Source organism: Zootoca vivipara, chromosome 10 (assembly GCF_965207765.1).
Source record: "Zootoca vivipara chromosome 10, rZooViv2.hap1.1, whole genome shotgun sequence".
Lineage (NCBI taxonomy): Eukaryota > Metazoa > Chordata > Lepidosauria > Squamata > Lacertidae > Zootoca > Zootoca vivipara.
Genome location: NC_142593.1, coordinates 37413684 through 37674643, shown reverse-complemented (window position 1 = coordinate 37674643; position 260960 = coordinate 37413684). Strand labels below are relative to the sequence as shown.

Here is a 260960-nt window from a genome sequence, read left to right as displayed (position 1 = left end):
AGAGCCGGAGCCACCATACCTAGGTGGTGGCGGCAAATACGGCCACTTTCCCTTAATCCGTAGCTTTTGCGTGTGAGGTCTGAAATTGATCTGTAACGCTACACTCTCACGTCCTTGCCGAAAGAAAGAAGGAATGAGCTTTTCAACCTCTCTCCCTCTCTCTCTCACTCTGTGTGTGTGTGTTTTTTCTGCAAATAAAATGCACCGCTCGGCACGTGGCGCACAGAGGCGAAGGAGCCTTTGGCCACGCCACGCTTGTCCAAGCCTAGTCCCTGTTGGGAAATGGCCTTAGCCACCGTGTGCCGGGGTCTTCAGAAATGTGGAAAGACTCCTATCGATGCCCCCAATATATGGAATGCATAAAGAGGAGAAGAAAAACAGAACTATTGATGACCTGACTCCCAGAGTCAGAAAGATTTTTTTCTCCTTTCGGTTTATGTACTATTATTAGTGTTCACCTGGGCTCCGTAGCCCCGCGCACGTTCCCACTTTGTGGCCCCTCCCCTCCCGTGCCTTGGCCCCCCCTTGCCCCCCCCCTAGTTTTGATCCTGGGTAGCCCCTGCACGCACAACCTAAATATGTGGAAGAATAGGTAACTGAAAAGATTGTGGCACAGATTGTTGTTTGGCATTCTGAAGTTAGTCCTGTCAATCTCCTCTGTTCTCAGTATGGCTGGATCTGGATCCAGCCCATAATTTAACATAGTATTTATTATTTCGAAAGTGCCTAAAACAAAACAAAACAGGGTGCTATGAAACAGAGTTAACCACAACAAAATGATGCCCCCCTGATTACAGTGTGAGACAGCAGATGTAACCTTTGGTCTGTCTAAGAGATTTCTACTAGAGGAAAGCAATGTATAATGAGAAATAGATGCAACAAAATGCAAGCACTAAGAAGTTTTTTTAAAAAACATTTTTAAATGAACACAATAAGCCAATGCAAAGAGAAAAGAAGAGGACAAACACTGTTATATTTACAGACAAGAAAGGTGAGAAATATTTAGAGCAAAAAATAGATATTTATCATTTTAGATAGCTTCTTAATTAAATAAGCCAGCTTCATAATCTATGGTTTGAAGCTAGGTTGTTTAGAAAATGACCAGAGTTTATTTTAGACTATGATCTATGCTTCTTACCAAAATTCATGGAAAGCGAAATTAAATACTGTACCGCAAACATTTTTCTCCAAGCTGCACAGAAGAAGTGCTGAGCTCAGGCTTGTTCTAGCTCATGCGCTTTGCAGTGGATCATGGTTTACACGCAAGTCAGCCCATACTCTCAAGTTCACAGCATCTTAGTCTGCCAATACTATACACTGTTTTTAATAGCCCAATCACAAATATCACTGGGAAGCTACAAGGATTCTTCTGAGAAAACACTATCACAGATTAGCAGCAACCACTGAGCAAATTTCTCAAAATAACAGGGTTTTGTCCTTGCAGGGCCAAGCACAGGAAGCGTGCAACTCTGGTGCTGGGCCTCCCAAGGTAGAAAAGAGACTCATAATATCAGTTTTGGGTTGAAATAGATATAAGTAGGCTTAAGTGAAGGCATTGGAAATGCATCAGGTATCAAGCAGCTCACCAGCTGGTTGATCAGGGGTTTGGTTGACCTTGAATAGCAAGTCTATCTATTATGTACATTCAGGGCCACCACTTGGAAGGGTGCTATGGCCCATCTTCCCCCATGTGGACTCCCAGAGACACACCCCTTCCCAGATCTCCTTTAGCCAATAGGCTAAAGATGCAACCCAATGCCTTATCCACCTGAAGTTGTGATAATTGCTATGAGGTAGGCAAAAGCCTGCCAACCAGCCAGTTTGTCTACTGGAAAATATCATCCCTGGCCCCAAATACAGCAACTGAGTATTCTATGGAAAGGTCCGCGCACTGCCTTACCCACCATCCTTTGGGCAGGACCATTCAGAAACAGGCTGGGAGGGTGAGGGATCCAACAATATATGAACAGCCAACTTCTGCTACGACTTGCCTTTTAAATTATTTGGGCGGACTTGAATGGAGCCAGGTCTGTTGCCATAGCCACACTCCTTCATCACTCTGATTGGTCTATTCAAATGGGCTTTTACACCTTACAAGGTAACCACTTGAGTTGTGTCATGATGCAATAGCCCTGGGACTGAGCCACGCCAGGCCGCATAGCATGCTTCACTGCAGTCCCAGGTAACCAGCCATCCTTTAAATCTATATCTGGCAGCTTCCTTCTGTCTGTGCCCCATTTCTGACATACTTTGTACAGTCAATCTGTAAAGATTTCCATTTTAATTCATTAACTCTTTTATCCAATCTTTTTGGCTCCCTCTTTTGTATTTAGCTTGGGCCAGAAAAATCTAATCTGTATTATCTCAAAGGCAAAATACAGACCAGCTGAAAGCCCAGGGAACACCTGATACTGCAGCTGTGCTAAAGCTAGGCAGTTGTTGCTTCTTCTATGCAATCCATTATAGAACTATGGATATCTTTTATCACTGCATGTTCAATATAGCAATACTGTGGGGCTGTTTAAGAATGAAAATATAAACTTCAAGGTTTTATTCATAGATCTGACATGCAGTTTCCCTCACCAAAGGATTTAGGTTGTTTGGTGCTTATTTGTCATAAGTCTATGACTCAGTTGTTCCTGGCTCACCATGATGAAGAATGAAGTACATTTTCAGCCAAAATGTGTTTTGTACTTTGGAGCTTTAAGAACAACAAAGGGGGGTAGTTCTGAAGAAATAATAAAGTTATTGTTTTTCTTGACCTGACTGGTTTTTTTTAATGTCATTCTCTAAAACCAAAAGATTTGAAAATGTAAATCATTTGTAAGAATGTAATTATGGTGCTTTAAAAATAAATATCATTAATAAACATTATATCCAAATCTATTCAAAACTATGAAATATAAGTAATCTGGTATATCTTGTGTACTTACATTAATAATCTAGTACATCAGCACCAACTTAACATAATATTTAGGACTAGTCCATCCTCATATTTCCTATTGGTTACTACTGCACATCAGAAGTTTAAGCTTATATATCCATATGGATGTCTATCCATATGGGAGAATATCACTCCATCTTCTCTCTGTCAATTTCTTTCTTTGTTACCTGCACTGATGGGCAAGCATGAAGTTTCTAGGGTTGGAGGTACTCATATGCCAAGGACTACATTCTCAGATGGGGTTGCAGGTTCAGGACATGGTGTCTATGGAGGACCCAACTGATGTTGAAATCTGGGTTTATATTCCAGATGAACCTCTGGTATTGCTGGTTCATCTGAGTTATCTGTCCAGCACCTCTTCATCTAAGTCAAAATTAGAGTCTGATACACTGCTCAGTGTGGTAGTCATAAAAGGAAACAGGTGCATCAGTTACTGAAAAAGTTCAGAAGCCTATGCTCATTAAGGCCCAAACTGGATGTACAGGGTAACTGCATTTGTGTCTTTCATTAGCCTTTCAAACCCTGGAACAGAAGTCCATTGTCACATCCTATTAATATTCAATTGAGCAATGTTATCCCAGCAAAGGCCCAAGAAAGGCTGAGAGATTTATATCCTTGCAGTCAGCTCCCCTCTCTCTTTCTCTCTTCCTGACATCTGCTGGGTCTCAATGCACACCTGAACCTTCTCTAGTTTTTCCCTCCTCTAAAGTAGACCCCTGGTAGGGAAACCCACTGATGGCCCTCGAAGCACTCCTCTGTCATCTGAATTTCTGAGCCTTATCAACTCCTGGGGGGTGAGAATGTAGAAGGAGAGCCTGGGATTAAGACGGGTCCAGGTGCTGATGATGATCAGGGGGTCCAGGCGAAGTGTCTTTGGGACTTGGTCAGACTGTTCAGCTATGGCATTGGGCTCTTCAAGCACCCTGGTGGCACTGGAGGTCTTGGTAAAGTCCCATTCTTCTTCCTCAGATGAAGTCCCCCAAGAGTCATGGCCAGGCTGGACTCCAAAAGTGCGTGTTAAACATGTGTTTGGCCCATTCAAATATGAAGTAAGGCTGGTGAGAATAAGTGTGTGGGGAAAAGGAATTAAAACCTCCTGCACTCTATATGATCTGTCACCTTGTTGTGCTCCATATCTGCGCTCTGTAACTACAAGGACGAGGGTGATCTGAAAGTGAAGATATTGACATCAGACCCTTGTCATGGTCAAATCACTTCCTGTTGAGATTTAGGCTTTCAGCGCCTGCATAGCTGAGAGTAAGCCATTCTTAACAATACTGTATATAGGATTGCACTCTTAAAATCTCATCTAGCCCTAAAAGTTGGACCTGGAATTGTCCTTCCAACCTTGAAAATATTGAAGTTGTTGAAGATTATGGTTGCAGTTGATACCAAATTGAACTGTCATTCTTGGCAGCTGTTGATCAGTTAGAGAAAGTTCTTCTCAGAAAGCCGTAGCCAGAGCATATTTCAAAGGAAACTTCTGTCTGTGTAGGCGATGGCATTAAGCAAATGGGACATATTATGAATGTCTCCTCCTTACCAGCCCTAGCTTTCAGAACAGGACTGGATCCAGGCACCACTAAATCAATACTGACTGTTTTGCTGGTTCAGGAACCTATAGGAACGGATCTGTAATCATGACTAATGTAACAAATTCATTAGTTAATGGAAATGAAGGACTCTGGAATTCAAATTTACTTTATTGAATAAGTGGGAATGCAAGGTCCAATTTGGGGAAAGCCCAAAGGTTTGGGAATACAGATGGGAATTAATGTAGAAAGTGGGGTTTTTTTCTCTTTAATTCATTGCCTCCTTATAAGTAAAACTTGTTGAAATGTTTGGGCTCCATCCTGTTCTGGTAAACCAGGCATAGGGAGCCATTGGCCCTCCATATGTTGCTGAACTAAACCCCCATCATTCCTGACCATTCACCATACTTCCTGAGCATGATGGGCAACATTAGGAGGTCAAAGGTTGTCCTCAGCTTTGCTAAACAAACAGATGAACCTGATGTGTTGGCTTCCTTATTCTAAGTAATCCTTCTGTGACCTGTTTTATTTCTATGAGCCATTATATTATTATGGGATACATAGTTCCACCTATCATGTTTATTATGGGGCTTACAGTAGTATCTGATATATATTTGGCACCCATTTTAAATATTAGCTTATCTTTGGAACAATTAAATTGGAATATTATTTGCAATTCAGTTTTATGTCTCTGCTTTAATTCCCTATGTACTTGAAAGCAATAGACACCACTCTTCACTTATTGTAAAAGTATTGGTCTGTGTTCCCTCCATGATAACCTAAAACATCTTGAAAAGCTTTAGTTTGAAAATTGATCTAGCATATCTGATCTGCAATACGATCCCAACGTCACCATAATAGCAGTGTAACTGCACAAATATGCAAGTTTCAAAGGATGGGGAATTCAGAGCACAGGCAAAGGGATAACCTCATCTAATTCGGAGCTAGCAATGGGTGGAAAGGAGGACAGATAAGAACCTTATGGATATGCAGAGGCAGGGAAAGATTGCTTATATGTCAGAGCAAGATGGTGTGCTGTAAAAAAAATCCCAGAAGAGGACCCACGAGGATGGGTGCCTGAATGCATCCCCAATCAGATGTTATGGGATATGTAGAAGTTTATTGATATACATTAATGGAAAGGTAGTATGCACAACCTTCAAAGAAATGTGATTTATATAATGAAAAAAGTCTAATGCAGTGGTATTTCTATGGAAAGATGGGCTATTCTTGTTGGTCCTTGTTTGGTGGGGAGGGGGTGGCAAGAGTGTTCTGGAGTGGCCCAGTAGTGTAGTGCCAATCCACTGCAGCACAGTTTTCCATACTTCTGATATATAAAGCATACTTCCCCCGTTGGAAAGTACTGCACCTGTGAATCTAAACATAATGACACCATGACTGTTCCATGACTGCGGTACCAGAGTAATAAAAAAAAAAACTTTCTCAAAAGTTTGTTTTATCTCACCTCTGAAAGGAAGATGCATTCAGAAAAGGGAATCTGAAACCACCAGATGGCAGATATGAGAGTGAGGGGTTCTTCAGGTAACTGGATCCAAAGTAGTTTGGGCTTTAACAGGGCATACTAGCAGTTATTTGAGAAGAAAGTAGGATGGATTTATTTTTCAGTGATTAGAGTGTTGGACTAGGACCTGGGAAACCAGGGTTCAAAGCTCAACTCAGCCACAAAGCTTACCAAGAGACCTTGGTCCAGTCACCGTCTCTGAACCTAACCTACTGAGAGGGAAAGAATGATGTGAGATCCTTGGTGAAAAGGTAGGGGAAAGAAGGAGGAGGCTTCTAATTTTCTATTGGAGGGTTGCATTCTAGGCCCAATTCAAAGTACTTGCATTAGTGTTTAAAACCCTAAACAACAAAGACCCCAAATATCTGAAATAAACTGTCTTGGGTGCTAAGATCAGCAGAGGGGCTGATCTTGATGACTCCACTCCCAAGGACCCACTTTATGTTTTGTGATTGCATTTTGTTGTTGTTTGTTGTTGTTGTTGACATCCATCTGTTTTGAGAGATAAGGGGTGAAGTGAAACTGCTGCATTAGCAGCACCAAAGTAACCTCCCCGGGGTGCAAACCTGAGTGGTGTGTATGGATGCCCTAGGCTGCCCAGATGACAGTGGGCCAAAGGAAAGCAGAGCAATACATTGGCATGTATTATTGACTCCAGGAGTTGCCAGTAGGAGGCCTCCAGTGCTTCTTTTTTTGTCAGTTTTAAAAACTGTTTTTAATGTTTTATTTTAAATTGTTGTAACCCATATTGGGATCTGAGTGTGAAAGAAGGGTAATAAATTGAAATAATAAGAATAATTCCAACATATGTAAACACTGTAAGGGGGTCAGGGCTTCCCCCATTTTACCACATCATACTTCTTGTCACACATGACTTCTGCTACAGTGCATTTCCATAGGACAGGAAGGCTATCACGCTGGAAACAAAGTGTGACCAAAGTACAAACTGGTGTGTACAAACATAAAAAATATGCTTGCTGTCTCATAAAAACTTATTCATGTGGGAACATGGATTGGAATTAATGGAACTTAAGAGTCAACAGAGCTATATTTGGCACTAATTAATTCTAGAAAAGAAAGGGGTTTAGTTTTCTGACATAATAGTCTATTACATTACAGTGTTCATTAAATGAGGAAATGAAAATAATAGAGCTTTAAATACCTTTTATTATCTCACCCTGCCTACAATAATAATGCTATGGGAATCTCAGCTTTGTATATAATGTAGCTACCTTTAAATACTGTTTGTTTGACTCACAACCTAAGGGAGGGATGTTTATCCCTCCTATCTTCAGTCTACAAAACTGTTTGACCCAGGCAAGCTGAGCCAATATGACAAGTTTTTTTAAAAAAATACTGGGGTTTTTATATTCCTCTGCCCCACACAGAAAAGCTCCCAAAGTTTACATCTAATGCCAACACTGTGTTCAGCATAGCTCATAATGCAAACAGTTTTTATGTTTCACACTCACCTCACACTGAGGCCTTGTTCACACCTGTTTACTGAGTGTTTACAGCTGTTTTCATTCCCATTTCATTTGTGTACTCCACGTGACACTCCCCTCAAACAACACCAGCCTTGATGTTTTCCCCCTGAAAATTCTGCTTTACCTGATATGGGGATAATCTAGTAAATTGGGGGAAATTGGGTTCCAAATCTTCCAGTGTTTAGTTGGAATCTCCTGTGTTGTAATTTTAGCCCATTGGGTCAGGTCCTCCCATCTGCGGCAGCATAAAACAAGCTTGTTCCCCCGTCTTCCATGTGACAACCCTTCAGATATTTGAACATGGCTATCTTATCACCTCTCACAGCAGGGCTAGCTGACCTATGACCTATGACGCAAGGTGAGGCAACTGCTTCAGGCAGCAGGATCCACGGGGGCAAAGGATCTGGCCTCCAAGGAATGCCTTGCCCACTGCTGCTGCCACTATTGCATTATCAGCAATGGCTGTGGAGAACTCCTTGGAGGCCAGATCCGCTGCCTCAGCATCAGTCCCTAAAATGCTGCCTCTACTGTGGCCTCTTGTTGAATAGGATGTGCTGCTGGTCTCTCCCCCCACCCCATAGGAGGAAATGGTGGTGTCTGCACCTGGCCACCATGATTCAGAGTGGGCCCGTTTCCACCCCCCGTGACAGCCTTTAATTCTCCCTTCAACCGTCAGGTAAGGTTGATCTGATTCCCCTCCCTTGTTCCTGATGTAGATCTTCACTCATCCTCTTGATCCTACTGTAGATCTTCATGCATCCCTTCTTCCCTGGCTGAGTGGGACACCATTTTGTCTTGGACCAGCCAAAATGTCTAGGAGTCTCCTCTCAGTCTCCTCTAGGCTAAACATACCCAACATACCCAAGTCCTTAGTTTCCAGACTCTTGATCATCTTGGTCGCTCTCCTCTGCACATTTTCCAGCTTGTTAATATCCTTCTTAAATTATGGTGGCCAGAACTGGACACAGTATTCCAGGTGGGAATAGTATTCCAAGGCAGAATAGGGCAATGCTATCACTTCCCTTGATCTGAACACTATACTTCTGTTGAAGCAGCCTAGAATAGCATTAGGGTTTTTTTGCTGCTGCATCACACTGTTGATTCATGTTAAGCTTGTGGTCTACTAAGACTCTTAGATCCTTTTCACATGTACTATTGGGAAGCCAGGTGCCCCCCCCCCAAATCTTATATTTGCGCAGCTGGTTATTCCTGCCTAAGTGTATAACCTTACTACTGCTTTGTTATGTTACATGTTCTTGCTTTTAAATGCATTTTATTTATGATTATATAAGCTGCAGATAGGGATGCGGGTGGCGCTGTGGGTTAAACCACAGAGCCTAGGGCTTGCCGATCAGAAGGTCGGTGGTTCGAATGAGCTCCCATTGCTTGGTCCCTGCTCCTGCCAACCTAGCAGTTCGAAAGCACGTCAAAGTGCAGGTAGATAAATAGGTACTGCTCCGGCGGGAAGGTAAACGGCGTTTCAGTGCGCTGCTCTGGTTGACCAGAAGCGGCTTAGTCATGCTGGCCACATGACCTAGAAGCTGTACGCCGGCTCCCTCAGCCAATAAAGCAAGATGAGCGCCGCAACCCCAGAGTTGGTCACGACTGGACCTAATGGTCAGGGGTCCCTCTACTTTTACCTTTAAGCTGCAGATGTGGCCTATAAATAAGGAAATAGAAATGATGATGATGATGACAATGATGATGTAGGCATCCATAGAGGTTCTTAGCAATTCTACCAAGTTGCATTTTATTCAGCAACAGCCAGTCAGTTTATTATCACAACCCGATTGGTTTGTTTTGAGGGTCCCTCCACTTTTCCTCTCTAAATGATTTGTTATACTTCTGCAAACCTCAGGGTTTCCCCAAGCCTGCTAATAATTCCCTCTTATGCATGGGTGTTGTCATCTTCTGGCTACAAAAATAGAACCCACATCAGGAGCAAAGGAAATTATTTGAAAACAAGTGCAGAACCCTGATAGGAACTCTCTACATACTTCTGACTGATTTTACATATGTTGAGCTGTCCCATTGTGAGTACAACTTGGGATAATACAGTGGTACAGTATACCCGTTTTTAGACTATCCAAGCAGTTTGAATATAGCCTGCTCAGAGCTGTTTTTATAATCAGGCTTACAGGGCTATCTGACTCCAGTCATGCAGAATTTTGAAGGAAAGCTTTTTGCTGACCTTTCTACTTCTTTTTGTGTAAAGATTTTCAAATGAATTTGAAGCACATAAAAATGGTTTTTCATTTCAGTGGCTTTAACTAGCATAAAGTAATATTTTCATGAGCTGTGCATTGGTTTAATTCAGAAACAGGTTGTCTGGTCTTTTCTCCAAATAGAGATTGACCAGTTTAGTCAATTAAAACATTAAAAACTATAGTAAGTATGTTGAAATGGGTGACATTTGGAACCTATTTAACCATGTTTAAATAAGGAGGTAATTTCACTGGGCAAACATAACAGGACCCCCTTTCCCCCAATTATACATTTTTAACACTGGCACTAGCAGTAAATATCTTTGCCCAGGTTATAGCCTGTGATTAAGGATCAATTAATGTTTTCAGACCAAATTAAAATGGAACACTAGGCAAAATAAATGCAAGCTGACAGCAAACGATACTAAAAAGAATTTGAGGAGAACATTGCTAAAATATTTAAGGCCATAAAATTTATAATTTTTAAATACGCTAATAACAGGAGACTGTTTAGAGAGGCGGTTGGACCCTTGAATGGCATGGGAGTTGAAAATGCACTAAAGGAGGATAATGAGATTGCAAAGAATCTGAAGAGAATATGTAAAATAAAATGAAAACCAGAATCAAAACATTCTAACACAAATAATATCAGTGCAGTGTCACTACACCACTAAGGTACCATTGCCCCAACGATCTGACTTGCCATGAGATTGTTTGGGTAATCTGAATACGAATCTGATTTCTCACAATCGTTGCTAGGAAGTGGAGAAAATGCATGGAAAGTATTCGAAGCTATCGCAAGTGTTCCTTCATGTTCTTTGAAATGTGGCAGCTCCTTCCTTCTATATCAGGCACAGCAATTATCACTTCTTTTTCCTCTGTTTGTGTTTCAAAGGCTTGAAATTAAATAATGAGATATTAGTCACTGGCTTATTAAAAGCTGTCTTGTGCTCTTATGCTTAAAGTCTTTCACTGTTTTAACAACACTTTCAGGGATACTTCAGCTGCGGTCTACAAACCAGTTCAGACAAAGAATGCATATAAACCAGTAAGAACCACTGATGGTGAACCCGTGGTGACAAGTTATTTTTAGTTTAGTCAGAGAAACATGGGAAGCTGCTTTATACCGAGTCACGTTATTGGTCCATCTTGGGTTCAAGCCCCATGTTGGGCAAAAGATTCCTGCATTGCAGAGGGTTGAGCTAGATGACCCTTGGCGTCCCTTCCAACTCTGCAATTCTATTATTCTACGCTCAGTATTGTCTACATTGGCTGGCAACAGCTCTCCAGCCCTACTTGGACATGCTGCAGATTGAGCCTGGGATTTTCCAGTGATCTTGTGCCATTTTTCATTTGCTACAGAAATGTTATATTTCATCATAGCACACAGTACATGATTCTGTCCTTAGTTTTTTCATCAGTTTCTTTTGCTCCAGAGCAGTGATCCAGATTATCCTTTGAAGATACTCAAATACTAACTATGTTTTGCCCCATGGAGCAGCTTTGATGAAGATCCATTTCAGTTGGGAAAATAAACCTGGGGAAAGCATTAAAACACTTTCCCCCAGTGCCCTCCCCCAGACTGCTTTCTTTAAAAAAATACTATTTTAAAAAAAAATCAGCAGGAGATTATGTTTGTGGATCTCTCACACTATATGTAGTTTGACCCCTTAGGTTTAAGAGAAGTCTAGCAAATCTATTCAGCAGTTGTTGTTGTTGTTGTTGTTAGAGAAAAAGAAAGGTACAGTATTGTATTGGTGCAAAGAGTTGGTTTTAAAAAAAACCAAACATGAAGTTCTTGGTCCTTAAACTGCTCTTCCCTTATTTTCTTTATATATTATGTCATTTCCCAAATCCTTTCTGGATTGCAGGTTACAAATTAGTTTGACATCATTGCAGGCAGCATACTTGGGCCAATTCTCTAGCTTTCTATCAAATTAAATAAGTTTTTGAGAGATAAATCACAAGAGTATACATTCTTGCATTAAGACTTTGATAGTTTAAGTCAATGAGAATGGTTTAAAGCCAGCTTGTCCTCACAATCCAAAATGCTTTTAAAGTGGATGAACTGGAGGAATGATGAGCAGCCCACACAACAGCAAGAGTAGCTTTTGCAGACAAGCACCACCCAGAAACAACTAAGTGAACAGCCAACACCTAACTGTGTTTGCTTTTTGCTCACTTCTGGCTATCTGAAGATGGCATATTGAATTATGTGGGTGACGCTACCAGGGCAGTTTACACACAAGACATTACTTTCTTTGTGAATCTTCCATTACATATGTATTCATTACCATTTGGAAATTTGGACTCTGTGTAGCAAGAATTTGTAGTAATTTTTCCAGCTGTCAAGTTCACAAGTATTGCTGAGGCTGCACCCACTACAGCTTAGTTCGCATTGTCATCCAGGATACATTACATTACATTACATTACATTACATTACATTACATTACATTACATTACATTACATTACATTACATTACATTACATTACATTGATGAGCTGGCTCTTTGTAGTGCTGGGTTTAAAGGGTGGCTTAACTTTCATAGCTGCCAAGTTTTCCCTTTTCTCACGAGGAAGCCTATTCAGCATAAGGGAATTTCCCTTAAAAACAGGGAGAACTTGGCAGCTATGTTACCTTTCTGTTCATTTATGAATCACTTCCCATGAAACACCACAAAGCTATCAACAATAAAAAGATCAGCAATAAGAAGATATATAAATACAATTTCTAGCCCAATGCAGATAAAGACTTCTCAGCATCACTTGGAGAAACAGAAGTGTGAGCTGAGCTTTTTATGGTTTTAATAAACTCAAATTAGATCAGCTCAAATCCCTTCCTTCTCCATACTATTGACTCAGTGGTGGAAGTTTTTTTTGTAACTTATTTCTTTTTTAAAGGAGACTATGCCTTCACTGAAAAAGAACTAAGTGTAAGAGAGAGGAAACACTGGCAATAGTCCCAGATGTATCAATGCTGCCTGCATGAGGATGTGATGCCAAATAACAAGAACTCTAGATTTGAAATGTGCATTTCTAATTCAGTGACACAGAACAATTAATAGTCCATACTTCATTAGTCATAGCAATTGCATTAATTCTGGTAACAACAAAGGTAGCAGAATTCCACTAATTTCCTAGCCACAATGTCAGCTATCCACCTTCCAGCGGCTCTGAACCTTAACCAGCCCTCTAAGAGGGAAACAAAGCTGGACTGGAAGTGGAAGGGTTCTCATTGTAGGTGTGCAAATGTTGCAGTGTGTGTTCCATTTCCCACATAAGCCTCTGGGCAGCAAAAGCAGCAGGTGGCTAAAGAGCTGAAGAGAACAGTAAGCTTGGCAAGGCAGCAGTGGGTGAGACGGCTGGACTGGGGGAAGGAGTACTTGGATGAGCCACCTTGTCAGGAGTATGGGCAGGAGTCAGGCTCTGGGGCCTGTAGTGCTTTGCAGGACTGGGGCATGCCTCAACTTGTGCTGGAGAAGCAAGGCGTGGCCACACAGGTGAAGTCCTCAGCTTGTGCTGGAGAGGCAAGGAGTAATCACCCAGGTGAGGCCACTTGAGATCTCACTGCACCTGGTGGCAGGAGCTGGGAGGGATAAAAGCCCAGCATTTCCCTTCAGCTCTTTGCCACAGCAACGCTATCCCTGCCTGGTTGCATCTGGCCTCCTGTTCCTTGGACCCTTGCCTTGTTGCTGCCGTGCTTCTTGGACCCCTGCCTCGCCTTCGCCTTGCTCCTGCCCGGTGGACCTTTGCCTTGCTTCTTCTTCCTGGATCCTTCGCCTTGCTCCTTGCTCCTTGGACCTTTGCTTCGCCTTCGCCTTGCTCTTGCCCCGTGGACCTTCACCTTGCTTCTTGTTCCTGGACCCTCGCTTTGCCTTCGCCTTGCTTCGTGCCCCGGGGACCTTCGCCTCTGCCTTCGACCCTGTTTCTTCACCACCATCTTGCCTCTGGTCCTGACGCCCGCCGACCGGACCGTGACACACCTACTATAAGCACCTAGGGAAGGTCCATCAGGCTGAGGGGACTCTGTAATCCCACTAGGACCCACCTATAACTAAGCAACCCAAGGAGCATCAGAGCTAATGAAGAGTTGAGTCCCCCCACCAACATCAGTGGAAGCTACTCCATCAGGGCAAATGGGGCACTGCCTCCGCCTGCCCTCAGCCAGCCCCCACCTGCCTGCCTTCTTTCTTACAACCAACCCAAGGGGGTGGCCCTATCTATCAGATTCCTCCTGCTTGGTCTCCGTGATGCCTTTTAGAACTTAGCATGGAGGAAGATGGGGGACAAAAAGCAGAATTAGTTGACTCTGCTTGTCATTGGCTTCAGCTCCACCCTCTATTGGTCTCCTTGCCTTTCATCTTATCAAGCTCACTGGGCACCCGTACCACCCCGCATCCTGACAGAGAGTAGGATTAGGAGGTTGGAAAGGAGGGATTTCCTTCCCGAGATGTCAGATGACCAGCTTTAAACCCTGCCTTTCGACTTAAAAGGAGAAACAACCTGACATAAACTTCTTTTCTCTTAGCTAGGTGAAAAAGCAGTGGTAACCCAACATATTTCCAGTAGAGAAAATAATTAACACAGCATATATGGAGGAATACACAATGGTTTATTTTAGGACAACACTCCTTTGGGCAAAGTTACTTACTTATTTGTAACATGTCATTATCTATTTACCTATTAATGAAGATGGTGTGGATTTTGTAATTAAACTCATTTGGTGACCAGAGAAGCATTGCTTGATTCCACGTACAATCTTGATGGAGTCAAAGTGATTAATAACTACTGCGGAAAGAGTCTGCACAGTTTCTGTATCAAATAACCTGGAGCAATTCTGAAACATCATGTAGCCATCCTTTCCCTGAATCATCACAGAAATTAAGCTTGTTCCCAAGTATACATACTCTTTCAGATACAGGCATCTAAATACATATTTTAAATGTGCATTTGATTATACAGTATTCACAATGGGCATAATAAAGAATGATTATATGAAGACTTACTGGCAAACTAAGAATGATGAAGACTCAAATATATCCAATGCAAACATTCAGTTTGGCATTACTCATAGAGCAATGCTCTTCGAGTGCAGCTTCCAAATCTAAATATTCATATGTGATATTTACCAGGTTTGTTTAGTATATTTGTTAAATTTAACTCCAACATTTCCTTTAGCTTCAATTAGAATATGGTATATATATGACACCATAAGGCAAATGTGGAGAGACTCTCATGAAAAGGGTACTTTGCAGCATCTGTGGTACACCTGACCCCTGGGTAGAAGCATTTTAATGTCTTTGAAAGGGCTGTGTGCATAGCCTCATCTGTTAAATCAAAGTGGGAAACTGAGTATACTGCACCCAGTTGGGCACATGCTTCCCCAAACAGATGGGGATATAAATGGGGAAGTCTACTTCCTTGAATAAAGTGCATGAGCTGGCTTTGATCAAGAATCTTTATTAGGTTATAGTTTTCGATTTTCTGTTGTTTTCATCTTAAATTATGTTACACAATTATTGCTTTGAATTGAGTATTCAATATTAAAAATAAAATTCTACATAAACAAAAAACCAGTTAGTGAAACATGGACATATTAATTGAAAACAAATGGTGTCCAAGTTGCACAGATTCTGTTTTCTGCTCCTTTCTGCAGTTGCGTCCATTCTCACAAGAATGTAGGAAGGCATCCCTGCCACCCAAGAGACAGTGTCACCCTGGCAAATAAGGCAGTGCTTCCTGCTTGGCACTACATGTGCGCAGCCTGGGAGTCATTTTGGACTCACAGCTGTCCATGGAGGCGCAGGTCAATTCTGTATCCAGGGCAGCGGTTTATCAGCTCCATCTGGTACGCAGGCTGAAACCCTACCTGCCCACGGACTGTCTCGCCAGAGTGGTGCATGCTCTAGTTATCTCTCGCTTGGACTACTGCAATGGGGCTACCTTTGAAGGTGACTCGGAAACTACAACTAATCCAGAATGCGGCAGCTAGACTGGTGACTGGGAGCAGCCGCCGAGACCACATAACACCGGTCTTGAAAGACCTGCATTGGCTCCCAGTACATTTCCGAGCACAATTCAAAGTGTTGGTGCTGACCTTTAAAGCCCTAAACGGCCTCAGTCCAGTATACCTGAAGGAGCGTCTCCACCCCCATCGCTCTGCCCGGACACTGAGGTCCAGTGCCGAGGGCCTTCTGGCGGTTCCCTTGTTGCGAGAAGCCAAGTTACAGGGAACCAGACAGAGGGCCTTCTCGGTAGTGGCACCCGCCCTGTGGAACGCCCTCCCACCAGATGTCAAAAAGAAAACCAACTACCAGACTTTTAGAGGACATCTGAAGGCAGCCCTGTTTAGGGAAGCTTTTAATCTTTAAGAAATTAGTGCATTTTAATATTTCTGTTGGAAGCCGCCCAGAGTGGCTGGGGAAACCCAACCAGATGGGTGGGGTATAAATATATTATTATTATTATTATTATTATTATTATTATTATTATTATTATTATTATTACATGTGACTTGCCTTCCCTCTCTCACCACCCCTGCACAGTGTCACCTCCATCCCTCCACACCACAGAAGAGCAGATGTGGAGATACATCCAGAAGTGTCTTGTCAGATGAGGTAGAGGTGCTGGTCAGTTGCTGTTGCTTACTTGGAGAAACGGGGCAAGGGGCAGGGATGTCGATGCAGTGCAAACACAATTGTGAAGTGAATCCAGTGTCCTGCAAGTGTGTTTGCATTGTGCCAACCTCTCTGCTGCAACAGCAATCTACCTGCCAAAGCTTCCTATGGCAGTTATGGGTGGTGTTTCATTTCGATGGTATAATGCAAAGGTTCCCTAACTGTGGTCCATGAACCATTAGTGCTCCACGAGGTTCATCAGGTGGTCCACACGTCTGAAAAAAAATACAGTTAAAAATAATACAGCATCTGGCACAGTGCATTAAAGTTGCATTAAGTGGTCTGCCATGACCCTCAGAAATTTTTAACTGGTCTGTAGGATTAAAAAATTGGGAAACACAGGCATGATGTATTCTTATTAATGTTTTCAAATGTCTTGTAATTTGCTTGGAGACTTTCGGGTAACAGGCAACTAACAAGTCTAATAAACAGAGTAGAGTATTTATTTATTTTGCTTAATAAACAGTTGAGTCTAATAAACATTAACAATTATTATTGATAACAATAATAGCTAGATTAGCAGGTGGGTACTTTCTTACGTTTTTTATAAATGATGAAGACTATGATGGGATACAAAACATAAGTGAAAATAGAAATGGTTGAAGAATGTGGAACATTTAAAAATGTACCAAGTTGTACACATACTATATTAGCTACAACTTGCATTTCACTATAAAGTCCAGGATAGGAAGCTACCTTATCCCAGGTCAGATTATTACTTAAACCATTCATGAAAGATTGTCACTGATGTCACCTTAACAATTTTCAGGTAAGACGTTTTTGCAATTCCTATAATAAATGTCTTCCATTGCCTCGCTTGTCCACCAGTTGTTATTTCCTTCCAACGTGGTATGGTCATAAGAAATAGTTTTGTCAAATGAAATAAGCATCACTATAGTTCAAAATAGCATATTAAAAGAAGTGCTTACATTAGCTAAGTATTCCTTAATAGCAAGTTGATAGGTCTGATTTTGCTTTAAATGCCATCCTTGAATTTTTAGAGTCTTTCAAAATGCGGTGCCCTGGTTCTGCATTTGGATCAAATCCAAATTATATTCCTGCTACTTGAGGAAACCTAAATGTTAATAAAAACAGTTTATATTTTATATTATGATGAATAAACTCACTCATTAATATTCTTCACATTTCAGCCCTCTTTCAAAATCAGTACAATCTATTCCTCCGTGTGCTAACATTTAACACACACTGATTAATAATGCCATTCAGATAACAGTTCTTGCTCCACCTCTGTGAGCTCTTTCTCCAGCCTTCCTCTAATTCCAGCTACCCCTAGTGCACTATCCAAGCATCCTGCCTTGGCCAATTAAATTTAGCAAGACACTCTAGTTTCCAAATATGAAATACAGCACAGAGCACAGATGTCTGGAATGTACACAGGCAGGAGCCGATTAAAGCAAGTGTGAGACTGAAAGAACTTTGCACACAGCTGCATTGGGTTTCAGAACAAATCTGCATTGGCTTCATACAGAGCTGGCATGGGAGCTGTGCTCCAATTGCTAGCTGAGAGGCACACCAAAGCCTTGTCTCACTCCCTTTTGCATTAAAGTGCAACTGGCTATTTCTCTTCCGTAAAAAAGTGATTTGCCACATAGGTGCAAAACATAATGTTTAGTGCAGCCTCTGGCATTCTCATCTCCACAAGGAGGTTTCTAACTCTCATTATTGTAGGCAAAGCATATGCTCTACCACTGAGCTATGTCCCTCCTCCCCAAGCTGTTGATTCAAGAGTTGGTTCATATGCAATCACATATACGGATGGGCAAATCTGTCAAGTTTCTCATTTTTTCCATTCTTAAGTTCAATTCTCCATTTTTCTGTATCAGTTTGCAAAACGTTTTTAAAGTTCTCATGAAATTTCATAAACATTTTAGTATTTAGTATTAATTTCTCCTAATGTATACATTTTATATGCCTAATATACAAATTTGTGCAAAGCAATTTTCCTTAATATAAAACATTTCAGTATATTTTTCTCATGAATATATGCATTCTTATGCACAGTGTGTGCACTTTGCACAGTGTATGTACCTCAGCTCCCGAATGCCTTGGGAGTCGGACTTCCCAGCTCCCAAACAATCAAAAAACGGAAGTGAGTGTTCCTTTTTTCAAACTTTTTTTGGAAGCCCAACATCCGGCGTGGCTTCCGCTGTTATTTCCGGTGCACCTGCACAATCGGAACCCAAGCCACGCCTTGGTTTCCAAACATTTCAGAAGTCAAACATACTTCTGGAACAGATTCCGTTCAACTTCTGAGGTACAACTGTACTTGATTGGGGAACTACATCACAAAATTATCAGAAGCTCATATTTCAAAAGATAGCTGTATTTCAATTGTTTCAGAAAGTAAACTTGGTAGGTTCACCTTTAAATGCAAATAGGATCCAGTTTCTCCCCCATTCCTATATTAGATGCCAAGATTCTGTGAAAGTGAAACTAAATACTGGCAAAGTCCTTCTCCTGGCAACACAGGAGGAGGGGAGGGGAAGCATGCAAGTCCAGGCCTTCAGCTCATTCCAGCTAATGTGCACAGCACTAAACCATAGTTTAGTGTGACATAAATTCAGACAGTAAGAATAGTATAATTTGCATACAATATGGAAATTGATAGATAAATGCTGACTGTTACAACATTCAAAATCCATTTTCAGAGGAGTTCAGGAGTCGGAGGAAGAGGCACTTAATATATATATATACTTCATACCTTCCATCAAGAGCCGGGTATCTACAGTATAAACTCAATTTTCAAGAGCTTCCAGCAGTTGTTTGCCTGTCACTCTGATGACGAGAAGGGCATCAATAAAGGAAAGAATATTCAAAAGGTCATGCATTGTAAAGTCTCCTGCTGGGTGTATTCAATTTGAGTGAAGGTTCCTATAAAAAAAACAATGAAATCAATCAAAATTACAACACTGTTTTGTGAAACTGAACAGATAAACAATTAATGTTGTTTTATTTAAACAGTAGTGATGCTGGTACAGTATTTCAGTGGGAAAATGTTTAAGTCAGGGCACAGGAGGCTACATGGGGGTGGGATTGGTGAAAATAAAGTATCATGCCTTGAATAAACAGTAATGCTTTTCAACAGTGTAAAGCCACCACTGGATACCTTTGCCTTTCTAACTTTATTACTATATTTTGAAAATTTGAGATAGCAGGCTACAGTATTTGCCATAGTCTTGGAGTCTGGCCTCCAGCTTGCTTGCTTTTTAAGCAAGAGATGTATTTGGGAAAGGTTACTGTGTTAATAATTCAATTAGGTTTAGTTACTAATGATGCTTTTTTGTGGAGTTTATTGTAGTATTGCATTGGAATTTTATCTGACTTATGTTTATTTTCCCATTAATTATGCTGCTTTAAATGTGTCTTTTATATGAGATCTTCCTCTGCAGTGTTTTGTTTTGATATTTTGTAATTTTTATTACATGCTTTAACTTAGATTGTATGCATGCTTTGAGGGTTTATTTAAAAATATATAAAGCAGTATAGAAATGATATGAATCAATTGATGAAAAAATTAAAAGGCCACCTGAATTAAGCAATGCTACATCTGCATGAGTAGCTTCCAGCATTGCATTAGCTACCAGGTTTCCCAAAATGCTCTCCATTCTGCAACAGTTTTGACACAACCATCTAAATCAACATCAATTGGGCAGAGAACTTCCTTTAAAAGATTCTACAAGAAGAGAAAGGTTGAAGCAGTTCATTAGAAGCAAAATTTGCAGCAAATTCCAAAGCACCGTATGTAATATTAGTCTGGGAATATACAGTATAGGAGAATTCAGGCAGTCTTCTCCCTCCATGTGCAAGGGTGAGGAAAAGGGCACATTCCTTGACTTGGCCCCCTTCCTTGTGCCACTGTTGCCATTCCACAGCCAGTCATATCTGCACTGTACATTTAAAGTGCATGGCTTTCCCTCAAAAGTTCTGAGAATAGCAGCTTACCCATCAGAGAACTGCAACTCTCTGCGCCCTTAACAATCTAAAGATCTGAGGATTCTTTGGGGAGCAGTCATGCACTTTAAATGTATGGTGTGGATGTGATACGTGTATTGGAGAATAGGCTTCTCCGGGTAGGCCACCTGCTCTGTTCATGTAGACTCCCTCTGTCTCTTGGAACGATGGGAGCTCAGGGTTCCAAATCTAGTGGGAGCCTACATATGTAAAAGAGGCTTCCCACTTATCCCTTCAACTTATGGAGTACTGCAGGAGTGGCCACAGTGATATGAGGGAGGGGGTGCCCTCTTCCCCTTCAACCACACAAGGGAGATAGGGCTAACAGGAACAATCCAGGATGAATTTAGATAGGGTCACTGTATATGGTAAGGCTTGCATCTAATTATCTTAACTAATTAATGAGATGATGGTATGTTGATTAAATATGCATACGATAAACATTAGTTATGATGAGAAAGATTTTTGTTGTTTGTTTGTAAATGATATCTGCATGCATTGGACCATGGACAATATTCAAAGATTATGCCCATTACCCAGTTTTTATGCAGTTCTGATATGCTGTAGACTTCCTTGCTGAAGTAAGGAGCAAACCCACACTGATAATCTTGCTTAAACCAAGATTGACAATATCATCCATCCTTATTCTTATCCATGTGGTATCTTAATGAGGCCTAGGGATGACATAGCTTTCAAAAAAATGTACAGTACTTACCAAACACTGCAAAGTGTACTCCAAATCCATTTAAAATTGGAACCATGTTTTCCTTTTGTTATCGCACTTAAGGCTGACGGATTTAAACAGTCCCCACTAAATATTAGAAGTGGATTCAGTAAACTGAACTTTTTGATAGCTGTAGCAAAAATGTAAACATTTTCTTAGTTTTCAACTGGTGCTATTAAAATACAGTATATGAAGAAAATGTTTTCATAAGGTAAATCAGGTTATCAGCCGGTTTATTCCTTTGCCTTTCGGGGGAATGTGTTTGAATGGTTGCCTTACACTTCCCCAGCATCCTGTTTTCACAGTTGCCAATTTTCAATGTTATACTTTCAGTATTATATTGTTTTTATAAAAATTGATAGAAATAGATATGGACAAAAATTGATTATTTTTCAGTACAGTGGGGAGCTGTTCAAGAGTGGGAACTTCCTATATATCATCGGAGATTATAAACAGAATGAATGTCATCATAAATTATTCCTAAGTATGCAAAGCTGATCCAATATTTATGAAAAGAACCATCTTGATTCATCATTGTGCCTTGATTCCCAGAACTGTATAAAGTCCATTTATAAAAGTCCAGGATGTTGATGACACTCAGATCTATTTCTCCATAATATATGAACGAGGAGAGGCTGTGCAGGCCCTGGACCAGCGCCTGGATGCAATGGTGGGCTGGATGATGGGAAATAAATTGAACTTGTATCCCAACAAGACAGAGGTTCTGTGGGTTAGTGGTTCCTGCGTCTGAGAAACTGGCCAATAGCCTGCCCTGAAGGAAGAGATATACTGTCTAGTATATCCACTGGAGGCCCAGATGGTCTTGGTGGCTAGGAGTGCCTTTTTACCAGGTTGGTCTGGTATGATAGTGCCAGCCATTCCTTGATCAGGATAGCTTGAGTACATTAGTCCTGGTATTGGTAACTTGAAAACTGGATTGCTGCAGTGCACACTTCCTGCTGATTAATATTACACAGGCACCCTTGCAACATTGTTTTAGTATTTCAGCATGTCTATGCAGACACATAATTTAGTTATATATACTTGTTTACAATTTTCTCTATGTATTGTTGTATTTTGTACACTGCTCCATTTTTTATTATTAAGCAATTTATAATTTTATATATACACATTCACGAAGATATTTTACAGTGTCTGACATGACACTCACTTCTATTCTTTTTTTTTTCAATCACACCTACAAAAAAATTGTTTAAGTTTTAGTTTGGAGACAGTTCTCAGATGAATAAGATTAAACAAATTAATCCAGACTTGTTATAGTAGTGATGGTACTTATGGTTCTCTGGAATCCTAAGGAAGTGAATTTGCAAATGATTGAAAGAAGTTCCCTCCAATGGTTGAGAAGCTGCACAGCTGGTCATGGCCTCAGATTCAGCTTTGCTTCTGACTACCCAGTTGGCAGCAAGGTTGCTTTTACAAGCTGTTTATTTATTTTCTTACATATATATTTTATCTTCCTTCCTTCATGAAACCCAAGGCAGCATTCCCGGTCTCCACCCAGATGCAAGGTGGTAGCAATCCATGTTCCTTCAGACCACATGCTGGGCATAGCTGTCAACCCTCCCTTTTTTGTGGGAAACTCCCTTATTCCAAGCCACAGCTGTCAACTTTCCCTCTTTTTTTGCTGGAAATTCCCTTATTCCAGCGCCGTTTCCCGCTGCTATCCTGGATTGTTTAATAATAATAATAATAATAATAATAATAATAATAATAATAATAATTTATTTATACCCCACCCTTCTGGCTGGGTTTCCCTAGCCACTCTGGGCGGTTTCCAACAGAAAAATAAAATAAAATAATCACTTAAACATTAAAACCCTCCCTAAACAGGGCTGCCTTCAGATGTCTTCTAAAAATCTGGTAGCTGTTTTCTCTTTGACATCTGATGGGAGGGCATTCCACAAGGCGGGCGCCACTACTGAGAAGGCCCTCTGCCTGGTTCCCTGTAACTTGGCTTCTCGCAACGAGGGAATCGCCAGAAGGCCCTCAGTGTCCGGGCAGAATGATGGAGGTGGAGACGCTCCTTCAGGTATACTGGACCAAGGCCATTTAGGGCTTTAAAGGTCAGCACCAACACTTTGAATTGTGCTCGGAAACGTACTGGGAGCCAATGTAGATCTTTCAAGACCGGTGTTATGTGATATACCGTAGACTGTCCCCGGGACAGGTGAGGCTGCTAATCCCTTATTTTCAAATCTGAAGGTTGACAGCTATGACGCTGGGGCCATTATAACTGATTAAATAAATATCATTTTTTCTTATGACAGGAGCACTCATATTTTATTTACTATTCTCAATAGTTAACTAGTACAATGCACTTTACATGGATATATGACTAAAGTGCCATTCACATAAGTTATTTATTGTCACAATCAAGGCTCAGCGTTCTAGATCATGGCTGTTGCGTCTTACAAAGTGGACTACTCTACATTATAACTAACTCACTGAATGATTTTCAGCTGCCTGCTATTTTATGCTGATTACTTATGGTAATTTTATGGAAGGAAGTGTCTACTTGGGGGGGTGTTTAGTGTGACCACTTTTAGTTATTATTGTTGGTACATTTTAAAATTTACTTGCTTACTATGAAAAGCTACAGTACTTGAGAACTTTGGGTATGAGACTGCATAAATAAAGTAGTGGTGGTGATAAGAGATATATTTCTTTCCTATGTACTTTGTAGTGTACTTTGCAGTGTATTTGAATAACATTTCAATTTAGTATACTGTACTTTTTCTTTGCTACTTGAGTCTATAGCCCACAACTCATGTGGGTGATAGCTGGGCAACACAGATGGAGAAGTACTTTAGCTAGAGTAGATGTATCACTTAATTGAGTCCAATAATATTTGCTAGCAAGCTGTTACATTCTTGTGTAATTTATTCATCACAGCAGGAGGAAATTTACTCGAATTCTGCCCACTGCCCTCTTAACTTTAAGACACATTTGTAGGCGTCAATCCAGCAGTTATACAAACTTAAAGCTCACTGAGCACAATGAATTTACATGTGCATCATTGTGCACTAGATTATACCGGTATTACTAGAATCCTTCTAAATTTTATAAACTTATAGAACTATAGGTATTTATGAACAGTTTCTTTCCCTTGAAACAAATTATTTTCTTCTGGATTTTAAATGCTGTTACACTGCTTGTGCTTGTTTTTAGCAGGTAACTGAATGATCAATTTTGATTATTTAAAATGTATCCATTCATGTTTAAATATAATGTTTGAATTTATTTATTTTCTTTATTTAACAGAATGTATATACCACTTAATTGTTTTTTTTAAAAAAAAACTGCTAAGTTTACAAAAATACAAAATCAACAAAAGCTAAAAAGAAATAAAACACATGCATCTTCTGCATGTCTGGATAGGTTTGCCTTAAAAAGATATTACAAGCAGGTGCTGAAGAGTACAGCAGAGGCAGCTACCTAATCAATAGGCAGGAAGTTCTAAAGTGTAGGTGCTGCTACACTAAAGGATTGATTTCATACATGTGCAGAACAGTGCCAGTTCCACAGATCGAACACAGGGTAACGCAAACCCATAAGTAAACACCTTGAACTTGGCCTGGTAGCAACTGGGCATCCACTCTGAGTGTCATTCTGCACTAACTGTAGCTTTCTGATCAAGTACAAGGGAAGCCTCAACAGTGGCGTAGCAAGGTCAGCTGGTACCCGGTGTGGAAAATTTCTTGTCATTCCCCCCCCCCCAATTTATTTATTTATTTTTATTTGCCTGCAAAAAATGGGGACCAAGAGTTGTTGAGCTTTTTGCAGAGATTGCGTCCCTTGCGACGAGGAGTCTACCTGCCGCCCTACAGCTGAGGGGAAGCCGCCGGGCGGACCGTTTCGACAGCGGGAAGCCTGCGTGTGCCAAAGCCTCAGCATCTTTTACAGCAGCGTTTCTCAACCGCTGTTCCGCGGCACACTACTGTGCCGCGAGATGCTGGCTGGTGTGCCGCGGCGTGCGGCGACGAGAAGGGCGATTTGCAGAACTACCGTACGGAGCGGAGAACCTTCTCAGCATGGCTGCGTTTGAGCGCGCCCTTCACAAGATGGCGGCGATTCCTGTCATAACCCGCCTGCCTGCCCCGCCCGCACCACCACCACTCTCCGCTCTCTCTTTTATCTCTATGGTTCCTCCTCGAGCGTCCCTTTGACTTAGTTGTCTATGGTCTTCCGCACCCAATCGAAAGCCGCCGAGCGCTCCCCCTCCCCTACTCACCATCTCTGCAGCCGCAACCTCAGCCCAGACCCCCCAGAGAGGAAAAAGCAGCAGAACTCCCAGTATCCCAACATGCACCGCAACCTCGGGACGGCCCAGCCAGGTTCGACGGGAGGAGCGGAGCCACGTGGAAATGAAACGATGCATTTTGTAATGCATAAAAATCGCACAGGGGCTCCATAGGTGCAAAGAGAAGAGCCTCTTTTGTCCAGCCAGCATCCAAACTGTCACTCTGTCAGGGAGTGAGCGGCCTCTTCGGCGAGGAGCACGTGCTGGCAAAGAAATCAGCAGCTTGTGAAGCCTTATTACAGGAGATTGCAACCAACACAGCAATTGGCAAGTGTTTCTAAGACTTACAGTCATAATTATAGTCAATATAGGGCGGCACAGAGTTAATTTTTTTAACTTTTTTAATGGTGGTGTGCCGCGTGATTTTTTTCACGAAACAAGTGTGCCGTGGCCCAAAAAAGGTTGAGAAACACTGTTTTACAGATGTTGAGTGCTGCACAGCATTTTGTCACACACCCCCTCGGAGGTGACACCCAGGGCAGACCGCACCCACCTTACTCCACCCCTGAGCCTCAAATACAGTGTATTGCAGTAATCTGATATTGAAGTCAGTAGTGCCTAAACTACTGTGGCCAAGCTCTCCCAGTTCAGGAATAGCTGTCACACCAGTTGCAGAGGGTAAAAGGTGCTTCTAGCTGCAGAGGTTACCTGGGCCAACAATGCAAGAGTTGGATCCAGAAGAGCCCCCAGACTATGTACCTGTATGTTTCAGTGGAGCACAACCCCATCCATGACAGGCAGTTGACTATTTTCTTGGACATGGAAGCCACACACACACTGCAGATTTTTTGAACTCCACATGAGCTGTCCAAAGGAATTTGTTGATTGGGAGGTCAACAAATATTCCACAGAAATAAGTAATAATTTTAGATTTAATTGTTTTCTCTCATAAGGCTGATCTCTAATACTTTTTGAATTGTCAATGTACATATTTAAATATCATAGAAGTTTTAGCTCAGTTGCTTACAGCATGGTGCTGATCCCTTCGAACTCTACAATTATATGATTACACCCCATATAATAATAAAATAAAATAATTCTAGGATTATAAAACACAAAATTATGTTTTGAAAAGGTTTACTTCTTGCCAAGCATATACAGAGGCAAGTAACAAGGCAAATACCCTTGGTAAATGGAAACAGATAACAAAACATTATAAATTATAAATTGTGCTGAGCAGATCTCAATGAACCGGATGCTCCTGCAAGTGAGAAGAGGTGGGGTGATTTTTGCTGATTTCTCCTTCTCCATGCAGTCCCTTGTGCCCCTGCTCTCAATTTGCTCTAAGGCGTTGGGCAATCCTCCAAAACAGCATGGGAAGTAGTGCTGGGGGAATTAAGGGAACAGGAGGAATCAATGAAAATTGCCTCCCCACCTTCCATTCCCAGAACTGCAGGTGTGGTTCCAAACCTATGGCACCGCAAATGCACACATATTATAAAGTCAATTTTAATACACATAGTTCCCATTTTACCCAATGGCTGTCATCTGTGATTACTTGCATTGTTCTATTAGTTTTTGGTCTGACTTTTGTTGGTTCAGGCTCATTTGCATATGAGCAATACATGCTGTCCTAAAACAGCAGCAGTACATAAAAAGTCTGACATGAATATGCACATAACACAGGGCTAAAAGAATAGGGAGAATGCTCGGTGGAACAGGGAATTTCCAAATAACTTATTCCTAGACAACATCTACTGGTGCTGTGAGTTATAGTAGCTCAATGCTCTTTGGAAGACAGGGTAAGTGGGCCTCTTGGGGCCTATCATTCTCGCTCTCTCTGCATAGTTGGAGGGTATTCATATAGCTCAAATCAAGCATGCTGTTCCTTGCTCTCAAAGTTTATGTTTGTCTCTTCCCTTGCCATAAAGTGGGGACAGGGGAGAAAAACCCCGTTCACAGTAAGAGGCTTGGAATGGAAGCAATGCTGCATTTTCCACAGACAATATGACAAGCAAATAGAATCCAAACTTCAGTTCAGGGGTAGTCAGTGTGGGTCATCCCAGGCCTGACTGTGCCTCACCCTCATCCCTCACCCCCTTCCCCAAATCCTGGATACATTGGGGTTGGTGTGAATACTTGGAGGCGAACAAAAGACATTCTACTCATGCTCAAATCATCTGTTCTTCCTTCCCATATCACCATCATGCTGAGTCCTGACAATTAAATAATGTGCTGAGGCTAAGCTATAGTGAACCCCAGCTAAAATTAAGCTCTGGCACGAACCAATACTTATTTTCACCCACATCTCCATGGTTGGTTGGTTATGCAATGACTGACAGGATCCCACTTATTCCATTTTGAGACAGCATTTGAAATATATATATATAATCAGAAGGCACTTTATGACTAAGGGTGCAAGCCTATACCTGTCTACTATTTGAATGGGGCGTCCCCCCAGGTAAGTATGTATAGCAAGTGGCTAACGTTTTTTGGCTTGAGAGCCACATTCACCCTTGGCCAGTGCTCTGGGGTGGTTACTCATATGCAAGCACACAGAGGGGCACACAACCCCTTCTCATTTCATCTGTGGGGATCAACTGAGGAGAGTCGCTATTCACTGTTGTTTTTAAGCAGTTTTCCCAACTCTACAGTAAAAATAATTAACTAAATAAATAAAAGCAGAACAAACACAAAGTGTGGTTTACACCTTGCTTATACCCTGTATCAGTGACTGTTTCTCTCATACTTCTTATACAGTGACTACACATTTATGAATCCATCTTAGTACAGTAACTAACTGGTGCAGAAACAGGAGTGCTTTGTGTTTACAAGGATGTGGCAATGCATTACCTGCCCAAAGATGAAGGTGAAGAAGCCATTCGAGCCAAAAAAAAGAGGGTATTTTACTGTGGTTTGGACATTTTAAGTATTCTTCCCTTATATAATTTGTGTACATGCTCACTCTGACATTGCCTGTCATTTAACTGCTTAATGAACACATACTCCTAAAATGTCTCATTTCAAACTCTGTATTATCAGTTTTATGCGCAAATATTTTACTCCTCTGTATTTTGTGTCTAACAGCACAGAAAATAACACCCTCCCTACCCATCAAACTATCAGTCTGATTACTGAGGAGGAAGCAATTTCTGTCTCTATGTTTTATACTAGGTGGAATCGTTTAAACCTCTCCACTCACACCAACCCCATGTTTACATTACATTTTCTTTTTTGCTGCCGCCACCAGCAAATTTGAGAGGGGTTTGCGGGGAGGCAGAAAGACTTGCTTGTCACCTCAGACCCCTGAGCTAGGGATTAGTCACCTGCGACACATAGGATTGCCTCCTGAGTCTGCTGTTTTTATTGCTCGTGTGGTGGTGTTTTTCATTTGCAGCGTCATTTTTACATCATATGTTCTTGTTGTTAATTTGTTGTTTTTTAAAAAGTAAGCCGCTTTTAAAACTTCATCTGAGAAAAGCATGGCATGTAACACAATAAACAAGAAAGTTTCCTGGATGAAAGCAATGCCAAAGATACCGCAGAAGGAATGCCTTCTCAGAATCTGAGGGAAGGGAGGAACAGAGAGAAAGCTCTATGCCCTAATCTGTCTCGTAAAAAATATTTCCCCCCTTTCCTCAACCCCCATTTCCCAAGTTGAAAGGACCTATCTATTTATACTTAGAAGCACCTCCTACAGGTTCCTCTTTCCTAGACTCCACCTCATAAACATCACTGAAGTGAAGAATAACTAGGTCAATCTGGCTCTCATCTGGTGACTCTGGACTAAGACTGGTGTTATCAGTTTTACTAGCCCTGTCTCCGGTGTCTGAAGGAAAAGAAGAGCAGCCTTGCTCCTCAGAAGGCAGATTTTTCCATTACTGTATTCTTTGTGAGCTAGACCAAAATGGCTCCTGTTATCAGGAGTGAGACAAGAAAGACATTTGGAGTCACATGATCTGAGGGAGATGAGCAGGTGGTGGCAGAAGAAATTAACTCTGGGGGGATTTGATGCTTCCTGAGAAAGGAAACGTGTGTTTATTTTCTGAGGGAACGTGCAAAAGTTAATTCTCAACACGCCTTCCTATCCTATCATATAGATGGTCATAAATCCTGTTTTTCTCTCAGATAAATTCTTCATAAAGAACTTCCCACCGGAAAAGGGCCTTGCTTCTATTCCTCCAGGCAAATCATGTTTTTGATAGTTCCCCAATGATAAGCCACACACAGGGCCCTAAATGTAACAGCTCAGTGCAACATTATTACTTCAGAAACCATGGCAACAAGAAACCACAGACCATCACAACTTCATCATGGCTGCAACCACAAGGAAAGAGCAGGCCACGCCTCTATCCCACAACATGATTTTTTATCTCTTGATGGTGGTGTGTCTCATTTTGAAAATCCAAGTATTCCACTCACTGAGATTTCAGACACAGCTTTTCCTCACAGGACATGCCACCACTGAGGATGGCAGCTCTATATTCACAAGAAAGGCAACAGTTCTGCAGTTTGCGGAAATAAATAGCTCCCTGCCCATTTGGATCCAGAAAACATTTTAAAAATTTTTAAAAATGTACTTAAAGAACTGCTTTCACAGAACTGCTGCTGTTTGTTGCATGTGTTCATAAATTTAAATATATTCAAATTAAATATGTCCATAGCCAAGCATCAGAATATCAATTTGCTGAGAAGTGGGGGTGGGGGTCACAGTTTTGCAAAAAAAGAATGGACCATGGATACATATTTTTGGACTAAAGAAGCAATTCCAGCATCTGAAATAGGACAACAAAGAGGAGTCTTTCCTGTCACCTAAAGTCTAGAAGTCTGAGTTTTCAGAGTTTAGGATTAAAATGACAGCTCTGTTAACAAAAACTGAAGCATCGTCTTACAGTGGAGTGGACCTCTCCAAGCTAAGCTTTTGGCGCAAAGGAATGTGGATACAACCTCTGAAATAGATGGGATTGCTAATGAAACCAGGATTCTAGGGCTATACAGTAAACAGAAATTAAAGTAACATCTCTGGGTAAGAAAAACCAAAGGCCTCAGTTTAAAATGGAAGACATAGAAAACTGCTATCACAATTTGACTACATAGTGATTGGCACTTCAATAACTGATTTCTGTCCTTCCTAGTGTGGAATTGTGCCTCATATTTGAACCAGGTATCTACAGCATGTACAGTAAAATAAAGTGTTCCACCATTTCAGATTCTGGAAAAGTCTAAGTACATCCATGATCTGTGTTGATTGCATTGTTATATAAATATGAATTGCAGCTTAAACTACTCTGAACACATGAAAGTTAGTGAGGGGTTTGTTCATGCTTGCATCAAAGTAATTTGTTTTTCCACATGAATTCGTGCAGCAATTAGCTTAGCCTTTGGGGGAGAAAATATGAAAGAAAACTGGCAAGAGGTAAAAATAAAGACTTTCAAAAATAATTTTCACAGCTTCAAGTCAACCATAGAAAGGTAATAGGGCACAATAAAATATATAGGCAGAATACTGTGTTCTCTGGAAATATTTGAAAGGAATCAAAGTTCAGTTATACAGGAACAATATCAATAATTACAATACTTGGTTCAAGGAACAGCTGCAGGGCTTTTCCAGCTTGTCCTATGTGTTTGTTGCCCACTTGAAGCATTGAACATTCCCACATGGTTTCTGCTATTAAATCACTGGGCAAGTGTGCAAATCTTGTCAAGAGCTTATGATGCCTTTGTGTCTGTTGAAGTGCAAATGGTCCCCTCAGTGAGTAGATGTGATCTTTTTGTAGAAACAGGCTTCTCTCTGTATGTCTGCTGCATGCCTCTGGGGTCACACGGGATTTAACTTTCTTGGAGTTTTTCCCAATTGTGGTAGCGGTGCACTTGTGGGCCAGGGAGTTCAGAAATTGCAGGGTTTGCTTCCGGACTGATAATCAAGCGGTGGTCAGCGTGATGTCCAGACAATCATCCCGCTCCGGGAGAGTCTCGGCCCTCCTGCGGGCATTCGTCCTGCGCAGCCTTGAACTGAACTTACAATTCACTGCCAAATTCGTTCCGGGGGTTAATAATGATATCGCCGATGCGTTGTCTCGTTTCCAGATGGACCGCTTCCGCTTGCTGGCACCGGAGGCGCAGCAGTGTCCAGAGCCGTTCCCGGAATCCCTATGGAACCTTGGGAGCGAGAAATCTTGAAGGGAGTATTCGCATCGGTTGCCCCCTCGACTCTGAGCTCGTACAAACGCGTTTGGGCAGAATTTTCTAAATTCAGAAATAAGGGTCCCTCCACATCACCTTTGGGCCCCCCCACCGAGAGGGAGGTTATGCGATATGTGGTTCACCTGAGGGAACTGGGCCGTGCGGCCAAGACTCTTAACATACATACGGCAGCGATCTCCTTTTTCTGTAAATCCCTGTACTCCATCGACCCCTGCGATAACTTCCACTTGCGCAGAGCCATGGAAGGTTGGCGTAGGCTACAGCCACCAGCCGGCGACCCTAGGAGGCCCATTACATTTGACCTTCTGTGCAAGATCCACACTCAATTGACGTCCCTTTGCTGGTCTCCTTACGAGGCGAGCTTGTTCTCCGCGGCCTTCTCGCTAGCGTACTTCGGGGCCCTCAGAGTCGGAGAGGTTGTATGCGAGGACCATCCAGACGGGTCCTCCCGTGGGATCAGAATGCAGGACGTAGCGTTGTCTAGCTCGGTGGCAGTAGTGCACATCCGCCGCTCTAAAACTGATCAGCGGGGATTAGGGGCCACCATTCGCCTCCCTGCAGCAGGTGGCCAAGGCCCTTGTCCAGTAAGGGACCTCAGGCACTTCCTATATCAGAGGCCGGCTGGCACAGATCCTCTCTTGGTCCACCAGGACAGCTCTAAGCTCACGCGCTCCCAGTTCACACGGGTTTTACGCAAGGCCCTCACGCTGTGCGGCGTCGACCCAAGCCAGTTCTCCGCCCACTCATTTCGTATTGGTGCAGCAACCTCCGCAATGCACTTGGGCCTTTCAGCGGAAAGGATTCAAGAAATAGGAAGGTGGAAGTCGAATGCTTATAGAAGTTACCTGCGCCCTACCTTGTAGCCGCAAACCATTACCGTTCCTCAGTCTGACATCAACTGATCCCCTGTTTGTCACTGTTTCCTTGCAGGTGGGCGCCGCATCAATGTGTGGATTGCGGGTCACAGCATTGTGCACTGGGCCAAACGAAGGGCTATGGAAACCGGTCTTGGGAGTGATCTCGGCCTCCCTAAGAACGTTAAAATATCGTGGATTGCCAGGCGCGGTATGCGCTGGAAAGAGCTCCTGCCCGCTGTCTTGGAAAGGGCTGCTTCAGTTGGGCCCCCTCATGCGCTGGTCATACAGCTGGGGGAGAATGATTTGGCGTATCGAAATGCAGTGGAACTGAAATGGAATATCTTTGAGGACTTTGATAAGCTACTTGCTTCTTTTCCGGGGATGACGCTGATGTGGTCTGCCTTGTTGCAGAGGCGCGTGTGGCGTGAAGGACTCTGCCCGAAGGCATTGAATAGAACCAGAAGGCTATTGAATTCATTTGTATTGCGCAAGGTTCTGGGTTTGAAGGGGCAGATAATTTCCCACCCTGAGATAGTACGCACTGAAGCAGCCCTTTATCGTAACGACGGAATACACCTTTCACCCCGGGGGAACGACATTTGGTTGGCCGACATAATTAGGGAGTTAGAGCATTGGTTGAGGGTGTGAGGGTATTGGCGGCGAGCCTTTGGGGCTCGATTGGCGGTTAGGCATTGGAAAGCTGCATAGATAAAGAATGGAGGGGCAGATTGCGTCATCCTCTGCCCAAATTTGGAGATTTAATCCCGTTAAAGGGGTTCCGGGGGCGGTAGCTTTGTCCGGGGCCTACGGAGGTCAGGGCCTTAGAGCACCCCCCAACGGTGGCCACAGGAGGTGTCTCAGTAGATACATATCACTGGGCTCCTTTCTGGTGGTTAATTTCTCCCAGACTGTAACACACGGGTTACAGTCGGATATAGTCGGTTAGGGTCCAATGCCTAAGCCAATACCGCTCAACATCCTTAACCAATAAAGTTGTGGCCTTTACACCCACTTAAACTTAATTCACTGTGTCCTGTGCTTTATTTCCGGGGGAGGGAGGGACATCGCCACACAAAACCACTTCCGCATTTCTCGGAGGTGGTGTTGTGGGCGTGGCCCGGCCCGACCCTCGCGAGAGGGCTGTAGCTCAGGCCTCTCGCGAGATCTGAGTTCCCGCCTCCGTCATACCCCGGCCGACCAATAGGGCCGGCCGGGAGGCGGGCCTTCGTCGGCGTTTAAATCAAGACGGAGGCGGGAATTCTGCCTCTCTTCGCCCCAGCATCGCAAGCGTTCGGATCACCCACCCTCCCGCCCTCTAGGCTTGGCAGTTTGATAGGCAGGCCGGCGCTGCTATGGAATTAGTCGGTCGCCTCGGTTGGCCGTGGGGCCGGGTAGGATTTTTTCCACTTGGATTAGCCAATCTGGTTTTTTCGCCTACCTCATAGCATGTCGTCACAACTTGGTTTTTGGCGGTTAGGCATTGGAAAGCTGCATAGATAAAGAATGGAGGGGCAGATTGCGTCATCCTCTGCCCAAATTTGGAGATTTAATCCCGTTAAAGGGGTTCCGGGGGCGGTAGCTTTGTCCGGGGCCTACGGAGGTCAGGGCCTTAGAGCACCCCCCAACGGTGGCCACAGGAGGTGTCTCAGTAGATACATATCACTGGGCTCCTTTCTGGTGGTTAATTTCTCCCAGACTGTAACACACGGGTTACAGTCGGATATAGTCGGTTAGGGTCCAATGCCTAAGCCAATACCGCTCAACATCCTTAACCAATAAAGTTGTGGCCTTTACACCCACTTAAACTTAATTCACTGTGTCCTGTGCTTTATTTCCGGGGGAGGGAGGGACATCGCCACACAACAGGCTTCTCTCTGTATGTCTGCTGCACCAAGTTTGCAAAAAGGTGTGACACAGAAGGGCAAAGAACGCAGAGAGCAATCACATGAAACCTTACTCCATTTGTATCTGCATGTGTCTGTGCACAAGCTATTGCTTATGCTCACAGATACTAGTGCCACGAGCAACTATTTTGCTGCTCTCACGTTACTGTGTCAAGCAGGCATTGTTATTTGTTATATTGCCACATAGGCTGTGTGTGCACTGTACCCTTAAAACACATTCAAACCACATCCCCCTCCCCTTTGTTAAAAGGGTTGCTGGGTTGCTGGGAGTTGTAACTTTGTGAGGGGTAAACTGCAGGACCCAGAATTCTTTGAGGGAAATAATGTGCTTCAAATTGCTTTAGGTATGTACAGCGCCCGTCTCTGCATTTAGAACTGCTTTAATTTTCCCTTTGTGATTTGCTAGCAACTGATAAAGCGTTGCTATATATACAGCATCATCATAAACAGATCGTTCCTATTTAGTAAATCTAACCCTATTTAGACGAGAAGAAAAACCTTCCTCTGCCACTCTGAATTGCAAATGGAGCATCAGACCTTACATTGTCTTTTCACTTCATCCATACAATCTGTTTTATCTCAGTCGTATTCAACCACCCAGTAATATTTCTTCTACAGCTCAGTATCTGACAGTGTGGATTGGATGTCAGTTTAGTGAACTGGACAGACACATGTGTTTGAGGCCAGAACACCCACCAGCCAAACTGGTTTATCGCCTATGACTATTACTGGAAGGATCTCTGAAATAGTATAAATGCAAGTTACAAAAAGAAAGAAAGAAAAGAAAATGTAAAGAGAAAACACCATCTTCACTTTGATTGCAATTGCCAAATCCTGTAAATGGCTGGACAACCGATGAACATCTTGTGGAACCATTTCTCTCCCTTCAGGTCCCGTCCCTCATTATAACCACATTTTCTCTCTCTTAATCCTCTTTCACAACGGTAACCGAGCTTTTACGGTCAACCAAAATTACCATGAAGCCAGAGTAACTTTACTATGAGGAAAGGCTACAGGATCTGGGGCTCTTTAATTAAAAGAAAGATGATTAAAGAGGAACATTTCAGAGATTTATAAAATGATGCTGCCCAGGATGGAGAAAGTCTTTCTCGGGCTTCCGATTCGTCGCGCTGGTGAAGTTGGACGCAGGGACTTCGTGCTCCGAAGTCCCTGGCTTCGTGGAGGGGGGGGAAGTCCGCAGAGCGAGCGGACTCCCCGAAAAAACACCGGGTAGAGAGTCCCGGTGACATAGTGCCCAGCTGTTTGCTCCGGACGCGAATCCTCTGCTGCCCGAGAGCTCAGTAGAGCAATCGAGAGCCAGCGGAGTGGAGTCGCGGGAGCCATTTTTGGGTTTCATCTTACCTCCTTGAAGTGAAGCTCCGAGTCCTCAGCCTGCAAGCGGCGGATTCTTCCAAGGAAATAAAAGACTTCTTCAAAGTAAGTCAAATCTCCATTCGGATCTTAAAAATTTTAAATTTGAAGATAGGAAGAGATTCTAAAGTAACGGAAGCCGATCTCTTCCAAATGGACAATCGGGAGGCGCAGTAAATATTCCCAAGCCGAAAAGGGAAAACTTCTTTCAAGATTGCGGACCCGAGAGAAAGAAAGATTTTTCCAAACCTCCCCGGCCCCCCGGTGTCGTTGCCCCTTGAGGCTCAGCAGCAACAAGGGGGAGGACGCTTTGACAGCTGTCAAAAGCTGTCAAATTGTTAAAGGACTAAGAAAGACGATTTTATTCCTGTGAATTGGAGAAGCAAAGTGAAGAGAAGATTGATGGAAGTGAAAATCCTGGAGAGACTGAAATGTTGAATGGTGTTAGTGAAGGGAGGGAAAGGCAGAGAGAGGGAGGAGCAGAGGTCTGGAAGTGGATGTGGGAAAGAATTGGTGTGGGGTAAAATTTTTAGTTTAAGGTACTTTTTTTTGGTTTATGAACAACGGTGTCGGAATCTTGGCCTGTTAAAGGATATGCTGATCCAATTGGGAGGAGGGACATTGGGGGGGGGGGAGGAGAGATTTTTATAGTTTAAGGTTAAGAGCTTTCTGGAGGGAGTAAAAAGAATGGCTGAGGAAATATGCTTAGAGTTTGTTTTTGAATAATTTTGGTGATCAGGAGGTGTTTGGGTGGAAAACTGCCTGTCTCCCCCTTCTTACTCTTGGTACCCAGTGGCAGGGGGTGCCTTGAGGGGAGAGGGAGGGGTGGAGGGAAACCCAGACACAAAAATGGAACCTTTTGACTGCTGGACTCCTCGGGCTACCCCAGTGGCAGGGGGGTGGGGCTCAGAGGAGGACAGCATGAAGAAGGAGGAGGATTGTGTTAATATTATAAGAATAAGATTCTGAATTGGATTAGAAAACCCGCCATAACTATGTAAAGAGGTTGGGAAATCCAGGAGGAGGAGAGTCGTGGAAGCCATTAATATTTTTCCTTTTTCCTTTTTTTTTCTTTTCTTCTTTCCTTTTTTTCCCCCTTTTTATATTTTTGCTTCCCCCCCCCCTTTTTTCCCTTGTTTTTCTTTTTTCCAGTACAGTGAAGAAATAGCTGGGGGATAAGCCAATCCCCAGAGATCCTCCGCCTTTGTCCTCTCAGTGGCAGGGGGGGGATGAGGGGGGAGGAAGGAGGGGGGAGGTCAAACCCAGCTTAAAATGGACCCCTTTGTTCCCCAATACCCATGGGGCTCACTGGTGGCAGAGGTGGGCTTGTGGGTGGAGGGAAAATGAAGGGACAGAGTTTATGTTGTATACTTTGTATGTGTTTTCTTTTTCTAAAAATTAATAAAAATTATTTTAAAAAAAAGAAAGTCTTTCTCACACAACATCATCCAATGCAACTTGGTTGGTAGGAAATCCAAGGCAGGTGATAGAAAGCACCTTCTTCACAAAATGTGGCCAATTCACAACATGGCTTTAAATGTGCATTAGATTCAGGGAGGATAAGGCTACTATTCATAATGGCCACATGCAATCTGTAGCCTGAGAGACAGTGTGTTGCCGATTACCAGCTGCTGGGGAACAGCTATGGCCTTCTTGCTTGGCTTGTGTGGGCTTTGCCATGGTGGGAAATGGGACCAGCAGGACTAGCAAGCTGTCTTGACTAATGCATACACATTAATAAGGTTTAATAAGGTGGGGCAAAAAGAAAAAAGTATATATATATATATATATATATATATATATATATATATATGAATGAAATCCAGCAAGACTCCACTTATATAAGCAATTGCATTTATTGTTACTTAATTAATTGTTCTTTGTTTACACATTTATCAAAATGTTTATGCCACTAAACATCAAGCTATCCAATTGGTGTGCAAAAATGGAGAAAAATCTGTAACATGAAAAAGAGCATATCAAAAAGAGAGAGCAAATTTGGCAAAAGCTTAAAATTGCAGGAGCTGGCACATTTCAAGAGGAAGGGATTTATGGATAATTGGTTACATAATATATTAGGCCCGTTTCCATGTAGAGGCCCACCAAGCCCCAAAATTATTGTGAACTCTCTTTTTATTGACAAATAGATTGAAATGTTAACATAAAGCAAATGCGTGCACATTCATTCTTCAGTACTTTTTCTCCTCCCGCCCTGTTGCTTTCCTAATATCCATTTAAACTGTAAGGTCCTTGGGGCAGGGACCTGTCTTTTTTTGCCAATGTACAGTGGCAGTGCTCTATAAACACAAAAGCATTTAAAAGTTCTATCTCCATCTTTTGTTGAAGGTACAAACTGTACACAATAGTTTTCAATATATCTATACAAATATCACATCCAATACAATATTATTTCTGGCAGCTCATCTGTCAAAACGCCACTTGAAACATTGCCAGAAACTTCTCTTAGAGGCTTTCTGCCGAGTTCATGTTCACAGTCTTATGGATAACTCTTAAATACCTGTGATGTTTTGGACAACTCCACCTGGACAGCTGATCAAATATTGTAGTTTACTCTCAGCAGCTTTCAGGAGTCCTTTTATTTTCAGACTGCACCCTTGTTTTATGTCCTGTGGGCTGCTCATCATTTTATTGACTGTGGGTCTTTCTAGCAAATCTGATGGCAGATATGAATACATAAATTTTCACAAGGAATTTTCTTTTATGCAACTCATTTTAGCTATAAATATCTGTGTTTTGTAGCGCTGCGAAGCTAGGAAGGGCATGGGTGTCATCAATGCTATGAAAACCAATCTGACAGTTTTTTCTTCCATTTATAAATTAATGCTACACTCTAAACAACAGCAACATTTTTAAAATGTGAATCACAAAAGTTCAAATTTATTTAGGAGGAACCACCAATGTCCAATCCTTTACACACCCTTTTACACACTACCGCCACAAAAAAACAGAGCTCCAAAAGGAAGCAACAGAGGTGATGGTGAATGTAATGGAGTGTGTAGGCAATATGAACAGCTGGGGATCACTCACAACAGTGGTTTCAGAGTCTCTGGCACCATACTATCACTTCATGCCCCAAAGCCCCAGGGGTCTTGCCGCACCTGTAGCACAGAAGCAGAGTTGTAATGAGTACTGTGGAGGCTGTCACTGTAATCAGGCTGGTTAGCCATATTTCTCATTGCTATTTTACTTGGAAGCATGTTCCAGTTAATTAAAAAAGAACTGGAAAAATTTGCTAGGGATCAGCAAATAGGTTAGTTTCAGAACTGTCCATACTTGATTCAGCCACTATATAACTTGTTTTTTTAATAAAGAAAAACCTTGACAGCTTCTACCTACAAATCTTTTCTGCTCCATAATGAATTGCATAACCTAATAAAACAACAAGGTCTTGCAGAATCACTGGATGAGCATTGCCCAGAAAGAGAGCCTAAAAATATTTTAAATGACCATTGGCTATACTGTCTAGGACTGATTGAGTTAAGAGTCCCAATATCTGGAGGGCCAAAGGTTACATGTCTCTCTAAGTCCTAGAGCAGGGATAGCCAATGCAGTGCCCTAGAAATATTGTTGCACTGTAGCTGCTACCATCCCTGACCATTGGCCATGTTGGCTGGGACTAACGGGAGATAAGAGTCTATTAACTTAGGTGACCTTAAAAAAGCCTTACCCTTCAACCCCTATCATGCAGTTCCCTTGGCATCTAGTTACCATGGTGGTACACAAGCAGCAACCCAGTAATTGTTTCTCAGGCTGAGAAATTGGGACCTGTGATACCTGCTGCTGACATAACTTTGCTGTTGGCTTGGAAGCCAACGTAACAGCAGCAACTCTAATGGGTAGTAATTAAAGGCTAAGTTCTACACACAGTACTTTATATCCCTAAAGAAAGTATTTGCATGTTATGTTTTAGGCTTGATAATTTCTCAAGTGTAGGCCTTTGTTCACACTCATTAACAAAGGTCTGATGCAATCACCTCAAGTGGAAAGCTAGTACCCTTCCAATCTACAACGGATTTTGAAAACCCTTAGTGGCTTTACATTTAATTACTTCATTTTAGTATAGCTTCAGTTTACCCCATTCCAAAATCTCATGGTGCCCTACCTTTTTTTTCTTGTTGAATTACATTATAAAAGAAAAATTGAGGAGTCATTGTTCAAAAGAATCTCCTGCAGAAACCAGTGATGTTCACAAACCTCTGGCTCTATTACTGTCTCTAAGAGCATCAATCCATATAATATGGAAAGCTCATGATCTGCTAAAGATTCCAAGGCCAAAATATATGTGGTTACCAGAGAGGTTACATGGCCATGTATGAATTGATCATAATAATTAGTGACCATGATGACCTGCTTCTGCATTGATACATATCTGTGGTGTTTGAAAGACTGCTGTCCCCGTGTGAATTTTGTTGTTTCTATTGCCAATATTATTATTATAAGGAATACTCATAATACAAAGCAAAATCTTGCAGTTCTGATGTGCTTTCTCTTCGATGTGATATTTCTGAAATTCCAGATGGCTTCATTTTCTCCATCTGTGGGCAGACATTCAGAGGATTTGTTTTGGAAGGAGAACCTCACCAATCCAACCCCATGTGATCTGGACATTTGTAACAGACTCTAAGTCTATATGAGTAGTGTGCCACTGCTGATGTAAATAGACCATGAATGAAATAGCAGAGAAAGCCAGCATGAAAATCTTTAATAAAGAACCACTTAGCTGGAAAGGGCCTCAGAGGTAGTCTAGCCTAACCATCTGATCAATGAAGTATTTGCAGTGCAGAATGAAAGTGCAGCTTCTCTGACAAATGGCCATCTAGCTGCTGCTTATACCTCCAGCAAAGGGGAGTCCTGCACCTAAGCAAACTGTTCCACTGTTGAGCAGTTCTTACTATTAGTTTCTCCTAACACTGAGTAGAAATTCACTTCCTTGTAATTTCCACCCACTGGTTTTCATGCTGTCCTCTGCAGTAACAGAGAACAAGTCTGTTCCATCTTTGGCATGAAAGCTCTTCATCAATTTGAAGATAACTACTATACCATGCTGGTTGCATGACTTCAGGAGCTTCAGGAGACCTGGATGACCAGAGTTGCCCCGCTCAGTCATGAAACCCATCTTGGATCAGTCACTATCTCTCTGCCTAACCTACTTCACAGGATTGTGGAAGGGATAAAATGGAGAAGATGAAAAGTGTGTGTGCCACCTTGAGCTCCTTGGCGGGGGGGAAGGTAGGATATGAATGTAATAATACAGTAAATAAATCTGGCAGCAGCTGCACAATTGCTTTCAGGTATGGGAATACCAAGAAGGGCAATATATGAAGAGGATGTATTTGGGTGAGGCTAGCACAAGACAGCTCTCAAAAGCTCCACCTGTTGTCATTTATTTGCTGTGTAAACCCTGGGTCTGGGGGAAAATATTATGCTACCCTTAACTGTCTTGCTTCCTTCTCTGCCCGCCCACACCCTCAAAAATGAAATTTGACAATGGCTATCTTGTCTCTTCCTTAATGTTCTCCAGCTCTTTCAATCGTTCCTCCTATGATTTTTTTTCTGGGCCTCTTCCTATCCTTGTCTCCTTGTTCTACAATGTCATTCTTAAAACGTAGTGCCTAGAACGGGACACAATGCTCCAAAATACATGTATCACTGTCCTACTTGCTTCAAGGGTTTTCAAGCTGGGCTCCCATGCCTTTAACAGACAGGAAGAAATTCAGTAGGTGAAGCTTTCCCTATCACATCACTTCTATGCTGGCAACAAAAGTTTAACTGCTCAGTTTTTATGCATGCTATGAAACTGTTACGGGGTAAGAAATCAAGTAAGGGGAGAAAAACAGACAACTTCTGGGATTTTCAAAATGCTAGCCTGGGTGGTTCTATATACTGTACTAGGATTGTCTGCAGTGCAAAAACAAATGTGCCCATCAAGTGCAGGTAGCAGAATGTTCTCTGCGCACAGCATTTGATTCTGGAAATTGTTTTCTAATAATATGAGTCCAAGCCAGTCAAAGCCGCTTCCCTCAGTGAACTGGCCAAGGATCATGTTTTTATCCATCTGTGTAACCACATAACACAAGTATACTTGAACACCACTAGTGTTATTTATTCCAATGAACACAATGATTGCTGTAATCCGTAATATGCATGACAACAAGAAAGCACTGCAAGAATAAAGGAAGCTCCCTTGTACAGCGTTGGACCATTGGTCCATCTGGCTCAGCAACTACTTATACTGATTGGCAGTGGCTTCCCAGGAGTCTTTCCTAGCCCTACCTCAACCTAGATTAAACTTGGAAACTTATGCATGCAAAACATCTCCTCTAACACTAACTTGCAGCCTTTCTTCCAAGGAAACATAAGCTATAGCACTGGCATAGTTAAATCCTTATCATCAATCAGCTCACCTTTCTGCATTAATTACAGCTCCTTTGCCTTCCAAAATATGGTCCCTTCTATGCCGTGGTTAGCACAGCATGCCAATTTGGTTTCATTGCTTCATTTTGAGTGGTGTGGAAGGATTCTGCCATATACAGATCAGAATACCATCTTCATTCATTCATAGTAGAGATGAAGGATTAAGGTATACTACGGTGTATATTCGAGCCTATTCTGCCTGACAGGTATGCATTGGGCAGAGCTGTAAGCTATGCAGGGTGGGGGGTAGCTGGGTTTTTTTTAGCCCACATAGGGCCTCTAGAGGGGTGTCAGCCTGTGTGTGTGTGTGTGTGTGTGTGTGCGCGCGCAAATATGTATGTGGGGGTGCCAAACTGCATCTTTGATCTGGTTGAAAGAAAGCCTAGTTTTTCCCCTGGCATCAGGAAAGGGCAGGAATTCAGATTATAGAGATTTTCCAGTCATAGTAGGGTTATTCCTGTTGGTGCTCCCAAGGCCTAGCTTCTTGCTGGGAACCAATCAATGCAATACACGTAGATGCCTTTCTTACAAAACCTTTTCAATTTAGAAAAGAAGGCAATTCAGATGCGCTACACATTAACACATTTCAGGCATGAGGTTCAGCTGCCATTTCCTTATGGGTGAGAGCACCTCTGTTCCGCTGCTGGCCCTAAAGAACTGACTGCTCCCCATGTCTTGCTTCAATGAAAGTATGTGGGACTTCCTTTGAAAGCAGTTTGGAAAATGCAGCTACTGCAAAATGCAGCTGCCAGAGTTTTGATGGGCCTAATGGTACAAAACTTTATGACACCAATGCTTAAACAGGCACCACTGGCTGCTTATTTGCTACTAAGACAAATTCAACTTGGCTGTGAGCTCTGGAAGACCTGCAACCTGCCTCTGCTTTGCAGACCTTTTCCCACCTGGCCTGGGAGGCTGCAGTCCTGATTGGCTGTCTCTTAGTGTAGACCCAGGACACTGAGCTTTTGTAGCTGCTGCCTGCCATGAAACACCACTAGCAGGACTGGAGGCAACGACAGCAGATATTTTAAGATATTGTAACCTGCTTTGAGATGTCTTCTTAAAAACATAAAGCAGTATAGAAATGAAATTAATAATAATAATAATAATAATAATAATACACAGCTTAATGCCTAATTCATGAAGGAACACCTCTTCCTATGATCTGAGATCTGTTGGGGAGGCCCTTCTGCTAGTTCCAACGCTTAGTATGTGACTCATCAGAAAGCCTTCTCAACAATAGCACCCGGGTTATGGAGTACACTTCCCCCAAAGAATCAGCTATTGCCAATTTTTCAGTGCCAGCTGAAGACTAGCAATTTTCCTCAGGCCTCTCAAACACTAAGGAACTGGCCTGCATAGTGATATACTGACAGATGGTTGAAGTTTTATTTAACTATACTGAATGGTTTATTTTGTTTTAATATTTAACTGTTTTATGTTTTATAGCTGTTATATCCTGCCCATCTTCAAAAGTACCCAGGCTGTCTCAAACACAAATTGATTAAAATAGCAACCCTAGTCCATGTTGTATGGCTATTAGTCAAAGAAACCTAAGTAGCGACTTTCTGGATCAAACCAGGTCCACCATTTTCCTTATAGCAATAGCCAGCCAGATGCAAAGAGGTGCTCACAAGCAGGGTATGACACCAAAACGCTTCATTTGTTGGCTGTACCTTCCTGTGCTCATGGAAGCTGGGATAGCTACCGTAATTGTTGTAATTATTCCCCATGAAGTTCTCTACTTTTTAAAAAAAGATCATCTAAACTAGTGATAGTGAAACCAAATTTGTGATTGTGAATTAAGTACGTTGAATTAAGTGTTGAACACAACACAACCTTCCTGAACCTGCAGCCAGCCAGTTTCATTGGGTGACTCTGAATTAGTGTAATGTTTTTAGGCATGTTAGATGTGTCACAGGTGGTCCTTAAGGGCAAGCCTCCATTTTTCAAAAGATTTTTGAAAATGTTTTTTAAAAGTCAGCATTTCCCAGGTGATAACTGGTGCATTACAGATGTAATGATTTTGTGTTGATAGAACAAAAATTCTATCATAGGGCTTGCCAATCAGAAGGTTGGCGGTTCGAATCCCCGCAACGGGGTGAGCTCCCATTGCTCGGTCCCAGCTCCTGCCCATCTAGCAGTTCAAAAGAACGTCAAAGTGAAAGTAGATAAAAAGGTACCACTTCGGCGGGAAGCTAAACGGCGTTTCCGTGCGCTGCTTTGGTTTGCCAGAAACGGCTTAGTCATGCTGGCCACATGACCCGGAAGCTGTCTGTGGACAAACGCCAGCTCCCTAGGCCTATAGAGCAAGATGAGCGCCGCAACCCCAGAGTCGTCCGTGACTGGACCTAATGGTCAGGGGTACTTTTACCTTTACCGAAAAGGTATGCATACACAGTGAAACGAAAAGTGGTATAATTTAAATTTTTCACCTGCTGTGACACCCATGTGTGTAAGGCCACCCCAACCAGTAACTCGCCCTGCCCAAAAGTGCTTGCCATACTTTGTATTATGGCTGGTTTCGGATCCAGCATGAATGGGTCTGGTTCCTGCATCCATTCCTTGGAGTGAGTGGGGCTGACTCCTTTGCATGATTAATCTTGACCAATCTGCGGTCAACATGTCTTTCTGCAAAGCACCTGTCCTTTTGCCCGTGGCACCCCATGATCCAGATGGCACACAGGTTGACCTAAATCTAAGTCTTTGCCATAGCAGGCAGAATGGAGGAGGCGAGGGGGGGGGGAGAGAATGTGAAATAATGGGTCACAGCGCCTTGCGTACTCCCAGAAGTGGCTTTTTGTGATGTCCTGCCATGCAGCGCAGTCCCAAAACTGATACCAAATTTGCAAGGGCCCATTTTCAAACCTTTTCCCAGGCCGCTCCTGTTTTGATTCCCAGGGTTACGAAGGACCGTTTGGGGATGGCGCTGGGGAGAGGAGGGGGGAGTTCCGCCTGCGTCTCAGTAGCGCCAAACCAGGCACAAAATAATCTAGGGAGCCAGCCCAATCCTCTCCCTGCAAACCCTCCCGCAGGGTTTCGCCCTGGGGATCGTTGGCCAAGGGAGCCTTCTTCCGGAGACGGGTTTAAGGCAAGCGATTAGAGCCGAGCAATTCGAGCCAAGGGAAAACGAAGCGGCCCACCTCTCGGCGTGCGCCTGCGCGCGCCCAACTCCGGCTCCTATACACACGCACCCGCTCCGTCTCTGCTCTGGCGCGGCTGTCGCGGCGCGGAGGGAGGGAGTCGGCGAGCCAGAAGCTCGGCGCGGAGTACACAAAGAAGCGACTCGCGGGCAGCGGCGCAGGGCTTAGGGACAAGACGGGAGAGAGGTTGCTGCGCTTCGCTCCCTCCTGAATGGAAGCGCCGCTTGCGCAAAGAAGCGCCCTCGGATTTATTACTCTGCCTGGAAATCGCGGCGGGGAAGAGGAGGAGGAGGTGGCGGCGGCGGCGCAGAAAACCAGGAAGGAGGCAGGCAGGCTCCGCGATTGCTCCAGGGATTGAAATGCTGCTGCCGAAGGGAAGAAGTTGCTTAGCATCCCCCGCGCTGACCTCGCTGCTGTAGCCGGAGGAGAGCGATGCTGCAACGAGGCGCGGCGACCGCGTACTCGGCTGCTCCCCTGCAAGCGGAAGGCGCCCAGGACCCGCAGCAGCCCTCGCGCCTGTGAAGCGGCGGCAGCGGAGGGGGAACCAGAAGAGCCCGAGCGGTTCTGGGTCCCTCGTCGGGCTCATCGTCGACGACGCGCCGCCGCCGCCAGCGGCGCTTGTGGGCCGGCGTGCTGGAAAGCCTGTGCTCGCCCCGGCTGGGATCCGCGTAGCAGCAGCAGCTTAGTGGATGTGTATGAATGAGTTCTGCACCGAATGGGCGCAAAAAGCGCCCCAGGTCCGCGGGCTCTATCTTCCAGATCAGCAAAACGCCGCTGCACAGCAGGGACGGTGAGCGCAGAGGCAGCGCCTCGGAGGGCGCCCCCAAGACCCAGAGACTAGCCCTGGATGACTGCAAGATGGTGGGTAAAACGCAACGGCTCTCTCCCCCACCCCCGTTTCTTTTTGAATGCATTTGGCTTGTTTGTGGTAGGGACCACTCCTCCCCCCCCCCGCCACTTTTTTTTTTCCTTTTTCGCCTTGTCTATTCTGATCACGTGCAGTTGCACTATTTGTAAAAACTGCAGTACGTATTGAAGTTGACACCCTTTCCTCTCCCCCCCCCCCCGGTGAAGTCGTCGCTTAAAGACAGGCGACGTACAGACGATATGGAGAAAGAGGGGATGCATACTGGGATCTTGCTGGTGCTCGGGCAAACGTTTCTGTTGATGCCTGGCGGGAAGGGAAGGAGGAGGGAGAATGGGGTTAGGAGCCGGAGTTGGATCGTCGGAAGAAACAATTTCCTGTGATGTGGAGGTAATATTGTGGACTCCGTGCATTCAGTGCACCCGAGGCTGCAAAAATCCGGACTAAGCACCTGTAACTCAAGCGCAGGCAAAATCCCACCCCAGGAGCTAGCTGCGTGTTGTAGGAGCTACACAGGAAGCGTGTATTCGTGTGTGCACCGGCGAAAAAAATATGCTTCCTTGTATCCCGCCGCAACTGTGCTAACTGATCTGACACAAATATTTAGAGGTCTGCTGAATTCTGTTTGCAAGCCTCCCAAGACCAGCCCGAAGTGAATCTGGCCATAAGTATGCTGTCGCCAAAATCTCAACGCTAATGAACTCAGTCTGCTCTGAAAACTCCCCGCAACTGGATAAACAGCTGCTGACTACTGCAATCTCATAAACTAGTTTCCTTTTGAGCACATCAGAATTGCCCCCCTCGACTGGGTAGGGCAAAGCTGCTGCTGTTTTTTTAAAAAGGAAAGTGTTTTGTGTATGCACAGCCTAAACCTCAGTGCATACTAAACCTCAGTGCACTAGACCTTATGTTACTGATGAGGGGGAATGCCCTAGGTTTTTAACTACCCCCTTTTATATAGCTGTCTTGTACCATGCCACTTGGGGGGGGGTCTTCTTTCTCCTGTTTTTACTGCTTGTAAGGAGAATAATTTCGACAATGCAAGTGTGTCAAAGCAGACACTGACATCAACTAGATGCCTTTCATAAGTGGTTGTGAGGCTGTAATCCTATATACATGTTTCCTGGCAATAAGTTCTGTTGAAAACAGCAGGACTTGCTTTTGAGTAACTGTGTAGGCTTACACTGTAAGCCTTTAGTTTCTCTTAAACCTTGAACTTGTAACAAGTCACGGAAGTTGAAATAGAGTTAGAGAAGGCTTGCTTTTTGGCAGATGAGCAATGGGAATTCGGGAGCTCTTAACTTGACAGGTGGCCCAAATAGCCTGGACACATTAATAGACCTCTTTTGTGTCAGATGTGGACTGTGTTGGGTACCAGATATCTTATGTAGCTGAGTAGGAAGCACATCTATCTTCTGTTTAGAGTACTTAATGAAAATTCCTGGTAGCTCTGTTGAAAATGTCCAGTTCAGATATTCACTGGGCCTGTAGTTATTATTATTATTATGAGCACCTCTGTTCAGCGCAAAGGTCTAAGAGGCCTAATTTAAGCTAATGTAGATAGATACATGAGATATATGTAATTAGTACAATTTGCATACACTTTTCAAGATCTAGCCTGGTGTCAGTTGGTGGGACAGTTGAATTTACATTGAAGCATTCTTACACTAATCCTTTGCATGTTTACTAAGAGTAAGTGCCATTAAATTCAGTAGGGCTTACTCCCAGATTGTTTTGCGATCGTATTCCTTTTTTTTTTTACACTCCATCATGAAAAACTTGAATTGATCATTGACTTTTCAGTTGATGGATTGAGCTCTGAAAAGAAATTAATTTGAACCTACTTTTAGCAGCATCCTTGTTTCAGTCTAGCAGATTGCTTAATCCTTGCACTTTGCAAACTTATTTATGCAACAATGAGGGCTGGTAACTTAAACTTTATTAAAAATAAAAGCTGGAATTCACAGGACTTTACCAAGGCCCTGAGTGCTTCACAGAAGAGCTTTAGAGGATAGCATTGCCGAATCCTAGCTTGGGCAATCTGTCAAATACATATTTTTGACAGTCCAGTGGATTTTTAGGCTGGAAAAAAAGACATGGAAGATTAACTTTCACTCCACAACGCTTCTGCACAATAATACCTTGGAGCCTGAACATACTGGGTGGATTATCCCTCTTTATAGTAATTCCTTGTAAAAAAATGTAAAAAGCCAACATTACTACTAGATAATATGAGCTGTCTTTTAGTTATGTGCTAATAGCAGCAATGATTTGTGCAATAGGAGAAAAACTGTCTTGATAATGCAATTTGAGATTATGACCCAACATTTGGCTTTGAGATCTAGGTTTGTGATGAAATTAGGATCCATGTTACCATCATGCATTTGGTAGGGATGCAGTTTCCCCCTGTTTCATGGTAAGTTTGAGAATTAAGGTTAAAAGCTGGGCAAACCTGGGAGGATCAATATTGTTATTTCTCTCCCAAGGAGACATTTTGGAAAAAGCTGTTCATGCTTTCCCTTGTTTCACATCATAAACAAATGCATTTTATGACCACAAAATAAAATGAAGGAGCTTAATCCAAAGTAAATTAGCACTTGAACAAAATAATAGTCTTGATAGTGCTCAGCTTGTAATGATTTTCCAGAAGCATAAATATGAATTCGCTAGTTTAATGCTGGTTTGAAGTATTTCAGGTGGGGGAGGGATCTGTTTTTCCATCTTGTTTGTTTTGCATAGTCCAAAGAGCTTGCAGGAATACTAAAGGGCCTTTTCTAATAGATCTTATTAGTCAGCAAGTTCAGATTCTTGAATCTAGTGAAAACTGTGCTGGAGCCAGGAGGAAAATAATTTAACAATAAGTTAGCAATCTCCAGTACAGAAATGAATGGCACATTCCACTCCCTAGTTGGGCAGTAAATTGCAAATCAGTGGGGGGAAAGGAGGCAACTATTTCTGGCAACATTATCTTCTTTCATGATAAAATAATCCCTCGGTTCTGAGAGAAGAGAAGCTGTTATTTATGCTTGCTACAAGATTTAAAATAACACTTTCAAATATTTTGAGCTTGCAGGATATTTTTTCCCACTGGAAATGTATACTCTTGAGTGTACAAGAGGGCAGATCCCACAATATCCTTAGCTGTTTATGACATCATTGAGGCTCAGCCTGGTCCTGTTTAGTATCCAAGACTGCAGGCTCCTGCTGGGGAAACCACACACACACACACACAATTTCTTATCTCTGAAGCACCTTGCATTAGTAAATAGGCGTATAATTTTTATTTTTATTTTTCAGCTTGTCCAGGATTTCAACACCCAGGTGGCTCTGTACCGTGAGCTGGTCATTTCCATTGGGGACGTCTCGGTCAGTTGTCCATCTCTGCGTGCCGAAATGCAAAAAAACCGAACCAAAGGATGTGAGATCGCCTACCAGGCCCACCAAAAGCTATCAGCAATTTCTGGGTAGGAGGCTTCTTCCATTTCTTCCCGTTCCAGTGTCTATACATGTAGAAGCTTCTGGATGGCTGATAATCCTGTGCAAGTCTCAGAAGAGATGATAGAGGGATGTGGTGCATTTAGGTGGCACAGAATACTTCTTAATTCCTCTTTTGACTCACCCTGAACACACTCAGCTTATCTACTGCTTGGCCTTAGTTTCCCCCTGGGATCAGATGAATGTGTGGTAGTCTCTACAGTGGTAAAGGACTACAGCAATGTTTAAGAGTGTTACAATGATTTTTTTATGCCTTGATGATGACTGGTCTCCCCATACTTCCAATATGGCTCCAAACGAGAGAGTGGCAAAGAATGTGGCCGGGGTTTAACCTACTTTTAACATACTCCTTCTCCCATAGAAACTCTAGATGTTGTGTTTTTTGAGGAGATACTGAAAAATCTTCAACGGAATTCTAAGTACAACAAAGTGTGGTTCTCAGGACTGGGTGGGGGATAGCCTGGGGTGGGGCTATCCTGGTTTAAAATGCATGTCTGTCTGTCTATCTATATCTATCTATCTATCTATCTATCTATCTATCTATCTATCTGATCTTTTATCATCTCTATCATGTAACTACCGTAGTAGGTGGAAGTGCTAATTCACTGAGACTATTAAACTGTGAATTGATGAATGAGAGACATGCTACAAAGAGTGGTGCTAGATCAGTAGTAGCTAACCTATAGCAAGAACCTGCAACTCCCTTCAGTCCTGACCACTGGGCCTGCTGATTGAGGCTGATGCAGGTTGGGAGTCCAGCAACAGCTGGGTGGCCGCATTTTAGCCATTCCAGATCAGATTTTGTAAAAAAAAGAAGCCATAGAAGAAAGTTACTAGACCACAACTATGCATGTCTCATAAGCCTTTGCTAACCAGACAGTGGCATCTCAGCTAATATAATTTGCTGCCGGGTAGCTGGACCTTTGTGTGTCTTTACAAAGAACGAAAGAAAGAAAGAAAAGTAATTGCAGCTGAGACAGCAACTCATACCAAAGAAATTCAATAAGCAATACCGTGTTGAAAACGCCATTTCCCTCTTGCAGGTACAGTTTGCATCTGTAAAATCTTTGCTTTTGTTTACATGCCCACCTTTTATATCTGAGGTGCAAGCAGAATTTGGAACACATTTCATTTACCTTGCCTGTTCGTTTTTATGTATCAAAACATACAGGTACTAATTGCACCTGCAAAAAGGAGGCTAAAAAATCTATCATTTTGAAAGCTTATACCAGGTAAGTAGTGAAAACTCAGTTTGTACACTAGATACATAGAGTTTGATGCCCATTAGGGTCTTTCTGAAAAACATGTTGAAATCACTCCCAATTTGCACAGGTACTAATAACTAAATTGTTCTACGTGCTTTAGCTTGGCATGAAGGAGGCTGAACATACCCCATCTTGTCACATTCCAGAAGTAGAGAGGAATCAGTGCAACTGCTGTGATATATTTTGGAATGAGGGCACAAAGTTTCTAATTTGCAGTGCCAAATGCCCACAAAATGGCTAGAAGCGAAATATTTGCAGGTCCAATTATGCCACTGTTTTATTATTGTGACAGTTACAGGAAATGCATAGTAGTTGCCATTCAGATATCATGTACACTAGTTCTTAACATCAACTATGAGGAAAGAAGATTAGGTGAAATGCAAACCACTGTGAACTTATCGTAATTGAAAGATCTACCACAACCATTCAGAGAAGCATGATTTGTATTAATTTTATTGTGTTTGTATATTTTCTCCAATAAGACCATGGGCAAATGTCTTTCCTCTTCTGCACTAATTTGGTGTTTGTATTAGCTCTTTAATGTATGAGGGACCATTGGATAGATGAGGGGAAGAACCCCCCTTTAGAACTGTTAGCCACACTGGTTAACATTACTGTAGGAACTGCAAATTAGACTTTAAGAAGAATCTGTAGCTAATTAGGCATAAGCAATGGGCAATTGCAGTGGTTTATATAATAACTCATATAGGAAAATAGCTTCCAGATGTCTTTAATACAGACTTGCCCAACCTGGCGCCCTCCAGACTGCAACTCCGATCATCACTGGCCATTGGCCAGGCTGACTGGGATTGATGGGAGTTGCCGTCAAAAACATATGGAAGGTTGAGGAAGCCTGATTTGATATCTAGATATATTAGCTATTTGGAAAATTAACTGCAATTTTTCTCTTATTGAATTAATCTTTTCATGTCTCTGCTGTTTCTCTCAACTATAAAAAGAAATTCAGAAAATGCAATTCAGAAAACCAGTATTTTCCCAGACGGTGGGGACATTCAGAAAAAGGAATTAATTTCTAATGTGGGAAATTTCAGAACTTGCAACCGTCTACAAAACATGTTATCTGTCCTAGAAGCCTTGCCCTGCAGTCTCAGGTGCCTGGGAGCAAGCACTCTGAATATACTGAGAAGCACTCTTTCCCACTATTACCTTGCATACTCATTAGCTGCATTCATGCTCTCATTACAAACACATGCCCTGAAGGAGTGACCCAAAGCAAACTGATCAGCCTATGCAATGTAGTTGCATCGTGCAATACTCTGGATAGTGCTACACATGGACCAACCATGGCAGCTTTAGCTCCTGCTCGGTTCTTGCCCTGTCCCCCCCCCCATCTCCCGATTCTCAACCTCTGCCTGTCGCTAGGTTGCCCGAGTAATTTTCAGCACCCCTGTTATGCTATATTTCTTCATAGCCATAATGTTTGGGTGACGTTTTCATAGTTTTAGCACCAAGGAGGCAGAAGCATACACTGTTATCATCAAACAAACATTATTATCATCACACACAGGCAACAATTCCATTTGCTTCAGTGAGCATTCACTGGAGGCATTTGCAGTCAATTCAGTAAGCAGCAATAAAAAGATGCAAAAACAACAACAACCTTCCTTCAAAAACGTAGATTAAAAATATATATATAGCCAGGCATTTTGTGGCAAAGGAAAAGCAAAGCCACAGAAATCATGAGTAAACACTGACAATAGCCCATAGTACCGGGTATGTATAATATAGGAACATCGGAAACTGCCTTATACTGCCTTCAGACTATTTATCCATCTAGACTGCCAGTGGCCCTCCGGGGTCTCCAGCAGAGCTCTTTCCCAGAATGTTCTACCCATAATCTTAACTGGAGACACCAGGGATAGAATTTACGACCTTCTGCAAGTGGCGTGTGTCCTTTGCCGCTTTGCTTGGGTTCCTTTCATATATGTGTGCTTAAGCTCCTTTGGTTTTAACAGGACTTGCAGTTCCAGTCCTAAGCATGTTTACTCAGAAGGGAGTGAGTTCAGTAGGACTTACTCCGTAGTAATTAGATTTAGGGTTGCAACCTTACGCATGCAAACCTCTGTGGTGGATTGTGGCCCATTGAACACCCCATGCAGTTAAGTCTCAGAATGTCCATCATTTGTTTCAGGCAAGAAAATGTCTTTTGAGTCATCACTCAAAATGTTTAAGAGCTGCATGGGTACTCGTGATTGTGCTCAGAACTTTGACAAGGCATTTTTGAATGTTCTAATTTATGGGTAAATTATAAAGTGTGCCACATTGTCCAGGCTCCACACTGTGACCAAAAGGAGAGTGCTTTGGCTTGCCCACGGTGGGTCTGGGATATGTGTTTTGGCAGCTCACCTGAGTGCATCCCATTGTGTCACATGGGCATCATGCTCCCGGTAGTGAGAGGGGCTTGAAACTACCTAATCCATGACCCACACATTGCACTTTGGATTAACACCAGTGTATTGTTACATGCCACACCAACGTCTGAGCAGTGCGAGATTCCAGGTGCGCTTTACCAGGGTCCGTGTTTCCTTTTGGAAAATAAGGCACAGTGGAGACTGTGGTGTCTTTATGATATATGGTTCATATTCACATATATACAATCTGAGCCTATGATGGAGGGGTTCACAGCATTGACACTCCAAGTGGTTCTGGCTTCTCCCATAGACATAGCAGCCATGGACTTAAGCAGACCCCAACCATCACTCTTAAACGTTGCTCTCTGACACTCTCCAACCCTCTTTCTATCTTATCTCTGTTGCATTGCTCCTAACACCCTACTCTAAGCTTTTGGGTTTTATCTGTTGAGAGGGGGCGGGCCCATTCATTTGCATCTCACACCTATGGTAGTCCTTTGATCCTGTGTACTCTTAATGGCCCATTCACACAGGCTATTACCTCAAAAAGAAATTAGCCTGACCTAATTAGCTGTTCAAACTTGTTGATTCCCTAGAATTAAAGAGGTGTCTGACATACAACTTAATACGCAGAAGTCGATTCTAATCGATTCTAACACATGGGGTTCTGACACACAAGTCTTAATTAAATTATTACACTAGCTTGATCTGGAATTTAGAGTGTTTTGCACTTTCGTTATGAGTGTTTACTCACAAAAGTATATTCAATGGGAAGTCCTGTTTCTGAAATGCTTAGGCTCACCTTGAAGAAAGGAGAAAAAACAATAATTATTGGAATAAGTGGGGTCTTCCTGTGTAGTTTGACCACAGTGCTGGTTTTTATTATTTATTTCTGTAGTAGTAATTGACATTTCTGTATAGTTCTCATCAGTTTGCTGTATGGGTCGCCCAATGCCTTGGGCAAAGCAATTGCAGTCCTGGCTGAGCAACAATGAAGCATGACAGCGAGGTCTAGCAACTAGCACATATGCAGCCCTGCTTCTCATTCCAGCTGGGGTGGAAGACGAGCAGGAGGCAAAACCCTGCTACACCAGCCTGGAGCTGGCCTAGTGTTCAGGCCCCATGCTGTCATATGGCAGCAGCAAAGCCAGTTCAATACCCAGTGGATCCCACTCCAGCTTAGTTCCTCTCTTCTTCCCTTGCAAACACAGGTGCACTCCACAGACTCGCAATCTTGCAGCAGTGTCTGTTAAGACACCAGAAGCTGGAGACAACCAAGGTCAGCTTCATACATTATGTACAAGCAGGGAGGTTAAGTGTCTTGGATTTCTACTGCGCACATTCATTTTGCTGTGGATGAGATGTGCCTGTCCATCATTGGGAGTTACACAGAAGGAGCAAAAAGGAAGAGTCATTGTGTTGCGCTTCCTCTGTCACTTGCTTTTATTTAATGTGCCACACTGCACTAGCTGATCCTGAAGTGACTGAATTAACGTGACTGTCCTGGAAGATATTCTCATCATAAAACAGCGACACCATTTGCACTCTGTCTTTCAGATAGGAACATAGGAAGCTGTCTTGCACTGAGTCAAACCATCAGTCCATCTTGCTTGGTGTTTTCTACAGTGGCTGCCTATCCAAGGTTTCAGCAGAGGGCATTCTTACCCTACCTGGAGATAAATCCCAGAGATTGAATCTAGGACCTTTTGCATGTAAGGCATGCTTGCTCTGCCACCAAGCATGCATAGTTCCTTTGAACTCAGGAATTTTCCCTAGAAAAAGATTTAGAAATTGGATGCCTTGTTTCCTTTCCTGGTTTTGGGGCAGTTATAGTGGTTTTTCGTCTTGTAGGGTTTGCATTCCTTTTGTAATGGATGAAGTATTGAAATAAATGAGAACAATATATTTCATTCATGAAGAAACAAATGCCAGAGGTGCAGTATAGAACAGCGTAGTAGTGGATCAGGCCAATGGCCCACCTAGTCCAACATCCTGTTATCACAGTGACCAACGAGATGCCTGTGGGAAACGTGCAAGCAGGATTCGAACACAGGAGTACTCTTCTGTGGTTTCCAAAAACTGGCATTCAGAAGCATTGCTGCCTCCAACAGGATGCAGAGCATAGCCATCATTACTGGGAGCCCTCGATAGTCCTCTCCGCCGTGAAGGTGTGTCTTTTTGCCACACTGAACCCCCCAGTCACAATGACAAGGAGAGGGATTTGTGGAAGCGTATAAAAGATGGAGATGAAGCCTTTTTTTTGCCTGTGAATTCTTTGTTCTTAAACCCCGATCATTTTCAGATTGCTCTGATCGTCTGGTGCATGTCTAGTGAAAATCAGTTGCCATACAGTCATCTCTTACCATTCCCTTATGCATTGTCAGTGAATTCCACATTGTTTTCCCACCTTGTCTGTTCCCTTGTTCTTGGGTAGCTATTGGTAGTTTAGATACATATATCAGTGAGATTAGACAATGTGCTTGACATAGTATTTATTCATCAAAGCATTTAGTCTGTGTGAATGTGTCCCTTCACATTCTATAAAATGGGAGCCATTTATACTATATGTATGAAATTAGGTGGATGGTGATTACATGGGAAACATGTAAGTAAGGCCAATGAAGAACAGGCACATTATATGCATTGTAAGCACTGGAAAACAAATGGGAGTAATGTAAACTAATGTGCTTTTGATGAATTAATAACTGACCAAAAGGGGTTTTAATAATAAAAGTAAATGGATGTATCCATTACTTAAAATGTTTTCAGCTAGCCAAAGAAGCTTGATGTACAGATGTGACCAAGTGATAATTTTTTCCTCAGTGCTGTAAAAAGTTTCCCCTGCTGATTTTTTGCGTATCGCAGTGTTTTTAAGGCACAGGGGAGCTTAGGCCACCATCCAAGTAGGTAAGAGAGGTATATACTTCCTATGTACCTGAGAAACTGTTAAAAGAGGCACATTTGGGCAAATGTTCAACTCTGGATATGCATTAATGCTCAAATGAAGGAATAAACTTTGGGTACATTTGACCCTGCACTGCCCTGGCACTATTGCCTTCTCACACATACTTTCTGAACACATTTCATCCCATTTTGAATCTTTCCAGGAGTGCAAAGGAAATTCTCAAAACATAAATTCCGAGTTTTGTCACATATATTTTTGTATCCTTGCAATTATTATTATTATTATTATTATTATTATTATTATTATTATTATTATTATATTTTACTGCATCTTATTCCCAGAGGACATTGTGTGCAGGAAATACAGTCAGGTTTCTTTATAATTATGCTTCCGCTATATTCAAGGATTTTATGCTCTCCATCTATTTAATGTATAGGTAATCTAGTTTAATAAACTGTGTTCAGAATCCTTTTCGCTGCTTCTCTCACTCCACCCCTGTCTGCAAGAATACAGCAGCTTCAGAAGCAATAAATAAATACTACAGATTGGATATAATATGAATAGGTGAAATGCACCCAGTTTTCATTTGAGATTAGCTTGTACAAGAGAACATATACAGTGGTACCTCGACTTACGAAGACAGTCCGTTCCGCGGCCATCTTCGTAAGTCGAAGTCTTCGGTTCTCGAAGTGCCCATTCTGCGCATGAGTCGACCGCCCGCGCGCCGCTTCTGCGCAGGTGCAGAATGTGCGCACGGCGAAAAGACTTTCGGGGTTGTCGACTTCGGAAGTCAAAACCTTTGGAAGTCGAGTCGTTCGGTTGTTGAGGCTACCACTGTATTAAAATGTAGAAAAGTACACTTATAGCTTAAAGGCTGTATCCAGCATAGTGCTAAGTTAAAGTCAGTCAGCAGTATACTTGCTGCATTGGTGAAATGTTCTGTGCCAACACAATGCTGTGCAAGAGAATGCATTGTTGTGGATTACTTGGTTGTACAATCGGTTGCACAATCTGTTGCACAGTGAGTTTCTGCTAATGCACCTGGAGTGTTGGATTCCTTTGTTGCACAACATTATCACTCCCCTGTCTACTAGTGCAAGAGTATTGGATACAGCCCTATATATTTAAAGAAAATAGCATTAAACTGGAGATTTTTACAAGTCAAAGTAACAGATTTTCCCCCAACATAATAATATATCACACTTAATATTCATTAAGTGTAATAACCACTTAGATGGTTATTAGATCAGCTAAGCTATTTTAGAATTCCTTTTTACATTCTTTTGCCATCTTTAAAAAGTACTCTTTTGTACTATTGGATAATAATAAACACTATATATATATATATATATATATATATATATATATATATATATATATATATATATATAGACCTCATTGGAGTCTTTAGGAAAAACAACTGCAGAACTGTTCCAGTACAGATTCTCCAGAGCCCTGGTCTGAGCATATTGCAGAGTTTTAACTTGAAAATCTAAGTATGCTATCTTGGGATTAAGGACTGTTGAAACCAGTGGATTTTATTATGTTTAGGATTTTGTTGCAAGGTTCTGATTGTTTTTGCTGTTTATACTAAACAGAAATATGATAATGTGCATGATGGCCAAATTCTCATATCTGTAAAAGCTTCATCTGTTCCACTGAACTGGTGGATTATGTATGTTTACGATAATATTATCTCCCTGCAGTCTTTCAAATGGGATTGGCCTTAAATTGAATACATATGCTTAAAACTAAGCTGTACTGGAAAACTTTGCTTGTCCTACTTAAATGGTGGAATTATTGCATGTCACGTAGTTGAAGTATGCAGGATTACCGCTAAGGAATTTTGACAACCTTTCTTTAAATATTGTGTTGATGGCGTTTCTGGTATAGAAAATGTCACTCCCATGTGCTACTGGGGGAACTATTGGGGAAATTCATAATTCTTTGACCCCTGGCTCCAATAGTTTCTGAATCCAAGTTTTACCAAAGTAGCAGAATTACAGTGATAGTGAAGGATGCTGGATCCATCTCTGGAATCATGGCACAGAATACAAGTATAAACTGTTGTCCTCATATGACCTGGCTCACACAATCAAGCTGAACATGCCCCTAACAGTTCTAGCTAAATGCATCTCTCCTGCTAAGGTGCCTTTTCAAGCTGTGCCTGGAACACATGTGTCCATTACTTCAGTGGAAAAAGTGTCACAATAATGTGCACCAGAAATCAGAAGAGACCACTGTGAACAAAAGCAAGAGAGTTGGATTTTTAAAGAAACTGGTTTCTGACACAATGGCCTGGCCTATTACATAGCAATCTATTTGTCGTATATCAAGTCCCACCCATGTCCACAAATTGCTATTGACCTCCAATGGACCTGTTCTGTCAAGAGTAGATTGGAAATCTCTCCATTTCCCACCTTTTACTTCTACCTTCTTGGGTTCTTGGAAGTTGCCAGTGGCCCATAAGCCCACGTGGCCATACCTGAATGGAAGGGTCCTCTCTCTTGTCAACCCAACTCTTGATGGCGCAGACTTTTAAAAAATGGGACTTTATTTCCTATGGAAAAAATTAATTGCTGAAAATCATGTGTGAGTCTTCTTCATGAGTAACTTTGAGACTCTTTTTTTCTGGTTGTTTACTCTTTAAGGAAGAATCTTTCAAGGATCCTTTGGTACAGAAATCCAAGCTGACAAACAGTAGTTTTATTAAGATGATGGGCAGAGATACAAGAGATAAGGTGAAAGTTAATAAAATGGCTTTTTTAATTTAGAAGGTTGGATTTTGCTGTATACTTTAGACAACAGAAGGATTTTTGTTGTGTGCCTGACCGCATTTCTAGCCTAAATACTTAGATCAAGTGGAGGTAGGGAGGAAAACAGATGGAACTTACTCAATGGTGACTGCAGAGATAGCTCCTTGTTGCCCCCCTTACAGGCTGAATCTCTTGGAGATCCTCACTCAAGAGTTGGGTGAAAGGAAAGGTGATTGCAAATGTAAATTGGGGTTTTACAGGCCAGCTGTGGCCTTAAAGCAGCTGGGGAGTTGCTACAACCAACACCTTGCTTTCTACAAGTTGAATAGGACATGAAGGAAGATGGACAAGTAGCAGAATCCAAGAGTGCTATTGACATGTTGGGTGACCTTGGCAGAATGTTAAGTGACCTCACTGGCCAGCTGGCTACAGAGACAGTTGGCATATAATCCTAGCAGACCCCAGGATGTATTGCAGGCACAAGGACAAACAGATCTCCCTGAATCTCTTTCCTACATTTGCAGCTTGCTCAAAGAAGATAAGTTTACCTTGGGATTGTCTTACAAGGCTCTGAAATACTCAGGTAATGTTTCCACTGGGACTGGTTTTGCTGCCAAAAATAAATATATCTCCATTTTTTTTTATTCTACATAAATGCTAAAGGGCTTCAGGGTACACAAGATGATTGCAATAAACAAAGGCAAATGTCAGCATACTTGGCTATGGGTAGGAACCTCCATATCTGTAAAATGAATGCTTTCGTTAGCGCCCCCCCCCAAATGAATGCTTCAGTGATGCTTTCGTTGGGATTCCTGCATTACCGGGGGTAGGACCAGATGACCCTTGGGGTCTCTTCCAACTGTACAATTCTAGGATTCTATGAAAATGCAGTAAATGGTGCTTTAAGGCAAGGAAGAGCAGTGGACTGCACATTAAATCTGATCTGACCAGCCTGTTGAGAAATGACGTGTACTACTTGGCTTCTGGAACAAACAATATACAGTAATGGCATGATGAAACTATGCTGGTTTTTTTTATAGTTCTTACTATAATGTTCTGCTGCTTCCTTGTGTTCTTGCTTTGTATTATTATTTTTATTTACTTCAAGTACAGTCTTACCTTGGATCCCAAGCGCCCTGGAACTCGGATGTTTTGGCTCCCAAACGCTACAAACCCGGAAGTGAATGTTCCGGTTTGCGAACGTTCTTTTGGAACCGGAACGTTCAACTGGGCTTCCGCGGCTTCTGATTGGCTGCAGGAGCTTCCTGCAGCCAATCAGAAACCGTGATTTGGTTTTTGGACGCTTTGGAAGTCAAACGGACTTCCGGAACGGATTCCGTTCGACTTCCAAAGTATGATTGTATTTATATTCTGCTTTTCAACAGAAAATATCACAAACTAGTTTATTTTAAGAAAATTCAGTGTATAAGTCAACAAAACCCCTCAGAATCCATAGGATTCCTCACCTAACTCAGCCATATCTCTACCTGTGCTCACACACAACACTCTGACTCTCAACAGTTCTTGATCCCAGAAAGCCTAGCTGAGTTTTGGAGCAGAAGCGCAGACACAGAAGACCAAAGCTTTGACCTCTGGCATATTTAGTTTAAAAAGGAGCTGATAGCGGTTGATTTGGCATGAGAGCATAAGAGCCCAGTAGGATAGGCCAGAGCCCAGCCTAGCCCAGCCTCCTGCTCCTCAGAGGGACCAGCCAGATGCTTATGGGAAGCTTGCAAGCAGGGACCGTACCAGTAGTACTTGGCTAGATGAATAATGCCAGACCTAAGGCAGCCTCTTATGCCCCTGTAAAAGGTCTGAACATGAAGAGACACTGACTTGCTCTGTCAGTTATATAAAAGCAGTAAGTGCTGCAAAGCAACAGAAAGTACTTAAGTGCGAGAAATGTAAGTGAGGAGGCAGGATTCTGATGGGCCTACTTGCTTGCCATCTTAATGGCCCTCAGGGAGTAAACTGTCTTGACATATAACTCATACTTGAAAGAGAAATAATAGTTAGCTGGTTCTAATAATTTAACAAAGGAGAGCTCACCTTTCTCTTTGCTACATGTAGGATGCTGCTTATGTCTGTGTATATTGCTTTGTTTACCTTGTGACTCTAAGACTGTAAAAATTAGGATTCTTTTAAGGTTTCTCGCATGCCTTCTTAATTGCTGTGTATCAATCAGTTCTTTCGTTGTAGGTTTTGGAGTATATAATTTTTGCCATGCTTTGTATACAAATACCAGTTTCAGTTTGCTGTAAATTGGCAATCTAGCATATTGCAAGTGCATCTTTGCTGAAAATATGAGCATGGGCTTTTTTATGCACGACAGCAAGTGACTTTTTTTGCCACCTGACAATATCAGTCACCATTCAGACGTATTTTTGTCAATCAGTCCAAAATTGGACCTAAACCTTGACTTGTAGGATCCCTATCAGATGTTGAGAGCTGAAATATGAAAAGAGTTTTGCTTGGCCAGTCTTAAGTTGCAGGAGGAAAAGAAAACAACCCAAAAATAGCCATCTGTGGTTTCAGACACTTTTAAGAGTCTCTCCAAGTCTCAAATCTGGGGAAGCAATTAATGAAGTAGAAAACAAGGTCACTTACCTATAACTTGTTCTCAAAATATATATGCTCCGTGGATTCACTTTCAACTCTCAATCCACTGCATCTCTTGAGGGACTTGCTCGAAAGTTGCAGTGCAAAGGTAGAAAGCGCTGGTGCTTCCTTTTTTAAAAATAGATCTTTTTTTCCTGAACAAGTTGGAGCCTGTTCCTTTGCTCTTCCTGCTTCTCACAGGCATTCTGGTTGTTGTAGAGGCATGTGTAGAACAAGGCAGTAACATATATTTTTAGGGCCCGTCTTATTTATGTAAGTTGTTCTAAACTGCTTTTAGTATTCTGTTGTAATGTTATGTTGTATGGTAACCCACCCTGGGACCTTAGAGTGAAACTTAACAGGGACTGAAGTGACTGAGTTTAAAAACAAGACCACTTATCCTACAAATTTCTTCCTAGGCAAACGATACTCTCTAGGCTTGTTTTAGCAAAATAAGACTTGGTTAATGACTGGAATGGAGATTAAAACGTGTGTGTGTGTGTGTGTGTGAGAGAGAGAGAGAGAGAGAGAGAGAGAGAGAGAGAGAGAGAGAGAGAGAGAGAGAGAGAGAGAGAGAGAGAGATTGCAGCAGATGAATGGGGCTTAATCTACATGAGCAGTGTTTATTTGGAAATGCTGTTGAATTGCTTTGGACTAGAGAGTGGAGGTTGGGCTACAGTGACCATGTTAAAAGCAAACACAAATGTTCCTTAAAGAAGGAGAGGGAGAAAACCATGTCATTGCATTATTCTTTGCACACTCTGCATTTCCTTTTCCTCTGACCTAACTTCTTAGAATCATAGAATCATAGAGTTGGAAGAGATCACAAGGGCCATCCAGTCCAACCCCCTGCCGAGCAGGAAACACCATCAAAGCATTCTTGACATATGCCCGTCAAGCCTCTGCTTAAAGACCTCCAAAGAAGGAGACTCCACCACACTCCTTGGTAGCAAATTCCACTGCCGAACAGCTCTTACTGTCAGGAAGTTCTTCCTAATGTTTAGGTGGAATCTTCTTTCTTGAAGTTTGAATCCATTGCTCCGTGTCCGCTTCTCTGGAGCAGCAGAAAACAATCTTTCTCCCTTCTCCATATGACATCCTTTCATATATTTGAACATGGCTATCATATCACCCCTTAACCTTCTCTTCTCCAGGCTAAACATACCCTAAGCCGTTCCTCATAAGGCATGGTTTCCAGGCCTTTGACCATTTTGGTTGCCCTCTTCTTACCATTTCACCCTCAACCGCAGCTATATACTTAGGTGTTATACTTGTAACTCAGGATAATACCTTCATGCACCTGATGAAATAGACTGTAGTTTATGACATAATCCATTTGCTAGTATTTTTAAGGTGCTGCAGGATTCTTTGTAGTTATTCCTGCAACATGGCTGCCCTTCCAAAAATAGTTAGAATATCCCCATCTTTCTTCAGGTGGACTGCACAGGGACACCTCATGATGATTCCAATCTCTGATATTACTGACAGTGCTAGCATTATACAGACACCATCTAGCTTGAGTGGTTCAGCTATGGCTGCACCTCCACATTTAAAACAGTATTATGCCACTTTAAACCTGCAGAATCCTGCAAACTGTAGTTTGTTTAGCGTGTTGTGAGTAGTTAGGGGACTCCTGTACCCGTCACAGAGCTACAGTTCCCAGAGTCAACCATTTCCCTACAGAACTCTGAGAATTGTAGCTCCAGGAGGAGAATAGAGGTCCCCAAACAATTCTCAGCACCCTTAACAAACTACAGTTCCCAGGATTCTTTAGAGGGGAACCATGATTATTTAAAGTGCTGTGTTACAGCTTTAAATGTACAGTGCAGATGTGGCCTCAGTTTAGGATTCAGCCAGGGAGTGAGAATAAGAATTTCCACAAGTTTCAAACTTGGGGGTGGTAAGGGATGATTGGACGTGTGGTGGGTGGGTGGCACTTTGTCAATAATTGTTTGTTAGGGGCTTTGTTGCATTTTAATTTTATTCCCTGGTGTGCTGTCCAAAGATGAAGCATTACTTTGGTTAAATGAAGTGCAGGCCAGTTGGCAGTCCTTACCTTGATTTCTGGGTGTTCAGACTACCAGTTTATTCACCCAGGAGTCAGGCAGGGAGCAGACCTCTCGGGGTCAGTGGCAGAGGGCAGCCTAGCAAGCAGTTTGGCTGGGGAGAATCTCAACCCCCAGGCGAAAAGAGTTGGCTGTTCTGATTTCCTCCATTTATATTTATGTCCCACGCTATTCCTAGTGCTTCGTGTCAGGCAGCAATTTTCTCCACAGCTATTTCTCTTTGCAAAAACCACATGAAGTGAATTGCTACTGTTCCTATTTTAGAGATGTAGGAAGTTAGGCTGAAAACTAGCAACTTAGCAATGCCTGAGGCAAGAGTTGGGGGCCACATTTCTGTCAAGTCCGATGCCTCCATCCGCATCCTTGCTGAGAAAACTAGCCCTGTGCTTGTATTGACTATTGCCCAATAGCAAGTTGTTCTAAACGGCAAACTCAAGAGGGTGGTGTCAACAGAAATGGAGCAATTAAAAAACCAGACAAATTTGATTTCATTTACTGTATTTCTATGCTGCTTTTCATTCAAATGAATCTCAAATCAGGTTACAAACAGTTAATAACAATAACATGATAAAACATTATAGAACACCGCAAATAAAGCATAAATCATATAAAATAACTAACAACCAGTTAAACAATTACAGTGTATAAAACACTATTAACAAAGGCCCCACTTATTGAATTCTGAGGTGGAGATGCACCTGTAGGGGGCAGAGTTTGTGTTTACTCACAAAGCATGAACCAGCAACTGACATACCGGTAGTTCTCCACCATAGAAGAATTATGTGCAATATGGATGGAGCCTCTTGTGTATTGTTGACCTTTCCTTGCAACGGGAGCCAGCAACCTCTAGAGTCGAGACCAGCTCTGCTGGCCTGGCCAACTACTAGAGGATTCAATGCAGGTTGTAGGCAAGACTGTGTGTATTAACCTTTGCTCGGTTTACTTTTCTTTTCTTTTCTTTTCTTTTCTTTACATTGCAATGCAGTCGAAGCAAAATTCCAGGTATGGTTGATACTTGGCCAATAAATTCTATTTTATTCTTTCTATTCTATTCTATTCAATATTTGCACCACCTGCGTGCTAGCCTGTGGCTTGCTTCATAGGCCATAGCTCTCCAGAATACCAAGGAGCCATTTGGGCTCTGCAACACTGGAGAGGACCCCATTAAATTTGGCACAGGCTTATTTCCAACAGTAGAGTTCATGTAAAGAAACCTGTTCCGCCCATGTGTGGCCCAGTGTTTCATTTACAAGTTTTTCAGGTGCCTTAATTATTATTTTTTTAAACCCTGTTACAGCCATAACTTAATCCTAATATGAATATGTGTATTAATCTGTACAGAGAGAGAGAAAAGAGAAGAAATCAAATTTGCATAACATATCTACATATCTTAAACAAATTCTTAATAAATTAGCCATAAATCACTTCTAAACATTCAGTATGGAGTTCATTATTTTCTACAATGGCTGTTTTCATTATTTTGAAAGTTTGAAAACATCGATGAACAGGTCTCTCTCCATCTCTTCCTTGCACTCTGTCTGTTACAAGTAATTGTCTATTAAAAATGTAATAATACTTACATCCCACCCAGAGGTATTGTGAGAATTACTTAATACTGTAAAACACATTTCAAGCTGTGGAGGGAAGACACAATTAACTGCTAAGTGGCACACTTTTATTATCCTGATTGTTCCTAGATAGGACCAGCAAAGTTGTCCTTTTTATGATAATATTATCCCTAAAGAGGCAAGTGGGATGTATCAATTCAATGTCATGTTAAACAGGGTGTAGGTGTAAAAGAATGAGCTTTCAGTCTCATCCCAACTTCAGAGCGGTTCAGTGTTTCACAGAAAGTCTTTTTGTAGCATTGATCTTCCATCTTGTGTCGTGAAGTATATACCGGTAATTGACAAAACTACGGTCTAGAATCCTATAAATATAAGTAGATACAGTAAAGCCAGTTTTCTTTCTTTGTTTGTATTCTCAGGTTATCTGAATGTTTCTGGGGGATTTGTCATTGTGTGAATAATAGAATTGTAGAGTTGGAAGGGATCCCAAGGGTTTTTTAGGCCAACCACCACCAACACAAGAATATCAACTACTGTAGATCATACATGACAGATGACCACCCAACCTCTACTTGAAAACCTCCAAGGAAGGAGAGTCCATCACTTTCAGAGGGAGTCTGTTCCATTGTTGAACAGCTCTTAATGTCAGAAAATTAAATCCTGGTTTAGTTGGAATCTCCTTTCTTGTAACTTGAATCCATTGGTGCAGGTCCTAGCCTGCATTTTACACAGTGAAACGCTAATCCTATCTACACAGTTGGGCTTTCTCCTGCATAAGTGGGGTTCAGAATCAGATTGCAGGCTTTCTGTACAATGCCAAGAGTCCTATCCATGGCAGCACACACTTTTCCTTCTGGCCTTGTCCATCCCCACCCCTCTGAGATGTGGCCCCTGAAATGTTGCAGAAGATGGAATGTAGCCCTTAGCATTGTGACACAACAAGCCAGCAAGCCTACTAGCTACATTCAGTGGCCAGAAAACAACTATTGGCAGGCAGCAATAAAAGGAGGTTTATTGAGCCCCTAGCAAGGTACTGTAGACCAGGAGAGGGCAGAAGATTATGTTGGACTACAACTCCCTTCAACCAAAGCCACCATAGCCAGTGATCAGGGATGATGGGAGTTATAGTCCAACAGCAACAGAAGAGCATTGCATTGCTTTCCCCTGCAATAAGGAATCAGAACTGAAAAGAAACATTGGATGTTGTTGGGTTGTTGTTTTTTTGTGCAAATGGTTCTTTTCCAGCTAAGAGGTAGAATGACTGGAGGCAGCTGCATTTTACAGAATACAAATCTACTTTTAAACTTAGGACACAGTACATTTTTGGCATTTCTATTTTGTGCCACCCTCAGGCAAGGACAAGATGATATAATTCCCAAAAGCCAGCTCTGTTTACAACTGTGGGCTGGAAGGCCTGTCAGCCTATCAGAGTAGTCATTAGCACATTGTGAGTTTGGGCCGTGTGTGTTTTTTAATAGACTTTTAACTTCAGTTTGCACTGACTTTTATCATTCCAGAGCAGTGTAATGGAAAATGAACTCCGACAGAAATAATGTTTGTTTACTAGCAAAACACTGAGGTCCTTAATGTTCATACGAACATACATTTCCAAAGCTTTCAAGCTTCTCAGCTCAATCTTGGCTCCTTTTCTAGCTGTAGTATTTTTCAGAGGTGGAAATTAGCAGGCTTTGTTTCTTTGAATCCTCAGGGATTTTTTAAAAAACAACACCCTGCAATTTTAGAGAAGCAAGAAGCCTGTTCACTCACTCTGATCTTGTTCATCCTTTAAGGTACATTCTCTTAGGCTTTTGCTCAAGGGTGGGGAATCCTTTTCAAGTCAAGGTCCACATTTCATTATGAACAGCCTTCTAGGGTGGGTGGCGACCAGAAGGAAAGTGAGTGGAACATGGGCATGGGCAAGGGGGGCAGCTGTGCCCCTAAACCAAGTCAATAAATAAGAATACTTAGCAAACTGGCCAATCACATCCCAGGTACCAGCTCCGTTCTGCCCCCTGCCAACATGGTGGGCTACATTCCAGCCATGCAAAAACCAGAGGTTTCTACCCATCACTCTGTCCAGGCAAGCAAGAGTCATTGTTGATCACATTTCAGTGGCATATTCTAGTCAAGGAAATACACTACACTCTGCATACAAACAAAAGCAAAAGTTCTTACTGCACTTCTCTCACCCACTTCACATACAAGCTGCACTCAAAAGGCAAGGAAAAGCAAGAGGTTTTAGCTCCATCAGTCTTCCTGTATTTTGACACTGCCACCCACATGCACAAACTGCATCCCAAGAAATGAGATTTTCCTTGCATTTTCCAATCTCTTACTTCACATTTCAATCTGTTGCCCATCCAGGATTTCTACTCCCACAAAAGGGGGGGGTATGAGGAGGAGGAGAGACATTATTTGCATTCTTCCTCAACAAATGCAAGGTTCCCTCATTAAGTGATGGAAATCAATTCTCTCCATGGTGAGCCTATCTTGCTCCCAGTCTTCACTGGTATATTTCTTTTAAGTTTAGATGCGACCCTTTGGTTCAAAATTGTATTGATAGAAAGGAGGTGGGCAGAATGCTTGAAGAATGGCCAACATAAAGTTTAAGTCAATGTTATGGCACATGAACAGATGACACTGAAAACAGCAGCCCCTCCATCGCATTCTCTCCATCTGATAATGTATAGTGATGCAAGATGCATGTGACCTATTTGTACTGTGGAGTTTAAGTGTGCCACGTTTGCTAGCATTCTTGATCCAGATCTACTACGAATGTATGTGAGAGGACTTGAGTGCATGTGATTTACATGTGACTCTGCAATATATGAAATTTGTCTTTTACATGCATCCTTTTTAAGGACCAAAGTAAAAAGGGAAAGAAATCCATTATGCTGTACAGGGTGAGTCCTTTAAAAGAGGCCCCGTGGATACAGAGTACACATGTTCCACGGGGCCTCTTTTTAAAAGATTCACCCTGCATATACACAATTATATCTGTCAGTATCTATGTCCCCTCCTAAAAGAACAGAACAAGTTAGAACAATGTAGGGTGGGCCAAATCCTCACACAGTTCACAAGCCATGTGTGGCACCGAACGGGGAGCTCATTATACCTTCTGTTTCTGCTACCAAGGGCTGGAAAAAATTAGGGTCGTCCGGAAGCAGACAGGTTCGTGTGCTGCCAGTTGGCCTGGTGTTTCCCGCATTGTGCATGTTTGACATACGGCAATAGAAATATTATTTCACTCTTTTTTGTTTTTGTTTCTGTCAAGCTCCAGAGATTGACGCATTCACAAATCCTGCTCAACAAGGTTTTAAAAAGACGTCCAAATTGAAACCCTTGGATTCTGGCTGCAGTCCACAAACCACTTATTCCATCGTAGGTCCATTGAAATTATTGGGAGTGTTTGAGAATAAGTAGGTTTTGGCTGTTAGCCCAGGTCTTTAAAGGCATTTTCCTTTTACAGTAACAGCCCATATTTCATCTTCAGTCAGTAAGCAATGGTGGATTTTCTTTATTATTATTATTATTATTATTATTATTATTATTATTAATGTGTCATTTTATTATGGGATGCGATGCAGCCCCCTAAAGAAGAATATTGAAACACATGTTGCAGATATTGGAAGTAGAAATTCAACCATTTGTTCAGTCACTTTGTGCATACTTTATATACCATCTTTCTTTTCTGTGGAACTCAATGCAGCATATAAAAAGTTTCCAGGATATCCCCATCCACCCAGGCGTGTACATTTATTTATTTTCTCCATAACCAATGATCAGTTTTCTTTGAAATTTTACACAAAGCTCAATAAGAGGATGAGGATTTCAGGAAAAAATACACCAGCACTCAAAAGATTTTATAAATGCCTAAGAAGTGCATTATAAAAGTCCTGATGAAGAGAAGATTATCTCATCCCATTGCATTGTTTCTGATGATTTAAAGCATGATGTGAATATGATATACAAAACCTTCCTATGGATTGTAGGAAAGTTGTACCCAGTAGCCACTTTTTCCCCACTATGTCCAAAAAACATAAACTTTTCGTTACAAGGAATAAAAAAACATAAATTTCATTCTTTGTCGAGAAAGAACATGTCTTTGCAATAATTTTCAATATCAAAAACTTTTGGTTGCATCATGACCACATGCTGAAAATTGAGGTTTTCTAAACCTAGGTTTTCCACCCAAAAAAGTACATTTATTTTTTAAAAATAGGCATTTATAAAATCTTTTGAGTGCTGGTATATTTCCCCCCCTGAAATCCACATCCTCTTATTGAACTCTGTGTAAAATTTCAAAGAGATCTGATCATTGGTTATGGAGGAAAAAAATAAAATGTACACGTGCCAAGGGTCTCAAGAGTTACAGACAATGCAGATTTCACGAAACTTTGAAGTGCTATAAAATTAAAACCATTTGAGATGGGGGGAATTAAGGGGGTTTCTTTCATCCATAAGGGATGGGTGTACCCCAAGTTTCATCAAAATCCGAGACAGTGGATGACATGACTGTGTTGACATGACATGGAATGACCCTTCATGCAAAAATTAAAATGGGTTTTGTAGAATGTCAACTCTTCATTGGTGATTTTTAAATTTATTTTTATTTTTATTAACAGTATTTATATAGTCCAGTAACAAAGTTTTCTGGCAAGCTTATAATAATAATAAAAACATTAAAATGCTGTTATAAGCCTTAAGAACAAGAAAATTTCTAACACAGCATACAACTTAGCAATAGAGAATGCCAACCTAGCAGTTCAAAAGCACGTCAAAGTGCAAGTAGATAAATAGGTACCGCTACAGTGGGAAGGTAAACAGTGTTTCCGTGTGCTGCTCTGGTTCGCCAGAAGCAGCTTTTTCTTGCAGGCCACATGACCTGGAAACTATACGCCGGCTCCCTCGGCCAATAACGCAAGATGAGCGCCGCAACCCCAGAGTTGGTCACGACTGGACCTAATGGTCAGGGGTCCCTTTACCTTTAATGATGATGATGATGATGATGGTAGAAGATTCATCTGACTGGGTTGTCCCAGCTCTGGGTACTTTCCAACAAATCAAAACATCAAACACAGTAAATATGTAACATTAAAAGCTTCCCTATACAGGGCTGCCTTCAGATGTCTTCTAAATGTCTACTAAAAGTCAAAGAAAAATTGTATCTTCAAAAAATGTCTGTCTGGCCCCCAAAAAATGTCTGTCTGGCCCCAAACAGAGCACAAAGAAGGCACTGGGACAGCATCCCACACAATCAGAAAGGTCCTCACCCCAGTATTCACAGTCTGCACCCCACTTCTTCAAGGCACTTGGAGGATTAAGGGCCTTTGAGGATACTCTCAAGGTCTAAGTAGTTATACATGAAAAAAGGATTTTTTTCAAGTTAACATTGACTCGTCAGTTTTTATTTTTGCACTGGGGGAGTCTTGAAGCATTAGAGAGACTAAATGGTGCTGCTTGGCCATGATGGACCAGCTTTGCAGTAGCGCTACAGTACCTATATACCGCAGGATTTGCCCTTAAATTCTCTGTAGCCTTTTTTTTTGCGCTCTCTCTCTCTCTCTCCCCCCCTCTCCCCCTCTCCCCCTCTCTCTCTGCTATTCTTATCTTGAACAACTTTTCTGGTTGAGCAATATTTTCCAGCAAGCAAGCATGCAAGCAAGACTTCAGACTTTGCCATTTCGTGTTAAGCGATGTGTTCAAGGTGGTTGAAAAAAGCACCTTACGTTAGCAGAAGAAAAAGAGTTCAGATTTTTCTGTAGGCGACAGAAAATTTCGTACTCTCAGGTTCATGCAAGCACAGGCAACCACTATCCTAGTACAGGCCACTTCTGGTGGTGAGCTTAGATTTTGTTCTACTGTTAAAAGGACTCTTGCTTGAAGTTACCATCAAAGGAGAACGAACTAAGGCAGCTTTTAATTGGACTTAGGTGATTAGATCAAAATTAAAAGATGTTATATGGCCATATTGTTTGAAGCCTGGCAGGCTGGAGTCACCCAAAGTGTGCAGTCTTTGTCCCTTGTTTCCCTGTCACCTTTTTATGTGTTGGATTCTGAGAACTCTGAAAAGAGGGAAGCTTGTGGGTGGTTCCTCTCCTGTTATCCCCTTGTCACTTTTAAAAGACTCCTTGGAAGTTTGGGGGAACCTACCTAAGCAACAGGGGTTATGAGGGCGCTAGGAAACGTGGAAGGGGCCAAAATTGGTCAGAGAGGATGCTTGTAATTGCTGCCCAGTTCTGAATTGAGCTTTGAGTACTGTTTACCTCGTACTACCTATCTGTCCCACCTGATATCCTGACAACTGGAATACCATTTAAAATTGACAAGCATCACGGCAGCGAGGATGCTCTTAGCCCAGAGATGGAAGGAAAGAAGTACCGACCAAAGAGGAATGGTAGACCAAGCTAATGGAATATGCAGAAATGGCAAGACTGACAGGAAAGATCAGAAACCAGGGAGACCAAGTATTCCTGAAAGATTTGAATAACATCTTAATATCTTAAAAGAACACTGTAGACAGTTAAAATCATGGGTAGGGATACAATGACACTTGTAATGTGAAATGAATTTTGGTAGCTATGATTTTTTAATAGGTGGATAACGGTCAAGGATGCAGGAAAAAAAAGGAAAAGATCATTTTTGGGGAAATGGAACCCATGGAGGGAGGGGAGGAGGTCCGAAGGTTCAAAAGAACCTTTTTATTTTTATGTTTTGGAAGCATTATAGTTATTGTGTGTAAATTTATGTAAAACCAATAATTTGGGGGGGGGAGTAAAATTGACAAGCATCATCAATCAGTTTATTAGGAATAATCATAACATACACAGCTGCCTGCTGAGCGCACAATTGAATATTCATTTTTCAAGTTTATTTGCAAAAAGTACACCCCACTTTTCAACTTAGCCAGTTTCCAGAGTTACATTTAAAATGTCAAAATACAGCAATAAATAAAAACTGAACAACAATCCAAAGATTAAAACAACACAAACAAAAACAGCAGATCTACTGAACAGCAGATAAAACTCAAACAAATGAAAAACAGAAAATAAAACCAGCAGACATGAACCAAATGTCATGCCCCACTTTGTGCCAGAATCAAATTTCTGTCTTCCCTTTAGTAGGAGCCAGGGACTGATGTAATAAATGGGTTCTAATATGTGCATCATTTGTGAAACACCCTTCATACGGAAAACTAGAGGGTCATAGAATATTAGAGCTGGAAAGGTCATTAGAAGTCATTTAGGCCAACTCCTGGCTTAATGAATGAATTTTGTAACTACAGTATAGCATCTCTTGGTAGCTGCAGCTGAATCAACTCTGTCTGCAACAGCTTGTGCCATTAGGAAGCTTCCCCTAACATTTATATTTTCTGTGGTTGTTCCACACTTGTGGAATTCTCTCGCCTTCGAGGCAAAAACATTCCACTTCTCCCAGGCCTTTGGCTAATTAAACAATCTATAGCCTTTTAAACTTGCAGGGGGTATTGTTTTTGTTTGTTATTGTGTTATGTATTTTGTGTTTTTATGTTGTAAACAGCCCTGTGATCCTCAGATGAAGGGTGGTAGATGATGATGATGTCTTCTTCGGTGATCACTCTTGACCGAGTAAGATTGTCTTCCATAAACACGATTTTAACAATGGGTCTGTAAGTGACTGTGGAGGCCAATTCTGGATCCACATGTCCTTCCACAGTGGGGACATTGGTTTCCAGGCGGGAGTTGATCACAGTATGGATTTGCCAAGCGTGCCTTCCGCTTAGCACGTTTCTCCCTTGCGTCCTGAGATGGAGTTTCTTCAAAGCCCATGACGCCTTTGGTAAAGGCTGTTCTCCAACTGGAGCGCCCGCAGGCCAGTGTTTCCCAGTTGTCAGTGTTTATACTACATTTTTTAAAGATTTGCCTTGAGACAGTCTTTAAACCTCTTTTGTTGACCACCAGCATTACACTTTCCATTTTTAAGTTCGGAATAGAGTAGTTGCTTTGGAAGACGATCATCAGGCATCCGCACAACATGACCAGTCCAACAAAGTTGATGTGGATGATGATGATGATACCTGAAATTTGCTTTCTTGAAATTTCCACCCATTGCTTCTAGTTCTGTCCTCTGGAACAACAGAGAACAAATCTGCACCATCTTTTGCTATTTGAGCACAGTTATCAGGTGTCCCCTTAAATAGTCTCTGGACCAAGAGCATACCCAGCAATGTAGGCAGATGCAAGATTAGGAGGCAATTCTTGCTTTTGTTTAAGAACATTAGTCTCTGGCCATATCTAGCCATGTACAACTAATCATGTGCAACAATGAACGGGAAATAAATGTCTCCATTGGTATCCATTCAGCTCTCTGGAGTCAGCTATCTATACCAATGTGAATTTGGAAGTGTCTTCAGAAGTAAATTGGCATCTGCACTGCCCAGTTCTACAGAAGTCCATTTCTATATGTTGCTCTCCCATGCTAGATAGGGATGAATATATATTGCCATTTTTCTTCCCCTGATCAGATAATAATGAAGGGAGTTTTTCTTATTACGTATTAATGCTACAAAATGAGAGCTCTTTTTTAAGGGAAACTTGCATGAAAAGCATAACTTACTTATTGTAAGTTCCTTCTAGAAATAAACTTTACAAAGGCAGGCTACAACTTGCCCCAAGTTTGCCCCTAGGCAGTAAAACTGTGCTGTTGATAGTTATATAGCTTCACCTAGTTCCAAAATGCTTGCTCCCTTATATAGCCATTACTTGAGACTTTGGCATTTATACGCAATGGTATTACAGAAAGCTTACTTTCATGACAGTTAATAGCTAAAGGCCAAGTTCCAAAGACGCATGAAGGAAGAACTGTGTGGAGCTTTTCTTTTCTTTTTTTCCTGTTGGTTTTTTTGTTGCAGCAGTTCTCACTACCAGAGACACAAGCCTTTTAAAAATCTGAATAGTAGCTTTTCATCTTCGGAGGTTGGAAATGCCTCATTAAAAAGAAAACGCAATGATTCCTTTGCATGCAGTTTTCACACAAATTCTTTTAGATCCTGGCTAAAGTGATTTCAAAAAGCAAAATTGCACATCTATCACAGATAATTTAAAATAAAATACAGGCTGAACAAGCTACTGGTAATATGCTGTGTATTTTAGCTTGAGGCCCATATGCAGGGCTTTGGGTTTTTTCCTCTTTTGTACAACTCCCAGTACAGAGATATCACAAATAGTATTATTGACCTCAGATGGAATCTTCTTGAGCATTCTTTGTGGGACATACTTAGTTCTTGCCGAACATCAATGTGTTGGGGGCGGGCGGGGGGGGGGGAGAGATGGTTAATGGTGAAAATGTGATCTCATGGGAAGAGTTACTGCTATTATTTTATTTACTGATGATTGCTTCAGAACAAGGCTTCCTTGTCCATATAGGATGTTTTATCGCACTCTTTAGCAGTGTTATCATGCATCATTGTAGGAAATATGACCAAAAGATGGAAGTTTTTCAAAGGGTGTTTTTTAGTGTGCAGCTAAACACAAAATGTAGAGTTGGGAGGAAATTATGAAGTTGGAAAGCTGATAATGTGCAGTTGGGAAAATGAGAAAGAAGACACATTAAGTATATATGTATATTAAACGATTAAATGACAGTCAATGTCAGGGACAGCATGTTCACAAATTATATAAGAGTAGAATGTGTTCCTGCTTAGGCTGAGCAGACCATACCAAAACACCTTTTTCTTTTTGGTCAGAACCTCCTTCACCTTACATCCTTCTAAATACCCTTAAAATGCTTTGGTATCTATTCGTTACTGAACTAAGGTAGATTCATAAATGAAGCATTGCTGTGCAGTAGATAAGAACTGGTGACTTCTGTGGAGAAAGCTTCAGTGATACAAGGTTTAAGGAAGGAGCAAAGCATGCTGGGCAGTTGAGGTTGGTGGGACAGTGTCCCATTTGCTCTTTGGATCAGCCCCCACTGCCCTGAAGACATCTGTGTAGACAGCATGGTATGTACCAGAATATGGGAAGTGGAAGAAGAACCTCTGAAAGCTAAAACATCCTGCCTAAAAACATATGCTGCTATCTAATCTCTTAAAATTAGAGCTGTTTGGGTTCATCCAGATTCTGGAGCAGTGATTTTGGACATCCAGTGTGGCCAAACTGTCTCCTAAAACAACTGACTGGGTTATCTTACCCCAACGAGAAAAATACCATCATAAAGCTGTTCACAGCAATCCACCACTTCCTTTCAGGATCTGGGGCTGCTTGCTTTTCAGAGACATTAGAAAAGGTAACTAGAGCATTGGAGCTTTGAATGGATTTGGGATCCAGCCCTGGTCTTTGCTCATATTTGGGTGATGGTACTTTCCATGAAGGGTTATTGGGGTTGAGGGTTGGGGAATAACTGCACCAGGGCCTTCCCCCAAACTATCACCCACTAGTCCTCCTAATATTGACTTTAAATTAGAATATTAGGGGGGGAATTATCTGGATTTCCCCTAGCATAAGCCTGTTCAACTTCAGATTTATAGTGACCAGATTACGACTAGCCATCTGAAACGGAAAGTTTAACATATAGAAGCAAGTGTGAAAATCTTATACAGTGGAACCTCGGTTTACAAACGCAATCCGTTCCACGGAGGCGTTCGTAAACGGAGGCATTCGCTCCCCCCGAAGGCACGGTTTTGCGTGTGCGCGAAGCACTGATAGAGCACTTCTGCGCACACACGCGCTGCGCATCCGGCGCCGTAGAACCCGGATGTAAAGACTTCCGGGTCCGCAGCGTTCGTAAACGGAGGCGTTCATAAACAGAGGTAGTTGTAAACCGAGGTTCCATTGTACTTTAAAGACTGGCATTCATGGCATATGCTTCCCGGTGCCTAAAAAATGGAAGACTTTTTTTGTGAATTAGTGAACACTGGTAAGATTATTGGGGTTTTCTAGCATTTTAAGCAACTTCAGAAAAGGAATGTGATTTAACAAGCGAATATCCCAGCCACATGCGACAAATAATTTAAATTAACACTTCCATTTATGGTCTCATATTTATTGAATGTAACTATATCTGCTCTCCGGCTTGCTATTGTCAATTGCCATACTGTGCTGTCATATCCTACTTAATCATGTTTCATCACTAAGGGATCGTTGTATGCATAAGTAAGCATTAGCATGGAGAGCCTAACTTCTGGGAATAGATATCAACTTTTATTATGAGTTCATTACCTGACTCAGAGAAGGCAATGCACTGCAGGTCAAAAATGCAAGTGAAAAGAAAAGAAACGTGAAGAAAGAGACTATACACAAGTGTCAATATGCTAATGCTAGAAGCCCCCGAGACAAGATTTGTGAATCAATTCTAAGGACATACAGAGAACAATTGGGTACGCGTTGACCTCCCTAAACTTAGTTATTATGTAAAATTCAATCCTTTCAGCTGACGAAGGTTAAGACACTGAAACAGGGCCCTGTCCTGGCTTCTGACTTTGGATTATTGTGGATGCTACCTTATTTTAGAAGACTCCTCCATCAAACAAGGTATCAATATATTCTGACTTCAGATTATTGTGGTCTCTATCTGACTATAAAGTACTTCTACACCAAACGCCGTATTGATATTTTGCGTCAAAAGACTCTTTAATGGAACTAGAACCTGAATTATTCAATTAGATACCATTGAACTGAGAAATTTTCAGTTTGCGAATATTATTTAAACATTAAGTTTATTACAAAAATTGTAGGGTTGCATGTAATTTTGTTTGCTATGTTCACAATTGGTTTGTTAATAGGGATTATTCTCATTATTGAATGGTATGTTGGCCTGAGATCTTGGTCTGATTCTTATTGGTCTTAGAGGATGGCATTGATCTGGTAGGCGTAACTGAAACCTGGTGCAACAGAGAGAACCAATGGGACATGTGAGACCCTGCCAGTGCACCTATACGGTCCTGGCCTTTCCTGTGCCCCACACCATCCCAGGAGACACACCACTGTTGGCAGGGCAGCAGCACAACACTATACCATCTACTTCCTGCACGCTCCCTTTCTGTTCTTATAGCATGCTAGTTGTACCAGTTTCAAAGGATGGCTCTGCCATTTTGGAACTGGCCATCCATGTGGCGGAATTCTTCGGTGGGGATAATGTGAATGGATTAATTGGGTAGAAAGCCAGAAATTAAGAACATTTTCAAAGCAGTACGATTAAGGGGGTGAAACTTGCAGGTTGTCAAGGGAACAGGTTGTCTTGCATGAGGGTAGAGTTGAGTGACCAATCTCCTGAAAAGTTTTTGCATTCAGTTCCCTTAAGAAATCTGAATACATGGTTAAAATTAATTTTGGCCCATTAATTATATAGCTCGTCAATGTACTGAGCATACCGGTATTGCAAACAAAGTCCTGTAGTTTTCCGAGTAAGGGGGAGAAATAAAAATAATTAAATTAAATATTGTGCTTATCATCCTGGGATTTTAAAAATTCTTTCCAGTTGTATTCCTGCTTTTCTTTCTATAGTATGTGAAACTGTTTTGGATATACTGTTAATAAATATGAGATCTGTATGTATCTTGGGTCAAATACACTTTAACGTTATTGACCCAATTTTGCCAAGACATGGCAGCATCTCCTGTAGGCTACTCCTTCTGAGGTGAATCATTCAGTCTCTGAGATTCCTGGCCTTCAAAGTTTGGCTTATCCTGTGTGCCTCTTGTTCCCCTAGTGGCTCAAAATGTCACAGCATGACGATGAATCAGTACAAATATTAAAGAGAGAGTAAATAGCTCAGAAAAACCTAAGCCAGTGGTACAAGCAGCAAAAATTAAAAGCAAAGATTTATTCTCTCTCATTCTCTCCCCCCCAAAAAAAGAAAAGTTGAGGTACAGGAATACATCAAAGTGGGGAAACCTGTTTGCATGAAAAAGAAATTATGCTAGTGGTGGAAATATGCACTGATTTTTTAAAAAAAAAATCCTGAAAATTAGTCAAGATTCAGACTTCAGATATGTTTGTGTATAAGATACCATTGGACCCATTGCTTTTTCTTTAGAGTATGGAGGTGGTTTCATCAGACAGGAACTTAAGGAATTGGCTTTTTAAATAGTGTTGACAGGAAGAATTTTGTTTGGGGGGTGAAGGAGTTTGGCAACTGTTAATGTACAGGAGATTTAAAATGATGGAGACTGCCTCGATGGCCACATTGAATTGAGCAGATTTAAAGAGAAAGGAAAAAGACAAGATAAATTTGCAACAATTTGACAGCTGTTTATGGAATATAACAAAGATTTGGGCATAATCACTATATTGTGGTCTTACAATGTTTTGAAATCCGGTTTCAAGATGATGGTTAAATTATTTTCTAATCTGTTCTCAAAAGGTTATGATATAGATTTTTGTCTCTTTTTTCCTCCTTTTTTCACTTTTACTATTTACACTATAAATATAATGCAAGTGCAATGCAGTCATCTTGTAATTATATTTTTGCATGTATTCTATTTAAACTTAATTTTTTTAAATAAAAAAAACCCCTGCAATTATAAGTATTGTTTTTAATTAAAAAAAATTATGGTGGTGGTAGTAATAAGTCCTGCAGCAAAACCTGAGGCTTACTCCTCTTCCCCGTCATCTTTTTTTTCTGCTCAGTGATTGGTTCCTTTAATCCCCCTTTGTTTAGAACTAAAATTTGGTTCTGTATTGATAACCAACATGTCAGAAAGGGAAAGGTTAATTGCTCCACTTTTATTTACTGTCCGAGAAATAGCTTCCCTTAGTGTTGGGGCAACTGATGAAATCCTAGGGTCTTATTGGGGTTCACTCTGGGTCCAGAACCACTAGAAGTAGGCAACTTCATACCTTCTTTACATTGTCATGACACTATTGTGGTATAGCGTGGACAAGGCCTAGTCACAATAGCAACCATTTCTCTGTCTTTCCCCTCAGTTCAGAATCTAGAGGTCCAGGCCAAAAAAAAAAATCTCTGTTCTCCATTGCAACCGGAAACAGAGAGGCTGTTTATGAGCCATAGATTGAAACCAATTCCATTCCATTTCTCTATGGACCTTTGCTTCAGTACTCCTGAATTCAAATTGCACACACCCAAATCAAAACATTATTATTATTATTATTATTATTATTATTATTATTATTCTCGGTAGTGGCGCCCGCCCTGTGGAATGCCCTCCCATCAGATGTCAAAGAGAAAAACAACTACCAGACTTTTAGAAGACATCTGAAGGCAGCTCTGTTTAGGGAAGCTTTTAATGTTTAATAGATTATTGTATTTTAATATTCTGTTGGAAGCCGCCCAGAGTGGCTGGGCAAACCCAGTCAGATGGGCGTGGTATAAATAATAAATTATTATTATTATTATCTGAAGAAGTGTGCATGCACACGATAGCTCATACCAGTGACAAACTTAGTTGGTCTCTAAGGTGCTACTGGAAGAAATTTTTATTATTATTATTTTGTTTCAATTACGCCAGACCAACACGGCTACCTACCTGTAACTGTTATTAGTATTAGTATTAGTATTAGTATTATAGTGACCTGATGCAAAAATTTAAAAAACTCACACAGCTTGGTTTTCCAGTTTTAATCCCAATCTGTCTACAAACAATATAATGATAGGTTAAATTAGTTACTTATAAAGCAACTATGTAATATATAGTATTTTAGAAATAATATATTCGCTGGTTGGTAACAGCTCCAGTGATGTGAGATTTTTCTACAATCGAGCAGTATATAAATTTTATGAAATAAATAAATATTTTATTTCCAGGGATAGAATCCAGTGACTGTATATTCCTTTCTGTTTTATGGGTTAAACTGGTTGGTGGTCAAATAACAATGCTGAAAAGGTAATGATTGGTATTAGAGCTCCCTCTGTGGGGTTTATATGTAATTGCTTAGTAGCTTGTTTATCAATGTAGATGTGTTCTAGATATTAATATTTGCTATTCTGGTTATTATTAGCTAGTGTCATTAATTCTGAATGTCTTAAAAGTAGTGCAAATCCGAAGAAAGATAACTGAGTTTCTTAACGCTAACGAAGTATGTTAAATTGATAACTTTGATAGCATGCAACACAGGTTGACTTTCATAGTACTAATTGTAAGAGATTTATTTTGTGATTTTGGACTTTCACTTTAAGGTGTATCCAAGTAGGAAAATTTAAGGATATGTAGCTTTAAAAGGGTAGCCAATGGAGAAGTTGTTTATGTAGTAACATGCACTAACTATGGGTTGCTGACTGAGCCAAAATGGGTAGGGGACCTTAGAGGAAATGAATAGGAATAGGGGTGAAATTTGATTCATTACACATTTAAAGTTGAATTTATCAATTAGACACTTTCCAAAGCAATGTGAGAACCGAAACACAGCCATCTTTCAAAATTCTCACTTACCCGAATTCTGTGATGCAGTTCTCCAACCATGTTTACAAAAATATTAGGAGAGCTTGCTTGCATAAATGTGTGCATTGGTCAGACCTGCAGACAAAAATGTGTTTACTATGAGAAATTCACACTAAAATACTGAAGAATTTCCATGAGGGTTTTTTATAATGAAATCGACAAACCACTGCAGAAATGCAGAAATGTGGAGAACTGAATTTAAGAATGGAAAAATGAGAAACAGATCCTTCCAACCCTAGAAATGAATATGTGCAAATGGGCATTCAGATTCTGGCTACTTGAGGGTGGCTACATCAGGATATTGGAGCCAAACATATTAGCCCCATGGCTTCTATTGGCGTCTGGACTTCTGGTAACTTAACTAGGGAACCCTAGGTTGGAAACAGCACCAGCCACACCTGAGACCATTTATAAGTGATGTTTCTAAAAATCTTAAGCAATAATAACTCCGGCTCACTCCATAGCTGCCAAGTTTTCACTTTTCTCGCGAGGAAGCCTATTCAGCATAAGGGAAAATCCCTGTAAAAAAGGGATAACTTGGCAGCTATGGGCTCGCTCTGAAGCACTATATTTCAAACCTAAGTAATTGGAATTACCCTGTGTCACATAGGAACAGACACGTGAGTGAATTCTTAACACTATTATCTGGCTTGGTGCTTGTGAAGGGTGGATCTTTTACACACACAAAAGATAGTGATTTAACCTCTTATTTGCTCTCGGGATCTTCTCAAACACCTGTGATTTTTGATACCGAATTGTTTAATATTCAGAGCTTTGCTGCATACTTACTGTTTTGATTATTTTTTACCACATTTCTTCATCTAGAAAAGTAACACAGAAGCATTAGAGCTCCACTTTATATAGGATAAAACATTGCTATCAGTGATAGACATCTTTAGAGAAGATCAAACCTATCCATTCTGAAGGAAATCAGCCCCAAGTGCTCACTGGAAGGACAGATCCTGAAGCTAAGGCTCCAACTTTGGCCACCTCATGAGAAGAGAAGACTCCCTGGAAAAGACCCTGATGTAGGGAAAGATTGAGGGCACAAGGAGAAGGGGGTGACAGAGGACAAGATGGTTGGATAGTGTTCTCGAAGCCATCAACATGAGTCTGACCAAACTGCGGGAGGCAGTGGAAGACAGGAGTGCCTGGTGTGCTCTGGTCCATGGAGTCGGACACGACTAAACAACTAAACAACAGCAACAACAAATTGGTCAATTCTACTAAGCATTACTGTACTTAGGATTCCTGTTGCTAGTAATTACTGTAGTGTCTTGTCACAATGACAGTCAGATGTAAAAATCAATACTGTACTGTAAAAAAAAAGGTCATTCATATGAGGTATAATAAATGATTACTGTTGGAAATCTTTTTTAAAAAAACAGGAAGTTTTCTGTGCCATAAGTTCATTAGTAACAATAAATACCAAGCTTGATCATTTCAGCTTATTATTATTATACTAAATATAAGAAAAATCAACATGCTAAATTAGATCACTCTAGCACAGAGGTAACCAATGTGGTGCCCTCCAGATGTTTTGTTGGACTACAACTCCCATCATCCCTGACCATTGACCATAATGGATGCGGGTAATGGGACTTGTAGTCCAACAACACCTGAAGGGCACCCCATTCACTACCCTTGCTCCATGGAATTCCCCAGTGCAAACTGAAAATTATTGAAAACATTTACAGAAAAAGTTTATTTCTCTAGGCCTTAATTTTTCAACATTTCTCATAAATTCCTAGTGTGTAATAAAATATATTCTGTACCTATCATTCTTTTTGGGTAAAAGGCCCCAGTCCAGCACTTTTAAAAGAGAAAACAAAAGACCTGCTTCTCTTGACCTCCTGGTCCACTCTAACTGCAAACTTGGCATAAGAACACCTCTGAGAGGATTCTGCTGGCATTAAAAAGAGAGTTCTGAAACATCGTACAAGGAATGAATCTTTACAACCACCAGGGATGAGGAAGAACATCTTTGTACAAGTTATACTCCAAGCAGGATATTTTGCCCTCATGAGTGTGATTTCAAAAGAAATCAATGAAGATAACAGCCGTGCATTTGAGAACGGAAGTCAGCTGTAATCTAAGAAGAAGGGTTACAAAAATAGCACATAACTGGGCATTGCAGCATTAGAGCAGCTAGTCAGCATCTGATCGTGTCTCTAGGGTTGTTGGTTGGAGTAAAAGGGTGAGAGGGTAGAGCCAAAGGAGAAATTGTGATCTTTAAAATCAGTAATTACTCTGAACTTGTGTGGCATCTGCTGCTATAAATAGTGTTTAATCCAAGGGTGGAATTACTTTTGACAGCAATCAGAAATTATAGTACTTAAGTTAAATCTTTCCTCTTTTTAGTCCAGTTTTTATCTCTGTGCAGTACTGCATGCGGTTTGAAAACATTTTAAGGTATTTGACCAGGTTAAATAAAACATCAGGAAAAATGACATTTTATTCACACGTTCGTTTTACAAGTCCCTCAGAATTCATTGCTCACCCAGGGGTGATTGACTCTTTTTAGACTTAGGGACAGAACCTAAATCTTGTGGGGAAATTCGCACCATGCCTCTTCTTCTCCCTACCCCCCACCACTCTGCATGCTTCTTTCATGGTATACTTAGGGCTACAAGCTGAGCTGGTCCTGTTTGCAATTTTTATTTCAGATCAGTATTACAAAATTATTGGTATGTTTTAAACAGATTGTGTATATGTATATAGTTTTAATTCTATCAATGTTTAATTGTATTTCAATGATGGATTTCTCTACATTTTAGCAGTTCTTGTATTTATCTGTAAGCCGCCTTGAGTCCTGTCAGAGAAAAAGGCAAGGTATAAATACATAAATAACAACAACAACAACAACAACAACAACAACAACAACAACAACAACAATAATATTCTCTTTATTGTTAAATCATACACCTTAAAAGATGTCTATAGAATTACAAGGTTTGTATATAATTTTTCAAAAATAAACCATTTTTAAAAACTCTCTGGAATGTCTAAACTGTGGAGACAGATAATTATGGAAATGATAACATTTTCTGTTTGATTTTTTATATATTGTTGCAGCCCAGAAGATGGGGAGATTCATCCTGAGATCTGTAGACTATTTATCCAGTTGCAGTGTTGCTTAGAAATGTATACGACAGAGATGCTAAAATCCATATGCCTACTAGGATCACTTCAACTTCATCGAAAAGGTATTCACCTACATCATAATTCCTCTTGATCTTGCTTCATTCACTTCAGTTGTCATTGGCTATGTGTGAAACAGGATTTTTGCCACGCATCTTCATCTGTTAGCTTCCAACCAGCCTGCCCATAGGATGTTAGAGCGCTTTTATGCCTCATCCTGGACTACTGTGTCCATGCCAACATGCATCTAGAATATTGAATACTTAGCCTACACTGTTGATTTCAGTGGAATATGCACATGGATTGGTTGCTTCCATTGAAATAGAAAGAATCAATATATTGATCATAGCCATAAGTCATTACAAGATAAAATTTAGATAAGTAGCAAAATAAGTTGTTATAAAAACAATCTTCCATGTTTATTAAATATTTGTTTGCTTGTTACATTTAGATCCTGCCTTTCATCCAAAGAGCTCAAGGTCATGATCACCCCTTCTTCCTTATCTCCTCCATACGCATAGTTAAAATTTATAGTTTTGCAGGAATTCAGAACCAAAAATTCCATATCCAAGAACAACACTATTTCCATTGGCCCATAATCATTAAAAGAGATGCAATGGCTTCCTTTTAGAACTGTAGTTCCTCTTTGGTTTTTCCACCTAAATAGGCCTCGGGTGAATTGATTGGGAACCTATGGTCCTCTTGTTGGATTCCAGCTCCCATCAGCTCCAGCACACATGGCCAGTGGTTAGGAATGATAGAGGTTATTTTCTCCGGATTGATGTTTGCCTTGATTTATAGGGTGGGTTTTCCCTAGAAAAAGAGTGGGGCAAGGGGAAAACCTCTCATGCCCATGCTTTTTAGGCATGGGACAATCATGCCTATGGATGAGCCCTAATGCCCCTAGTCCCTTCGTCCTCTTCAATTCTTTCATACTTATCAGTGGGCTGCACACTGAGCTTTCATATGTCTACCTGGCATAGAGTGTGGTATGTTACAACATATCTAGCTGGTTGCCTTTCATCAATATATTTCACAGCTGCTGCATTTTCTATGCCTAGTACTGCTGCTTTTGGTGTAGCTCTGAATGCGTGGCCATATAGCCAAATTGGCTTTGTGTACAGTTTCCCAAGGAAAAGTGTACTGAGCTGGCCTTATACGTTGATGCGTGTTAGATTTCTCATGGAAGTTTTCCTGAGAACCAGAAAGGGCTGAACAAATGTTAGCATTTGTGAATAAGTATGGCCCGAGTCTGTTCTGTGCTGGAGGAGGGGAGGGGGGAAGACTGTTCTTATAGGTGTTTAGCAAAAGCAGGTTGTGCTGTTCAGCACTTTTGCTAACTTCATCTTCCTCATGGGTATAGAACAACTCTGCAGAATCAAAGCCTGGGGCTCTTTGTTGCTTTTTATATCTTTTGTAAAGTTCAGCTAGTTACCCAAGTTCAGACTACTCCTGGAGGGAGCTGACCTACAGGAGGAAAAGTAGGCTGCTTGTATAGTGGGGGGGGGGGGAATCTCAAGAACAAAAATAGCTGCTCCACAGAAATACATTGAGCTGTTTCTAATCCAGATGTGCCCTTCTCTTGCAAACACGATGCTTTCCTCCCACACACTAATTGGGCAGAAGACAACGTTAGCATGCCTTGTGCTGGGCGCTTCTACTGTGGAGCCATATAACAAATGCACCTCCGCTCATCTGTTCCCTGTTAATTCATGCCAATAAACAATACTAGGAAATGTGGGGACTTTCCATCAGTAGGACCTATTCTTACAGCCGTCATTATTTGTAAAGCGCATTTATATGAGCGGTGAACGCTTTTAATGCACAAATGCTGTTGGGTTTTTATAATATTTTCACAATAAGCCCTCATATCTGTAGTAGCTCGCTGCTCTAAATGTCCGGTCATAATTTGGTGGGCTGCCGCAGTGTAATGTAAGTTGGGAAGCCCCATCTGGTTCAAATATTTCCTTCAACCATGAACTTGCTAGGTAGCTTTAGGCAAGGCAGCATTTCCTCAGCTTTCTTCTACCCTCTCCCCAATCTGTAGCATGGCAACAGAGATATAGTTTACAGCATTGTTGTCAGGATTACTAAGGATACATGTGAAGTGTTTGGCACAGTCAGGAAAAAGTGTTACATAACTGCAACTTCTATTAGAAAATATTCATAAGGAACAAAGGAAGGTAGCCTACACCAGGTCAGATGGTTTTTCCTTCTAGCCCAGCGCTGTTAGGCTGAAAAGTATCCAAAATGACATACCAAGACATTGTCTCAACTGCATCCATCCCTGACTTTGGGTTAACTTTAGCCTCCAAGTAGGAATAGAGGTGAGTGGTCTTTATTTGGAAAATGTGGTGCAAATTGATCTCCGCAGGCTTCATCCGTTCATCACCTGGGCCCATGTGAAAGAGGCCCTCACCCCTCAAATTAGATTCACTGGCCAACATTGTGCAGTTGCTATGATGGTGGCGAAGTATTCACTACTGTCGCCACCACAGAGCATCCCCTAAAGTGGTTTCTAACTAAAGCTGGAATTAAATATTTGGTCTAGCTTTTCCCAGTATTCTTAAGGGCTGAAGCAAAACACCCCTTCCAGTGTTGATTCAGTCTTTGAGGAGCAGGTAAAATTATTTGATGGGGAAGTCTCACCCTTCAAATAACAGGTAGCTGAGGGTGGTTCCTTTCCCTTTTAGCTGTTTCAAGGTGCAGCTTGATTCACCACAGCCATCCAGTAGTATGCATGGGGACAGAACATCCCTGGGAATGATGCAACGTTATGACGTAGCATTGCTCTCTGGAACATTCTTGTGGAGAAAAAATGGCTTCCCCCATGGACATCTAGCCAGGGTGATTGAATCCTAATAAAGCACAGCCACAGGGTTCTATATTTTCAGGAATTCTTCCTTGCTCCCTTTTAGGCAGCAACCTAATATATGGAAAGGGTTTTTTAATTGAAATTTGGCTAGGAAAAGTCGTTATTCAAATATTTTGTCACTTAGGCTAAATACCGGTATTTATATAACTAATTTACTTTTTAAGTTAGTTGCTGAGTAGCACACAAATGTGATTGCAGAAGTGTTGAGTGCATCTATTGGATGGTGCATGTAAAATCTCAAGTCCATACCCTCCTTCCAGCCTGCCATTTTATCTACAGTACTTCTTTTTAGAGCCGAGCACTTTCCCCACTAAAATTAGCTGTGAAGCATGGAGAGAGACCCTTAGAATTGTCAAAACATCAAGAATAACTCTTAAGGCTTCCCTTTTTGTCACCCACTGCTATTCACAGGCTATGTACTCTTATTTTCTTCATTTTTTTTATTGCAAACATAACACAAAAAGTGGGTGAGGAAAGAAACAATGTAAACTCCCATTAATTTTAAAATAATCCATTGAGAAAGATCACAATAATCTCAGCAATCCTAATTTAAATAGATAACACTAATATAAACAGTCCATATGTTCTAATATGAAACAGTCCATATGTTCTAATATGAATCCAAGCAAGATTGACAGTTATAAAATAGACATTCAAATGTAGAAAGGGCAGTAAGAACATCAAACCACTGAGTAATGGATGGTGGGTGTTTGTCCTTTCAGCCTTGAACTGTAAGTCTCTTTGCAGTCATAAAGACTCACAGGATCCACTTTTGTTATACCCTTACACTCCAGTGCTAAGCACACTATCTTTGGTTATCTATTTTATTTCAAATACATCTAAAACTATTTTATTTCCATGTATGAATTTGTTGTATTTATATATCACCTTTCCCAAGATACCAAGGTGATTTACAGATTTTAAAATACCAAAACAAGCATGTCATAAGAGTTTTCTCAGGTCATTTAACTGGCCCTTTTAGGAGCTGACAGCAGGCCTCCCTTTAATATTTATTATCTACTTTTATTTCTCAAAGGAAACCAACAGCAGGCAAGGCGGGGGGGTTGGGGGACAGGTCAGTGCAACAATGTCAGAACAGTCAATGTAACAGTGGTTTGAGCAATAAATTAAAAATAATTCAACAGTTATACCAAATGTACATCAAAACAGTGCCACAAATTCAAAATGCCTATCAAAATTCAGGATGACATGCATTAAATGGCAATTCAGTTCAGGAATAACATACCTGTAGTTTAAAATCCAAAAACAGCCTCCTCTCAGTGGGACTATTTCTCTGTACCAAGGGTAATGCCAGTATACACATTCAATAAATGTAGTGACCTGTCTTGCAAAGCCTAAAATGGATTGGGCTATTGTCAGGAATGCAGCCCAGGATTGGAGGAGGAGTGCACAGAAACCTAGGCAATGCTACCAGTTATCAAAATACAGAATAATTTCATTTCTTCAAGAGCTGTCAGTCATGCAACACATTCACGCATGCTCTGCAGTGATACAGTTACCAATATATTTGCTCTGTCTAACTAGATGCCCAGTCTAGTAGCACAGAGAGATGTATGAAGTGGGTGCCTATTATTATTATTATTAGAATTAGAATTTATATATCTGGAGGTCTCAGCTTACCAATGTAAGGTTCATATGCTGTTTGGGGTGCTGCAGAGGTCTTCAACCAAAAGTGGCTCTGGGCCCAAATTTCCTATATGGTGCTTAATCTGTTGCTACTTGACTGGTGAACTGATGTGTTGAATGCAGATACTGTATCTTTGGAATTGCAATGAGTTCTCTCAATACGTGACCTAAGGTCATAATCTCTGACCTCTAGAGGGCAAAAGGGCATAGCTGTCCTGAAACATTACGCTCTTCTTCAAAGGGCTGCTTTCAGTAAACAATGTCCTGCTTATAGCCATCAGCAATCTGTTTTTTCTCTGTGGCATCCTCACATTCTAAGCATTGGTAATTCATCTCATCCCTACAATAAATTCTTGATCACAATGTAATTGATTACATTGCATTACATTACATTAACAATAATAATATTATAAAGGTATATGAATATTTGCAAAATCTATAGCCACATTTGGCAAAATAATATCTGACTTAATGCTTTGTGGGACAGCATTGTCTAGATAAGTCCTTAGACAAGTCTTACACAATTCTTGAAAAAATTGGTTGGCCAAACAGTTAGATACAAGTCTGACTACTGCCACATCCTGAAACGTCTTCCCTGTGTGTACTTCATAAAAAGAAGCAGAGACTAATGTGAAAATTAATCCTAACCATCAACAGGTGAACCAGTGACCAGGAAAATCTTGGGAACTGTCTGGCAGCTTATTGTTAGCTATGCCTCATGACAAATTTGGGAATTTACAAGGTGTTGGCCTTCTGTGCACAGATGCCACTTCAGAGTCACCCTTTGTCTGGGGCTGAGCTGCTGCACTGGAAAATGTGGAACGACAGCCTGGAGGCAATCAAGTGCTTCTCATGTGGAAATTGCTGAACGCCAGAGTTTTTTACTTTGTCCTCATTGTGAGTGTGCAACTGGCACTTGTGCTGTCTAAAAGAATTCATTATTTTGCAACAGTGCACTCAGTTGTCTCTTATATTCAAACAAAATTTTGATTTAATTCAATTAGAAGAGATCCTGAGCAAGGACCCTCTAAACTATTAAAGGCTCCCTTTTGCTTTATTTTTTTACCTTTGTGAAGCTGGCCCATCACTTTCCACCTTACCCCTTTGACTCAGACCACTTGTGTGAGCCTGAGTGAGTTACCTTGTGTGTTAAATGAATTATTTCCAAAGCATGGCATTTTACCTAAACGAGGCCAAAAAAATCAATGTGAGACATGCTCTAAGGAATTCATATAATCAAACAGGTAGTTTAAAAAATGAAACATCTGTGACTCTGCTACAGTGCTTCCCTGATGGAAATTCAAAATGATATCGAAATGGTGCACTGAGGACACGCCAAAATAAAATCAGTGCTACACTGCTATTTGCCAGACCAAGTTCAGAAATCTCACAAACTTAAACTAATTGCACATTTGTTGTTTAGCATTTTTTGTGTAACATATAATGAAACATCTTATAACATAACAGTTTTTGATGGTTAATATTTTAACTTTCCAGGGTTAAAATATTAAACCAGGGTGTGTTTCTTGTCTAATTTTGAGCTAAGTAAGCATAAAAGGAATAAATTGGTTAAATAATGTGTTCTGGTTCCCTCACTCTTAATTTCAGTGCTATAAGAAACAAAAATCAAGTGGGAAGCGGGATCTTTAGATGTGCTGTGGAGATGTTGAAATGTACTCACCTGTTTTCATAGAGAGAAACATGGACCCTGAAAATGACTTTTAATGTTGTGGTGACTAAAATTGGTGTAGATGTTGCCTGATGCTCCAGGTTTATTCTGCACTGCTGTGTTTTATTTAATTATTGGTTCGGTCCAATATACCTGAAGGAGCATCTCCACCTCCATTGTTCTCCCAGACACTGAGGTCCAGCGCCGAGGGCCTTCTGGCGCTTCCCTTGCTGCGAGAAGCCAAGGAACTAGGCAGAGGGCCTTCTCAGTAGTGGCACCCACTCTGTGGACTGCCCTCTCACCAGATGTCAAAGAGAAAAACAACTACCAGACTTTTAGAGGACTTCTGAAGGCAGCCCTGTTTAGGGAAGCTTTTAATGTTTAATAAATTATTGTATTTTACTACTTCTGTTGGAGACCGCCCAGAGTGGGTTATTATTTTATTTTTATTATTATTATGTACTATATTTTATTTTATGCTGGAAACTACCCCATGTTCACTGTGTGATGAACGGTAGTCTAGAAATCATATATATATATATATATATATATATATAGAGAGAGAGAGAGAGAGAGAGAGAGAGAGAGATTTCATAGCAGAAATATCAATAATGACTCAAAAAGTTTGTAGAGTGCTGTACAGCAATTGCATTTAATTATGCCTGACAGACAAATTAGTTAAGGAGATCATTACAAAATGTTTTGTGATAAGAATGGGGCTGCATGACGGAAGAGGCATCATTGACAAATAATTTCATGCTATAAATAGAGTTCATAAGCAAAGATAGCCTTGGAAATGTGTGCATAACAATAGGTGGTGGAACCATAGAAACAAGAGGGGTGGCTGAAGGGAAGCTGGACTTCTTTGGGAAGAGTAACAGAATAGAAATTTAATAAATAAGAAATAATAAAGTTGCCAGGAGGTATCAGGCTGCGTAGCTCACTAGCAGTTGTTTACTTTCCTCTACTTTTAATAGAAGGGGAGTGAACTATGCAGAATATGTAAACCCACGCAAAATTTCATTATTTATATAGGTCACAGAGAATTGAACTTTCTATACCGGTAGTACAGAATTTTTATTTATTTACTGTACTTTATTTTGTTAGTTCATAGTATACATAGCACTCAAGTCCAGCAATGAGAGATGCCGGGTGTGGGGAAATATGGTTATGAGGCTTTTTGTAATTATATTTTGTTTTGTTTTTGACCATTTGAAAGGGATAGAGACTTGTGCAGCACCCAAGATCATAGACAGTAAAGTAGAGGAGAGTTCAGAAGTCCCTATTTTAGAAGACAAATCATCTTCACTAACAGACATCCAACAACATTTATGGCAGGTTTCCACAGATATTGAAAATACTGAAAGGTATGTTTTCTGTTTATTATTCCTAATTTGATCCCATTAAACACTGAGGCATGTGTGGAAGTAGACCTTTGTCTCCACTTCCCTTAATGGAACTTCACAAAAAGCTTGCTGGAATAAAAATTGCCTCTGAATGGAGCAGCCATTCTCCTCCTTAATCTTTATTACTGATCACAATGGAAGAACATACTTGAATAAAATTGGAAACTTACAGTGGTCTTTTTTATTATAACTCCATCACTTGTCCATTAGACATTTGCAAAAACTATTCAGTCCAACATTCTGATTTTTATTTTATTTTTATCCTTTTTGTTCAGACATAGTACTATTCTTGGAATCCTGAAAAGCAGAAGTAGCTTTTATCTAAGCTTAAGCAATGTCTGTTCTATTTGAACAGTTCTGTGCTTCATTTCTACAGGGATATGAGAGAAATGAAAAACCTTTTAAGCAAACTCAGGGAGACTATGCCTTTGCCACTGAAAAATCAAGGTAAGCCTTTCTTTTCTGCATCTGATAATTGGATAGTTAAGTGATCAGACTTGGTTTCTTCTGGTAATGTTAAACAAACTCCTAATATTCTAAATATGATGATGCAGAAAGGGTTTGACACATGTAACGTTCCTCTAAATTTTTAAACATTTTTTGATAGAAGCGTGGCTTAGCTTCTTAGCCTTTACCCCAGTTGAAATAAAGTTTGTGCTCATATACATCCCTTTATTCTTGCCTCTTTCTTTCCATTCATACCTTCCCTCTATGGTCTCCCTACTGTTGAAATTTAAATTGCATGCAAGGAAGATTGGAAAGTGTTTGTGGATTGTTTAAAAACTCAGTGTAAACATGTTAAGATGCAAATAGGATTTGACTGAGAGCAGCAGTGGAAACGACAGTGGAATTTTGTTGTTGTTGCTTGCTTGCTTGCTTGCTTGTTGTTTTTTTGTAGAAGCAAAGGCATGGAGTAACTATAATATGCAACATGGAGTAACTATAATGTCACAGTGGCCTGGGTGGGCTACTTCAGAGTAACGACTCCACACAGCTCTGCATTTTATTCTTTTATTGGTGCTGTGTATTTACAGTGCTAAAGGCAGTGCTATTTACAGAGATTGACACATCTTACCAGTCTTCTTCAGTACCTCCGAATGAAGGTTGGCGCGTTCCCTTCCAGCATAAAAGCTTGGGGAGACCCAGCCTCTTCCCACGACGTTTCTTGCGCGATTCCGGAGTCGGTGGGATTGGCCTTCCCCCCTTGCTCCCCCCTTCCTGTCCCACCTTGGGCAGTGGCTCTGCTACCTTGCCTGAGCCTCGGACACCACTTCCTGCTTCTCCACTTGAGTCGGAACTCTCCCTGCTTTTCCCAGCGCTCGGAGATGGGCTGGAGCTCAAGATGGGAGGGACCTCCTGATATCCCCTGTCCCTCACATCCAATATGCAACACAAATTGAAATTTTTGGGGAACCATGGAGGGAGGGAGGAAAAGTCCTAGGTTGACTGATTTATTGTAAAACCCAAAATGTTGTTGTTGTTGTTGTTTGTTGTTGTTGTTAAAAATCTATAAATAAAATTAATAAACCGCCCTGAGACCTCTGTGTATATGGCAGTATATAAATTCAATAAATAAATGAAAAAAAATGAAAAAGAAAAAGGGCAAGGTTTAGGTTAGCAAGGTTAGAAGAAACTGTGGTGTGACCTGAGGGAGCAAGGCAAGCTGAAGGGCAAGAATGTTTCTGTACCTATGGGAGAAGCAGAAGCCCTCTTGGAAAACTCATGCTCTGAACTTCTCCATAGCAGGTTCAGGTTGTATAATATGGGTAAATAAACCACACAAAAATAAAAAAGAAGTTTAAATTGCATGCTTCTCAAACCTGCTATTTTTTCTCTCTCATGTTAGTTTGTAAACTTGATGGCACTATATGAATAATATTGTTAGTGACGTGGCAGCCAGAACTTGCCTGGTACCCATAGATCAGAACATACAACTCTGGTCTTATGTCAAAATGGTAGTTTTGGTCTCTAAAATCCTAATTCAAAGTGGTAGTTTTGGGCTCTAATATCCTAATTGGACCTGGGTTATCTTAGGGACTGCTTCTCCTGTATAGATGATGGTTGGATTTATTTTCGTTTCATGTATTTATAAGAGCTGGACAATGCTGAATTATGAAGGGGCATAATGTTCAACTAGCTGTGCCTAGATGAGTTACTTCTCTACTAAAACATAATAAAAATGATGGAGAACAAATTCAAATATTTCTGTGGAGTTTAAATGGAGGTGGCCAACAAAACTCACATTAAAGTTCACTATGATAGCCCTCATTGCTATCTGCCACTCAGTAATTAGATTTAATCTCCCATTCATCTGGGTCCTTTTTCACACCTTACAAAATGAATTTAAGCACTGGTTTCAGAATAAATTTGAAGATTTTCCCTCCCTGAGCCAATTTCAAATTATACATTTTCCTTCCTGGAGGAATACTTGCAGTGAGCTGTTTAAACTCGTGTATGTGCAGGGCTGGCACAAGACATGGCAGTGCCAGAGGCAAAACCCCTAAACAGGGTTCCTGTCTCCCGCCATTTAGCAGTGGTTAAGAACATAAGAGCCTGCTGGATCAGGCCAATGGCCCATCTAATCTAGCATCCTGTTATTCAACCAGTTACCTATTGGATGCCCACAAGCAGGACCTAAAAGCAATAGGGCTTTCCCTACCTGTGATTCCTAGCAACTGTATTCAGAGACATAACACCTCCGACCATGGAGCAGGAACACAGCCATCATGGCTAGTAGCCATTGATAGCCATGTGTTGTTTAGTCGTTTAGTTGTGTCCGACTCTTCATGACCCCATGGACCAGAGCACGCCAGGCACTCTTGTCTTCCACTGCCTCCCGCAGTTTGGTCAGACTCATGTTGGTAGCTTCGAGAACACTGTCCAACCATCTCGTCCTCTGTCGTCCCCTTCTCCTTGTACCCTTCCATCTTTCCCAACATAGCGTCTTTTCCAGGAAGTCTTCTCTTCTCATGAGGTGGCCAGAGTATTGGAGCCTCAGCTTCAGGATCTGTCCTTCCAGTGAGCACTCAGGGCTGATTTCCTTAAGAATGGATAGGTTTGATCTTCTTGCAGTCCATGGGACTCTCAAGAGTCTCCTCCAGCACCATAATTCAAAAGCATCCATTCTTCGGCTGTCAGCCTTCTTTATGGTCCAGCTCTCACTTCCATACATCACTACTGGGAAAACCATAGCTTTAACTATACGGACCTTTGTCGGCAAGGTGATGTCTCTGCTTTTTAAGATGCTGTCTAGGTTTGTCATTGCTTTTCTCCCAAGAAGCAGGCATCTTTTAATTTCGTGACTGCTGTCACCATCTGCAGCCTTATCCTCCGTGAATTTATCTTATCCTCGTTTAAAAGCTATTCAAGTTAGTGGCCATTGCTGCTTCTTGTGGAAGTGAATTCTATAGTTTCACCGGGTGTTCCTTAAAAGACGTACAGTCGTACCTCGGAAGTCGAACGCCTTGCGAGATGAACGTTTCGGCTCCCGAACGCCGCAAACCCGGAAGTGAGTGTTCCGGTTTGCAAACGTTCTTTGGAACCCGAACGTCCAATGGGGCTTCCAATTGGTTGCAGGAGCTTCCGTTCTACTTCCAAGGTACCACTGCATTTTTCTTTTGAATCTTCCAATGTTCAGCTTCATGTGGTGTATCTGAGTTCTAGCATTATAAGAGAGGGAGATTTTTTTTTTATTACAGTTCAGCAGGAGGTTCTCCCATGCAGAGCCATTAAAATTCCTGCATAGCTTCCATTCTTTTCAATGAAACTTGTGCAGGAGAACTTCGCAGAGGATTGAGCCTCATGTTTTCTATCTGTTTGAATCCTACTCTACCAGTCCTACTGACAACCAGGATCCATCATTTGAAGCAGCTGCCTCACCTTACCTCATTGTAAAGTAAAGCAGTGGGCATGGTAACTCAGAAGTCCACATTTACTTGGTATGGTGACCCATCAGTTTATTGTCACATGAATTTTGGATATTACATCTTCGGCAGCTATTGGTTCCATGCATTTTAACTCCAGGTTTGCCTGTTTTATGACTGTTACTTGAGGCATTCAAGCCAAAATTTACATAACCCCCCCACTAATATGGAATTTGATGAAAGATGCCATGTGCTGGTGCATTAGAGGCGAGCTGATAATAGGCACTTGTAAGGGGGAGGGATTACAGAGAACTCCCCCAATCAGAAGCAGCCCGTCTCCAAGCAGTCATGAGAGTGAGGGGTCTGAAGGGGTGAGTCAGGAAACGGAGAGGGAGTGCCAGGGCTCTGGCAACACAAAAGAGCCCCTGCTGCATAGGCAGGAAGAGAGGGAGGCGGAAAGAGTGGACAGGAATAGGGCAGACAGAAGACCCGTCCCTCGACGGAACTGAGGAAAAGGAGGAAAGGGAGGCACTTCTCAGTTCCGAGGCTTTTATGCTGGTCGAAAACGCGAAAGAGTTTAGTGCAGGAATCTGACTTGAGCGGGTAGACATGGAATGAGCAATCCGTTACACTGTAAATAATGTGCACCAATAAAAACGTCTGAAAGACAAGCATGTGGACGGTCGTTACTCAAGAGTAGTCACAACAAACCCTGACAGTACTCAAAGCAACTTCCAGTATAAACGCCTTGTGGTGAAGTGTCACCAGATCTGCCGCAGCAATCAGAGCAGTTCTCAAGTGCTAAGACATAAGACTCAAGCTTTTCTGATATTTCGTTACAAGTGTCAACATGATGTTATAATAAGCCAACAAATCAAAAAGTGGTAAGAGGTATTCATCATGCCAGTTCCTCATGAAAAACAATTATCTAGGGTTTCTTTATAAAGCCTACCCACCCCCTTGCAGATTGTGACCCACAGGTTGCAAAACTCTGAAGTAACACACAGAAAACACATCATTCAGAATATATGCTTTGCTGCTGCTCAGCTTAATTCTATCTTTTGTTTTTTGTTTTTTATCGCAGATGACAGCAGCCTCCTAAACTTGACTTCAACTCCTTATCCATTAGTGCGAAGACGGAAGCGGAGGTTCTTCGGATTGTGCTGTCTTGTCTCGAGCTAGATGATCCAGTACAGATATGCACAGATGACCACAGCCAATACAATTTGACCTTTAGCAGGATAAACCTTAATGCTCTAAGTCAGGCATAGGCAACCTTGGCTCTCCGGATGTTTTGGATCTACAACTCCCATGATCCCTAGCTAACAGGGCCAGTGGTCAGGGATCATGGGAGTTGTAGTTCCAAAACATCTGGAGAGCCAAGGTTGCCTATGCCCGCTCTAAGTGGTAGTGTGTGTTTTCTACACGACTAATTATTTCTTCCCTCCTTTTCAAGAGTTTTACAATTTGTTGCTGATAAGAACCAAATCAGGAAACCGATTTAACATTATGAAGAATATTTTTAACTTTTTTTAATGGCATACTGCATGCCTGATTTAAACCATTCTATGATTAGATGCAAATATTATAATTATGAAATAAAACATTCAGATTTTTTATTTCGTGTACAAACCACCACAGCCAATTGTGTACAGTACAATAGTAGGACTGTAGCTCTTGCTAGTATGATGTTAAACTATTTGAACATATTCTATTAAGCAATCCTAATCCATAGAAAACTATTTAGAACAGCAAAACTGTGCTTAAGTTCTAAAAAGCTAAAATAAAAAGAGCCAATATCATAAGAGAACTTGCACAAACTCTCCTATTGCTTTTTATGCTCTCATTCATATTTAGTCTTCCACTCTATATCTCAACTTAATGAAGATCTTCATAATACAATATCTTAATTTCTATTACACAAGCAACATAACATCTATATGTTGATCCTGTAAATATGAGATAGTTATATCTACATATGTACAATGCATAGAAATAGCTAATTTACTTTTTAAACCCCCCACAAATGTATCTATTTCAGCTTTGGGAAGAAAGGCTAAAAATTTAAAAGATGGTGTAGGAAACTATAAAATCCACAGATGTAAAGCAAATTATCCTATTTTGTCTCCATTAAAGGTTGAAGCATGGTGTCTGAACATCAATTTAGTGTTACTGCTTTTAGGGCATGCCAGAAGTAGCTCTAACTGTAAAATATTAAACATTTTACATTGTTAATAAATATTTTTTAGTTAAACTAAAACATGTCTTTTGGGTAATAATTGTACGGCTAAATACCATGTATGGTTGCCTCTACCCATCTTGCCTGCTCTGTTTAGAAGAATTTGAAACATTGGTCTCATTCACGTGTAATACTAAACCATGGGTTACCACTACGGCACAAGTTAGAATGAGTCTGACCAAAGCCTCGGACTTGCAAATTCCATGTTCCCACACGTCTGGGGTAAGGATTTCTGCCATGTTTACTTTCAATTTCCATAAATCCTGTCCTATTGTTATGTACAAACTGGCGTGTGTTTGTGGTCTAAAATAAACTCTTCTAAGTTTCAAAAGTAGCAAATTCAACCCATGGATTATGAAGCTGGTTTCTCAGTTTGTTTAAAAATGACCATCTCTGGAGCATGAATAAATCAGGATTCATAGAAACTGAAAAAAGTGTGGCAGAAGTCCTTCTCCTGGCCAAGATGGAGGAGGTGGGAGTGTTGTAGCTCATGGTAAGTAGTGCGAAACCACGTTTCCATATTATCTGCAAATCCGCACACGGTCTGGCCTGTAGTTGAGATCCCTGCATTGCAGAGGGTTGGACTAGATGGAAGAAGGAGAAGGAGAAGGAGAAGGAGAAGAAGAAGAAGAAGAAGAAGAAGAAGAAGAAGAAGAAGAAGAAGAAGAAGAAGAAGAAGAAGAAGAAGAAGAAGAATGGGCTTGATAAATGGGAAACTGGGTTGAAATGAAATCAACCGGGACGGGGGGGGGGGAGCAAAGTTCTGTATTGAGGCTATATGAAAAAATACACACAGGTATACTGTATGGGTGAAGTGTACTACATGTGAAATTTGGAACAGGCACATGGTGGCACATGCTGCTCTACTCCTGCGGCGAAAAAGGCAGCTCTTGCCAATTCTGTTAAAGAAACTTTATACAATATGCGGATCAATGAGAGTGATGCAAGAAAGGGGGGTTTCACTAGAAGCAGGAAGTAAGTACAGAAAAAATAGGCCTAGGAAAGACTTTTAATGAGAAAATTGGTTTTGTAGGACAAAATATAAGGAAATATGAAATAATTTGTGGATTATTGTATTTTCACAAAAACATACTTTGTGAAAATAAACAACTCGAGCCAAAATGTTTGTTTTATTTAGGATTTAAAAATTTTGAGCTGCCTGGAGAAAGAGTGGAATATAACTGCAATAAATATTATCATAATCATATTTGGGTCACATTGTTCCTTTAGGACATTGCTGTTTTGGAAGTGCAGAAACGGCTTATAGACTGCAAATTGAGGAAATGCTCATTATGTGTCATAAGACAGTAGGACACTGGTAGCTAATTTTATTAACTAGAGTATCTCATGGTGTGAAGAAAAAAATATTTTATATTGATTCCACACCATTTAATGTCACTGTATAGTCAGTATTTGTGCTTTTTGTCATTTAACATGAATATAAATTATTATTTTGTATTTCAGTTTGGGGAACATTGATTAGACTGGGGATGCGCTGGTTTTCCTTGCCTTCATCATTAATGTCTTTGTGTTCTTCTATATTTGTTTTTTTATGCAAAGCCAAGGAGATTAGATACTGGTCTAAAATTGCAACATCTGTAGATTCTTTCTGCTGAAGAATGTAGGCATTGAGCCCTCTTGACATTACAAATAACTTCTAACAGTTCCGTAATTATAAAGGACACAGAATGTTTAGTTGGAGTGAAAATTAATTATATCTTGCAGAAGTGTATGTGACTGTTTACTTAAAGACAGAACATTTCACACTGCTTATTTTTACTTGTTGTTGTTTGTTTAGTCGTGCTCGACTCTTCGTGACCCCATGGACCAGAGCATGCCAGGCACTCCTGTCTTCCACTGCCTCCTGCAGTTTAGTCAGACTCATTTTGGTAGCTTTTTACTTGTAGTCTGATACAAACACAGAATGCTGTTTTCTCATGTTAAACTCAGAAACCATTTGTGCTAGACAAGGTGGAACAATATCTGTGTGGCCAAACTCTTGTAACAAAAGCTTTATACCGGTAGTACTTGTATAGCACTTTAGAGCTTTTGTTGCATCTCGCATACATTATCCTGCTTACAACAATCCTGCAAAATAGACTGGCATTTACCGTATTTTCCAACGTATAAGACGACTGGGCGTATAAGACAACCCCCAACTTTTCCAGTTAAAATACAGAGTTTGGGATATACTCGCCGTATAAATAAGACGACCCGGCGTATAAGACGACCACCGACTTTTGAGAAGATTTTCCTGGGTTTAAAAGTAGTCTTATACACAGGAAAATACAGTATTTTTATCCTACCCTTTCTCCAATGAGCTCCTCCTTTTATCTTCACACTAAACAAGTAGATTAGGTTGTATGTGACTGGCTCAAGGTCATCCACTAAGCTTCATGACCACGTGTGGATTTGAACCAATTTTCATAGTCCAGCCACTACATCCATATCATGGAAAAGTGCTGAGGATGAGCTATAAAAGCACACCTCAGGCCACCTAGTTTATTAATGGTTGAGGTGCAGTCTAAACCAGAACTTTCTGGCTCATAGCTCACACTACAACTGCTAGAGGCATGAAATGTTAAATAAAAAATACATTCTGCTCCCACAGAAACAATTTCTTTTTCTTGGCCTTTTCCTCACTTTTAGACTCAAGCCATTAATCTTTCTTAGTTGGTAGAAAATACAAAGGCAATAATAATGCATCAAATGGCTTTGGCAGATACAGTGCAGAAAAAGGACATCTTATCCTAGCATATGTCAGAAAACAGAACAAAAGATTAGGAACTAAACAATGCATTTTAGACATGTCAAAATCAAATATATTAGTTAAGCCAAGATTAGGCCCAGTCTAATTTTCTAAGCTTTCAGTACAATGTCTTCTTTCACTGGCTTCAAATATATCATACACGTTCACTACTATTGAAGCAGAATCAATATCTTAAATGCACTTTTAAATCCTAGTTCAGCCCTCCAAGAACAAAACAGGGCCTCCCCTTCCTCATCTGGCATAGCTGCAAATAGCTGTTTGGAAGCCTGTTTCCATTTTCTAACAGTGGTTTGTGGTGTTTTGTTTTCAGAATCCAGATGAACTGCAGTCAATCTTAAATCTGGCTGCATATGCAACACACAATTAAAGCTCATTCAAAGCACATTATTTTCCCCAAAGCATCCTGGGAACGGTAGGTTTTTTTAGGCTGCTAGAAGCAGTAGCTCTTCAAACAATAAGAGCATCCAGGCTTCTTTGTAGGAAATAATGTGCTTAAAATGTATGGTGTCTATGCAGCCTATGATTAATGGAAACTTATGTATTCAGTGCTTTGTGTTTTTCTGAGCTTGAGTCTGGACTAAGGAATCTGAGCTCCTGCGTTCTGATTCAATACATGATGTCCAATCACAGAACATTTCAGGATTTGGGCCTCTGCCATTGGCTCTTGAACTCTGAGTCGTGATTCGTAGCTTGGAAGTTTAGACAGCCAATCACGTTGGGAGTGGGAGTGGCCCAGGCTTTCAGGAATGTATATACTGTAAGCAGTTTCCCAGTTACGTAGTTTAATAAAGGTTCTTTCTTGCTGTTATCGCTACGTCGTGCCTTGTGGGAGCCCACCTACACTTCAGAAACAAGTCAACTAAACCAAAGCTGTGGAGCTATCTTGTTTTCACTAAGCACAGTAAACGGTTTACGCAAAGCACTAAACTGTAGTTAAACTAAAACAAAGTATAGAGGAAGTATGAAAGCCAAACATAGCCATTATCACTTTAATGCAAATTATAGAAATCAAATATGTGAACACTTTGAGTCCAAATTCCTGTTAAAGTTTGAAACTATTCTCACCCTTGTGTTTTATTTCCTGCTAAAATCACTTTTTTGCTAAGTGTCCCCCCCATCCTCCGCCTCAAAAAAGTTTTAATTTCCTCTCTATATCTTCTTCCAATTTAGACAATGCCATCAAGGGGGGGGGGGGACCAACTGCTCAAATTTAGCTTGGAATTCAGCTGAACAAAAATATATCTAACCTGAAGAATTAATTCAGGAAAGGTTTCAGGGATCCAGACAAGCCAATCTTGTTGAGATGTAACAATCAAATGACTTTTATAAGTAGCATAATCAAGATACTGTGGAATTTATTTTCCAGAGAGGTATCTGCTACTGTAACTAAAACAAGAGAACATTGTAGTACCTTAAATATATTGTGCTGTAAACCTCCACAGATTAGAATCTCCAAGCAATGCCATAAAATTCTTCATTACAGTATGTGTGTTATTGGTTGTACAGTATATTCATATGTATTGTATTTATAACATGGCCATAGTAGCTGGCTTTAATTTTTTTTATCACCCATTCACTACTATTGAAGCACAATCAGTTTATGTATAAAACTTCTCCCAGTAGCAATTTACATTGTTGAATTAACTGGCAATATGGACTACCATCATTATTCAATTCTGTAGAACTAAACTGTTGAATATATGAATCTAAGGCAATCCTGTTTATGCTTACCTGGCAGAAATCCCTATTGAAATTATGCGGATTTAGTTCAGAGCAAACATGCATAAAATGGTACTGCACAATACTTAGTCTTAAACAGAGCTACAAGTTGACATCAGCTTAATCAAAAACTCAAGAAGGTTTTAGTTGATTTATCAGGGGGGCAAATTTTAATCACCAAGGCTGAAATTGAAGGGACCCTAGCTGATTTTTTGAAGGCATTTTGGTTGTTCTGCATTCCTATAATTGAACATGGAGGAGGGAATCAAAATTTAAAGATGGCTTTTCTGTCTAACAGTGTTTCACCTTTTTATTATTAAACTGTAAATAATCTTCCCACTTCCTCGATTTCCTTTACGGAAGGTTAACATTGAATTGTTTAAAAGCTAATATATTAAAACTAAGGACAACTGTGGTTTTGATAGGGAATACATGTGCAGTACTATGCTAAATGTAGAAATAAATGATACTCAGTTCCAATGAACTTACTTTCTAGTATTTAGGATTTCAGCCCCAACCTTTTTGCCTTTCACTGGCAAGCGAGTACTTTTTTGTTCAAAGAGACCTTTATCCACCAACTGGCTGTTGCGACAGGGTCTTCTAAGAGAGGGTAGTATTTCATGATGTGAGTCACCTTGGGTCCTACAATGGGAAATAGGTGGGATATAAAATATATGCATAGCTCCATTGGCTAGAGCGTGGTGCTGACAATACTCAAGGTTGCAGGTTCGATCCCCGTAAGGGACAGCTGCATTTTCCTTAAGGTCCCTTCCAACTCTATGATTCTATGAGAAATAAGGACAATGATCAAGCAGTGTTACCCAGAGGAAGCATAGAGATTTTCCACATTGGATGTGCAACTGTTTGAAAGTTGCTTGAGGTTGTTTCAGCCTTTGTTTGACTGACATGCAAGACAATATCATGCTGATGAAGCGCCTTTGTAGAGAATGAGTTAACAGTTCAGTAGCCCATAAATGTTGCTTACATTTGCACTTAATACAAATGCATCATGCTGGAAACTTACTCTGAAATATGATTTGGCACCTGCCTTCTATCTACACTTAACACCATCACCAGATTCCTTGTCAACAGTTTGACAACTAAATTGTTTTTCAGTTGCTCCCTAAAGCATTAAAAATGTTAAGTTTTGTGTTTGTGGGCATGATCCTAACAAAGCTCAGCATTTTCACTTTCAGTCTTTCACATCTTCCTGTTGAAATCAGTGGGACTTAATATTAACTTGACCATGTTCTCTGCTTTTATATAACTGGTCATATTGTTATACCCTTGAATCCTTTTATTGATCTAATAGTATAGATAACCATCACTACCCCTAAAGTTCTTAGAAACTTTTAATTTGTTGGGCATCTTATATTGGGCTGACTCTCTAGGACTTCAGTGTACATTAAAGTTCTGCATTAGGTTGGAACACCATCCTGTTTTGAGCTGAACTAAATTAGAAAAATGGTGAAATGCTTCTTCCTTCATGTGTATGACTTGTAATTTATTCAGTGGAGCCTGACTCAGGCTTGGATTGGATTCAGATATAATCATGCAGAGTAGGCCCACTGAAATCCATGGGGCTTGCTAGCCACGACTAACGCAAGTTCTATAAATTTAAACATTCCATGAATGACTAAGTGTGGCTCTGGCTGCTATTTCCTTATCATAGAATCACTATTGGCTTACTGTACCATTCATGTTTAATGCCATATTAGTAATCACAGAAGCTGGTTCCTTTAATGACAAGTTGGTACTCATGTAGCAATAATCCCCATACTGTATTCCGGACCAAAGTTCTGCTAACCAGAAACTGTGCTATATGATGTTTGTTTGCTGGTTAATAAATACATTAATAAGTGCACTCATGACCGAGTAAAGATTAAAAAAACTAAGAGAAAGCCTTTGAGAAATTAGCTTTGAACTTGTTGTGTTTTTACTGCAACAAGTGCTGCAGAGTATTCATTAAAAACAGTTGTTCTTAATGACCCACAAGCTACTTTTTCATGTGTACTATTGATTGGCTGCAATATGGAAAAGGACAAATCAACCTCACAGAATCATATAACTTTTATCCCAGTTCAGATGCATTGGGTGTGGTATCCAATGTGGTGCCCCCCCCCCGGCTCCATACGTTATTGGACTAACTCCCAGCAGCCCAAACCAGTGGTCAGGAATGATGGAGCTGTAATCCAACATCTGGGGGGCACCACATTCACTACCCCTGCATTAGAAAAAAAAACCCCACTGGTATGTACTTAAAAGCATACCTTCTAATAGGAATGGAGAGCATGGCTTTTAAATTTTATCTCATGTAATTCCATTCATGAGTGATTCCTGTATTACTACACAAACATAGGTCTTGATCCAAAGATCATAGCTGCCAAGTTATCCCTTTTTTTAAGGAATTTTCCCTTATGCTAAATAGGATTCCTCACGAGAAAAGGGAAAACTTGGCAGCTATGCCAAAGATGCACCCACAATTTATATGCACACTTGAGCTCTCCTAAAACACAGGGTACAATGTACAAGAGGCTTTGACAAAAAATTCCTCCATTTATGCTGATTCTTCTAGGTGCATTTCTACATTATGTGGAGAGGGTTGCAGTTCAGGAATGACAATCCTATATTGCTAATGAATTGTGGCTAATTTGAAATGTTTATAACATTCATAAGAATGCTTTAGTTTCCTTACAGGTTCTTGCAGAAGTTTAAGGGCATTGATGAATGTTACAAAACTTTCAGAACTAACCATAATGTCCCATAGATCAGCTCAAATATTTTCAATCGATTATAAAGACATTGAACAATAAGGAAGTAAAACTAGTTCCTTCTCCAATATGATGTTCAGATAAAACAGCTGTAATGCTTAGGGGGAAATAAGTCTCTCTGAATTTCAAAAAAAATACTTTAATGTAAGGTGAAATATTTATAAACAACAGACTTTTTCAATAAAAATATACATATTTTAACTGGGCATCATTATACTCCTAATCAGGACTGAACTACATCCCTGGCTTGGTCCTCAGTCACTGCTGGAAGAGTCTGAGCTATCAGAAGATGAAGAATCTTTCTCCTTTTTTCTCTTCTTTTTCCCCTTTTTGTGATGTTTTCTTTTCTTGGATTTACTCTTTTTCTCCTTCTTTTCCTTTTTGTGGGATTTCTGCTTTTTCGATTTAGGCTCATCCTCTTCTGTGGCACTTGAGGAACAAGACCTTTAAACACAAGAACATCAATTTGTTCAGTTGTACACCAATGCCCCATAGTGAAATATTGAAATCTGATAGATCTTTAGCTAAAAAGAATTAACTTGGCTAAATACACCAAAGAGGGACTTTTCTCCTAAGCTCTATTGTTCTAAACACCGGAGGACCCTGAACACTAGAGCTAGGCAATATTGGGTTCTCAACCTTACAATGTATCACCAGCCAAACATCACGGTTTGGCAATAAACCGTGATGCTGAAAGAAGCTGCCCCAGCCGGCGAGATGCCAGGTGAAACTGCTGCAGCTCTCATTGTGGGAGCTGAGGTGCTTTCATCCTAGCACCTTGGGGTGCTTGGCCGGGGGGCGGAAAGGCTCCTGAACCCAGCTGAGCGAGCCCCAATGTCCCTGCTGGTTAGAGGGACCTCGGGGCGCCTTTGCGAGGCTCCCTTCACAGGAGCAGGGGGTGAGCAAGCTACCTCGCCCCCCACTCCCAGAAGATAGACCAGGCAGCGGTAGGCAAGCGCACAGAGCTTGTCAGGCTTTTGATCTCTTTCCTTGTGGAGTGGTCGTTCACCCCAGGAGGAAAGACGCAGCCCACCCACCCCCCGACAAAGTCCACAAGGTGCCTCGCGAAGCGGGGCTTCCTGAGGCTGCTGGGCCCGGCAAAAGCATCACAGAGCCCCTGCACTATCTGGCTACCTTGGACCAGGAGGGTGGGCTCCACCTTTCCTCTGGAAAGATGCAGCCAGGCAGTAGCCAAACAAACCTGCCTCCACCCAGAGCCCACACCCGGCTGCCGGCTTGCCCAAGCCGGAGGTGAGGTGGGGGCTCCTTTAAACTTCTCCATTGAGGGACATGCAGCAGAGAGCAGAGAGCGATGGCAGTTTCACTCAGCGGTATATCGCTGGTGAAACCGCCACTGTTCCCGAGTTCCTCTGCCTCCATCTCGCAACTGCAGCTTGTTTTTCCCTGGAGGCAGTGGGACTCAGGAGTGTTGGTGGTTTCACCAGCGATATACCGCTGAGTGAAGCTGTCTTTGCAGCCTGCCTCTCATACTGGTCCTAGGCAATATATTGATATGTCGCCCAGGCCTCCGTGAGAGGAAACCTGTGGGAAAACCTTGGGAGAGCATAAAAGGTTTTTCCGGAGATACTCCTCCAATGACCAGTGAAAACCAGTAAGAAAAGGGTCCGTCTACACTGCATGAAGCAAGGTTTCAATGAGCAAAGGAATGGAAGGTGCCTCTTCTGGGTGGATCTGCCTGGCAAAGCATTCCACAACCATCAACCAATAGAAGCAGGTCCAGCATCACCACTCCAGCTGAACTCTGGAACATCCGAATGGCTCAGGCCACTGACACAATAACCCCAAGTGCTCTCTCATGTTTTGCAGAACCTGTTTGACTCCCTGGTGTGCTCTAGAGCTTAAGGCGGGGAAACAAACTGGAAGACAGCTCAAACACGAGTAGAGGAGAACTCCAGTAGAATGCTCATCATCATCATACCTAACTAGTGGCAGTGAAGGCAGCAAAGAAGGCCTACTTTGCTGCCTCGATTGCATCCTCACTCCACCCAATACATGCTTCTACTTGCAGAGATTCGTGCAGGATTTAGTAGCAACAGCAATTCATCATTGAAAAGAAATTAAATTTCTGTTTCTATTATATAAAAACTTTTTGAACATACAAAATCTTGGATTAGAAAAAAGCCCAAATGGTTTCCCACCCATCTTTAAATGGTGTCATTACATGCAGAGGTTCAGATTTGAAGACAATCTGAGCAGAATATGTTTCACACTTCTCCCTGTTATGCAGAGACAAAGCTTTCAAAATTATACCTTTTCCTTGCTTTCTTTAATTTTGATTTTTCTTTGCCTTTCTTTTTGGTCTTTTTCTTTTCTTCTTCCGCAGAAGTCCCTGTGAGTTAACAAAGTAAGATGTTACCCCTCAAAAAAAGAGATAATACATTACTTTAATTGTTTCAACCCTTTAAGAGGTAAGAACATAAGAATCGTCTGCTGGATCAGGCTAATGGCCATCTAGTCCAGCAGCCTGTTCTCACAGTGGTTAGCCAGATGCCTGTGGGAAACCCGCAAGCAATAATCAAGCACAAAGCACTCTCCCCTCCTGTGGTTTCTAGCAACTGGTGTTCAGAAGCATTACTGCCTCCAGCTGTGGAGGAAGAACATAGGTATTGTTGCTAGTACTCACTGAGCACCTTATTACCCAGGAACATGTCCACTTATGTAAGCAAAGATAATCCAGGCAAAGCTTTCAGGATAGTTAAAACTAACAAATCCATGTACAATCAGGAATGGGTGATAAAACAGTAAGTAATCTTAAAACGCAGTAAATGGCCATTGCAAATTAAGCAGTGAGATTAACAATTACTAAAACCTTGCGTTAAATAACTCCAACCTGAAGTCACGATGAAAAGAAGGTTGCCACTAGGAGAATCTTAGAGGCAAGGGCATTCCATAAATGGGGCACCACTACAGAGAAGGTCCTCTCTTGCATCACCAAGGATGGAGCTCTAAGGGGAGCCTTCCCAGAAGATCTCAAAACATTATTATTTACACCTAGAACTGGGCAGCTTTTAGTTCTGCATGACTGTAAAATTTAAAAAGGATCATTCTTTTGCTTGGTTGCTATTCTATAACACATAAGCAACCAGATACTTAGGTGGGGTGGAAGACTGTTCTAAGAGAAGGAAGACAGGAGATATAGATATATTACACACGGACACACTGTTTTTTAAAAAGCACCTTACCCTTTTTTTCTGGAATGGCCTGCAGCTTTCCCAGCTCCTCTTCTTCGCTCTCCTCACTGCTTGTGCTGCTGACATCTAAAACTATGTCTCTTTTAGGGTCCACCCGAAGAAAGTTTCGGCATTCAAATGTCAGGTGACCAGCTGCATATAATTAAGCAATATGGGGGGGGGGGAGAGCCAACAAAATAATTAGCAAGAGGTTTCTGGGATTGTATTATATTCTTCCTGCCACTATGTGTAACAAACATTTTATTCTTAAAAAGCAATGTGAATGATAATGTTGTTCCAATGACTTTTGTCAGAAACATAGCCTGGCTAAGGTCCTGACCCATCAGCATTCTAGGCTGGGGGGACATATTGCTTGGTCAGCCATATTTTACTCGGATTCTTGCCATGCTATGCAATGTCTGTTTGCACCATTTACTGATCCAGATTCTCAGCTTTCATTTAAAAGAAAAAGCAAGGGTTGTATCCAACAGAATGACCTCTGCACAGGCTTAATGGAACTCTCCCCACACTTGCTGGCACCACCCAATTCTTCCAATACAAATGTTAGTGCTATTATACCAATACTGGTGGGATGAAGGGTGGTTTTGTGGCTGAAAGTGCAAGGGTTGTATAAATCCTGCATCATAGCCCAATGCTGTTATACCCATATTGCTGAGAGGGGCTGAGAATTTTTGGGGTGTGTGTGTGTGTGCAGGGGTTTGGAAAATATATCTGGGATGTGTGTGAAGTTGACTATTGCAGCTGTGCCTGGGGGTGGAATGATTAATGCCTTAATGGGGTCAGGAGAAGAGAAACGGGGGCTTTTGTGGGTGGGTGGATTTTAATTGCAAAAACTCCCAGAAGGAAAGGGCTAATCTCTCCTCCTTCCTTAGTGCTGCTTCTGCAAAACTATGCAGCTCTGTGCCGCATTTCCCCAAACAAACAAACCTAAAACTGTGTAGTTTAGAGTTAAAATTATTAACAATAACTGTGTTTAAAAATACTACAGTAGAAGTCTGATCAGCAGTGAACAAAATGCCTTGCATGCTTAAAACATTTTCCCCTCTCTTTTATTAGCACTATCAAATCCCCCAGTCTATGGATTTTCTCCCACCTGGTGTGGGCTTTCGACTGTCACGAAATGTGACTCTAAGCAGTGAAGTGTGTATGCATACAATGCATGTTATAATGTGCACATAAAGATAGCATTCCACCACTCGGTTCTAAAAATTTCATGAGGAAAGCCTCTGGGCATAGTCATCTTTATGTGTTATGTATGCATGTGCATGAATTCATATTTTTGGGCATAGCCCCCTCAGGTGAACTTAGTGTAAAACAAAAACAGAAACCAAACCCATAATACACCCAGCAGTAACAAATCATTTAAGAGCATAGGCCAATTGTAGTTCCAGGCAGGACCACATTATTACTAACAAATACTTGCAATGGTTGGTAATAGATCCCATTTCTGAGGAAAAATGGGTTTCTTTCATGAAATGGATCTTTTCATAAGATAGGTTTTCTGGCAGGCAGACTGATGGTGGGGTTAACACTGGTTGAAGAAGAGTTGTTTAACCAAAAGATACACAAGTACAGCTTTAATATGAAAGCACACGAAAACCATGAAAAAATATCACCCTAAGATGAATCCGAGACATTTTAACAGCCTCTGCCCTCCCCTATTTCGATATTCCTTTCAGCAATTTATGTAACAATTCACTGTGTGTGTGTTCCTTCCTTCTGTTCACAGTTCTCAGGATCCGAATCAGTGTCTTTTGCTGTACATTAAATATGCTCCTACTCAAATACTATACACTGATAATGGCATTGCCTGAGTACAACAAACTAGTGATGTTTGTGGTAAATATTAGGAAATAATTATATCTTCATTTTTGTAGATACTTACGATAGCCACATTTCTTGCACCCTGCTCTGATGTTATCTTTATTTCCACCTGAAAAGGCCAAATATATTTCATATTAGTTTGAGAAAGATAAATGTGGAATATAAAGGATAACAACTGATCTGCCATATACATCAGTATTGACAATGTTCTCATATACAGAATATCAATAATTGTATTAGCCACATACTATTAACAAAATGTATCTTACAGCCAGAGAAGTTCCCAAAGTGTGATAAAGGCATTATGATAGCAGCCATGCCTTTTGCATCAAAAACTGCCATTCCAGTTTTGCAAGGCTGGATGCTTAGCCAAATTAAGATGCCATTTCCCCCTTATAGCTTACAAGCTATCAGTGCTACCTTCAGTGGGAATATGATCGTGTTTAAATACATTATCATTTCCTGACATAGATGGACTAATGGCAGCCATATATGAGGCTGGTGAACCTGGTGGGTTCTGGTTGACCAAGAACTGCCATAAGATTCAAGGAAACCTGAGATAAAGTTAACGGCTAAGCCTCTGTCTACCCCTGCCTGAAATTGCTGTCCCTTAGGTTGCAAAGGCTGTATTAGCACACAATTATTCTAATTATGGGGGGGGATTGTTTGGACTATATCAGGATTTCATATTCCTTTTTGTTTTCACTTTTAAAGATTAGTAATATTGTGGAGGTTAACCAGAGGGCAGCAGCTCAAAATAATATAATGGTGAACATAAGCTAATTAACATACAAACTAAGCAACACTCTAGTTTGCATGAAAAAGCTCCGCTGACTGAATTCATTTCCATAGAAACTGCAGGGGCCAAAATAAAATTAACAGAATTGTACTGATGGTGGTAGGTACATAAATAGCCCATTACTTAAAAGATAATTCAATTCAAAACTCTCCCCATGTTTATATCTAATGAGCTGATTAAGGTTTTGCAGATCATTTTGAATAACCATTGCAATAGCAAAAGAAAACATCTACTGGGATATTTATTTATTTTATTTAAAAATCTAATTACTGTGCAAACTAGATTCTGAAGTTTAGCAACTCCACTCAGCTTATCCATACTATTCAATTATTACTGCATGCAACAGAAAAGGTAGATTTAAAAGTAAACTTTCACCTTGGAATTATTATTAATAATCTTTATATAGTAAATGGATTTTTACCTGGGATAAAAATGGATCAAATGTCCATTATCTCTAATTATCCTATTGTATCACTTATAGGAAAAAACAGAAGATCTTATTCTATTGGAAGGAGAAGGCATTGCATAGGATTCATACTGTAAGCTGCTTCGTGGAGGATTTTCCCCCAAAGCAGGCTATGAATCTCGCAACTAACTAAATACATACATACATACAATACAGGGGTAGCCTATAGCAACCTCCAGGTGTTACTGAACTCTAGCTTGCATCATCCCTAGTCACTGGCTATGCTGATCAGAGTTGGAGTTGAACAACATCTAGAGCAGGCATCCCCAAACTGCGGCCCTCCAGATGTTTTGGCCTACAACTCCCATGATCCCTAGCTAACAGGACCAGTGGTCGGGGAAGATGGGAATTGTAGTCCAAAACATCTGGAAGGCCGAAGTTTGGGGATGCCTGATCTAGAGGCTCCATGTTGGTCCCTTGTGAGATAATATTTATAGTGGTTGTTGAACTTATTTAGATCAACTTAAGCCAAACTGTAGGCTATTAATATGAACTTCGAACTTGGGACAACAGTTTGTTACAGTGGTACCTCGGTTTATGAACACAATTGGTTGCGGAAGTCTGTTCATAAACTGAAGCGTTGATAAACTGAAGCGAACTTTCCCATTGAAAGTAATGGAAAGTGAATTAATCCGTTCCAGATGGGTCTGCGGTGTTCGTAAACCGAAAATTTGTAAACGGAGGTGTTCATAAACCGAGGTTCCACTGTACATCATACTCCACGCTCAAATAATATTGCTTTGTTGTTATATTATACACTTTTGCTTAGTTTAGTATGTACAACATTTCCGAAGCAAAGAAACTAAAACAGTGGAAATGTCAAAACAAATCTACTATCAAATCCTGGCATAAATATGGGACTTTCTCAATTCACAACTGTCATGCCCATAAGAATTTCTAAGGAATAAAATAAATAGAACTTTTCAAACTTAACCTAGTCATAGCTGCCAAGTTATCCCTTTTTTAAAGGGATTTCCCCTTATGCTGAATAGGCTTCCTCGTGAGAAAAGGGAAAACTTGGCAGCTATGCCTAGTATGTAATTCTGGCAGAGGGACCACTCAGCTTTACTTGATATATCCCACAAAGTTTTGACATAACAATTATTTGTATTGTATTTTTACACAGCATTGTAACATCAACTGTATTTTGGGTTTGTCAACTTGGCTTTTATTCTCCTCTGTTTTCTTGTTTGTATATTTTTGGTGGGGAAATATCAATAAAAAGTCTAAACCAAGTGTGAGGAACCTGTGGACCTCCAGATGTTGTTTGACTACAACTCCCATCATCCCTGAAGGCACTAGTTCCTACTTCTGGTTTTTTAAAAAAATAGATTTTCCATCTCAACTATAAATTCTAGAAAAGGGGACTAAATGTTCTTCCTTTCCTAAAGGAAGTTCTATCATCAAATACGTTTTTTAAATCTACATTTCACATAGCCTTTGGAAAGCATTACTGATTTCAGAATCTGTACAAGTAGCAAGGATTTCTGCAGCCCCCCTTTTAAAAACCTTGCACAGTTCTAAAATCCATTATGTCACTCTTTATTCAAGTACTCCACCCACTTAATAAGAAGAAACTAATTATGCTTTGATAATATGCTATTATCAAAATCATCATTATATTGTTATGGTGCCTTTTTGTTAAAATAGTGCCACCAGGGGGGGAAACATGCAACCCATTAGCACTTCTGACAAGAAGTGGATTGACATGCTGTCCTCTCTTGGGTTCCAGACAATTATGGTACAAATTTGATGCAACAGCTGCAGACCTACTTATTTAAAACTGGGTCTGCCCCCATCACATATGTTTAAAGCAAAAAGGCATGTGAGTAGTTCATACTTCTCTGTCCACAGGTGCCTCCCCCACCAGCTTCTTCCTTGATGTCACTCCCCAACCCCTCCTGATTGGACCCTAACACCAAAAGCAAGCCCAGCTTGGAGAAAAGCTGGGGGGGGGGCAGAGACAAGAACCAATGGGTCAATAATAGCAGACATATTCCAACAACTACTAACCCCCAAGCATGACCCCTCTTTCTAACTTTCTTATCTACATGCACCTGAATGCTCAAAGTAAATAAATACAGGTGGTAGTAATATTCATTCTTCCTTGTCTAAGTCAGGGGAGTGCCAAAGAGTGATTTCTCAGTTATGTGTGGGTCAAATAAAGGAAAAAGATATTTGCACAAGTTTGCCTCAAAGGGCTTCAGTAAAAACTTTTGCTTTTTCCTCCTAGCTAGTCCTAGAAAGTTACTAGGACTGTCTGAATGTATTTGCTGACAGCTCAAAAATCATTTGAAGTCAGTTTCTTTTGCATGTGTGTTCTTAAAATCAACTCTCAACTAATTCAAGGGGTCACCTGCCCCTTCTCCTGTCGACCAGGTGCTGGAAACCACAGCAGGGGTAAGTGCTCTTGAACTCATGTCCTGCTTGTGGCCTTCCCATAGGCAGGCCACTGTGAGAACAGGATGCTGGCCTAGATGAGCCACTAGCCTGATCCAGCAGGACACAGGACACTTGATCTTTCCTGGACACAGTAGCATCAGAGAAGTTCAGCTAGTCTAGGAGCAGGCATTTGCCTCTTTCCTCTCATATGGCGCAACTTTACATGGCCAGAGTGGTTCAGCAGGAGGGGCCTGCTGTATACAGCAATAGGAAGCTGCCATATCCTTTCAGTTTATTTCTCCATCTTCTTGCCTGGTATTGTTGACTGGCAAAGGCTCTCCTGAATCTCCATATTACAACTGTAGGAATCCACCCCCCCACCTCTTAATGAAATTATTATCTTCCAAAACAAGTCTTTTAAGTCATACTGTATTCCCCCCTTTTTTTAAATGAATCACAAATTCAGTAGAAAAGGGGAGGCATGCAGAAACAGGGAAGTAATGGGAGAAACATTTTACAAGTTACCGGTATCGTGATATGAATACTGTCACCTAAGTTTTTTGTGGTTTGTTTGTTTTTTACAATAATAGCAGCAGAACACTGCTCGTACCTCTTAACACTTGGAGATCAGATTAGATTTTTGGTGAACAACAGGCACTGTGAAACTACACATTAAAAAACAAACAAACATCACAACCGCAAGAAGTATACAGATACCGTAATCCAATTCCTATTATTATTTCTTTTATCTAAGAAACACAACTGAAACCTTCCATAACAAATTTAAAAAAATCCTTCCAGTAGCACCTTAGAGACCAACTACGTTTGTCATTGGTATGAGCTTTCGTGTGCATGCACACTTCTTCAGATACACTGAAACAGAAGTCTCCAGACCCTTATATATACAGTAGTGTGAGGGTGGGGAGGGGTATTCTCAGGAGGGTGGTGGGAATGGGTGTTTGACTGATAGGTGTGGAAACTCGTTGACGACTGTTAACGACTGCAATTTGTCTTACAGGAAAAAGCAAGGGGCGAGATGGCTAAAGCTAGCTTTATCATGTATAATGAGATAAGAATGCAATGTCTTTGTTCAGGCCAGGTCTCTCCATGGTTCCAAGTTTGGAAGTTCCAAACTCCACTGAGTTCGGCAGCATTTTAATCCCCAAACTGCAATCCCGATCACTTCAGAGCAATTCCCCCAGAATTCAGCAGGGTCTACTTCTGAGTAGGCACGCACGGGACTGCAGGTGCTCCCCGGGACTCCCTTCAACTCGAGAGCACGTTGGGCTGCTCTTCCCCTCGTCCTCGGTTTGAGCGACAGGAGATGCAGCAGCGGTGACTTTCCACACTGCCACGATCTCGCGCGTGGCCCTTCCGCGCCCCACCCCGTTTGAACCGCTCACCTGGCAACGCCATGCAGCCCCCGACCGAGACGCCACGATGCCCCGCTCTTGGCCGGACGAAGTAGCAATGGCAGCGCTTCCCCGCCGGAAAACTTTGACCCGAGCACGAAGGGCGAGTACCATCAGGCAGAGAAGAGGGGTGGAGGAAGGAGGAAGAGGGACGATATTGCCAGGGAGACAAGTGAAGGAACTGCAGATAGGGAATCCATTTCTGATTCCCGGAGAAAGAGCTTTAAGGTTGACAGGGGAGGCCCTTCGCTGATCCCCGGACGAAGGTGTCCCAGGCCACGCAACTGTCACAGAAACCCTGCAATAGTGCGATAGTCCCCTTCCTATAAGCCGCTCCTAGCCAAAGGAGGCGGGCTGCCTAGTTGATTGGCAGCGCTTCTGGTCCTTGTCAATCGGAATAAAAGTAGCCCAGTAGCTAAAGAAGAAAATGAGGGGGGGGGACTACGTAAAGGACCCTTCTTTATTTCCACGCATACTGTTAAGAGTTTTTCCATCTCCACCGTTCTAGGGCGGATAGAAAAAGTTGCGGTGCCGCTACCCGGCCGGAAGATTTTGTACCGGACACAGCGGGTTGTACCAGTATCCCAGATCTGCGGGGGGATACCCCTCCCCTGCGATGAGAGGAAACAGCACAGTTCCATTCGTGGAGCGGATGCTTTAGCTCAGAGGCTCTTGAAATAGGTTTGCATGGGTGGGAACATTTTTGTTTGGCCTTCCAGGGTGCGGATTGGAAGCTTGCCTTCTTTTCAGCTCTGGTGTGTCTCCCCCCCCGGTAGAAGTGGTAATTCCCGACTTCCAACATGGCGGGAGGTTCGCCCTGGATTCCCGTTTAACAGAGTTCCGTGCGTCTGCCTTCTCCCGGGTCCAGGGACCGCCGCGCAGTGAACCAGCTGCGCCCAAGCCCACACCATGAGTAACATCTACATCCAGGAACCGCCGACGAATGGCAAGGTTAGGGAGGGGGTTGCTTGTGACCGTAGTTAAAATGTTCCCTTTCCACCGCTTTTCCTCTATCGGGCTGCAGGTCCCTCCTTACGTCGTTTCTTCTGTTATCATCAGTTTGGGTGAAGACAGAAGGCAAATGGCATTTCTCCATCTTGTCCACGCAAGGGACCTACTACGGTACTTGCTTGTTCTTCCTCTTGTTTCAAACATAGCGCAAGAAACCTTTGGTTATTTTTAAATCTCTCTTGCAAGCCTGTTGCCCTGAAATACAACCAAGGAATAAATAGTGTTTTGCTCTGATATCCTCTTATATCAATTATTTAAAACAGGTGTAACTGTTCTCCATTCTACTCATTTTGTGTGTGTGTGTTCCTGTGTGAGTAGTTGGCGGATCATATTATTCCTTCTAGCTAGTTCTTTGTTGCTGCTTCTGCTAACTGCACATGTGAATGTGCGTTATGTAGGGTTGCAATATTTCAAAAATTAAAAACCAGGACACTGAAAGTTGTTGAGTTTTTTTCCTGCAAAAAACCCACAATTTTTCGATTGATTTGCCTGACATCCAGGACAAAGCACTGACTTTAGAAAATCCTGATGCATTGCAGCCGTATGTTATGTTATACTTGAATAAACATTTACAGTTTATGTAACACAGGCAATCATTCTCTGATACTGAGATTTTGGTAAATTATAACTACTTGGATGCAACCTGTGAGGATAAATTAATGTGGTCCAGATTGTCCTCAGTGCACACATTTCCCAGTGTTCCGTATTAAGGGGAGTTTCTCTGAGAAATTGGAGAAGTGAAAATGGGCTCTGTCCTGTGCTTGGTGGGCTTAAAGGACTCAGACACTACCCTCCTTTTTAAATGTTGTTTATCAAGGAATCCCGGCTTGTCTGGATCATTAATAGAGCTGAAAGTGAAGATATACTCTGTTTCCAACCTCTGACCAAAATGTAGCTTTGGGAATTAGGGACTGCCTGTGGTTGCCACTCCAAACACTAGGCCAGCTCAGCCCCAAAGCTGAGCAGCTGCTGTCCTTGGAAAGGGTCTTCTGGTGGTGAAGGTAGCCTCAAGATGGGAGATAATTAATGTCTGGCTGCTGACATTGTAGCAGCTGGAGAAAATTAAAAGATCAGGTGCACTTTTGCTATGAGGGACTGTTTATTAGTGGAAGAAGTTGAGCAATGGTGGGCAACCATCGTTTGGAATAGTCCATTGCTCCTGTGTACACTGCTCAGCAAACTTGACATGGATTTATATAGTTTATAAAGAAAACTGAGCAGCATATGTGTGTTTAGAACCATTAGTGTGGAGTTTAGGTTCCGGTTTCCGCCGGCAGGAATGGCGGACCTGTTTTCCATCCCTCTGACCTTCGTAAGGAATTTGGCGGTTGCTAGGGGAGTAAATGGCAACCCCCTACCCTCTCCGGGGGTTACGGAGAGGGGCCGCTGGCCCGCGATGCCCCCAGACCCACTCCGACTGTTTATGGAGTGGGGGGAGCTTGGGCTGAAAAGCACTTACGAGGGCCAGGACTCCCGGACGCTAATCTGCATGGCGGGGATTTCCATGGTTAAAGAAGATAATTAGGCTTAAAACTATGGACATACTTCAGAAGGAGGGGAAGAAGCGCTGTTTACTGCTGAGAAATTTATGCTGCTGAGGGAGAGGAGTCAAAGGCTGTATATCATCTGGAAGAAGGATTGATGGGGACGGAGCGATAAGGGAATTGAGTTTTTTTTATTTTTCTTCATATGAGTTACTTCGTACCTTCCCAGACGCGATGTCCTGGCTTGTTTGGAGTGAAAGAGAAGCAAAAGACTGTGTGAGTTGAACTTTATAAACTGTTGTTACTGAGCATATTTTTTAAAGATGTGGAGTTGCCGATGAGAAAAGCCCCCCCCCCTAGTCGGACGGAAGGAGTCCTGGACGCGTTCGGAGGATTTATGAGCTGTGACGCACTTTGAATTGGAGCAGCGACCTGAAGCTAAGTTCAGCTATAGGGCAAGGAGATCCATTAATTTACCAAGAGTTTATGGTTTGATGTTTGGGTCTTCTGCCTGGAAAAGCTGTAAATTTTATACAGATCGTTAATCTTCATGGCTATGAGAGAAAACGAAAGTGATTTGAGCTTTTTAAGATGGCGCTGCTTCGACGCAACAGGGAGCTCCAGACTAAGAAGATTTATGGGGAGGCTGGACTGATTAACCCACACAGGAGAAAGAACATTTGTGAAACCTTGTTTGATATTTATCTCAGCAGCTTTCAACAATCGGTTGAAAGTGGAAAACATCTATGTGACTGTAAGGGGAAGATCTGGATTATTATGAACTTGGAGGACGATTTGAACTTTAGAAAAAAGACGGCAGTGGACGGTTGCGAGGAATCCCCAATTTCTTGAAGCATGGGAACCCAAATAAAAAATTCTCTAGACGATTTGGCATAACATTCGGTTTGATTGATTGATATATATATGTGTATAATTTGAAATAATGAATGTGATATAATTGGTTTTAATTGGAAAATTAATAAAAATATATTTTTTAAAAAAAAATAGAACCATTAGTGTGGAGTTTGGGAGGGGGTTACTTTGAATAGGAAAACCTTTTTCTAGATAATGTTGCATGGAAATGTTCTCCTTAATCAACAAGGATCTAGTTTAGCATGTTACACTTATATTTGGTCAACAGATTTTTTTTAAAAGCATGCCTTGTTAATGTGCTATATTAATACCTCTTTTTTTCTCCTCTAAGCCATAATAATTTGAACTGAAATGTTTGATATGGTGTGGGAAAATCAATAAAGCACACTTACAGTTCAGTCTTGTCTATGGCTACACAGCACTTCCTTACTATATTTACTATATAGGCCTATGCATGGATACTTGCCAGAGGAAGTTGATTAGTGTTGCATCCTAACATACCCAATATATTACCACTTTGTTTTTTTAAATACTGGAATAGGGTTGGTTGAGGGGAGGGTAAGGGTGGAAGAGCTCCAAGTTGCTAGGGACGGCATTTGTATGTGTGCTCTCATCTGTGTGGTGTCAGTTTCACCAGCCCAGAGCTTGCCTGACCACACCTCTCCCTATTCCTGTGAATACAGTGCCACCACTACCGAAAGGGCACTGTTGCCACTCCTTGTAATAGAATCCTATACCTGTACACAGGACTTGTTTTTAAGACAGTACTTGATGAGGCAAGATGTATTTCTAGTGGGAGCCAGGAAACAATACTTTCTAAGAGTACATATATATTTGTAAAACAGACATATCAGCTCCATCTGGTACGCAGGCTGAGACCCTACCTGCCTGTGGACTGCCTCGCCAGAGTGGTGCATGCTCTGGTTATCTCCTGCTCAGATTAATGCAATGCGCTCTATGTGAAGGTGACCCGGAAACTACAACTCATCCAGAATGCGGCAGCTAGACTGGTGACTGGGAGCGGCCGCCGAGACCACATAACACCGGACTTGAAAGACCTACATTGGCTCCCAGTACGTTTCTGAGCAGAATTCAAAGTGTTGGTTTTGACCTTTAAAGCCCTAAACGGCCTCGGTCCAGTATACCTGAAGGAGCATCTCCAACCCCATTGTTCTGCCCGGACACTGAGGTCCAGCGCCGAGGGCCTTCTGACGGTTCCCTCACTGCGAGAAGCCAAGTTGCAGGGAACCAGGCAGAGGGCCTTCTCAGTAGTGGCACCCGCCCTGTGGAACAACCTCCCATCAGAGGTCAGAGAGATAAACAACTACCTGACATTTAGAAAATACCTAAAGGCAGCCCTGTTTAGGGAAGTTTTTAATCTGTGATATTTGATGTATTTTAATGTTTCTGTTGGAAGCCGCCCAGAGTGGCAGGGGAAGCCCAGCCAGATGGACGGGGTATAAATAATAAATTATTATTATTATTATTCTACAGGTTTTATTGAAAACGACAGCTGGAGATATTGATATTGAGCTATGGTCAAAGGAAGCCCCCAAAGCATGTCGGAACTTCATTCAGCTTTGCATGGAAGGTAATGATTAAGACTGAAAATACCTAATTATGCTTTGCATGCATTTTTAGGCACCAAGCATCCACAAGAACGCCTAGTCCTTAAAGTGGTGTGTGTGTGTGTGGACCATTAAATAACCTATTTGTAGTCTATTGCAGTTTTCCACGATCATGATGAGAACTAGTCTAGGGCTTCCTTTGGCTTGCAAGCTTCTCCTATGGCGTGACCATGAGAAGGACTTTAATTAACAACAGCTTGCCAGATCATCAGAACCCAAGAGTCTTCTGTTAACTGTGCTTTGTTTGATGCTGATTGTTTCAACAAAGCATAGTTGATGTAAACCACAGTTTAGGTTTTGAGTGTAACAACACACTGTGGTTAATTGAAATCAGAAGCAAAAACTTCCAATCTCCTTGTGGAAGAGGCAATGTGAATGGTGAGCATGCAAAGTGGAGGGGACAGGCTGGGCTCATTCCTAGCACAATAAACCACAGTTTATCGTGATGCCTAAATGCAGCCACTGTCATATTGATTGGTAGCCAAGAGTCATAGTTAGAAAAACAGACAAAAACAGTATTTTAAGATACGAAAACAGTATTTTAAGATAACAGCACAGGCATCTGCAGTGTCACTCCCCAGAGTCGAGTGTCTCTGCCTCATGAAAAGGACATAGCTGCCAAGTTATCCCTTTTTTACAGGGATTTTCCCTTATGCTGAATAGGCTTCCTCGCGAGAAAAGGGAAAACTTGGCAGCTATGGAAAAGGATGACTCCTGGCAACTTCTGACAAACCTTGTGGCTGTTTGGCATTTCTCCTACCATTTGCTCCTCCAAACTGCGTTACAAGTGAAATGAAAATCCATCTTTCATCTAAGCACTCTGCACTTGTAACACCACTTAATAGAATTGGGCCTATTTCTCTTGCATGAAGGAGGTTTGGATAAACAACGGGAGAAACTCTTAATGTTTCTTTGATCTCCAAAATTACATGCAAGTGAAAGACAACCTCAATTTTCCCTTAAGACACCTGATAAGCTCAGGGGGTTTAGCGAGGATTCTTTTTAGTTTTAAGGAGGATAAGCGAACCCCAGGAATCACCTCTGTTGTTTCTTATCCTAACTTCCATGCAGCTGAGGCAAGGCTCTGCCTCTCCCTCAAGTCTTTTGAGATTAGCAGAGGGCTTGTGGGTAGGTTGGGGTTTCCCTCACTTGGGGTGCAGTTTGGAGAAGGGGTAAAGCAGCAGTCGAGTGAGAGCCAGTGTGGTGTAGTGGTTAAGAGCGGTAGTCTCGTAATCTGGTGAACCGGGTTCACATCTCCGGTCCTCCACATGCAGCTACTGGGTGACCTTGGGCTAGTCACACTTCTTTGAAGTCTCTCTGCCCCACTCAGCTCACAGAGTGTTTGTTGTGGGAGAGGAAGAGAAAGGAGACTCCTTAGGGTAGTGATAAAACGGGATATTGAATCCAAACTCCTCCTCCTCCTCCTCCTCCTCTTCTTCTTCCTGCACTTTCCTTCCTTCTCTCCTTTCTGCTTCAGTATGAACTATCCTCAGCCTCTTTCCAAAGTCCTGTGTGCATGTGCTAGAGAAAGTGGGGAGAGCTGGTAGTGAGGACTAAAACAGGCTGGCTAGTAAACCAAGCCAATACCACTGTACCTAGGTTTACGAACAGTCCTGTTAACGGACTATTCGGTTCACGAACTCCGCAAAACCGGGAGTGGTGTCCCAGTTTGCGAACTTTACCTCGGTCTACAAATGGAAGCCGAACAGTGGAAGGGCACCAGGGATGGGAGGCCTCATTAGGGAAAGTGTGCCTCGGTTAAGAATGGATTTGGTTTAAGAACAGACTTCAGGAATGGATTAAGTTCGTAAACCGAGTACCACTGTATTTGTGGACAACAGAATTTATTAACAATATTAAAGATAATCTTTTAAATTTCATAACTGAACTAAGTGGTTTTGGTAGTTTGGGTTTTAGCTTCTTCAGAATTAGCATATGCAGCTAATTTTAAGAGGAGAGATATTTTGAAGGAAGAAACCAAAATGGCAAGAAACCAAAATTATGTTTACAGTACAGTATAATTAAAGGTATACAGTCCATGCTAGCTACTCTAATGCCAGTTTTCTTTTCAGATTATTACAACAACACAATATTTCATAGGGTTGTACCTGAGTTTATAGTGCAAGGAGGAGATCCAACTGGTACTGGGTCAGGAGGAGAATCTATTTATGGGGCCCCTTTCAAGGTAAACCTCTGTTTTCATTGGGTTTTATTTTCCACTTACTCTACCTCTGTAGAACATTGGTTAAAATGGATTAAGATTCAATAAATGTCCCTGCTACAGTTAGCTGCCAACCCCATGCACACATAGCTTGCAGTAGGCCCCATTGCACTTGGTGGGATGTCTAAAAGTGCATAGGATTGCATAGTTAATCACTTTTAATTCCCTTTATTTCTTTGTGAGATAATTTGAGCACATGAGGTTTGAGTCCTATTGAAACTGGCAGGACTAAAATGATTAACCTGTGGCTAGATCTGGGTCAAAGTTTGGGGTCATTTAGGGTCACCTTTGTGAGGAAAGCAACATTATTATTATTATTATTATTATTATTATTATTATTATTATTATTATTATTACTCCTGTCCATTTTTAGAACTCTACATATAAAATGGCATTCTAAACAATTGTAGTGAAATGTAGGCTGTTCATAGAGAGGATGGGACTTCATTGCCAAGCCTGGAAGGAAGAACAGATCCTGATCTTTCAAGATTTCCTGTCTATAAGTACAAATAACTATGAGAAAGCTTTAAAAAAGTAGTTCCTTTTCTAAAATATACAAATAATTTTGTTGTGCTTCTAGAATTAAGAACTGCTCCTCCTACTTGCTAACTAGGATAAACCCTCTTGAATTTGTTACTTCTGATGTAACTTTCAGTATTTGCATTCTTCCTAAAGACACCACTTTTATCTATATCACAACTCCTTAAAATTGGGACAATTTTTTTATTGTGTTAATTAATGATTTCTAGTTTTTCCATGGAAGATAATCTGGTGTCGATAATGAAAGTAATTACGGTATTGCTTTGGGATTTGGCTGTGAAAAGTGTTTTTGATGTTGTATTCCAGAGGTGCATCAATGGACAAGCTGTGGAATGAACAAGAGCAGTTTAAACTTGTGCACTAATTGCTCTTCCTCTTTAATTTGCAGGATGAATTCCACTCACGGTTGCGCTTTATTCGGCGGGGTCTGGTTGCCATGGCAAACGCCGGGCCTCACGATAATGGCAGCCAGTTCTTCTTTACTTTGGCTCGGGCAGATGAACTTAACAACAAGCACACCATCTTTGGAAAGGTCTGAAAGACTTCTATCCCAAGCCCCGTTATTTGTCTGCCTGAATTTGGTTGTGGGGGCAACCTTGGCGAAGAAAATCCACCAAGAGCTGTCAAAATGCATCAAATGTAGTCTCTGATGAGTGAAGGGCTAGGTGTTTGGATACCGCCATCACAATAATTTTATTTGTATGCTTTGCTTCCATAGTTAAAGCTATGTTCAAGGCAGCTGACAGCATGAAAAGATTTACATAACAAAAGCAGTCATAAGCAATAAATAAAACACATCTAAAAGATACACATCCAGATTGAACAATGTCCACATAAATCATACGATCTAAAAATAAAGATACTAAAAATGAATATCAACAACAGCAACAAACCCCTGCAAACAATATCCCAACCCAAGAGTGTTCAGCAGCCACAGCTTTTGTAGCTGGAGTCAGTCAGGGCCCCCGCCCTCCCAGGCCATGTGGAAAAAGGCCTGCAAGGCAGGGAACAGATCCTCCTGTTAAATGCATTTGTTTTGGATTAGCCCTAGCATATATATCTCTTATGTCAGGTGTTGGGATCCTCGTATGTTTGTAAACTCTGCACCTTTTCCGATGGTATTTCTCACAGTGCAAAAAGGCTACATTGATCTAAAGTATAAATTCATTTTATATGCTGTCAAACTGATAATGACTTTTTAACAGAAAATGTACAGGCTTTCTCAAACTATCCAGAATGTACTTTGAAAATAATTTAAGCTTTAAAAAACCCTCTTCTAATTTGACAGATTACTGGAGATACCATATATAACATGTTACGACTTACAGAGGTTGAAACAGATGCAGATGAAAGACCACTTAACCCACATAAAATAAAAAGTACTGAGGTAGGTTTAATGTTGTCTGAAATGGATTAAAATGTACATTTTCATTGCCTTCAAACCATTAGAATTATTCGTATCTTTGTTTATCTCAAAGCAGTGATCAGAATGAGTACTTTATACAGTTTTTTTAGCCTGTTAATACGCATCTGTGCCTGCCATTTGTAATATCATTTTAAAAGCCATATATTTAATACCTGCAGTTTTGGAATTGACTATGTGGGGTGTTCAGCTATGTTTTAATTAGAGTAGACCAGGCATAAGCAAACTCTGGCCCTCCAGATGTTTGGGACTACAATTCCCATCATCCCAGACCACTGGTCCTGTTAGCTAGGGATGATGGTAATTGTAGTCTGAAACATCTGGGTAAAAGGCAATAATTAAGACATCAATTTCAGCACAATTCCACAAAAATCCTATAGGCTGCTGATGCAGCCCATGGCCTTATGACTCATTTTTACTGCCAAAGGCAATACAGAACAGATGAAACCCTCTGAATGCCATCAGATGGATTTGCCGTTTTCCCGTCTATAAGACGCCCCCTATTTTGGGGGACTCCGATTTATCTAGTTATCTCTCACTTGGACTACTGCAATGCGCTCTCTGTGGGGCTACCCTTGAAGGTGACCCGGAAACTACAATTAATCCAGAATGCGGCAGCTGGACAGGTGACTGGGAGCAGTCACCGAGACCACATAACACCGGTCTTGAAAGACCTACACTGGCTCCCCGTACGTTTCCGAGCACAATTCAAAGTGTTGGTGCTGACCTTTAAAGCCCTAAACGGCCTCAGTCCAGTATACCTGAAGGAGCGTCTCCACCTCCATCATTCTGCCCAACACTGAGGTCCAGGGCCGAGCGCCTTCTGGCGGTTCCCTTGCTGCGAGAAGCCAAGTTATAGGGAACTAGGCAGAGGGCCTTCTCGGTAGTGGCACCCGCCCTGTGGAACGCCCTCCCACCAGATGTCACAGAGAAAAACAACTACCAGACTTTTAGAGGACATCTGAAGGTAGCCCTGTTTAGGGAAGCTTCTAATGTTTAATAAAGTATTGTATTTTAATATTTCTGTTGGAAGCCACCCAGAGTGGCTGGGGAGACCCAGTCAGATGGGTGTGGTTTAAATATTATTATTATTATTATTATTATTATTATTATTATTATTATTATTATAGAAAATAGTGTGAGATACTATCCTTGTATAAGATGAGCCCATATTTTAAACATTATTTTAGAGTAAAAAAAGTAGTCTTATACACGGAAAAGTACGGTAATTTCCGACCTCGTTCAGGGAGTCATGTAAGAATTGTGGAACAATTAGTAAAGGTTCTACAGAGCAGGACCTGAACTGATGATGGCCATGTAGTGGGTTCATGTGGAGAACAGAAGTTCCTGTGTTATCCTGGTCCTAGGCTGTGAAGCGTTTGGACGTTAAGCTTGCAGGCAGCAAATGCAGTTGCAGCAGCAGAGCTGGGAACATGCATTCTCCTCTCCCTCACGGCACAGCGTTCTGCATCTGTTCCAGTGTGAGATTTCCTTAGGCTCATTCCAGCTCATGCGTGTTACGCTAAACCATGGTGCAAACTGGGTCTTGGTGCGTGGTGGTTTTGTACATTGTAACTCTTGGAGTTGTAATTCTTTGCTGTCTGTTTTACTGCAGCAATTGGATGGTTTTAAAATCAGGATTGCTTTTCACAATGGGAGGTCCTAAAAGAAGGTTTCTGAAATATTTTTCTTCTAGGTTTTATTTAATCCTTTTGATGACATAATTCCAAGAACCGGTAAAAAGCTGACGAATGAGAAACCAGCTGAAGAAGCGAAGAAAGCAAAATCCAAGGGCACAAAGTAATTATAGCCTATGGTGGCTCCACAAACTCAATATTAACATGGTGAACAAAAACTAAGACCTATTTTTATATCGCCACTGAATGATCGAACCCTTATTAATACCCTGTGAAGTTAAAGCAATAAAGCTCTATACATTTTAGTCCTTTGAATGGGATATTTTGTTCAAAAGTATTCTGAAATGTCATTTCCAGGAAAACAATCTACAGTATATAAGATAATACTGTTCCCCCCACTCCTTTTTTGTTTTTAAGGAATTTTAGCTTGCTCTCATTTGGAGAAGAAGCTGAAGAGGAAGAGGTAGAAGTCAACAGAGTTAGCCAGGTATAGATACAGGCTAACGATATATTTTTGTGACGCTTTATATTTGTGAATAACTTTCTTTCCTCTCGGAACCTTCACCTTACAGAGCGGGGGGTGGGGAATCTTTTTGCCTCTGTAGGCCAAATACTTATCAAACCCAGTCTTGTGGGCCAGATTTGACAGGTGGGCAAGGCTGTCCACATGACAGTTCACCTGACATGACCATGACATCAGGTATTGGGTGCTTTGAAGTCCAGGCGTTGGGACTTCAGAGCGCCATGCAGGGCTTGCAGATTACTGCCCATCACTCAAAGCCTCCTTCTTACAATTCCTCCACACACAACCAGTTCAGGATGCTTTGGGTCTAGCCTTCTTTCTTGCGGGCATCAGCTCCATGTGCAAGTTCCCCTGTGGATGATGAGCAGTTGAGCCAAAGCCTGCTTCCCTTGCCCCATGGGGAGCGCACTTTAAGATGCATTGCCTGCCACATCTCTACCTGCCCCATATCTAATGTTACATATGACATCAAGTGTGGGGCAGGTGGGGTGGTTCGGGGAAAACTGCCTCTCAGGCCTACTTTGAACCCCTGGCAGGCCAAGTTTGGACTGCAAGCTGAAGGTTCCCCACCCCTTTTGTAGAGCTTTGTGAACAAGACACTGCCAAGTTCAGATAAAACATGAATATAGAGATGGATGTGCTTACCATGCATCCTTATAAATGTTGTATTATTGTAATACTTTGCTGCTAGAGAATTGGTCCTTCACAATTGGCTCCTGATTGGTTTTCTGCCACAATGCAAAGTGCTGATTATATTGAATATGACCCCCGTAAGCACTGCATGGTCTAGTACCTGATACCTACAAACCTGTTTTTTTCTACATGATCACATTTATATATTTAGTTCAGGGATGGGATATTTGTGGCGCTCTAGGTGTTGTTGCAGCCCCAATTCCCATCACCCCTGACTATTGGCTGTACTGACTGGGGTTGATAGGAGCTGGTGTCTATCTGCATCTGTAAGGCTACAAGGTTGTTCATCTCTGCCTTAGCTCATGTAGGGAAACTTTGTTTTATGTCCCCCTCTCTGTCTGAGGTGGTGACATCAGTGTGGTAAGACCTTCTTGGTGGTGGCACCAAGACTGTGGAACTTGCTCCCCAGCAGAGGGAGGGAGTTTACATTGCTAGTTTACAGCAGTTTTTTAAGCAGCACATCACAATTGTTTCCTCTCAGGGCACATTTGCAATGAGAAATATTGGGAATTTATTTAACTGCAGGCATTCTCTTTTGATGTGTAGTCTTTTGTAGTTTGGTTACGGTACGATTTTTATTGTTATAAGCCCTCTTAGGATAAGAACAAATGTGTTTTACAGGAGAGTGATGCTAAAAAAATTCAGTTAGTTTGTGTGAGGTTAAAACAGTGATTCCCCCTCCCCAACCCCTTTTTTTTCCTACTCATTGTTCTGCATCTCATCTTCATCTTCTTTTTTTAGAATATGAAAGGAAAAAGCAAAAGCAGTCATGACTTGCTGAAAGACGATCCGCATCTGAGCTCAGTTCCTGCCATTGAAAGGTTAATATACTACTTGCTAATCAGCAGCTTTTTCAACTTGAGGGAGGCTGGATCTCTGTACTGTAAACTCACAACTACCTGTCCACTTGCCTAACTCTTGCTTTTTAGATCTAGGGGGCTATACCTAGACCTTTTTTTCTGCCCCTGCTTTGTATGAACGTACATATGTAGATGAGTGGAACTCTGTGATTTTTTTTAAAGAAATGTTTGTATCTCTACCCGTGTACTTTTAAATTCAGTTTTTATTTCATTAAGCTAATTCAAGTAACGTTAGAGAAGAATCTACTTACATAAGTTGCATTTCCTTTCAGTGAAAAAGCAGATGACAGTGATAACTCGGATGAGGTGAGTAGCATTTCTACATCAATAGGGAGCCCATTTTGCTGTAATATGCTGTTGTAATATTCTCAGGAAAGTCACACACTGAAGCTTATGCATGTTGCCGCCAGGACAGTGGTTCTGGGTGTGGGTGATTCCTTTAGGTCAAAACAAGCACTTTGTGTTGAAGTTTGCTGCTTTGAGTCTACGTGAAGTGCACAGCACAAAAATGGCTTAAACTAAAAATACCCAGTGGAGAAGAACCATATACAGACGCTCAAATTTTGCACATAGTGAAGAATAGGGGCTGTGCTGTCCCATCCCACTACTGCTTTGCCACCCACTCTGATGAGATGGACCTCCAGTTGTCCTTTTTATTGTGCATTCATGTTAATTTGTGCTTGGGATAGTAGCAGGGCTTTCAATACTGTTCTTGCCTTCAAAGGTTACAGGGCAGGCATACAGCTTCGTTTCCAGTTGGTGCATGTCATAGAATCATAGAATTGTAGAGTTTGAAGGGACCCTGAGGGTCATCCAGCCCAACCCCCTGCAATGCAGGGATCTCAACTAAAGCATCCAATACAGATGTCCTGTAGCTTCCTGCTGAAAACCTGTTAGCTTTTCATATCACAGATGTTCTGGGGTTGTTGGTGTTCCTTTGTCCAGCTTTTGTTTTGCATAAGAGTGCCCCTCCAGACAGCGATAACATTGGGGAAGCACTGGGGAACAACTAATAAAGCAGAATGCTGTGCATACAGTTCTCTATAAATTCATTACTAACGCACCAATGGCATGTTACATAAATGACCATCAAAAACAAAATACGAGTCTGGAAAGACCTCTGTGAATGAAGGTCCTTCACATCTAGATCTTGTGGGGTATAGGTCCTGTGGATTTGGCCTTTGAGCATTGGGCTCCCCTTTTGCATGTGGGCCACAGGCATAAATTATACCTTACAGGTGTGGAATGGGATGGTGCATGAATACAATCCCGTGCTCCAACTTTGTATATACTGTAATTTGGATATCTGCACAGTGCTGAGGAATAAGATGATAGTGATGTGGAAAATGAAAGAAAAATGCTGCCTTGAACCAATTCAGATTGGTTCCAGTATGCTAAAGAGGAAACCATATTCTGTCACATTAAAAAAACTGGAGTGTAGTGGTTCTACTAAATCCTAGGAGACCAGGGCTCGAATCCCCACTGCTCCATGAAGCTAGCACTGGGTGACCTTTAGCCAATCACTGCATCTCAGCCTAACCTATCTCACAGGGTTATTGGGAGAATAAAATGGGGAGATAGTGAAACCATGTACTCATTTGCTACCTCTAGCCCCTTTGGAGAAAAGATAGAATAACAACAACAGTAATGAATAATAATAGTGAGCAATAATAATTTTAATAATAATAATAATAATATAGAACAGGAGTTTTAACTACTTCTTGAGGAGGGCTTAAAATTATTTGAAATCTCTTTTCTTCATGTATGTATCTCATTGTTTTAGACAGTTGTGTTCTCCAATGTCTATTGTCTTTGGAAATACTCTTCCTGTGATGAACTGAAGTTGTTATGTGATATGAAGAGCAGTGAATGGATGTTTTATCAAACCAGCCTCTTTGCTTGGCAGGAAGAGGGTGCATATGGTGAGGAAGATGAAGAAATTGATAGTGATGAGAAGTATCAAATGAAAGAACGCATTGTGAAGAAGTTAAAGAAAGATGCTGATCTAACAGCTCAAAAACCAACTAAAGAGAAGGAAACTGAGAAGAAAAGTAGTCGCAGGTGGGTAATGCCGTATTTTGAGCTTGACTGTAGTAAAGTAACGTTTTCAAATATTCCACCATTAACACTTAAATAAAATGCTGAGTAAATTGACCTTACGTTTGTTCCTCAGATGATCTTTTTGGTTAGCATTTTAGAGGAGCATCCCTTCATATTTTCATTCTTCTCTCTGGCTCCACCATAGAAAGCTTTTGGATAGCTACAGCATATATGTATACTGTTCCCCCTATTTCCAGTGTTCAAGCTGGGAGTGACATTGCTGAAGTAGCCAAACCAGTGTCAAGCCTGCACAAAAAAAAAGGATATATCAGCAGGCTTGTGGGAACACTGCAGTTTGTAGAAGTACAAAAACTACTCGGGAGAAGAAACACAACCCAGCGTGAGGGGCAGTAATGACCCCAAGGAGGACTGAGCATGCTCATTGGCCGTGGAATGCTGATTGTTGCAGTGGGGAACGGGTGGAAATCTAGAGTGGGAGAGGGAAAATGAAATGGGGAGGCTGGAATTCTGAACAGAGAGCACGCCATGCTACAACACTTGGTTGCAGATCTCATTTGCAAGCATACATTTTTATTTTTCTAGTTGTTACTATGAAGTAATAAGCAAAACCTGGGTGTTTCTGACTTCAGTAGCAAAGTGCTTATTAACCTTGTGTGTGTGTAAAGAGTATTATCATAATGTCATCCGCTTGGCTTATGTTTTATCCTATTTTATAAGCTATTAGCTGATTATAGAAGTTGGCCCAGATCCATGGGTTAGCGCCACAGCAAAGAAACTCCCAGGATATACCTTGGATGTACCATTTGCCGTGTGGTTGTGCACTGACACAAGGTATCCTATTGGTAGAGCAGGTTAGGGTGGTGCTTTTTAATTAGTCATGGTTACTATCTTCGTATGGCAAGTTCTTAAAGAAATGGGAGTGCCTGATCACCTCATCTGTCTCCTGAGAAATCTCTATGTGGGACAAGAAGCTACAGTTAGAACTGGATATGGAACAACGGATTGGTTCAAAATTGGGAAAGGAGTACGACAAGGTTGTATATTGTCTCCCTGCTTATTTAACTTATATGCAGAATTCATCATGCGAAAGGCTGGACTAGATGAATCCCAAGCAGGAATTAAGATTGCCGGAAGAAATATCAACAACCTCAGATATGCAGATGACACAACCTTGATGGCAGAAAGTGAGGAGGAATTAAAGAACCTTTTAATGAGGGTGAAAGAGGAGAGCGCAAAATATGGTCTGAAGCTCAACATCAAAAAAACCAAGATCATGGCCACTGGTCCCATCACCTCCTGGCAAATAGAAGGGGAAGAAATGGAGGCAGTGAGAGATTTTACTTTCTTGGGCTCCTTGATCACTGCAGATGGTGACAGCAGTCACGAAATTAAAAGACGCCTGCTTCTTGGGAGAAAAGCAATGACAAACCTAGACAGCATCTTAAAAAGCAGAGACATCACCTTGCCGACAAAGGTCCGTATAGTTAAAGCTATGGTTTTCCCAGTAGTGATGTATGGAAGTGAGAGCTGGACCATAAAGAAGGCTGATCGCCGAAGAATTGATGCTTTTGAATTATGGTGCTGGAGGAGACTCTTGAGAGTCCCATGGACTGCAAGAAGATCAAACCTATCCATTCTTAAGGAAATCAGCCCTGAGTGCTCCCTGGAAGGACAGATCCTGAAGCTGAGGCTCCAATACTTTGGCCACCTCATGAGAAGAGAAGACTCCCTGGACAAGACCCTGATGTTGGGAAAGATTGAGGGCACTAGGAGAAGGGGACGACAGAGGACAAGATGGTTGGACAGTGTTCTCGAAGCTACGAACATGAGTTTGACCAAACTACGGGAGGCAGTGCAAGACAGGAGTGCCTGGCGTGCTATGGTCCATGGGGTCACGAAGAGTCGGACACGACTAAACGACTAAACAACAACTATCTTCGTGTGCTTAGTGTGCAAAGCTTTTGGACAGATTGAATGGGCCCACCTGGGACCCAGTTCTGGGTGGGTCAGTGCAAGAGTCCATGCCTGGCATGTGGTAATACTAACCTGTTGTACTTGGGTGCTTATGGATGTAATCCATTTACCATGCCCTGGAAGTCAGAGGAGTGTTTGGAGAAGTCTGTTCATATCTCTGTCTGCTGAGAAACCTTCCCAACGTTAAAAGCATATAGTAAGCAGAAATGTACAGCATGCACAGGCCCAAGCTCTTCTCGCATGACCATAACACTTAGCACAGTTCACCGAATAATCAAAATGTTACTTATGACATTTCCTAGTACTGATTTCTCTTTGCAAAATTTTGTGAAGGGCAGGTAACACCCTTTTTTGGCATCTTTGAATCGTTATGAGTTGTTGATTCAATGCCTCTCTTACACACAGAATATCACAGTGTTTTCTTTTTGTTTGTTCCAGCTTTGCTAAGATCTATCATGTTGTTCTGGTGAACCCAGGCCACAGCCTCTAGCTATTGACCAGACAATAAATACTAACTTGTACATTTCCGTAGTAATCACAGATGCAATGTGCTTGGCACATCCACCATTTGAGTCAGTGCTCTGTTTCTAACTTTTGTTTTTTGGTGAGTGTTTTTATTTTAAAAAAAGAACTTACAGCTTACCTAATTTTAAAAAGAAATTCAAAGTGGCTAACAGATCCCAAACCACACAATCCCTATATGTGACCCAGTCAGAAAACCCATGATTAGCACAACCCTATACAGTATCAATTACAATAATTACTTCCTAAAGGGCTACTAAAACAAGAACATCAGCAATATACCAGAAAAATGATCAGCCAAAAAACCTTTTTTAAGTGCCATGGTTTTAACAGCCATCTGAAACAATACACGTGAGCCCAGGGCCAGGCTGGGGCAGGCTAGGAAAATTTTGGACTAGGAAAAATATGCAGTGGAGTTTGGGTAAAAAAAAAAAAAGTCCAAGTACATGTGACTGGAATGTCATGTGTAGTTTTGCCCTAAGAGCAATTTTGTTTTTGTTTTTTAAACACTATTCTGACATCTGCTAGTTCTTTTAGACCATATGTGATCTATTATATGTGCTCTCGGTTCCAGTTTGGCTTTAATACTTAAGCATGGCCACACAGTTTATTAAGATACATTGTATTGTACCTCAATCATTTTCTCTTTCTAAGTTTACCTAGCCTGTTGTTGTTGTTAATTAAATTTAGTATAGTTCTTCCTAGGAGTTTAATTTCAGCATTTGGTATGCTACAACCTAAATACCACTTCTTTAAATCTTTTGAAAATAAATGTTTCTGATCTCAAAAGTATGATGTGATACCTTTATGAGTGGTAGAAGCATATACACTGGAATTACGTATATGGAATCAAAAATATAAAAATCAAAGTAGTCATAATTTACAGGGAAGCAGTAGCTTTTCTACTAAAAGTAAAATCACATTGACGTAGGCGGAGAGTCAAAATATTTATCCACTCCTAAATTTCCTTTTAATTATTTTTAAGTCACTTTTTTCCTGGGCATGGTTCATCAGCAGACAAACTTTTAAAATAGAAGAAATATACATTTTAATATTTCTGTATTCTCCTGTTCTAACACGGCATTCACAATGGTCTTCCATTCAATAAGATGATCATGTCCCGTCCCGTCCCGTCCCCACCTCCTTATTAGTTTCAGCAGAATTTCTGCCTCTGAGCTTTCACTAGGCTCAGAGGCAGGGAGTTATGAATTCAACTGGGATCTGTTGATTCCACCAAAGCAATAATTTAATGTGTTTTGCCAAACAGTTTGACCATTCTTTAAATCAAATGAATAAGCTTTGAAGAATCTACTTCTGGCTGCATAGGACCTGGTTTTAAAGTAGGCAGCACTCAAATCTTCCTCAAAAATGTTTCACTTATTTGTATCTAATTTATTAATGTGCCCTCCTTTCCGCAATCGCTTCGTCAAATATTGTGGGTTAGTCAAATAAGCCATAGTTATCAGCTTATAAAATTAATTATGCAAGCCACTGAAGTATCTGTTATGCTTGGAAAAGCCTGTCACAGCGTACTACAGACTTCATTTAGTAATTGGAAACTGAACTTCATGTCATCTCATTTCAAGATGACTCTTGCTTTATACAGATGTGCTGGAAGCTGGCGATACAGCACATTCCCCAGAGAGATTTTCAAGGATGCTGACTCAAGCCTGCATTGATCAAAAGCATGCAGTGAATCATGGGTCTGGGGTGTCAACAGCCACAGAATGGAATCCATGGTGTATGACTTCAGTGGGAGGTTCAGGGAATGTTTTGTCAAACATCTGATAGCTATCCAATTTTTCATTTCATCTGAAAGTTAGATCAGCAAGTGTTGAAATGTTAAGTACTTTATTTGGAATAGCAGCTTATATTTAAGATGGCACTTAACAGCTAGTCTGGTGCAATGGTCAGACCCTGTGCAAATCAAATGCACAAAATAAAACAGCCGCTTTTTGCTTCTGACTGTTCATGAGAGAGCCGTTCTACACTGCTAAGAATTGTGAGTCTAAGGGCAACTGCTTGTTTTGGTCTGGCACAGAAAAGACATACATACTCCATGTCTTATGTTGAAGGTCTCATGAGTAGGTGAACTATTTCTTTTCTGTTTGAAGCACCTTGGAAGCAGCAAACATCAAGAATTGGACACTCACTTCAGTGCGATCTTCTTGGGACACTTGTGCTTTGGTTTGCCACCCAGCCTAGTACACAAATCTATTTTGTTCTTGGTTATGAACTCCAAGTACAAAATTTTACCCAAGAAGCCACCCTAACTCTGATGTTTCAGCACTGGAGTTTTGGGGATTGTTTGGGCACAGTGCTAAGCCCCCTTCCGTGGATCAGCAAATGTACCTGCCTACCGTGTTTCCCCTTTTTTAAGACACCGTCTTATAACGTTTTTCCTCAAAAAAACCACAGGGTGGCTTATTTTCGGTGGGTGTCTTAAGTAAGATGCAAAGTGATACACAAAATAAGGAAAATATTTGGTGTGTGCAAGCAGTTTTGCATTTATTTCTATTCTGCTGCTGAGTCTAGTCTTCTTACAACACAAGGAGGCGGCTTGCCGGGTTGTTGCCCAGCAGCGCGCGCGGAGCACCCCGAGCCTCTGGGAGCCGGAGGAGGAGGCTTGCTGGATCGTCGTTTTCCTTGTGTTTCCTTGATTTCCTAATCCCTTCTTATCCCCGCCCTGTCCCACCCTAACCCTTCCCCACCCCCACTCCCACCCCCTCATCCTCCTAGTGCCGTACCTTCACTGCGTGTTCCCTGCTGGGGGGTGCGGCTTGGGGGGGGTAATTTTTTCGGTTGCATAGGCTTCGTCGAGCGGCTTTGTAGCTGCTTGAAGGGGCAGCAGTCCAGAACGCTCCGTTTGCTTGCGCTGGGAGCGGGAGCGCTTTAGTGGCCAGGCTAATTTTAAGCTTTTGCCGTGTTTTCCGTGCTCTAGGCTAGCGCTCTGAGCGGGAGCGCTCTAACCGCCGCCAGCTACCGGTATTTGGGCGGCAGGGTGCCGTTTTCGCGTGCCTCAGGCCACGTGTCCAGTTTTAGGGCTGGCTTGTGGCGCCTTTGGAGGGGTGCTGTTGCGTGCTTGTCAGCGGTTCGCCAGGCTTTTCCTTGTCTGCGCTCTGACAGCCGCCAGTCAGCTGGGCTCAGGGAGGCTTTTGTGACAGCTGCAGGTCGCGCCTTTTTTGCCGAGGGAAGCGCGGAGCGGCTCCTGGCTCGGTGGCAGCGCTTCCTGTTTGGTAGCGTCTGTCAGTCCTCCGTCTTGCGGAAAGCCGCCTCCTCCTCTTCCCTGCCCCAGTTGTCTCCTTTCCTCGCTCCCCGCCTTTTCTCTCTCTCACACACACACACAGAGGGAGAGACACCATTCCGTGCGCACGGCCGCTCAGCCATTCTTTCGCGAGCGTGTCACAAACACCGCTCTCCTCCTCCCCCCACCCATCCTTTCTTGCGTGCGTGTGCATGCCTCCTCTGTGCTTCAGGTCAACAGCTCGGAGAGTGTGAGCGCCGAAAGAGGGCCGAGCGCGCGGTGCTTGTGCCTCCTCCTGCTTCTCCCCCCCCCACCCGTGTGTGAGGGAGAAATTAGCAGTTGAGGGCAAGGACGGATAGAGAGCTGCACGGCGCTTCAGCAGCAGCAACAGCAGCAACCAGTTCCAGGTGCCGAGCCGCGGCAGAAAGAGGAGGCGGCTTGTCGCGGAGCGCCCTGAGTCTCCGGGACCCAGCGGTGCTCTATAGCACTTTGAATCCTCCTCCTGCTGCTGCTGTGGCTTGGGGCGCTCCGTGCTGTGTTGCTGGGCGCTTTGTCGGTCCCGCTGCTGGGGCGCTCGGCGGTCTCATTCTAAGCGGCGCTGCTGCTGCAGCAGCAGTAGCCAGTTCCAGGCACCAACCCAGCAGCCCTCCTTTTCCTGCCGCAGCCGGCATGCTGGGTTCCGCTGGCTCGGGGTATGGCTTATTTTCGGGGTATGGCTTAATTCCGCAAAAGTGTAAAAATCCTGCTACGTCTTATAAAATGACTATGTCTTAAAATAGGGGAAACACGGTATGTGTTGCGGTATGCAATGCAAGTTGCCCTACTTTCCTCCTCTTCCATTCTTCCAGCAGGGAAACAAATCGTAAAGTTTTCCAGCGTTTATGTCTGAATAAGCACTTGTGGTTTGTTTCACATCAGTCAAGGCAGAATCGGAAGCAGGGCCGGATTTAGGTTTGATGAGGCCCTAAGCTACTGAAGGTAATGGGGCCCTTTATATGTCCAGCTGTCCTTTGTCAACAACAAATTGTCAGTGTTTTTGTGTTGAATATATGTTATATGTTAATTTATGGACCTAATAGGTATCTAAAGCCATTTTATTTGTTTTTTTATCTTATATTTTGGAAATGTACATCCAGTTTTTTTCCTTTAATTTTTTTGGGGCCCCCAAGAGAGTGGGGGCCTAAGCTATAGCTTGTTTAGCTTGTACGTAAATCCAGCAGTGATCAGAAGCTATGGTTTGTTCCCAGTTGCATGTGTTTGAGAGAAATAAACCACAAGTGCTGGTTCAGATGTGCTGCTAAACTAGCCCCTCCATGGTTTGTTTTTGCATTGGAGGAAATGAGGAACTGGTGGGGGGGAGCACTGAAGCTGCATGCAGAAGCACATAGTTCATGCACAGACTCAATTTTCTTAACCATGGTTTGTGGCTTAGCATTGTGCCCAAGTGTGGCCTTTGTAAAGAGTCTTGAGTACAATAGTTACCGAGTGTTGGATTGGAATTGGGAAAATCCATGGGCGTACCCAGGATCAAAACTAGGGGGGGCAAGGGGAGGGGCCAAGGCACGGAAGGGGAGGGGCCACAAAGTGGGCGGGAACGGCGCTCCGCCGGGCTGTGCCCCTCCCTAGCAGCAGGGCTGGTAGGCGGAGGCGGAGCCCAGCCCAGCGCGAGTTCGGCGTTCCCGCCCGCCGCGCCGCGCTCCTTGGTTCCCCGCCGCGCTTGGCCTTGCCAGAGGGCGCGCCGGGGAGCTGGAGGGAGGGTGCGGCGCGGTGCGGCGGGAATGGCGAACTCGCGCTCCGCCGGGCTGTGCTCCGCCTCTGCCCACCAGCCCTGCTTCTAGAGTAGGGCAGCTGCCCTAACTTGCCGCATGGTGGGTACGCCCTTGGGAAAATCTATGTTTGTAACTACTCAGCCATGAAGCTTGCTGGGTGACCTTGGAACAGTTGCCACCGCTCAGCAAAACCTACCACATTGGGATATTGTGATGATAAAAGGGCAGGGTGGAAAACCCCTGCCAAGTAAAGGAAGACATAAGCCTCAAGTTGGTGCTAGAATGTAGTCATCAATCTTGTAATGTTTGCCAGTGCATTTCAACAAAAGTCTTTCCAGGGGCCATTAAAGCAAATCCCACACTCTCCTTTTTTAAATCGATCATTAAAAGTTTCATTCAAGCCTTTGCCCTGTAGGTGGAGCTCACATGCCACAAATTTATGGATAGACCCTGGCTTGATTCTCCTGCTGTTTGTTGATATGGCAGTCCCTAAGCTCAGTTGAAGTATGTAAGAGGAGGGAGGTGGTGATTGCTAACAACAGATGATAAAATAAAGGCTTTACAGTTTATGACAATACTTTGTAAGTCTGTGGCCAGCCTACAGAATATTGTGTTTCTTCAAAGGTTTGTAAAGTAGGGTTGCAACATTTTAATTGGTCCATTAATAGGCAGGGACCAGTTTTCTTAAAAGGCCTCACTCATTTTAAATGAGTTTTTGTTTGTTTTTAGGCTAGTTTGGTTTGAGCAATGCATTAAGAAATAAAAATAAAAATAGATTTCTTTTTAAAGCAGTGACTGTCTGCTTAGCTTTTGTTATTTTACACACTTCAGCATCTCTGAAAGGTTTAGTGAAATGATCATTTATTTATATTTTGTTAAAATTAATTAAAAAGCAGCATGGAGCAGTTGTGTCTTCAGTGGGATACATTCAATATCCCTTGCCCCTCTGTTGCTTCTAGGCAACACACTCTGGCTGAAAAATAAATGAATGTTGTTCTGTCCCCCTCTACCGCTGTTCAGTGGCAGCAGCTGGTGAATACGATGTTCTTCTGACCCCCTCCAACATCTGCCAAGTTCAATGGAAATTCATCTTTCCAAACAAGTTTTTCTTTGGAAATCTTTATTCAGAGCCAAGTCCGCACATGGAGAGAACTGTGCATGCACAGTACAATCCAATATACCAGTATGTCCACTCATAAGTAAGGACCACTGAGTTCAATGATTTCTTATTCCTCTGTAAATGTGTACAGGGTTGCAGTCAAAAGGGCTAGATTTTTTTTCTCTCTCAGCTATTCTCAGGGCTGAAAGACAAGCAGATTTTAAGGTCAAAAGCAACTTGCCCATAGAGTTTACACAAATAGCCCCATACTTTAAACCTGTGTTTTTCTCCAGTGTAGGAATGGGATTTAAAGAATTAAATAATTCAGGTTCTAGATCTAGAAACTGGAAAATGTTGCAATTCTAAGTGCACAGCCTATATATTTATATATAATATCTCTGTAGTGAACCCCATTTAATTCACATTTCAATCTTGTTTAAGAAATGAATGGATATCTGATTCGGTGAATAATGAAATTATATGGGTGATCTTAGCGCTTCTATAAGACGACCTTTAAAACTGCATTCTTTCATTGGTTCATGGAGGAGTTTTTTGGAAACTGAAAGCATGAATCACAGTAAACAAATGATTCAGATGTGGGGGAGAGAGAATCCCCCCCCCCCAGTATCATTTCACTGTTTCAATACAACTATGTCTTGCGGTGCTAACACATACTGCTTTTAGAGAACCCAAATTATTATAGGTAGAGTCTCTTGTAAAAATCTTCCCATAAAAGGTAACATCATTTTGATTCTGAGCTGCTGTTGCTGTTGGTATTATTATTTATTTTCATACAATTGTATATCTAATTGTGGTTCCAAAACTATGTAAGCAGAATAGATAACACAAACATTCCAGTATAGTGACACAAGTTAACCAGACTTATGTCGTTGTTCAGGATAGTAGAAAGTGTACACAAAAAGTATCAGGTGTTATACCAATTATTAAACAACAAACCAACAACACCAGAACTGGCTTATGAATATACAGACCAATTTTACTGGAAAAAGTATATAACCTCATAAACCAACTAGACAATAAGCAAACTAAAGTGCAATGTGCATAACCAAGCCTGGAGATAATCGTAAACATAGAATGTCCTACTGCAGGCATAGGCAACCTTGGCTCTCCAGATGTTTTGGAACTACAACTCCCATGATCCCTAGCTAACAGGACCAGTGGTCAGGGGTCATGGGAGTTGTAGTTCCAAAACATCTGGAGAGCCAAGGTTGCCTATGCCTGTCCTAGTGTCTCTCTTGGTGCTGCACTGGTTATGCATGCAATAAGTATGCCATAGCACAGCTAGAACAAATGAAACGTTCTTCAAATAGTCGCACACTGGAAGCACAAAACCATGAACGTGGGAGCAGTTACTAGAAAGCGTTCTTCAAGTAGTTGTTAGCTGGAAGCGCTAAGCCAAATCATCAATTGAAGCCAAATTGATGAGACCTGTTCTCCGGATATTATCCAGGTTTCGCAACAAGCTTCATCAGTCAATAATACAGTTCGTATTGAGTGATTATTATTATTGACTGATGAAGCTTGTTGTGAAACCTGGCAACCGCTCCCACGTTCATGGTTTTGAACTAGGACATTCTATGTTTACGATTATCTCCAGGCTTGGTTATGCACATTGCACTTTAGCTTGCTTATTGTCTAGTTGGTTTATGAGGTTATATGCTTATCCCAGGAAAATTGGTCTGTATATTCATAAGCCAGTGCTGGTGTTGCAGGATAGTAGAAAGCCAACTACTATGACTTAACGTTAAAGGAGAAATTATTATTTTAAAGCCTTTGAAAGAGTAAAGTCTTTGATGCCTTTTTTAAAAAAAATGCAGAGAAAAAAGGACATAGCACAGCAGATTTCCACAAATGTGGAATCTCTGCTTCAAAAGGCCAGCCATGGGTTTCTTGCCAGTCTGATCTCCCAAGTTTTAGAAATTCACTGTTGGTAAAGGTGAAGTTGATAATGGTGAAATTCTGTGTGCTTTCACATCACCCTGTTCCTTCCCCTGCAACTGCTTTCAAAGAGTTCTAAGGAGCACTTGCTCACTGGAACAGTCTGATTCAAACAGACACACAAAGTGAGTTGTTGGAAGTCAAAACATGGCATATACTTGAAGCCTATTGGAATGCATACTGCTTTTCCATCTGTTATTGCTAAATAGTAAATTTGCAGTGAATTGATTATTCCTTTGGATAATGGGGATAAATATTTTTTTTCCGCTAAATACTCCAATGCCTGTTTAAAATATTGTAAAGATCAGGTTGCTAGAAAATTCTTAGAGAAAGTAGGTTGAGTGTGTACGTTTGGGGAAGTTCCTATGTTCAAATACCTACAGGATCTCTCAGTAGTAAAATGTACCAACTAGTTCTTGATCTCACCATCATGAAGAAAGGGTAGCGAGTGGTGGGGGGAGCAATGCCATAAGGAACCATAACTATATCATGTGCAAACCGTATCTTGTGCGCTTCCTCCCATTGCTATTTGATCAAACAAAAAATGCAGTTTACAGGACAGTCTTATTTTTATTGGTAATCATGATATTCATAAACTATTGCAATACATACACAATAAATTGCACAATGAACATTATACCGTTTGTTTAACACCAACAGCTGGGGCCAATCTTGCGCCCAGTTGTGGGATATGGGTTGCACCACTCGAGCTAAGCTGCCGATGGGAAGGGAAGTATAATATCTGAACAGCATCAAGGGAGGCTATGTCAACAAATCACCATCAATGAAGCGTCTGGGTTCTGTTTTTTAAAAAAGAAAAAGTTCCCATGTTCTGCTCTTCTGCACTATTAATTTCCAGTAGTCATTAATGAATGAATACATTTTTCCCCTTCTACGTTTGATAAAGCATGAACATAGACGGAAAAATGATGGGACTAGCATATTTAATCTTGTTAGCAGGGATTATCCTGCATAACCCAATTTGTATTTTACCTCACTCATGTTGGTGGGCTGATTATATTTATAAAATATGACAGTGTTTCCCCCAGTTTACTCTGTGTGAAGTCACTAGCTGTGCTTTCAAAATGTTTATTATTTCAATTTCTTTCAAAATTTGAAGCGTGGCCATTACTGCATCTGTATGTGGTATTTGCTGTTGTCATGTGTAACCTTCCCTTTCTGGAAGCTCAGCGGGCTAATTGGTCAGCAATTTGAGTCTTTTCTTAATGGGTGGTTCTGAATTGTTAGGCAGCTGTGGCATAAAGATGATATCCCGGTTCATACACTCAGGGAGGCCTATACCCTGTTTTTGTGGAGATGGAGCAGAGTGAATCCTACCTTTGTTCCAACAATACATTTTGTTCATTAGTGTTCCCTGTGACTACTTGATCACATATGAATCTCATACTCTCCAACATTTCTCCGATGAAAATAGGGACGTCCCATTCCATAATGATAATTTTACTATTTATACCCCACACAACTTACTGGGTTGCCCCAGCCACTCTGGGCGGCTTCCAACATATATAAAAACATAATTACACCTTAAACATTAAAATAACTCCCCTGCCTTCAGATGTCTTCTGAAGGTTGTATAGTTACTTATCTCCTTGGCTCAGGGGTCGGATAACTCCATACCCTCCCACATAGGGACATCCTAAGGAAAAGTGGGACATTCCGGGATCAAATCAGAAACCAGAACAGCTTCTCTAAATCAGGGACACCCCTGGAAGATAGGGGCACTTTGGTGTCCAGAATCTTTCCCCTCAAGGAACAGTGTTTCTTCAAAGTGCCTGAGATATAATTATAGGTAGCTGCAGTGCTTCCCCCCCCCCTAAAAATGTTTATGCGTACTCTAATTTTCCTACTCATATTTAAATACTGACCAAACTTAGATTCACAAAATGTTTAGGGGTATGTGTACCCCTGCATCCGCCCAGAAAAAAAAGCACTGGGTAGCTGCCTTACACTGAGTCAGGGCTGGGTCCATTTAGCTCACCAAATAATCTTTTTTTAAAAAAAAAATGGTTTGTTGTCTTCTTTTTGTTTGTTTGTTTAACTGGCTGACTTCTTCAAATTATATTTTTGCAAATGCTAAAAGACCAGTTTTGTTTGTGTTTAGATCCATTTTAGACTTTTGTTTATCCATGTGGTAACATCCAAATGAGACACAGCAACCTCACTAATGAAGCAACAACATTTAAAAAGGAATTGTGCAGTGTAATCCTGTACATATTTACTCAGAAATAAACCCCACTGTGTTCAGTAGAGCTTACTTCCAGGCAAACGCATATAGTACTGTTACTACACCAGAGTTTCACTTTTGTTGTACAGTATCTGAGGCTGGAAACCCCATTGTTTCACTTACCCTATTCCTGAAGATATGTACTCCTTTGAAAACAAGTCATCTAGGACTAGAGTAATTAGATTTAGGTCACATTCACATTGTACTTTTGAAGCACATAGCTTCCCACAAACAATTCTGGGAACTTTGGGTTGTTAAGGGTGCTGGGAATTATAGCTATGTTAAGCATAAACTCTCCTGCCAACCTAGCAGTTCAAAAGCATGTCAAAGTGCAAGTAGATAAATAGGTACCGCTCCGGCAACTTATGCACATTTAACTTGTGCGCATTCAGCTTTATGCGCATGGCCAAAGTAAAAAAAAAGAAAAAGGGGTTCTGGGAAAAAATGACTTTGGCAATTGCATCCACCATTTTGGCTTTAGGCATGATCCCCAGAACATAACATAAGTTGTGGGATTGCTGTATTTTAAATGCAGGATGTTTTGCGTATTCTGCATTGAAATTCTCTCCAGAAATGTATGTTGTTATTATTGTAACACTGGAGGAGCCTTGCTAGATCAAAGCAGTTTTCTATTATCTCAGTGGCCACATATCTATGGAAGGTCCACATGAGTTCAGTAGGCCAGTCTCACTCATGGTCCATGGCAAAATTGTCTATTTTGTAGCTCTAAGTAGTTTTTCTCTTCAGTGTTTCTAGATTGCTTAGGATCCTCTGTGTTTCATTGCTCATAGAAATTTTGTTTTATTACCTATAAAGTACTGCGTTGTGCATTTACACTGCGGGGTAATATGTAAGTTAACTCTCTTTGTTTGGTGTTGGAAGGCGAGATTTAACTGATCTTTAAACTCTGAATTAGTTGCCTGAGAAGATTGAGATTGTGGTACTCTGCATTAACCGGTGGCTTGTTATTTATACTGTGGTGCGTTGTGAGGGAGAATCCGGCTTTGCTCTGGGCCGAGCTTCCTGTGTTGTCCTCCAGAATCAATTAGATGCAGTATTCATTATCGTATTGTGATGGCACCAAGGGGCTGAAAGGCACATTGTTTTGCTAGCCACTGTACAAATACAGGACAGGAGGATAATCCCCTGCCTAAAGCACTGACAAATAAGATAGATAAAAGGAGAAAGGGGAAAAGATTAACATACAACTAGAGTAAATAAAAAGAGGGGATGCTGGGTTATTTGAGTTCCAGATTCTCGTTGGCTCTTCCCCTACCCTTTCAGTTTAACCCTTTACTTTCATTATTTCAGTGTCCATGTAATTTATTTTGATAATTGCAGCCCAGAGCTCTCAGAAAGGCTAATGACATATCAGAATTCTTGGGGAACGTTTTAGATGTAAAACCATAAAAAGAGCTTTCTGAATTTGCTACTTGTACATTTAAACAGCAATGCATCTATAAGGCCTGGGCAAATAACAAGCTCTGCTTTTGTTGTCGTTTTAGTTGTATTCTTTTGGTCACCACCCACATCACTTACCTTATTAAGCAGCAAATAGGTAAAGGTAAAGGGGCCCCTGACCATCAGGTCCAGTCGTGTTTGACTCTGGGGTTGCGGCGCTCATCTTGCTCTATAGGCCTAGGGAGCCGGTGTTTGTCTACAGACAGCTTCCGGGTTATGTGGCCAGCATGACAAAGCTGCTTCTGGCGAACCAGAGCAGCGCATGGAGACGCCGTTTACGTTCCCGCCGGAGCGGTCCCTATTTATCTACTTGCACTTTTTTGATGTGCTTTCGAACTGCTAGGTGGGCAGCAAATAAAGCACCTTATTAAGCTACGCAACTAGTTCTAGGAGGTGGGGGGTGGCAGCTTTGAAATTCTGCTTCTTAAATAGTAGCGCTTCCTGCCACATGGCAAGCCAATTTTGAAACTCATGACAGTTCTCAAAAAAGTTTGATATACAAAGAATGAGCCCTACTGGATCAGACCCAAAATCTGGCATCTTGTTTCCTAAGGAAACTGACTGGATGCCACTAGGAAGTCCACAAACGGAGCCTTAAAGCAGAAGTACTTTCCTGCTATTGCTTCCCAATAAATGTTCCGTATAGCCATCATGAATGATAGAGCATTCCAACCACTCTTTGCACTGTTTAGGGTGGCAGTGAATTGGGTGCCCAGCCCTGCCATTGGCCTCCGTATGCAGAGTGAAGCCAACACTAACCTCTCTGGAGTTAGGACTTTACACTAGGTACCACTGGTAGCCTTAGTTTCTATGAATTTTCATAATATCATATCCTTTTAAGACTGTCTAAGCTGGTATCCATTGCTTCCTCTTATGACAGTGAAATAAAGTACATGTTTTGTGAAGAAGTGCTTCCTCTTCTCTATCCACTTTCTCCAAATACTTCTAGTTTCCTGATCATTCTGGCTTCCCTTTTCTACATCTTATGGAGCTGTAGATGGGGCAACAAGAAATGTACCCAATGGGTGGTAGTCAAATAAGTTTTATTTAGAGTAGAACCCATTGAACTCGACGGACCTAAAAACCTTGTTATGTCCATTAATTTCAATGGGCCTACTATTGAGTAAAACTTAGTTGCATACCATCCAGTTTTACAAATCTGGCCACATCATATTTTCTCTAAGGACAATGTAGCACAGTTTTATTTTCAGCTTGCTTTCTAATAGTCCCTCAGAAAAAGTAAACAAATCTTCATTGGGTGTGCTGATGGTAGTTTTTTTCGAAAACCATCAAATGTTTGGATTGAGCCAAAGATGAGTAGTTTTTTGGTTGTTGTCTCAAGACTATAGCATGACCTGGAGAAGTCTTTCTCTTGATCAAAACTTTTGAGACCAACTAAGGTGATGTGGTTAGGTTTTTATTATGTTGGTTTATAGGAACTACAGTTTTGATTCTCTTGTTTTTAATGTTACAAGGCACCTGAGGCCTGCCAAAACATGGGGTAAAAATTGATGGCGTAAACAAAAACAAGGGTCATATGTTTGCTCACATCACTCTTTTCATCATTAGGTTGGAAATATTTTGCATCTGTTCATTGGAGAAATAGACATCAGTATTCTGTCAGGCTGAAAGTAGCTCAGAATGTTTGTGTCTGACTCATAAGTAGAAACAGGTAAAAACTTGGGGATTACCATTGCGGTTGACCTCAAGGCACATGGTGCCGTTCTGCTACTGAAGTTGAATGAGTCAGGCTCTGAGCATTGCCTAGAGGAGAGACAACGTGAAAACCACATGTAGGTCATTCTGTGCTCTTTAAAGGAAGAGCAGGGTACAAGCGGATTCAATAAAGGAAGTATCTGTACTGCATTACAAATATTTAGCCATCTAACTGCTTTCCTGCAAGCTTATTTCCCCCTGCTTTACTTGTTCCAGGACCTTTTCTAGCATGTCGTAATGATGCTGCCATTAAGCTCACATTTTTGTTAGCAGTTTTGGTTTGATTATGGTGTGCGGAAGGAACACCTGTGTTTTACTGCGTGGTGAAGCATACTTCATTACGAAAAGGGAACAGTTCTGATGTTTGCTTTACCCTCCAAAACTCATCCACTTCCCCTTGTTACGGCTCTAGGGTCTGCTACACATTAACTTGAGTGCCTTATGTTCCTGAACATCTGCGAGAGTAGGAGTGACCGGGGAGGCGGCAGAAGAGAGTTGACTTCCGATGGTCAAAGTTGCTCTTTAGACATGCTATACCTTTTCATCTGCTGAGTCAGTTCCCTTTGAAATATCACATTGTTCCAGGAATCCTTTATTTCAAAAACATACTGTACAAGTTTTGAAGAAATATCTCCTCCTGGCTCCCATTTAGTTGCTTGCTAAACTACATGACTATACTTTGTACATGAATATTAACTTAATTGCATGATTTATTCTTTCACAGAACTGTACATTTCTCTCTCTCTCTCTCTCTCTCTCTCTCTCTCTCTCTCTCTCTCTCTCTCCCTCTCCCCCCCCCCTCGTTTTTGGGCAGTGGGGAATCTCAGCCATGCTCTTCATGTAGAGTGCATGATTGACAGGACCTTGAAAAGAGACTATAGTATATTAAACACAAGCACAGATTGTTTAGGCGCAAAAACTGTATCCCAGCATTGAGATTTTTATTGGCTCAGCTTCAAAGCATGTTAATAGGTATAGTCTTGGCCTGAGACAAAGGCTTGATTGTTACAGTGGTATATTTCATCCTGCTGCTACTTGGCAAAAGCCAGTGCACTTTTAAAGTGAAATTTGTGCGTGCACTTGTCTAGTCACCTGGAAAAAAAGGATACTTAGCTTACCCGTGAAAATGCAGCTAGTATGGTAGAAAGTGAGAATGTGTAATCCTTATTATGCAGTAGATTGTTAATGCCATATGGTGGGATAATATATCATTTCAAAGCACTACAATGCTCTTGATTGTTTAGCTGTACATTCAGTTTCTGTAGTATATCTGGAAGGATTTAGTAAAGGGGTCCTTGCATGAATTTCTAAGTGCCAAACTTTTATCCTCCTACTCGCTTCTGTTTCAGTGGAGTCGAGTTAACATGGGAAGTATGCACTTTAAGGTTTTTTTTGCACCTTTAGCTATGGGTAGAAGCGCAGAAATGTGGAGAGAGCTTCTTTATTTGGTTAATCTTTGTATCTGTGCTAAGATGCAAAGCGCTGTATATTCATTCAAACCATCAGAAGCATATGACTGTTCTAATGAGTTGCCTTTGTCTCTTAGTTTTGCTCTTATGCTTTTTGAATCCACAGCAGATTTAGTATGATAAATAACCTAAATATATTTGTGCTCTGGTTGTCAGCACCGTTGTTTGAGGGGGGTTATATCAGTTCCTAGTCAGGCACATAAATTTAAACAGGGTGAAATTTAGGACTCAGCAGAACTAGTGGCCAGCTCTAGCTGAAAATATAAGGAAGGTGGTATTGGCTGCAATCCAACAGTGGGCATCGGTCAGTGTTTCTCCATATATTGTTGCTCCAACTTTCAACAGCCCAACCAGCATGGTTGTCAGGGCTGGTTCAGATGCAGATAAGTACACAATATGCAGAATTTGGCGGTGTGGTTAATTCTTTTTTCAAGAAAACGGCATACAGCTCAGCAATACTTTCCAACAGGACTTGCCCCTATAGAGCAGTTGCCAGGACAGTCCTTGCCCTCTACTTCCTCTAGGTCTCCTTCTCTCCTGGATGTTTCCCAAATCAGGGCACCTATAATATCTGTTCTGCCGTATGCATCACCCTGCGTGTCCTAGAAGTCAAGGGGGGAGGGGAACTTGATGCAAACTCTTGGGATTCTCCTGTAGTCTTCCCCACTCATCCCTCTTCTTCAGCCTCCGAGTCTGAGCTGCTCCCTGTCACAGGATGAACTTGCTCACTAAAGCCCATTGCTTCTTCAGCATCCAACCATTCCTCCCGCCTCCCCCCTTCTCCCTCTGACCTCTCCTCAGTGTCCCACCAAGAATCCCTGGACTCTGAGCCTTCCTCCTCTGTGGCTTCCCTTGGGGGTCCCCCAGCTGAGCTGGTACCTCCCACCACTCCTCATCATCTAGCTAGTCTCTGACAGTGGCCCAACGGTCAGGGATTATGGGAATTGAAGTCCAACATCATCTGTAGGCCCATGGTTGATCATCCCTGATTTAAGAGGTGCTGGTTGGAGTACAGGAGTGGGATCTCTGGCTCAAGGTCAGAGTTGGGCCAGTAGTTAGATATTGCACCAAGGTAGTGCAGCAGTGGCTCCATATATGTTTTAGTGATAGGGGAAATTGTGTCCGCACACCAGTGCTTCTCCCACCCCCTGAACTAGATGTCAGCAAGGTGAAATGTGGTTGGAATGTGGCTGCTAAAGGCACACACATCAAAAGAACTCAGTATAGCAAATGGTCAAAGCCTCTGGCCCATATTTGAAAGAACAGGCAAGCAGGAGCTGAGCTTGCTCACCAGCATTTGATCAGGAATTCTTTCTTTCTTTCTTTCTTTCTTTCTTTCTTTCTTTCTTTCTTTCTTTCTTTCTTTCTTTCTTTCTTTCTTCCTTCCTTCCTTCCTTCCTTCCTTCCTTCCTTCCTTCCTTCCTTCCTTCCTTCCTTCCTTTCTTTCTACCTCTTAATTTTCTTCCATTCGCACCTTTCCCATGAAGCTTTCGGCACAACCTAGATTGTAACTAAGCCCTAAGTATGTGGAACCTTATGGAATTCTGTCCCCCCCCCCCTGTTTACTGCTTTTCCTCTCTGCCTAGGCTGGTAATTTTTTAAATACTCCCCACCCCCACCCCTTTCTTGATCCAGGAAGCTTGAAAGTGACCAAGTGTTTCTAGCTGCTCTCAGACTCTGAGTCGCTGCCAGGTTGAAATAGCTTTGAATGGGAATTGCTCAGCCAAATAGCCCAAAGGAAACCCATGTAACAGGGCAACTTCAGTTATTATTTTGAGAACAGGAAATAACCATTAGGTGCAAGTGTTCCAAAGAGTGCAAGTTAGACTTGGCACTAGGCAATCGACCACAGCCAAATGCTGTACAAAGACAAATTTCTGGTTTAAGCCAGCTTTCATGTGAGTGACAGAGATAAAAGTGTATCTGAAGAAGTGTGCATGCACACGAAAGCTCATACCAAAATATAAACTTAGTTGGTCTTTAAGGTGCTACTGAAGGAATTTTTTTATTTTGCTTCGACTCAGACCAACACGGCTACCTACCTGTAACTAGAGATAAAAGTTGTAAGTAAAACTAAGCTAAGCCCATCACCTTGCCTTAACACCAGGTCACACTATTTGTACATCTAGAACAGCCTTTCTCAACTTCAGGTCCCTGGATTTTGTTGGACTACAACTCCCATCATTCCTAGCAAGCATGGCCATTTGTCAGGGATGATGGGAGCTGGAGTTTGAGTTCAAGAACATCTGGGGACAATAAGGTTGAGAAAAGCTTATCTAGATTAATGCTCTCTACAATGGATGACAGCAGCTTCCTGCTTATTCTGGCATCTCCCAAGGTTTTTTTTTTTTAATAATGGTTTAAATTTGGGGTGTTCTGCATGCAGAGGATGCAGTCTGCCACTGAGCTATGATCCTGTGTAATTTGCCACAATCTGACATTAATATTTGCAAATTGACTGGCGGATGGAATGTTCAGGCAACCTTCAAGAACATTACCTAGCCTGCATACAAGCTCAGGCGCACAACTCACATGCAGGTGATTCCCCAATTATATGGGGGTTACATTCTAACACATGTAAAATACATGTAAAAGGGGAGCACCCCGATGCACCTCCAGCTCAACAAACCACAGTTAATAGAAACTTCTGATGTCACAATAAGGTGTTCAAGTCTGCACCAGAGGAGGATAGGTGCACAAGAAGTACCTCAGCCCAAGGCTCATCCTTATAATACAGTCATACCTTGGTTTTTGAACAGTGCAGTTATTGAACGTTTTGGCTCCTGAACCATGCAAACCCGGAAGTGAGTGTTCCAGTTTGCGAACTATTTTTGGAACCCGAACGTCCGACGGGGCTTCCGCAGCTTCCGATTGGCTGCAGGAGCTTCCTGCAGCCAATCAGAAGCCACTCTTTGGTTTCTGAACATTTTGGAAGTCAAACGGACTTCCGGAACGGATTCCATTCAACTTCCACGGTACGACTGTACTATGCAACACATAAGCATAAAATGTAAGAAGAATAAAATCAGTCTTCAAAATTATGCTGGAATAAAAAGGATTTCAAAGCCCAAAAGGAAGAAACTGGTCTTGGCAGATTACCCAGCCACAGTCATGGTGGCATGAGAGAGAAGGCCTCATTTCTGGTTCACAGCAAGATGGGCTAGAGAACAGGTTCTCCAACCTCAATCTTAGCGCTTGGATAGATTCCTATGGATTCATCAACCTGGCCCTTGACTCTGTCAAACGTTATCACTGTCCATGCAACAGGATAGTTTCATGACAAGTTTGGAAGAACAGTTATTCTTCTCCACCATTTCCGAGTGCAAATACTCTTTCTAAGGATTGCTATTGCCCCTTTGCCATTTTATTCCCCAGGCTTGCTTTGCAGGGCAAATTTGTAGGCACTTGCTGTTTTTGATTTAGATGCCCTGGTACCAAATGAGTTAAATCACACTGTTTTGACAACTTTCCAAATTAAAGAATAGCAAAGCATTCCGCAGTCACAGCTGGATAATTTTACAACAAAATCACTTTTTAATGAGAAGTATATCAGCAGTACAGAGCTTTTGAAGTTCTTCTTAGGATTGAACTGATAAGCAGCCATACTGAGCTCATGAATGGAAAAGCATCATTTTCCGAAGAAAACTTGTTAAAGACTGGAAGTCGTAGTTACGTCATTGCTTGGTTAATTGACTGCACCTGTCATTTGCTAACTGCCATAATCCAATAGTCTCTAAACCACTTGTTGAAAGGTCAGAAGGATCAGGAAAGAGCTCAGTTTACTGAGGGAAAATTATTAGATGTTTTAGTTTGGCTGCCCGTTGTGCTTGTTAGGTTCAAACTGTAATTCTTAAATCATAATGTCTGATTCCCATAGAAAGGCATTGCAAATAATAAAGGTTAAGTTAGTTAATATTGGTTCCCCCCCTTCACAGTTTATTTAGTACTCTTACACTTCACATTTTAAATGTTAATTTTTCTCTCGTTTTAAAATTTTGATTTTAATTATTTTGAAGGCAAGGAAACAGGGTTGGTCCTCAGCATAAAACCAGTGAATGAGTGGGCACCTAACATCATTATAAGGGACATAAGGGGTGAGCGTCCGTTGTTCGGTCCCAGTTCCTGCCCACCTAGCAGTTCAAAAGCACATCAAAGTGCAAGTAGATAAATAGGTTCCGCTGCGGCAGAAAGGTAAACAGCGTTTTCGTGTGCTGCTCTTAGTCATGTTCGCCTCATGACCCGGAAAAACTGTCTGCGGACAAACGCCGGCTCCCTCGGCCAGTAAAGCGAGATGAGCACCACAACCCCAGAGTCGTTAGCGACTGGACTTAACTGCCAGGGGTCCTTTACCTTTAACAGTATTATGAGATTATGTTATAAGGTCCTTTACTGTTTTAATGCCATCTGTTTATTTTATATTTATTTCTCTTTGCTACTGATTTGCTAATACTTAACAACTGGCATGCTCTCCCTTTCCTGGATGCCGAAGAATGTTTACTAGCAAAAGTTCTGCCATTTAAAGCTGGGGATGGTCTGGACCAGGCATCCCCAAACTCGGCCCTTCAGCTGTTTGGGGACTACAATTCCCATCATCCCTGACCATTGGTTCTGTTAGCTAGGGATGATGGGAGTTGTCCCAAAACAGCTGGAGGGCTCTGGACACAGACAGGCTTAAAGATTTCATCTTCTGCATTTTCCTATCTCATGTGCTTGCTCTTTTATGAACCATGCTTGCTTTTTAAAATTTGTATGCCTTCATTGTCAGAGTGAGTATGATAGCAATCTAGTACAGGATCTTTTTAGTGGTGGCATCACCATTATTGAATTTTCTCCCTGTAGAGGTCCACTAGGATTGATAGATCTTTAGTTCAGGTAAGCAGCTGACACTTTTGCATCAAAATCAAAAGTCAAATAGCAATCGGTTATGGTATAGTGCATATTCTTGCTTTTAAATGTGTTGCAAGTCTCTTGGAAGCCTTTGAGTAACAAGCTACTAACAAGTCTAATAAATAATGAATCAAGCCAGAAATCTTTAATCGGTTCAGTAATCAATTTAACATTGCAGCCAAGGCTCTAGGCCTGATTTGATTTTGTTTACATGATAGATTATTGTTTCTAGTCTTGTGTGTGATAGCTTGATTTTATTTTGTGTGTTATAATCCTAAACTGCTGAGAATCCTTTGGGAAAGCTTCACATGATAAATGCAGGATTTATATAAATGCAGAATTACTATCATGCAGGAGGCTCTAATACTCAGACAATGAAAGATAGGATTGGACTAAGGGAGCTTTTGAAGTTGCAACTACTGTTTTCCCCCCTGCAGAGTTCTGAAGGCTAAGTAGCTGATTTGATGTGACTGTAATTAATAAATGTATTGGCAAACATTTGTTTCTCTGTGTCACTGTGCTCATTCAGGGTATTTATTTACAGATTCACTGTTCCAATCCCTTTGGCTCACTGAATTGCTTTTTCTTCAACAATTGCTGAAATGATAGTTCCTGTCTGTTGGCAGAGAAGAACAATTTTGAATGGTGGCTATTGTTCTCTCAGTGCTGCACCCCTCTAGCTACAGAATCAGCAAGATTGCCTGCTAAGACAAAGTGTCAATGTTGTCTCCTGATTATGGGAATAGCTTGCTGCTAAATTATAAGAAAAGCCGGGCGGGGGAACCATGTTATGTTATCCTTTGTGAATTCCACATCTAAAAGCATAAAGTGGCTTCACGCTTCCCTTAAAAACTTCTCACAAATGCCACTGATTCTAAATACTCTATGCATTATATTCTCATTGCCCTTTGTTAAACATGATGAGCAGCATGTATCGCAAAAGAGGAAAGTCTTATATCCGTTTAACCAGGAACAGGAATGTCCCAACAGGTTGACTGCAATTGACAGGTCGACCCCCCCCCCCCGGTTGTTATCAGTCAATCGTGGGCTCATTTCCATCCGCTGGTGAAAAGGAGCATTCGTTCCCGTCCCCTCCCTCTTTATCCACGTACGATTCCAAGAGCGGAATGACTTATTGTGTATCTATTTTTTTCACTGCCCCCCAAAAGCTCAACAACTTCAACCTGCCCTCACCATGGGTAGATCACTGCCAGTTTTTCATTCTGTGAGTTGGATGTCCCTAACGTAGAGGCAGGAGATTTCTAGAATTCATTCTTCCAAGACATTCTGCTGCTAACTTGAAAGTCACCATTATTCAACAAAGCAGCTAAACTCTGTTTATATTTCTAGACAGCTTTCAAAGACATGAAATAAAGGTGGCATGGATAAAGTCTTGATGGAACAGCCGAATGTCATGCAACTCTGGGATTTCTTCCTTAGGAAACCATTTGGCGGCTCGGGGGGTGGGGGTAATTGAGTAATTTCTTTTGGGGGGGATCTGCAGTGTAATAGTTAGAAAGTAAATCTAGGATTGGGGGGACACAGGTTTAAATCCATACTCAGCCATGAAATGCAGTGGGTGATCTTGGGCCAGTCACTATCTCAGCCTAGCCTATCTTACAGGTTTGTTGTGAGGATAAAATGGGATGAGTGGGAGAGCAGTGTTATTCCTTAGAAAGGACATTCGAAAACCAGAACACTCACTTCCGGTTTTCAGTCGTTCGGGAGCTGAAATGTTCGACTTCCAAGGCATTCAGGAGCCAAAGTATGACTGTACACGGGCTCACCTGGACACAGCAATAATGTGTCTTTCCTATAAGATGTGAAATGGCCCTTTGGTGTGCAAGAAACGTCTAAGAATTGGGGCAGGATAAGTCAGTAAAGAAATCTAATTTGTACTGAACCAAGAGAAATCATCTGTGTGTCTCCTGGTCTGCCATCCAAGAACTTTCTGTAAGGAACATGTGCAGTGTAGCTTTTGAAAACTCAGCAGCCTCATAATGGAATTTCCTCTGAGTGAAAATGACCCTGCTAGGGTGTCCTTAGTATGAAAATATTCTTGGAGAAGGGTTAAGTGCCTACTACTTTTCCCCCCACAGGAAATCATGTTCTCTTTACCCTCAAGCCTAGCCAGGCTATTATGACACATGGTAGTTCCGCCCTCAACTATATCGTAATCCAGTGCTGCATTCGTTGTGTTGCTTGTTATTGTTGTCATGGTTAAAGTATGATTGTTGCCTAAAGAAAGAATCACTTAATAGTCTGTGTGGCCAAGATTCCTCATTTTCTGAGTTTAAATACTGCACAGCGTAGAGCTAATATGGAAAATAACATTTACAGGTACGTTGGTACATTAATCAATATATGTTGTTTCGAAATCAGAAGTAGGTGTTTTTGCTTAAGGATTTATTCGTCTGAGTTCATATCATACCTTATGTTTGTTATCCAATAGGCATTTCCTAGATTGCCCTACAAAGTTAATGTACTCACTCTTGAGTTCTTGAAGACGTAAATAAGCATATTTGCACCATAGCTTTGTGGTCCTGTGGCTTAAAAAGAGCTTTACACATATGCTAATTGTTTCATCCACTAATACATAAATGTACACGCCAGACTTTTGTCGTTCAGTAAAAAGAGTTGACATATTTCCTGGGGACCTAGGTTTGACATACATACGGTATGAACTAACTGCTATGATGCTGAAAAGAGGGCAGAACAGAGTCCCTCTTCTCCTTATTTTATTGTGCTAAGTCATCAAATTGTCACAAAGCAAACATTGTTGGTTTCCAGCCATACAAGCAAGACCAAACATGTCCTTTTGCCCTTAACCTTTGTCTTTAAAACGTCCTGCTGTGGCCATGAACACAGATCACAGGGGGCTAAATGTTGTATGTGGAGAGATGTGGAGAAAAAAGTGTGAAAGAGGAAATATATCCTATGTTTGAAGGGAAAAAACATCATTCATATATTTTTAGTTATTTAGTTAAAATTATTCTACTCAAGTTCTGACATCAACTATGTTTCTGAAACTTAATTCAACTAAGTTTGTAATTAGACCTCTAAATTGTCTATATGTTTGTTTTTAAAGAACATGGTGTATGTGATTGTTATCTTTAATCAGATAAAGATAAGGCATTTCACTCTAAACAGAAGGAACATAAACCACCCTTGGGATATTGATGTCATTTTCAATAGCTGGAGAAAAGGTTATCTAAAATTATGTGTTGATATAGATTTACAGGTGCAAGTTCTATTGATTTCTCAACATATATATATATATATATATATATATATATATATATATATATGTGAGTGAGTCACAGATCATAGCTGTCAAGTTTCCCCTTTTCTCATGAGGAAGCCTATTCAGCATAATGGAATTTCCCTTAAAAAAAGGGAGAACTTGTCACAGCTACACTTTCTTATTCACAACTGTTGTAAAATGTGAGGGCATTTTGGGTCATACTTCTCTCTTTTTTCAAACACTGATGCTAAGATAAGCAACCATATTTGGCAGTGAATTCAGAAACAAATTTTATCTACCCTACCTGATTGATTAGGGACGCGGGTGGTGCTGTGGCTTAAACCACAGAGCCTAGGGCTTGCCGATCAGAAGGTTGGTGGTTCAAATCCCCGCAACAGGGTGAGCTCCCGTTGCTCGGTCCCAGCTCCTGCTAGCAGTTCAAAAGCACGAAGTGCAAGTAGATAAATAGGTTCCGCTCCGGCGGGAAGGTAAACAGCGTTTCCGTGTGCTGCTCTGGTTCGCCAGAAGCGGCTTACTCATGCTAGCCACATGACCCCGAAGCTGTACGCCGGCTCCCTCGGCCAATAAAGCGAGATGAGCACCGCAACCCCAGAGTCATCCGCGACTGGACCTAATGGTCAAGGCTACCTTTACCTTTACCTGATTGATTGCCTTTGCCACTGAAAAAAATGTGCTTTTCATCTCATGCCTTCACTACAGGCAGGGTTCTTTCTCCATAGGGTTGTATAGGATATAGCGGAGCTTTCCAGTGTGTGTTGCAACACATTAGTGTGCCGGCCGCAGTGTGTCGGTGTGTCACACGAATGCTCCCAGCACTGCTCCTGGAGCTGGAAATGGTTAGTTTAACCTCTGGTTTGCTAGTACAGTCGTTCCTTGGAAGTCAAACGGAATCATCTGTGTGATCATCAAATAATTTAGATGTCTTTTAAAGGAATGGTAGATATGATATGAAATGGTTCAAACAATTTTTTGGGAGAAATTTCAGAGTTGTCATGCCAGAGCTGCCTGGATTCAGTAAATGTACTTAATTGAAAATCAGGACCAGGTTTCCAAGTCTCAGCAGACTACTTTTTTCAACAGGGAATAATTAATGTTTCCCCTTATTCTGAAGTTGTAAAATTTAAAAGATGGAGTGTGTAGTTCGTGAATATTTTTATGACAACTAATTCATTCTAATCAGTCTGTGATCAGCAAATTATATTCCCTTATTTTTCATGTTAAGTACATAAATAGAATTCTCGACATTCATAACTTGGTTGGTGGATTTGTACTTTTAAAGGCAGCCAGAATTTCCTGACCTTTTTATGCAAGCTTACGACTTTATATTTTTTTTAAAAAAACGACAACACTCAAATTAAGTTAACTTCTACAGTTTTAATTATAAGTATTCAAGTACTTCCAAGTATGTACTGTAAGTAATGGAAAGAAAGAGTCAAATGCTAGGTTTGGGATATTTCAAAGACATTCAGCAGTACAAGAAGTTTTCTTTTTCTTTTTTTACTTTACCACTTTTCATAAGAGATCTGTGCATGAATCAATATAAAATAAAAGCAACAACAATGGTACTTTTAACAGTATAAAACGAGATATGGCAGACAATTTTAAAAGCCTAAATCCAACTGTGAGTTTGCCTTTCCCTGCCAAACATCTAAACATCAATATAAATATTGCAGCAAGAGACAATGGAACAGCAATTATGCACTAAATACAAGAGACTTGGCAGAACATAAATGTTCTTAAACAGCTGCCTAAAGCTGAATAAGGAGCTTCAATTTATACCTGCGGAAGCTAATATGGGGGAGGGGGAAGAAGGGGGGGAGGTTGCAGCATCTCTCCCACAATGCTATGGCCCCAGCCCAAATCCCCTGCCACACACATATACAGCTGCATCTTATCAAAGAAAAATGTTGCAAGATCTATCCCACAACATGTCTTGTTTGGCCCAACCTCACTATTTCCCTCTTTCTCTCCTTTTCTGCAAAGAGCAGCAGAGGTCTGCTAAGAACTAAGCTAAGATCATATCATTAGCCCATCTAGTCCAGCATCACGTTCTCACAGTGGCCAACCAGATGCCTCTGGGAATTCTGCAAGCCGCACTCTCCCCACTTGTGAATCCCAGCAACCGATAAACAGAGGCACTCTTCCTCCAACAGTGGAGGTACAGCACAGCCTTTCATAGCCCTGTCCTCCATGAATTTGTCTGATCCTTTCTTTAGAGCCAGTTCGGTGGCCAATATTGCATCTTGTGGGAGTGAATTTCACAGTTTAATTGTGCACTGTGTTGGGGGGGGGGTATATATTTTTTCAATGGTATTTCCTACGGTATATCTTCCAACACTCATCTTCAGTGAATAGCCCCTGGTTCTGAACACGGCAGAAAAAAATTACAGTGGTACCTCGGTTGTCGAACATAATCCATTCTGGAAGACCGTTCAAATTCCGAAACGTTCAACAACCGAGGCGCAATGGGCAGTCAACAAATGCCATTGAGAAAATGGAGAAACGCGCCTTGGAAGCTGTTCAACTTCTGAGGTGCGTTCAAAAATGGAAGCATTCGCTTCTGGGTTTTCAGCGTTTGGGTTCCGAATCGTTTGGCTTCCGAGATGCTCGAAAACCGAGGTTCTACTGTTTCCACTTTCTCCCCACCATGCACAATGTTCTACACCTCTCTCATTACTCCCATTTCTCACCTTTTGTCTAAACTAAGAAGATCCAAATGCTTTAACTATTCTTCATAGGGGAATTGCTCCAGCTCCTTGACAATGTGATTGCTGTTTCCTTGACCCTTTCTGGATCCACAATGCCCTTCTCAAGAGGAGCTTAGCAGACTTGTGCACAGGATTCCAAGTGCAGTCACACCATAGATTTGTTCAATAATACTGGCAGTTTTGTTTTCGGTCCATGTGATCCCTAGCCTGGAAGGATATGTGGTTTTTCTTTCTTGTTTAGTTTTCCATTTACATACCTCACCTTAGAATCCTGTTTGCTTGAGACAGAGCCTCTGTGACTCCCATTTTTCCATGCTGACTGGGGCTGATGGGATTTGGCTGCCAGGCTGGGGAAGGCCTGTATGCGACTCTTGACTCTCAAAAATGACTTTCTTGTAACGTAATACATACTATAGAATGCGGTAATTAAAGTATATTCAGAAATAAGATCTGTCAGTCACTTAACCCTGGTGTTCCGGACAGACTGTGAACTCTACCTTCATATTTAAAATGTCTGGCTCTGATATTGTATAGCTTTTAAGAACAGTGCATACATTTGTCATTGTTGATATTAACTGTTTGTTCAGGGTGAGATACGGAAGTTTAAACTTCATGCCCCATCTGTGACACTGGCTAAGTGCTGCTGTTATCTTCTAAGGGTTCTTAAAGGTCCTTTGGCCTCTTGGATGAATAAAGGACCAAAAGACAAGTCAGAGGGATTGCTAGTTCAGCTTTCATCTGAATTTAGTTACATGCTTCCTAGGAACAGCTTATATATTTCCATGTGTGGCAATTTGCTACTTAGAACTGTTGAAAAAGCAGTTTTCAGTTGCTTTGGAATTAGGTTGTGTGGGTTATGTGGTAAATGAAGCTACAATAAATAAAAATCTTATTTAATTTTTTATTTTAAAAAATAGACACATACACACGTGTGTATATATATACACAGAGTATTCTATTTTAGCTTTATTACACTTTTAAGAGGATAGTAAATGATAAAAAAATTAAATATAGCATGCAAAAATAATCAGCATTTCATTATACACAGGGGTTCTTTTCAGCTGGAACTCACCCGAACGCAGTTCCAGCATCTCTCAGGTGGGCACCATTGCTATTATTAGAGAACAAGAGAGGTGTTCATGGTGAGTTCCAGCACCTCTTTTTCTAAAGAAAATAGCACTGATTACCGTGTTTCTCATATTATAAGACATGTCTTATATTTATTTTTTCCTCAAAAAAACACACTATGGCTTATTTTCAAGGGATGTCTTATTTTTTTCCTCCTCCTCCTCCTGCCACGGCCGGCATTGCTGCTGCGCCTATCAGTGTGTCTTATTTTCGGGGTATGGCTTATATTCCTTGAATGCTTAAAAATCCTGCTATGGCTTATTTTATGGGTATGTCTTAAAATATGAGAAACAGGGTATACAAATGGTATCACTCCTGTTATAAGGGGGGGGAACTGCTCCTTTTCCCTTATGGGGTACCCAAGAGCCCATATAGAATCCTTTTGTAGCTTCTCTTTTGTAGGAGAAAATAACAGATGCCAGCCAGAGAATATTGAGAAACAAAGCAGCTAGTAAGCCTATTGCACTGTTGCAACAGTGTCCTCACTCACCACATGCCGGAGGGAGGAGGAACCCAGAACAAAGGTGTGCAAGCCATTATATAGACTGTTGAAATTGCCCACCCTGGAGCCCAAGACCATCCCCCAATACATCATACTGTACATACATCACAGAAGGGGCGGTCTACAGCAGAATCCTGTCTGGCAGGAAACCAGTTGGGTTTACCTGGAGAGCCTGGCCATTCAATTCCTGAGTCCAGGTCACAGGCTCACCCTGTTCCAACACAGATATGCCCTTAAGACAGGATTTCAGACATGTGGTTTATATATTTATGTATGTGTTTGCTTGGTACATTTTTGAACATTTATTTTATATTTTAGACCTTATAATTCTCCCAACACTCCTGTTATGCTCTAAAGGCTTGCTGGAACAAATAGGCTTTAAAGTTACGATCTGAATGAGCATAGCTAGGAGGCAATATTATCTCTTTCCTGGAAAAGGGTGATCAGAGCAGTTTCAATTCCGTATCTAGCCATGAAACCAGACTGAAAGCAGTCCATGTAATCTGTATCATCCAAGACCACTTGCAGTTGGTCCGACACTACTCTCTCAATCACCTTGCCCAGGAAAACTGCTATGGTAGTTGCCTATAGAGCGGAATGGGCAATGTGTGGCCCTCCAGATGTTGTTGGACTATAACTACTATCATCATTGACCATTGGCCTTGGGTTGATGGAAGCTAGAATCCAACAACATCTGTGCCCCTGCTGCAAAGAATACATAAAGTGCTCTATATGTCAGAGATGGGGAACCTGTGGCTTTCCCAGTGTTGTTGGACTACAGCTCCCATCAGTGCTATCCACTATTGGAAATGGCGAGAGATGGTCCAACAATATCTGGAGTGCCACAAGTTCCCCATTTATGCCTCTCATTTGCTAGGGAATTAGTTGCTACAGCAATCACCGGGGGAAGCTTTGATTATTGTATAATAGATTATTTATAGAAAAACCTCTTAAAATACTTTATTTTCAGATGAATTGTGCTGAGCTGCAACTCTTTAAGATTATTCTAGGTGAATGTACTGAAATAGGATGCAGTGGTTGGAAGCCAAGTGTTCCTCACCATTGAGTCCTGGCTTCTTTCACAGCTGTGCTATGTGCTGCATTTAGTTCAATACGTAATATTGGAACACTTTGTAATGGTACACACCCACACAAGCACATCCCTTGATTACTCAGTGGCTGATGACTTGCAGCTGAATGCATGAACTGGCTGGTATCGGAAGGACACGGTGACAGGTTATTGATCATATATTGAATATATGCCGGATTTGATTAATGAGAAATTGTCATCCTGATTACTGTATTTTGAGGAAATGGTTTGTATTACCTGCCCTGGAGGCATAATTTCTGTGTTTTTGTGAAAAGAATATAGTATGTTCCTGGAAAAAGAGCATTAATTTAAGCAATGATATCATGCTGTCAAAACACTATATCATGCAGTGGCATGTATAGGTACAGGTGTGGCTACTTATTTTTTAATGCATAGTTTGTTGGGTTAAAAAAAAAGGCACACTGCAACAATACAAAGAATGTAGTGAACAACAATGGAAAAGCAAAACGTAGCAGCAAAACATGTCGATTCAAAATACCAGTAGGAAAAGCAGACACATGTAATCAAAGCCAAGAAGAAAGGAAAGAAGATTTCAAAATAAGAATGAATAAAAAACAAATGAAGAGAAACAGACTTAGAAAGGAATGGCCCACATGCCATACAACTTCTGCAGACAGCTCTAAGTAGGAGTTGCAGATGTCCCAGAATTTATTCTATTTGCACCTGATTAAAAAGTAGCTCTTTAATATGCTGTAAGGAAGAAAGGTCCTCTAATCAATGAACGGCTGGGGGAGCCATTTGATTTAGTGTTGTAAGACCAGTCATTTGGCTACCAGTAAAGCGGGCAGTGTTCAACTATGGTGTCCCTCAAGATACCATGAACACCTGAATTTTTGATTTTCCTATGGCCAAGTTAATATGAATAAGGACTTCTGCCTCAAGCAGGACCCCTACAGGGCAAGACCAGATCATATGTTTCAGTGCTGCCCCTGCCTCACCACAACGCCAACACACATCAGTAGGTATAACACACATGGGGAGTCAGTGTCCCCTAAAACAAGCTTACGTTGGATAAGACTCAGCCTAAAATTCAGGGAATGAAAGGACCGCCTTTCTAAAGTTCTCTGGTCTGCGTTAATTTGTAACCAAAGTTTATTGGATCACTGAAATCTTTAAAGACTGGTATGACGCTCTATAGGCAGGAAAATAAACGAAGTCTCAGTTTTTCCATTTGATAGGAAGTCCATTATCCTGAATGATATCAGGAAATGTTTTAGTGAAAAATAGATGTGAGCTAATGTTCTACTGCACATGACAAAGCACTTCCATTTTTATTTTGTTTAAATATTTCTGCCAATTGAGGCAGCAGAAATATAAAAGCAAATGTATCATTAGACATAAAGACAAATACCTCAGTCTTGATTAGACTTTTCCAAACATTAGTATAAGATCCCCCCCACCCCTGGGTTTTAAGGCAAGTCTATTAATTTCTCTCTTTTTTTGGATAGGCGCTTAAGGTACTTTTAATTCTAAACGGTTTCAGAGAGGTCATATTTTTCTTACTTAAGTAAACGTCTTTTCACAGTGCATCATTTTGTCAACAACCAGTCCCTCTTTTAGGGAAATTGTAGCTTGGTGAGGGGAATAGGGGGTCTCCTAATGACTCTCAGCACCCTCTCAGCACAACAGTTCCCAGGATTCATTGTAGGAAGCCATGCCTCTGTAAAGTGGCATGATATTGCTTTAAATGTATAGCGAGGGTGAGACTCTACTCCCTTTGCCTTTCCCTCAATTGTCACCTAGTGGCACCCATGACATCAGGCAACCCAAACTGTTTCCATCCCAGCTGGTCATTATAATGACCATAACTTCAAGAACGGGTTCCTGTACTTGCTTTTTCCCTTCTTCTCTTTTTCCTAGTGTGTCATGCCTTTTAGATGGTAAGCCCGAGGGCAGGGACTGTCTTACTCTAATCTTGTAAACTGTTCTAGGAGCCTTTGGAGCTGAAGGGCAGGGTCAAAATGCACTAGATAAATAATTGCAAACATTACAGAATTCCTTAAGTTTTTCCATTGATCCTTTTGAGGGAAGCAAAACTTGGATAAGCTCTGTACCCCTTGAACTTCTCACCTTTTGGGAAAGTAAAGGTAAAGGGACCCCTGACCATTAGGACCAGTCATGACCGACTCTGGGGTTGTGTGCTCATCTCGCATTATTGGCCAAGGGAGCCGACGTACAGCTTCCGGGTCATGTGGCCAGCATGACTAAACCGCTTCTGGCGAACCAGAGCAGCACACAGAAATGCCGTTTACCTTCCCGCTGTAGCAGTACCTATTTATCTACTTGCACTTTGAGGTGCTTTCGAACTGCTAGGTTGGCAGGAGCAGGGACGAATCAACGGGAGCTCACCCCGTCGCGGGGATTTGAACTGGCGACCTTCTGATTTGCAAGCCCTAGGCTCTGTGGTTTAACCCACAGCGCCACCTGCGTTGGGAAAGTAGGTTGACTGTATTATTATTTTACATACATAGATTGGTTCCCTCCTTTGAAATGAATAGGATATTGCAACAACTCTGTATAATTATTATTATTATTATTATTATTATTATTATTATTATTATTATTTATTTATACCCTGCCCATATGGCTAGGTTTCCCCAGCCACTCTGGGTGGATTCCAACAAAATATCAAAATACAGTAGTCCATCAAACATTAAAAGCTTCCCTAAACAGGGAAGTGTGCAAAATGCACATGGAACTTTGGATTGGGTGTTTTAAAAAAATAAAAGTACCAGTATCTATGCCTCTGGGGAGCAAAATACTGTTATTTTGCTGTTGATCTGGTAAATGCTTGTGCACATTTTGTTGCTTAAAAACTCCCTCATTCCGTCACACACATCCCTCAGACGTTGAGATCTCTTACATAATTTGCAGTGTCCCATTGTAAAAGGTACATTTGCCATCTAAACCAAAGTTACTACGGTTCCCCGTCACCTCCCCCTCCCCAATTGCAGAAATTCTTTTCTCTCACTAGAGACTTACGAAATGTCTGCTTAGTTTTCAAGAAAAGGAAGAAAAGGGCCTGGCAGAGAGATCAGTGGCTATATTTTAGTAGAGCTCTTGACTAATTCTGCTGTTTTATGTCCTGCTGCACACATTGAACTGCTCTTGGGCAGGGGGGGGGGAGGAATCTGAAATACTACTTTTTTTTAAGTGCTAGTCATAACAGGACTTTCAGCTATGCCATTCCTCTAAAATACAGGGATAAGAAGTTTTCCTGTATGGCAGCCCACAGACGTCTATTTCAGACTCCCTGGAAGTGGCTGCTCAAACCATTTGCCCAACAGGCTCACTACCCACTGTGTGTGTGTGTGTGTGTGTGTGTGTGTGTGTGTGTGTGTAGAGTGTTTGTGCTCCAGAAAGCATTCCATATTAACATCTATGACATTAGACAGCATTTTGTCCAAAGTAGACATAGCCATGTTTATTGTGGGTCTGGTGCGATCACAAGACAGGTTTTACAGCAAATCTCCATTAAACAAAAGGCCTAGTATTCACACAAGGAGATGAGGTGATAAACCTATGTCTGGACTGCACCACTTCAGACAGCGGGTGTCTCCCTGATGTGGTTGTTTTAACATAGAGTAGCAAAAAAGCTAGTACAAAAAAGGGAGACGGCTGTCCTGCGGGATGCCACCTTTCCCACTGTGCATGAAAATCGTGCTCAAGGTTAAGGCCACATCCTCACTATACAGCTAAAGCAATATAATACCGCTTTAAACAGTCATGAGTTCCCCCAAAAGACTCCTGGGAACTGTAATTTGTTAAGACTGCCTAGAGTTGTTAGGAGACTCCTAATCACAGAGCTCCAATTCCCAGAGTGGTTTAACAATCAGTCCCTCTTCTCAAGAAACTCAGGGCAATGCAGTTTCGGGAAGATAACAGGAGTCTCCTAACAACCCTTGGCACCTTTAACAAACTACAATCCATCGGATTCTTTGAGGGAAGCCATGAGTATTAAAGTGTTATCATAGTGCTCTAAATGTGTAGTACTGATGTGACCTAACACATAGCTGCCAAGTTATCCCTTTTTTAAGGGATTTTCCCTTATGCTGAATAGGCTTCCTCGCGAGAAAAGGGAAAACTTGGCAGCTATGCTAACATAAGAAAAGTCCTGCTGGATCAGGCCGGTAGCCTATCTAGTCCAGCATCCTATTCCAACAGGGACCAGTCGGATGCCCCTAGGAAACTCACATGCTGAGCGCAGCAGCTCTCTTCCCACTTGTGAATCCCAGTGGCTGATACACAGAACCAAATGCTGGTAAGGAAAATGAATGATCAGTCTACTCTAGTAAAAAGGAAGGCCCATGTGGAGGCAAGCTGACTCAAGGAAATGGGCTGGATCGAGATTTGCTCAGAACAATCATTCTTTCTCCATATGAGGAAAATGGCATTTCATTTATCTCTAAGGTACATGCAGGAGAAGAGCAGATCCATGATGGCCCACAGTAAAGGATTCGGGCAGGGTGTGTGTGTGTGTGTGTGTGTGTGTGTGTGTGTGTGTGGAATTTGGAGGTGAAAAATTACTTCAAGATAAACTAATATGTGGAGACAGTCCAGGCATGGAAGAAGATTGATATATTGGCCCCTTAAGGAGATCTGGTGTGGGACATAAACATTTTAGGTCACTGGTTCCTTCACCAAAATCAAATTTTATTGGCTTTTTTGTTGTTGTTATTCTAGTTAACATGCTTTAAGGTAAAGGTACCTCTGACCATTAGGTCCAGTTGTGACCATCTCTGGGGTTGCAGCGCTCATCTCGCTTTACTGGCCGAGGAAGCTGGCGTACAGCTTCCAGGTCATGTGGCCAGCATGACTAAGCTGCTTCTGGCGAACCAGAGCAGCACACGGAAATATGCTTGCAAATGGTCAAATCAGAAGCTTATTTTTCTGTAATAAACAATAATATCCTGTGTGTGTGTGTGTGTGTGTGTGTGTGTGTTGTTTATTGCTTTTGCAAATCCTTGTACCTATACTTTTGCGGTTTGTACTGCCTGGCTGTGTGTGTGTGTTTTAATTTTAGTATAAGAACTCTACCAGACCTACTGTGAGTACTCTCAAGTGTTTTATTAAATTGCAAGGGTGTAGCCTTTGGCAGTACTTAACATTTGCAGTGGTCACTCATTACCTATACTGAAATATTTGTAACAGTGAATTAAAATAGAATTTCTTCAGGTAATATTTATCCTGCACCAGGATTTTCCCTCCAGATTAAATGCCAACAATAATAACTCCCTTTCTTCTGTGTTTTATTCCAGATGTATTTATTTTAAACCAAATTCTATTATGGCTCTGGACTGTTGATGAATTCTGAAATTACATACGCATAGCTTAAAGACGTGACTTGATGCCAAAACCTTTTCTCTAGAGGGCAGTTCACTCTCATGGTCCTGGCCCCCTGGGACGAGAATACTACAGACCTTTTAGAGTTTGTGTGGTTTTGCTCCAATTTGCATGTCTGAAACATTCTTGGTCTGTTTCCTAGTCCAGGGTCTGTAGACCTTACCAGTTTGATCCTGGATTTTATTAGTCACAAGCTGTCAATAGGATGGTCCCTGGAACTTTCTAGTAGGTAAATAGTTTTGCTGTACTTCTCCAACCTGGTGCCCTCCAGATGTTTGGGGCTATATACGCTAGGATCCCTAGCCATTGGCCATTGGCCATGCTGGATAGGGCTGATGACAGTTGTAGTCCAAAACATCTGGAAAGCACCATGTTGGGGGAGGCTGCTCTTGCGCTGTTTTTGATATCCAATTTCCTTTGCTCTAAAATAGAGTTGCAGAAATTCCCCTAAGGAAAACCTGCTTCTTGCTTCACTTCTGGGGAACCCAATGTTTGCTTTCTCACATAAATTCTAAGCTGAAATTTATTAGGAACTAGCTTAGACATCTGGGGTGGCAATTGCAGGGAGCACGTTTGCCTCCCTCCACCCCAATACAGTTTCTGTGGTCTCCTATTTGTATATTCAAGTCCCCATTGCCTTCTGTAGAGAAGGGAAGGCTCTGTAATCTGGAATACCCCCGAGGCAAGGAAACATACTTGCTTCTTGTTGTCCTACTGTCCTCAAAGGCTATAGAGGTGGGAAGGCCATGTGAGCGTCACTTCCACATAAGTGAACAGACTAGTCCCTTTTCTCATACATGTCAACATACTCTACTGACATGTGTGGGGCAGATTTGATTAAAGCCTGACCTGAATTGCAGGATTCAGGTCAGGCAAAGTGTTGTTTGCTGGGTCTCAGGCTATTATAGTCTCATACAGAAGGATTTTAGCCAGCAGCCCTACATTTTGTAAATTTGAAATTCTTACATAGAATCATGGAACTGGAGAATTGGAAGGGATCCCAAGGGTCACCTAGTCCAATCTCCTTGAATGCAGGAACCTCAACGAAAGCATCCATGACAGGTGGCCATCAAACCTCTGCTTAAAAACCTCCAATGAAGGAGATTCCCGCACCTCCTGAGGAAGTTCATTCCACTGTTGAACGGCTCTTACTGTCAGAAAGTTCTTCCTGATGTTTAGTCAAAATCTCCTTTCTTGTAACTTTAATCCATCTTCCATGTGAAAGCCCTTAAGATATTTGAATATGGCTATCAATCTCCTCGGTATCTTCTTTACTAGGCAAAACATACCCAGTTCCCTCAACTGTTCCTCATAAGACTTGATTTCCAGGCCCTTTATCATATTTGTCTCCCTCTGCAAACATCCCAACTTGTCAATATCCTTCTTGAGCTATGGTGCCCAGAAGTGGACACAATACTCCAGGTGGGGTCACAGGGTTGCTGTGAGGATAAATGAGAGGTAGAAGAATGTACAGTAATCCCTCATCTTACGTGTGGGTTCAGTTCCAAGGGCTACATGTATACATGAAAATCACATATAAGCAAACAACTGGAGCTGACCCATGGCTAGCCAATGAGGGGGAGAGAGAGAACATTCCCAGTACTCCCACAGCTGGTGCATTGAACGGGTCTGTCTGAGAGATTTAAATCTCTTTTCACACTGGGTCTGCTCTCGTTACTTGCTGGGCAAAGTCCATTTGCTACACTTGCTCTAGAAGATTAGGGACCCATGCAGGATCTCATGGGAACTCTGATTCCCCTGGCAAGCAATTCTCCATCTTGCTTGGGACTTGACTTGTGCAGTTTCAACCAACTCACCCTCAACTGCCTATGGCTGAAACTATGAAAATCAAATGCATTTAAGAAGACAAATTTCTGCATGTTGCTTTGAGCTCCTTAGAGGAAAGGCAGGATAAAATGCATTAAGTAATATTGCTTGTTGTTGTTGTTGCTATTATTAATAATTTAATTCAATGAGACTGCAAAACAAGCTTGCATTGCTTTAGATTCGTTTTGCTTACCTGATCCGTCTGAACTCAGTTCTCTGTGTACATACTTGGAAGTAAGTCATGTGTGTACAATGGGGCTTACTTCCAGGGGAGTGTGCACCGGATTGGTTGCCTGTTGGTTAAATCTGAATTTAAGTGGAGTTCCGAGTTTCTGAATGCCTCGTGTCTGGGCTGCTAATTTTTGGAATTGTTAAATATATATCCTTGAGGCATTTGCTGCAGTTTCATTCAAGTGGCTTTATGAACTTACCCTGCTTTATTTATTTATTATAAAGAGGGCAGTAATTTTATCCTGCCGCAGATGAACAACTTGCGTACAAAAACTTCCAGTAACAAAATACAGTGTATGGTTCTGACTGCTCTATTTTTATATTCTTAAAACACCACGGCAATTTCTTTTGTATGAACTTCAGAAGTCCCATGCTTAATTTTGAATGAATGTTCAAAATCTAGCCAAAACATTTTGGTCAAGAAATTGGGCTGAAATATTTCCCATGTGATTTGCAATACTTCCTGCCTTTGGTTTGGTTCAGGAATATAAAGGATTCACGCACACACACTCCCCACCACCACCGTTTCTTTTCTTTTTTCACATTTTTTTTTCTTTGCAAGAGAGGAAGAACTGTCCACCTGTGAATTATCTTTATTTTTTCTGTAGACCCCAGTAGGTGTAATGGGCATAATCATGTCTATGCCTAGGATTTGGTTTTTGTAGGATTTTAGCGTGCTGAACTGTGCTGGATTGCATTTAGTGGGCATAGCCAAAAGAAGATTAGGTATGTATAAGTCCCGGTGAAGGGGGGGAAAAAAGAATTTTGATTTTTGCTCAGTGTATCCAGGGCTCTGCTTATACTGTTCATCTCTTGTATGCTCAGTGTACTTTACTTTGAGCCAAAAGTTAGATACAGCCAAATGTTGTGTCTCATGCAGCATCTTGATGCTTCAAGGTTGGGGGGGGGGAGCAATTGCTCCGTTACTCGTGCCTCAGCAAAGTTTGAGGGTCTTGAGACAATTCCCCAGAGTTTTTACTGTTAAAAACCTTTACAGGGAACATGTTTATTATGGTACTTAACATATTAAATATCATATAAGAGATCAAAATTAAGAAAGCAGGAAACCGAAGCTGGATACCATAATCTTCTTAATTATAATTGCATTCATATGTTACGAAACATCTGGAAGAGAATGCTGGAAGTTCTGTTTGGTACATTCGGAACCCCTTGGACTAAATTCTCAAAAGTGAGTGGAAACAAAAGGAGCCATTAGAAATGCATCCTATGTAATTAGAAATACATTTAGTAAGAAGAGTATTCTGTTGATCCGCTCAATTTGCTTCCTGCATCCAAAGCTTAGAAATTAATCTGAAAGAATTTTTTGAGGATGCGTTCTTGTCATCAGCTAATATCTCAACGCGCAGAAAGGTTTTTTTTAATAAAAAAATCAGTTTGGGTTGGGGAAATGACATCATAAAAAGATACCCTTCTCCTGCAGCCAATGGGACATGCAGCCATTGAATGTTGACATGGTTATATTTCAGTGTCAGTATTTGGAAGAGTATAAGTAGCTATAGAAAGAATGACACGAAAATGTCATTTGAGTGCTGATACTTCCTATACAGCAGGGGTGTCCAACTCCCAAGAGACTGTGATCTACTTACAGAGTTAAAAACTGGCAGTGATCTACCCCCCTTTTTAAGGCATTCAGATCAAAGTTGTTGTTGAGCTTCTATTAGGGAGACAGAGAACGCCATTGGGGGGGGGTTGCAGGGCAAAGAAACTGAGCTTTTTTTAGGGGCGCCAAAGTTGTTGAGCTTCTTTGGGGGGAGCCAGTGATCTACCATTGATCTACCACAGCCATCCAGTGATCTACCAGTAGAGTAGATCATGATCTACCTGTTGGACGTGCCTGCTATACAGCATGGATTATATAAACTCTTGCTTAAAAAAACAAAAAACACTTTCATTTTAAAGGTTACAGTGGTACCTCGGTTTATGAACACAATTGGTTCTGGAAGTCTGTTCATGAACTGAAGCGAACTTTCCCATTGAAAGTAATGGAAAGTGGATTAATCCGTTCCAGACGGGTCCGCGGAGTACTCAACCTGAAGTGTACTTAACCCGAAGCATGGGTGTAATTGATTCCGGAAGTCTGTTCATAAACTGAAGCGTTCATAAACTGAAGCGAACTTTCCCATTGAAAGTAATGGAAAGTGAATTAATCCGTTCCAGATGGGTCTGTGGCGTTTGTAAACCGAAAATTCGTAAACCGAGGTGTTCATAAACCGAGGTTCCACTGTACTCAGTAGGGTCTTGAAGTTGCATGCCTCTTGACTATTAAACTCCTATTGCAATTTTAATGTTATTTGGAGCGATTTTTGCTTTGTTAAATGCATATTTTTAATTTTGGTATGTTTCTCTCTCACTGTGTTTTGTATTTCTCCTCACCACATAACACTGAAATGACAATATGTTTCCCAGTATCTTCAGCTGTCTACTCTCTTCACCTCCCACCCACCCTCAGGCCACTGGCATCCATAAGTAAATGACAGATTGGACTGGAATAAAAAACAGAGGCGAATTAACACCCCCTCTTAAAACTTCATCTCCTGTGTTCTTGGTCATCCTTCCTCTCAGTCAGTAGAAAAAGAACAGAATGCTTAGTGTACTCTGCCAAGTGTTGAGCAAATTGCCCAGGGCAAGTAGCCATGATAGAAATCTTCCCTTCTGTGGAAATTTTCTAACGAATCCGGGGGTTTGTAGATCCGAGATAACATCGAAGTTGGCATAACTGTATGCAACCAGTGGATGGATCTTTCTTTCTCCATTGACTCGACCAATGTGCAAAGCTCTTTATCAAACTTTTCGCTAAGGAGAATTAATGGCTTATTTCAGAACTGGCTTTCAGTTTTCTTCAACTGGCTTGCTACAGTCAGGGAAGGAATACCAGCACGTATTTTAGTTGTGGAATGGAATCACCCTGATAAGCTAATTTTGGCTAAAATGTATGGATTTTGTTCTCTAAATATTGTTGAGATCAGTGCGGGCTGTATTTCAGACCTCATCTTGCTTACCAAGACTGGAAGGCTCTCGCGAAATCTCACAGGAACTCAGACAGCACTGTGAAATCTTGGCGAGAGCCTTCCAGAGCACAGTTAGCAAGGTGGGGAGCTTAAAAGCTCTCTGCCTTGCTTGGGGGGTTAGACTCATTTGGGAGGCTGACTCTAGAAGGTAAGATTGTTTGTGTCTGGGCAGTTACAAGTTGGTTGTTCAAGTATATGTGTTTTTGCGTATACAGCCCATGCCTAAAATGTAGTCCCCACTTGTTGCAAGTCGACTGTATAATATTAGTTTATATCTGTTTCTTTGTAAAAGTGACACCGCCTTAAATGAGTGATGCTAAATGGGTGTGTCCATAAGGGCAAACCAGATGTGGCCCACCAGTGAATTGGTCAAGGAAGATGGGAATTGTAGTCCAGCAGCTTCTGGAGGCACCAGGTTAGTCACTCTTGCTGTAGAAGAATATGGGATGGTACGAGACCTGTAGGAGTTTGTTTACTTCTTGTATCACTGGCACAAAAATCTCAAAGGCACAAATGATCAGGCTGTTTAAAGACACTTTAAATTTTGGGGCTGCGCTCTTAAGATGTGCTGATGAGTTCAGTGCAGCAACACTCAAGGAAGAAAACAAAACCACAGAAAAGGGTTAGCTGCGTGATTTACAGCACCTCTGGGGATACAAAGCTCCTGTCTGGCTTTCTGTGGCTGACCAACATCCTACAGTTCAGTCATGATCTGAAATGAAACCCATTTTACATAACTCTTATTTAGTCTGTCCTGAAATGAAATTAACTTTGTAGAAGTTCAATGCAATTCTGCAAGTTCAATAAACTGACACAATGATTTCATTTTAAAGAATTCTGCTAGCAGGCTGCTGCATTCAACAAAGACTGGATTGTTTTGTGGCAAGATGCTTCAAATGTTCTGGGCATGTGGCTGAGACTTGGCCACTTACCTGTAGCATATGACCAGGCAATAACAAAAACAGTTTGTCAGTCTATATATAAAAATATTGTTGTAATGTATTTAGAAAGTGAGAAGCAGTGATTAAGCCATGTTAAATTAACAAAATTAGATAAGGTAAGTTCCCTCCCCTCCTATTTTCTTGTCACTTTGTACAGTTTTTTGGCATTCTCATTCCTGTAAAGTGAGCCACGTATACCTTTTGATTAAATACATGAAGATAATGTGGCTCAAGGTTCCTGGAGTAAGAAATAATAACAGTTTCATAATATAGAAACATTGCAAGTATTTCGAGGCGTTTCATGGTTTTCCGCAGCTCCCCCCCCCAAAAAAAAAATTCAGTATCTAAGGTTTCATAGAAATTTACCATAGAACGAAATGAAGGTGTTGAATACCAAACTTCTCTGAGCCCTTTTAAGGAAAGTATATTTGCTTTATTTATCTTAATGCCCCTCTTTTTTACCCTATTTTTTTTTAAAAGCATCTAATAGTTCCTGAGAACTGAAGTGTGAAGCTTTTCTTACTCTCTCAAAATATCTGCTAACTCAGCATGTGTACTGTCACAATGATATCACTAACGGTAATACTAATAGATCAATATACAAATGGTGATAGGAGGTTCTTGCTACAGGGTTATGTTCCTTTGTAAATCAGGCAGGTAGGATGATGCTTAAGCTGCTCCAAAATGGGGCAGCAAGATTGTTAACTGGGACTGAAATATGATCATATTATGTCAGTGCTTTGTTGTCTTCGTTGGCTTCCAGTTCATTTCTTGCCCCAAATCAAACTCTTGGTTTCGACCTACAAAGCCCTGCATGGCTTGGGACCAGGTTACCTGAAAGATGGTCCCTTCCCATGTACACCTGCCAAGACCTTGAGAGCACCTTTAGAGTGTGTCCTCTCCTTTTGCTTTGCGCTGTGCTTGGATTCTCACATCCCTCAGAGCCAATTTTGGGGGGCGGGGGCGGGGAGAATGCCCTGTTGCACTACTGAAAGTCTTTATGTGGGCAGCCACAAACAGGACTAGTAGGCTCCATCTCATTCTCAGCTTTTAAAAAAAATGCAGTGGCTTTTCTTGGATTTTATTCTTCTGCTGTTTATATTTTATTTCTGTGCTTTACGGTTTTAATTTTTTTACTGTAAACCGCCCAGAGAATATTTTATTAATGCGGCAGCACAGGCAACTCCCCATTTGTTTGCATTTGGCACCCATGCAACTGCCGACGTGCGCACCGTTTTCAACACCGAAAGCGAGCAGGTTTGCTTTACGCACACTCTGCCAACGTGCATGGTACCTCAGAATGCAAGCGACACGCAAATAGGGAATTCCCCGTATATAAATAATGCATATACATAAATACAGTGGTACCTCCGGTTGCAGACGGGATCCGTTCCGGAGCTCCAGTCGGATCCCGAGGTTTCTGCAAGCGGAGGGACCGCTTCTGCACATGTGCGCGGCACGGTAGAGCGCTTCTGTGCATGCGCGTGTGCCGAAACACTTCCAGGTTTGCCGCTTTCGCAACCTGAAGTTTACGTTACCTGAGGGTAACGTAAGCCAAGGTGCTACTGTATATAAATACGAAGAACAGCTTTAGTGGCATCTGCCTTCTCAGTGACCTGGCAGAATGTGTGTCCTTGTGATGCTGAGGGGTTTTTGTTTTTTGTTTGTTTCATTTTAATAAAAACCACCCTTCAGCCAATTAATTTGTGACTTTCACACTTTCATCTTAAATATGTTCATGTGTTTACAAGTCTCTGCAAATGCACTTGCCATATGGAATCTTTGTAATGAGCATCACAAACCAGCAGTTTTCCTCCTGGCGCTTATAATGCGCCAGTGGGTGTCAAACTGAAACTGAAACTCACCGGCCCTCCTTCACAGGTCTAAAACCGTGGAACCAGGCCTTTTTGCCACAGTGCCAAGGGTTTCACTTGCTCCTCCTTGTGCCGTGTAGTCTCTGTAGCATTAGCAATGGGTGAGAAAAGGACAAGTGAGAGTTAAGTCGGGGTGCTGCGTTTGTGCTTCCCACAGTGCATGTTTGTAGGGAGTGTTGTGATCCACCCAGTCAAGGGGCAGACAACATCAGGAAGAAAGTTAATACCATAAAAATATATTAGTTGTGTTTTCTGGAAAGAAAACACTATAAATAAGTCAGAAATTAGATCGTTATAACAAAAGAAAAAAAATACCTATGGAAAATCGTGTTTTAAAATTTTCTGCTCTCTGGTGCATTCTGGTGTTGCGTTCAAATCGTTTTTTTTTTCTTTACGAACATAGCTGAGTCCTTGAGGTATTACAAAAACATTGGAAAACAAGGTGGACATAAATGGCATTCTTTTTCCCAGGTAGTAATGGACTGTATAACAGATAAAGGTAAGCGTGTTGTAGTTATTATAATAGGATAGGAAATGGTCTAACTAGGGAATGGATCTGATTACATTTTTTGGTACTGACATATTTGGTGATGTAATCTGTGTTGCTTTTGGCTTTGCTGTATGCAGAGGTGTACCTAAGGTCCCTTGTGCCATTGGCAAGAAGCTGTATTGGCACTCTCCCCAGGAAAACAGCAACACTTTACTGCACACCTTTGTGCCATGGTGCGTGAAGAACGGGAAGCTTCTCCCACTTTTGATCTAGACCACAACTGTGGTGGCATGTCATTGTACACATATACATAATGCGCTCCATACTCCATAGATACCGTAGGTGATTTTTGCCTCTCCCCCTGGGCATGCGCTCCTGGCATGGGCCAGTTTCGCCAGCACCTAGGTAGGCCTCTGATTGTTTTGTCCTCAGTGTAACAAAACTCAGTGGTGATATACGCGTATTGCAACCAAAAGAAAATATTTAAGCATAGCATTTGCACTTTATCTAGGCGCTTCCTCTAAATGACCACAGGTTTGAAAATGTATGGCAAGTCTTGCTCTTTTATTTGTGAACAAACCAAGTCCTGACGGTTTAAAGAGTAAGCTGAGATAAGCAAGACATAGGCTAAACATACTCGAGTGACTACCCAATGTCAACAGATGCAGAATAGTTCCAATTAGTTTTTTTCCATTAAGTTTGATGGGAGGTGGCTTCCAGATTTCATTGTATGAATGTTGAGACAAATTATATTTTAAAGTGTCAGATCAGAAGTTGGGGGGTTGATTCATTTTTTAAAAGCAGAATTTTATCTTGCCTTTTCCTCTGGGAGTTTGGTCATCTCATTTGATCCTCCCAACAGCTTGGTGAGATCTGTTAGTCTGAGGAATAGCGACTAGCCCAAGGCCATCTGGTGAACTTTGTTGTTGAGCTGGAATTTGAACTTCGTTGTGAAAACACCACATTCCTGTTGCTTTCAGTGTGTGTGACGCGTGGGTGTATGAAGTTGTATAGATGGTATAACTGCTGCGGTGGTTTTTCAATAATTGTGTCTGCTGAACTTCTACTTTATTGCAATTATTATGATTATTTATTTATTACCCACCCTTCACTCTGAGATCCCCGGGGCAGATTACAGCATTTAAAACACAATATGAAAAACAATTTATCTTACCTTGTACATCGTAGGTTTCTCTTAATACTGTACATTTATTTTCATTTTTGTAAAATCCCTGATGATGATAGTATTGGTATTATTACTACCGCTACAACTATTACATACAGCCTGCCCTTCTTCGCAGTAGATCCCAGTAAGTAGGAAAATGTAATTACATAAACCTATAACAATTAATATAGAACCCATTTAAACAATAGGACCAGCTAAAAAACACAGCTAAGTCTGAAAAAAAGCAGCTGACTAATACTGTAAAACATAGGAGTTATACAAAAGAAACTTCCACAGTAGGACTTTGAGCTGGATAAAGCAGGGGAGAGACGGGTGTCTTGCCCCCTTTTTGTCCCTCGGCGCGCAGAATATCTGGAACGAGACTGTAATGTGGCTTGACATTAAACCAAGATGTTCATGCTGGTAGTGAGGATGCAGTGTCTTTTCCAGTATTTCAGGGCCACGAAAAGGCTGAGCCTATACCCTTTCCAAGGCTATTGTTTCAGCAAATTCAGTATGTTTGTGATTAAGTCAGCAGACTGGTGAACATGAAGGGTGTGCTGTTCAGTGTGGAATCACTTCCATCTGTTGCAAATTCTTGTCAGATGTTGGGAAAACAGCAGGCAAACGCTAATGGCAAGTGGTTCTATCCATGTTCCAAGGAGACATTATTTGTTGCATAGGCTTATATTCTGCTGTTAATTGAGTTAATGTAGTTTGTTGTTTTTCGGTGTGCTCATTTATTTGGGCTGCAGTCTGGAGAGCTAACTGTGCATCTAGCAAGGCCTTGTGCTTACGTCTTGCCGAACAGCAGCTTCCTGCGATGGCTCGCAGCAAGCCATTTTTGAAATTCTGAGAAATTTTGAAAAGCAGCTTGCAACGTTGCTGTGTGGGTGTGGAGCTGCCCTCCAAAGAAAAAAATGGAGGGTCACTCAGGGCACCTAAAGGGAGGGGTGAGGATCCTGCTTCAAAGGACTAGGCACTAACAGTAATTAAAGTAATTAAAGAAAGGAGGAGTGATCCCAGAAAAGGAAGATCTGTGTTTGTTTATCAAGATTTAAGTACCAGGTGGCTACTGTCTCCTACTTTCAGGAGATTGGTACTAAAATAAGCATAGACTCAAGCTGATTGGTAGGAACACACCCTTTAAAGACAAGTGGAGTGGGGTTTAGCCATGCTTACTGCACAAGTAGTGTTTGATTTCAAAACAATGATTGAGAATCAGCATGCACAATGAGTTTCAGAAGAAAAGCACCCCATGAAATCCTAAACTCGTGGTGACACTTTGCCCATTCACATTGGCTGAGTTTAGATATAACAATAAACAATGGTTTGTTGATAAGTGCACAAGTCGTGAACTCATGTGCTCCTCTGCTACAGCCTCAAAAAGAAAAGTGGAAGCTTCTGTTTCTGATTTCAGTTAACCACAGTTTAGCATTGTGCCCCTACCCTAAACAGTGGTTAATATACATTATGGTGAGCTGAAACAAGTTGCCACAGTGATTAAAAGACAGTTTTTATGACTTGTTGGATTGTTTTAACTAACCGTAGGTTAACTGCAGTTTGTAAAGGTTCAGAGAACTGTGGCTAGTTTAAAACAGACATTTTAAAAATGAACTCCTCCTACTGGCTACATGGTGATGAGGTGCACGTGAGCCCCAAGCTCTGGAGGGTTAGGGGACCCCCTGGAGCAAATCGGAGGGCACATGTAGCTAAAAGGGATAGGAAAGGGAGGGGAGGGGAAGTCCCATTACATCTGCTGGCACAGTAATCGGGTTTTACCCATAATGTCTCACTATCTGGTGAACCAGTTCCTTACCTACGGTACAAGACCTAGTGCAGTGTGGTGAAGAGGTTAATAATAATAATAATTTATTATTTATACCCCGCCCATCTGGCTGGGTTTCTCCAGCCACTCTGGGCGGCTTCCAGCAGAAATATTAAAATACAATAATTTATTAAACATTAAAAGCCTCCCTAAACAGGGCTGCCTTCAGATGTTCTCTAAAAGTCTGGCAGTTGTTTTTCTCTTTGACATCTGGTGGGAGGGCATTCCACAGGGCGGGTGCCACTACCGAGAAGGCCCTTTGCCTGGTTCCCTGTAACTTGGCTTCTCTCAGCGAGGGAACCGCCAGAAGGCCCTCGGCACTGGACCTCAGTGTCCGGGCAGAACGATGGGGGTGGAGACGCTCCTTCAGGTATACTGGACTGAGGCCGTTTAGGGCTTTAAAGGTTAAGCTGTGAACTCCCAGCTGAAATATCATTTCTGACATTATCTCTCTGTTTTCCCCCCTGCCCCATTGTCTGCATTGTGGGGGGTAATAACACTAAGTAAAGATATTTTAAAAGTCAGAGTTTTTATTGTTCTATTATAAAATTGTTACTTAAGAGTTTATGTTTGAAATATGTATATTTTATTCTATTTTATTCACCAAAATATATTTTGAATGTGGGGAATAAACTGCTCTTCTTTTCTAGTTTGTAATGATTTTGACATTATTCTGTATATTATATTATTCAGTTTTGTAATGATGCAGTGTTTTTACTGCATAATACAGTGTTGATTATTGATAATGTGAGCCAGTGTAGATGTAACATCATTTGCATGAGTGTGCCCTCTTCCCCAGGGACACTGAACCCATAGAAGGTAATTTGAAATATCAACATTCAGTTTTAAGCTAACCGTAGTTTCCTGTGACATCCAAACTACAAGCTCTCACGCCAACCACTTGTGTAAGCAAGCGTCAAGTCTTTTGTAGTGTTGCTGATGAGTTGTTGGTACATGTGCATATCAAAATGTGCTCGCATCAGTTCTCTCCTCCATCCTCCATGGGATACATCCTGAGAAAAGCTGGGGTACTCTGAATAAGCAACGGAAATGTAATATGTTTGTATATGAACACCATGACTTAATCACTGCAAGTCTGAATTGCCTAATCAAACTCTGGAGTAACTAATTTACTATTTTTAACATCTGTATCACTGGAGAAGACCATGAGTTTGAAATACATTTGGCAATCATAACTGTTATTCACCATACATACTGGAGATTTGAACTGTCATTCCCTGCCTGTGCCCAAGGATATAGTTTTTCAAACAATTTGTTGAATGTATCTATTTTCACTGGCAACTGTGGGACCAGATGTGCTCCTTAGGTGTCTGGTTTGGCCAACGTTTGCTGATCCCTATTCTAGGAATTCTATCCTGAGATCAAGAAGTTTCTATACTACAGATAGATTTTGCTTCCACATCCTCGGAACCTAGTAATTGGGCACCTTGAGTACCAAGGAATTCATGCAGCCATTATTATTATTTCCCATTCTGTTATTTACATCCTAATCAGTTGTCTTTATTTGCTGCTGCTGCAGCAGCAGCAGCAGCACAATGAATGAAGGTCTTTCTTTCATGAGTTTACAAAGATGCTTAAGCTCCCTTGTTGATTTATATTTGTTTAGAGCTCTGAGGGGGGAAGGTTTGAGTTGCCACGGTAGAAATAACTTTGCTTTCAGAAGCACAGCATACTGCATAGCAAATCTGTTGAAGAGGGTGGAAACAGACAGGAAGGATACTCTTGTGGTTATTATGTCTGTTGCCATCACTCAAAAGGCTAGGTTTCCATTTTGCTTGTGCCACCTACTTCCATTTATACTGTACTTCACTCTTAAGACTTTTATGAATAAGCCATTTACGACCTTATTTTCAGAGATCTTGTTTTCAAGACGTTGTTCCAGCCATTTCTGTATGGTCCAGCTTTTTATAAGCTAATAGTAGTATAGTAACATTTTTCTATTTCACCCAGGCAATTTGATTTTCTAACGTTTGTGAGTCTAAATTCTTACCTACATGGTCACTATAGAACTGCTATTGTTACTGCAGCGTGCTTGCATGTTTGTTTGTCTGTCTGTTTGTTTGTTTGAAACATTTCTATCCTGCCTTTCACTAAGGGTAAATAACAACAATAAAGGCAACAGAATATTTATAAATTGGAAACCATCTACATAAGCTGACCTGTTCCCTCCCCGTCCTTGGTACATCCTTGGTGCAGGTTGCCCCTCCTTACCCTTAACCATGGTTTAGAAAGCATTAGTACCACCTGTGGCTAACACTAACCTCTTAACCTGGGTTCAAAAACATGTTGTCAAATTAAAGCTGAGATTTACTTATTTAAATATGTGTATTCCACCTGATGTTGGTCTGACGCTCAACATCAAAAACACTAAGATCATCACCTCCTGGCAAATAGAAGGGCAAGAAATGGAGGCGGTGAACTTTCTTGGGTTCCATGGTCACTGCAGATGGTGACAGCAGTCACGAAATTAAAAGATCCCTTCTTCTTGGGAGAAAAGCAATGACAAACCTACACAGCATCTTAAAAAGCAGAGCCATCACCTTGCCTACAAAGGTCCGTATAGTTAAAGCTATGGTTTTCCCAGTAGTGATGTATGGAAGTGAGAGCTGGACCATAAAGAAGGCTGACAGCCGAAGAATGAATGCTTTTGAATTATGGTGCTGGAGGAGACTCTTGAGCAGGGGTCAGCAAACTTTTTCAGCAGGGGACCGGTCCACTGTCCCTCAGACCTTGTGGGGGGCCCAACTATATTTTGGAAAAAAATATGAACGAATTCCTATGTCCCACAAATAACCCAGAGATGCATTTTAAATAAAAGGACACATTCTACTCATGTAAAAACATGCTGATTCCCGGACTGTCCGCAGGCCGGATTTAGAAGGCGATTGGGCCGCATCCGGCCCCTGGGCCTTAGTTTGGAGACCCCTGCTCTTGAGAGTCCCATGGACTACAAGAAGATCAAACCTATCCATTCTGAAGGAAATCAGCCTTGAGTGCTTACTAGAAGGACAAATCGTGAAGCTGAGGCTCCAATACTTCGGCCACCTCATGAGAAGAGAAGACTCCCTGGAAAAGACCCTGATGTTGGGAAAGATGGAGGGCACAAGGAGAAGGGGACGACAGAGGACGAGATGGTTGGACAGTGTTCTCGAAGCTACGAACATGAGTCTGACCAAACTGCGGGAGGCAGTGGAAGACAAGAGTGCCTGGCGTGCTCTGGTCCATGGGGTCACGAAGAGTCGGACACGACTAAACGACTAAACAACAACAATTCCACCTGTTATACACAAGGCAGTACACACAAACAAAAGAAACCAGAAGTACCATAAAACTACAATTCATTATAAAACAGCACCCACCGCATCACAGGTAGGGAAGTGAATCTGGCCAGTGGCCCAGATTTTTATTTTCCCCCATTCCCCGCAGGCCAGCAGGTATGACTGGTGGGTGGGGAACTCTCCCGTCAATCACCTGAGGTCAAAATTATGTTGGGTGATCCATTTTTGCCTGCATGGCTTGAACTTGAACTGTGTCAGCAAAGGCACAGCGCTTGGCAAGCTCAGACAACTAGCTGATTGCCTGCGCTTGCCAAGCCTGGCCAGAGTGATTCTAGATAGATTGTAAGTGATGCTTCTGCTCTTCTTGTCTTCACTGCATCTCTGCAGCTCCTTTAGTCTGTGCGTGGTTAGATTTAGCACATTTTTGTGGCTGGACATTTGGAGCATCAGGGATGCTTCAAGCAGGTGTGAAACAGCCTTCATGCCTTCTCTTGTCTCTAAAGTAGGCCTCTCTGCTGGCAACCGCAGATATCAGTTCTAAGAACTGGCAACTTTTTCCTCTATGTAGTGTTGCTGCCAGGGTAGGACTAATTCAGCAGAATTAGCAGCAAAGCTCTCTAATCACAGCAAGGCTAGCTTACCAAATGCAGAAGAATGTGAAGTAATGCACATTACAATCTAAAGGGGTGGGGGTGGAACTTTAAAGACCATTAAGTCAAGAGTCTAAAATTACCTAACTGCACCAGTGTCTTCATTTAATCCCTTCCGTGTGTGGGATTGCATGGGGGAAAGGTCTCTTGTGAGCCACTTACGGAAATGCCTGTCTGTGTACAGCCCAGTTCACTGGAGAAATCTTGGAAGAAACTAGCTGCATTGCAAGTGTAAAGTGGCCCTAAAAAAATGGGAAACAAAGGTATCATTAGAGAAAAACACAGTTCTAAACTGAATTAAATGTATGATGATCTCAGGTTTGGACTGCGGGGTGAACAGCATAAGAGATCACTAGGCACATATATAGACTATTTACAGCACTTCACCTCTGTTAATTGGAAAATACTGGCACACCCTTACTTTACTATTTTATATTTTCTGAAAACACAATATTTTATTTTACAGATGCTTCATTAATAAAAGCACGACAGTAATAGTGTTGCATTTCTAGGACATAAAAGAGCTGCAGAGAAAAACATAATAATAAGCTACGATCTCCAGCATTCACTAAGGTGTTGTGTAGCATTTCATTACTTTCTACATGTTGTAAGTGCTGAAAACCATGCTTTTCAACAACTTCACTCCAGAACTTGATGTTCATGAGACTGGTTAAGACTTTCACAAATGCACGTCCAATATGTCATGAGCTATTAATATGTTATTTCCTACTAGGCTGGTGAAGCTTCCTTTTGAATATTTGTGTGTGTGTGTGTGTGTGCGCGAGCTCAGGATCCTAACAAGGAATCTTTTTATCCTAAGTGGAAGTGACTTCAGTGCAAAATACAGCATGTAAGCTACAGTGTCTAGTGGCTGATCCACCCTAAGCTATTAATACTAAAAAGTGTTTTAACATATTGAGAGCCCTAATATTAACCAATCCAGACAGAAAACATCTTATTTATGAATGGGAACACTTACCGGTAGATGCGGTAAGGTGAAATGACTTTCCATGGCAACTCTGCCCTGAATGCAGAGAATAACGTTTGGTAGCCTTTCAGTTTGGGCGTAAATTATATGTTTCTCATTTATATTTTAAGGGAGAAATGTTTGGTGCAAATTTAGATAAAATTTCTCTCAAAAGGAGTGTGGGAAAAGTTGGTCAGTTACTGGTAATAGTTTATTTTTTATCCTGATAATTTATGTTTCTCATATTGAGTGCTCTCATATCAATAAGCAGATGCAAGTCTCTAGAACAATATATCTTCCCTGCCTGCAAGCAATCCACATCTAGAGGCAGAAGTTCCTGCTTAATAAACTGGACAGATGCATTTTCAAAATAGCTGTTCCTTGAGCTTAATATTGTGGCAAAGATCCATAAAATTACCAGAACACAGACGACACCTTTAAATCTACGGTCTCATAGGCAATATTTGTAGAAGTAATTTAACTTTTTCTTTGCATCAGTTTCCTAACTTCAGTAGGAAGAATGTCTGCCTCCAAGGGTTGCTATGAGTCTTAGTTAATATTTGTAAAGCACTTGACGATAAGTAAAAAATAAATATTAAGTACTTGACAAAGAGCAAAGGCTTGGCCTTGCTCCAGGTTGTAAGTAACTCATCTTCCTTAGCCTGCCAAATGAATCTAAACTAGTCAGCGATGAGACCTGTTGAGTAAGACATTCTGTCAGTGTGCAGCTGGTAGAGGTGATATAGACGGAAATTATGAATGTGGGGAGGGTTGGGTCATGGAGAGGTTTCCTGCCTCTGCTTGCTGAGGCCAACCCCAATGCAGAGCCCCATTGCCAACTTTATTTTAAGTACAGTACAGTGTACATTTAACATATTACACATGCAGGTATAGCACATCTATATCTCTGTCATGTTTTGGTTGTGCCGAAAGCCTCCTGTGCTCCTGTGGTGCAGGATTGTCTAAATTTATGACTGTAGGCTTTGGTTGCCCCAGGCTTTGCTCTCCTCCCCACAACAGCCCCAGAATAATTCAGTGTGAGGTGAAGTGGCTTGTCCCCAGAATGTGGTCACTTTCTGAGTCACATAGGGAAGGGCCATAGGTCCATGCTAGAGCATCGGCTTGCATGCAAAAGGTCCCATTTTCAGTTCCTGGCATCTCCAGGTAGGATTGGCATAGAGCTCTGCCTGAAACGCTGGAGAGCCACTCCCAGTCTCTGTGGACAATGCTAAGCTAGATGAAGCTAATGCTCAGACTTTATAGAAGTCCTATGTTCACTGACCTGTTAAAGCTCTTTTTGTGTGTCATTCAAAATCATTAACTTGCTCATTTCAGAGTAGCAGAGGACAATGAAGGGCCCTGCCCTTCTGAGTATCTCTTTCCAAGGCTGAGATCATTTCCATATTCTGGCTTTTCCCAGGACCATAAAGAGAGAAACCATGTTGTTTGTTTGTTTGTTTGTTTAGTCATTTAGTCGTGTCCGACTCTTTGTGACCCCATGGACCAGAGCACGCCAGGCACTCCTGTCTTCCACTGCCTCCCGCAGTTTGGTCAAACTCATATTGGTAGGTTCGAGAACACTGTCCAACCATCTCGTCCTCTGTTGTCCCCTTCTCCTTGTGCCCTCAATCTTTCCCAACATCAGGGTCTTTTCCAGGGAGTCTTCTCTTCTCATGAGGTGGCCAAAGTATTGGAGCCTCAGCTTCTGGATCTGTCCTTCTAGTAAGCACCCAGGGCTTTCCAGGGAGTCTTCTCTTAAACCATATCAGTCTCCAAATCTTAATACTTTTCTGTGTCCATGCACATAGATCAACAGATCATGAATGGTATGTGGAGATGCCAAGCCATTTAATTCTGTGCTTCCTTCAGGATGGCTTCCGCCATATTTCCAAGTGTGTCGGTAGCATCCAGTTGTCCATGAGACTTTCTTTTACGTACACCAGATTGTTTCTTTTCCACACAAGGTGTAAAGAATGGCTTGATGTCATCATTTGTTTTGACAAAGCAAAGTGTTTCTTCTAATCACAACTTGTTTAAACAGTTACCTGTATTAAGAGATAAGTAGCTATTTTATCCCTGACACAATCAGATTACATAGTGCCATGCTGCAACAGTTTCTGCATGGGAGGTAGGATCAGGAAAACTGAACAGGTTTGGCCTTGCCATGTGTTTCATAGTAGAAAAGGGAAGGAGGGAGGGATCCTGATAAACCGGGACATAGGAAGCAGCCTTATAAACAAGCCGTACTGCTGAGCCACCTAGCAGCTAGCTGAATATTGCCAACACTGACAGTCAGAAGCTTTCCAAGGTTCAAGACTAGAGTCCCTACCTGGAGATGCTAGGATTGAACCTGGGACCCTTTGTACACGAAGCATGTGTTTTGCCACTGAGCTGCAGTGCCCCCTTAGAGAAGCAAGAATTCTCTGGGAAATATGCACAATTCAAATACACTTTGGGGTACTTCTACACAGCAGCCATGCTGGAAAAAGGAGGACTTAATGTGTTTGTCTCCTAATGCATCCAGTGATTGCTGAATTGTTGTTATCATCATCAGTTTATTAATCACCTTCTCTACAGCTGTCTTAAGATGTTACACAATACAAACAAAAACAGTTAAAAACACAAAGAAGTAAATATATTTAAAACAAAACTGACTCCACTTATCCAGCTGCAAAATGAAAGGTCTTTCATTGTTTCCAGAAAGTGCAAGCTTCTCTCATATCTCATCAGGACTGCTATTCCATAGAATGGGGGCAGCCACACTAAAGGCCCTGCTACAAGATACTATGGAGCAGGCTTCTGAGATTGTTGGAGCTTGCAAGAGAAGCTCTTCTTGCAGACCACAGCCGTCTCCCAGGCATATAAGGGATTGTTTATCAGTCTTGGTAAATATAGCTAAAGTGCAGAGGAGCTGAAAGAAAAGAACTGGTATCTGGAGAGGAGGGGAGCAACTTATTTGGAGCCAAAGGCAACTAACTTAAACATGGGGTGGGTTAATAATGAGTTTTGTTTGGCCGAATTTGTTTTCTTTTTGTAGAATTGCCAGAGGCTACCAATGCATTTTAACAGTGAAGAGCACATGCCGTTTAAAGTGTGTTCAAGGATCATCTCTTAAGGGATGGGGAACTTGTGGCCTTCCAGATGCTCTTTGACTGCCAACTCCAACTCCATCAGCCCCGGGCAGTGTGGCCAATAGTCAGGGATGATGAGGGTTGCAGTCCTACATCGGAGAGTAACAGCTTCTCGATCCCTATCTTAAGGAATAATTAAACTGTTCTAACTTACCTTGAGTACACACTCTTGACTGTCTTACTTGATCAGATTAAGGTCTACCTAATAAATCCCAACAACTGTTAACATGGCTACTGAAAATTAGACAGTGTCTACTTTCTGCCCAGCTCTGCTTGGCCGTACTTTGGATAAGCTCAGGTTGGGGTGGGTCATTGGCTGATAAATATTGGCTCATATCTGTTACATACAATTAAAGCAAATGTATTTGTTAATAGTATATCTAACTTGTGGATTTTATATCCATGTAACTATCTTAGCTTTCCTGAAAGAATCTTAGGGTTTTTTAGTTGGGTGAGAATGTGGCAGTGCCTTATCACACAAAGTTTTTGTGATTTCCTTGGGAGATAGAATGATGGTTTAAGGTCCGTTTAGATGGATCTTGAATGCTTTTTCATGCCCAGGCAAAGAAATAAGCATTACAGTCATACCTTGGATCGTGATTGCCTTGTCTCCTGAACAAATCAGCTCCCGAATGATGGAAACCTGGAAGTGAGTGTTCCGGTTTTCGAATTTTCTTTTGGAAGTCGAACGTCTGACTTCTGATTGGCTGCAGGAGCTTCTGCAGTCAATCAGAAGCCACAATTTGGTTTTCAAACATTTTGGAAGCCAGATGGACTTCCAGAATGGATTCCGTTCGACATCCAATGTACGACTGTACGTGCAATTGTGTGCTTGTTCTGAGTGAATGCCACTGAATTCAATGGAGCTACCATGTTTCTCTGAAAATAAAGACACCGTCTTATATTTATTTTTCCTCAAAAACAACAACAACACTATGGCTTATTTTCAGGGGGTGTCTTGTTTTTTTCCCTCCTCCTGCCGCGGCCAGCATTGCTGCTGCGCCTATCATTATGTCTTATTTTCGGGGTATGACTTATATTCCTTGAATGCTTAAAAATCCTGCTACGGCTTATTTTATGGCTACGTCTTATTTTTGGAGAAACAGGGTAATTCCCACATGTTTCAGCCTTAGAATGTTCTCCTGTAATTCTTCTAATTCCTGTAATTCTAAATCCACTGTCCAGTGATTTACTTTTATGTGTCACGATTTATTTTTATGTGTATCTGAGGAAGTGTGCATGCACATGAAAGCTCATACCAAAATAAAAACTTAGTTGGTCTTTAAGGTGCTACTGAAGGAATTTTTTTATTTTGTTTCAACTCAGACCAACATGGCTACCTACCTGTAACGAAATTATTCCTTTGTCTTTTTTACCATTAATACAATATGTTGCAAATGTCACATAGGAATAATATAAACCAGTTGGCCCATTACAAGAAATAAGAAGTCATTCCTTTGCAAATGGAAGAAAAGAAATAAGGATTCTTTGCTTAAATCTCATTTTGTCATCCTAGTTTCTGTGGGTTAACACGATGCTGAATTACTGTTATGAAAGGTTGGAGAAAACAGCTACAGTTGGACGTAATGTAGGAATGTGCAGTGTAAGCTTCACCCCACAGCTCTGTCAATGCCCTTTAATTCATCCATTATTCTGGACTTGGCTGCTTGCTCTTGAGTGATGTCTTTAACTCTGTGGTGGTGAACTGTGAATGGGGTACTTATGAAAAGTGCCAGACTGATAATCCTGGAATATGAAGTCATTGCTTTATCCATATAATGCACAGGTACTGAGTAGGCAGCAGTACTGAAACCTCACCATGCTATCCCACAAAATAACTTGGGGTTGACAGGAAAGCTTTCCCACTCTGCTTGCATAATCCTTCATGTCTACTGGAAAGAGTAACCAGAGGTTGCCAAAGCTTTGCAAAGAGAAACAGGCTGCTTTTCTGTGACAAAGTGCTGTTTACATGATAACAGAAGTTCTATTGTCATGTGTTGTATGTATTAGTCCCTGTTTCAGTTTTATTAGTATCATTATCTTCATTAATTCACATATCCTGGTTTGCTTCAATAAGTTCATGCAGACCCCCTTCCCCTTTTATCCTTTGGTTAGGCTGAGAGATAGGGGACCCAAGTCCACTCGACAAGCTGAGTGAACATTGGGACTTGTCTCCCTAATCCAACACTCTGGCTCTTTTTCCTCCCCCTTTCTCCATGGAATCTGCTCTTTCACCACCGGGAGCATGTTTCGGCAGAGGAGGCCTACCTAAAGTAGATCTCTCCTTGTCTCCGGCCTCCACAGAATCAGGACATCCTGCCCTCAGTTGGCAAAGCACAGAGTGAACCAAATAGGGTTACTCTGGACAGACTGATGGCATCATTTCACTTGATCTTACAACTAACCAAATCAGTTTATATCACAATTGGAATATGAGATACAGGTAACTTATAACAGAGGGTTATACTGTGGTGCCTCGCAAGACGAAATTAATTCGTTCCGCGAGTCGCTTCGTCTTGCGATAATTTTGTCTTGCGAAGCGCGGTTTGCCGCCGCAAAAAAATTTGTCCTGCGAAGCACGGCCATAGAAAAGTTTGTCTTGTGAGGCACCAAATACATCGCAAAACGCTTTCGTCTTGTGGGTTTTTCATTGCGCAAGACATTCATCTTGCGAGGTACCACTGTATAGTCAAAATAACGCCTTATTTATTATTTATACCCTGCCCATCTGGCTGGGTTTCCCCCACCACTCTGGGCGGCTTCCAGCCTTGGAATTGTGCCCATGTGAGCAAATTACCTTCCGGATCTGGTGCACTGAAACCCTTACAAGATCTCACGGGACCACCCACGATCTCATAAGATGTCAAAAGAACCTTCCGTAGCCCAGTAAGCAAGGCACAGAGCTTAAAAGCTCTTTCCACACCAGGAAAAACCCTGTGCAAAAAGAGCTTTTAAGCTCTCTGCCTTCCATGCATCAAGTATGTACAGTTGAAAATAAACAAGGTAAAATAAACAAGCTAAAAGTACATAAGTTGCAAGTTGCCTGTATTGCTAAAAAGCTTGGTTCATCTGGATCTGTACATTCCCTTAGAGTGTCTGCATGCGTAATTCAGCTTTACCCTGAGCTGTAAGAGCATCATGGTGGTCCCCAGAGAAAGCCTCTGTTGCATGAATTAGCACTGATCCCAGCACATGCAAGTCGCAAGCAATTCTGTTTGTGTTCGCAATTGTCTCTAGTAAAGATCCCAAGAGTAATATAGCCAATTCTCCACCTGTAAGATACAATGGTGCCTCGCTAGATGAAATTAATTCGTTCCACAGGTCCTTTCTTATAGCGAAAAATTCATCTAGCGAATCCCATAGGAATGCATTGAATTTTTTTATAAAAAAAATTTGCCCATAGGAACGCATTAATTGAATTTCAATGCATTCCTATGGGAAACCGCGATTCGCTAGACGAATTTTTCGTAAAATGCATTCGTCTAGCGAGGCAAGCTCTGCTCAAAAAATCCTTTCGTTAAGCGAAAATTTCGTTAAGCAGGGCGTTCGTTAAGCGAGGCACCACTGTACATGTTCATTTGAATGTGTGCAGTGGTGCTGCAGCAGGTCTGGTAACAAAGAGAGAACTTTATTAGCATCAACATTACTTAGCATTTGGTGCAGATGTCACACTAGACCATGGTTAGGAGTCAACAAGGGAAGGAAAGGGGAAATTCTGCTGAAGAAGAGGGAACTAATGGGTGCACAGCCCAAAACATAGAGTTGCATTCAGTGTAGTACTAAGGTTAACATATTATCAATACAATGAATTTTCCTTACACTACAGAAAGTTCTCTTCCCCCTGCACTCCAGAGTTTTGAAATTTAACAGGATATAAAATGTTAAAATGAACCTGATAGGCCAAATCTGGCACAAATGAATTGCTGTACTCCATATGTTTTATCACAGTTTTACTGGGTCTTATCTTTGTCTCTTCTGGGTGGCTTTACTTTCTAAGAAAATTGAATTTATCTCAACATTGTTCTCTGCAGTGAGGACCTACGGAAGGAAGTGCGCCAGTTGAAGCGTGAACTGTTAGCAGCAAAGCAAAAGAAAGAAGAAAATGCCTCCAAACTAGAGGAGAATAAAATTGAAGGTAAGAGATATAATAAAGGCAACACATGTTTACACTTGTATACCACTGCAATGGAATAACTTTCTCAGGAGGACATGGTGCCAAGTATCCTCAAGAGATCCAAATACCTTGTTCATCCTGTGTTCAAAAAAATACAATTTTTTTCAGTGCCGAAACCCCAGCCAGTTATTATCCCATATTTAACCTTCCTTTGCTAGTCTGTTGATTTAGACTGTCTCTCCCAACCATACTTTTTACAGAAGTATTTATTGAAATGTTGTCAGGGTACAAGATCTTAAATAAACTCTTGTGTCCTGATCTCTTCTAACCCTTTATATTTTATTTATTTTTATTCTATTTATTTTTATTGCATCTCTGTTCCGCCTTTCCTTGCAGAACTGTAGCACTTCCATGACAACTTATTTATTCTTTATTTATTCCTTATAATTTACGTCATCTGACCCCACTGTGTTAATTCCTATGCTCCGTGCCAGCATCTTCTGCTGCTGAAGCAGCAAATGCCACCAAAATACAAAAGTTATCCCCCTTTCAATCTTTCTTTTGTAACCTCGCTGCCAAAACAGCCTAGGGTTTAAAAATGCATTAAAATACCTCTGACTGTATGGTACAGAATGTGTGCAAGAGTCAGACTTCATAAACCTAATTTAAACAGTGGGGTTATTGCTGATGTTACGCCATCTGAAATAAAAACAACAAAGAGCCTTGTGGCACGTTAAAGATGAACAAACATATTGTGTCATAAGCTTTTCTGGGCCAGAACGTCCTTTGTCAGCTGTTTTGGTAATACTTAGTTTAAGGAGAAAAGGGATATTCTTGCCATAGCAGAGCTAACACCCTGCCTAATGTGTTGTTGATGGGAAAGCGGTGACGAAAGATTGGAGAACTTTAGCAGGGATGGCCCTCCACATGTTGTTGGACTCCAACTTCCATCAGCATTAGGCAGTATGACCAGTAGTCAAAGATGGTGCATTGGTAACCTTGAGGCTGTATTACTGTAATGCGCTCAATGTGGGGCTGCCCTTGGGTCTGGTTTGGAAGCTCCAGCTGATGCAGAATAAGGCGGCCAGACTGCTGAAGGAGATTACTGGTCAAGAACATTCATACCATTGATAAAACAGTCACACTGACTGCCCATCTACTACTGAACCGGGTTCAAGGTTCTTGTATTAATTTGCAAAGCCTTCAGCAATTTAGGTCCAATTTGGGTCCCCTTAAACCCAGCTCATCCTCTGAGATCCTCTGCATAGTCGTTCCCTGAGTTGGTGAGGCTCATTTGACAACAGCAAGAATAATGAGTCCTTAGTGTCATCAGCCTAGTCCTGTGGAATATCCTACCAGCTAAGATTCAAAAGGAGCCTCCTGTGCCAACTTTCAAGTGCCTGCTGGGAAATTTCTATTCCGCCAGGCCTATACAGGCAGTTAAGAACACATCCGTTCCATAAAGGTTGATTGGTGTCTGTTTTTAACTATTTTACGGTTTTATATTAATAAGATGAAATTATGGGAGCTGGTGGGCCACTGTTACCCCCCCCCCCGGTACTATAGGGAGTCAAAGAAGAGACAACTCCCAAAGAATTCCCTCATATATAGGCGGAGACTCTGGTGATCACCAAGTCCAGTGAAGGTGAAATTGAATGGACACGGGCAGACACACATTCATGACTGAACTCAGAAACTAAAGTAGAAGGCTTGGGGATCCCAATGTGAGATAGCTGTCTGGTGAAGCAACAGGCCATGTTGAGGCCTATCTAACTACCGTACAAGGCCAGGCAAGATAGAAGAGGAAAGCCCCAGAGTTTGTGGATGGCACTGTCTTAGATATTTTTGGCTTCTGAGATGAAATATTTTCAGCCTCATTCATGCATATCTAAGAAGATACAAAATGATACAATCTGACATTCCGCATCTCACCCTTTTTTTTTTTACCATTAAAGAACAGTAGTGGTGGGATACCATTTTTTCTGTAATGGTTTGCCATAAATTATCCTGAGCCTCCCTTCGCATCTCACTTATCCAGCATTCAGTAGGCTGGTCCTTTTATTTTTGTTTTTCTTATGTCCTCTTGGCTAAATTATATTTCTAAATCCCCCCTCTTGTGTCTTTGAGGTTTTTTGTGCTTTATTCAGATTGGCAGCCAATAAAGCTGAGCCCCATACAGATGTAGGTTTAGGCAAATTATCTAATCTGCTTTCAGAAAGGTAAGGTGTAAGTTCCTTTCTGGTGCATTATCAAAACAATGCCTCAGTTGTGAACTGACAACATTTAGACTAGAAAAGGCAACCTGAGCTTTGAAAATAAAGAGGGGATTAAAACCAGTGGTTATTTGAGATACACCCCAGGCAATTCAATCATTTAGAAGTTTCTAAGAGCCATCTTAAGATTGGATGAAATCAATAACAGAGCTGTGCATGTAGAAACTGAGATGCCTGCACCCGTATTTGTGTTTTTAAACGGAGCTTGGTGTTTTTAAAACACATTATTTTTATTAGAAAATGTTGATCTTAAGCCTTAAAAGATGTCCTATCACATCTGTTATGGGTAATATGCACTCAGGTACTTTCAAGGGCATCAAGCTAAGAATAGTTTTGAGCAATATGATATGCCTTTATACATTTGAGCAGTAACTTACTTCTCTGTCCTATTTGACCACTACCTACCTCAGGTAGGGTGTGTGTGTGTGTGTATGTGTGTGTGTGTGTGTGTGTGTGTAAGACCTGAGATGAGTAAATCCATTCCTGCGTCAGGTAACATTGATATATATTGTGGGACTGGGTGTAATTCCAGTTCCTGCTTATTTCCAAGTGGGTGGAGGCAGAGATTAAGAAAATGTGGTGTAGTAGTTAGAGCAGGGGTGAACAATATGGTGCCCTCCAAATGTTGTTAGACTCCAACTCGCAGCAGCACCTTTGACTCCCAGCAGTACCTGTGAAAGTCATGACCATCTAGATTATTATTTTTTAATATAATCAGAGGTTAGGCATGTACAGATTGACACAAGTTTGGAAACAGACGAATTCCTCATGATTGTATTACACACGTCTTCATTCAGAAATCTGCTCCATTTCCATATCAGTCTTAATACACACACAAATATATCACATTAAAATTCATATTTAACTACATATTTTATTTCAATATATGTATTTCTATATTGAATACACATTGTTAATTAAGGGGAGGGGTTGAGCTGGGAAGTGTATTACAGAATTGAAGTGTGAAGGAGAAGTATACTGATTCACACATTAGTCTAGGAAGTGTGGACCAGGTCACTTTCACTCCAGAATTTGCAAAAATCCAAATCTTAAAGCTCATCCCCGTCAGCTGCCTCATTCTTTCCAGCCCTTTGGTGCTTTATGACTGTATATTATTCTACACCTTCTAAAGGTTTATTTTGAGTTTTATGTCAGTCACCTGAAATAAACACCTCTGACGTTTACCTTGAAAGTACCTATGGTGGTGGTTTTTCCAGCAACCGTTTTGCGCATTATGTTACATCTCTTCCTCTTTTGAAAGAAAGAAAATAGCCCAGGGGGCAATAATAATTTCACATACTCCTTGTATAAAGGGACTGGCAATGTTTCAAGATTTGTCAACGCTGTCCCATCAGATTACTACAGAACCAAATGCTATGGGGCTGATCAGAATCATTATTCCTTATTTGGTGCCAGCATTCATGTTGATGCCACTACTTTGTTGTCATACTTGACCCACCTTAATCCCACCAACAAAGATCTTCCCATAAAGCGCATGTGTGTTGCACAGAACCTGGTTCCCCTCTTGGTCCCTAGGAACATAAACCACCACACCAGTGTGGTATAGTGGTTAGAGTGTTGGGCTAGGACCTTGGAGAACTTCTGAGTTTAGATAGAGCCATCTTAGTGGTAGTTCCCTCTGCCTAAGGAGAACTGTCCACTCACCACCACTCCTTGTAAGTTACTTAGAAATTTTTGGTTAGACAGTCTTTTGGTTAATTGTGAGATCTGTTCCTGGTGTTTGTTTTGATTGTGATGGACTGTCCTATTCTTCTCTGATTTTAATGAGAAGCTTTAATTTGGACCAGGATATATGTAGCATCTGGAGACTGGGGACACCTGAAGGACAATTGCAGAGGGATTTAGACCTAAAGATCAAATTAGTTTGATATTGCCAATGATGTGGCTCTCCAGACAAGCTTGAACAAGAAAAATTTCTGCTGTCCTAAGTCTAAGGAGTTTGGCTCTAACATACAGTATTTGTTTGACTTATATTTTGTAAACAGTTCTGATTTAGCATGAGGGGGGAGGCAACAGAAATGGTGAATATCAAAATCTATGACAGAAGGTGGAAGGAGTTTGGTCTGTTTACCTTGGAGAACAGACAATTAAGAAATGATATGAGAGCCATCTTAAGACATTTGAAGTGCTATTACATAGAGTGTAGAACCTGGAAGAACAGGCTAAAAATTTAAAAAGTTATTTCATCTAAATATTATGAAGAGTTTTATGACAGTATGAACTGTTGAACCATGGGATGGGCTGCCTCAGAATGCGGTGGACTCTTCTTTATTACATGTTTTTAAGCAGAAGCTAGATGACTACCTGTCAGGGATGCTGTAGTTGTGGGTTTCACATATTGGCTGGGGCTGGACTAGTTTGCCTTTGAGGTTTGCCTAACTCTGATTGCATAAAATGGTGAAATGCTCCAGCCAGCATGGTTAGACCATAGGTTTGCAACATAATTTACAGGAAGGCTGGACGATGTTCATTAAATAACACTTGCATCCACTTTAATGGCATATGAAGCAGTTGTTTTAGATTACTCCTCAAGGAATAGAGATCCTCAAAACATGTTGCAGCTATGTTTACTAGAAATGAGGTACTTAATATACAGTTAGCATCAGTTGCTTCTGTTTCCTTTTTTCAGTGTCCAATCCTTTCTGGCCCTGATACTTCATAGTATTTAGGCAAGTATGGATTGAACATCACCTGCTCTTTTTAAAAAGAGTTTTGAGGGGATATTACATGTGGATTTTGGCAAATAATTTCAGTGTGAATTTTTCACCAAAAAAAAGTAGTGAGGGATATTTTCCATATGCAAACAGAAAAGGCTTCTCCCCTTTGTCTGAAAATTAGTTCATGCTCATTACCTTTAAATATCTGTTGGGTTATATTATATGAGAAACCCTTGGGGGGGTTTCAGTGCAGTGTAAAGTGTCTTAATTTTTATCGCTCTTTTTGTAGATTCTCAGTTGAGATTCCCCCACCTCTTGCTGCCCTAAGGGCAAAAGGTCTGTCAGTTGAGACTGTAAATATGAAACAGAGCTCTCTGTGTGTTTTTATTTCCCTTTTCTGTTTGGAGCCTTCTCTCCAAAGACCTGTCAGCCTTAGGTCTTGTGCCATCCATTTTAAAAAATTGACATCTGGGTTCAGTATAGATTTACTAATCTGCAACCTAGTGCATTGCTTTCCCCCCTATAATTATCTGTCGTTTGATCTTCTGCTAGTGTCATTTTGTTCCTCAAGTTTCTGTGCCCCATAATTGTTTAAAAACCATGCCTGAAGTATCATTCTGGTTGCAACATTGTATGTCTTCTTTTTCAGAATAATTAGTTTCATTGTAAAGGTAGTTTAGGGGAGGGCAAAACTGAAAAAACAACTAATTATTACATTTATTGCTCAGTATAATAGCACTCTGATTAAACAATAATTCAAGCTTGTGGTGTGTATTTAGTGATGCCCCCATCACAAAAACACATGCCTTCCTAGGGTTGTCTTTGTACAATAAATGCTGGTATAGACATAACAAACCATGGCTTATTGGGTTGGTAATGAGTCGTATGTAAGCACACTCTCTGCTTCCTCTGCCCCTTCTTTTCTCCCCTTGTACATCCAGCTTTCCTGGAGATTTCCTGATGACATTTAAATAATGTTAAAAAAATATTTTCATTTGGCCTGCCATTCCTAATATGACTGCAATGATTTTCATCCAAACCGACCGAGTGAGTGAACAACTCCACCAACAACTCTGATGCACTGCTACAACAAATTCTTAAATAACTTGCCTTTTCCATATTCTGTTATTCATGTTTGTTTTTTTCTTATTAGCATGATGAAATCGGCTAACAGGTTGTTGGTTTTTTTTTAAAAAAAGAAATGTGCTGTTCCTTGTTGCAGTGATTTGTGGTTTCCTCAGCCAAAAAGACAGGACAAAACAAGAAAGCTGTCAATAGTTCCCATTAAACATAAGAGCAGCAGCTAGTTCTAACAGCTGGAGAGGCTGTGCCTGGGGCAGCATCATTCAACATCCTGTAGAGCTAGTCTTGGGCACTAAATAAAAGAGTAAAATAGATTAAGACAAAGGATTGCTGAAAGCTGCTGGAAACCTGAATCCAGTCTTGCCAGTGAAGGAGACGTTTGTCTCTTATCTTCTCACCAGTCGTTTGTATAATCTTTTGATCTTGTGCTAGTCTGAACCAAATGATCTCAAGCCTAATTCATTTAAATTACTTTTCAGCTTTGATGAATGCATTGCACTAGTTCATTAAATTTGCATTTTTTCCTAAATTTGCATTTCTTTCCTATGATCATTCATTCAAATAATTGAGCATACAGGCCCTCAAACTGCTTTCTTCACACATTTCCTTTACAGTGGTACCTTGGTTGTCGAACTTACTCCGTTCCGGGAGTCCGTTCGACTGCCAGAACCGCTCGAAAACCAAGGCACGGCTTCCAATTGGCTGCAGGAGCTTCCTGCACCCAATCAGAAGCCGTGGAAGCCACGTCGGATGTTCGGCTTCCAAAGAACATTCAAAAACCAGAACACTTACTTCCGGGTTTTCGGCGTTCAGGAGCCAAAACGTACGACTACCAAGGTGTTCGAGAACCAAGGTATGACCGTATACCCTTGATAAGCATATATCTTCGGAGTGGTAGTGGTATTGGCTAAATAAATCATTTGAAATTTAAATTTGTTGTACTAACATTAGGCTGGGTTTGGGAGAGAGAGGACAGAGAAGAAGGGAGTTATAGTGAGGAGTTTGCTAGCCAAACTGAAGCCATGAGGACTATAGAACTAGGCTAAAGTTAGACATATAGGAAGCTGCCTTATACCAAGTCAGACAATTGGTCTATCAAGCTCGGATTTATCTATCCTGACTGGCAGTGGCTCTCAAAGATTTGGGGCCTAGCCCTACCTAGAGATGCCAGGTGCCTTCTGTATGTAAAAGCAGGTGCTCTGCCACTGAGCTTTGGGTCTTCCCCTAAAGTTGATAGGTGACTGCATGTTTGCAAGAAAGAAAGTTGGCTTAATTGATTTTTGGCATTTATAACTTGCCTTTCTGAGATAAAATCAAAGCAGCTAAAGGCCAATTCCCCATGTTCTTTTCAGGCCCTTACTTTGCATTTAAACCATCTCTTCCTAGAATGAGTAGTGTTAATAACGGATGAAAGGGTTTGCACAGTTCCCTAATTCACCTTCCATACATAGGGGAGTCCATCAGTGCCTTACTCACAAAGCGTTGTAGTGTAGTCCACTTCTATGAGCTCTTAAACGCACAAACAAGCAGATGAAAAGAATATATTAATCACCTCCAGACTCTCTTCCAACATTCAGATTGGGGTCTGCACCAAATGTTAATATACTAAGTAGTGTTTGTTGTATCACTATAAAAACTTCACCAGAAAACCAAACATTTTGTTTTGTTAGTTAGCAACTCCTATTTCCTAGTCAGTAATTCCAATTCCTGGAAGAAGAAAACCCTAACTTTGTTGCATACAATTCTGTTCACAAATATTCTACTCACACAAATCTACAAATAGTTATGTCAAGAATTTTTAAAAAAACACCTGTGTATGAAGTGGCTGGTAGGTTTTCAACTTTAGTGAGTACTGTTTCTAGAATGTTCCAAAAACTGAAGGTACAGCCATCTTAAAAATAGATAAATTCTACTGCTTTTAATATGTTTTCATCAAATTTCACATAGCAGGGTAGGGGTTTTAGGAATCATTTTGTTTCCTGATTTGGGACCATAACTGCACTTTTAAGGAGTTTCACCAACAATTTCATGAATGGGGTTCTGTATTTATCTACATGAATACACTAAATTGTTAAATATGAATATTCAAGTTTGTTAAACATGAATCAGAAACCCAAATTTGAACAAAATCTATCTTCAAATAAATAATGGTAGTCCTTAAATACATTTTATTGGATTATTGGTGTTCAATTCTTTATAGAACAGGATTATGTTCACAATTATAACCTGAGAAAATTATTTTAGATAATGGTGTTGTTTTTGGCAGTGCCTTGCTGCAAAACAAAACTAATACAGAAGACAGTAAAAACTGGATCCAAACCCTATATTTTTGCAACCTTTCATATTTTTTGTACTATACAATGGGGCATAAAACTTTAATATTATAAAGTGGAATACTTAAGCACCAGTTTGTAAACTCAGCCAAAACCCAAAAAGAACATGGATAGCATACTACTTTCCATGTAATCACTATTCCAAATCGAATAAATGTCAGAAGCAAAGAATATTCCGTAGAGTTGCAGAGATGCAACATAACAAGGATAGATGAACAAAGTTGGCCCAACAGTCCATTTTTTCTAATGTTCATCCTTTATGTATGACAGTACTACCGGTACAGTGGCATAGGATAAAAGGGAAATAGACCATTGTGGTTTACTTGAAGCTCTGGAAAGCTAATATTATCTGTTATGTAGCAGGCTTGTACCTGGCATTGCATAGGAATTCTGAGAAACCAATAATAATAATAAATTCAGTTTTGAAACAGTAGTTAAAATCAGTGCATTTTTGAAATATTCAGTCAGCCATCTTGATTCAAAATGGCGTTCAGTTGTACCCAAACTTAGATAAAAAAAACTGCTCCTTGAACTCAGGAACTATCATGCAGAATTTGGTTAACAGATGCCCAAATGCATAGCAAAAACAAACAAGAAAACCTTTCCAAAACAGATGCATATCCTGTGCAGTGGCAGCGAGTTCAGACCATGCTTTCAGGACTTCCTTCCCCTACTCCCCCACCATAGTCCCAGACTTCACCACCAGGGACAGTCATAAAGGGCTGGTGGGGAGGCAAAGGCAACCTCAACACAAAACACATAGAAAATGCATTGAGTTAAATCCAGAATTAGTCATGCTTAGAGTAGACTCTTTGGAATCAATGGACCTACTACTCTAAGCATAATTAAAATTAGATTAAACCCTTTGCTGCATGATGTACACCTGTTGTTCACATCTGAGACATTTTGTTGCCTGAAGCGAAGGACGATTTGCTTTGCCTTTCCACATATTCACACCTCAGATTGTAAGCAGTTTGCGTGAACTCCAGTGTAGCGCCAGGACCTGTTTAAATCTTAACATGTGTCTTGTTCTGATCAGGCGACACTGAAATTGTATTTTTCACAAATTGCATTTTTTTCTTTTTTATTATCAATTTTGTGTGGGATTTAACTAACAAGTCTGCTTGTGCAATGGGACTTTTACCCCACCCCACCCCAAAATTGGCTAATGGAAAGGGTAGGAGAATCCCCAGAACAGTGTGCAGGGGGAGATAGTGGGGGATAGTTCTATCTAGGAAGACAAAAGGCTAGCCTTGATGGAACAATCACCTTAGAATGATGCTGAATTCTTTCATGGGGGGGGGAGAGATATTATTGTGAACCACCCTGAGATCTTGTGATGCAGAGCAGTATATAAAACAAACAAACAAACTATATTATTCCAGATCCAAGTGCAAAGTACTATTCTCAAATCTATTCCCAATTTTTCTGTGACATGAAAAGCTGATATAGAGTGATATATAGTGTTAGCATACTCAGAGGAGACCATTATTCACCAACCCTTTGACTTCAAATCGTTTTTAATCTGCCAAACTAAAACAGCAATCCAGTACTCACTTAGTGTACAAAACTCATTGAACTAAATTGGTTTTATTTCTGACTAGACATGTAGTCAGTCAGTTTTCTCGGCAAATTGTGTTTTCTAATGAGTTCATATGTCAAGTAGCTAACCAGACAGCATTCAGCACTAGAGGTTATTTATGTAGTCTTATTTCTCTCTCTCTCCCAGTGATGGCATCATAGTCATCCTTGGCTCAGTGCATGTTTTCATTGGTTTCTAAATGCAGATGACAAAGCTGTCCCGAACAGCATTGTTGAAGAATATCTGGAAGAAAAAAAGAAATATGAACAACTGAAACAGCAGCAGCCGAAGAAAGGACCTTCCCGTGAAGTTCAGGTAAATAATCGAAGATGATGGAACCAGCATGATGTTTTTAAAACTAATTCAGTTACCCAGAAAGTTGAAGTATCAATGGCTACTAGGGACAAAGGCTATACAGTGGTACCTCGGTTTATGAACACAATTGGTTCCGGAAGTCTGTTCATAAACTGAAGCGAACTTTCCCATTGAAAGTAATGGAAAGTGGATTAATCCGTTCCAGAGGGTCTGCGGAGTAACCGTTCATAAACTGAAGCGAACTTCCCCATTGAAAGTAATGGAAAGTGGATTAATCTGTTCCAGGCGGGTCCGCGGAGTACTTAAACTGAAGCGTTCATAAACTGAAATATGGGTGTAATTGGTTCCGGAAGTCTGTTCATAAACTGAAGCGTTCATAAACTGAAGCGAACTTTCCCATTAAAAGTAATGGAAAGTGAATTAATCCGTTCCAGATGGGTCCGCGGCGTTCATAAACCGAAAATTCATAAACCGAGGTGTTCATAAACCGAGGTTCCACTGTACGTAGTGACTATGTTCACCTTTCATTATCTGAGACAGTGTGTCCCTCAATACTATTTGCTAGGAATCTGGTTACCCACTGTGAGAACAGGATGCTGGGCCAGGTGGGTCTTTGGCTTCATCCAGCAGGACTTTCCTTCTGTTCTCAAAGTTTCTCTTTAATTTTTTTTAAATTTTAATATTTATTTATTTAAATTCAAACATCCACCAACATATAAATCACACTACAGATTTACATACAAACATGCAAAACACTTACCAGCACACAAACGCCTAGATTACATTGCATTGCAATATACATATCAAAATATATCCATTTCATCCAAATTCATTCTTTGTGAATATAACTTATTACAACATTAACAATAAGAAAAATATATATTCATACTTTTTAGCCCTCTGATCTTGACAACTAGGGCTAAATACTATAATCTTAATTCTTGAACTTCCCTATTTGTCTCTCCATTAAACTCGACGAGAAAGATGAATAATAAAATATAAAGGTGGGACTTAGACTTTAATTTTGTCAATGTTGGATTGCGGTCTGAAAACTTAGCTGAATTTTACAATCTTCCAATAAATCAGTAGTCTTCAAATGGTTTGGGGGTGGAGAGCTGGGATTATGTGCAGTCCCGCATAGAGGTTCTGCAGTTGTGCAGAGCAACACTGAGAGCTTTCTCAACTTTAGGAATCCAGAGCTTACAGGTGAGCAACCTGTCTTAAGGCCAAGTAAGCTTCCCCCTCGACCACCCTTTCTCAACCTTGGGTTCCTAGATGTTGTTTCACTACCAGTGTGCATCTAAACCACTCATAATGGTGCTTATCTGTTTTTATTTAATAAATTAATATCTCATGACATATATAACCTAAGTTAAGCAAATTTATAACACTATAAGAATCTGATGGTTTAAATTAAAACACACCAGATCACAATAAAATGAAGTAGCCTCAGCCAGCAATAATCTTAAAGCAGCACTCAGTCCATTAAGATCAGAGATCACAAAATAAAGCAGCACCGCAATAAAAGCAGCCTAACTAAAACATTTAAAATTATGGAAAGGCAGAGATAAACAATTAAGTCTTAGATGATGATGATGGTGAGCATGATAGCATATATTTTGTTAAATTTATTTGTAACTTAACAACAGATGCATAATGGATGCAGTTATAAAGTACTGCAGATATCTGATTTGCACAGACATTTGCAAGACGATGAGCTGCTCCACTCCATTCACTGGGAATGAGAAACCTTTTCCAGCACAGAAGATAACAAGGGAGTTCTGCTTGCACAGAGATCTGTATTCCCATTGGAGTACTGGCAGGTTCACTGAAGCCGCACGAACTGGGGCACATGGAATTGAAGTGCAGCAGATGAGTGGGCATACGAGTGGGCATACTTAGTGTCTTACAAAAACTAGATATATATTGTTAGTAGTTCATTACATGCGTAAGTAAATACTGCACACACAGTGCATTTGCTCAGCTCATTTCACAATGCAAGTCACCACACCAATTGGACGCTTGCTCACTAGTGTTATTAGGACTTAAAGGTGTGGTGAACTGAGCGAGTTTTCAGCAGTCTTGTTTTCATTCCAGACGCTGGCATTGCTGGACAGATTCAAATCAAAACTGAACCAAGCAATAGCAGAGACTCCTGAAAATGAAGTGTCAGAACCTGAAGTGGAGGATGATGAAGGATGGTAAGAAACCTTTTTGACTTGAAATGTTTGCTTAGGGGAAAATGTAATAAAATTGGTTACTCTAACACCAGTGGGTCTCCAGGGTCTCAAATCACCTGCTAACTGTAGATGCCAAGGATTGAACTGGAACCTACATGTGCTTGATTGCTGAACTATGATCCCTCCCCTTACTGTTTGAAGTGGGTTTTCAGTTCTGGCATGGAGACAAGCTGCTCTTCTAATTCCAGTGTCACAGCAAATTCTGGTTAGCCTGAACCAGGAATTGAGGGAGGGAATTTACATGTGCAAACAAGGTAGAGAGTACATTCCCTCCGTAATGGAGTGGATGAGAGCCAGTAAACTGAAGCTCAATCCAGATAAGACAGAGACACTCTTAGTGGGTGGTTCCCTAGGCTAGATGGGTGGAAGATTTCCTGCTCTTGAGGGGTTTATACTCCCTCTTAGAGGAGCACGTACATAGCTTGGGGGTGTTCCAAAGAGTGCCTCCTGCCAGCTTTGGTGGGTGGTCCAGATACACCCCTATCTGGACAGGGATAGCCTAACTTATGTGGCCTATATTCTGGTAGCCTCTAGGTTGGATTACTGCAACCTTCGGGTGGGGGTTACCTCTGAAGAGGATTCAGAAACTTCAGCTGGTGCAAAATGCAATGACCAGGCAAAAACATTCCTCTTTACCAAGGCCTTTTGGCTATTAAATAAACTATGCTTGTGAAAGTGTGGGGGAGATGACTGTTACTATGCTTATGCTACCATTAGGCTGTTTTTATTATGTTTTATCATTGGTGTTTTGTAATGTGCTTCTAATGTTGTACACTGCCCTGAGATCTTGTGATAAAAGGTGGTATATAATAATAATAATAATAATAATAATAATAATAATAATAATAATAATAATAATAATGTCACAACTGTGATGATCAAACTGAGTTGGTGTTACATGTGAACTAAGCAAGAGAGCTGTTCCTACCATTGGAAAGTCATGACTCCTTGTTTCATAAAAGCTAAAATTAAAAGACTGCGTATGTAACTAATAACTTATTCATCATAATGTACTGTAACATTCGAAATGTCTGTTTGCTAGTTTAATAGGCTGCAATTTGTGCTAACAGGATTCCCCCCAATCCTATTTAAAAGTCAAAAGAAAATAGTGCTAAATATTTATTAGAAGATGAAACATGTAGGTGATGCTGGAGACATAAGGCCTTGAGCTGACACATTAAGAATAACAAGTCTTGCTTCTCCATACACTTCATGTGTAAAGGACACAGACTTCCTCCAAGTTCTAAAGACGTTGCTTGCCAAAGGATGCCTACATTTGTTGCTGGCAAGTGGGGAAATGAGAAAACTTAATGTAAATAGGTATGGAACTAGATGTTCTGAGCAACTTGTACTGTATCTATTTATGCTAAATGCTTGAGTTATAGCATATTTTTGAGATGGCAGTAAGGAGGAGAGGCCTTTGGATAAACTGCTTGCAGCTACTGTGGAAATCAGGCATCCCCAAACTTCGGCCCTCCAGATGTTTTGGACTACAATTCCCATCTTCCCCGACCACTGGTCCTGTTAGCTAGGGATCATGGGAGTTGTAGGCCAAAACATCTGGAGGGCCGCAGTTTGGGGGGTGCCTGGTGGAAATCTTCCCTGTGTTTGCGTTTTCTGCTCTTAAGGATCCTGGGTCATATAGCAGACTTAATCTCATGTTCTGTATTTATTTTGTGATGATGATGAGGGAAGGGAAAATCACCTAGTTGCTTGTTGCTGAACCAACTTTTTTTGCATCAAATTGTACAATCAAGTTTGATTTGCGGTGATCTCAAGTTTTTAATATCCCTTTTTTTGCAAATGAGGTTTTCAAATGCTTAAAATGAATGTAACAAGCAGGAAATTTGAGGGAAGGGAAAATTCGTCAGCAGTCATTATATGAACAGATAATGTTTGCACACCTATGCTGCATTTGAACCACGGACCTTTTGTTCTTCCCTTTTAAACTTCTGCCATTCACTATACACATCACTTGTTAAGTTACAGGAACTGAAGGCAGACTTTGTTTCCCCAGTAAAATACTGCACATGGCTGCTGCTGTTTTTTTCTGGAGATACCTAGAACAGCAGCATGGCTAGTTAGCTAAACTTTTGATTAACAGTTAGAATTACAATCCTGAGTTATAAACTATTCTGGAAACAGGAATAGTGGGTTTTTTTCTTGGACATCCTGCCTTAATTATAAAGTTGTATCTTCAGGCTGGGCCAGGGCAGTTAATGTGTAAAGACCATGGTTATTTTTCAAGAATATAACCCTAGAACATTTGTAATATTTTAGGACCTCTTCATATGATACTTAGATACCAGGAATTCAGTGTTGATTTCCAGTGCTATTTTTCTAGAAAAAGAGGTGCCAGAACTCACATTGAATGCCTCCCTTGTTCTCATATAATGGCAATGGCACCCAACTGAGGGCGAGTTCCAGCTGAAAAAAAGCTCTGTTGGTTTCCACGGTGTAGTGTGGATATAATGATCCATAACGTCTCTGGATCAGTTGCCGTACATCTTACTCTAGACTAGAGGACCCACATGTTCCCTCTGCGCTTGCTGTCTTCTTCCATAAGATGAAAGTTTTGACGTTAGATTTTGAGGGTTCCTAACACACACACTTCTCCACTCATGTACAGCAATTCCTTCTCTATGTCCAAACCAGGAAACTAATTGTTAGATCAACTATGATATCCTATCCTGGTTTGCAGGTCAAGCACATCCATAGTTTCGGCAGACCAGGAAAGGAAGGGATTCAATCATGGTCAGAGGGGTAGGGCGGATGAAGGCTCATTCGTGTAGCACCAAGTCAGTGGTAGCTTGTATCAGCCCATAGCCAGACATAAACCACAACAATAATATATATAAATTGCAACAGCAGAAACCATTCTTCAGCTTCATGCTTGACTACTTTGGAGTAGGCGGCTTGTAGATTTTGACATTCAGAATCTCAATAAACTTAAGACTATAAAAAGTGCAAAGAATCTCATGGTTGGGGGATTAGTTTGGAGGATAAAATATATATATATATATTGGACTTGGATCCTTCTCCCCCACCCCACCCTTTTCAGTGCCTTTAAGTAGATTGGGTGGCTGGATCCAATTGTGGCAACTTTGAAGGAATTTTTAGTGCTGACTTCCAACCCACCCCTCATAATACAGCAGTGTGCTTGAGATGATTTATTATAAATATTGTGTGAGTGTGCATGCATGTGGGATATGCATAAATTATATGATTCCTAGACCATTTTATAGGTTACGGTTGCTGCTTTTATGGAAAGTGAAAGCCAGCCAGTATGCCGTGCACCACTGTCAGGGTGTGTTATCTGAAGTAAAATGATTGCCTGTAAGACATTCTTATGTGTCCACATGAGTGGCCACACATTGAGGTATAATTTTCATTTTCTGTCAAGATAGAAGCCATTACCAATTTGTTATATTTTCTTTTATTTGGCAATCTCTTCTCCCTCTCTGCATTTTTGGCTGAATTGCCCTGTTGGCATGGAACACAGTAGACGTTTGGGTACTTTTCAGAAGTATTTTACTTCTCTGTGCAAAAACATTTTTAAAAAATTACAACTCTACTGTAAACAGTGTGTGTATGGTGCTTGATAATTACAACCAGACTTTACTGTTTTACAAGGCATTTGGGGAAGTGTTGTTAAAAGATCTAAGGCATGCTTGATAGTATAGAGTTTTGTTCTAAAGTTCAGAAACTCTGGTTGGGACATATCTCTCTCGTCTGAAGCTCAGCAGCAGCAGCTCTGCACCGATCATTCTCTTCCCTCCACCAACCAGGGATGTAGAACGTAAAGTGCATATAAAGCGCAGGTCGTAAATGCTGACAGGGCATTTGCAGGGCTGTTGATGGAGCCTCGTGCAAAGCTTCACAGACCCCTTCTGCAGGACAAACCTAGTATTGGCATGGAAATCGCAGTTGCCGCTTTTACTCATCTTTTCTTGGCAGCTGCTGAAGTTGAGGTGTTCAGTGCTGATAAATTTGACACCAACTATTTTCATGACCATTATTAATGAGGTGCTTTTGACTTGCCTTTGGATTTTTCTTTCAAAGCTTCTATCTTTTTTTCTTTTCTTTTTTTTAACGCATCCCAGGGGATAAAGTAAGGACAGTCGCTCAGTTTCCCAAAGAGCTTCCAATGGGGGTGCCCACAAGATTCAGTTTCATTGGCTCCTGAACAGCGTGTTTCATGAGTTTGATGAATAAATGCAGATCGAAAAGCATTGCAGGCCCACATACGTTTTGTAGGTCGTGGTGGTGATGGCAGACAGAGAGAGTGCAAGAGCAAACGCCTGCCTTTCAATTCGTCATTGCTTTTTCCAACCACTTGGAAGGATGAGACTCATTTATTTCTTCACTAGGAAAAGCTTTCTGTGATTTCTGAAACCCTCTACCTTGGCATAGTCATGCATGTATCCATACGCCAGCCCTCTGAATTCTGTCCAACCCAGGGTGATTGAATTTATGCAGCTAGAATCTGGCTCAGTGTTCAGAGCCCCTCATTGAGTTCTGTAGAACAAAGCAAGGAAGATGGAATCCAGGATGCATTTGTCCTATTCTTCATCCCAAATACTGGCGTCACCATGCACAGAAGCACAGATTTAGCCTCCATCCCAGTAGTGTGCACAAACACACATTACTGGATTCTACCCATTCATGTTGGGGAAAGTACTATACTGCAGTTGGGGACAGTGTTACAATCCATCACCCTTGCTATCGGGTGACTCTGCCTCCATCAATAGGGATGTCCTATCTATCACAAAGACTTAAAGAAACATTTTAATTTCCCTATTGTTTGGACTTACAGCCCGCCCTTCACCAAATGGTCCCAGTGTGGATTATAGAAAGATCACAGTTAAATTAAGTACAATGTACAATAGGGTTACTAAAATAAAATTTAAAAATCACAAAAACAACCAGTATCAGAGTAATAGAAGAGCAGAGCAGTAATGCACAGCAGTGCAGAAGGAGGAAAGACAATTCAAGCAAAAGCTTGAAGAGGTGCATCTTGATGGTGCCAGCTGCACCTCAGAGGGGAGGTCATCCCACAACCTGGTGGCCACTACAGAGAAGACTCTGTCATATGTCACCACCACTCAAACCATTGTGTCTCTCCTCTACTCCCACAGATCTCTCTCATTCTCCATGCAAACATGCCACCAGTCATAATGACAGCTGTGGTTCCTGCATTGCAAGGGGTCGGACTAGATTGGCGTTGGGTCCCTTCGAACGTTACAGTTCTATAATCTCACTGGTAGCGTGTTACTAACAGTGTTGCATATGTTTAGCCTAGATGAATAAATAGAAAGAAACTGGAAATTCTAATGCCACCTAGAGTATAAAAATTCAGACATAACAAACTCTAGACCAGAGACAATAATCTTAACAGTGATTATCTATGTAGGCATAGGGTGAAAAATCTAGTTCTGCAAACGACACATGGAAAATAATGCCTCATAATGTGCATTGAACAAAAACACGCTACTCTATCCACCTAGGATCCATTGCATAAGGAGGGCTGAGAGTTTCCTAAGGTGTTTCAATACATCCTTCTTGACTTCTTGTAAAGAAATATATATATAATGCAATATAATGCACACCGTTTGTGAATATCAACTTTCCTTCTTTCTCCATTTTGAGGAGAGAGTATAGCTTTCATCCAGCACAGTCATGCCCCAATTAGACAATTTAATGCAATGAACTTAGTTCTTGTCTGCTAGGTGGTTAAATATTTTTGATGGTGGGCCTTAATTTTCTGTTTAAATCCAGATTACGTTGGTTTGGGTGACTGTTATATAAACATATTCCACTCTGGAAGTGATTACTCCAGCCATTTCAAAAGCATGCACAACCTGAGTTAATATTTGAAGCAAGATAGTTAAATGCATTCCCTGGCTGGTCTTTGAGTATGTAGCATCAGGCTGTTCAATGTCTGCATTCCAAACTTAGATGTGCTTGAGTTTTGAACGCTTCCTAAAGCATTTACATGCTAAGGACCTTTCTTCTGGCTTGAATAAAAATTTCCAAGGGCTCATAAATGTTACAATAATTACAAGTTAAACTTTGTATGAAAAGTCAGATTAAGAATTTATTTCCAGCTCTGACAAAATCTTGGAGATGGGGTGACAACCTAAGGTCTTAATTCCCCACTAAGGCATCAAAACATGAGTCATAAACAGTGCAACAAAATAGATGGCTCCATTACATGAGCAAATAATAAAACAGACCCCATGCATACTGAGCTGAATTCCTTGGAAGAACAGGACATAAGCATAACAAGTTACAATGAGTCATAGGATACCAAGAGTTTATCACAAGCATGCAAGCATTTGGGTCCTTGAGAGTTTGGTAGCCCGAAGAGATGTATTTACCCTGTCACCCAACATTAAGAAGAAGACCCTTTGTTATACGGCTCACAAATGCAATTGGCTTGGGTCACTGTTGTGACTGAGGTCCCACAATTTTTGCATATTTGGTCTTTTCCTTAGTCCAGACATGGAGAACCAGCAGCCCTCCAGATGCTGTGAGATACCAAATCTCCTCAGCCTCTGCTCAGGGGCTGGTGGGAGTCATAGTGCAACAACATATGGAGGGCTACAAGTTCTCCATTCCAATTTTAATCCTCCTGTGGCTAGTTGGCTGAGCAGCAACCTATGGATGATACCAGAAGGACATGCAGTCATACCTCGGTTTAAGTACGCCTCGGTTTGAGTATTTTCAGTTTAAGTACTCCGCGGACCGTCTGGAACGGATTAATCCACTTTCATTACTTTCAATGGGAAAGTTCGCTTCAGGTTAAGTACGCTTCAGGTTAAGTACAGACTTCTGGAACCAATTGTGTGCTTAAACCGAGGTACCACTGTACCTTCCAACTTTTTCCAACACGAAACTGGGATGCACATCTTTCAGGATGCTCTCAGGTGAGTTACTCTTTTAGGGGGTGAGATCTCATGCGGCCCTGAAAAAGTGCTTCTTCGGAACAAGACCACAAAATGGCTGCCAAGATCTTGCACAAGAAAACAGGATGTCCCACTTTTTCTGGGGTCCTTGGAAGGTATGGAAGGTTGGAGCTGGGGCCTAATGGTCCTGTTCAACTGGATTATGCCGTAGCATTATCTAAATATAAGGATAATGGTGCTGACCTTCCTCATAGAGTGGTTGTAAGGATTGCTGGAATGATATATGGAAATCCCAATGCACTCTCAAAAGGCGCTATGTAATTGCTAACACGGTAACTTGGGCCAGATTCAAGCGAGTATGTGCACTAGAGGGAGCCAGCACATTGAGTCCCACTAGTGCAATGTGTCTTTCGCACCTCTTCTCCCTTGCCCTTCACAAATTGGTTGCTTTGGGGGGGTGAGCAGGTCTGAAGAACCGCCAGAACAGCATGCAGTGGGCAAACTGCAGGGCTCCCTTTTGCCCTTGCAGTTACCATAGCAAGAGATCTGTAATGGTGAACAAACTGTCCCTTGAGCACCTTGACCTCACATTTTATCATTAAGGAAAACTTTACCGCCTCTTGAGACCCTCCAAGGTGTCTGCAACATGCTTATCTGTAGAACAGGGTTGATTCTGATTTCTGTATTTTAGCCCAGCTCTGAAGGCCATTTTTCCAGTCTATGCAATTGGTGTTTCTTAGAGAGTATAGAGTAAGAGGCAAAGCTAGGTATAAATCAAACTGCTCTGCCAGTAATTTTTCTACAAAGTTACATTTCCATGTGCACACATTAGTGATTGATGAAACTGATTAATACACTTTATTTGAATTTCATCATGGATAAAAAATCTAACCATTATTTACTAGTATAATTAAGCTCCCCCCCTTTCCCCTTCTTTCCTATAGACTAAACATAGCCAGTTTCTTCATCCTTGCCTCATAAGTCTGGCATTCAATTTTTTTTGCCTTCTTAGTTGCTTTCTGAACATTTTTCCAGATTGTCAATCATCCACTAAAAGCACTATTCCTAAAGCCTGGACTTGCTGATAAGTCAGAACAGTCTAACTGCTTCATTCATATTTATTATTATTTGCTCTGTCCAGGCATGATTTTCATTATTATTTGGTTGATTTGAAATATTTTTTATACCACCCTTCTGATGTCTGGGTCAGGTACAGCATAAAACAAATAAAAATGTGTTAAATGTGTTAAAACAAGAAAACAGCAAGTAAGACTAACTCTTGCTCAGTTAAATTAATAACATATAGTAAAATGCCTCAGTTAAATTATTGTTGTTGTTGTTTAGTCGTTTAGTCGTGTCCGACTCTTCGTGACCCCATGGACCAGAGCACGCCAGGCACTCCTGTCTTCCACTGCCTCCCGCAGTTTGGTGAAACTCATGTTCGTATCTTCGAGAACACTGTTCAACCATCTCATCCTCTGTTGTCCCCTTCTCCTAGTGCCCTCAATCTTTCCCAACATCAGGGTCTTTTCCAGGGAGTCTTCTCTTCTCATGAGGTGGCCAAAGTATTGGAGCCTCAGCTTCAGGATCTGTCCTTCCAGGGAGCACTCAGGGCTGATTTCCTTAAGAATGGATAGGTTTGATCTTCTTGCAGTCCATGGGACTCTCAAGAGTCTCCTCCAGCACCATAATTCAAAAGCATCAATTCTTCAGCGATCAGCCTTCTTTTTGATCCAGCTCTCACTTCCATACTTCGCTACTGGGCAAATCATAGCTTTAACTATACGGATCTTTGTCGGCAAGGTGATGTCTCTGCTTTTTAAGATGCTGTCTAGGTTTCTCATTGCTTTTCTCCCAAGAAGCAGGCGTCTTTTAATTTCGTGACTGCTGTCACCATCTGCAGTGATCAAGGAGCCCAAGAAAGTAAAATCTCTCACTGCCTCCATTTTTCCCCTTCTATTTGCCAGGAGGTGATGGAACCAGTGGCCATGATCTTGGTTTTTTTGATGTTGAGCTTCAGACCATATTTTGCACTCTCCTCTTTCACCCTCATTAAAAGGTTCTTTAATTCCTCCTCACTTTCTGCCATCAAGGTTGTGTCATCTGCATATCTGAGGTTGTTGATATTTCTTCCGGCAATCTTAATTCCGGCTTGGGATTCATCTAGTCCAGCCTTTCGCATGATGAATTCTGCATATAAGTTAAATAAGCAGGGAGACAATATACAACCTTGTTGTACTCCTTTCCCAATTTTGAACCAGTCAGTTGTTCCACATCCAGTTCTAACTGTAGCTTCTTGTCCCACATAGAGATTTCTCAGGAGACAGATGAGGTGATCAGGCACTCTCATTTCTTTAAGAACTTGCCATAGTTTGCTGTGGTCGACACAGTCAAAGGCTTTTGCATAGTCAATGAAGCAGAAGTAGATGTTTTTCTGGAACTCTCTAGCTTTCTCCATAATCCAGCGCATGTTTGCTATTTGGTCTCTGGTTCCTCTGCCCCTTCGAAATCCAGCTTGCACTTCTGGGAGTTCTCAGTTAAATAAAAATGTTTTTTTCCCCTGATACCTAAGTTCATATCAGGCATTTTGTTTGGAGAGGTCATTCCACATATATATATATATTATAGCCTTGTCTTTTTATGGTGGCTGGGCTCCGGATGTGTCCCATGTTAGATCGAAGTGCACCTCAACCCATTTGCTGAAGACCAATGTTTAGATGATTTTTCTATCTCTGATGGAAGAGGTACATGGAGAAGGTCCTCAGAAGAAAATCTTGAAGAACAGGCAGACTGAAATAGGAATAAGTGCTCCTTCCAATAGAGGTTCAACCTAGGGGTTCCCTCTACGTTACCTTATATAAAAGATGGATAAAATGGCAATAACAATAATCTATAGACATGGAAACATGCAGTGTTTTATCTGCGGAATAACCAGTGTTATTCACATTTTTTTAAAGGCCAAATAGATGAGGATTTCCCAAGTCCACCTAATGCATTCATATCTGACGTGGGATTTGAACCCAGGTCTTCATGTCCAAATATATTTTATCAAAGAGCTAAAACTGGATTTGAACACAATTCTTGTACAGTACATCACACCATTTACTGAAAGTTATTCTGATAAATCATAAGTAGCTGATAAGCTTCACTAGTGTGGTCATTTTTTCTAATTAACTCTCCCCTTGCATGTTCTCAACTCAAGTTGATTAAAAGTATTCATTAAGCAACTTTCTTAATCACATTTGTGCACAGTGGTCAAAGCCTTGATTGATTAATTCCTGTCCCGGGGGGGGGGGGGGAGATGTTGCATAATGTCCAATAGCTTCTTCTGCCAAAGTTGTAATTTTTACTGTTGAGAAGTTTCATGTTTCAGAAGAAATGACATTTTCTCTTACATATTTTTTAGTGTGTGTTTGTTTGAGCCAGGCATCTGGCCATTTTGGTTCTGCAGCTTGCCTGCTTAGCGCTTGCAAAGATGAAACCCCATTGAGATAAGAGGTGTGTAGCATTGTGAACAAACTAGAAATATTAATGCTTTTGAAGTAATCATGAAATATTTGTTGGCTTTATACCTCAAGATGAACTTCCTAGCTGTGTGCAGAAATGGTCAGAGTGGGATTGTGGGGAAATATGCAGTTATCATTGTTGTTTTACATAGGCACCTGCACCTGCATATTTCAGAATGTTAATTGTACAGACCTAGGGTAGCACTGTGGGTTAAACCACTGAGCCTAGGGCTTGCTGATCAGAAGCGCAGCAGTTCGAATCCCCGCAACGGGGTGAGCTCCCGTTGCTTGGTCCCAGCTCCTGCCAACCTAGCAGTTCGAAAGCACAAAGTGCAAGTAGATAAATAGGTACCGCTCCGGCGGGAAGGTAAACGGCATTTCCGTGCGCTGCTCTGGTTCGCCAGAAGCAGCTTAGTCATGCTGGCCACATGACCTGGAAGCTGTACGCCGGCTCCCTTGGCCAATAAAGCGAGATGAGCGCCGCAACCCCAGAGTCGGTCACGACTGGAGCTAATGGTCAGGGACCCCTTTACCTTTAGGATGAGGAATCCATGGTGTGCTGGATGTTGCCGAACTGCAGCTCCCATCATTGCTAACCATTAAGTCATGCTGGTTGGGGCTGATGAGAGTAGAAGACCAACAGCATGTGGAGGGCCAGAGGTTCCCCACCCTCCACGTGTCGACTGCACAGCCCTTGCTATAGCTGCACCAGTTCCTATCAGCCATATTATCCCATAGAGCACTTCCTCTTAATGGGCCACTGCTATGGTGCTTCCAGTCTCCACTGAGTGGCTAGAAAATACCTCTAGGAGGGGGGGGGGGGATACCAAGTATTTCTGTTTCTTCCATGGGGAGTAGATGGGGGCTGGGGAAAAATGCAGTGCTTGTCAAAATGCACCCTCAAGTGTTTGAGCTCTTGTCAGGTACAACATGCCTTTGTGCCGGATCAATTCTGTGATGCCCAAGAAATGAGACTCGATCCCCATGGGTTATGTACGTGTTCTCTAAGAAATCCTTTGGGAGATAATTTCAAACGTTAGGCCCCAGCATCCCATATGTAGGCACCTCCTGCCCAGACATCTAGGATTTTTCCAGCCCAGACATAAAAGCCAGAGCTGACTACACTAGATAAAATTTTGATTGAAGGACTTGGTTTCTCTTCATAATTGTCTGTTTGAGAAGAGGCTTTCAGTCATTCCTCTGTTATACTTCTGGTACCATCCTCAGTGTGCTTACCTAGTGTGTAAACGCGGTCTGGGGTCAGCGGAATACCTTAAGAATGTGAGCCACAACTAGGATTGTAGACTAATTGAATGATTGATCTGATCTAGTAAGGAGGTTCCTGTATCTTATAAGACCTGCTTTGTAACATTGTGTACATCATTGTGCTGTCTGGGATGACATCTGGCCTTCACATTATCATGTCTCCTACCCATTTGCAGTACTGGTATGTTCTCTTTTTGAAACACTTGGTCAATCTTCTTTTATCAAAACATTTGAAGTATGTTTCTTCAGCAGTTTTGGGAAATGTTTTAAATACAGTGTATGTGTGAACTGTTCCTGTAAACAATAGAACAAAGGCATCGTGTCTGTGCCTTGCACAGTGGAAATACTGGAAGCATAAATCATAACGGTTTTATATGTCTGTGTTTCTGATGCTATTGCAAAACCCAGTCGGCGTCCCGTTTCCCCCCCCCCCTTTCCAAGTAGCAGTATGTCAGTGCTGTGAGTTCTGGTAGCTTGGCTTTTCATAGACACATTAATATCCCACTAGACAAGTCGTTCAGAATGTTTTAAGAGCAAAACGACCACATTGGGCCTCTTAAAAGACTGGGGTGGGGGAGAGATAAATATGTGGACGCTCCTTTACAAAGCAAAAAAGTTATCAACCTGATTTCTGCTTGGAGATGTTGGGGGGGATGGGGGTTTAGTTGCTTAAATGCCCTTTGGCCTGTGACTGGGTGTAACAATGAAGCAGTGTGCATAGATGCAAGTGTTTACATCAGAACAGGCATCACAAGCAGCATGAGCCAGGCTGCACTCTGATGCTTGCTCCTCAGCCCAACTCAGCTGAACACTGCAAGAGCATCTCAACATTATTTAAAAGGGAAGGGTCATAGCTTAGTGGTAGAGCATCTGCTTTGCACGCAGAAGGTCCCAGGTTCAATCCCCAGCATCTCCAGGTAGGTCTGGGAAAGCCTATGCCACTGCCAATTATTGTAGACAACACCAGGTTGGATGGACCAAAGGTCTGGCTCAGCATAAACCAGCTTTATTCCTTCCTGTAATTCTGTTACTCCTTCACATCCCTTTCAGAAAGGGATGGTGCTGTTGCTGTGTAGTAAGAGAGTGGTTCTCAAAGGGTGTGGCATGCCACGCTGGTGTGGCAGGGGAGGATGGCAAGCGTGGCAGGAAGATTCAAGGACAATCAAAAAACTATTTAAACATTTCAGGAGTATAGTATCGTATCGTATCATAATATATATATAGGATATACAACCAGAAACAATATCCACGACTCTCTTGAAGAGCATTGGCTATTCTTCTATAGTTCTCCATGACATATTGTTGTGAACAGGGATTTTCAACTCTGACAAATAAGAACGTTCATAAAACAGAAAGGCTTATTTGTGTTAATGAGGAGGTGAGAGGTTTTTTGTCTCAAATTAGACCTAATATAAATGAGATTACCCAGCAAAAACAAACTCACGCCTCTCATTGAGATTGTACACATAATTAAGGTACGTATGCAAGATGCTCATTTATAATTAAATTATGGGAATGACTCATGTTCTTACATAGTTGCATTGTGTTATATTTTCTGGATGTTCCATGATCATATTATAAAGTAGTTGTGTTCTATAAATCAAGTACTGCTAGGAGTTATTTCTTTTTGTTTTGCAGTGTATTTCTTATCAATTAAAAATTTGGTGTGGCGCAAGCAATTCCCCCCCCCCCCCTGAAATTGTGGCCAAGAGGGAAAAGAACCACTGTAGTAAGAGCACATATTCTGCTGCCAGGTCTGGCCTGTTCCTTTGCTCTGGTCAGACACAGAATTAAGGTCAGTTACTGTACCAGAAATGAGCCTTGTAATAGTAGACCTGTATCTATGGGGTTTCACTGTAAGTACATTCCATTCTATTCTAATTGAGCAAGCTAGTTCATTAAATTGCAAAGTGGTAATTGTATCATGCAAATTACAAGTCAAGTTCTCCAAAATGCATCTAACCCCCCATCCTTCTTATAGAAATGTAATCTTCAAAGCTTTATTCACCTCTCAAAGTGGCCCTTCCTGTCAAGAAAGGCTTTGATCAACTTAATTGGTGGTTCTGTTCCCCTGTAGTAGAGGTTGAAGAAGGCCTTCTGTGAATTCCATCGACCACACCTTTCTGGTTAAGATGTTCATTTGTGCTTTATAGACAGACTATGTATGTGTTCTGTCTTTGGGACGCGGATGGTGCTGTGGTCTAAACCTAGGGCTTGCCGATCAGAAGGTCGGTGATTCAAATCCCCGCGATGGGGTGAGCTCCCATTGCTCGGTCCCAGCTCCTGCCCATCTAGCAGTTCGAAAACACATCAAAGTAAAAGTAGATACAGTAAATACCCTCTGGCGGGAGGGTAAACAGCGTTTCCGTGTGCTGCTCTGGTTCGCCAGAAGCGGCTTAGTCATGCTGGCCACAAGACCTGGAAGTTGTCTGCAGACAAACGCCGGCTCCCTCGGCCTATAGAGCGAGATGAGCGCCACAACCCCAGAGTCGTCCACGACTGGACCTAACGGTCAGGAGTAACTTTACCTTTTATGTATGTGTTACTTTTAGTTTCCTATAGAAACTAAACTACTAGAATTAAACGTAAAGATCCCACATAATAATGAGAGCAGATCTGAAAGCAGGAACACTACACTTTGGCCCTTATCTGTAGAATTCTCTGTGTGTGTTTGTGTGTGTGTGTGTGTGTGTGTGTTACTGGAAACCCAACCAGATGGGTGGCGCATAAATAATAAGATTATTATTATTATTAACTTGGGTGCCCTGGCCAAACAGGAAGAAGGCAGGAAAGTGTAACCACTGAACTTCTGTTCTGTGTTCCAGAGGCTTGAAATGTTTGCTCAAAGGGAATAAGTGACCAAGTGGTCACTAGTTAACTGGGCAATGTAAGTGTGCAAAATACCTGGTTGTTTGTGTTGAGCCTCATGTTAAGCACCCAGTGTGGTCACTCTACTTGGTTGGCAACCTTTGTTGATTTGCTTCCCCTCTCACATTAACACTCTAAAGATGATCCTCTGGTGCTCTTCAGGAAAGGTCAGCTGGCAATCCTTGCTTACTGGTGCTGGCTTATGTGAGACACTTTTTTAAGGATGCGGAAACCTTCCAGGCAAGCTTGAATTTCCCCACACTCAGCTTACATGCTGACTCCTGGCTGGGCTTCCATTTTTAACTTACATAACTCCTACTTTATAACAGCTACACTAGTTGCTGGTTCATTTCCTAGCCCACCGAGTTCAGGGTGTTCACATTAGTGTTTATATTTTAAGCGTTTTAGGCACAGATTTGTGAAATACTTCCTTCCTCCTTCCCAGTGGCAGCCCTATAAGCTGTGGAATTCCCTTCCCACAGAAGGGGTATCTGGAATCTTCATTGTATAGACATGTCACTTTACCTGGGCCTTTGACACCTGAAATTGACAAACAGACAGACAGACAGACAGACATTAGGACCCACCCTATTTTTCCAGTGGTGAATTCTTAAATTTAAAACTTACTGTAATACTGCATTTTTTTACATTGTGACATGTAAGAAATCTACCCTGTTTCTCATATTTTAAGACATACCCATAAAATAAGCCATAGCAGGATTTTTAAGCATTCAAGGAATATAAGCCATACCCCGAAAATAAGACATAGTGATAGGTGCAGCAGCAATGCCGGCCGCGGCAGGAGGAGGAGGAGGAAAAAAATAAGACACCCCTTGAAAATAAGCCATAGTGTGTTTTTTTGAGGAAAAAATAAATATAAGACGTGTCTTATAATATGAGAAACACGGTATTAAAATAACAAGAGTGACAAGAGTGCTCTAGAACCTAGCTAAACAAACCACCAAACAAGAACCAGTGGTGAGTTGTTACTGGTAGTTCTTCCTTCCAGCAATGAAATCTTGCATCTCCTTTGATGTCGTCTGCCAGGTGACAATGAAGAGGTTGTTCTGTCCAGAGGCTGTGATACAGGGACAATATTTAGTATATCAGGCAATAAAGGTAAAGGGACAATATTTAGTATATCAGGCACAATTGATAAATAGTACTTTAAAACTAACAATTTTAGCACAAAAGTAAAGGTAAAGGGACCCCTGACCATTAGGTCCAGCCGCGGACGACTCTGGGGTTGCGGCACTCATCTTGCGTTATTGGCCGAGGGAGCCGGCGTACAGCTTCCAGGTCATGTGGCCAGCATGAAAAAGCCGCTTCTTGTGAACCAGAGCAGCACACGGAAACGCTGTTTACCTTCCCACTGTAGCAGCACCTATTTATCTACTTGCACTTTGATGTGCTTTTGAACTGCTAGGTTGGCAGTTTAGTATACAATGCAGTATTTGAGTACATTTGTTTTTATCCACTTCCATTGTTTTTATCCACTTCCATTGCTTCAGAGTTAAGGAGATTTGTTACCTTGTGGGGGGACCTCATTTAGACCCTGAGAGATTGTTTATGCATTCTCTCCAGTAATTAGTTTTATTGTTTGGAATTTAGAGACAGTACATCCATCTTTCTTCCATTGCATCTACTAATTAGCCGTTTTATCACAGTTTTGGTTTTGTACCAAAGTCTCCCTCTCTTGTGATTGATTAAATACTCCCACTAGGCTTTTAAAGTACACTTTAAGATTTGCAGGGCTTGCACTTGGAGATTACAGTTGCAATCCACCAAGTCCTGTATTGCAGAACTTTCTTTATACTTCTTCTGCAATTTATTTGTCTTCTTGGTCTCCTCTGTTTCTCATCTGTCTCTCCTCTTCCTGTGCCACCCGCTACTCTGCTGGAAATGAAAAGAGTGCCAGTGAGTTCATTCTTCCAGAACAGCTAACACTTCTTTTCCTGGGGAAGGAGACCTTCGTTGCTTTGATCGGCGGATTCACTCATCTGTTTTGTCTGCCTGCCTGCTTTGTGCACTGCAGTTCTAGGGCAAATGGGGGAGAAGTGTTGCAACATTTTCTCTCTGTCGGTTTTTGCGGTCCTGACTTTTCAAATACAGTGATTCACAGCCTTTTCTGGAATGTTCTAAGGTTTAAAGGCATACTTTTCGGGCTTTTATTGCCCCTTTTGAGATGGCAGATTGAGAGCACTATAAAGCAAAGAGCACATTTCTGTTGCTCCCTCACACATGCCACAATGCCAAACACAATGACTTGGTCAAGGGATGGCAAGCGCATGGAGCAACCTTCCCCAACCTGGTGTCCTGCAGAAGTTTTGGACTAACATTTCCCATCATTCCTGCCCATTGGCCATACTGACTGGGGCTGCTGGGATTTGTAGTTCAAAACATCTGAAGAGCACCAAGCTGGGAAAGGCTGGTCTGAAGTTCCCTCCGCTGACCAGTTAGCCCTGCTAGTGCTGCAGGAAGGAATGTTGCCTGGTTCATAATGCATATCACATGCAGCAGATATGCCAACCAGCTTTAAATTCATCCAGGTTTTTAAAACTATCTTGGGCATAGGAAACAGACACACTTCAATTTATGTATCGTTTGTAATAAGTTCCCTTCCTAGACTTAGGGTTCTAGATAGCCACCCTTTGCAAGCTGGGAAACAGATTTCTTTGAAATCACGGGGACTTGGTTCCAAGATGTGTAGAATTGGGGTGTAATGTTCGGAGTTTTTAATGAAAGTAACGCATTACTTAACAATACACATTGTAGAGATGGAACATTAGCAGCGAAACAAATAAAGGTCTCTGTGACATAGTTAAGCTCTACCTTACAAATAAAGCTTTGAAAGTCAAAGCTTGGAAATTCTTTTAATGTATTTTTGGAAGTCACTGCAACAGCTGTCAGAAAGTTTAAAAAGCCAGCTGTTTCCTCTTTCAGCTATACTAAAAGGGTGAACCCGACATACCATATAAAATACAGTGGTGATTATTTACAATAGTCATGTCTTTGGTGTGCTTTGCAATATGATTAATCATTCTAAACTAATTTGATTTTAAATATGGAAGTGATTTGTAGGTTTTCTTCACTATCTCTTCAGCCTATGATGTTTATCCTGGCATTGTACAAGGGGTATATTTCTAACCAGCCTTTGCTTTGTGCATGCATCCATTTGTTAAGGCAACACTTGTGGTTGTGCCTTCAACTTCAATACACTTTGGGGACATACAAAATAGAATGGTCAAAACTTTTGTTCTTCAGTTGTAGACAACCTTTGTAGTTTCATTAGAGCAATCTGTTGGCTAAGGTTCTGCCTCCTCCTGGCAATATGATTGTGTTAGCACCCATTTCTCTCAAATGCTCAGACTAGCTTGTCTGGGTGACTGGAAACAGGGTTCTTCTGAAATTTCAGGGCTTTGTTGATGTCTTTTCTAAAGTATTTCAAAATTGGAGGATGGAGGGCATCTAATTAACGCCCCTTAAAAAGGTCAGGTCTGCTGCAAGGCCTCGGATATGCAAGACTGCACTGGATTCTGTACTGTCATCCATGTATGTTTAATGTTCAGCCAGAGCCCAGAAGAAAATTAGCATGAGAGTGCAAGCTGAGGTCATGAATATGCTGAGGGTGACCAGAGCGAAAGCATTTGGTAGTTATATCCATCACCAATTCCTCTGAAGCCTTCAACAACCAGTCTCTATTGTAATAAGCAAAAGGAAGGGATAGTTTACAACAGTCATTCTCAAAGTATAAGGCAGAATTGGTTACAAAATTAACTGACAACCATTAAGGTATGCACATCCTGTCTGCTCTCATTGTGTTTTGGATAGTAAGTTGAGAACCATCCACCTCCAGTCAATGTAGACAGCATGGGGTTTCATCACTTATGCTGATTTCTCTGAACCACTGGAAGAAAGTGTTGCTTTCCTTCCCTATTATGTCTGCTCCCTCCCATTGTCTGCTCCTTCTGCCTCTGTGATTCTGATCGATCTTTTTAACTGTCAGGTAAACTACCTGTTTCAGTTCTCCTTCATTTAAGCATTTGGAGCCTAAATGGTCCAGCACTATCTTAAGACCACATGTCTTACAACTGATATAAGGGGCACTGCTCCCTGACCTGTCATTAGCAACTATCCAGTTGGCAGTTGCAAAGAGCATAGCCTTTTCACTGGTGGCACCTAGGAAGGTCTGCAAACCTACTTTTCAGTGGGTGGTGAAAACATTTTTTTTATTATTCAGAAAGGCTTTTATGACTGTTTTTACTTTAAATAGTCCATTTAAAAAACTTAAAGTAGTCTAATGATGGCATCTTATCTTCCCCCATGTGGTCACAGATAATTAAATCAGTTTTAGAAGCCTGCTTTCAGAATGTATTAGATCAGTTTAATTTAAGGCAAGAATCCCAAAACATGAAGCCCAGGCATCTGCTACAGAAGGTATGTACATTTCCATCTCTCTAGCCCCTGGATTTGTTGTGGAGGCCCCAGGATTAGGTTAGGAGGCAGAATGTGGAACTTTCCCCCATATTATAACCAAAGGCGAGAGAGGTAGCCAAGTCCTCCCTCAGTTAAATAATTTTGTTCCTTGTGACATTGCACCCCCTGGGACCAGAAACGTATTTGACAACCAGTGTTTTTGTTATGTGATAGCTACACTAGACCAAACACAGTGTAAGAAAAGAAATAGTGCTGAATGCTGGATGTGATTGATTGATGAAACAAATGCTTAGGATACTGGTATGTTTGTTCATTCATTTATTTGTTTAACTTATCAGTTTTTACAACATCAAAGTATCTTTAAGTTACAAGTTAAAAATGCAAAGTTGCCTAAAATAGCTAGAAGCAATAAATCAACAACAATCAATATTTTAAAATATCAGGGCATTATATACTGGAAACAACTCTATAACAAGTCTGGATATGTATTCTCATAGGAGATTGTAAAATTTCAGCATGCTTTCAGTTCACTACAATTAGTGATTTATGGAGGCACACGGCGCAGGAATTTGTGCTGGGAATCACAACTGGTCAGTTGCTCAAATCCCTTCCCGCTCCTTCCTTTCCAGAAGGATGTAAGGAAAACAGATGGAACTACGGGTATTTTTTGTAATCATTTGTAGTGTACTTTTGCTTTCAGATAAAACAATAAATAAATTGGAGTGTAGATACACCGAAATATCAGTCCAATTCCAAAAGTGATCAAAAGGGTCGTTTTAGAGCCGGATTGTCGAGTCGAATCAGTAAAAGAACCCAGAATCAGTAAAAGAGCCCTGTTTCGATATGGACGTCTTCGTCAGCTGGTAATATCAAAAATATCAAAAATTCTCAATTGGCATGGCTTACGTTTTATAGTATCACATAGCATTATATAGCAGTTCCTTACCTAATTTATGAGGTCGTGTTGACTTGTGAAATAGAATTCTGTTTTTCAAATATAGTGTCTGAAAATAACAAAAATGCATGTTTTAAGTCTAAATAAAAGTTGTTAATTATTAAATGTAAGGAACCAAATGCTATATAATGCTATGTGATACTATAAAACTTAAGCCATGCCAATTGAGAATTTTTATGTAATCTATGTATTATTTGTTATTATTTGATATTTTTGATGTACAGTGGTACCTCGACTTACGAAGACGATCCATTCCGCAGCCGTCTTTGTAAGTCGAGGTTTTCGGATGTCGAAGCACTGCTTCGGCCCATGTGCGCTGCTCTGCGCAGAACGCGCACACCGGGCACACGCAGTGAAAAGACTTCCGGGGTTGTCGACTTCGGAAGTCGAAACCTTCGGAAGTCTAAGTGTTCGGATGTCGAGGTATGACTGTACTATTATTGTCTAAGTTGTAACACTTTAAACTATATATACTCTAGTGAACCTGAAGCTCATTTCTTGTTTGTATTCATTTGTTCTGTTCAAGACTGTTAGTCAAATAAGGTATGTATTCTGGTAAGACTAACTCGTGAGTAGGATTTATTCCTAACATTGAAATTGCTGGCCAGAGTTCTTGGTGCAAAAAACCCTTCTTTTCAGATAAAACAAGAGATGCATGTGATCACAGAGCTGTCATATATGTTAATTGTTCCATTACCTATTGCATGTTCCTCCTTATTGCCTTATCTACTAACACATAGGCTGCTTGGGAGAAAGTCTCATTGCTCAAAGAAGGACTTTCCGCTGACTGCAAAGCTCTGAATATGTCTTTGAAAATTACCGTATTTTTTGCTCCATAAGGTGCACCTAACCAGGCACACCTAGTTTTTAGAGTAGGAAAACAGGGGGGGGGGTTCTTTTCTAGTGAGCTTCACTGGCTCAGAAGGAAGAGGTGAGAGAGGGAAAGAGAGAGAGAGAAGGCAGGAAGGGGTGTGTGTGAGAGAGAGAGAGAGAGCTGCCGCGGGCAACTACAGCTGCCTCCCGCTCTTAGGAGAGCCGGAGGCAGCATCAGCACCCCGAAAGGAGCACGCTGATGCTGCCGCGGGCTCTGGCAGGGGCAACGGCGGCTGCCCCCCAATATTAGGAGAGCCGATGGCAGCATCAGAGCCCCGAAAGGAGCGCTGATGCTGTGGCACGGGCAACGGCGGCTGCCCCCCGCTCTTAGGAGAGCCGGCGGTAGCATCAGAGCTGCTGCTGCTGCTGCCAGCCCTGGCAGGGGCAAGCGCGGCTGCCCCCCGCTTTTAGGAGAGCCGGCGGTAGCATCAGAGCTGCTGCTGCTGCTGCTGTTGCCAGCTCTGGCAGGGGCAAGCGCGGCTGCCCCCCGCTTTTAGGAGAGCCGGCGGTAGCATCAGAGCCCCAAAAGGAGCGCCGATGCTGCCGCCGGCTCTGGCAGGGGAATGCTTGGTAGCCGTGGTTGGGAGTGGTGCTGTGCTGTGCTGCACCTCTCCCAACGGCGGCTACCAAGCCTCCTCTTGCAAGCTTTGCTCCATAAGACGCACAAACATTTCCCCTTCCTTTTTAGGAAGGAAAAAGTGTCTAAATCTGTAGGCTTTTTTCCTGCCTAAAAAAAGGCACTCAGAGTGGCTTACAAAAGAATACTAAAAGCATTAAAAACAGTCATTAATAGTCATTAGAAAATCATATAGAGGCAGCAGGTGAGTAGACTACAGAAGTTAGAGCAACAAATCAGGGAAGGGGATCAGATTTTGTGTGACGTGTATTTGGATGTTTCACCTATTATTGTAGCTGATGGTTCCGTTATTTTTGGTTAAGAATGCAGGAGGAAGCATTGCTATCCAATAGGCCTCTGTAATGTAGAGCCCAGGACCAGTATGAGGGGCAGACCGCGATGGCGGCTTCACACGGCGCTATATTGCGGGTGAAACTGCCACCGCTTGACTCCCTCCGGTGGGCTCTGGTAGCAGAGGGATTCTGGAGTGGCAGCAGTTCCACCAACGATATACCGCTGAGTGAAGCCGCCATCCCATTCTGCCCTCATACTAGCACAGATGGAGAAACAGCTTGTTCCTCCCTCCTCTTTTTTAAACTGCTTGGCTGAGGGGCATGCAGCTACCCTTGCCTTTTATGGAGCCTCCAACCCGCCACTGGCTCACATCCGTGCTCCCTCAGCTGGGGGGCAAGAGGCTTCACACACCCCCTTCGGCTGAACAGCCCTGATGCTTCTCCAGCCCTTCTTGTCCAGCATCACAAATTATTTCTCAGTCAAAAGCATATTCTAGTGAAGCCTTCTCCAAGCTGGTGCCCTCTAGGTTAGGTGCCACTGAACTTCTTGTCCACTAGAAGAGTCCAAATCCTGGAAAGGCTAATGTACTGACTGGGGTGATAGGAGTTGTAGTTTGGGGAAAAGGCTGGGCTAGTTGACATCAGTCTGTTTGTAAAATTCTAGTCCTAAGGATCTACAGGGTTTTAATTTTATTTATTTCAAGCATTTGTACCCTGCTTTTCCACAGCATTCCAAACAAACAAAAAACACAGTGGGGAAACACTAAAACGCTAAGCCAAAAAGGCATTAAGTAAAGCTACATTCTCGAAGCTATGAACATGAGTTTGACCAAACTGCGGGAGGCAGTGCAAGACAGGAGTGCCTGGTGTGCTATGGTCCATGGGGTCACGAAGAGTTGGACATGACTAAACGACTAAACAACAACAACAAAGCTACATTCAGTTCAACATGTTGTGATGTGGGAAAGTCTTTGATTTCTCAATAGGTGTGAGGGGAACCCTACCATTCTTAAATCTGTCATTAGCAAGAAAGTGGATGGGGAGGAGTATCCTCTTCAGTGGGGTAACAGAATGGAACATTCTGCTCAACATGGGAGTTTCACCTACTAACAAGTTCAGAGTTGATAGGTTGAGCCATTCCAGACTGTCCTGCCATTTGGAGCCAAACACGATAGTTAAGACTCCCACCCATGTTGATAGTCTCCATTATCATTGGAAATTTAATTAACTGGAGTTAATACAAACTTGGTAAAGACAGGTAAATAATGCAAGAAAGAAAGAATTGTCTGAAGAAACAATGTTGGTGCTTAATCATAGAATGAAATGCATTTTTGGAACAAACTTGGCTTATGCAGTCAGCCTGATTATAAAAGGCTCCTAGAGTTCATCCTTTTTTATTGCACCACCCATACCGAACACATAATTCTTAGGAAAGTACAATGTGATTAATAGGAAAGTTGATACATTCCAAGCTGATAAAAAGGATGTCACTATTCTTGATATTTTTGCTTTGCTTTCTAAAAAAAAAAGGTAAAGGACCCCTGAGAGTTAAGTCCAGTCACAGATGACTCTGGGGTTGCGGCGCTCATCTCGCTTTTCAGGCCGAGGGAGCTGGTGTTTGTCCACAGACAGTTTTTCTAATCCGCTTCTGGTGCAATGGAATACTGAAACCAGAGCAGCGCACGGAAACGCCTTTAACCTTTCCACCAGAGCGGTCCATATTTATCTTTTTTTGCGTGCTTTCAAACTGCTAGGTTGGCAGGAGCTGGGACAGAGCAACGGGAGCTCACCCTGTTGTGGGGATTCGAACCGCCGACCTTCTGATTGGCAAGCCCAAGAGGTTCAGTGGTTTAGACCACAACACCACCCGCATCCCAGACTTAGTCATGCTTAAAATAGACACATTGCAAATCAATTAGGTTAGTCATGACTTCAATGTGAATTTCTTTTATCATCTACTATGTTAATATGCAACAATAAAAATGGGTTTTGTTTTGTACTATGGCTGCTTATTGGGCAAAATACAGGAGAAAGTATCAAAATAAAAAGTATAAAATGATAAAATACCCAGCTTATTATTTTGATGGAAACTTCCCTGGGGCACAAAAAAAAATTAAATTGAGTATCTCTAAGGCAACATCTCTGCTAATGCTTGTTAACATTAGCCAATTATCTTTGTCATTGCTAGGAATGTCCATCCCCCCTACAAGCCCACTTATTTGTAAAATCATGCTGTTTTTACACGTGGAATTAACAGTTTCATTATATCTAAGGTAAAAATGTGCAAATTGTTTACTGCTTCTTATTATAAGATTTTTCCTATGTTTGTTTATTCTATCAAAAAGCAGGTTACAAAACATTTAAGTTTAGCCTGGCCAACAAAATGAATGCGTATCTTTTTTTCTTAACAGGATGTCACATGTGCTCCATTTTGAAGATAAAACCAGAAAGGTGAAAGACGCAAGTGTGCAAGATGAAGATACTTTTGAAATTTATGATCCTCGGAACCCAGTTAATAAGAGACGAAGGGAAGAAAGCAAAAAGATTCTGAGAGAGAAAAAGGCAAGGAGATGAAATGAATGTAAAGTTTGCCAGAGCCAGCTTGGAAAATGACTGCACAACTGTTCTGGCTCTGTAGTAGCTGGTGTCCCAAAATATATCACTTACAAGGTGTGAAAAGGAATCTGGTGTCTAATTTGGAAACAGTGCTATCTGCTTTGTTTTGTGAATTCTTATGTAAAAAAAAAAAGCTCCCTGAAATCATTCTTAGCAATTATTGTGAATAAATAATTCCTTTTCCATTCTCAGTTTCTGTTTATGTAGTTGCATTCTTAAAGTAGAGGGTTCTGCATTTGCAATCTCTCTAGAATACTGAAAAGTATCTTTTCAGAATATGGAACGAAAGGTTTTGCCAGTACTAAATGGGGATAATGTTGTTATCGCTCCCTCTAATAGCAAACTTAGGTGGTGAGTGCCAACAGAATCAGAGCCAAAACAGGGCCACTGAGAAAAGGGAGGGGGCAATGGAATGCTGAGGGGAACTGAAGTTTGAAGAAATACAACAAATATTTAAATAAAAATGTGCAAACCATAATCTACGCTCAGCCCCAGAAAAAGTCCATTGAGAATTGACCATGCTCTGCAGCTGCAGATGGTTGACACTCAGTTGTAAAAGACAAAGAGAGGGAGTGACTTACTTGACTGACTTCAGCTTCTCTTGGCTTCTACAGTATTTGGAATAGGGGCATGGTTGGCTGGAACCTGGAACGGAAGCATTCCTGTTTGGAATAGAAGGCAACATTTTATCAAACACTTTTAATATTTATAATGTTTAAATCTTTGAGAAAAATATTTTCACCACATAAAAATACATAAGAAACAGAATTAGCAGCATTCACACACACACAAAACAATAAATGTACCATTTATTATTTAAATAGTTTCCAATAATACTTATGGTCAAATATTCTCTTGACTTATTATACCAATACATGACAAAGCTGCGGTAAAGGTAAAGGTACCCCTGACCGTTAGGTCTAGTCGCAGACGACTCTGGGGTAGCGTGCTCATCTCGCTGTATAGGCCAAGGGAGCCAGCGTACAGCTTCCAGGTCACATGGCCAGCATGACTAAGCCGCTTATGGCGAACCAGAGCAGCACACAGAAACGCCGCTTACCTTCCTGCCAGAGCGGTACCTATTTATCTACTTGTACTTTGACATGCTTTCGAACTGCTAGGTGGGCAGGAGCTGGGACCGATGATCAAGTTGTCTGCCTTCCCTCACACAATATTAGTGAATTTTACTATAGATACAACTTTCCATATTGTTACCGTCCAGTTTTCAATTGTAAGTCTAAACATATTTTCTCCAGTAATACCATATTGCTACATGAGCATCTGGCCGTTCGCAAATTTGTTACCAATTTCATGTCCACTAGGAAAACTAGATCCTTGACATATCTAAATAGTATAATTAATGAGCTTATCGGAAAACTATACCATGTCATAAGTTTGATCTCATTTATTATAGTCCACCAAAATGTCATTATTTTGGAGCAGGACCAAAAATTATGAAGCATTCCATGTTCCACATTTCCGTACATATATTAGCTGCACCACAATATGTGACAAATGCATGCAGGTGTTAAATACCAGCAAAATATTAAATTATATTGCCTTCCTTTTAGATTTGTGCACATAGTCCATTGTGGAATATGTAGCCAAATTCATTTTCATACTTTTTGCAGAATGTTTTGTCTCCCCTCTTTATCCCAGTTTTTCTCATCATAGCCAAGCTCATAATAGCATGATCTATTTTTCTCAAAAAAAAAATGTTTGTGTTGTTTTACCATTAGGTTTCCACATTCTGCTTTCAAGAATGCTTGTTACAATCTTGATTTATTTTTGTTCTTGAAGACTTTTCAGGTCCGCCATCCTGTGTTCTTAATCACACTGACAAGAGTGCCCTATACATTTGCCTGTTAATGTTCTTCTGAAATAGTTTGTCAGTTCTGGCAGGACTGTGCTTGGCAAACCTTTAACCCAGCTTTCACCAACCTGCTGCCCTGCAGATGTTTTGGTCTACAACTCCCATCACTCAGCCAGCATTAACCCTTCATCTAGCAGAGAGCCACCCCACAAGGCCCTCTTCTTCAAACAGCACAGAGGGATATTATCACTTTCTCCTGCTTTAGGGATTAAACACTCCCAATATCATTAGGCACTATGCCCTACTCCTGTTTCAGATATGTTTACATGCCTAGAAACCAACAGTACCTTGCACTAAGCCAGGCATGGCCAAACTTGGCCCTCCAGAAGTTTTGGGGCTACAATTCCCATAATCCCTGACCACTGGGCCTGTTAGCTAGAGATGATGGGAGTTGTAGTCCCAAAACATCTGGAGGGCCAAATTTGGCCATGCCTGCACTAAGCAAAATATTTCTATGCGTAATACTCCGCATCAGAGGATATACAGTGAGGTGCAACACAACAATAACTAGTATGTTACAAGAGCGCTTGTGCTTTCTTTCCCCTCTTCGTTTTTAATGGGGCTTTTACAAGAAAGTAATTTGGTGGATTGAGCCCAACATAAAGCACGCATGCATGAAGTCCAATGGTCTTTATTAAGATGCATCAGTCAAGGTCATTTTAAAAGCTGAAGTACAACTTCACTGGTGGTGTTTTTAGAATGAATTCAACAAGGTATAGTATCTTTTATCAAGCCACGATAACTACGTTTCTTGATAGGGTCTGACGTGTGATATACATAAAACTGTCTCATCGTGTTAATAGGGTTCCAAGTGGTGTGGTTCAGTTTAGTGCCGAATATTGTTTAAATGTGCTATGTAATCTCTCTAAGATAACAAGAAAGAGAAATGGAGGTGTGAAGAGAGTCCTTGTAAGAGCTTGTCACTGTCCCCATTTCATGTGTGGAGTTAACAGAAGATGCATTCTTCTATTATTATTATTATTATTATTATTATTATTATTATTATTATGCAATTAGTTAAAACTAATGTTCTAATTTAGTGTTTAGAACTAACAGTTGACAACAACTTTCCCTCCACAGACTGGCACCCTTCTTGTGTATTTTCCTCTTTGTAGATAGAAAATTTCACCAATTATCCTGAAGAAGACCTCAATACTAGCCATTGCTGTATTTATGAGCTATGGCCAGAAACAATTATTTACAAGTAACAGTGAATGATGTGGCAGTCCGATGACATAGGATGCTGCACTAGCTGGATGCGTCTCTCCAGGGTTTCAGGTAGGGAGTTTTCCCAGCCCTACCCAGAGGCATCAGGGATTGAACCTGGGAGCTTCTGCACCAAAGCAGATGTGCAACCACTAAGTTACAGCCCTTCCCTGACACTGTCATCATCATTACATTGTCATTCACCAGCAAATATAAAATTCACTATTATAGTTTGTTTGTTTTTTTTAAAAAACTGAATAGGGTGGGGTCTTGCAGGTATTCCAGGTACCGGTATGTCTGCAGGGCACTTGAGTTCTGCTTACTACCAGGCAGGTGTGCTGACTTGATAAAATATGGGGATCATTGCTCACAAGATGCAACACACGCACCATTTGAATGGCAATGCCCATTGACTTTGGGAGGGCTTGACCCCTCAAATATTTTACTGAGGGGGCCAAAGGGACCTCAGCCCCTAGGAGTTGGCTCCTATGTTACCAGGGAAACAGTCACACACACCCCTCCTAAAAGTGTGTGTTTAAACTAAGAACTGTTGGAAGCTTTTAAAGGCTCCACTGGGCCAAAAAAACCTCATGAGATTATTATTATTATTATTATTATTATTATTATTATCATCATCAATCATCATCATTATTTATACCCCACCCTTCCCGGTTTAAAAACCGGGCTCAGGGCGGCTAACAGCAAATATAAAACATTAATTAAAATGTGACTTAAAAACAGCATAAAATACAACATAAAATGCAGCATCAATATCAATAAAATTCAAAAATTCAGGGGTCATTTTTTGGGGGGGGGGCGGGTCTGGTCAGTAGACATCAAATGATCACCAGGGCTAACTGTCCAAGTTGGTCCTAGGGCCAGCAAGGAGACCAGGGAAGAATTTAAATGTGGGGTCCCAGAAAGGGTTTCTTCATAGAAGAGGAAAGGGAAAGGGGAATAGAGGATCAGGCTAATTCAAATTGAAGGCCAGGCAGACTAGCTCTGTCTTACAGGCCCTGCGGAAGGAGATCAAGTCCTGCAGGGCTGTAGTCTCGTGGGACAGAGCATTCCACCAGGTCAGAGCCATCACTGAAACAGCCCTGGACCTGGTGGAGGATAGGCTTCCTTAGGGCCCGGGACCTTTATTCATGGACCTTAGGGTCCTCTGCGGGACATACCGCTTTGTCAACTGTCATACCAGGACTTGTAACTACTGCAGACAACTTCACATCTTGCAAGGAGTAGAAGGAGGAAGACCCATTTCAGCAGCAGACCCACTTATAAAAAACATGGACAGCCCTAGTTGACATCGACCAGCCTTTACTAAAACCATGTGCACTGAGTAGAGAGTCACCCTGAAGGAAAGGAAGAAGTTCATAAATTGACCGTGCTGGTCTATAAAGAAGTCTAGTAAATGTCACATTTATCAGAACCAAGATCTTCATGGGCAACACACAGCCCAAAATGGAAACAACTGTTGCCTGAACAGCAGAACAGCAGATGAAAAAGCCTGTAGCATAATTTTGTATATTTTCACTTATTGGAAGGGTAATTTCTATATTCAGGAGAACATCTATGTCTGAATATAAGGAATCTGTGAAAGTGCCTGAATATAATTGTTTGAATTATGAGAAGCATCTGTGGCAGAGGGTTCGCCAAAAGGTGATTTTCTCCCCACCCCCACTTTGCAGGAAAAGCTGCTCCAAATGGTTAGGAGACTCTCCTAAATTATGTGGGCACAGGTATCCATTTCAGCGCCCCAATGTCAGAGTCTGCCCCCATTCAGTCCCCTGAGGCTTTTTGAGAGGCTCTCATGGAAAGGAGAAGGTGGGTAAGTCAACTCCACCAACACTTCCCAGGATCCAAGTCTATATAACTAATTGCCTTTTAAAACCTTTTTTTAAAAAATGCAACACCCTGCATTTCTATTATACTACAGGTATGACTGGGTGTCTTGGATTTTTGATGTTCTTAAAAGTCGAGATTATATCTTAATCCCCTTCAATTTGACTTTCTCCCTCTTACATCCATTTCCCCCCCCTCCCCCAGGGAAAAAAGGAAAGATAAAGGAAGTAATTACATTAGCTGCACCTCTGAACTGTATAGCTCAGCCTTCACAGCTAATTAAGCTGGAACAAACTTTCAAGTTTTACTCTTCAAGGAAGTTGCCGTGCATCCTGCTTTTGCAATGCTTTTGCAAAGTCTCTTGCTCCTAACTTCGTTGACCTTGGGCATATCGGGATTAAAGCACTACTTTTTCCTCCTATAACATCCTCCCCGCCAAATGGGAAACTGCAACCTGTGAACCAAAGAAATCACTTGAATAGAGTCTGTTTAGTGATTGATGTGTTTTTGTATAGTGACTATACAAAACTCCCAGGATGATGGGAAGTGCAGTCCAAAACATCTGGCGGGCACCAGCCTGGGAAAGGCTGCACTAAACAAGCATTATACAGAACAGGTGTTCTTCCTCATGCTTCCTACTGATCAGGGTCCCAATCCAGTGAAAAGTTCTGCTGCTGTGCTCTTGCACAGACCTCACTGCTTTCAATGGGGCTTGCCCATTCAGTTAGTTTATCTTGGGTTTTGGTTTTGTTTATTTATCTTGATTAAGCTAACTGGAACCATGCCAATTATTGTATATTCATTTCAGAGTGTGTGGAAACTTGCACTCCGCCTTCTGATAAAGGTTACAATCACAGATTATTATTTAATCAGTTAACATGAATCATTTAAAATAAATATAAACTAAAAATACAATTACACAATACTGGAAAACAACAACTTAACTTCAGTTAAGGATAGAATATGGAATAAAGCCCCTATGGATAAACTAACAAAGCATCTTAGAGTGCTTAGGAACACAAAGATCAAAGACAATTTTGAAACTGTATGGTACGTAGAATCATAGAATTGAAGAGTTTGAAGGGACGCCAAGGGTCATTTAGTCCAACCCCCTGCAATGCAGGAATCTCAGCCAAAGCATCCATGACAGATGGCCATCCAACCTCTGCTTAAAAACCTCCAAGGAAGGTTTATTCAGTACACCCAAAAGTACAATGTTTTTCCCCTCACCACCAACTACCCATGGCTCCCTTGGGACAATCTGTTAAGACAGAGTAGAACAGGGGTGTCAAACTCAAATTCATCGGGGGCCGCATCAGCAGTTTGGTCACCATCAAAGGGCTGGTTGTATCTGAAGGACTATGTGTCCACTCTTTATTATCATAAATTATTGTCACTGCATTCAATTATTACTGCTTTTTTGTAATAATGTAAGTAATAACTAGCTCTGAAAGCAGAAACATAGAATAATGGCAAGTAGATATTCAAATGTACAATTATTGTACAATTTATTGAAAAATGATTTTTGGTAACTGCACTGGGTGGTGGAGGCTCGCTAGGGTTTCATGCAGGACCTTTGTAGAGCTACTAGTACCTGGAGATGCTGGGGTCCTTCTGCATGCAGGACAGATGTTCTACCAGTGAGCCACCACCCTTCACCAAAGGGACTGGCTGAGGTTGACTCACTGGAGCTGCTCTCCTGGTTCCAGGGTTTAGGGCCAGAAGTATAAAGCAGCATCCTATGTTTCTGAGGAGAGGGAGAGAGAGTGGGAGGGAGAGAGGAAGTAAGGAATTAGGGGAGAGAGAGAAGAGTAGGAAATAAGGAAGGGAATAAAGAAGGAAAGAAAAAGAAAGAGGGAGTGAAGACGGAAAGGGAGAAAGAAGGAAGGAATCAGAGGGAAAGAAAGAATAAGAATGAGGGAGAGGAAGAAAGATGGGAAGGACGGAAGGACGGAAGGAAGAAAGAAAGAAAGAAAGAAAGAAAGAAAGAAAGAAAGAAAGAAAGAAAGAAAGAAAGAAAGAAAGAAAAGAGGGAGCAGGAGGGAGAGAGGAAGGAAAGAAAGAGGTGAGAGAAAGAAGAGTAGGAAAGAAGGAATAAAGAAGGAAAGAAAAAGAAAGAGGGAGAGAAGACAGAGATAAAGAAGGAAGGAAGGAGAGGGAAAGAAAGAATAAGAATGAGAGAGAGGAAGAAAGAAAGGGAAGGGGGGGTCGCCGCCTTGATTCAGCGCCAGAAAAGAGCGCGAAGGGACCCAGGGGCAAAAAGCATTTCCCGTGCAGCGTGAGGCAGCGGGTGTCCGTTTTAGGAGAAGTGCGTAAAGCCTCAGAGTTGCACGTTCGTGAGGCTGAGCCGCTGCTGAGCTCACGTTCATGAGGCTGAGCCGCGGCAGGAGGAGGAGGAGGAGGTGAGGCAAGAGGAGGAGGAGGTGGCGGAGAGTCCCGAGCCTCTGGGACGCAGCAGTGCTCTGTAGCACTTTGAATCCTCCTCCTCCTCCTCCACGCGGCGCTGCTGGGTGCTTTGTCTGTGCTTCAGTAGCAGCAGCAGCCGTTTCCAGGCACCGAGCCGTGGCAGGAGGAGGAGGATTCAAAGTGCTACAGAGCACTGCTGTGTCGCAGAGGCTTGGGACTCTCCGTGCGGCGCTGCCGGGCGCTGACCCGGCAAGCTGCCTCCTCCTCCTCCTGCTGTGGCTCGGGGCGCTCCATGCAGCGCTGCTCCGGCCGCCTTTCTACCCCCCCCCCCGGCTCCAGCTGTTTGTCGGCGCGGCGCTTCAGCAGCAAGGTCCCGCTGCTGGGTCCCGCTGGCTGGGGCGCTCGGCGGGCCACATGACGAGGTCTGGCGGGCCGGATTTGGCCCCCGGGCCTTGTGTTTGACACCCGTGGAGTAGAAGATCCTTAACTGTTATAATAAACTAAACTATTGTACTAATGTTTGCAGCATTTATATTGTATATGCATGGAATGTTTCTTGGGGGTGCAGAGTATATGAGGGTTATTTGTTATATGTGTTTTGTGAGACTTTTTAAAATTTATTTATTTTTCCAGAGTCTTTAATTTTATCAGCCCACCAAACCTCCTGCCATTTTTGTTAGTTAAAGCTGCCCCCGTGCTATATGTATGCCTGCACCAAGACTGAAATTCTTTCCCTTTGAAGATGAACAATTGTTCGTCTTTATTGCAGAAGGATTGTAAATCATTCCTCTTTTTTTCCATATGGCTTGGGGGTGTCTCTTTTTAGATGGTTTATTATGTTGACTGACTGACTCATACTTTTTGTTTTTATTATTTTGCCTTGTGTTTCCTGATTAAATTTATACGTTTTTTGTTTAATTCTCTCTCCTGTTACTGAACACTGCTTGGAACTTGTATTTAAAAAAATTGTATGTAAATGCTTAAAATAAATAAATAATATTTGAAAATGGTTGCAACCTTGTTCTGGACCATGCCTTGAAACATTAAAGCAAGGAAAGTTCACAGATCATGTCTATCCACAAGATGAATTTCACTGTCGCCTCATCATTCTGGGAAATTTGATAAAAGTAGCTGAAGTGTAGTACCTTAAAGTTTATTGTGGGCATAGTACATTGACTTTTTATTTGAAATGAGGACACTTAATTCTTGATTGTGACCTGGACCAACTTCTTATGTGAGGAAGCAATGCTGAGAGTTAATAAGCCCAGAATGGACATGTCTCATAGAATCAGAGAGGTGGAGGGACACCACCCCAAGGATCATCTAGTCCAACTGCCTGCAATGCAGGTGTTATAAGGAAAAAACTGCTCCTTTTCCCTTATGGGGTACCCAAATCCCATATGTTGGTTCTCTATCGGTAGGAGAAAATAACAGGTCAGCAGAGAATACTGAGAAGCAAAGCAGCTAGTACCGTAAGCCTGATCTTTATTTAACTGTTGCAACAGGTTGCTCACACCCCCACGTACGAGAGAGGAGGAACGCAGAACTAAGGTGTGCAAGCCCTTATATAGACTTTTGAAATTGCCACCCTGTAGCTCAAGACCACCCCCCAATGCATCATAGATCACAGAAGGGGTGGTCTACAGAAGATTTTCTGTCTGGCAGGAAACCTGTTAATGGGCATACCTAGAGAGCCCGGCCATTCTTTTGTGACGATAAATACTTAATTCCTGAGTCCAGGTCACAGGCTAGTCATACACACATACACCCTTAAGACAGGATTTGTGAGCAAAGAGACAATGGAGGGGGGTGTTTCCCATTTCCTTCCTCCTTGCAGAGAAACATTTGAGATCAATTTGGGAGGGTCAAAATGGTTTCAGGACTGTTTGCCTGGTTCATTTATGAACATTTATTTTATATCTTAGACCTTATAATTCTCATAACACAGGAATATGCAGCTGTCCCTTACGGGGATCAAACCTGCAACCTCGATGCTGTCATCACCATGCTCTAACCAACTGAGCATTCAACTATGTGTTACTGAAGCCAAACTCATCATCACGTGGGATGCTAAGAAACAGTAGCATGTATCAGCAGATGAGTGTGGTAAAATGAAGATGCCAGTTCACCCATGAGAGTTGGGCCAAATATTTACCAATGGAATTTTTCAAGATAAAAAGTGAGGGTAGGTTTGTAGAGCCCAAAATGTTTCCCAAATACTTGATTTTCCTTTCTCAAGTTTCTCCCCTCCTCCTATTTGTCACAATGCTAGTGTCCCCAATCTGCGCCAGATGCCTTCCTTCCCCTTGACTGATCGCAGCCGTTTAGGGAACACGTAAACCTGACTTCACTATATAACCAATCAGAGCTGACAACTTCACAATGTCACAAGCCAATTTGGGGAGACGACAGAAGCTTCATGCTTGCAGCCCGCCTGCCCAAACGAACAGGAAGTGAAGCTGTAACTAGATTTTGGTGAGTAGTCTGTGGGAACCATGTTATAAGAACACAAACTTCCTAGTTTAATCCACTGTCCTCTTTTCAGCTGGATACCATGGTGTGGCATTTGCCCTATGATGCTAGTGATGTAATCCCAGTATGAGAGTGAAAAAGTTAAATGTCTGCCCAATGAGAACCTGGGGGCGGAGTCAGCTAGGGTATAATAAAAGCACTGGGGGAGTTTTAGTTGTTGTTAGTTGAGTTGAGAGCTGAGAGTGGAGGGTTGAGAGTCGGGAGTTCTAAGAGGGGAGTGTGGGTTGGTTTAGTCCGTGAGAGAGAAAGTGAGTCTGAGTCAGAGATAGTCAGAGTCTGAGAGAATCAGATGAGAACCTAGACAGTTTGGTTGGAAACTGGGAGGAGGTTGGTTGGATTGTGAACTTGAGGGTGGAAGGTATAGGATGGTATAGGAAGGTATAGGAACTAAAGATAAGATATTGACAGAATACACCTGAGTAACCATAAGCTTGTAATCTGTGAGAAGTAAATTGGAGTTTTGTGTTCACATTCTAAACCCTGACTGGACTCAGTCCAGGGAGTCAGGGAGTACCTGTTGGTGGCAGCGAGTACTGTGGTGCCACAGGGATCAATTGACCGTTAAAACGTCCGGGGACCCTGTGTGATCGCCACACATGGGGAGTTTGCAACTGGGTCATAAAAGCGAAGCCATCCCTTGTTGTTCACTTGGATAAAGTAAAGGGGCTCACATACACATGGGTTTACATACAGAACACACTGTGTGTGGCCTGTGGAATTTCTGATTAAAGTATAGCTGGTAACAGGACTGAGAAACATGTTTGCTTAAGATCCTGGAGAGATGGTCCCTGTGAGAGTGGACAGATGCATGGCAGGGTAAGGTAGCGTTGCCATACGTCTGGAATTTTCCAGACATAGCCGGTATTTGGCCCTTGTAAACAGCATCAGGGTGAAAATTGGTCAAATGTCCTGGAAAATCTGGGTGTATGTCAGCCCATGTCAGAAGTGTAGATTTTGGTGAATTTCATATAAAAAAATAGCTCAAACTCAACAACTTTGGGCAAAACTAAAAACCCTACAACTTGTGTGTCTGGATTTTCATTTTTTGAAATATGGCAACCCTAGTAAAGTGGTTCCTTATATTCACTGGAAAACTGCATCCTATGAAGATTACCTTGTTCAGACTATCAAATACACATACAGAATTTCAGATGGTGGCACTCAGCACCAAAATCTTTAACGTTCCAGAGAAGCACAGCTCAAGGGACCTGGCGTCCTGCCCGATTCCTTACTAAGTGTGGAATGAGCTATTCCAAAAAGCAGTCTAACAGAAGCACAGTTAAAGGGATTCTTCTATTACATCTGACAAATAAATATTGTTTATTGGGACTTCGGGTATAATGTACATTTACTGCATCAGTTTTAGGATCACACTAGAAGCCTAAAATGTGGTCTGTAATTATGGCCAGAATAGTTCGGTACAAGATGAAAAAATAAAATAGAGAAGTTTGTGGGCTAAATTCTCGGTACGTTTATAGAAAGAAAGATGTTTTTCCAGACAGCTTGGCAATCCACTGCTGTTCTGGAACGGGAGGGAGGAAGAGCAAGACTTTTAAATTTTTGCTTCCTTTTACCATTCATAATGTATATTGGTGCTACTTACTACTGTCTGAATCACCAGAAATATGTTATAGTCTGGCAGGAGAGTTGCACGCCCCAAGACTTAAGTGATAAAAATGATTGCCCATTGTTTCTCCTCTGCTCAATGGCCCTGGATTTTGGCAGCATGCTAGAATATTTGTGACCTTTGAAACGAGTCTGACAATCCTGTAGTAAAAGTTCTCATTATCTTAATATACTGCAGGTTTTTGAGGGAGAAAATAAAAAGTAGAAGCTCCAGACAATTTGGCACCAAATGAATAAAGAATAATGTGAAAGTCATGGTTTGCTTTACTGAGGGACCTCCGTGATAAGCAATTTGAAAAGGAAATCATCTTTATAGCCAGAATCACTATCTATCTTGCCTCAACTTTCCAGACAGTTGTTTCTTAGGAGACTAGTGTAACAGCCATCACTCTTTCTGTCATACTCTTGTGTCTTTGAAATATTCTCTGTTCAAAGGTGCGGCTGCCCTCTGAGTACTGATGGACTCCAGGGCCCATCAGCCCTAGCCAGCGTTGCCAACAGCGATAAAGGGAGCTATAGTCTAGTCACCAGGTTGATGAAGGCTAATCTAGACATACATTCCAAATGGTATACATACATATTCATCAGTAGCGTGCTGTCAGTTGACTAGGAGGACTAGGTAAGTCTCCTAAATGTTCCCTTGGTGCTGCCTTTCCAAAGCTCAGGAAGGTAAGCTTCTGCCCGGCTTAAGGGGAAGACGTGAAGCTCACACACCAACGTCGCCCCCCCCCATTGCCCTTGCAAGCTGGTGCCTCGGGCCCTAACTATTCCCCCTATGAAAAATTTCACCACACACCACTGGTATTCACTTACACACATGCAATCTGAAGAATGTGATGCTCAAGGTTCATATTTCCCAGGGTAAGGATAGGATTGAGTTCCAGAAAATGGGATGAAGGCCTGGCATGGAATCACTCGACTTCTTGTACACAGTCCAAATCCTGGAAGGGTTAACGTACTCAATGGGGCTGATGGAGTTATAGTAGAAAACATCTGGAAGGCACCAGGTTGGGGAAGACTGAGTGTGCCACAAATCTTTGTTATCCTACCATCTTGAGATTTATTTATTTTTTGCATCAGGGTGCAATTGATATAAAAGTGTTAGTGTGTGGATAAATTGAGTTGGCTTAGAGGTCTTCAGGTGTTCACAATATGCAAGAGTCCAGTAGTTTCTGCCCTTTTAAGTTGATTGTTTTTCCTTCATGCAACATACAATGCACACCCATGTAATTCCAAGCCAGTCGGATGACACTGACCAGATCCAGACTAGTTTAGCTTCACCAAAGTGGCAGGTACCTTCAGAACATACCAGAAGGCATAAGGGAATGCAGACACCTAGTGGTGCCCTGCAGGTGTTGTTGGACTCCAAGTCCCATCATTCCTGATTATTGACTGTGTTTGCTGGGGCTAATGAGACAACATGTGGAGGGCAACAAATTGGCTACCCTTGGCCTAGTTTCTTCCTCCATGCCTACGTGTGTATATTCCTGCACATACATAAACACACGTAGTATTCAGCAGTCAAAAATGCATTGTTGTACCCAGGTGGCGCTGTGGTTAAACCACTGAGCCTAGGGCTTGCTGATCAGAAGGTCGGCGGTTCGAATCCCTGTGACGGGGTGAGCTCCCGTTGCTCGGTCCCAGCTCCTGCCCACCTAGCAGTTCGAAAGCACGTCAAAATGCAAGTAGATAAATAGGAACCGCTACAGCGGGAAGGTAAACGGCGTTTCCATGTGCTGCTCTGGTTTGCCAGAAGCGGCTTTGTCATGCTGGCCACATGACCTGGAAGCTATAGGCCGGCTCCCTCGGCCAATAATGCGAGATGAGCGCGCAACCCCAGAGTCGGTCACGACTGGACCTAATGGTCAGGGGTCCCTTTACCTTTACCTTTACGTGACTGAAAGGGATAAACTGGCTATCCAGTGTCAGTTTATTTATATACTCCCTTGCTGGGGAAATGTTACAGCACAGAAAAAGTCCCTTCAAACCAAAGACCATGTTCCCTGACCTGAGCCTATGGGTTGTTTTTTTTAATGCTTCTTTAACTTTCTTATCACTGTGTAGAAAGTTAAACTAACCAGGAACATCTGCAGACTGCTTCATTTTAAATTTACAACACAGAACTATATAACTGGCATATGTATATCTTAAATGAGGTGCCACTGACTAAACTTTTTTTCTGGGAAAGAAAAAAAAATGAAATGACATGGGAATGTTTTGCAGGGACGGCCATACCTGCCACTCGAACAGTGGGAACAAGAAAAATGTATGGGATTCCACTACATTTGGCCATAAGTTTTGTTTTTCTCTTCTGTCACCCTTTTAAATATATATATAGCATGTATGCCATGGAATACAGAAATGGTTAGAGGACCCAGCTGGGGAACCCCCAAGGGAAGATGGCTCAGAATCCAGAGATTGGTGGTGGGACAACAGGAAGTGGTCAGAGGGAGAAGACTGGGAGGAGGAGGAGGAGGAGGAGGAGGAGGAGGAGGAGGAGGAGGAGGAGGAGGAGGAGGAGGAGGAAGCTGAAGAGGTAACAGGGCTTAGGGAGCAGGGAAAGCCTGTGGCAGAGAGAGTCGAGAATCAGAGGTAGGAACCTCCAGTCTTGGCAACTGCTTCAACCTGAGTTGCTGTGCTCATTTGGCCTGACACTCCTATACAAATGATCCTGTTTTGCTAATGAAGAGTTAACTTCAGGTTGCTTGGTGTGAATGACTGCTATATTATAATAAAATAAAATAAATAAATAAATAAATAAATAAATAAATAATAATAATAATAAATTATTTATACTCCGCCCATCTGGCTGGGCTTCCCCTGCCACTCTGGGCGGCTTCCAACAAACATTAAAATACATCAAATATCACAGATTAAAAACTTCCCTAAACAGGGCTGCCTTTAGGTATTTCCTAAATTTCAGGTAGTTGTTTATCTCTCTGACCTCTGATGGGAGGACGTTCCACAGGGCGGGTGCCACTACCGAGAAGGCCCTCTGCCTGGTTTCCTGTAGCTTTGCTTCTCACAGTGAGGGAACCGCCAGAAGGCCCTCGGCGCTGGACCTCAGTGTCCGGGCAGAACAATGGGGGTGGAGATGCTCCTTCAGGTATACTGGACCGTGGCCGTTTAGGGCTTTAAAGGTCAGCACCAACACTTTGAATTGTGCTCGGAAACGTACTGGGAGCCAATGTAGCTCTTTCAAGACTGGTGTTATGTGGTCTCAGCGGCCGCTCCCAGTCACCAGTCTAGCTGCCGCATTCTGGATTAGTTGTAGTTTCCGGGTCACCTTCAAAGGTAGCCCCACATAGAGCACATTGCATTAATCCAAGCAAGAGATAACCAGAGCATGCACCACTCTGGAGAGACAGTCCGCTGGCTCACTCCTGTAAATGTACCATTTCACAATCCCAGAAAAGGCTCTACTCCTTGACTGAGTTCTCCTGTACATGTCTGCTCATAAGTATGCCCTATTCAATGGGTCTTACAGTCAGCTAAGTGACCATAGAATGGGGCTTATTTTTGCATTGGCACATATAAGATTGCCTGTTAGTCAAGGAGTAGGCCATTTTCTTGGATTGTGAAATAGTACGTACTATTTAATTGGGTGAAATAGGGAGAAGTCTGTGACTTGGAGAATGACTTTGAAGCTCAGTCTATGACTGTGAAGCTCAGGTTTTTGTCTGGAGCCTCCATTATACACATTTAGGCACCAGGCAAAAACATCCCTCTTTAAGCAGGCCTTTGGCTGATTGACATCCAATGCCTTTTAAAAATGTGTTGGAGGGGGAGGGTTACTGAGTTGTTTTTGTTTTTGTTTTTATTTTGATTACGTATTTTGTGTTTTTATATTGTGATTTTATGTTGTAACCTCCCTGAGACCTGTGGCTATACAAATTTAATAAATAGAAATAATAATAACAAATATTCAACTGTCAATTTCAGCCCTCCAACCTTCTAATTTTTCCAATCTTAAATTCAACTTGCAATTTATTTTTGAAGTACTCATGAAATTCATCAACATTTTCATGCAAATGTCTCATAATAAACAATTTTCTGTATAGAGTGTTGACTAATATACACATTTTTGCAAGCCCCCCCCAATTATAATGCATTTTAATGTTCACTAATATATAATTTTTTATGCACACTTTACCTTACTACATGCACTTGTGTACGCATTATTTGGCTGAGGAACTGCACTGCAAACTTCAGAGAAGTGCGAGTTTTGGAATTGCTGTGTTTCAATTCACATGTTGCTTCATAAAGTGCAATTTTTTAAAGTTTGTCTTTAAATGTGAACCGAATCATTTTTATTCCCTGTGCCTAGCTAGGTTTAATATAGTCACTTCCCTTAATACTCCACTGTCTATAAGGAAGCATAGGTGAAGAAAAGGGGCAAATGTAAAAGAGCCAACCCTAATACTCAGCCCACCTTTATTCACAGTTTATTAGTTATGCACAGCAACCAAGGACTGCACATTGGAGGCGCACATCCCCATTCACAACATCTTCTCATTCAAGCAGGTCAACAAAGCTCAGATGAGGCTTGCAGTGCATTCAGGTGCGCAGCTCTGTTGAGAACATTTGTAGGAAGCTGAGCATCTGAAGCAAGAGCATCTGAATCTCTCTTGCTGGACTGGAACAAGTACGTCTACTCTTTCTATTCACAAATGCAGCTTTTCATGGAAATATATCATTTCGTTCTTCAAAAAAAAATAGAATGGATCTTGCCAAACCCACTAATCAAAAACTGACTTAATAATATGCAAGGAATTCTAAAATCAAGAGAATGACCTATCAATCAGTAATACACAATGAAGCAAAAACATTGATGAGCAATCCAATGCAGATGTTAGAAAATGTACACTGGAATTTGCCAGGCAGCTAGGAATTACAATCAATCAATACAATCATTTATTTAACAAAATTCATATACAGTGGAACCTCGGTTTATGAACACCTCGGTTTACGAATTTTCGGTTTACGAACGCTGCAGACCCATCTGGAACGGATTAATTCACTTTCCATTACTTTCAATGGGAAAGTTTGCTTTAGTTTATGAACGCTTCTGTTTATGAACAGACTTCCGGAACCAATTACACCCATGCTTCGGGTTAAGTACGCTTCAGGTTGAGTACTCCGCGGACCCGTCTGGAACGGATTAATCCACTTTCCATTACTATCAATGGGAAAGTTCGCTTCAGTTTATGAACGCTTCAGTTTAAGTACTCCGTGGACCGTCTGGAACGGATTAATCCACTTTCCATTACTTTCAATGGGAAAGTTCGCTTCAGTTTATGAACGCTTCAGTTTATGAATAGACTTCCGGAACCAATTGTGTTCATAAACCGAGGTACCACTGTACTACCTAATTGTAATTGAAACCTCTGAGAGGTTATAAACAATCTAAAATGTAACCTAGTAGGAAAGCTGGACATGCGTCCCTCTATTTTTCATGCTCATGTGCTAAGTGCTTTTGCTTATGGGGTCAAAACATTACCACCCATCTACAAGACAGCAGTGCCATCAGGCTTAGGGGCATCCCAAGACTTACAGAAGAACAACAGATCTTTAGGGTAGAATAGGGTTGGTCAATAAGGTCAGGGTCTGCTCAGTAAGCGGCAATGCTTGCTGACTTTGGGGTGGGGGCAGAAAACCAGGGCAGAGAGAAGATGGAATGAAATGGCAAGAATCCTGAGCAGAAGCTCTCCATACATTTTGCTGCAGGCCCCATTTGTATGATTCAACGGGACCTTATGCAGAAGAACTTCCCAATGAATTGGGAAGAGCTACAGCTCAATTGTGGAGTACATGCTTTACAAGCAAATAGCCCAGAGTTCAATCCTTGGTATGTCCAGGGTGGATCTGCATCCACGATACAGATCTAGATGGCTCACTGGTCTGACTCAGCAGAAATCAACTTCCTGTTTTCCTATTATTGTGACCCTCGTCTAAGCCACAGAGTTCTCTTGAGATCTGTACAGAAAACAGATCTGCATTCTTTATTTTCTGCCCCTATCTAAGCTGACACAAATGAAGTGAACATAAATATACTGTTAAAAGAAGTCAGTGCTGTTTTCCCTAATGAAAACAGGGACATGTGCCTTGCTGAAATGGTACCAGCTACCCCTGTTTCCCCTATTTTAAGACGAAGTCATAAAATAAGCCATAGCAGGATTTTTAAGCATTCAAGGAATATAAGCCATACCCCAAAAATAAGACATCGTGATAGGCGCAGCAGCAATGCCGGCTGCAGCAGGAGTAGGAGGAAAAAAATAAGACATCCCCCGAAAATGAGCCATAGTGTGTTTTTGGAAGGAAAAAATAAATATAAGACGGTGTCTTATTTTCGGAGAAACACTGCAGATGTGTTCTTCACAGCCATCAAAGATACATTCACAAATCACCTAATAGGGTTGCTTTTTCAAAGCATTAGTCATTAAATGAAAGTATTTAGTACATAAAAGAATGAGCAGCATTATGTCCTTAAAGAATCTGGAAAAACCTCAGTTCAGACAGAAATCGCAATCAACCAAATAGCTAAAACATTACATATATGAAAAACTTCTGAAAAGCTTCATCCTGCCCTGGCCTCCAGTTTAAGTTCGCAGTTTTCACTTTGAAAAGTTTGATTTCTTCCTGCTCAACATGGTGGTGCTGAATAGGTGCTCTCTGATCCTAAAACTGAGTTTGGCCAAACTGTGGGAGGCAGTGGAAGACAGGAGTGCCAGGCGTGCTCTGGTCCATGGGGTCACGAAGAGTCAGACACAACTAAACAACAACAATCTTAAAACGCTGAAAGGGTTTTAAAGATGAAGATGCTTCTTCTCTGTGAACTGATCAACCAAAAGAATAAAGGTGCATCCCTGGGATAGCTTTTGCTCACAGTCACTGATTTAATACATCTGTCACTCATAGCAATCCTATAATTATAGCATAATTATGAGCAGAGTGACAGATGGCTGAGATGAAAGTTCACTAGTAAAATTTTTCAGTTCGAGGGCAGGTGCTATTATGAGGGGCAAAAGGTCTTTGCAACATGTACCACAGCACAGCTTTTTCATTGCCTTTGACTACTTGTTTGTGATTTTGATGACAGCAGTGATTGCTCTCCCCACGACTGCTGGGCGTCATCTTCAAACCTTTAAAAACTTTGTCCTTGCTCTGTTTTAGCTCCCTCAGATATTACCACATAGCAAAATCTCACCATGAAGCCAAGAGTGATGGCAATGCTGCCTAACTTCACTACGGCTTTCAATTATTATTATTTTTTTAAAAAAATGGCACACAAAGGAGCATGAGCACTGCTATAGTGAGTGGGCTGAACACTTCACCTTATTCGTAGCCACCACCTCCGAATATTGCCTTTAAAAAGGGTTGCTAATAGTCTGTGAATGAAGTAATTAAGTGAGGAGGGTCATTTCAGATCAACCCTATATTGCACCTACAATCCAAATGAAGAAGGTTTCAGTTCCCAGACTGATCCCTGTTAATCCTGGGATAGCTCAGTCAGTGGAGCATGGGTCTCTTAATCTCAAATCATGGGTTCCAGCCATGTATTGGGCAAAAGATTCCTGCATTGCTGGGGGTTGAACTACCGTAGATGACCCTCGTGGTCCCTTCCAACTCTACAATTCTAATCCAAATCAACACGATGCACAGCCGACTTAATTCGCTAAGCATTTAGGTCCCCTCCAGACATCTTTCTTATTGCACATTCATGATTTGTGTTCATTATGCTATCGGGGAAGTCACATGCAATCCCAGTTTCAATACTGTTTGATCCTACAAAACGTTTGTAGTAGCCACACTGCTTCATTTTTTGTCTCTCCGGACAACAGTAATACCCTAGAACTGGGGAAGTATTGCAGAACAAAGTAAAGCAGAAAAAAATCCACCACTAACACACAACTATTGTGATTTGTGTCTAGAATTATGTTAGCAAAATAAGGGGCCCGTAGTTTGGGCTAACCAAATGAAAGTTACTATCAGTTGAAAGTAAGCTTTCCTATGGTGGCTAGTAATAGTGACTATTGTACTGGTAAGTGCAGAGAGCTTTTTGCCAAATCAATAAAAACATGGCACAGCCTATCAAATTAACATGAAAACAAAAGATTCCCCTTTAATACGCACACAAATAATGGTAGAGGAGGGCTGGTGGAGGCGGGGAGAGAATGCACATGTTTAATTCTCAAATATTAATCTGGAATAAGTTAAATTTGTAATCTAAATCAGAATCAAATAACAATAAAACATATATATCACCCATAATTGACACACACTATTATATTAATGTTGGATTCGAACATTATTTTTTAAGTTTGCATTTGAAGTTTGTTTTTCATTGTATTCCTCTTTCTTCTTGAAAAGAAAAATCAGCTGACTATTTTCAACTCTTCAAGCAGCTTTGGCTTTGATAAGTCAATTTATGTACTGTGTTTCATGGAGAAACCAGACATGTTGTTTGGCAAAGCATAATTATCATACTGAACTACTGAGGGAAGGAGGCCGAGATAAGGCATACATGGTACACCACAGACATGCATGTCATTTTCTCTGTTTCAATCATAAACCTCTTCTTTGATGTAGCACTGCGAGTTCTCAACACCTCTTATGTTCCTATCTGAGGTGCTTGGCTCACGTGTACATTAGCCTCGATAGGAATTTTAGTCTGCATGAGAAGTGGCTTTTAAAAATGAACAGAAGTCTTTAGAAATACATACGGCTTCTATTAGATTTTCTTAAAGCAATCTTCAACGTAAATATAAAACCTCCACTGGCAAGAAAACACTCTGAATTTCATCCCCTACCCGCACCCCACATTAACAACATTTACAGATAACATGAGATTCAAAAAGTGTTTTGGTGTTTTGTGAAAATATAGCCATAACATTTCATTTTTAACCACACCTGTCCTTCTCTTTACATTCTGCATTCATACCCCAGGTTTCCTCGAAGGATCAGGGCAGCATAAAGAGTCCCCCGCCCCCCCCCAAAAAAAACCAATTGTAGGCAGAGTAAATACTGTATTTTCCTGCATATAAGACTACTTTTTAACCCATGAAAATCTTCTCAAAAGTTGGGGGTTGTCTTATACGCCGGGTCATCTTATATGCAGCCACAGAAGCTATTTCTGGCGCTGCGGACATTCTGGAAATGGGCATCGTGGCACCGGAAAGTGCTTCTGCACATGTCCAGATGCGATTTTCCAGGAGGACTAGGAGAGGTGTCAAAGGTGCTCAGATTTCTACCTTGAACCCTGCCTTTTTGTGAGGTATTGATTACGTAGCTGTGATGTAGGAATGATGTATTTTGGGGGTGTTTCTTGGTGATGGGAAAACTGATAAAAGTGGAGGTTCTCTTTTGTTCTGGGTTCCTTCCTTTTTCTCCTGAGTGAGGGGAAGGACCCTGTTGCAACAGCAAAAATAAAGGCTTTGCTTCTCAAACTTCTCTGGTTGGCCTCTGTTATATATTCTCTGGCCAATGGAGAACCCAATAAGGCTCTTGTGTACCCCATAAGGGAATAAGAGCAGATTTTTGCTTAATACAGTAGGAAGAGGGGTAGTCTTATACAGTGAGTTTATCCCAAACTCTATATTTTAACTGGGAAAGGTGGGGATCGTTTTATACGCCCAGTCGTCTTATACTAATGCATTTGTAGTGCAAAAATTCAGGGTTTTTTCTCAATCCCAAATGGTTCATGCTCATCTTCAATATGCTGCTTTCAATCTAGATTCATTCTAGATCCTGCCATCCCGAAGGGTGGTGTGGTGACTTGATACATGTTTGAAAACCCTCCCCTTCATTAGGTAATCCATGCCGATGATGATGATGATGATGATGATGATGATACCACCCTTCGTCCAAAGATCTCAGGGCAGTTCACCTCCTTGCATATTCCCCAGGTAAAGGAAGAAGGAAGTGATGATTGTAATTTTGGTATACTGTACACCCATCCACAACATCATTAGGCAGGTGTCCCACTACAGATGTTAAATAACTGCATTATGAATCTGCTTGTTTTATCACCTATTGCTCACTGTTTTTACTTTTTGCATTCAATTTCCCTCTACTTACAATTATCTCCTACACACACATGTGCAAGCACACACAAACACACAAATCCCAAGCATAGATAGACATGGAATTTAGGATCATACAATTATCTGATGGGAGTACAGTACACTGTAGTCGATGCTGCAACACAACTAAAAGTCACCCTTGCATCAAGGTAGCATATAGATCACTCCGAAAGGAGCCCTTTCCTTCAAACCAATCCACAACCCACAATTTACAACTAAAACTGTTTTCAATGGAATCATTCTAAAATAATAGACGCTTGCTTCTCCACTCACATGCCCAACAAATATGTACCATGAATTATCTCCTTTGTATATCTGGAGGGAGGAAGAAAATGCTAGATTTCCCACTCCCAATACCTGACTCTCTTTTGTTTTTCAGTCTGAAAGTTCTAAACAAGCACTTAGCCTACACAATTAAACAACTTTTTGCCACTTCAAATACTTTGACCTCAAGAGCTCACCATGAATGAAAAGTTAATGAGCTCTGTATAGAGACATTACAGTAAATTTATATTGCACAGGCTGGAGAGTTCATTGCATTCTTTTGTGCATTATGTGTTTGCTTTCAAATTATTCCATTGCTCCAAGAATTCATTTGCTGGAGGGGACCAGCTTACTGTCATATATTTTAGCCTCAGTCATACCTCAGATAATATTTTTATAAGGTCACTTTGCAGAAGTATGTCTAGCTTACCCAAATGACAATATTTTTTAAGCCAAAGGTTTCTCTTTGGGGATGGAAATATTCCAGCTACTGTGCAGTTTAATGGGCAAAATGGACTGGCTAAGAAAACATAATTTGTAGCAGAAACTGTTATATATATAGTGCATAATTAAGGAGCACAGACTGATTATTGGAAACGTGGCCTAACGGATACCCTAGCCAGAAAAGCCACAGAAGCAATGAGCTTCTGAGTTTTCCTATCCAATATTATTTTTGGAAGATTTAATCTTAACCAGAAATGTGAATGCACAACTTAGAAACACTTCTGAATATGATGGCTATCATATTAAAACACGGAGGCCAGTGGCCAAAGATTTGACTGGCTATTTCGAATCAATATGTGAAATTCATCTCTCCAGCCTGTCGCTATCAGCTTTCCCAGGCCCCAAGGCCTTGCAAATGTGTGTTTGGATCCCCATAGAGAGAAAAGCAACGGGGGGGGGGGGAGGGAGCCAGCAGGGGTTGGGAGATGCAGCAGGCTGAAGCAATCCACACCCTGATTTTGCAAAGGCCTGGTGCTAAGGGCTTTAAACATCAAAACCAGCAATTTGAATCAGGCCCAAAATGAACTGGAAGTTGGTGAAAATGGCACAACACAAGCACAGTACAATCATAAAGGCCAGTTAGTAATCTAGCATGCATTACTAATAGCATTATCAGTGCTATTTTTTCTAGAAAAAGAGGTGCCACAACTCACCACGATTGCCTCCCTTGTACTCTTATAATGGCAATGGTGCCTACCTGAGAGCCCTGGTCTTTATTTACTGCAGAGGCTCCCCAGGTGTACATCATTACTATAATCTAATTGAGAAGTTACCAGAATGTGGCAACAGGATAAATGGCCTCTGATGAAAAGGGTTTATAATATCACTCATACAACTTTTAAAATGTGTCCTTAATAGTTATATATGGCTTGCAGAATAGTAGTCGCTATGCAGGTATGTACAAAATGTTACCTGCAAAGCAGCTACTTTGATGTTGACCGGAATTTAAACGGAAGCTATAATGTTTAGAAATCCACTCCATGTTTTCCAAGCGCTTCCAGCATGCTAGTATCTGAATCAACCCAAGTTTATGCTTCGCCCTCCCATCTCTCCCCCTTAGACCCAGCCAGGCAGTCATCAAAGATTCTGGTAGGCCTCAATTTAAATACTTGTTTGATACTAACCTTCTTGCAATAAAACCATACTCTGTCTAGACCACTTCTCTGCATTTTTTTCCGGGTCCCTGAAGAATCTTACAAAAACAAAGGTTTAGAAGTCCTTAAAGTGACAGAGATGCCTCAAAGGTATCTGCTCCATATTTCAGACATAGCTGCCAAGTTATCCCTTTTTTAAAGGGAAATTCCCTTATGCTGAATAGGCTTCCTCGTGAGAAAAGGGAAAACTTGGCAGCTATGATTTCAGACATCAAATTGGTTTCCAGACAGACAGAGGTGGTATAGTTTTATCCTTCTATCAACTGACTCCAAAGCCCAACAGAAGGGAATTGAGCATACTGGACGAAGCCCAGAAGCTGGAGACCAGCATGTTCAGCATAGCTGCCAAGTTCGCCCTTTTTTTAAGGGAAATTTCATTATGCTGAATAGGCTTCCTCACGAGAAAAGGGAAAACTTGGCAGCTATGTTCAGACTTTCTCCTGTTCTGCCAAAGGTGCTTTTGGTGATGCTTCTCTGGAAGAGAGTTCAAGAACAGACAGTGGAGCTGCAAAAAATGAACTGGAAAAGTATATACAGAATATACTTCCGAGAACAGTCTCAGTTATAGGAATTTTAGGATACACAGCTGAGGAAATATAGAGAATGAGAAAAGATGCTGAGGAAGAGGGAGTAAGACATCTGAATATAGGATGCTGCCTTAAACCACATCAGACCACTCTTCAACCTAAGCACAATATTATCTACAGGCTTCCAACATTATTTGGCATGGCATCCCACAATTTAATTGGTATTGTGGCCTATCAATTTTTTGTCACATGAATGTTGGACCTTGCATTTTTGGCAGTGATTGATTTTACCTTCTTTTATCACCATCACTTGAGGCATCCAAGCAAAAATGTACTTAATGTCCCTATTAATGTGGAATTTTGATGAAATGTTTACAGTATCTCCAAAGTTATTCACAGTTTTGTTAATGGGAATGCAAAAACACAATCTGATGGTAGGACATGTTGGCTTCACTTCTAAAGTCCACAACTCACCTGCACAGGCTTCACAACCCACTTGTGGGATGTGACCCACAGGTAGGAAACACTGATAGACAGCACTCTTCAGAGTTTCTGACAGGAGCCTTCCTTCTGTCTGGAGATTCCAGGATTGACCCTGGGATCCTATACATGAAAATTATGTTTTATCTACCACTGAGGTACAACCCTACAGTCAGCATTTGCTGGGTGTGCTTCTATGGTCTCTCAAACCTTTGATGAAGTTTAGTAAAGTGTGGAGGAGTGATTTGCTAATTGTATTATTGAGCCAAATCGGATCCTATAGTTTGCATTGCTTGCATTGTATGAATTCTGACTGTGTGGCTTAGCCCCATATCCCTGGGATGACTTGCTTAAAATGCTTGTTCTCTTTGCCTCTCTCTGTGTGCTGAAGGGTAATGTAAACAAAACAGGATGCCCAGCTAAGCTATCAAGGCCAGATGACTGTCTTGTCTGATGCTAGCAGTCTGACGCGCAGAACAGGCAAGATAAGTCAAGGCTGCTTGAGGCAGGCACCGGGGCAGCATTAGTCAGCATGTGTTTACGCACATGGCGTACACAGGAAGATGCGCACACCCCCTTGCGTGCGTGACCCCTTGCGTGCGCACTCTTACAGAGGAGGGGGAAAGAGCCCAAAAGAAGGGTATAAGAAAGCTTTGCAATTTGTGTTGCTTTACTCCTGTCGTGAGCTGGACCACCAGGAGTCTCTCTATATAAAGATTAAAGCTCTTTCACTGAAACTCAACCCGGTGTCGTTTTGACTATCTTTGTCCTTGCCTGGGTGCAACTTAAAAGGGACCCTTACTAGCTGATAAGGCTACAAAAGCACAGGAAAATGTGAGGTATGACCTGTGAATCAGATATAGTTGTACTTCAGGCTCCTTCAGATCAGTCCACAGAAAGTGGAGGATGTGAGAATTGGGAGCAGGCATTGTCACACACACACACACACACACACACATTCTGCTTTTTCTCCAAGAAATGCAGGACAAAGTTTTAGCCACAACAAGCTGTGAAGTAGGTTAGACTGAGAACTAGTGACTTGTCCAAGGCCACCCAACTAGCAAATGCTTTTCTGGAGTGCTTATGAAACATATGCTATGGCTGGAGTGGTGTGGTTTACCACACAAACAAGCAATCTGGTATGTGGCACACAATTTGGCATCCTGCAATGCTCAACTTTATTTTTTTTTAATATATTGTTGTCTTTTGCAGAATAGATCAGATCTGCATAGGACCCGGTGACGCACCACAAATCAGATGAAGCTGAAGCGTCCACATGTTTATTAGCACATTTCCATATTGTTCACAATTTTTCCACATGCTGTTCTGGGGACTCTCCAGATACTAAATCTCTGGATACTGCATTGGATGCTCCTGACGCTCCACAGGAGATTTTGGGGGGATGTGGGTGTGTGCAGGGGTAGGAGGGGGGAATCCCCCTGCACTAGCTTCCAGGAATCATTGTGCTGGCTTCCACTAGTGCAACCAGAACCACTGAATCTCCTTGTTAATAGAAGTACTGTAGTAAACAAGAAGATTTATGCAGGATCATATTTCACTTCATTGTATCTTGTGAGAATCGATACAGACAAGAAGTAAACACTTAGCTCAGGAAACAATGTCAATCAAATATTTGTTTTCCATATGAATGTCCAGGAGCTGCCATATATCTTATTTGTTAAAAGGACATAATAAAAATATGTTTTGCAACTAGTAGTGAGTAAAGATGCTAGTTTGACTGATTACGGGAAACATGCTGGTCCTTTTTTTCAAGCATTAGGCCAAGAACAAGGAGTTGTGAGTTCAGTAACTACAATTCCAATGTCCACACAGTAGCAAAGCACTCCCATATGCTACAGGATGTTACTGTTCTCTGGGGCATTCTTTCTAAATCTAGCAGCTTCCAAGTCATCCTGATGTCTGCAGATTTATTGGGCTACTGCAAACAGGACTTGAATAAACAGAAGCATAAGTTGAGACCTCACAAGCTGGAAAGGAAGATGGACACATAGTGCAAATGTGTACAAGTCCCAGACAAACAGCAGCTCAACATGACCTGGCTGAAATATTGTGAGGTGTGTCTGAAACAAATGGAAATACTTTAAGGGACTCAAGGATAGACTCAAGACCACTCCACATGGGTTATGCTTAATTACACTGAAACAATCTCAGCACTTGATGAAAACTCATTTCTTATAAGAGGATTTTTGTTTGCTGCTAATATGCAATAGGGTTTACTTGTTTTTTGTTTTAAAAAAATTGCTGTTGTTGTGGCCATTTCCCACCCCCACCCAACTGTAATATTATGGTCCTGATGTCTACTGCCATGTTACTGCATACAAAGGATTTCTAAATGATTGGGAGGATTTTGCAGCTAGCATGACTTAATTCTTTGGTTCCTTAAGCAAGGTGGAACTTTCTGTCAGTTACTCCACAATCACACTCCTGAGGTACTCCTAGTGGTATAATATACCTTTAAGAGACTCCTTTCTCAAGCTGTAAATATTTTCCTCATAGTGAATGTTAACACAGAGAGACTGGAACCAACTCAACCTCCCAAAACCAACCAACCTCCTAACTATCTGAACTACCGTAGCTCTCAGAAACTGCTCCTTTTATATTCCTTCACAAAGTGCTAGCTGTTGTGGCAGCCAATCAGAGAGAGGCTCTAGCACTCTAATGGAAATCTGAGACTGGCGACTCAGCTATACAGCAGCAAATAAAATGTTTTAAGTGTGTTTTAAAGTTCATTATACAAATGTGACACTAGAGGGCAATGGTGAGCTATGGCAAATTCATTTTTCCCCAAAAAGGTTTTTTTTTTTAAAAAAAAGGATTTTCACAGCGTTTTTTATATGTGTCTAGATTCCACCTCTGCACCACCAGACTCTAGTCTGCCTCTGCTGTCTGCCACACCCCTCACCCCTATTTTATCATCACAACACGTGATCAGCTTTTATACATGGAACGGGGAAAATGTGCCAGATTGTCCTTTGCCTCAGGCAGCAAAATGTCTTGGGCAGCCCCTGACTCCTTCCTTGTATTCCTCTTAATATCCACCTTGAAAAAGGGTTTTGATGAACTTGAACTTGTCTGTTTCTTTGTGATCTTTTACTTGGCCTCAACAAAGGCATTACTTGCATGACTACTTTCCCTTTTATCTAATGCTGCCTGCTGCCTGCAATTTTTGCTCGTATAATTAATCCTCATGTTAATTGGTTAGCTGCTGTTAATTATGCAAATATGAAGATAAAGCTGGCTGTTCAGGAATGGGAATAAAACCGAATAAACTAATTAAAACAAAACCTCAGGTTCTATGTAGGAAGAGCTAATACAATAGTATAAAATTATAGAGTTGAGTAGTTTGGAAAATGAACAAATAGCTCAGGAGGGAAGCCAGCAGAGAGGCAAACCCTAAAGCAAGGATGCAGTGGAAAGATCAAAGTGGAGACTTAGTGATAGATGGATATTTTGTTGAGAGTCTGAATGATTTCCTCATGTCAGAACACACAAAAGGAAAGAAGATAAGAGGCCTGGTAACTCTGGCTTGTTTTCCTAAGCTTTGGGGAGTGAATTGTTGAAAGGCTTTCCCTTCATGCTACAGCAGATAAGGAGGCAATTAGAACTACTGAAAGCTAACAAAGTACTAGAGCCAGAAGATTTAAATCACCAAATCATGAGAGCAGGCAAGCTACAAAGTGCATCTTGCCCCAAATATTTGTGACAACTTATTCATGAAACATGGCTGGAGAGATACTGTTGCTGCTTTTGATCTTTAATAAAAACATAATGACGGAGCCACAGAATATCTCTCCAAGGTATATATATAAGATGAACAAGGGACACTGCATGTTTGAGATGATGCAAGGAATAAACAGTTTAATATTTTGTAAAAAGAAAAAGATTAGGTACATCTGGAAATACATGCACATCAAGAGACCCATTTTGAAAAAGACAATAATGGGGTGTGTGGGTAGAATTTGAGGTGTTTTTTTAAAAGCATTTCCTAAGTTTTAACATCCACTAGATATAATGTGTACCATCTTCTACAGTGACTTCATCACATTTGCTGCTCAGCCACTCGTAATAGTTTGTACTAGTACAGTAAGTTTTACATTTTATTTTCTAATAATTTACACAGATTCTAACACTTTAATAAGTCTGTAAGGCATGGTTTTGGGGGCACATTTGCAGAGAGAAGGGAGAAGCCTCCCTTTTCACACATTACACTCATGATAACAATTGGGGGGCTCACAGTTGGAGTTCATTAAGAAAAAGCAGAAGTTGAGGTTAAATTTTAAACATGTATTTTCATTTCTTACTTGGGTAACTCTTCCATTGACATTTATAAATTGGGTACTAATACGATTCAAGCTTGTTTTGGAGAGCAGCTTCCAGGTGTAAGGAGCACTTCGGCATAACTGTTGGGACAGGTATTCATTTAGATCCTATCTTGAGATTCATTTTGCTAATGCTCTTGTTTTGATCTGTTCTCTCCTCACTGTTTCCTGACTTCTCACATTCTTCAAGGTCAGGCCATGCCATCTTGGGGTCATCTGAGCCTAGGGGTAGAGTGTGGGGTGCATGATACAACTTCAATACAATCAGCTGTATTTAAGAGAAAGGGTATCTTGAGTAGTCTCAGGTGCAAAGGGCTATATATAGCTGATGTCGTATCTAAACCTATAATCATGTTTTGCTTGGGGCTTCTTGAGCAGTAAGGCCTGCATATTATAAATCAAGGGGCAACTGCGAAAGAAGACTTTTCTTCTGCTAAAAAATAAATAAATGAATGAATTTATTTCTGTAAAGGCATTGAGGATGATTTCAGGCTCTTAGCTGAACAGCAAAAGAAATGGGGGCAGTGGGGGCAGGAAACAGGCATTGAAAGGCTAAGCCAGTCTCTACCAACTTGGTGCCCCTCCTGATTTTTCGCCATGGAGCTCCCATTAGTCCCAACCAGCATGGTGTGTTCGCTGGGGGGCAGGTAAACCCACAAATGCAGAGGAACGACTAGAGGCATTAGAATTACAGTTGATCCATTCAGTACCTTTTCAATTTTGAGCCACTTGCAAGTCCCACTGGGATTGGTTATATTGAGTTACCACCACTGGGGCTAAGACTTAGATATTATATTGGTAGGTAGGTTTTTTGTTTGTTTTCAAAGACAACACTAGTTTTGATTCCCCACCCCCATTTCTCATTTTACAAATATTTTAACAAAAAACCCTGACATCTTTACATAATCAATCTGCATTTCCTGCGTCTTCCCTCCTTTCTGTGGTTGCTTATTTTATATCTTTTATTACTGCATATCCAGTTCAAACCTGTTTACTAATTTCCCCTTTGTATTCCCTTTTAATTATTTCTTACTGCACATGTTTATGTCAATCCTGATACTGTAATGTTTTAAGTTGTTTACAATACCTCTTCAAATAGTCAATAAAATTTTCCTATTCTGTTTTTAAAAGTCTATTTTCTTGGGGTCTTATTCTTCCAGTAAGACATTTCTGCATATTCCATCAATTCTAATTGGCGGTCCACCATCGTTGGAACTGTTTCTTTTTGGTTGTCACTTTTCATCAGAAACTACAATACTTTGGGTTTATGGCATGTGTAAGGTAGCATAGGATGGAAGCACATTAGGAATAATTAAGTTAGGTTATCTTTTACAGTGAAAAGTTCATAGTTTTATTGAGAAAACATTTATTTGCACAAACCCAAACTGATAGATCAGAGTATATGCAAATATTCTGCAAATAGCTCTTATGGTGTACAGAAGTTTATTTGATTTTTATGTACCTTCTTCAGACCTCTGTGCTGATCATAATCAGGAAGTCAAGGTTTAACCTGTACAGCCCAGTTTGATGAACGTACTCTGAGGTTGCAGTTCCACAGGTGATTAATGCTCATGAAACAACTGTCTGCATGTCTGCCAGTATCTGTCCAAAATATCACCATAGGATTTAAATAAACACTGGTTACTAAAGGAAGAATCAAGGAGCAGCCCTCTGGGCTGGATAACTCAAACTTCTAGGAGCAATCTGTTTCCCTTTAGAGTTTATTCCTTAAAGCCTGATTTGTTAAATAGTTAAGCAAGAACTTTAACTTGACTCAGCACTGTCCAGTCATCAACTTCAATGAGAGTGAGCTGTCCTCTCATATGAGCTGCTTTCATAAAAGAATAACAGCATAAAATGCATTAGACAGTACACCTGGCCTGGACACTTGGATTGGTCTTGCCCTCCACTTATGGCACAGTATATTCAGGATGATGCTCTCCAGTATATAAGCCAGCTGATGGATGGTGTTGAAATGGTTCAGTGGTTAAAGTATACTTTCTTAACAGAGGTGCTTGAAATAGCTGGTCATCAGGTCCCTCCCAATCCTTTAATTCCACCATACTATTGTTCTGCAGACTGAATATTTATTAAGACAATATAGTAAATACTACGTAAGATGTACAGATTGTATGTGGGAAGCTGTAGTCAATCATAACTTTCTAGAGCATTGACACACAGGAAAATGCACATCAGCTGGCCATGTGTGTTCTTTGGTATGGGAATCCTCTTCACTCTCAATGACCTTCCTATTTTGCACCATACCACATGCATCTTACGAATAAAAAGCTTGTTAATTCTAGAGAACTCTCCTTCCTCAACTGTTCTGCTGTTGGTCTTTGCAGAGACAAATTTACTGCATGAAGCATTTTAAATATTTTATCAGGAGCAGACTTCCAGGTATCACAGTATCCATTTTCCCCTACCATTCACTGAGAAAGAAAAAATCAATCCAGCCCAACTCAAATACTGTTGATCTAGTTCAGATTTTGTTTATTTGCTCCATTCTATTTCTTAATTCTATATGCTCTGCTAAGCCAGCTACTTTTAAAAGAACAAGCAAAACCCAAGGAATTTGTAGGCGGCTGTTACCTGTGGCTTTCAGACTCTGCTTCCTGTTCTCCTATTGTTCGTTTGGGTTTTCTTCCCCTTCAGATGGTTTCCACTGTCAGCTTTCATTTCACTTGGAAGGTCAGGGTTCCTGAAAGAAAGCTTTGGCCTCTGCCAACATAGTATCTAACTCTTGGCCATGTAATATTTCCTAAGAATAAACTAAACCTTTAAATAGACAACAGGCCAAAAATTGCTGTCAAAAATCTTAAGCTGCAGTTGGTTTCTTTTCAGTGAGTGATAACACATCTTGAAACAGGATATTTATAATTTGTTAAGTTTTGCATTTATCCTCACAATCCTAAACCATAATGGCTGTCAGCTAAGAAAACACTGAGGTAACTAGAAGGATAGAGGAGAGATAAAGAAATAATTGGAAACAGAGGAGATGACTTCTTCTTGTGCTTCCTAAACATCCTTATTCAGTCCTGATTTGCCAAACAGCTTCATAGTGCCTGCAAAGGCCTCCAATCCTGAGCACTTGAAGGGTTCTGCTGCTTTTCCAAAGTTTTCTTATGAAGCTTAGCTTAATACCTAATTCACACTTTATATGAACCAAAACACAGACACCCCTCGAAATCATCTGCATGCACATGGTCCCAGACATCTCCAGCTGGGACTTTGGGAAGAATCCTTGTCTAAAATTCTGGAAAGACTGCTAGTCAGGGTGGGCACTACTGAGCAAGATAGACCAATGTCTGGCTCCCTATTATAGTCTGGCCTCAGCATAGTGAGGTTAAAGGAAACCAGGCAGAGGGCCTTCACAGTAGTTGTGCCCATCAAGTGGAATGCCTTCCTGTCAGATGTCAAGGAAATAAACACCTATCTGACTGTATAGGGAAGTTTTTAATGTGTGATGTGTTACTGTAGTTTTATAATCACTGGAAGCTGCCCAGAGTGACTGGGGCAGTGGGGCAACCCACTCAGATGCGCTGCTTATTATTATTATTATTATTATTATTATTATTATTAGTAGTAGTAGTAGTAGTAGTATTCAGCTTCCTATCTAAGTTGTTCCTTATAAAGGACAAGCATGAAACTCCTTTGAAATTCTGCATCCTCCTGTTTTTATAATGCTGCCGAGAGGCAATCTAATCCATACAGCACTAGGATATTTCGAACACAATGCTCTCTGCACTGACATTGTCTAATAAAAAAATGCTGGCTTTTAAAGGATTATTCTTGATTACATGTTAACAAGGCCACAGTTAGTTTCAAAGCTATCTTTTAACTGGTTTTTTCCCCCCGTCACAATTTTGTTTTGTTTTTTAAATAGTGGGGGGAGGGGGAAGAATAAAATACAACAATTTTGTGAAAATTGAGAAAGCACAGGGAAATATGTGTTTTGGATGGAGCTGAACAGTTGGAAAGTGGCCATGGCCAAGTAAGCACACAGAAGCCTGAATCAGCAGGCTGACCCCCAACATTGGTACTCATGCTGCTGGCCAGACAATAGTTGGTGTTGGAGCAGCATCAGTTTCCAAGCTGCTTCCTGAGGATGTTGCTCTTTTTTTATTGGTAGGGCTCCAAACACCTGAGATGTACCTCTGTCACGTTGCATATGATTCTGCAGTATGACTCTCCGAATGTAGGATCTTCTGTGGCCTGAGCATATTCTGTTGCTGGTGTAACCCCACAGTACAATCTCTTCAAGTGACTATTTCGATTATTTATGCATTTGGGGCTAACTAACACAACGTAACAAAGGGCTCCTGCAAATGACCTGTGGTGCTGGGGCTTGTATTATTCCTGTTCTATCATAGGTTTTGGTGAATGGTGGTTATCCTTTTAAAAACTATTCAAATGTTATTCAGTTATTGGTTGCTGCCTTTAAAAACTTCCCACAGTTATAGTGGAGTTTGAGTTTTTCTACAGCTTGGTGCTTTTTTTAAAAAAGCGCCTTGCGTCTTTTTGGGTGCTTCTGCATCACCCTCTCCGATCTATACATTTGGAGAGTTTCCAGATATATGCACAAAAATGAATCAGTGTACCAATCCAGAGAAATCCTGGGTTTATTTGTATGTTTTTCTTAGCATTGTTTTGTACATATAAGGAATTGTTAAGCCGATTGCATTTTTGCCAACTTGGCCACAGCATAAGTCACCTATTACTGACCAACTACAGACAAAAATTAAACAAACTTTTTTGTTTTTTTTTGTTTTTACTTTTTGCTGCTGTTAAACTCTTTTCTTATGGGGTTTGAGCTTCTGAAGCCAGGAGGTCACTTGGATCATGTATACAAAATTGGTAATTGCATTCCTGACTTTGCTAAATGCCACGATGCTTGCTATTTTCCAAAATAGCTTTGCAAACAATGACAATTACTGCCCAGACATTTTCAAACACAGCAGGATACTGGCTGAGGGGATGATGGAAACCCTGAAAAAAATATAAATATTTTGAAATCTGCTGTAAATCAAATTTGTGCACTGGAGTAGGAGTGGATTATCTGGTCAGCCAAAGATGCTTTAAATTCTGGAAGCCTTTTTTTAGTGCTTATTTACTAGAGTATTAATCAAAGTATAGGGTTTGCATTTTCTTTGACTGTGTAAAGTTACTCTAATGTTCTTTAAATGTTTTGTCAGTTATGTATATTCACAAACACCAATATAGAAAAGCAGCTACTGAATGTTTGAAATGTTATTAAAAACCACCAATTATAACGCAATTAATATATTAAGAAACACAGCAATTTTTGTTTACAATAAGACACAGAATATGTCAAGTTCTACTCCTGCAGGATTTGCTGAAGCAGCTGAAAGAGCCTACCTTGAGAAGTCTAATTTTGTTACTGTTTTGTGTACTGTCCTGTGGCCTTGAGGAAGGGGAATATATACATTTATTCAACAACAAAAAAGAAATAAAAATGTCCTCAGTGTTTTCATTGAAGCTTGCTCCCATGGGTTGGCAGGCATAAGACAATGAAAACGTAGAGACTATCCTGAGGTGGAGTCTTAGATATTACGATTGGCTAACTGTAAAATGTAAGAGAGTTTCTGATTGGCTAACTGTAAAATGTAAGAGTTTCTGAGTGGAAAGAGAGAACCGGAAGTGACGAAGTCACTGGT

At 41.4% G+C, this 260960-nt stretch overlaps 3 protein-coding genes across 5 annotated transcripts; 2 read left to right on the top strand and 1 right to left on the bottom strand.

Moving 5' to 3' along the window:
* Positions 1–45136: 45136 nt before the first annotated feature.
* RGS7BP (regulator of G protein signaling 7 binding protein) lies at positions 45137–97365 on the top strand. Of its 3 annotated transcripts, none has more exons than XM_088653007.1 (7): positions 45303–46099; positions 49401–49567; positions 83282–83456; positions 83580–83710; positions 91056–91203; positions 91619–91689; positions 96190–97365. In XM_088653007.1, the coding sequence occupies exons 4-7, from the start codon at positions 83647–83649 to the stop codon at positions 96285–96287; spliced, it is 381 nt and encodes a 126-aa protein (XP_088509133.1). In that variant the 5' UTR covers positions 45303–46099; positions 49401–49567; positions 83282–83456; positions 83580–83646; the 3' UTR covers positions 96288–97365. The 3 variants fall into 3 exon arrangements, with proteins under 3 accessions (XP_034956686.1, XP_088509133.1, XP_088509132.1); XM_088653006.1 differs by lacking the exon at positions 83282–83456 and adding an exon at positions 50770–50830 and having other exon boundaries at positions 45308–46099; XM_035100795.3 differs by lacking the exon at positions 83282–83456 and having other exon boundaries at positions 45137–46099.
* A 7362-nt stretch (positions 97366–104727) lies between these two features.
* On the bottom strand, positions 104728–114749 carry SREK1IP1 (SREK1 interacting protein 1). The gene is made up of 5 exons (XM_035100354.3): positions 114691–114749; positions 109702–109749; positions 107808–107948; positions 106876–106954; positions 104728–105048 (listed from the first exon to the last, which is right to left on the bottom strand). The coding sequence occupies exons 1-5, from the start codon at positions 114701–114703 to the stop codon at positions 104859–104861; spliced, it is 471 nt and encodes a 156-aa protein (XP_034956245.2). The 5' UTR covers positions 114704–114749; the 3' UTR covers positions 104728–104858.
* Positions 114750–115479: 730 nt separating this feature from the next.
* CWC27 (CWC27 spliceosome associated cyclophilin) lies at positions 115480–226634 on the top strand. The gene is made up of 14 exons (XM_035100352.3): positions 115480–115650; positions 119562–119658; positions 121768–121880; positions 122845–122988; positions 123745–123843; positions 125576–125679; positions 125934–126003; positions 127474–127553; positions 127865–127898; positions 129499–129653; positions 189519–189622; positions 199756–199865; positions 201963–202066; positions 226239–226634. Exons 1-14 carry the CDS (start codon positions 115609–115611, stop codon positions 226399–226401), a joined length of 1419 nt encoding a protein of 472 aa, XP_034956243.3. The 5' UTR covers positions 115480–115608; the 3' UTR covers positions 226402–226634.
* Positions 226635–260960: the final 34326 nt, after the last annotated feature.

Bases quoted from the DNA above. Each gene is read 5' to 3' on its own strand.
- RGS7BP (XM_035100795.3), top strand. From the start codon at position 45,938: ATGAGTTCTGCACCGAATGGGCGCAAAAAGCGCCCCAGGTCCGCGGGC. The intron at 46,100-49,400 runs GTGGGTAAAACG...TTTATTTTTCAG, and splicing joins CCCTGGATGACTGCAAGATG to CTTGTCCAGGATTTCAACAC. The intron at 91,690-96,189 runs GTAAGCCTTTCT...TTTTTATCGCAG, and splicing joins TTTGCCACTGAAAAATCAAG to ATGACAGCAGCCTCCTAAAC.
- SREK1IP1 (XM_035100354.3), bottom strand. The intron at 106,955-107,807 runs GTAAGGTGCTTT...GTTAACTCACAG, and splicing joins GGCCATTCCAGAAAAAAAGG to GGACTTCTGCGGAAGAAGAA. The intron at 105,049-106,875 runs GTATAATTTTGA...TTGTGTTTAAAG, and splicing joins TTAAAGAAAGCAAGGAAAAG to GTCTTGTTCCTCAAGTGCCA.
- CWC27 (XM_035100352.3), top strand. From the start codon at position 115,609: ATGAGTAACATCTACATCCAGGAACCGCCGACGAATGGCAAG. The intron at 115,651-119,561 runs GTTAGGGAGGGG...ATTATTCTACAG, and splicing joins AACCGCCGACGAATGGCAAG to GTTTTATTGAAAACGACAGC. The intron at 119,659-121,767 runs GTAATGATTAAG...TTTTCTTTTCAG, and splicing joins CATTCAGCTTTGCATGGAAG to ATTATTACAACAACACAATA.